Source organism: Microcaecilia unicolor, chromosome 1, assembly GCF_901765095.1.
Source record: "Microcaecilia unicolor chromosome 1, aMicUni1.1, whole genome shotgun sequence".
Classification (NCBI taxonomy): Eukaryota; Metazoa; Chordata; class Amphibia; order Gymnophiona; family Siphonopidae; genus Microcaecilia; species Microcaecilia unicolor.
The window spans coordinates 71,932,432-72,220,789 of record NC_044031.1 but is presented as its reverse complement, the minus strand read 5'-3'; the positions used below and the strand labels follow the sequence as shown (position 1 = coordinate 72,220,789).

The 288,358-nt window shown below is 42.9% G+C and overlaps 1 protein-coding gene and 1 non-coding gene across 3 annotated transcripts; one reads left to right on the top strand and one right to left on the bottom strand.

Annotated features, from left to right (window-relative positions):
* Positions 1–151,868: 151,868 nt before the first annotated feature.
* ACTR3B (actin related protein 3B) lies at positions 151,869–287,918 on the bottom strand. 2 transcript variants are annotated; one of them, XM_030198436.1, is made up of 12 exons: positions 287,512–287,918; positions 276,310–276,365; positions 256,981–257,105; positions 250,772–250,882; positions 247,277–247,372; positions 222,129–222,236; positions 214,503–214,646; positions 208,115–208,288; positions 199,881–199,973; positions 168,680–168,805; positions 159,726–159,809; positions 151,869–152,407 (listed from the first exon to the last, which is right to left on the bottom strand). In XM_030198436.1, exons 1-12 carry the CDS (start codon positions 287,553–287,555, stop codon positions 152,312–152,314), a joined length of 1,257 nt encoding a protein of 418 aa, XP_030054296.1. In that variant the 5' UTR covers positions 287,556–287,918; the 3' UTR covers positions 151,869–152,311. The 2 variants fall into 2 exon arrangements, with proteins under 2 accessions (XP_030054296.1, XP_030054286.1); XM_030198426.1 differs by lacking the exon at positions 287,512–287,918 and adding an exon at positions 283,986–284,058.
* Positions 275,077–275,147, top strand: TRNAG-GCC. The gene has a single exon. It is a non-coding gene; the product is annotated as a tRNA-Gly (tRNA).
* Positions 287,919–288,358: the final 440 nt, after the last annotated feature.

Sequence of the window (288,358 nt, the reverse complement as noted above, 5' to 3'; positions counted from 1 at the left end):
CTCAAGTTATGTTGACATTACTGACATTCTAGTGTTACTACCTAGTGATTTTTGCGCAATAAAAATGTTTGCGCTAAAATACATTAAAATAACATCATTCAAACGATAACATTATCAGTGTGTTAGAATTTTGCAGTCACTGTGAATGCTCAAACTTCACTCCCAGCTTTAACACAGGCCTTCAGTCTCTTTAAGAAGTTCTTAACAGCCTTGCCGATCGGTCCCTGTGACAGGCTGTCCTAGATCATCTGCAGCTCTTCCTTGAGTATGGCGATTGTTTGCGACTTTGGGTGGAGCTTGTGATGGGCCTTCAGTATTGCTCCCCAGGCACTTTAGTCCAAGGGGTTTAGGTTTAGCAAATTTAGAGGTCACTGGTCCTTCTTAATAAAATCTCATGGGTGCATAAGTGTTGGTCACTCAACACACACAATACTTGCCTCTAGATTTCAGCCAACCACTGCCAGCCTTGTGTTCCATCGCAAAATCTGTTTGATCAACAAATTTTCTTCACAGTGCTGAGCTTCCAGTTCTTGAAATGAAATGCAGCTACTATCGCCCTTGTTCAGAAACCTTGTTCACGCAGTGTCTGGAGTCTCATTTTGTCCACTACTGACACCTTGCCCTTGATTGCCATTCTGATCCGAAATGTTTTTTTAAAGAAATTATCTATAAATTAACGTATTATCAAATACAAATTATTCAAATTCAAATTATTGTTTACAAAAGTCTACGTCATCGTGACATCATTAATAGTAAGCTGGTACCTTGGGACTTTTTTCAAATAATGGTAGTTTTACAGTGCAAATATTTTTGAGTGGACAAAAATAGCTAAGTGGTTACACTAAAACGTCTGTAACTTCACCATGTTTAAGGACAATCTCATTCCACTTGGCACATAAATGTAGATAGTAACAGCAAAGAAAGCTGTAAATTTTCACAATGAAATTCTAAGCAGTTGCTGAGAAAACAGCAAAACACTCTAGGGGGTTACTTTTTTTTTGCCTCACACTGTAGAAAAAAATTCAACTATTTTCAAGTCCAAAATAAAGAGGATCTAAATTCAAAACCTTAAGCAAAATCCAAAAGCAGCTAGCTACAAGCTTATACCAGGGAGATAAATAAATGCATTAGGTATCCAAATCTGCTGGGATAAGAGACAATGTACTATTCTCCTATTGTAGAAATAAAAATAAACAACCATGAAGAATCAAATAATGCATATTTATGTGACCTATACTTAATAATACATTTACAAGGAAACGAGAAAAAACAGTACTCCCATCTGTAAATCAGCAGGACAAAGTAGAAGAAACTGTCTTGTCTTCCTTTGAGTCTCTCTGGAGACATCTGGATGCACATGAATCTTTAACTTTAGATCTATAAGTTTAGAAAAGACTTCTCACAAAGTTTAAAGTACATTCAAAGTAGCCATTCCTTATCAGATGACAATTCAAAGGAGACTAATAGCCTTGCAGGTTGGGCATGCTCAGAGTCTGAAGTTTCTAAGAAAGCGGAAACATCCAAAAACTCCAAAGACTTCACATTTTCTAGCTGTGAGCCAGGGGCGTAGCCACGGGCGGGCCTGGACGGGCCCAGGCCCAGCCAGTTTCCCTCCAGACCCACCCAGCCAACGTCCGCCCCGGGTGTCAGCAGGTGGGGGGGGTGCTCTGCTGGCGCTGCAGTCTCCACCTGCCTACCAGCTCCATGATCGACGAGCAGACGACCCTCGTCTTCTACCCAGCACCGAGCCTTAAAAAAAATAAAATGGAGAAACGCCTCGCGTCTGCTGTGCGCTGCTGTAAAGCAAGCAGCACATTGCTTCGTCGCGTCGGCCCTTCCTTCACTGTGTCCCGCCCTCTGATGTAACTTCCTATTTCCGCGAGGCTTACAACTTGCCTACAACTTGCAGCTGTGGTGGAGGGATCTTGAACTCCGGACACAATAAATGTTCCACTCCAGAATTTTCCGCCAGTCCACTTATCTCCAGCATCTGCATCTAGGCCCCACCAGTGGAAGCTTCTCCCATGTCAGTACGCACATCGTAGCACCAGGTGGCAAGATAGAGGGTTCAGAGGGATAAACCCTCACCTTATCTTTCCTTTTAACCACTTTTTCTAAATATAAGCAAAAGGAAAAGAGAGCATCTTAGGACGCTGGAAGCATAGTGGCCATCTTGGATCCCCTGTCATCTGGTTTTATTGTTTGTTCTCAACCTTTTAAACCATCAGGAAAAAAGGTAAACTAAAATCCAACTTAATATGATCAAACTAGATTTTTTTTTTTGTTACATTTGTACCCCGCGCTTTCCCACTCATGGCAGGCTCAATGCGGCTTACATGGGGCAATGGAGGGTTAAGTGACTTGCCCAGAGTCAAAAGGAGCTGCCTGTGCCTAAAGTGGGAATCAAATTCAGTTCCTCAGGACCAAAGTCCACCACCCTAACCACTAGGCCACTCCTCCACTAATGTGTAGAAGCCACATCCTCCACTAAATATCTACCCATCTCATCATATGTACTGAGTATGGCATCTAAAGTATGACCTCCTTCATGTACCAATAAATAATTCCGCTAATAAAGTAGACAGTACAGTTTTAAAATATTTAGCATCAGCATAAGCAGCACCATGGGCCTTTAAAAATGGAACACAGTTCTTTAATGAATGAGCCTTGACAAAAAGACCCGACACGGGCCGTGTTTCGGTGACTAGCACCTGCGTCAGGGGTCACAGTGATGACGTGGAAAACTTGGGGAATAACTCGAATATATTCCTCTACAATATATTATTCTTTACCCCATGTCTCATATAGTAAAAGCTACAAAGCACGAAGGCACTTTCACTTTCTGTATCCAAACGGACGTGGGGTAAGGAATAATATATTGTAGAGGAATATATTCGAGTTATTCCCCAAGTTTTCCACGTCATCACTGTGACCCCTGACGCAGGTGCTAGTCACCGAAACACGGCCCGTGTCGGGTCTTTTTGTCAAGGCTCACTCATTAAAGAACTGTGTTCCGTTTTTAAAGGCCCGTGGTTTTTCTTTTTTTTTGTTTGGACTTTAGTTTGTACTTCGTTCCCTCTCTTGTTATAGCATCAGCATAAGATCATCAAAATGTAAATTTAAATCCAATGGTACTAAAATCCAAACAAAATTCAGTAATCAGTTTTAAAAGTAAATTTAGTATATCAGCAGATTAGGCAGGAGAATATTAAACTAAAAAGAGTCCAATTAGTTCTCATTTAACAGGAGAATTAATGCTAACAGACATATTCTAAACCTGAACCCTAATGAATATTGCAAAGTTGCACGTTCAGCAAGCTCATATACAAAGATCTGGATTCAGTAAATGGTGCTCAAAATTCATTGCGGGGAAAAAATCAGCGCTAAGCGTGATTCTGTAAAGGGCATGTGCCCTTTCCATTGAATCACCTCTAGTCCATTTGTCACACTCTATTAAACTGATTCAAAAATGAATGACTGCCAATTGACTCCAATTAAATGTAGCTAAGATGCAAGTTTCATTTTTATCTAGAATATCAACAACAGAGTTCCCTCCAAATTTTTCTTCGGATGCTTGTCTTATCCCAATCCACAAAGAGATTTGATATTAGGAGTGCTACTGGATACGATATTATCTATGCATAGTCACTTGAGATATGTAATTAAGCCAGTACTTTTTTAAATTGAGATAACTTCATAGGCTACAGGACTTGCTTTTTTTCTAGAATATTTCTACAGTTTTACAAGGCATGATATTTCTCCACTTTGTTTATTGTAATGTTCTTTTACTTGGCCTGCCAGGTTATGCTCTTCAAACTCTTCATTGGCTTCTACTCTCAGAAAGGATTGAATTCAAAGTTTTAACATATGTTTAAGCACTAAATAAGTAGTTGTTTATTAATAATTAACAGGCCAGTGGTAAACAGGACCAACATGCGGCATATTTCACAGAAGCTGCGTCAGGGTCAGGTCCACTAAAAGCAGTGGTGTTCCTAGGGGGGCTGACACCCGGGGCGGATCGCCAATGCGCCCCGTCCCCAGGTGCAGCGCCCCCCCAGATGCAGCACAACCCCCCTCAGCGAAAGGACACCCTCCGCGAAAGAACCCCCCCGGGTGCACGGTGCTGGGGGGGTGCCGCGCGCGCCTGTCCTCCGTTTTATTCTTCTTCTCTGCCCCGGAACAGGAAGTAACCTGTTCCGGGGCAGAGAAGAAGCATGGAACGAACGGAGGACAGGCGCATGTGGCACCCCCCCAGCGGCGTGCACCTGGGGCGGACCGCACCCACCGCCCCCCCTAGGAACGCCACTGACTAAAAGTAAGGAAAAATACCCAGTAATATTAGAAAAATAGCAATGTTACAATATAAGATACTCTATCCACCCATATGTATTATAAAGAACACTTACTATTAAAGACGCCATCATCAAACTTTTATTCTAAGATGGCGCCAATATCATTGAACTTTAAATAGCACTGCCCACAATTTATTTACTTATTTTTATTTATTTATTGCATTTGTATCTCACATTTTCCCACCTCTTTGCAGGCTCAATGTGGCTTACAATACATCATGAATAGTGGAAATATATAAGAAAATATACATTTAGTATAACAGAAGGATCTTGGATAACATGATAATTATAAAATGTGATATTAGTTTAACGAGCAAATATCGTAAGGCAGTTCTGGATATACAGTGGTGGAAATAAGTATTTGATCCCTTGCTGATTTTGTAAGTTTTCCCACTGACAAAGACATGAGCAGCCCATAATTGAAGGGTAGGTTATTGGTAACAGTGAGAGATAGCACATCACAAATTAAATCCGGAAAATCACATTGTGGAAAGTATATGAATTTATTTGCATTCTGCAGAGGGAAATAAGTATTTGATCCCCCACCAACCAGTAAGAGATCTGGCCCCTACAGACCAGGTAGATGCTCCAAATCAACTCGTTACCTGCATGACAGACAGCTGTCGGCAATGGTCACCTGTATGAAAGACACCTGTCCACAGACTCAGTGAATCAGTCAGACTCTAACCTCTACAAAATGGCCAAGAGCAAGGAGCTGTCTAAGGATGTCAGGGACAAGATCATACACCTGCACAAGGCTGGAATGGGCTACAAAACCATCAGTAAGACGCTGGGCGAGAAGGAGACAACTGTTGGTGCCATAGTAAGAAAATGGAAGAAGTACAAAATGACTGTCAATCGACAAAGATCTGGGGCTCCACGCAAAATCTCACCTCGTGGGGTATCCTTGATCATGAGGAAGGTTAGAAATCAGCCTACAACTACAAGGGGGGAACTTGTCAATGATCTCAAGGCAGCTGGGACCACTGTCACCACGAAAACCATTGGTAACACATTACGACATAACGGATTGCAATCCTGCAGTGCCCGCAAGGTCCCCCTGCTCCGGAAGGCACATGTGACGGCCCGTCTGAAGTTTGCCAGTGAACACCTGGATGATGCCGAGAGTGATTGGGAGAAGGTGCTGTGGTCAGATGAGACAAAAATTGAGCTCTTTGGCATGAACTCAACTCGCCGTGTTTGGAGGAAGAGAAATGCTGCCTATGACCCAAAGAACACCGTCCCCACTGTCAAGCATGGAGGTGGAAATGTTATGTTTTGGGGGTGTTTCTCTGCTAAGGGCACAGGACTACTTCACCGCATCAATGGGAGAATGGATGGGGCCATGTACCGTACAATTCTGAGTGACAACCTCCTTCCCTCCGCCAGGGCCTTAAAAATGGGTCGTGGCTGGGTCTTCCAGCACGACAATGACCCAAAACATACAGCCAAGGCAACAAAGGAGTGGCTCAGGAAGAAGCACATTAGGGTCATGGAGTGGCCTAGCCAGTCACCAGACCTTAATCCCATTGAAAACTTATGGAGGGAGCTGAAGCTGCGAGTTGCCAAGCGACAGCCCAGAACTCTTAATGATTTAGAGATGATCTGCAAAGAGGAGTGGATCAAAATTCCTCCTGACATGTGTGCAAACCTCATCATCAACTACAGAAGACGTCTGACCGCTGTGCTTGCCAACAAGGGTTTTGCCACCAAGTATTAGGTCTTGTTTGCCAGAGGGATTAAATACTTATTTCCCTCTGCAGAATGCAAATAAATTCATATACTTTCCACAATGTGATTTTCCGGATTTAATTTGTGATGTGCTATCTCTCACTGTTACCAATAACCTACCCTTCAATTATGGGCTGCTCATGTCTTTGTCAGTGGGCAAACTTACAAAATCAGCAAGGGATCAAATACTTATTTCCACCACTGTATGTATAGGAATTCATATTTGTTGATCTTTGTGATATGCCTTGTTAAAGAGATGGGTCTTCAGTGTTATCTAACTGAACCTATCAAATCTCTGTAAATAAGTACGTCAGAGGAGAGATCCCCAATTCAATTGGTTATTAAGACCTCGAGGAAGTAAAATATCTAAAACAAATATCCAGCGCTGCTCCTTGAAATTATGAATTTTGGCAGTGTCACCACCCTCCCTTCCCACACAGATTGTATCAATAATTCTCCACCATAAATCATAAATCTAATATTGGGTACTTTTCCTTACTTTTAGTGGACCTGACCCTGATGCAGCTTCTATGAAACATGCCACATGTCGGTCCTGTTTACCACTGGTCCTGTTAATTATTAACAAACAACTTATAAAAACTAAGTTCTAAGTAATACAGTCATTTTAAATTAGTAAATACTTTATTTAAGAATGAATCAATATTATTGAAGTGAATTATGAGTGGACCCATGAACAGCCAGTGCCGTGTCAAGAGTTGAGAGCAATCGGGTCTCTTGACAAATGAATCGCTGCTGCTGCACTCATTGTGCTACTGAGGTCCTTTAACTAAATTAAATCTATTTAAACTGAAAAAATGAAGAAAAGATTGGATATATATATACAGTGATTTTGAAAAGATATAAGGAAAGATATCACATTGTCTTGAGAGTTGTAGGTGCTGGGCAATTTTTGAATGAATTAGATGGTATAATACAGCCCCCGCTGACTGAAATATTGATTAAGTTGTACTGAGTCCTTACATTAGAGTTATTGTAAAGGAGGCATGGCAGAACTCTGGAGTCTCAATGTGTAGATGAGGTGATGATGCAGAGAGGAGGGTTTTAGATTTGTAAGGAAGGGACCAAGGGAGGCAGATGGGGGGGGGGGGGGGGGGGGAATGTGATTGAGGTCTTCAGAATCATGAGTGGTATGGAACGAGTAGAAGTAAATCGATTTTTTTTACTCGTTCCAAAGGTACAAAGACATGGGGACGCTTGAGGAGGTTACATGGAAATACTTTTAAAACTAATAGGAGGAAATATTTTTTCACTCAATGAATGGTTAAGCTCTGGAACTCTTTGCTGGAGGAGGTGGTAACAGCGGTTAGTGTATCTGGGTTTAAAAAAGGTTTGGACAGATTCCTGGAGGAAAGGTCCATGGTCGGTTGTTGAGACAGACATGGGAGGCAACTGCTTGCCCTGGGAATTGTGGTATGGAGTGTTGCCATGGTTTGGGTTTCTGCCATGTACTTGTGACCTGGCTTGGCCACCTTTTGGAATACTGGGCTGGATGGACCATTGGTCTGACCCAGTATGGCTACTCTTATGTTCTTATGTTATTTCTTCACCCAGCATATAGTTAAACGCTGGATTTCATTACCAGAGAATGTGGTAGAAGCAGTTAGATTAGTAGGGTTTTAAAAAGGTTTGGATAGCTTCCTAAAAGAAAAGTCCATAAGCCATTATTAAGATGGACTTGGGGAAAATCCACTGCTTATTTCTAGGATAAGCAGCATAAAATGTATCGTACTGTTTTGGGATCTTGCCAGGTACTTGTTACCTGAATTGGCCACTGTTGGAAACAGGATGCTGGGCTTGATGGGCCTTCAGTCTGTCCCAGTATGGCAACATTTATGTACACTTATGTTGCTTGTTGTAGAGCCATCTGTGGAGACACAAGCCTAGTTCAGTTCTGTCCATAGTGTTTTCTGGTGTTTTGCTGGACTACGTTGGGTCAACAGAGAGGAATTTTCTAAACAGGTGGGCTTTCAGGTGTTTTTGGAAGGTTAGGTAATTTTCCATGAATTTTAGGTCTTTTGGTAGAATGTTCCAGAGCTTGGTGCAAACATATTGGAAGCCGAAAATGTATGTGTCCAGCATGTGACTCAGAGTCCTAAGGAGGATTGCAGGGACTGTAGAGTGCAGTGCTGGAGCTGGAGTGGAACTGTAGAGTGAAGCTGGAGGGGTGGTGCTTAAGCCAGGGGGTGGTATTGAAAGAGAGTGCCTGTGTCCATGATCTTCAGGAAACAGAGTAAGGAGTTGCTGCATAAAAGAACCCTAAGCCTAACTATGTCCCTGTTACAAATCCCAAACTGAGTGAGCCTGAGAAAAAAGTGCAGAGGTTTAGGGTTACCCATGGTTATTCCTCTGTTTATGCCACTCAAACATTCTCTTCTCACTACTCTTATCTTTTAATTGTATCCCATTATCACCTGGGGCCACAATAGAAATAGCAGCAACAATTAGGACAGGAGCTGTGTGTATCTGATTCCCAAAGTTTCCTCTGCTTTCTTTTCAGACATGAGGGGAACAGGCCTAGGGCTGAAGCACTGCCGATGCCAGTGAGAATGTGTAAGATGAACGAGAAAGGAGCGTGCTATTATAGGAGAAGAAGGAAGATAGGAGCTCCAGAAGAGCCAATCCGCTCTCTCTTCTCCAAGGTTTAGGATAATTCTTTACAACTGGCCAAGGGAAGAGGGATCATGGCCATTGTAGATCATATTACTAGAGAATGACACGGGGGACCTGCAGTAACCATTGGGATGGGGACGGGGACAGAGTTTGCAGGGCATGGCAGGGACAGGAACAGTACCCACAGGGGCAAGGATGGGGACAGAGGCCACGACGATTGGGACAAACTTTGTCCCTGTGTCATTTTCTACTTTGAAGCCTGTTAATGAACCGGACCGTTATTTATGTTTGAGTGATGCAGACGATATTTTGATTTTTTATAAAAACAAGCAAACATGCTGGCCACAACTAGCAAAATTTGCATAGGGGATCCTGTACATGCTACTACCAACACATCTTCTAAGAAGACATCTTCTGTTGCAGGAAGGACTATGGAAGACAGGAGAGCTAGACTGAATCCTGAGATTGTTGATGACTTCTTATTCACCCGCAGATTAAAAAATCATAACTGTGCTTCATAGGGCATATTTCTCCCCTCTAGGGCATACAGAACAGGTTGTATTTTGTACCCCTGGACATTTTAACAAGGTGGATTTGGATTCCTTGGGGTGGTAGAAATCAGCTATTGTTGGGGTTGGAAGGGTAGAGGGTGGAAGTGAGGAGGGTTATTATAGCTGCTCACTGTTATTTTTGTTTTCTTTTTGTAATTTATACACAATAGTTCACAGCATATTGTTCCTTTACTTTAATAAAAAGATTTAAATATAAAATCAGAATTGTTCTAGGCTTCTGCAGATGAGTACAGAACCCACGGGGACGGAGCGAGGACAGGGACAGAAACAGAAACTGCTGGGACAGGGTGAGGATGGAGACAGGGCCTGCGGGGATGTGACAGGCACAGAAACAGAACCTGCGGGGATGGGGACAAGCTTGTCCCCATGTCATTCTCTATATATTACTGCGTGGCAGACATTTTGATAATGAGGGCTTTAAAAAAATGCAGTATAGCTCTTTTTAAATACTCACATTTAAATATTGAAGTTTTCTTTATAAATAATAGGGTTAATATTCAGCTTCTGCCCATTTCAGCTACACTGAGCAGGCTACCCCCCCCCCCCCCCCCGGATTTTCAGCAGCACTTAACCACACAGTGTTGCTGAAAATCCAGAGTGACTACCACGGCACTTTCTGTCTAGTACCGGGATGGCCTGGGAGCATAGAAAAGAGTCCTGTCTTTGCCCAATAGGTATACAGGTGACAGCACTAAATATCAGCTGGTACCCTCATGAATTCTGGGTCCACTGAAATCCTGGATAGTCAATGCAAGTGCCCAGACATGGCCCTGCGCTGAATATCTGGATCTAATTTAGCCCATGGCTGTCAGCGGCTTTGAAACTGCTCTGCTGCTACAAACCAAAAATCTCCTGGAATATTTTTTTGTCATAGTATGCTGTTTAGTTATTTTAATTTAATTTGAAATTTGTATTCCATTTAATCAAGAAGGCAGTGACCGAAGATCTTGTCAAGATAGAAATGGTGATCTCCTTAGTAGTCTAGAGATAAACACTACAGCTTATGTGCAAAGCAATATGAAACAAAAGATACAAACAGGAGAATATGGTACATTCTTCGATAATATCTTGTATAGTTGTTTGATTGTTTTATTAATATAGAAAGTTTTTCATGATATCTATGTCCTGCTTTATAGAATTATTGATCTAATATTCCGACTTGAGTGATAAGTCCCTTGCTGTTTGAAACCTTCAGCTATAAATTCAGCTGATGAAATCAACAGAATGAAGTGTAATGGGATATGGCCATAAAACTGAATTTATTACAAATTATTATACCCACTCCTATCTTTGCTTTCTGAGAACATCAGCAATGAACAGATTCAGGAAGGCCTGGATGTATATGTTGAAGAATTATTGAACTGATATATATTGTATGTACAGTTGAACTATTTTTACATATTACTTGTTTGTAAAGTAAGGTAGATTGAACCAACAACAAATATGGGCTCCCTAGAAATATTGAGGTATAAAATATGATGGAAGACTTAGGGATCCTTTTACTAAGGTGCGCTGAAAAATGGGCTGCGCTAGCATAGACATGTGTTTTGGGCGCGCGCAGATCCATTTTTCAGCGTGCCTGTAAAAAAAGGTCTTTTTTAATTTCTGCAGAAAATGGACATGCAGCAAAATAAAAATTGGCACCTGTCCATTTTGGGTCTGAGACCTCACCGCCAGCCATTGACTTAGAGTAAGGTCTCACTCGGTAACTGTGCAGTAATCGCATGTAGAATGATGATTACCACCCGGTTTCCGCTGCGTGCGGGAAAATAAAAATTTCTGGTCATGCTCTGTTAACGTTAGCTCACAGAAGCAAGGAGTAGGAAGGGTAGGCTCTTCTCAAGAACCAGAGGAGACATGTGATGAAAACCTCCAGTTAACAGGGTAGACTTTACCACCTCCTATTTAGGAGGCACTAAGTGATTCTGTGTTAAGTCTGTGTTAACCAGTAAGCATGTGGTAATGTCAACACACTTACTGGTTAATGCTTCCACACCCACTCTGCGCCTATTCACTGCCCACACCATGCTCCCTCCAGAAAATAAATAGAAAAAAAATTATTACTTTACAATTACTGAGTACAAACAAGTAAATTACTGCAGGATGATGTGGTGCATCCTGCAGTAAGCATTTTTAGGCATACTAAGTTTGCAATAGTGCTTAAAGCACTTTAGTAAAAGGGCCCCTTTGAAAATAACCTTACCAAGCATAATTCTGTTTAGGATTTTGAAATATCCAATTTAATTATGGATTGTAGTCAAGTGCTAATTTTAGACACTGAGAGGATCCTTTTAAATTGGATTTATAAAGAGAGGATCCTTAGTACATAGGTACAATCCTTCTAATCTAATAATAACATAAAAGTATGTGTGAATATATTGCTTTCAAAATGGCTCACTCAACACCTAGAGGTAGTCTCATGATACTGTGGCTAATCATTAGCACCCTGATTTAGCAGTCTCACTCCTAATGGTAGTACTGTTCTAGAGGTCAAATGGTGCCACTGTTACCTTTGCATTGCCCACCATTTTGGAACAATCAGGTTTTGATGGGTGTGCTTTTTCCTCTGCTGTACCCCATCTCTGGCCATCATCTGCCTTCAGCAGTCTGGATAATCACCTTCAGGTTTTAAAATAGCTTGGAAATGCACATAGGACTATTGAGTTGGAGGCCTGAACTTTGGTAAGGTAGCAGCACCTACTGACTGGTACTTTGCATGTATGTGGTCTCTGCAAGATGTATGGACTCTCCTCAGGGTTCTCTCTACCAATCTCTCTCTGCTAGACCTCCATAAATGACACTGTGGAAATAGCAAGACTGCAAGTGCTGCTGGACAAAGGACATTAATTTAAGGATATGGATTTTATATTCGTCATAGACTCTTTTTTATGATCTGCTTGCAGCTAGAGTAAATTTTATTTATCATTGTATATAAGCTTTAAACATCACACTGAATCCTAGTTAATGTTTCTTATATTGTAAAAAGGGAGTTCAAGCTGGTTTTAAAAGAGAAGTATCAGGATTTAAAGCAGATAGGGGATTGCAGGGACCAGCACAAGATGGCCACTAACAGGGTCAAATGCAGATAAAGATTATATTCTGTAGCAGGTGACTGTGAAGTGTCCATCTGGCTGACCCCAGATGGAATGCTGATATCCACTGTAGATAGTATCTAGTGGTCGGTCTTGGAGAGGGAGATCTGGCTTGATGTCCTTCTTGACCTTGGACCACCCCATCTATTTCTTTCTCCGGTCTTTGCAATCCCAGTTCATATGGTATAAAGCTCAGGGCAAAAACTGAGAAGGGAACTCCAAAGCCAACTGGTAAGCTTTGCCTTTTTAAGCTTTGGGCAGGGTTGGGACCCCCTTATCCCATGCCCACACTGTACATAACTGATGGAAGGCATTAATAGAATGCACTCATGTTCCATTTCATAGTACTATTTTATAGTCCAGTAAACTAGAGGATGCACTAAAGTGCTGTTTGATTGCCTGATTGCTTTTAATAAGGATTCAGAAAAGCTGCTATTCTAGCAATAGCTCATCCACCCTTAAAAGAACAGTGATTTAAAAGGAAAAAAATCAAATGCACAAAAAAAAATGCACCTTTCTTTTTAAACTTTAAAATCCTGGGCATGCAGCGGTTTTCTCATCTCATTGCTTTAGTGCAATTCAGAAAACGCTGCTGTATCAAAAATGTTTGAAATTCCATTGCTCAGATGTATATGGTGTGGCAGAGGGAAGAAGCAGCAGCAATGCCTGACATGATTACGCTTTATTGCAGCACTAGCAGAATGGTAATAATGGTGGTGATGATGGCTCTCTCCCAATATCCATCTGCTAATAGAATCTCCCCAAAATGGAAATAAGGCTAGTAGCCACATTCATCCACTTAAGGCTAGCAGATATCTGCATACTCTTGGCAAAAATCATTTCATTTCTATTTTACACTTCATTTACAATAAAACTGTACAAGCTTTGATAGCATTTCTTCCTTTAGGCAAATGGGCCTTTTAAGCTTAGTCCCCTCCATTGCCCCATCTTTTATCGATGATCTCATCAACTATTAAAGAGTATCTACGGAGCAGCGAATCACTGACACAATACAGATCATATAAAGATAAGTGGTTTAGGATTATTATACCACCATAGGCGGTCGGTGGCCCACCTGTTTGGGGAGGCTAAAGGGGGTGGGGTTAGGGGTGGGGCCAGGGGTGGAGCTTAAATCCATAAATGTCTGATAACACAGAAAAAAATAAATAAAAATAAAAGTCACAATTAATACCTTTTATTAAATTTAGATATTAGATATGTATCATATGTCAAAGAATAAAGTGGTTGCTCAAAGCATATTCTAAGCACAATCGCTCAACTGCAAAACACTATGCACAACTTTGTGCAAAAACACACACAGAACCTTACTGTACCATAAATATTACACTGGGCAGAACCTAATACACCAATATACCACCTATACGGAAAATGCAGACCGTCAACAATATGAAACAAGGGATCATATCATCACAATTCTCATGTAGAGCCACAAAACACCCTAATTCATGTTTAATGTGGGATAAAATGCCATCAATAAGTAAATAAATAAATATAAACTTTTAATGTTGAGCACCTGATTCTCAAAGTGGACATATTCCAAACACTATAATGAAAATAAAATGATCTTTTCTACCTTTGTTGTCTGGTTGTCCAATTCTGCTGCTATCTGTTCTCAGTGCAGGTCAGGAAGTCATCCTCGTTAAATATCTCCCTGGCAACCCAGCCAAACCCCCCCCCCCCCTCCCCCTGCTCTCCCAGCAGTAAGGTAAACAAACCATAAACCAATTTCTACAATTGGTTACACAAGGCTAGAGGGCTTTCACTGCAGCTCCTGCTGTGAGGATGGAGGTAAATCAACAATTTAAACCTCTCAGAGCACAGCAGGGGAGGCTTAGCCTGTCCAAGCCTCTTATACCGGGCGCCTATGTATACCACATTGATAGATGTGATAAATGAGAGGGGTTTTTTTCACCTATGATTACTTTTTCACTGTGAACCAACATTATTTTTTCAGTTAAAGGTAGCCAAGTGGGTCTACAGTAGTATGAGGTTTTTCCTCTCATTAAAAATATATGTGCAGGCACGCAGTGGTTGCGAGTGTGCATGAGAGATTCACTGAGTGTATAGTTTTAGAACAAAGGGGTATGAATCGGATCTAATTTTGAAACACACAAGTGTAATTTTAGTACCTAATTGCCACCGATGCACACATAACATAATATTCTATAAGTTAAGCGGATATTTGCAAAATAGCACGTAGGCAAAATGTTGGCATTTAGGCCTGCTCCAAGGCAGGTGTAAAGAGGTGCATGTATTCCTTCTGCATACATTGCAACTCTGCTCTAGCTAAACTATCTCCCAGGAATACCTACACATATAGGACTGGATTCTGTAAATGGCACCCACAATAATGCATATCAAGTGCTATTCTATAAATGGTTCTCCAAGTTGAGTGCCATTTAGAGCATAGTGCATAGCGCAGGGATCCGCGCCCAATTTTTGGGCATGAGAATTGACACCAACTGAAACATGTGTAAATCCTTACATGTAAATAAGGCACATATCCCCGAATTCTAAAATACTGCACACATCTTTAGCGGACGCCCCTGACTTTCCCATTCCCCTCCTATAGCCATGCACCCTTTTCAGATACGTGCTAAAAGATTTGCATACGCGTCACTATAGAATAGCACCTAGCAAGCTGCATGCGTAAATCCAAAATGTTGCCAATCAACACCAATAATTGATTGTTAGCAGCCAATTATCAGCCCAATTGCCTCATTACCAGCAGCAAATGTCTTTTTAAACTACCTGAAATGGATAATTTTATAAGATATTTCTGTCCATAAAACATGTTACAAGAAGAAATAGCTGTGTAGTGCCCAGGATATATGCACAGAAAAGTATGTGCAGATAGCATTTTAGTACTTGAAATGAATTTAGGCATTCTTGGGGATGCAGCTGGGGATCAACTGTAACTTATGCACTTATGAAATACACACAGATATACATAGGGGGAGGCAATAATTTTCTAATAGGTCACCTATGTAGAAAGCCCAAGAAGGCACTTATTGCTTCCCAGTTTCATAAATCCACTTAGAGGCCTATGTGCCTTTATAAGGTAGGCTCCCAAATCCAGGCCTATAGTACACTAATGCCGACACAGACATTTACATCTCCTCTGAAGTTGGTGCCTTCAAACGTAAGCAGGTACTCTACACGTGTACACATTTATTTTATAATATAGGTATGTTATTCCAACTTTGCCTCTCTGCTGTCCAAACTATGCTCCCAGGAATACCTACAAGCTTTATGTGTTTAACATGCAGAAAAAGGCATTCGTAAAATCATCTGGCCATATGTGTCCAAATTAATGCATATAAGCACAAGTATAAAAGTGGAGTTCATTGTCAAAGCACTTAGACTTACAATGTTCCATAGTAACCTATGGAACTTTGTAAGTCTAAGACCTTTGAAAATATGCATCAAAATATTTGCACGAGTTTCATCGACCTGCATGGAGGTATTGCTGGTGGCAGCGTTTGGGCTGGGTTTGCACTGCTGCACATATTTTAGAAATTATGGAGAGAATTCCGTAAAAGAACTCAAATTCTATGCCCAGCAAAACTGGCACTATGTGCGGATCCACACCTAACTGTTGGGCGCAGGACTTACGCCTGCTAAAAGCAGGTGTAAATGCTCGCACCTACAGTGGTGGAAATAAGTATTTGATCCCTTGCTGATTTTGTAAGTTTGCCCACTGACAAAGACATGAGCAGCCCATAATTGAAGGGTAGGTTATTAGTAACAGTGAGAGATAGCACATCACAAATTAAATCCGGAAAATCACATTGTGGAAAGTATATGAATTTATTTGCATTCTGCAGAGGGAAATAAGTATTTAATCCCTCTGGCAAACAAGACCTAATACTTGGTGGCAAAACCCTTGTTGGCAAGCACAGCGGTCAGACGTCTTCTGTAGTTGATGATGAGGTTTGCACACATGTCAGGAGGAATTTTGGTCCACTCCTCTTTGCAGATCATCTCTAAATCATTAAGAGTTCTGGGCTGTCGCTTGGCAACTCGCAGCTTCAGCTCCCTCCATAAGTTTTCAATGGGATTAAAGTCTGGTGACTGGCTAGACCACTCCATGACCCTAATGTGCTTCTTCCTGAGCCACTCCTTTGTTGCCTTGGCTGTATGTTTTGGGTCATTGTCGTGCTGGAAGACCCAGCCACGACCCATTTTTAAGGCCCTGGCGGAGGGAAGGAGGTTGTCACTCAGAATTGTACGGTACATGGCCCCATCCATTCTCCCATTGATGCGGTGAAGTAGTCCTGTGCCGTTAGCAGAGAAACACCCCCAAAACATAACATTTCCACCTCCATGCTTGACAGTGGGGACGGTGTTCTTTGGGTCATAGGCAGCATTTCTCTTCCTCCAAACACGGCGAGTTGAGTTCATGCCAAAGAGCTCAATTTTTGTCTCATCTGACCACAGCACCTTCTCCCAATCACTCTCGGCATCATCCAGGTGTTCACTGGCAAACTTCAGACGGGCCGTCACATGTGCCTTCCGGAGCAGGGGGACCTTGCGGGCACTGCAGGATTGCAATCCGTTATGTCGTAATGTGTTACCAATGGTTTTCGTGGTGACAGTGGTCCCAGCTGCCTTGAGATCATTGACAAGTTCCCCCCTTGTAGTTGTAGGCTGATTTCTAACCTTCCTCATGATCAAGGATACCCCACGAGGTGAGATTTTGCGTGGAGCCCCAGATCTTTGTCGATTGACAGTCATTTTGTACTTCTTCCATTTTCTTACTATGGCACCAACAGTTGTCTCCTTCTCGCCCAGCGTCTTACTGATGGTTTTGTAGCCCATTCCAGCCTTGTGCAGGTGTATGATCTTGTCCCTGACATCCTTAGACAGCTCCTTGCTCTTGGCCATTATGTAGAGGTGTCTGACTGATTCACTGAGTCTGTGGACAGGTGTCTTTCATACAGGTGACCATTGCCGACAGCTGTCTGTCATGCAGGTAACGAGTTGATTTGGAGCATCTACCTGGTCTGTAGGGGCCAGATCTCTTACTGGTTGGTGGGGGATCAAATACTTATTTCCCTCTGCAGAATGCAAATAAATTCATATACTTTCCACAATGTGATTTTCCGGATTTAATTTGTGATGTGCTATCTCTCACTGTTACCAATAACCTACCCTTCAATTATGGGCTGCTCATGTCTTTGTCAGTGGGCAAACTTACAAAATCAGCAAGGGATCAAATACTTATTTCCACCACTGTAACTTAGGCATGGATTAACCTAATTCTATAATTCTGCGCACAACTTTTGAGAACACCTCAGAAACGTCCCTGGCCACACCCCCTTTTCAGATATGTACTATTTGGCTTTGACTGGCATGCACAACTGCCGATCAAAGCCAATTAACTGCAATAATTGGTTGTTAGTATCCAATTAGCAATAATTGGTTGTTAGTATCCAATTATTGCTAGTTAAGGATGCCTTAATCAATTTAGTTGCATGTGCATCTTGGGCATGTACCCAAAATTCAGTTCACAACTTTCAGCATAATACTGTTTATAGAATCTGGGGGTATGCACATAACAATGTACAATAAAATGATAAAAATGTAAATGCCTCAGAGTAGGTGTAACTTTGTGTGGCTGCTTTGCAGAAAGAATTTTATAATGGCAGCTATCGTTTATCATTTATTGAGTTTGCTATACCATTTAGTTGTGACCAAATCAAAGCAGTTTACAGTTAAAAATTAATGGGTACAGCTTGTAGGAAAGAAAATAAAGCCAAATTATGATAGGAAAGAACTAGCTACTATCATTCATACAGGACATGAAAGATTTAACAAAATTAAATACATAAGTGATGCTAAGAAGAGAAACAGTCAAATAATTGCATCTAGCATTCTGGCAATTCCTGAATCTCTCATCGCAGGATCAGCCGTAGTTTTATTGAAAAAGCCTGTGGAAAAAGATAAGTCTTTAGAAGGGTGCAGAAAGTGGTGTAGGAAGTTTCAAGGCAGAGGTGCTGCGATTGGGAGTTCCAAAGTGCTGGAGACAAGAAATAAAATGCACTTCCCATCTTGCCTGAGAGGGATGGGGGAGAACCAGTCTGTTATCATTTAGAGAGTGCAATGGTTGAGAAAGTGTATAAAGGTTTACCAAAGAAGAGAGATAGACAGGAGATCCAGTATAAAGCACATTGTGGGTTAATGTAAGAATTTTAAATTTGACCCTATAATCAATAGGTAACCAGTGTAGTTTTTGAAAAAGAGGTGAGACGTGAGGTGAGAAGCATGGCAGAGTATACGTACTGTAGTATTTTGCAGAGTTTGCAGCCTTTTCAGATTCTGTTTGGATATCCCAGCGTAAACAATATTGCAATAGTCATACCTAGAGTGCAGGAAGGCATAAAATAGGGAACAAAGTGCATTGAAATGTAGAAAATTGCGAATGGATCTAAGTTTTCGTAACAAGAAAAAACCTGTTTTTACAACTTGAGAAATTTGTGGACCAAACAACAAGGCAGAATCAAGCACAACCCCAAGCTAACGGAGCACTGGAACAGGAGCAATATGCCTTCCCAGAAGGAAAGGATTGACAGATGACGGAGATAAAGACCCGGTAATCCAACAAGCTATGGTTTTATCCGGATTCAAAACTAGATGGTGATCACATAGCGGAGTGGAGGAGTGGCCTAGTGGTTAGGGTGGTGGACTTTGGTCCTTGGGAACTGAGTTCAATTCCCACTTCAGGCACAGGCAGCTCCTTGTGACTCTGGGCAAGTCACTTAACCCTCCATTGCCCCATGTAAGCCGCATTGAGCCTGTCATGAGAGGGAAAGCGCGGGGTACAAATGTAATAAAAATAAATAGCCAGCTTGATATCTGATCCAAACAAGTTTGTAGAGACTGTAATTCTATTGAGTGTGCATTTGTGCAGTAAACCAGTAGGAAATCATCCGCATAGCAATAGAAATTAATCCCAAAGGATTGTATGAGGAGAGCCAAAGGACTCACAAATAAATTGAAAAGAGTAGGAGTTGTGTGCATATATTCTCTTCATACAATAGGCAATAAGTTATTTATATATCTTGTGCAGAATTTGGGTAGCCTGTTACAAAATTGCTTTAATTATGCTCTTCCATTTGGCTAAAGTCAATACTTTATTCATTTTTCCAGGGTCTCACATTCCATTTACATTTACTGATAGCAATGTTAGCATTGCAACCAAAAGATGATAAATTTCCCCTTCTGGAGCTCCATCATAATTCTTTTACCTGAAGCACACTATAATCCTTTTTCTCATCCATTCGTGCCTTTTACACTTGCATAACATAAATCAGCCATTACTTTCATGTTTCCTTCTTTCTACTGGCTTTACTACAGTCCAATCCAATAACATTTCTTTCACTTCTTTCTTCATCAATGCCAAAGTATTCAATCAATGTGTTTCTTCTTACAAGGAATTGCAGAAAAAGGAAGACAGGCAGCGATATTTGGAAAAGCTAATAGAGCTGGTAAAGTAGTCAGAAAATCAAAGATGCCAATAGAAGAAAAAGTAGCCAATATGGTATAATGAGGGACAAGACATTTTTATAGCTATGCTACTGACAGGAGGAAGTACAAAAGTGGCATTGGGAGGATCAAAGCCGAAGTGGAGGGATATGCAGAAGGTGATAAGGACGAAGTGGAATTACTCAACAAATATTTCTTTTCTGTGTTCACAGATGAAAGTGCCTTCGTCAGGAGTCAAAATATACCAGGCCAATTGAAGATACAACATAAGAATAGCCATACTGGGTCATACCAATGGTCCATCTAGTCCTGTATCCTGTTTCCAGCAGTGGCCAATCCAGGTCACAAGTACCTGGCAGAAACCCAAATAGTAACAACATTCCATTCTACCAATCCCAGGGCAAGCAGTGACTTCCCCATGTCTGTCTCAATAGCAGACTATGGACTTTTCCTCCAGGAATTTGTCCAAACCTTTTTTAAATCCAGATATGTTAACCACTGTTACCATATCCTCTGGCAACAAGTTCCAGAGATTAACTATTCACTTAGTGAAAAAATAATTTCCTATTTGTTTTTAAGTGTTTCCATGTAACTTCCTTGAGTGTCCCCTAGTCTTTGTAAAATATCGATTCACTTGTTCTACACCACTCAGGATTTTGTAGACCTCAATCATATCCCCTCCTCAGCTGTCTCATTTCAAGCTGAAGGTCCCTAACCTCTTTAGCCTTTCCTCATACGAAAGGAGTTCTATCCCCTTTATCAATCAATCTCAAAATGGAAATATCCGCAGGAATACAGTGTGATAAAACTCTCACGCCTTCCAATCTCTTGTGAACAACTTGAAATGAAAATAGAAGCAGTCAAAAATGTCTACCGCAAACAGCATGACAGCTTGACAACTGTTGTATCTTCATATGAATTGGTATATTTTGACTCCTGAAGCAGATGTCTTCTGCGCCGAAACGCAGGATTGTGTCGAGTCTTTTTTCAGTCTTCCTGTATTTCTAATTTATCAGCTTATTGCTGTACTGAATTATTTACTTAGTTTTTATTGTTAATTAAAATTGTTCCCCTTGTGTTGGAATTTCACTGGTCTCCCCCATTTCTTTTCTTTTGGTTATCTTTTTGTTGTTCTTTGGGGGTTTCTTCTCTTGTTTTTGTTGTTTGCTTGTTTTTTTCGCAGTTGAAGGGTCAGGAGAAGGAACACAGAAGTCAAACACAAATAGTAATGGAAGTGATTTTGAACGATTTTCAGAAGATTGTGTTCATGAAGAGCTTGCTAAACTACAGGTAGACAAAGTATCGGGGCTGGATGGGATACACTCAAAGGTGTTGAAGGAACTTAGGGAAGTTATGGCAGGTCCACTATCTGATATTTTCAGTGCTTCTTTAGAGTCAAAAGTGGTTCTGGAGGACTGGAGAAGACGGATGAAGCCCCTCTTCACAAAAGTGGAAGTAAGGAAGAGGTTGGGAACTACAAACTGGTTCGTCTGACCTCTGTAGTGATCAAATTAATAGAAACACTTCTAAAACAAAGGATAATAAGGTTTCTGGAATCCAATGGATTGCAGGCCCCCAAGGCAGTTTGGTTTTACTAGAGGTAGATCTTGATAGACAAATCTGATTAATTTCTTTAACAGGGTAACCAGACAGTTAGATGGAGGGGGAACACTAGATGTGGTATACTTAGATTTTAGCAAAGCCATTGAAATGGTTCTGCATAGGCAAATTATAAATAAACTGAGTGCCCTCATTATAGGTCCTTAAAGTGACTGACTTGGTTTGAAACTGGTTGAGTGGAAGGCGGCAAAGGTTAATGGTAAACGGAGTTCACTCTGAGGAAAAGGATGTTACCAGCAAAACGGCTGTCTGGTAAGGTTTGCCTCTTTGTGGATGATACCAAAATCTGCAAAAGACTAGACACCTATGATGGTGTGAATAACATGAGGTGCGACCTAGCAAAGTTTGAAAAATGTCTTAGAATTTGGCAGCTATAATTTGTAGTAATGCTAGGGTGATGCATTTGGGCTACAAAAGCCTGAGATAGTGGTACAACACAGGGAGCAAAGTACTTATGAAAACAGAGAGGAACTTGCAGGTGATCATATCTGATAGGGATGAGCTCTAATTACAAACAGCATGGGCATTGTCAATAGCATGACCCATGTTGTTCTCATGTCGTTAGAAACCAAAACTAGCCAGGAGAGATCCAAAATTTCATCCCATGTTGTCTTTGGATAAGAGTGTGCACCATTTGATATGAGTACACATTCATCAAATAGTGCATACTACCAGAACTATGGGGTTATGAGCCTTTGCTTTTTTGCTCATCCCCACTCCCACTGTTCAAGCTAATTATGGCTTGGAGAATAAGTAAGGAACACGCTAACAAACAGGTTTGGAAGTTTCAGTTCAAAACATATAAAAGTAAAATCGCGGAGGCCAGGAGAAACAATTATTCTAAACTTACAGGCAATAACTGCCTGAACACTAAGATGTTATTTAACATAGTCAAGGGACTGACATCCTCCTCAATGCCTGACCCTAAAATCTTGATGCCAAACCCCACCCCACAAGAACTTGCTGACTTCTTTTCACATAAAGTCACTCAGATTCGATCAGAACAATATTCAGGTCAAAGAGCTCCAAACTAAATCTTCAACAGAATTTACTTCTTGGACAAGTCACAACATCACAGCTGACCAACACCCATTTCTAGGGAAGATGTTATTTCTTTATTGAAAAAGCTAGCAAAGTTTCACTACACATTGGATACATGCCCCTCTGACCTATTCTCCTCTACCCCTCCCTCCATGATCTGCTGAATAACTGAAATAACTAATGGTCTGCTGGATAAGAGTATCTTACCTGTAGAGATGGGCCAAATAGCCCTGACCCCTATCCCAGAGGCAGCTGGTTTAGATCCAGGAATACTTGCCAGTTACCGCCCTATGGCGAGCATACCAATCTTCAACAAGTTAATCGAATCGTTTGTCAGCAAACAATTCTCAAAATATCTGGATAACTATTCATGTCTATTACCTATTCAACTTGTTTTCAGAGCAGCCCACAGTAAGGAAACTCTACTGTTAGTCCTGACCTTGTATGTAAGATCTCACTTGTCCTTGGGCGAGCAAACCATATTATTACAATTTGACATTTCAGCAGCCTTCAGTGTAACTGACCACGACCTCTTATTAGTAAAGTTGAGCAATATCAGTCTATCAGGATCAGTGCTCAGCTGGTTTCATGCTACTGCGTCCATAAGAACAAAGAGATATTCCAAATTTGGATACCCTGTGGAGTACCGCAGGGCTCCCCACTCTCACCACTCCTTTTTAATGAATTTTATGTCATCTCTTGGGAAAATTAGGCTGCCGAGAGATGAACTCCTGCTATCATATGCAGACGACATCTTTATACTGACACCACTAGTCTGTGCTATCCTATCAGAAACCATCTCTAGGATATCAAGCTGCATCTATCATATTCAAAATTGGGCCACTGAAAATAGGTTGAAGCTGAAAACAAACAAAACCAAACTGCTATGGTTTCACGCTTCAAACGATCTCATTCCAAATATGTTAGTCTTACCTACTGGTTTATCTCTACCAGTGGAGAAAAAATTCAAAGGTACTAGGGATGTTTCTGGATTCCTAATTGTCCTTCGAACCATAAATAAATTATTTATGGCAAAAAAGCATTCTACAAACTTAAACAGCTAAGACTGATCAGGTCCTATTTCGACAAGTCATTTTTACCTTGCTCGTTCAAACCCTTGTTCTCTCTCACACAGATTATTGCAATGCCTTATATTTAGGCCTATCAACAAAATTGATGTCCAAGCTCCAACTTATCCAGAACACATCAGCTCGCTTGATCTTCAGACAGAAAACTTGACAGAGTCACGCCCTGCTTGAAACTATTATACTGGCTTCCTATTCAGAAGAGAGTGCTATTCAAAGCTACAGTGGGGGAAATAAGTATTTGATCCCTTGCTGATTTTGTAAGTTTGCCCACTGACAAAGACATGAGCAGCCCATAATTGAAGGGTAGGTTATTGGTAACAGTGAGAGATAGCACATCACAAATTAAATCCGGAAAATCACATTGTGGAAAGTATATGAATTTATTTGCATTCTGCAGAGGGAAATAAGTATTTGATCCCCCACCAACCAGTAAGAGATCTGGCCCCTACAGACCAGGTAGATGCTCCAAATCAACTCGTTACCTGCATGACAGACAGCTGTCGGCAATGGTCACCTGTATGAAAGACACCTGTCCACAGACTCAGTGAATCAGTCAGACTCTAACCTCTACAAAATGGCCAAGAGCAAGGAGCTGTCTAAGGATGTCAGGGACAAGATCATACACCTGCACAAGGCTGGAATGGGCTACAAAACCATCAGTAAGACGCTGGGCGAGAAGGAGACAACTGTTGGTGCCATAGTAAGAAAATGGAAGAAGTACAAAATGACTGTCAATCGACAAAGATCTGGGGCTCCACGCAAAATCTCACCTCGTGGGGTATCCTTGATCATGAGGAAGGTTAGAAATCAGCCTACAACTACAAGGGGGGAACTTGTCAATGATCTCAAGGCAGCTGGGACCACTGTCACCACGAAAACCATTGGTAACACATTACGACATAACGGATTGCAATCCTGCAGTGCCCGCAAGGTCCCCCTGCTCCGGAAGGCACATGTGACGGCCCGTCTGAAGTTTGCCAGTGAACACCTGGATGATGCCAAGAGTGATTGGGAGAAGGTGCTGTGGTCAGATGAGACAAAAATTGAGCTCTTTGGCATGAACTCAACTCGCCGTGTTTGGAGGAAGAGAAATGCTGCCTATGACCCAAAGACCACCGTCCCCACTGTCAAGCATGGAGGTGGAAATGTTATGTTTTGGGGGTGTTTCTCTGCTAAGGGCACAGGACTACTTCACCGCATCAATGGGAGAATGGATGGGGCCATGTACCGTACAATTCTGAGTGACAACCTCCTTCCCTCCGCCAGGGCCTTAAAAATGGGTCGTGGCTGGGTCTTCCAGCACGACAATGACCCAAAACATACAGCCAAGGCAACAAAGGAGTGGCTCAGGAAGAAGCACATTAGGGTCATGGAGTGGCCTAGCCAGTCACCAGACCTTAATCCCATTGAAAACTTATGGAGGGAGCTGAAGATGCGAGTTGCCAAGCGACAGCCCAGAACTCTTAATGATTTAGAGATGATCTGCAAAGAGGAGTGGACCAAAATTCCTCCTGACATGTGTGCAAACCTCATCATCAACTACAGAAGACGTCTGACCGCTGTGCTTGCCAACAAGGGTTTTGCCACCAAGTATTAGGTCTTGTTTGCCAGAGGGATTAAATACTTATTTCCCTCTGCAGAATGCAAATAAATTCATATACTTTCCACAATGTGATTTTCCGGATTTAATTTGTGATGTGCTATCTCTCACTGTTACCAATAACCTACCCTTCAATTATGGGCTGCTCATGTCTTTGTCAGTGGGCAAACTTACAAAATCAGCAAGGGATCAAATACTTATTTCCCCCACTGTACATCTTTATTTTTCAAAGTTATATACAGTCCAACTTCAGAAATGCTGATTCACATTTTCAAAGACTTCATGTTTGACCACTCTGCATGATTACAACATCTATTGATATTCTGCTCTCCAAGCTCTAAGAATGTTCGATACTTCAAACACTTTAATGCTTTATTCTCTTTTATGTCATTCTATTATGGAATTCCCTACCAATCACAACACATCTTTAACTCTCTTATTTCATCTTTAGAAAGGAACTGAAAACCTTCTCATTCGACAATTATAGCCCAAGGGAAATGGCAAACTCCTCTGTCTGTTAATGACAGCGCCATATGTAAAATGTTCTTAATTACATGTAAAATGTCTTCAAAGCTGCTATTGTAATAAGTACATAAGTAATGCCACACTAGGAAAAGACCAAGGGTCCATTGAGCCCAGCATCCTGTCCACGACAGCGACCAATCCAGACCAAGGGCACCTGACAAGCTTCCCAAATGTACAAACATTCTATATGTGTTATTCCTGGAATTGTGGATTTTTCCCCGGTCCATTTAGTAGTGGTTTATGGATTTGTCCTTTAGGAAACCGTCTAACCCCTTTTTAAACTCTGCCAAGCAGGGGCATAGCCAGACACCCAAGTTTGGCTACATCACTGCTGCCAAGCTAACCACCTTCACCACGTTCTCGGGTAACGAATTCCAGAGTTTAATATGCGTTGGGTGAAGAAACATTTTCTCCGATTTGTTTTAAATTTACTACACTGTAGTTTCATCGCATGCCCCCTAGGCCTAGTATTTTTGGAAAGCGTGAACAGACGTTTCACATCCGCCTGTTCCATTCCACTCATTATTTTATACAGCATAGCATTATTTTATATAGCATTGTGAGGTGCAAAGTTAGGTATACTGCCCTGTGAAACATCCTTCGAGGCCCAAGCTGGGGGGCACTTCAAAACTCCACATGATAGTGGCACACAAACCCCTCCTTAGGGAAATCACTTATGTATATCCCTCCCGCTCACCCCAAGAGGTAATGTGCTGCCACTGGCATCTGTGAGGTCCCCACAATGCCTGCACACCTCAGATGGATTTCTTGGGCATCTCCTCACCTCTTGAGTGGCTGGGGTGTCCCCAGTAACTGGCAGGCCAAAACTCCTGTCTCAGGAAAAGCCCCACTCACAGACACCCTACAGCCACAGTTGCCCATCGGTTTGTGCTGGTGCCTTTAATATTGCTCTTGCATGGGGCAGGAAGGCAAGATTTCCTTCCGAAGCCAACAAATACAAACAATTTTGAGAAGTTCCCCAATGAGCAAAAAGTGAACCAGCTGCTCTCTCCCTTTGACCGCAGAAGCGATCCACCAAGTGCTGCCCTCCCAGTGTGCCTGCTGAATGGCACACACTTGGTTATGTAAGAGAGGGTGCCATTAGTGGTTCTTATACACTTAAATCCAATTCCAGACATTGGGGGGGGGAGTTGTAGTGGGGGGGATTGGTTAATTATAAAAATGTTTCATAAATTTTGGAGTGCTCTGAGTTCTCAAGTGGAAGGTTAACAAGGATTGTTATTGTTATGTACCAAACAGTTGAGGTGAATGTCGAACGATTCTCTGTGGCTTGGTGCTTTACTTTTTTTTCTTTTACTGTATGTTTAACCTGTTAATAAAGACTTCATGCAAATAAAAAAAAATCCAAGAAAAAATTCTAAGAAAGTGCTCTGATTTACTGTGAACCATGGTGAACCCTTCTAGGGGATACAGCGGTATACAAACAATAAATTGATATTGATAATTGATACTGATTCCTCCCTTCCACTCCCCAGATCAGAATACACATCCTCAAAAAAAAAACACTAAATACCTACTTTACCTACATATAGGTGATACCTGCAAGCTTGAGGGCTATTGTAGAGTGAGGTACATTACGACTGTCTCTGTTCCCAGAGGGCTCACCATACAATATAAGGGGATTATGGTGAGATGTGTACTCTGAGACCTTTTATGTGAAGTCCACTGCAGTGCCCCCAAGACTGCCCCACTGCTCTGCTGGGATGTCTCTGTGGTCAGTGTACTAAGAATGATGGCTCCCATACATCCCAATGGCTGTTTTTTGGGTGTTTTTCTCTTGAACATTTTTTTTCCCAAAAGTGGAATGTACTGAGCAGGAAATATCTATAAAAAGGCAATTTTGAACCAAAAAGATAGATGTTTTTCAGGTTCAAAAATGACTGTTCGCCACTTGATTTTTGGACTTTTTAGCAACATATCCGAAACTGGACATAGACGTTTTTATGAAAATGCCCCTCATACAGTTATAAGTATCTTGTAATGAGAACAGCACAGGCAAAATAATTTGTATATCATCAGAATATAGATTTGATCACTTTTCCCAGGGAACTCAAATAGATATTAAACAAAATTGATGACAAAGGGAAACCCTGGGGCACCCCACAGCTAGGATTCCATGCGTAAGAGACAACTTCATTTCTAACCACCCAGTAGGATCTAGTCTTTAAGGAAGAGAGAACTATGATTTCATATACACAACAAAATGTCATCGTCCACATAATCAAAAGCAGAACTAAGATCTAGCTTGTTTAGTAATGCAGTGTTGCCTTTAACAAGGATCTGTTAAAGTTCCAAAGTCAGAGCCAGTAAGCATGTGTCAGTGCTAAACTCCCTCCAGAAGTCTGACTGTCTAGGATCCAAGAGAGAAAATTGCCACAGGTAGTCCTGCCATTGTATATCTAACATAGCCTCCAAAACTTGGCCAAGAAAGGTAAACTTATGTTCGGCTGGTGACTAGAACATAAATGTGTGCATTTCCTTTCATCTTTTTATTGAAGGGGTAAACATAATGAGTCCTATAGAACTTTGAAATATAGTTCACAAAAGGTATTAACGGAGGAAGGCCCTTGGAAAAGCAAATGTTTGAATAGAATCACAGGACAAGGATGCAGGTTACAGTGTCCCTTATTAAACTTGCTAACTAGCCTGAAGAGTTCCTCGGAGGAAACAGGCACAAACCTATCCCACAAAAGATTCCCTGCTACTTCAGCCAGTGCACTCAAAGAAGTTGCTATTCCCTTAACATGTAGCAGGTCCACAGACATGCTACAGGGCAAAGAATGTGAGGCCCTGATAGTAGCAATCATTTTCAAAGTAGTATGCTAGATTCTCTGCAGAGGGCTTGTTTTCTGCAGAAGGCATATTATTATTATTATTATTATTTGTTGCATTTGTATCCCACATTTTCTCACCTTTTAGCAGGCTCAATGTGGTTTACATATAACCATTAACGGCGTTAGCCAATTCCGGTCTGAACAAATACATAGTATGAATGAATACAAAGTGATATTGTGGTAGAATGAGGTACATGTATGGTAGGTACAATTGGGGGGAACTTAGGGAGGGAAAGGTGGAAGAAGAGTAAGGTAATATCCGTTACGGTCTTTGGTTATATTATGTCGCAAGTGTCCAGGTATTTTTAGAAACCCTCAGTAAGGATTTTACCACTTGAAACAAAAGATGGGAGCTCCCCCTCCCCTTGCTAAGCAACATCAAGTTGGTATTTATTTTTGACAGAAATAATGTTTCACTTATAATGCCTAATAGATTCCCTCCACCTTATTTTATTATCAGGCATATTAGTTTTTAACCAACTTATTTCCAACATCCTGCAGGTCCTCTTCAAATCATCAAGTTCCTTAGTAAACCAAAGGGAAGGATTAGGGTGATCCTGCATATTCCAATTATTCACAATAGAATCAATAGTCACATGCTCTAATTGGCATAAAATCTCCTTAGTACTAAGTGTTGAAGAGTTCAAACATAATTTTGTCTCTTCCCCATCTACCCTTGGTTTGTTGAAGTTTTCTACTGTGGGCCCCTGGCAAAAATAAGGTAAAGTCAATCTTATGATGATCCAACCAAATTAGCTTTGAGATGATCAAGGCATTCGCCAGCCTCTTCCCTGATTTTCAGTACATATACACACTACATCCAAAGAACCAAAGAATCCCCCCCCCCCCCCCCCCCCAATATACATTGGCAAAGAGCATACTAGCCGTAAACACAAAACGGTCAGACTGGATTAAAGGCAAGTGCATGTGGGTCACGACTCACGTGGGTCATTTAAATATAGATTTAAACCCCCAGCACCAACACTTTCTTGAAAGAAAAACAATTTTGGGACAAAATTTCCAAGAAGAACTATACAGAGACTCATTTGTATGTCGCAGAGCAAATAAATTAACAAAATCGCTGCTGCTCAGATCCAAAAGAGGTACTAGCTCCAAAAGACATATATTTCAATCCATTTTCTAAAAAAAACTGTTAAACCGGATAACCACAACATACTTAATATCAAGAATCCCTCTCCCCTATGCTGCACTTACTGGCAATGAAACATATGATGGCTAGAATGACATAAGGTATTTTATCATGGACCACCGCATTCTGTTAGCCACAGAACAATAATACAAGCTAATCCTGGTTGTATGCCTCCTATCAGATCCCTAATCTCATCAATCTTACTACAGACTGATCTTCTGTAGTGTTTAAAAATATACAAGGCATAGGCCTCTGTCTGTTATTCAGTAAAGGCACCCCTCTTAAAAACCTTGGGTGAGCAGGTTACAGGTTTTTTTCCCATAGTTACCCCTCCCAGTAATTACAGGAATAGTGTACTGTTTGCCCACAGGTGCACAACTAATCAAATTAGATGGGCATCTACCAGATGTTTTGAGATATCTTCCTAGACAACTACCCCAGATAACTGGTATAGCCAAACCAATATTAGCCTCTTGATGAGTATCCCCTACCATGTGCATTTCTGGCAGATACTTAAGTCCCATAAATAAGACCCAACATAGCATCATACTACAACTTTCTGCCATGTTCCATTTAAAGAGATACTCAGAAAAAAATCACCACAAGAACACTCAACCCTCCCAATAAAGTACCCAGAAGTTGCACACAGCGGGGCAAACTAAGGAACAAAACACACCCCTTTGGCATGCCCCTTCAACAGCATTCTTCAAATCCAACACACATTATGTAATGCGTTCTGATGATGTCACCAATGTAGAGAGGCAGCTACCAAGACAACCAGTGCAGTACACAGGACCCAATGTCACAGTCTCAATGAAATGAGAAAGAGAAGACCCTAGTGAAGCAGGTGAAGTACGGTGAATTCTGACACTTGCATACAATTTAAAGTATATTTTTTATTTATATTTACAACCTGCATAATAGTTTACAGGAGAAACTTGGACTCATTTATCTCCGTTCTTTATTTAAATACTCTTGGGCTTTTGTTATAATGTATCGGGATATCCTAACTTACGTATTTTGCCAGTTATGTTTTAAAGATACTATTCTATGCACTCCTATGTGACTACAACTTTCCCCTAAGTTCTAGCTCTTAAGTTGTTCTCTCTTCCTTTTTAAAGGTTAGTGCCACTAGCCCAGTTCTCCCTAGTTAAGAAATTACTGCACAATTGTTATGTTGTTTCAATAAATATATATCGACAAGAGATTCTAGAAAAAAGGGCCATGCAGCATAAGGAGTTGCATGAAGCAACCTCCAAATACAGGCGGCAAAGACAAAACAGTATTGGATTTCAAGAAAGCATTGGAGAAGCACAGGGATCTCTAGCACCAGGCATGCTAGAGAATCGGTGATATTATATAAGAGAAGTTAAAAAGAATAGATACACTAGATGGACCTTGTGCTCTATTTTCATATTCTTTTTTTGAAATATTGCTCACTTTATTTCTCATTGTTTTGCTTTTTGTTCTTTTTTGCCCTGGTAGATATAAACATACAGCCCAATATTCAAAAGCAATTATGCATTGACCACTAGGTGGAACACCCCTATCCATAGGTGATTAGAAATGATATGGATAGTATCAGACCATTTAATTCGCAAGATGTCCTGACCCCCGCCCATGCTGTGCCCATGTGAACACCCCCTTGTATTCATGCACTGTGCATGTTGCACACTAAGGAGTCAGAAACTGCGGCAAAAGTGGCCTTAGAGCGATCTTATGCAGGTGCTTCCCATTTGCCAAGGCCATTTTTGCCACAGCTGTAAAATAGCTAATTTTCTGGGTTTTTTATGTGTTTTTTTTAAATTAAAGTCCATGTAATAATTTTGCCATTTTTAAAAATTGCCTAGTGGGCAGTTAGTGCCACCCATTTTGTAGGCAGTATGGGCTCACACGGGATCCCTCCGCTAACCAGTTAGCATGCAGTAATGTAGATGCACTAACTGGTTAGTGCAGTAATGCGCACTCTTTGCCGATGACATGGCCCCCTCACAATTACCACAGGATGCCTGAACGCGTGGTACTCCATTTTTAGCTATGTTAGGCACGCATAACGCAACTTAATAAAAGAGACCCTCTGGTTTGTACCCAATTAGCATTTATGTACAAATCTATAACATTTGCACACATACTGTAAGTGCTTTTTATTCTATATTCTGAGCATCAAATGGTGCATACATTTAGGCATTCATGTTATCGAATAAAGGGGCTACTGGTGATGTTCATCTGTTGAATGGATAGCTCCGGCATGGTCACCAGTCAATCTGTATATTCAGCACCACTAGGTATATGGACATTGGCACTGAACGTATGAATTAAATTAAGCACCAGCACTCATACATTCAAAAGGCCAGACCTTCCCTAGTAAATACACATCACCTCATTACCAGCATATCCTTCTCATTGATAGACCTCTAATTTTCCCAGAAGACATCAGGAATAAGAGACAAATTTTCAGAGCTTCAATGCTTTTATTTCTTCACAAATACATCCCACATAGACAGTGGCATAACCAGGAATTTTCAACATGGGGTGCGTATCATGCTGCATTCCCCTCCCTTCTCCCTCCCGCTGCATCTCAACCTTCCTTTCCCAGCCCCACGAAGCTCTTGCAATTCCCTTCCTCCCTCTATCCCCCATACCTTAACATCACCTCCAGTCTTCACCCAGGCAGTGGTAGCACCAGTGGCAGCAGTACTCATAGGCTGCCTGTGGCCTGCACCAGGGCTTTCTCTCTGAACCATCCCACCCTTCAGAAAACAGGAAATTACATCAGAAGGGGTGGGACAGTTCAGAGAGAAAGCCCCAGTGCAGACCGCAGGCAGCTTATTATGAGTGTCACTGCCACTGGTGCTGCCTAGGCAAAGACTGGAGATGGTTTTAAGGCACATGGGGATCAGGAGGAGGGATGGAATTGCATGAGCTTTGCGGGGGTGGGAAGGGAGAGATGCGGTGGGAGGGAGAAGGGAGGGACTGACAGGGGGTGAGTACACAACACATGCTCCTTGAATGGCTATGTCACTGCACATAGACCTACACAATAGGAGTATTAGGGCATGTTTCCCACCCTCTATTTTCCAACATAAGGCAAGCAGCCTAGTTTTCCAGGACCTAGGAGGCTCTTCTTTACCTTTGTTCTTTAATTAACATGGTGGATCAGCATTTTGCATTATTGATTCCCTTCAAATAGTTCAGAACGTCACACCCCTACACTTGGTATGCAAGATAAGTCACTCTGTTCAATGAGATTTTGCAGTCTGTGGCCTGCTTTTCTCATAATTATTGATCATTCTGATAAAATAGTCTCCAGGGTTATTATATAAGATGGCTCAGGGATATAGTTTATGAATAATACATGTGTCTGTCATTTTATACATAGTGGTTCTAGGAAGAAAACAGATTTATTATCACTATGGAATTTGATCATGTTTGTAACATAGTTGATTTAATCTTCTTGTGTTATCAGGAACAAAATCTAGCCTGTTTGCCAAAAGTATTAGAGCGCAACAGTCATTTTAAATCCAAACATAAGCATTAGTAATGCTTCCATTGCATAAAATGCTTTGTAAGTTGCACAGGATATTTAGTTCTAAACTGTTGTTTCCAAAAATATGGCTTTATAAGAAGCACTTAGCTCTACGGCTAAAGTCCACGGGTAGTGCAGTGCAGAGGTATTAAAGGAAAAACTACTAAAGATTGAAACTGTATCTGTTTTACTTGAATTACAGTAAATGACTGCAAGTGACTTTTCTTGGTGTACACTTGAAGGTTCATTTTCGAAAGAGAAGGACACCCATCTTTCGACACAAATCGGAAGATGAGCGTCCTTCTCACAGGGTCGTCCAAATCGATATAATCGAAAGCCAATTTTGGGCATCCCCAACTGCTTTCCATTGCAGGGAAGGTCAAAGTTCAAGGGGGCGTATCGGAGGCGTGGTGAAGGCGGGACTTGGGCATGCCTAACACATGATCGTCCTCAACCCATAATGGAAAAAAAGGGCGTCCCTGACAAGCACTTGGACGACTTTACCTGGTCCTGTTTTTCTTACAACCAAGGCACAAAAAGGTGGTCTAAATGACCAGATGACCACCATAGAGAATCGGGGATGACCTCCCCTTACTCCCCCAGTGGTCACTAACCCCCTCCCATCCTCAAAATACATCTTTAAAAATAATTTTTGCCAGCCTCAGATGTCATACTCAGGTCCATCACAGAAGTATGCAGGTCCCTGGAGCAGTTTTAGTGGGTGTGGTGCACTTCAGGCAGGTGGACCCAGGCCCATCCCCCTCCCTACCTGTTACGTTTGTGGAGGCAACAACGAGCCCTCCAAGACCCACCACAAACCCACTGTACCCACATCTAGGTGCTCCCCTTCACCCGTAAGGGCTATGGTAGTAGTGTACAGTTGTGGGTTTTAGGGGGGTTTGGGGGGCTCAGCAGACAAGGTAAGAAAGCTATGTTCCTGGGAGCATTTCATGAAGTCCACTGCAGTGCCCCCTAGGGTGCCCAGTTGGTGTCCTGTGGGGAACCTGTGCACTACAAATGCTGGCTCCTCCCATGGCCAAAGGGCTTGCTTTTGGTCGTTTCTGAGATGGGCATCCTTGGTTTCCATTATCGCCGAAAATCAGAAATGACCAAGTCTAGGGACAACCATCTCTAAGAACAACCTAAATTTCAAGATTTGGGCATCCCCGACCGTATTATCAAAACGAAAGATGGACATCCATCTTGTTTCGATAGTACGGGTTTCCCTGCCCCTCCATCGGGACATTTTGCGAGGACATCCTTAACAAAAATTGGGCGTCCCTTTTGATTATGCCCCTCCATGTGTACAGTACTAGAATGAAGCTAGATTATTAACTGAATCCATGGCAAAGTACAATAGACAAGTTTAGAGTTCATGCTTATATTCCTTTTGTAAAGGGATAAGAAGATATAGCCTACTGGCTAGCACAATGTCGCAAATGCATTCAGAACCACATGGAACACCAGAGACCCTGGACCTAGGTCATATGACTTTACCTATAGCAGCCACTTTTCCCTTTGAGGTGATCCCTTCATGTTATGATCGTGGTCAGAACCCCTCTCAAGGTTACCTTTTTCCTGGGGGTCAGCTTCTTAGCTGGCTTCTGTTTCTTTTGTCTGTCCTTTCTGAGCTAGCTCTCTCTCTCTATGCTGGCAGCTTCCCGCAGCATGACTCTAATTGTTTCACTTTACTACAGCTGTGTGTGTGGACTGAGTTAGCACTACCTCTCTTTGGGTGTACTGGCTTCAAGAGCTTCACGGTGCTGCATTGGTGTGGGTTGGGCCTCTCGGGGTTTCAGTGTGCTGTTTGCCTGGCTCTAGGGAGTGTGACATCATCTGGGAGGACCTTGATAAGGAAGTGATGTTCTTTCCTTCGGGGCCTTTGCAACGTTTGCTTTTGCTACTTGCTTTAGGTTCAGGTTAGTGTTAGTGCAGTGTGCACTTGTGACTGTGTGTTTAGCTTTCCTGCTTTTCCCTTGTGGTTCCCCCGCTTTTCCCTCTTGGTGCTTTGGAAGCATTGCAGTGTGTAGGGCTTTGGAAGCTCTGTTGCTGATAGAAGTACTTCAGGGTTTGGTGTTGTTAGGAACACTGCAGATTTGGCTGTTAGAAGTACTTCTGGTGTTTGTGCTGTTGGAAGCATTGCAGTCTTTCCTGTTTATGTTTGGTGCTTTGGAAGCACTTTTGGCTTACGTGTTTATCTTCCCTGTTTTTTCCCTTTTGGCTCCCCTGTCTTCCCTTTTAGTGCTAGGAGCTCTGCTGGTAGTTTGGTGCTTAGGAGCACCTTAGTTAGTTTAGGGTTGTAGAGCTGTTGTGCTTGGTGCTTAGGAGCACCTGTATTAGCTTATGTGTTTAGCTTCCCTGCCTTTCCCTTGTAACTCCCCTGCTTTTCCTTTTGGTGCTGTGAAAAGCACTCCTGTTAGGTCAGTGCCTAGGGGCACTCCTGTTAGTATAGGGCTTAGGAAGTCCTTTTGTTAGTTTGCTGTTAGGAACATTCTGCTGGTTTAGGGCTTGGGAGTTCTTAGGTCAGTTTAGGATTTAGGAGTACTTCTGTTTCCAGTCCTGGTCCCTGTGTCATCCGGTATCCGGTAAGTCCTGCCGGCCACTCGAACTCAAAGGCTCAACCCTTGGGGGACAGTGGCTAAGTGCAGGTGAAGCGGTACGGACCAGTCCGGTGTGCTCCAGTCTGGTGTGCTCCAATCCAGTATGTTCCAGTCCGGTGTGTGTTCCAGTCCGGTGTGTGCCAGTTCAGTGTTCCAGTCCTGTGTCCTCCAGTCCGGGGGATTCCAGTTCGTGTGTTCCGGCTCGCTGGGCGGTGCCTGCAGTCCCTGCCGGTGCCGGTGTGCTTGCCCAGCGTTGGTGGGTGGGCTTTGCCTGCTGCTGTCGCTCCTCGTCAGCAGCCCAAGGGCTCACGTTTGCTCCAGAGCCCGGCCCCGCTATTCTTGACCCACTACAATCTGGTTTTCGCCCTCTCCACTCAACTGAAACTGTGCTTACTAAAGTCTCCAATGACCTATTACTGGCTAAATCCAGAGGTCAATATTCCATCCTCATTCTTCTTGATCTTTCCGCTGCTTTTGACACTGTCGATCACAGCATACTTCTCGATACCCTGTCCTCACTTGGATTCCAGGGCTCTATCCTTTCCTGGTTCTCTTCCTACCTCTCCCTCTGCACTTTTAGTGTTCACTCTGGTGGATCCTCTTCTACTTCTATCCCTCTGCCTGTCGGGATACCTCAGGGTTCTGTTCTTGGTCCCCTCCTCTTTTCTATCTACACTTCTTCCCTTGGTTCATTAATCTCATCCCATGGCTTTTCCTACCATCTCTATGCTGATGACTCCCAAATCTACCTTTCTACCCCTGATATCTCACCTTGCATCCAAACCAAAGTTTCAGCGTGTTTGTCTGACATTGCTGTCTGGATGTCTCAACGCCACCTGAAATTAAATATGACCAAAACCGAGCTTCTCATTTTCCCCCCCAAACCCACCTCCCCGCTCCCCCCGTTTTCTATTTCTGTTGATGGCTCTCTCATTCTTCCTGTCTCCTCAGCTCGAAACCTTGGGGTCATCTTTGACTCTTCTCTCTCCTTCTCTGCTCATATCCAGCAGATTGCCAAGACCTGTCGTTTCTTTCTTTACAACATCCGTAAAATCCACCCCTTTCTTTCCGAGCACTCTACCAAAACCCTCATTCACACCCTTGTCACCTCTCGTTTAGACTACTGCAATCTGCTTCTTGCTGGCCTCCCACTTAGTCACCTCTCCCCTCTCCAGTCGGTTCAAAACTCTGCTGCCCGTCTCGTCTTCCGCCAGGGTCACTTTACTCATACTACCCCTCTCCTCAAGACCCTTCACTGGCTCCCTATCCATTTTCGCATCCTGTTCAAACTTCTTCTACTAACCTATAAATGTACTCACTCTGCTGCTCCCCAGTATCTCTCCACACTCGTCCTTCCCTACACCCCTTCCCGTGCACTCCGCTCCATGGATAAATCCTTCTTATCTGTTCCCTTCTCCACTACTGCCAACTCCAGACATCGCGCCTTCTGTCTCACTGCACCCTATGCCTGGAATAAACTTCCTGAGCCCCTACGTCTTGCCCCATCCTTGGCCACCTTTAAATCTAGACTGAAAGCCCACCTCTTTAACATTGCTTTTGACTCGTAACCACTTGTAACCACTCGCCTCCACCTACCCTCCTCTCTTCCTTCCCGTTCACATTAATTGATTTGATTTGCTTACTTTATTTATTTTTTGTCTATTAGATTGTAAGCTCTTTGAGCAGGGACTGTCTTTCTTCTATGTTTGTGCAGCGCTGCGTAGGCCTTGTAGCGCTATAGAAATGCTAAATAGTAGTAGTAGTAGAAATTGTACCTGATTGTTTCACATGGTATGATCTAGACCTTAGGAAGCCTGAGAACCATTTTAACACAGCTCCACAGATTCTGTAATGGTCAAGAATGTTTAGAAGGATATTATGATCAACACTGTCAAAGGCACTGAACATATCAAATTGGAGTATTAATATTTTATTACCAAAGCTAAGTTGTCATCTCAATTTAGCTAGAAGGGTGGTAAGAACAGTTTCAGTACTGTGAGACTGTCTAAAACCGGATTGTGAGCTATGTAAAATGGAGAGAATTTGAAGATAGTCCATTAGTTGGTGCATGACTAACCCCTCCATTACCTTTACCAATAATGGGATTGAAGCCACTGATCTCTAGTTAGAGACCGCACTTAGGCTGGTTTGGGTATTCTTCAGTATGGGAGGCAAAATAATGTTGCCATTTTGAGGGGGAATAGGCCCCAAAATAGCATTAAAGTTATGTTTGAGTGAAAATAATTTATGTGTAAATTAGGGGCTGATTTGAGAAGGTAACTAGGGCAGTTATCATTCAGGCATTGTGATTTAGCGTATTTGTGAAGAGTGCATTTTGACTTGATCAGTTGTAAATGGGTGAAAGGCCGACCAGACTTGGAAGCATAGTGGTGAAGGATCATATAGATTAAGAAAACAATCTATTGATGTTAGGGAGTTATTTAGTTCTTGTGTAATTTTAGTTTTTTTCTGTTTGAAAAATGATGCCAATTGATCAGCTGTTGGAGTGGGTTCGTTTGTAGTAGTTACAGGTTGAGTATTCAATAGCTTATTTACTAGTGTGTAAAGTTTTCACGGATTAACTGTTTTTTTCATCTATAAGTTTTGAATAGTAAGTAGTTTTTGCTTTGATAATCATGCTCTTGTATGATTTTAGGAGTTTTTTCCAATTAGTCCATTGGATTTGTTTTTGATCCAAATTCGTTCTTGTCTTCTACTTTTACATTTCATTAGTGGGAGGCGGGGCTAGTAGTTGGGAGGCGGGGCTAGTGCTGGGCAGACTTCTACGGTCTGTGCCCTGAAAATGGCAGATACAAATCAAGGTCAGGTATACACAAAAAGTAGCACATATGAGTTTATTTTGTTGGGCAGACTGGATGGACTGTGCAGGTTGTTCTCTGCCGTCATCTACTATGTTACCACATTACTATGTCTTCATTAAACCATGGATATAACTTCTTTTTGGTCCCAAAAAACAGATAGGCAAACGATCCGCAAAATCCAACGTGGAAACAAACACAGCAGATTAGTCAATGATATGGTTCAAAACTTTATTCTAGAGTCATTGCCCGACACAGACTGTGTTTCGCCCACTAGGGCTGCGTCAGGGGCTCTATGGTAAAAATAATAATAAAATCAAATTAGAAACTCATGTATTTTAAAAACCAGTAAAAACATTATCAATATATTAATATATAAAAAAAACTCTTATCAATATAAGTGGGTGAAACACAGTCTGTGTTGGGCAATGACTCTAGAATAAAGTTTTGAACCATATCATTGACTGACCTGCTGTGTTTATAACTTCTTTTTGGTCAGGATTTGTTTGTAATTGGTGCAAGTTACATAGTAACATAGTAACATAGTAAATGACGGCAGAAAAAGACCTGCATGGTCCATCCAGTCTGCCCAACAAGATAAACTCATATGTGCTACTTTTTGTGTATACCCTACTTTGATTTGTACCTGTCCTCTTCAGGGCACAGACCGTATAAGTCTGCCCAGCACTATCCCCGCCTTCCAACCACCAGCCCTGCCTCCCACCACCGGCTCTGGCACAGACCGTATAAGTCTGCCCAGCACTATCCCCGCCTCCCGCCACCGGCTCTGCCACCCAATCTCGGCTAAGCTCCTTAGGATCCATTCCTTCTGAACAGGATTCCTTTATGTTTATCCCACGCGTGTTTGAATTCTGTTACCGTTTTCATCTAGAACAGTTTTGCAAATGTTGTTCCATTGGTGGATGAAATTAGTAGATGGATTAGAGGAAAGTAAGTTACCAAGTTGTTCATTTGACCAAAATTTTGAGGGGTCAATTTTACCTCTGGTTTGAAGGCATGTGATGTGTTAGTAGGCTTAGATGAATGGGTGAATTCTTTTCAGTTTAGTTTGAAAAAAAAGCTGCTGTGATCTAACCAAGGTATCGGGGACCTTTGTGGTTCAGATATGTGAAAGTTAATAGGGTCTGTAAATTTGGTTGCTAATAAATCTTGCTGACATCCTTTGATGTGGGAGGACATTCCATTGAAGAATGAGAATTGCCAGACAATAAGGAAATCAAGGAATTATTAATGATAAGTAGTAGTAGTATGACGATTAGTAGCATTTTCAATATATAAGCTTGATATCTCCAATCATAATGATATTCTTATTATTGACATATACTGTATGTTGGATATAAATTCAATAAGTTCAGGCTTGGCCAGGTTCCAGCTATTGGGAGGACAATATTGTAATAGGAGACAGATTTGGATAGGGAATCATCTTTTATAGAGCTTGCAACAATTTCTAGGTTAGGGGATTGCAATTCAGTAATAGTTTTTACCTGGAGGAATGATTTATAAATAATATCTAAGCCACCTCCTCTCTTTTTGGCTCTGGGGAAATGAAGAATGGAGTATCCAGGTGGACATATGTTTAGGATTGCTGGATCATCCTTTGCATGTAACCAAGTTTTGGAGATAAGAGCTAGACCAAATTGTGCTTCGGTTATCCAGTCTTCAATGATTTTGGTTTTGTTGACAACCAAGCAAGCATTGGTATAACCTATGGTTAGGGGCAGGTAGGAATTCTTATCAGTAATTTATAACGAGACTTCAGTGAGTATGCATTTGTTGTATGATGTTGTTGAAAGTTTTTTGTTATGATGCTTGGGTGTCATTTTACTAAGGTGTGCCAAAAAATGGCCAGTGCTGGTGTAGACATGTGTATTGGATGCGTTCAGATGCATTTTTCAGCACACCTGCAAAAAAGGCCTTTTTTTGGCCTAAAATGGATGTGCGGCAAAATGAAAATTGGCGTGCGTCCATTTTTGGCCTGAGCCCTTACTGCCACCCATTCAGGGCCACCGAGAGTGGGGCCAGGGGGGTAAAATTCCTCGGGCCCGGGCACCAATATACCTGCTACTGAGAAACTGGAACAAGATGGACAGTTACATATTCCTCCACAGACACCAGATGCCAGCAGAACACTTCACCTCAGATACAGTTGTAGAACATCACTCATCTGATACAAAATAGGGAACCGCAAAAAACATACAGACAAAAATCTGAAAGCAGAGATACCAGACTCTGCATGTTGCACAAAACCAGAGAATTAGAAAGAAATGCATGTCCTCCTGTACAGTGCAAAATAAAGCCAACAGATGTAAATTCTCAACACCTATATTATTCAGTCGCTAAACTGAAATAAAATTAGTTTTCCTACCTTTGTAGTCTGGTTATTTTATTATTCTAATTACCTTGTTCCCAATCTTTGGCTCTGTTTTCCCCTGTCTATATTCTTAACTGTTTCCAGGGCCTCTTTTCTTTGCAATTTCTTTTAATACCTCCTGCCCTATATCTGTACTGATCTTCCACGTTCAGCTTTCTTCAAATTCTATGCCTCCTTCTCAGATCTATTTCCCTCTCTCTTCCCTTCCATATATGTGCAGCCTGTCTCCCCTTTTCTCTTCACTTCCACATGTGTGCAACCTGTCTCTCCTCTTCCCTTCTACATATGTGCAGCCTGTCTCCCCTTTTCTAATCCCTTCCCTATATGTGCACCTGTCTCCCCTCTTCCCTTCCCTTTACACATACGTGAGGCCTCTCTCTCTTTTTCTCTTCCCTTCCACATATGTGCAGCCTGTCTCTCCTCTCCCTCAGGTCTAATCTCTTTTCTTACCTTCTGCACCCACCTCTCAGGCCTTACTCTCCTCTCTGCTCCGATTCTTCAAACTTTGCGTTGCCGGCAGCTTTTAGAACAGGTCTTCCTCTGGCCATCCCAAGGCTTTCCCTCTGCCACATCCCTCCTGTGCAGGGAAAGGAAATCATGTCAGAAGGACAGACCCCAGGGCTAACCAGAGGAAGGCCTGTTCTAATACCTGCCAACAACCGCAAAGTTTGACGATTGCAGCAGACAGGAGAGAGATTCAAGGGATGGAAGAAGATCATAGGCATTGCGTGATTTGCCTCATTGTCTGGAGGGGATTCCTGGACTTCCTGTGGCACAACTGGGAAGCAGCCACAACACACCATTGTGCCATGGCACTCCAGCTGATCTTAACATTCTTTCAACTGCATTTTACTGATGAAGCATGGCAATTTGAACCCGCAGATCATTAGATGCCATTTCTTATGAAGTTAATCAGTGCTCAGTGTCTGTAATGTGGGTGGCATGATTAGCAAGGGACTCCTTCATGTCCTGCAATGTGTTATGTAGCTGCAACATTTTATTGTTTAGAACTGCCATTACACATAATGTTACTTGTCAGGCCACCTCTTCCAACATGATTAATACAGGCTGCTCTCATTCTGCTGCCATCTTGTCCCTGCTCCACCCCATGCGATCTTCAGTTGTTTTCCTGCTCTTCAAATTTCCACTGTCGCAACCACACTTCACTAGTATTGGGCGATCAAGAGAAATGATGCTCATGTCAAGATCCATAAAAAGAAGGTAAAATAAATTAAAATTTCTGACAGGCAGAGAGGGAGCTGTGTTGGTGCAGATCTACTCACTTCAAGGTCCAATAACATTTCTAATTTTGAATTTCCCACTGAACTTCAATGGCCACATGTTTTCAGACAAACTCCTCCCTACTCTTTGAACATGCTTCTTATCCTCATTGCCTTGGGGGTCTTCCATCTAATGTTGGCTCTGCTTTATTCCATTCCAGGTGCTTCAGGGTCTTCCTGCCTTTGTTCTTTTATTTATTGATTTTATGTGAACATAAGAATAGCCATATAGGGGCAGACCAATGGTACGTCTAGCCCAGTATTCTGCTCCCAATAGTGACCAATCCAGATCACAAGTTCCTGGCAAAAACCCAAATAGTAGCAACATTCCATATTACCAATTCCAGGACAAACAGTAGCTTCCCCCACTCTAAATTAATAGCAAACTATGAACTTTTCCTCCAGGAACTTAGTCAAAGCTTTTTTAAACCCAGATATGCTAACTGCTGTTACCACATCCTCCAGCAATCCTCCAGAGCTTGACCACTGAGTGAAAAAATATGTCGTCTTATTTGTTTTAAAAGTATTTCCATGTAATTTCACGTATGTCCCTTGGTCTTTGTACTTTTTGAAAAGTTAATAATTGATTCAATTCTACCCGTTCTACACCACTCAGGATTTAGTAGACCTCAATCATATCTCCCCTCATCCATTTCTTTTCCAAGCTAAAGAGCCCTAACCTCTTTAGCCTTTCCTCATAAGAGAGGAGTTCCATCCCCTTTATCATTTTGGCTGTTCTGCTTTGAACCTTTTCTGATTCCACTATATCTTTTTTGAGATGTGGCGAACAGAATTGAATGGATTACTCAAGGTGAGGTTGTACCACGAAGCAATACAGAGCATTATAATATTCTTAAGAATATAAGAATAGACATGGAGGGGCATAATGGAACGGGGCTCCCAAGTTTTCCTGAGGACGTCCTTGCAGGACATCCCGGCGAAGGGGCGGGGAAACCCGTATTATCAAAACAAGATGGGCGTCCATCTTTTGTTTCGATAATACGGTCGGGGATGCCCAAATCTCAACATTTAGGTCGACCTTAGACATGGTCGTCCTTAGAGATGGTCGTCCCCGGTTTTCGGCGATAATGGAAACCGAGGATGCCCATCTCAGAAACAACCAAATGCAAGCCCTTTGGTCGTGGGAGGAACCAGCATTCATAGTGCACTGGTCCCCCTCACATGCAGGACACCAACTGGGCACCCTAGGGGGCACTACAGTGCATAGCTCCCTTACCTTGGGTGCTGAGACCCCCAATACCCACTCCCCACAACTGTACACCACTACCATAGCCCTAAGAGGTGAAGGGGAGCACCTACATGTGGTTACAGTGGGTTTCTGGTGGGTTTTGAAGGGCTCAAATTTAACACCACAAGTGTAACAGGTAGGGGGGGATGGGCCTGGGTTCACCTGCCTGAAGTGCACTGCACCCACTAAAACTGCTCCAGGGTCCTGCATACTGCTGGCAGGAAGCTGGGTATGACATTTGAGGCTGGCACAAAATATTTTTAAAGTTTGTTTTGGGTGGGAGGGGAGACGCCCTTCTTTTTCCATTATCGGCTGAGGATGCCCATGTGTTAAGCACACCCCAGTCCCGCCTTCGCTATGCTTCCGACACGCCCCCATGAACTTTGGTTGTCCCCGCGATGGAAAGCAGTTGAGGACGCCCAAAATCGGCTTTCGATTATGCCGATTTGGGCGACCCTGGGAGAAGGACGCCCATCTCCCAATTTGTGTCGAAAGATGGGCACCCTTCTCTTTCGAAAATAAGCCTGCTAGTGGATCAGCCCAATGGTCCATCTAGCCCAGTATCCTCTTTCCAACAGTGGCCAATCCAGGTCACAAGTTCCTGGTGAAAACCCAATAATAGACTGCTAATGTGAAACCTTTCATCATGTAGTTATAGTCTGGCTTCCTCTTTCCCACATGCATCACTTTCCACTTGCTCACATTAAACACCATCTGCCATTTGGATACCCAGTCTCCCAGTTTCGTAAGGTCCTCTTGCAATTTTTCACAATCCTCTTGTGATTTAACAACTTTGAATAAATTTGTGTCATCAGAAAATTTAATTACCTCACTAGTTATTCCTATCTCTAGATCATTTATAAATATGTTAAAAAGCAGCAGTCCCAGCTCAGACCCCTGGATCTTATTTACCACCCCTTTCCTAATAATTCATAGCATTTTTTTGGCCACTGCCACACAATGAGCAGCTTTCAGCATATTGTCTACAATGACACCTAGATCTTTTTCTTGGGTGCTGACTCCTAAGGTGCACCCCAGCATCAGGTAACTATGATTTGGATTATTCTTCCCAATGTGCATCACTTTGCATTTTTCCACATTAAACTTCATCTGCCATTTGGATTCCCAGTTTCCTAAGGTCTTCCTGCAATTTTTCACAGTCTTCGTGTGTTTTGACAACTTTGAATAGTTTTGTGTCATCTGAAAATGTAATCATTTCACTTGTTGTTCCAATTTCCAGATCACTTATAAATATGTTAAATAGCACTGGTTCCAGTACAGAGCCCTGCGGGGAAAAAGCAATAAAACTTAATAAGAGACAGATAAAGTGGATTTCCATGGTTCAACCTTGCTTGACTACTGTAGATATAAGAGGATGCCTTGAGGACTATGTGTAAATAAGTTGCCCACTATGTTTAGAGAGGATGATGTATTTATGAAACAGTGGGAGGCAATCTTGAATAAATGCTCCCTGGACTTTATGGTCCTGCTAATAAAAACATGTAGGAGTAAGGAAAAGAAAACAAAAGAGAATTTAGATAACCAATTGAAGTTTCTCAAAGAGAAGGATGCTTGCTTTGATCTCTTATATGAAGACTTTAAGAAAAGTTCAGATAAATTTGTTAAAGATTTGAAGTTAAGCAAATATGAGAAATTTTGCAGGGATAAGCAAAATTACAAGAATGGAAGTGTCTATTTGTGAAATAAAGAAAGGCAACAACATAAAAGAAAAATGTCCATGGTTAGGAAACCTATCATAAATAAAATAGTTCCTAAAGAGAAAGTACAGTCTGTTGATAGTCAAAAGAGTCCGAACATTAGAGAAAAGAAAAGATTGAGGAGCGATTCGGAGGATGCTTTCGATCCCTCTGCCTCTGTTTACACAACCCCCCCCCCCCCCCCCCCCCATCCCTACTCTGAGAAGCAATATTTCACAGCAGGTTTTTCAATTAGGCCAGTTTTGAAGGAGAAATTCAAATATGGACACTCCACACACGATAAACCATCTACTAGTACTACTACTACTACTTATCATTTCTATAGTGCTACTAGACGTACGCAGCGCTGTACCCTTGAACATGAAGAGACAGTCCCTGCTCGACAGAGCTTACAATCTAATTAGGACAGACAAACAGGACAAACAAGAGATAAGGGAATATTAAAGTGAGGATGATAAAATAAGTGTTCTGAACAAGTGAACAAGGGTTAGGAGTTAAAAGCTGCATCAAAAAGGTGGGCTTTTAGCTTAGATTTGAAGAGGGCCAGAGATGGAGCTTGACGTACCGGCTCAGGAAGTCTATTCCAGGCATATGGTGCAGCAAGATAAAAGGAACAGAGTCTGGAGTTAGCAGTGGAGGAGAAGGGTGCAGATAAGAGAAAGGAACAGAGGAAGGGGGGAGTCGGAGAGGGAGACTGTATCAATTCCCAGCCACAACATACTGGAAGTAAATACCAGTACAGATAGGTATATAACATATCTCTGTTATTTGAATTCCAGTGATGTTAAATGTGTATATTTTAGATCTTGTTTCATGGTAGTCTTATTATTTGCTGCTTTCAAGTTTTCCTCTTTCATTCTGTCTATGTCTCTACTTGTTCATTTTACTATTGTTATGCTGTTAACATAAGTTTGATGTTAAATTGTACCTACTGTACACCGCCTTGGGTGAATCTCTTCATAAAGGCAGTTAATAAATCCCAATAAATAATATCCCAAAACTTTTTGCAAATGAAGCAGGAGGTACTCCAAATGGGAGCAACATTTTATCTTAAATAGCCATGTAAATGTTTAATTTCCTACCAGTCAGTGAAATATGTATATTTTGATCCTGACCAATTGTCCTCCTTTATAACAGCTAGAAGAGCTCTTATATAAGAAAAAAATGAAAAAAAAAAACCTGTCTGAAACTCAATTTGATGTAAAGATTATTTTCCTTTGTCTCCTTTATAGGACTATCGGACTCTGGACTTATATGAAACTATAGAATTATTTAATTTGTGTACAGATAATTTCCTTAGAATTATTACCATAGTGGAATTTTTCTTTTGCAAGTGATATGCTTGTATAAAATGTATAATAATAAAGAGATTTAAACATAAAAAAATAATATCCAAAAGAGAATTAACTCCCTGTTGAGAAAAATGTATTAAGTAAGGGTATTTCTTTTGTCCTGACACCTTCATATAATGCATTCGATGTGCAGGTTGATCTTTTTAAGTTTTGGAGAAAACTTAAGATCATTGATCATTTCTCAAACAATACCGCCAGCAATATTGATTTATCCATTGTGAGAAATGACAGCAAATGGCTGCCCCCTGGTACTGTGAATCATCTTATACAGACATATGAAACAGTAGGTACTGCAGGACATCAGTAAGTTGGAAGAAAAGAAGAAAAAATGTTTTATGATATTAACAAGGATGAAAAGGCAGACATTGAGACACTTAAAACAGATAAAGAGATTTTTATAAAGCCTGCTGATAAGGGGGCAGCTGTAGTCGTCATGGATACTGACATGTATATTTTCAGAAATTAAAAGGCAATTAGGGAATGAAAGTTTTTATAGGAAGCTCAAGAACGATCCAACTCCCTACTATCAAAATGGAAATTAATTCTCTTTTGGCTATTGCAAAGGATAAACAATTGAGTTTCTGGAAGTCAAACATCCCATTACACCTACAATTTATATCCTTCCCAAGATCCATAAATCCTTGATATCTCTACCTGGGAGACCTATCAGTTCAGCGATTGACTCCTACTCAAACCACTTTCCATATTCACCAATCAGTTTTTGAAACTATTTGTATCCAAAATACCATCCTATACTAGGGACTCCACTGACATTATTGACTTCTTAAATAATATAGATTCAATTATACAAATGCACCCAGAGGAAGGAGCATTGCTTTTAACCTTGTTATCTGTTGGACCAGACGTGGTAAAGTTTGTAATTTTCCACCAGCTGGTAACGTAGCCCCTGACACAACCATTTCAAGGCGAAACATGGCCATGTTGGGCACAGATGTATAAATCTCTGGGTTCCTTTGGATTTTAAATAGACTGTTTATCTTCTTATTACGTCTGCCTAGAGTTCTATACATGGCTGAATAAACTTGACCCCAACATTAGATTTCAGATACAATATGATGAACACACTACACTGTTCCATTTCATATCAGGTAGGTAAATTCATTACAGACATCTACAGGAAACCTACTGATGTTAACAAAGTTTTAGAATATCACAGTTGCCATAGCAAATCATTGAAAATAAATTTACCATATAGTCAATTCCTCAAGTTGAAAAGACTTTGTACTGATCAGGCAACATACATGGAGAGATCTAGAGAGATGAGCAACATGTTTATAGAAAAGGGTTATCCTGCAGCTTATATCAATAATTGTCTCCAGCGTACGTAGGGGCCATTATACTAAGGCGTGTAGGCACCTATGCGCATCCAACGCATGTCAAATTGGCCCCTGGCGGTAATTCCATTTTTGGTGGACGCCCAAAACACACAGTAGAAAATATTTTCTATTTTCTACTGCAGGGCCTTTACCTGGCAGTAAGCAGCAGTTGGCACACACTGCACGCTTACCGTCCAGTTAACGCTTGAGACATTACTGCTAAGTCAATGGGTGGTGTTAAGGTTTCAGGCTGAAAATGGACGAACACTGATTTTCATTTTGCCGCACGTCCATTTTCCGGCATATTAAAAAATCCCCTTTTTTCCAGGCATTCTCAGGAAATGGACCAGCACACGACCAAAACACGCACCTACACCTGCGCAGGCCACTTTTATGAATGCCCCATAGACAAGAAAGAACTTTTGAAGGTTATGAAGAGAAAAAATCGTTTGTCCCTTAACTTTTAATCACATGTCAAACTATCTGGAAAATATACATAAGAAGCATTGGCATATTACTCAGGGCATTAAGCATTTTTCCAGTACTGACTTTAAGGTTGCGTATAAAAGAGAGAAAAATGTAAAAGTCATTTTAGTACCATCAGCCTCCCACGTGTTAATGAACCTGCAAGAAAGCTACCTTTAGGACATTTCAAATGTGGATTATATTTAGTCTGCTCAGTAAATTTGGAAATTAAAGGCCCCTTTTACAAAGACGCGCTAGCGTTTTAGCTCGTGCTAAACCCTAGAGATGCCCATATATTCCTATGGGTGTCTCTAGCGTTTAGCGCATGCTAATGATTAGCATGTGCTAAAATTGCTGGCATGCCTTTTTAAAAGACCCCCTAAAAAATTTATTCATCCAACATCTGGAGATAAATTCATTCTATAGCACTTTTCCAGAGGAGATATGTCCGCAATCATCTGTCATTGTAATTTTATCTGTATTGGTAAGACAAAGCAAAGTTTCAACACCAGAACCATTGAGAACAGGAGTGCAATAAAAAGGAAGATTAAAGAAAAACCACTGGTGGAATATTGTGCAGATGCTGGTCAAGTTTTTGAGGACTTTAAATTTTTCGTACTGACATGCCCAAAGGTCTCCTGGAGAGGAGGTGACATTGATAAGCTTCTTTTAAGAACTGAACAAAGGCTTATATTTAGATTTCAGACTGTCACACCAAAAGGTTTGAATCAAGAGATGGACTTATCAGTATTTCTGTGATTTCCTATGTGCTATGAGTACCTTTGAATGTATATGATTTTATGGTTCAATTTCATTTATGTGTTTAAAATCACTATTTTTATCAGTTATATAGGGGTCCTTTTACTAAGGTGCACCAAATAGTGGCCTGCACTGGTGTAGACAAGTGTATTGGACGTGCGCAGGTCCATTTTTCAGCGCACCTGCAAAAAAGGCCTCTTCTTTGGCTGAAATGGACATGCTGCAAAATAAAAATTGGCACGCATCCATTTTGGGCCTGAGACCTTACCACCACCCGTTGACCTAGCGGTAAGGTCTCACACGTTAACCAGGCGGTAATAGTCTATGCACGTACAATGCCAATTACCACCCGGTTACTGCCGTGCGCAGGAAAATAAAATATTTTTTCTGGCACGCTTACTGGACGCATGTAAAAACTGAAATTACCACCTGGGCCATGCAGTAGCCGGGCAGTAGTTCAAAACTGACACGCATAGGACGCATGGAGGGGCATAATGGAAAGATCGTCCAAGTACGAATTAGGACGTTCTTCCGAAAACGCCCAAAAATAGACCTGTATAATGGAAAAATAGTGTGGGCGTTTTTCGATAATCGATTATCCCTGTAAGAAAACAATCAAATGACGAGCGCATAAGCGTGACTAAATTGGGCGCCCTAACACGGGCGATTATTGCAGGTGCAAACGACCAAATCACGTGGTGTGTAAAATAATGTACATAGGTGTATCGCAAGTACAGTACATGTTGTTCAGGCCATCCAGGTAAGGAAATATATGAGCAACGCATATATGTGTCAACTACAAACATATCATGCTGCGCCACCCATACTTCCATCATATGTGCCCATCTGAATGTCCGGATCTGCATGCACTGTACACCTACTAAACATGCAGTAAATGCATATTGTGTATATGTGAAAAGGGTCGGGTGGGGTGCGTCATACTCATCTATATAAGGCACGTTTCACACTCCTGCAGGCATGTGCACGTCAAAGACGTCTATGCTTACGAGGGCGTCCACGTGCTGATAGGGGCCATATATGGAATGGTCATCCATATATGGAGCTGAAACGACGTCCCTCACGCAAGGTCGTCTATATAAGGCACATCTTTTCCTACACGTGGAAAAATGGCACAACGGCGAGAGCCGAATTTCGGAGAGGAGGAGAGCCTGCTGCTGGTGCGGCTGTGCGTAAGGCACCGGCACAGGCTCTTCATCCAGCACCATCACCTGCCCCCCAGGCTGCAGGCCATGCGAGCCTGGTCCCGCATCCGGGAACGATTAGAAAGGTAAGGTTATGGCCCAACCCCCCTCCCCTCCTGTACCTACACATATAACAGCTCCGTCATCAATGTTACCACCAGTAACTGGAGTGTCCATGCAAGGATCATGAGTAATATAGGAACATGCACAATCACTAATAATTTGTATGTTATTTAAACGACCACCATTCCCACATCCCTACAAGAATGTATTTCGTTAGGTTAGTATCATGACTATGCTATTAGTGTTATGTGAAAAGTTCGTTAGTTATGTGAAGGCCACATTTTCCAACCCCTCTTTGCAGCCAGTGGGTTACAACGCCTCCGAATAGTGGAAGCATGAGACCAATGAAACCTATACCATACTTTATAACATGGTCATGATAACACATATAAAGTAGTTTAACAAGCATACATTATAATGTATACAAACGGTACTGTCTGGCCTCATGCCCACCTCTCTGGCATCATCTGCATAGGAACCAACTCGGTGGCTGCTGTGGGTGCTTCACCACCCCACCCCCAATATCAAATATGTATGGAGGGAGGGGTCATCTCCACTGGGGGTTCCACCCCCCAAAATGGTAAAAAGGTGGCTCCTATGATTCACTACCAATGGAGGTGCCCCCCCCCCCAACACTGTAGACCCTCTCTCTCTGGTATGTGAATAGCAAATGAATGTGTGCAGAGGACAAAAAGGACCAACACCCCTGACCCCTGCTCTACAAACTTATATCTTACAGACGCTTTGGAGTCCACCGGGACCTCGAGTCCCTAAGGAGGCGGTTCCGCCGGGTAAGGCGGGAGAGGCCCGACCTCATCCGGGCGGTGCGAAGGCACCTCAGGGCTCGCCGTAAGTATTCAAAAACAGGACACCTGTACACATTACTACATACATTTCATGAATAAAGCAAATGTGTTGTACAATATCACTTCCCATGTGCCTAATAGCCACCTAGTAATACCATATCTGTCCCAGATCAAGGATGCAGGTTGCAGGGGTTCTCCCATGAGCGTGCTTGCAACGTCCGACCATCCCCCCGAGATGAATGAGATGATATGCCACACTTTACTATTCCCCTTATTGTGGTGGCTGATTACTGTGTCCTGGTACAGCTGCCTGAGGCCCTACTTTTACTGCATGTTATGGCCTAAATCACATAAAAGAATTGTGCTCAACACCCTTCCCACTGCCCCCCCCCCCCCAATAACTCCTACAACAACTGCCCATCAACCCCTCGTTGCATCTCACAATGCAAACATGCTGGTCAGCAATGAATTTGGTATGCCCACATGTCCTGCGTGGTGTGTGTCAGAGGAGGGTCCAGGGTTCTGTTTCATGTCATCTGATGCAGCTCATTCCCCGTGGGCATAGGCTACGCCTTACCACACCCTGCCCCATCCCCTGCCTCACGCCACCCAGCTACTGCACTATGCAAGCCATGGTGTATGCACTGATCTCAATCACACTCCTTTTACATACACAGGGCTCCACCAGCAGGAAGCTGAGCGGCAGGATGAGGAGGGCCACCACCTCCAGGAGGAGGAGGAGGAGGAGGAGGAGGAGGAGCAGGAGGAGGAGGAGGAGCAGGAGGAGCAGGAGGAGGGGCACATGGAGGAGGAGGAGGAGCAGCAGCCAGGCCAGGAGGCGGGCCACCAGGGAGAAGAGGAGGAGGAGGACTCGGAGGAGGGAGTCCTCATCATAGACATTCCTGAGGACCCCTCCCCACCTGCAGCTCCTTATGAGGGCTCTCCCTCCCCACCTGCAGCGCCATCGCCTGGCCCACCTCCATCCCCTGGGCCAGCTTCTGTGTCCCCTGGCCCACCTCCATCCCCTGGGCCATCTTCCGTGTCCCCTGGCCCACCTCCAGCCTTTGGCCCGGCTACGGTAGTGCGCCTCCTGCAGCAGCTGGTAGATGGCCAGCACCAGTTTATAGTTGGCCAGCAACAGCTGCTGCAGGAGGTGACAGCCCTACGGCAGGGCAATGAGCAGCTCCAGGGCCCACTAAGGGTACTGCTGGGGCTGCTCATTGCCCTGCTACAGAGGGCCTTACTAAGAGGGCATGGCCGCCCTTAATTTAAATAGGGGGGCCTGTTGGGGTTGTGTGTGTGGGGGGAGGGAAATGTTGGGGTTGTGTGTGTGGGGGGAGGGAGGGAATTGTTGGGGTTGTGTGTGTGGGGGGAGGGAAATGTTGGGGGTTCTGTGGGGGGTGGGGGAGGGAATTGTTGGGGTGTGTGGGGAGTTGTGGGGGGGAGGAGGGCATTGTTGGGGTTATTTTGTAGGGGTGGGGGTGGGGGGGGAAATAAATGTTTGTTATAATATAACTATCAGGGTGTGTGTGTGTGTGTTTGTCTCCCTTGTGCATTACATATCACCAAATGGTGCTGTTGAGTTGAGAGGAAGGAGGCAGCAATATGCATAGCATTAAATGTGCTGTGTGAATGAGAAGGTGATGTATGTCTGAGAATGTTGGCCAGACAGAACGCCACCTGTTCATTCCAACCTGCATGGCTATATATGTGCAGGGGGGTTGGGCCGGGGAGGCTGGCTGGATATTTGTGTTCATGAATAAAAATGGCCAGCCAGCATCTCTCTCTCCCTTCCTCCCTCCCCTCCACCATACTGACCCACAATACAGAGTGCCATCAATAAGAGATGAATATTGTACCACGTGTGATCTGCCAGGTACACACTTCCACATAACTCCAGGTACCACATACACAGTGTTTGCTGTCTGATGGACACATATCCTTACCCACAAGCCACATTGGTGGGGTGGGGGGGGGGGCCCAAGAAGGACCTACAAACAGCTGGCTCATATTTTCACATTGAATACATCAGCTATGATATATAATGCTGAGGAGCAAAAGGGAAACAATGGGAAACCCAATAGATGGATGGTTACTTCATCACAGTTGCAATGTAATACTTGTGTTAGGGAAGGGCACAAATAAAAATGGTGCTCATTATTTGCAGGTGTGATCACACTTTCTTCAGTAGTTGATCAAGGTGTGTTACATTCAAGTATTCTGGGTTTGTGTCAAACTTTGTCCCTGAAGTGACTTGCCTTAGGTGGGATTTGAACCAGCAACCTTATGATTATAAGGCTGGTGCTCTAACCACTAGGCCACAGCAGCCACCAGGCTTTAGCCACCACCAGTTACTTTGGGTTGGTACCTGTACACACACCCCTCTCCCTCACCACCACGTCATAGGCCTCAGTGGCACTACCTGTAGCCACCTCGATCATTTTGTCCAGGCTACCGATTAAAAACAATGTAATGTGCATGTTCCCTACCCTACTACCTATGGAGCAATTTAGGAAGGTGTTCCATAATGTGCTATACACATCCATTGCATTAATCATTCTCCCCTCCCCCGCCTATGGACCTTGAGAATGGGTGGCCACTTCATAAATGGGGACTGGGGTACACCACATAAACAAGGAAGATGGAACCTACCGGGAACCAATACAGCACCTCCAACAGCTGGCCCACACCACTGAGGACCTGCCAACCCCACAGTACAGTGCACAGGAACCTGGTGAAAACAGAGCTACCTAACATCTGACTCCAGACTACATACATACAGTGAATGCACACTCCTTGACTATGAGCACAAAGAGAAGAGGTGGCAGACAAATGAGAGCTTACCATGAACGTCTGTTTCAAGACTGTGTAGTGCACCTTTTATCTTCTGGAACATTAGCTGCACATCTCCCTGATTGAAATGACCGTTACCGAGGGGTGCATGATTTGGGGTGAGTGTAGCAAATTCGTGGCCCCCACACACTGCCTGCTACAACCAGGCAGAGAGAATGGGAGAAAGGAAGGGAGCATCAGGCGATGTGGAAGAGAGGAAACGGAAGGCGTGGTGGCTGAGGGCCAACAATAATTTCCCCCCCCCCCCTAAATACACAGGTGTACCCAAGCATGCTAAGTGAGGGTAAAACCCTGTAAATGATTATTACGAACAACCGGCAAGGTCTCAGTGCAGGAAATGGCAGGTAAAATGGCAATGAAGAAAGGGAAGGCAGGTGGAGACGCCCATACTTAACTACTCATAATCGAAACCATGTGTTCCTAATCGCTATCTGAGCTGGGCACGCTTAGGAATTATGTGTATAATGGAAAAAGAAACGCCCATATCAGAATCGCCTATTCCCCCGTCTCAATGGGCGTTCTTGGCGCCCATATAAACGCCCACTCCGTATTTTCGAAAACCCCATTGGTACAATGCCACCACGCATGCCGCCGACCCGGAAGGGTAATTTTGTCGATGCAGAGGTGGAGCTCCTGGTGCAAGAAATTGTACAGCGGCACCGGAGTCTGTTTGCTCCCACAGGGCAGAGGCTGGCAGCAACAGTAAAGCAGCGGGAATGGGAGGCAGTACGGGACAGCCTGAATGCTGTCTTCCATGCTGGGAGAGACGTGGAGGACTGCAAGAGGAAGTGGCGGAAGCTGAGGAGGGATGTTCGGAGGAAGGCGGGGGCCAATCCCCCAGGCAATGACACTGCCAACCTTACACCCATGGAGCTGATGGTGTACTCCCTCCTACCCCAGGAGGGCATCCACGGGATTGGCTCCATGGACACCTCGGGCCAGGCTGAGGACTCAGGTAGGTGTTTCATTATGCAGTTGGGGTATCTGTTGTGCTGCAGTACACTTGTGTTATAGAAGTTGGGGTCAGGGGGAGGGAGGTGAGGAGTGGGGGGCAGGAGGAGGGAGGGAGATAGGTGGGGGGGGGGAGTATCTCTGGCTGTCTTTATGTATATTAACAGGCCACCTTTATGATGCTGTTTTGACCTGGTAACCCCTACTCACTAGCTCTCTACCCTTACTCCCTATCCCTACCATTGTCATTGGGTTTCCTCTTACTTGTCCTGTGTGCCCATATTTATAGAATTAATTGTAAGCTCTATTTGAGTAGTGGTAGTGGTCATGTGTGTTATAGGAGCAAGCAGACAGGGTGGGTGCTGTGTGTGTGTGTGAGCACCCCCAATATTGAGGAAAGATCATGTAGCTGTGCAGGGAGGAGTGTTGGTCACTGGGCTTAGCACCCCCAATACTACTTTCCAGTTGGCTCCTATGGGTGTGTGTAGGTTACTACTGTGGCAGAACTCTGGGGGCCGTCCGTCCCTACTACTCCCTCCTATTTTCCCATTACCAAACTGTGCCTAGTTCCTCCTGTGACCTCTGTGCTCTACTGAGTGTGGGCCACATGCATTCAACTGAAGGAGCCTGTAATGGGGGTCATAAAGCAGTTCTATGCAGTTTAGCAAGTCAGTAGTAACACAACACATGCTGCAATGTTGTTCAATTTAACAATTATACAACTAACAGCTTGTGCACAACGTTGTGAGTGGTGTCCTTCTCTTGGCTGCTCATCCACCACCTCTACCCAGCTGCTTGCGGGCCTCTCTCTTTCGTACCCGTGTCAATTCCATTCCTCCTCACCATCTCTTTGCTGGGTCATCAGGTTGGGGGACATACCAATGTATATGAATGCTGAAAGACAAAAGTGGGTTATTTGCACCAACACTATTCCTCACTCTTGTGCTATACAGGTGAAGACTCAGAGGAGGCTGGCCCTAGTGGCCTGCAAGGCCAACGCCCTACACCATCCGTCCAGCCTCAACCTCCACAGCCTGCAGCACCAGCAGTCCAGCCTCCACCACCTGCACCAGCTGTGCATCCTCCGCATCCACCACCACCTGCACCAGCTGTCCAGCCTCTACCACCTGCACCAGCTGTGCATCCTCCGCGTCCACCACCACCTGCACCAGCTGTCCAGCCTCTACCACCACCAGCTGTCCAGCCTCTGCCACCACCACCACCACCTGCACCAGCTGTCCAGCCTCTGCCACCACCTGCACCAGCTGTCCAGCCTCTGCCACCACCACCACCACCTGCACCAGCAGAGGCCGCACCTCCAGCACCGGAGGACTTTGTTGAGGAGGAGGAGGGCCCAGCTCCCCGCCAGAGGCCATCCGGCCAAAGGAGGCAACTCCTGCGGCTGGCCACGGAGCTACTCCGCCACAACGTGCGCTTGGAGGAGTACCGCCAGCAGAAACTGGAGCTGCAGCGCCAAGCACTGGAGGCACAGCAGCGAGCACACCAGGAACTCCTCCAGGCGCACCGTGAAGGCCACCAGGAGGTGCTCCAGCAAATGAGACGGCTGGAGCAGAGCATCCAACACCTGCGCCCTCAGGGCACCGCGCCTACTCCAGCCCCCGTGCTGCTGGAGCAGCCCCTGCCATCAACATCCTCCTCCACTGACCACCAGCAACCACCAGCTAAGAGGTGGGCATTGCGCTCCTCAGCCTCCGCACCCACTCCTGCAGCACCCGCGAATTCTGCTCCCATTCTGGGTCCTGTGGCCAGACCACTAGAAGCAAGAAGGTGGCCCGATTTCCACGGTGCAGCCGAAGCCGCAGGCTGCCGTGGGGATAGGGAGGAGGACACTGGGAGCAGCAGCTCAGAAGAGACTTCCCATGCAGCACCAGCTGCAAAGGAAGGGCGTGGGAGGGGTAGGAGGGGACGGGGGAAGGGAAGGGGAAAATGATGGGACATGCTGTAGGGTGAGGGTTGGTGGGAGGGGGGTGGGTGTGGGAGGGGGGTGGTGGTGGTGGTGGTGGTGGGGTTGACCAAACACATATGCACTGTATGTAAAAAATAAATGTTCACTTACATTCACCTAAAACTTGTTTCAATGAGTCTTTGTCTTGCTCTTACGCCAAGCTGGTAGGCATTGAGCTCTGCTCTGTGGGCTGGGGGTGGAGGGGGCTCCTCTTCCAGCTCATCTGGGGCCTCTTCTGGTGGTGGCTGTGGCTCCTCTGGGAGAGGCTGTCCTCTGCGCTGGGCCAAATTGTGTAACATACAGCACGCCACAAAGATCTTGGCCACCTTTTCTGGACTGTAGAGCAGCTCTCCTCCAGACCGGTCCAGACAGCGGAAGCGGTTTTTCAATAAACCAAAGGTGCACTCAATGATCCCCCGGGTGCTGCGATGTTTCCTGTTGTAGGTTTCTTCTGGCCCTGGTTGTGGGTGGATCAGGGGGGTCATAAGCCATGTCCTCTGCGGGTAGCCTCGGTCACCTTTGCAGAAAAGCAGAATGAGATAGATGAGTGTGTATCGCTTGGAGCAGGTACAGGGGGGGCGGGGGGATTTGGATAGTGGGTTGTGGTGGAGGAAGCCAGGGCGGAGGGTTGCCCAGTGGAGGAGGTCTAGTATGGGTGGTACATGCATGTTGCACTTACCTAGTAGCCATCCACCAATGAACTCCCCTCGCTCGAACCTGCGGAAGATGCCTGAGTGCTGTAGGATGTAGGCATCGTGGCTGGAGCCGGGGTACCTGGCACACACGTCTAATATCTCCCCCTGGGCATCACATACAACTTGCATGTTCATAGAATGAAATGCCTTCCTATTTCTGTAGGTGGCTTCGTGTGCCCGGGGGGGTCTGAGGGCTACGTGTGTGCAGTCTATCACACCGATGACCGAGGGGAATCTAGCAACAGCATAGAAGGCGGCCATGTTGTTGTGCAGGGCCTGGGGGGTGGTGGGGAAAGTGATGTAGTGTGAGGTGTGAGTTATGAAGGCATCCAGGAACTGGGTGAGACAGTGTGAAATAGAAGCCTGGGTGAGGCCTGTGTTAGCAGCTAATACGGATTGAAAACTGCCAGTGGCCAGGACAGAGAGAGCGGAAGTGATTTTGAGGTGGGCAGGGATGGGGTTATTCCTACGTGTCTGGGGCTGAAGGAGGGGTGTCAGCTGCTCACACAGCTGACGAATGGTGGCCCTATCAAACCTGAACCTTGTTAGACACTGCTGGTCAGTGAGTTGTAGGAAGGTGGTGCGGGGCCTAAACACTCGGGGCCGTGAATACCTCCTGCGGTGGGTGGCCTCTTCGTGTAGCATGTATGCCACAAGTGCATTAAGTGCATCCATATCCCCACCACCAGTGCAAGTATTAGGACTAGTAGTCAAACAAACAGCAACACACACAGATCTGTCACTTCCAGCCACCACGCCCTCTGGCCACTCACTCGCCAAACAGTACAGGCACACAGAGACAAACGGAGGTCAGGGAATAGAGTACACACGTGGGAAGAGTGAATGGGGAGGGATAGGGGAAGGGGAAGGGGGCGATGGAGCAAAGGAGTAGGAGTAAGGAACGGTCAAAGGGTAAGACACAAAAAGAGGCAGGGCACACAGACGACGGTCACAGGTACTCAACACGCTCGGCTTTCTCTCTGCAACCACCACTTCCGCTCTTCCACCAACAATATCGCCACTCTCCAACTACACACAATCGCTAATGGGTCTAAAGACGCTTTCCCCCTTGCTCTGGTCGCTTTTATTTCGGGTCCATCATATTACGCCCATCTTCCCGCTCAACCAGAGCCATTTCGCTATTCGTTATACGTTGTACCCGTCCACGTCGTATCACCGCCCCTAACACGCCCCCGACACGCCTCTTATTTGGGCGTTTTTACGTCCACGTACGAGCGACACGGACGCACTGAAACATTGCTTTCGATTATATGGATTTACTCGTTTTTGTGAGATTAACGTCCATCTCCCGATTTAGGTCGGCTCTTGGGCGTTTTTTTCGTTCGATTATAAGCAGGATAGGTGCCTACGTGGCTTAGTAAAAGGTCCCCATAGATTTCTTATCATATTGTTATTTATATATGTTCTACATTTTTATTTATCCACAATTATTTATACGTACTTAGCATACTTTCTATATTTTTATGTTTTTCATTAAAGGTTTATTTAATTTTCTAGGGTTATTTTATACCAAATTCATTATTTATTTTCTAATTCATTATTTATTTACTATTTCCCTGTTAGACTTCCAATTTTATTTTTTAAGTATATTTAATCACGCAGGGGCATTTTTCTTTTTAAATTAATACCTTGACAGCCTGGAGAAAGCTGTTTCCTGATGTTTTACTATAGAGTTATATCACTTCCTGTTTGTGACATCACTGGAACACATACAATGGAACGCATGGTTCCTGCAGCATTATTTAGCGTTTTTTGGTTATAAATGGCTTTTCTGCTAAGTTTTTATGGTGATTTTGTTTCCCATGAGGTCCCCCATTGATATTAGCGAAGGAATCATCTTTTTTAGAAGATCTTAATAATAGGACGTTTCTTCCTGGGGAACATCAATTGAAGCTCTGTCTTGTATTTATTTTTAAATTTATTATGCAGCACATTGAGTTTCTCTTAGATCCTCTTTATTTTGAGGCTTTCAGTAGTCAGTAATAAGTTATAAACAGTTTTTTTGTGACTGTCACCTTTGACCTCTGGCAGCCCATTATGAAGTCAGTCACAGGTATGCTATCCTGCTTATAATCGAACGAGAAAAACGCCCAAGTTCCGACCTAAATCGGGAGATGGACGTTTATCTCACAAAAACGAATAACACGGTATAATCGAAAGCCGAACTTGGACGTTTTCAACTGCACTTCATCGCGGAAGCGTACAAAGTTGACAGGGGCATGTCGGAGGCGTGGTGAAGGCGGGACTGGGGCATGGTTATCACCCGAACAGAGATGGGCGCCTTTCACCAATAATGGAAAAAAAGTATGCGTTTGTAGCTAGAATTTAGGGCACTTTTCATGGACCCTGTTTTTTCATGAATAAGGCCCCAAAAAAGTGCCCTAAATGACCAGATTACCACCAGAGGGAATCGGGGATGACCTCCCCTGACTCCCCCAGTGGTCACTAACCCCCTCCCACCACAAAAAATGATGTTTCACAACTTTTTATTTTCACCCTCAAATGTCATACCCACCTCCCTGGCAGCAGTATGCAGGTCCCTGGAGCAGTTGTTAGGGGGTGCAGTGGACTTCAGGCAGGTGGACCCAGGCCCATCCCTCCCCTACCTGTTACAATTGTGCTGCTTAATGCTTAGTCGTCCAACCCCCCCAAACCCACTGTACCCACATGTAGGTGCCCCCCTTCACCCCTTAGGACTATAGTAATGGTGTAGACTTGTGGGCAGTGGGTTTTGAGGGGGATTTGGGGGGCTCAACACACAAGGGAAGGGTGCTATGCACCTGGGAGCTCTTTTACCTTTTTTTTGTTTTTGTAAAAGTGCCCCCTAGGGTGCCCGGTTGGTGTCCTGGCATGTGAGGGGGACCAGTGCACTACGAATCCTGGCCCCTCCCATGAACAAATGCCTTGGATTTATTCGTTTTTGAGCTGGGCGCTTTCATTTTCCATTATCGCTGAAAAGCAAAAACGCCCAGCTCACAAATTGTCGAATAAAACATGGACGTCTATTTTTTTCGAAAATACGGTTCGGTCCGCCCCTTCACGTACCTGTTCTCGGAGATAAACGCCCATGGAGATAGACGTTTTCGTTCGATTATGCCCCTCCACGTTAGATTCACCACCATTATTGCTGCTGCTGCTGCTTTTCTGGAGGAAAGGTAAGTGTGTAAGCTTTCTCTCAAAGCACTGCAGCAATTGTAGAATGCAGAAGGTATATTTATTATTTATATTGCTGTTTGCCTTTATTAGTTATATGTTAGCATCTTGTCACTAGCAAGTAACATATTGCGTATTATGTTATTCCTGTTTTACTGAAGCTTAAGTGCACTTTTATATTGATGATCTCTTATGAAACTCAATGTAGACTGTGCTAGATTTTAAGGAGTGTATGTGTTAACATTTCTAGAAATAGGTTATTCACTCTCTTAAATTGGATCTAATAATATGACACTAAAGATCAAGTGGATTATATTGTATAATGAGAAGCTTTATATGATGCTATTTTAACTATATAATAAGATTCGACGGGGCCCTTTTACTGAGGGCGCCTGGAAAAAGGCATTTTTTGTGACAAAATGGATGTGTGACAAATTTAAAACCAGCGTGCATCCATTTTCGACCTGATACCTTACCACCACCCATTGATTTAGCGGTAAGGTCTCACACGCTAACCGGGCAGTAAGTGTTCAACATATGTCAACTGCCGATTACCGCCAGGTATGCGGTAGAAAATAGAAAATATTTTCTACTAAGTGTTTTCGACGCACACCAAAAATGGAATTACCGCCCAGGACATGCGGTAGCCAGGCGCCAGTGCCAATTTGATGCACGCTGGACACGCATAGACACCTACACGCCTTTATAAAAGGGCCCCTATAATAAGTTGCCCCTATACACTGCTATTTAGAAAAGAAGTCAGAGTGCAATTTGTTATATATTCAGAGAGTTAAGAGATTTAAGGCTCTGTTTACTAAGCTGCTCTAGAAGTGCATTAGCGTTTTAGTGCATGCTAAGCATTAGCGCACACTAACCTTGTAGATGTCCATAATATTCCCATGGGCGTCTATGTGGTTAGCATGCGCTAATTTGTAGCACATGCTAAAAGTGCTAGCACACCTTAGTAAACAGGGCCATTAAGCTTTGTAATTCTACTCTTTATTTTCAGTTGTTTAAAATCGGTAGGTGAAATTTTCTGTCAACACCACTGGGGTATGTATTTTTATATTATATATATGGCTATCTAATTTTTTAGAGTAGTGTTTATATGGATGGTTAACAACTCTATGTGGTTTTGCATATGGTCTGTATTTATAACTGATATTTTTTGATTTTATGATTTATACTATTATTTTTGGTTTTATTATGTATACTAATATGTTTTTGTTTGTTGATTGATAGTTTTGTTCCAAGCCTCTGACACAGCCCTTTGAGAAGGCAAAACATGGTCTTGTCAGGGTTTTAACTATTTTTATATTTATTATTTTAGTGGTGAATAAGTTGGATATTTTGAATTTATTTTTTGGCAATTTGCTGCTTTTTTTTTGTTCCGTGCTTTATCTACAGAAAGACGTTGCCTCCTATCCCATGACTTTTTAATTTTCTCAGGAGTCTCTTATGAGGAACTACACTACATCAACCGGCTCACTTTTATCCACATGTTGTCAGGCCTGGATTATTGCAATATTGGTTATGTTGTATTGCTTGCTGTGTGTGTATTAATTCTTTGCAGGTGGTGATGACTTCTACAGTCCGCTTGTTGTATGGTTTGTCCAATGAAGAACATGTTCTTCCTTTTCTTCAGAAGTTGCGATGACTAGCTGTGCAAGATTGGATTAAGTTTAAACTTTTAATGATGGTGCATCAGAGTGTTTCTCAGGAATCATCTCAATATCTATCAAATTGTCTTCATTGGAATCAGTCAAAATGGGCTCTTCGCTCTGATAACTCTTGTACATTGGAGGTGCCTGATTTTTGGCTTTCTCAATTGGAATACACAAGGAGGATTTATAGCAGGTCCAGTGGAGTGGAATAAACTACCAGTTATACTCAGGAGACAGAAGAACTTGGTTCTGTTTAAGAAACTATTGAAACAGCATTTTTTTTGATGCAGGCTCAAAGCTGATTGAAAGACTATAAATTACTGGTTCTAAAAATCTGAGTTCTAGATCAGTGCTATTGGTTTAAGTGCACAAGTACTGGGTTAAGTACCAAGACCGTTGAAATGTGTTGGTGTTTGTTTATGGTAACTGAATTGATGTGCTAAGACAGTATGTATAGAGGTCTATGTAAATAGTTCATTAAAACCTGTTTAATTTATTAGCCAGCCCTGTTCACTGCAGTCTTTTGGATTTCTCCTGGGGGGAAATCCACTAACACTTTTCTTCCCCAGGTGGAGGCACCAAGTGCTAACTGAGTAAGGGACCAACGGAGACATCCCTTAGGAGGCTCCAGCTAGGTCAAGTCCCAGATCCAGGAGAACACTGAAGGAGGCACTGCACAGATTGTGACTGTTCAAGAAAGTTGTGCTCTCCACATCCATGTGTGGCTCCACATCTTCCACTCTGTTCTGCTCCCAGTTCCACCTTCTTGGGGCCATGACAAACTGCTTATATACACAGGAGTAACACCATGTTCACTACTCTCCACCTCCCCCCCAGACCTATTAAGGGTTATGCCCTTTCAGCTTGGTTCTCTTTATGATGAGCAGCACTGCCCCTCTCCATTCTTGCCTGCAGTTTAGTGTTTCCCTCCCAGCCCTTATATACCTTTTCTAAGAGAAACTGAATCATTATACTGTATAAATGATATATGTTTGATATCAGTATATTAAGAACAAGGTCTCAATACTAAATTAGCTGTACACAGTAAAGTCAAACACAGAATGTAACAGTTTCTATGCTATGAGATGAATATATTTGATCTGAATTGTTGCAGTCTGCTTTGATATTGGATTTAAAACACTTTCTACAATTCAAGGACAAAACGTAATGCATTATAAACTCAGTCTAAGAAGCAAATACACTAAAGTGCATTAAGGCTAATTAACACATGTTTTACGTGTATTAATGTTGTGTTATTCAAAGCACTTTAGCTTGTTAGTCCAAGTTAACATTAATGTGACTTTAATGCAGACTGATACAACACAAATGTTAATGGCCTTTGGTGCATAAGCAATGATATAAGGCAACCCATTAACATTAAAATGGGATAATGAATCTCATGAGAGGGTGATAGATTATGTAAGGTAAATCAGCATGATTTGGGATTTTGGTACTGGCAGCTCACAAGGTGACACCTCCCCTCCTGATTCCATCAATATAGTAACATGGTACTTGATGGCAGATAAAGACCCTGTATGGTCAATCTAGTCTGCCCAGCATGGCAGCCAAAGTTGTACACTGTCATTATAAACAGGGTAGTGAGTAACTGACCACCTTGCCAACTCCATATAGCTAGTTGTATGATGCAATCTTGGAACTTAATACCACAATAATACAATACCATTAATTTCAACCTTAAGATGTTTTCTCCTCCCCGACTGCTAACTAGCATCATTTATTCACTAATATCAACCTTATGATGTCTTCCACTCCCCCATAAAGATACACAGCAACTCATGTGATATAAAATATACATACTTAATCCAGATTTTTCTTTTCCATTTTGGGGGCACAGACCATAGAAATCTGCTCAGAACTGATCTTACTTCCCAACTACTTTCGTAGTGTGCTTTGTTTTTGCACAAGAGAAAGACTTGATCATTTATATTTCTGATTCCAGAATATAGAATTTCTTGGCTCAAAGTTGAGTATTTTCCCAGATATATGTAAAAAACCTCTGGAATGAAGGAAACAATTTTTTGCCATATGGCAAGAGATCCTCGCCTTGGGTGCAAATTTTGTTTCATCAGTTTCCCTGTAAATAAATGATACAACTGAATGGAGCCTCTCTTTGTATTTTTATAACCTTCTCAGGGAATAGGAACAGTAATCTAAATTTTGGGAGATGACATATAGATATGTATGTTTGAGAATTAACAGCTGATTTATCTTCTTGTTATATTTTACTTATATATCTAGCTCTCTGGGATTTCTAATGTGGGTTTCCCATCTGGATTGAGCTTTAAGATTTCCTTTACTTTAAACAAGAATTTTTTTCTCTTTTGAAAATGTTCTTTTCTTTTTATTACCTTAATTGGAAAATTTCTGTTCAAGATTGTATTGCCTTGATTGTTTTGTAAAAAGTTCATAAAGACAGGAATACTTTAATACAAGCAGAATGAAGGGCCTCCAGTCCCTTTTTAAAACTAAATAAAGATAAAACCAAGCCATTAATGTTAGGCACTTAATTCAAGGAAAAGAATATTAACTTGAAATAAATATTAAAGGAGCAGTTTTTTCATCTGAGAAACTTTAAGAGGTATGTTTACTAAAGTGCGTTAGCGTTTTTAACGCACCTGTAAATTTAAGGCACGTTAAACGCTAACGCATCTATACATTCCTATGGGCATGTTAGCATTTAACACACGTACACCATTTATGCACATTAAAAATGCTAATGCACCCATAGCGCCACTTAGTAAACCTAGCCCTAAAAGTATTAGGAAGAACACTAGCCCCTTTGTTAGTGCTAGATGTTTAAGTCAATATATTGGTCTGTATAATATTTAGGAAACTCTAGCAGCTGAATAGAATTCAGAGTCATTTCTTGTTTGTTTGATCAATTCAAAATTATTGATCATTCTTATTTATATTTGAGCCACACTAGACATTGCAGAATAAGGCAGCTGCACTGTTTTGCAGTATTGAAAGATTTGAACATGAAATTTTTTACGTAGACTACACTGGCTGCAAATTGAATCACATACAATTTTTAAATTGTCCTGCCTTGTATTTAAAATATTGAATGGCCTGGCACCCCCCTCCCCCCAATACGTGAGCCAATTAGTATTGCTTGCTTCAATTTCCTATCACTTCAGTCTAATGAACAACTGACTCTTCATTTTCCTAAGGTTAGGGGTATAAAATCTTTGGAGAAGTTGGAACACACTTTTACATATCAGACCACTTTGATTTGAATGGCTTACCAATAGATATACGACGCCAACCTAATAGTATGTCTTTCTGTCAAAAACTAAAGATGTCTGATTTTGTTCATGATCTTTAATTTTTAAGTTTTGTTGAACATTTTATTATGATTATAATTGTATGTTTTGATTGTGACATCCTAGTTACTATTTTGTAATGTGAAAAGAACCTGACATATATTGTATTTTCATAAAGATATATATATATATAACGTATGCATTATATTCATTTTTATAAACTGCACCTACCCCTTGCGTATTATGAGCCTCTTTTACTAAACCTCGCTAGCGATTCCTGCACGGCACCAGTTGTAGTAAGATATAGTAAGTGAAGCAATCCAATACCCAGTCCAGAGCCTTCACCCAAAATAAACAGTTTCTTCAAATTGCACAATGTATACTGATGATATATACCTTTCTTCAGCGTTCCTGAAGTCGCCTGACATGAGACCAAAACATTTTTCAGATAAGTGCAGCACAGCGACTTGTGTAGTCTCGATCGTGTTAGGGTGCTGATCAAAATTATTCTACTGATATTCAGTCCTGTTCTTTGATGATATCAACAGTTCCTGTGTTTCTGCATGCTCATTTATATGATGGCTATATAAGCTGCTAGAAGAACGCTTGCCATTAACATAGTGCAGTATACTTTGCAAGGTCTGCACATATGAGAACGCAAGTGGTGCAATGATGTTTCCGTACTCAGCCAGTCACTTATTATATGACTGATGTGTGAACAGAGCACTTCTTAAAAATATATTAAAAATATTTATTAAAATCCTTTTATTTATGTTAATTTTTTCTTTGGTTTAATTTTTGCTAAGTATACCTAGTTATATGATATAAAACATATAGGGGCAGACTCATGAACCTCAACATGTATACGCTGGAAGAGAGGCAGGAGAGAGGGATATGATAGTGATGTTTAAATACCTCAGTAGCGTTAATGTACAGGAGGTGAACCTTTTTCAAATGAAGGAAAACTCTGGAATGAGAAGGCATAGGATGAAGTTAAGAGGAATTAGGCTTAGGAGAAATCTAAGGAAATACTCTGTCATGGAAAGAGTGGTGGATGCATGAAAAGCCTCCCGGTGGAGGTCATGGAGATGAGGACTGTGTCAGAATTTAAGAAAGCGTGGGACAGGCACTTGGGATTCCTTAGGAAAAAGAGGAGTGAGTGGCTACTGAGGATGGGCAGACTGGATGAGCCATTTGGCCCTTATCTGCCATCATGTTTCTATGTCTTAGAAAAATAAACTGGTATAGTGCACGTTATTTGGGGAATTTTATAAATTGTGCCTAAAGTTAGGCACTAATTAGGTGTCCAGTTTTCAGCATAGAAACATGTTCTAATAGATGCAAGGCACCAAAACGGAGCTGAAACGGCAGATTGGTGTGAAAATACACTTATGCACCCAGTTATAGAATGGACATTATAGAGGGACATTTTTGAAAGAATGTCCAAGTCAGAATTGGAACATCCCACTCATAACATCCAAAAGAAACCATGCATTTCACAGCCATTGTCGAATGGAAAAACCACAAGATTTCCTGTTCAAAAATACGTGAGAATATCCAAAATAAACAGCTATTTCCAAATAAAATGTCCAAATTATGAATGCCAAAAAACCAGTGACAAGGAAATCTGTCTGGCAGCATTTGTATGAAAATGATCACATAGATGTCCCTACAGGGCAGAAGAACAACCTAGTGTTAAGTGCTGTGGATTTTAATCCAGGATACCCAGGTTCGTATTCCACTGTAACTATTGGTGAGCTCTCCAGAGACAGGGAAATGCCTACTGTACATGAATGTACTCCACCACAATAGCCCTCAGGCTTGCAGGTGTCTTTAATATTTCGGTACCCCCCCCCCCCCAAAAAAAAAGAAAGTTGAATTGAGACTTGAACCTGGGTCCTCTGGTTTACAATCTACTGCACTGACCACTAAGCTACCCTTCAGACCTGCTTACTGCTGTGTTCAGAATGCCCATAATGCCTGATGTTGTCAGGGAGCCTAGTTTCCCTTTCCAGTGTCACTTTCAGAGGTGAGGGAGGGGGACAGTAACCACTGGGGGATCATGAGGGTCATGCCTTAATCCCTCCAGTAGTCAGATGCTCAATTAGAGCACCATTTTGTACTCTGGACGTGACCGAAACAGGTCTAAATAAAAACATCCTTCTTTTTAGACTTGGATATTTTTTCCCATTTATCACTGTTGGACATCCTAATTTTGGTAGTCCCACCCAAAACACACCCCCTTGCTATTTGGACACACAGCAGTGTAGGACATCCAAATTCTGCCATTCCAAAATCACAATTTGGACATTTTGGACAGAGGGATGTTTTGGGGGGGCATTTTGAGTCATCCATCTGCTTTGAAAATGAGCACCTAAGTGTCATGGCCATGGGAGAGGCATGGGCAGGTCAGGGGCACTCTGGAAAATTCCACACAGTTTTATAGAATACCATGGATGTACGCCCAACTTGCACACCAGGATAGTCCTCACACCCAAAGTCAGGCGCAGAATTTAGCACCCAACACTAGTCTATAAAGAGTGCTCTTCCTGGAGCACCCTTTATAGAATAGCACTGGGTGCCAATTGTATCCTTCACCAAATTACTTGTTATACCAGTTTATTGTTACATAGACTCATAATTTGCATGTGTTATGGGCTAGATTCTGTATATATCATGCCTAAACATCGGCAGTGAAAAAAAATGCCTAAATTTCAACGCAGTTTAAAGAATACACCTAGTGCCCATCTGCATGACTAAATTTAGTCGTGGGCAGTTACACCAATTAAAACTTGGTGTGAATGCCAATGCCTAAATTAGGCGCGGATCGGGTGTATTCTACAACAATGGAAATGTCCATGACCCGCCCATTCCATGTCCATCACCACACCCCCTTTTCAACTATCATCATTTTACAGTATACGCTTAGACAGCTGTGCACATAAATCCTAATTAATGCCAATTAGTGCCAATAATTGCTTCATAAGAAACAATTATGGGCGCGGATTGGCTTGTTAGCTAATTAAGTTGCGCACGCAAATTCAGAATACGACCGGATTTGTGCACACAACGTAAGTCATGCTATATAGATTCCGAGGGTATATGCATAAAAATATGGTAAGTTGCTGTATTGTATTGTAGTAAATAAGGAAGATTGGGATGAGCATGCTAAGAGTACCTGAAGGGCTGAAATACTGAGGGAATAAGCAGACCTCAAGGGCTTTATTCCAACATTAAACAGAACTAGAAATCATCTAATACATGACTGTAATTCACAGACAGAATATATTGTGATTTGTCCTTTACATGTCACTTTTAAATCACAACCTTCTAACTCCTCCAGAACTAAAGATGTTTGCAGTTCTTGAAAAATAAATTGTCATGATTCATTAATTCTCACCTCATGGACAGGATCCAGAAGGCAAATTACTTCCACATATTTTATGCAGTGAAATATGATCTAAAAGATATTTTGCATATTTGTGAATAAAAAGAACAGGTACCTATTTATCTCCCGTAAATTTATTGTGGGCTCCCACTGTTACAATATCATTGTCAATATTATATTAAATACTTTAATATTCCTTCATCTTAATGAGACTGTAATTATGAAGTATGCTGCAATTTTTTGTATTAATGCAAGCACACTAGGGAAATGTTTTCAAATTATATTTATGATTTACAAATGAAACCTGAGATGGATATATGGAAGTGGTTGCTTAAACCAAACCACGGAAGGAAAGTAGATGACTCAAGGAATTTGCACAGGGTTCTTACCTCCCAGTCACCAGGTCAGATTCAGCTAAAAATAACAGCCTGTGCATATGTGAAATAAGTGAATGGTCCTGATCCAGTTCTCAGTGTGCAAATGCTTATAATACTAGAAAACCAATACCACAAGTTAGATAGATAGATAGATAGATAGATAGATAGATAGATAGATAGATAGATAGATAGATAGATAGATAGATAGATAGATAGATAGATAGATAGATAGATAGATAGATAGATAGATAGATAGATAGATAGATAGATAGATAGATAGATTGTGGTGATTAAGGTGCTGTCCCGTTGTCCTCCCACCGGATTAGCATTAGGAAAACCTGGGGCAGTATCTCACTGATAGGAATGGATTTTAGTGTTCCATTACATCCCATGACAGAGAGGAAACACATGTCCCTTAGCTATCAACAGTAGTAGTACATGTGGGTACAGAGCAAGGCGATAGGGGAATTATCAACCCTTAAGAACAGTTAATAGAAGGGACATGTGTTTGTCCCTTTAAAGGCTAGGGGAGGCAAGCATATACAATCAAGTTTGGCTCCCTTACTCCACCCAGGAGAGTTAATGCTCCAATCAAGGTCTGGGAAGGAATTACCTGCAATTTTGAGAAGCCAGATGATCTCCAATACAGGAAGCAGAGAGGGAGGCTGAAGAAAGAAAGGGGAAGAGGTTTCTTTTACAGGAGAAGGGCCCTCAGTATTAAAAGAGAAAGGCCTGGATTTTAAAGTTAAGCTAGGCTCAGTAACCGCTGGGCAGGAGGACAAGCACCTGGAGAGGGAAGAAGGAGTCAGGCAGTCCACAGGGCACAGCCAATACTTGCTTGAACTTCACAGAGAGGAAAAGAAAAGAGCCGTAGCCCACAGAGAAAGAAGCCTGAGAAGGAAGAGATTCTCAGACCCAGATACCGCAATATAACAGCGTGAAAGATGTCCAAAAGGAGCAATCCTCAAGTGAGAGGTATGGACAGTTCATTTTAAGACTCCTCAGTTTGATAGTGAACTAGTGCAGACACATGCAGCCGTGTTAGGGCCACAATTGCTGCAAGCTGTGGCGAGGGAGCTGGGCTGCAGGCCCCATTTATTTAGGTGCCGTGTTTTCCATTAAGGAATTTTGTTGTATGGACTTATGCATTAGACTGTGTTTAACAGTGAAAGTGAGCCCACAAGAGGGCTAGGAAATAGGCCAGTGGTGATCCCAAGCTGAAAGATATAAGAAAGCCTCTGGGGATAATTATTGAAATTTTTCAGGACTCACATATGGTGTTCAGTATCCACAGTCTGGTAGAGTTTTTCTTTTGGGATATTTGTAAACCTTTTTGAATTTTGGCTCTTTTTTTTGTGTGTGTGTTTCTTCTGAGATGAATTGAACAGAAAACCCGGAGTGGATTAGTTACTGGCCATGGATTAAACACCAAGAAGTTTGTGCATTTATCAAGATTGCCATGTCCCAACTCACCACCGTCCTCTTGTGGTGGGGCTCCGTGGTCTCCCCAGGGCTTTCAGCATCCCCTCGGTGCAGCACAGTGCCAGATGGGTGACTCGCTCCTGCACAGCATCTCCTACACCAGCTTCCTAACACGAACGTGCTGGAGGACCCCATTTAAAGGACCAAAGATGGGTTTCTTCCTGGGCATCCTGAGCACCCAGAGATGGGGCAAGGGCTTTATAAGGGCCCCTGGGACTCAGCCTTCAGCCCTGCTTAGTCTCCAGCCTCACTTTTGCCTCCTTGCCTTGTCTCTAGTCTACCCTGTCTCCAGCCTAGCCTTGCCCTGTCTCCAGCCTAGCCTTGCTTTCCTTATCTCCAGCCTTGCCTCCATCTGTCCTTACTTCACCCCAGTTTCTGGTCTTGTTGGGCCTGCCTCCAAGGGCTCTTTTCAGAACCACTTCCAGGCCCTCATCTGTCATACCTGACCCCCAAGGGCTCTTTTCAGAGCCACCTCCAATGGCTCTTTTCAGGGACCTGTCAGGCCTGCCCTCATCAAGCCTGCCTCCCTGGGTTCCTCCCTGCCACTTGGCCTCCTGGTTAGGTCCCTGTGTTCCTTGACTGCAGTCCAAGTGCTCACCAACTTAGAACCATGAGTGGCTGCGAAGGTCATGAGCTTGGGTTAGTCACCAGCCTTTCTGCTGCTCCAGCTACAGCAACTGTCTGGCTCAGTACAGGATCTGACTATCCATGTGGACCACCTCCAACTAGCGGCGACAGCACAGGCCCCTGTGCTGCCTCTATTGGCCACCAGTTCTGTTCCAGTAGCGCTACCTGCTACATCCTGCTTGTGGCTCCCCCTCACTATGATGGGAGTCCTATAACCTGTGAGGGCTTTACCAACCAATGCATGATAATTTTTTAACTTCAGGTCAGGATTTTCATATCCAATAGGGTTTGAGTGGCCTACATCATATCTCTGCTGTCAGGCTAGGCCTTTGCTTGGGCAGCCCCGCTCTTGGAGTGAAATAATCCCGTGCTGAACACCTTTGATGGCTTCCTTGAGCAGTTTTGAAAAAACTGGGAAAAGCTTCTTCCGCAGCTTCCAAACTCCTTCAACTAAGACAGGAGTCACAGACCCTGGGTAGCTATGCTATACAGTTTCACACCTTAGCCGCCAAACTAAATTGGAACAGTGATATCTTGAAGGTGGTTTTCTGACAGGGGCTGGCACCCCAAATAAAAAACGAACTGGCTGGACTGGATATTCCTTCATCTTTGGATGATCTTATTCATCTGTATAACTGGGTGGACATTCGATTTCAAAAGCGGGCTCAAGAATGGCAATCTTCCCACAAGATGGTTTGTCTGGCACCTAGTTTCCAACAGACCCTGCTTTCCTCCTCCACACTCCATTCCTTCGGACCTAGGAGAGCCTATGCAAGTGGACCAGCCACCCCTCTCTGAATAGGAGAAGCAGCGATGACGGTCACTGAACTTGTGTCTATATTATGGGGAGAAAGAGCCTTATGAACTCAAGTGCCCTAAAGTCGGGAAACTCTCAGGCCTAGCCCTTGCCAGGGAAATGGCACTAGTTCCCATTGTTCGATTCCCTGCTCACAATTTCTGGTCCCTGCTTCTCTGGAGTTAGACCAGGATCTAGCTATCACTGAGGCCTTCATCGATTCTGGAGCAGGAGGGAATTTTATAGATGAGGCCCTTGACACTACAACATCCCTACGGAGGACCTCCCAAAGACTATTCAGGTCTCCCCTACTTCTAAGAATTGGGGTTCTCCATAGGGAAGCTAATGTCCTGTACATCCTGCAAACGTCTATAAACCCCATCATTTTGGAACTGATTTGGCTTCAAAAACACAATCCAGGGATAGACTGGGACGATGGGGCGCTCACGGCCTGGAGTGAGCCTTGTTTACACTGCTGCCTTGACCAGTACTCCCGGTTATGCCCATTGCCGTCTCTAACATGGTGACTGTAGTTGGTCTCCTTTTGGCCTATACAACTTGTATCAATGTATTCTCCAAAAAACATGCCAAGACGCTTCCTCCATACCAAGAATATGATTGTCCTATCGAACTCCTAAAAATAGCACAGGAGTGGAAGACACCAGACACAATCTCCAAAGATCAAGAAGACTTTTATTGTCCAATAAATACAAAGAAAGTGTTAACAAACCCAACACGGGCCATGTGTTGGCACCCCAGCCATCGTCGGGGATCTTAACAAATATAGTGGTGTGAAAAAATCCTGCATCACCTGTGCGATAATGATGATCTCTGACCAGCTTTCTGCCCAAATGTAAGGTGGAAAATATTGCATATCATATGCCATTTTATTCAGAATTCAAGTTTGCATCAGTTGTATATGTTTTTCTGATATTTTTAGCCAAATATTAACGTTCATAAATTGGAAAGGCCCTTCTTTGTAGAAGTGGATAGGGACCGGTGCTATCCTCTCTCAATTGGACCATATCCCGTTGTCCATCAGGTAGGACATTTTTTCTTACTAACTGAGATTGCCCTCCACTTTGCATATCCACAACACATTCCATGTGTCCCTTCTCAAGCTGTTTGTATGGAGATGAAGAAAGAGAACCCCGCCTGCACTGATCTCTGTTTCCGTGAATCTGGACACCAAATATGAAGTCTAAAACATCCTTGATTCTAGAAAAGTGTGGGGCAAACTCCAGTACCTCATCAACTGGAAGGGTAACAGATCTGAGGAGAATTCCTGGGAACCCATGACACAAGTCCATGCTCCACTACTGACCAAATGGTTCCATTGTCTGTTCCCACATAAACCCAAACCATGATCTTGGGAGGGGGGTCTTTGAGGAGGGAGTACTGTCACAGCCACCACCATATCCCGCATCCCGACTCTGGTGAATGGGCTCCACAATCTCCCCAGGGCTTTCAGCACCACCCTCAGTTTGGCGTGCCACAGGTGGGTGACTCTCTCCTGTACAGTGTCTCCTGTGCCTGCCAATGCCTTCTTCCTAACATGCATGCACATGCTGGAGAGCCCCATTTAAAGGGCAAAAGACGGGTTTCTTCCTAAATATCCTGAGCACCCAAAGATGACATTATGGGGGGAAAGAGCTTTATAAGGGCTCCTAGGACTCGGCCAATTTGCCTTCACAATGGGTCATTAGCCTTGTCCTTCCTCCATCCTTGCTTTATCTCCAGCTTTGCCTTGCCTTCTTGCTTTGTCTCTAGCCTACCCTGTCTCCAGCCTAGACTTGCCCTGTCTCCAGTCTTGCCTAGTCCTGCCTTTTCTCCAGCCTAGCCTTGCCCTGTCTCCAGGCCTGTCTAGCCATGCTTTGTCTCCAGCCTTGCCTCACCTCCTCACCTTGTCTCCAGCCTTGCCTCCATCTGTTCTTACTTCACCCCAGGTTCCAGTCTTGCAGGGCCTGCCCCCAAGGGATCATTTCAGAGCCACTTCCAAGGACTGTTTTTAGAGCCATCTCCAGGCCCTGATCCATCAGGCCTGCCCCAAGGGCTCTTTTCAGGGCCACCTCCAGGCTCAGACCTGTCAGACCTACCCCAGTTGAGACTGCCTCCCTGGGTTCTTCTCTGCCTCTCTAGTAAACCCAGTTCCCCCTAGGTGTGACTCGCCTGCTGCCCATCAGGGACACTTAGCTTCCTGGTTGAGTCCCTGTGTTCCCCAACTGTGGCTCAAGGTCTCACCAATCTAGAGTCATGACAAGAACCAGAGAAGGGCGATGCCTGAGGTGGTTCACAACAATTACTACACACACACACAAACATGTCTTGCCAAAGAGACCACTAGAAGGAGCTCTTTCAGTAAGGGCCCAGTGTAGCTAGGGAGGAGCCAGTAAAAGGAGCTCTGCCTCATATAGGACAGTGTGAACCAAGAAGTGGTTTGGTTCTTTTTAGGTTAAGGGTAGATGGGGGCTTATCTGGGAGACTGGAAGAGGTGTTTCCCTTTTAAGAAGAAAGCCCCAACTAAGAAAGTTCTGGACCCATCTGGAATTAGGAGGAGGAGCCCAGAAAGGGTTGGATCAGGTGTTAGAAGCCCCATAAAAGCACTCTCTAGAAGGGAAGCAGTCTGAAGGAAGGGGGCTCAAAGGAGAAGGATGAAGTCCTACCTGTAAGCTGAGAGGCTAAGCAGAGTGGGCTAAGACTCCCGAGGCACAGACCCCAAAAGAGGAGTCATGAAAGCTGAACCAGAGTTTGGCAAGGGTGGGTTTAAAACCCCAGGGCACAGACTCCAAAGGAGGACCTAGGAAAGCTGGCTGAGAGGCTGGTTAAAGCAGGCTGAGAATCCTGGGACATGGACCTCTAAGGAGAAGCCAAGGAAGTTGGACCTGTTACAAGATGAAGGTACGTACCTTACTGACTTTAATGAAGAGGAGTTTTTCCAATATGTTGGAGGCAGCGTGAAGAAACAATGTCTTAATTTGAGACTGGAACTAACAGCCATGGGGTGGAGGACAGGACCGTAAGGTTACACTGAGATATAGTCCTGTCCAAGGGGAGGCGGCTGTTAGACTGAGGCACCAGCAGTCTATTAAGTTTAATGTTGTTTGATGAAAGAAAGCTATGTTCATAGGCAAAGTATCCTATAGTCTTGGCTGGAAGGGGGCCGTTCTGGCTGATTTGCACAAGTCTGGGCCCAAGAGGAAGGCCTAATTTGCATATCACCAAGAGCCTCCTAGACAAGAGTGTTTTGTCATCCAAATAGCTTAAGGGCTTAAATAAGTACCAGAACTCATAATTGCTTGAGGAAAGAAGGGTCCTACCTGAAGGACAGCCCAAGAGGGGGTTGTTGGACAGTCACTTTAAGTGAGAGGGGGCTCAGTATTTATGACCCCAAAAGTAGAAAGTGTCTATCTTTGAGCTATCATTCTTAAAGTTCTAAAGTATGCTCCAGAAAACTACTGACTGAGACCTTGACCATAACCAAGACCGGGTTTCACTGCTGTTCATCACTGGCCGAAATACAGTGCCGTGTCAAGTCTTTTTATCAATAAATTTTCTTAGAAGTAATCAGACTCTCCATCTTATCTCTGGAATCCACAGTCGTTTTCCCACTCTTTCTACTGCTGCAAGTACAGATTGAAACATAATGGGAGAAGTAATCGATTTTCAGGTCAGTGGGAATAATGCATTGAAATTAGTAGCCCAGTGTGTGACGGCTACCAAAAAAGTAAAATAATGTTAGGAATTATTCAGAAGGAATGGAAAACAAAATCTCATTATGTTTCTGTACAGGTCCATTGTGTGACTGCATTTTGATTATCGTATGCAGTTCAGGTTGTCCCATCTCAAAAAGGATAGCGTGGAAACAGAAAAAGTTCAGAAAAGGGTGACAAATATGATAATGGGAATGTAACACCTCCCTTATGAGGAAAGGCTAAACAAGTTGGGGCTTTTCTATTTGGAAAAGAGAAGAGATATTATAGAAATTTATGAAAGCATGAATAGGATAGATACAGTTAAATGGGGTCTGGTGTTGAACCTTTCAAACAAGAGGACACCCTATGAAATTATCACCCAGTAAGCTAAAACAAATCATTGAAAATATTTTTTCACACAGCGCATAATTAAGATGTGGAATCTGCTGCTGCTGCCAGAAAATGTGATCAGAGCAGGAAAAGTCTCCGAAAAATGATTAATCAGATAGACTTCGGAAAGCCATCACTTATTCCTGGACATGATCTACTTTTTGGGATCAGGTGTTTGTGACCCAGACTGGCCACTACCTGAGGCAAGATGATGTGCCTGATGGTCCTTAGTAAACACACTGTGACTTACCTTATGTTTATGTTTAAAGCATATAAGTTAAAGATGTACTACAAGCTGCTGCCGCTGCAAATATTCAAAGGGAAACTCTGTGGTAATTTACATGTTGTGCAAAGCCAAATGAAAATTATCCTCAAAGTCATGTAGGACCCTAGGAGGTAAACTACTTGTAGAATAATAGTTTTTTACAGTATGACATCCCATGAGATTGGGCTCATTTGTTGTTGGAACAGAAAATGAACTACATAATGATTTCTACTTATTCCCTCAGCTGGTTATCACATTTAGGGGGCTGGTATGTTGCTCACTGTTGGTTGCCACTGTTATCTGCCAGTTCTGTTGCCGCAAGGATCCTTTGCTGATCCTGCAGGTCTTGGGTATTTTGAAGAAGCTAAGAATGAGATGCCAATAGGCCTTCTTTATACCACAAGCTAGCTCAGCTTGTCATCAGCTCCCACTACATCACTGGTCATTCTTTGGTGAGTGAGATGAACTGCCTTTGTCAGACTCCTCTCCCTTTCTGTTACTGCTAACCCTCTGACTCATGAGGGGAGGAAGAGAGGCTGAGCAGGCCACATGTCAGCCATTTTGCCTTTCCCCTCATTAGCGCTTCCTTATTACCATCTTCTATTACATAAGGTTCTCATATCAGCTAAAACAGTACCACTACTTTTCTGGTGACTGTTTTCGTTATTGACTTATATAATTAACGTGTAAATATTAGGAATTAAGCTAATGGCTTAAGATAATGAAATCTGTAATAGAAGTTAATGATTTTTTAAATACTATTGCATTTAAGCATTACATTATTTTTCCAGAGCAGAGTGTTGCAGAAGTTTAATCTGAGGCAAATTAGTAGCTTGACAGTAGGTCTGAGGTTTACATATATTACATTTTGATGTTTAAGACCCACTATTTTTTTCATTCTGTAACATGCCAGATCTTACCTGATTAGGATTAGCAAATATTGCCCATTAAGGGGGTAATTTGAACAGACTTTTCGCTATTATAACAGCTTTTTAAATACAGAAAGAACCTTTTTATAACTGTGTGGACTATATGCACATAAACTTATACACATATAGGAGCATTTCTGCCCTAATGCCTTGTGGTGAGAACCTAGTCTATAATGGCATCTGAGTGCCCAGATTCCATTACAGAATACAAGCATAACCTGGTATTAGTGCACTTTACATGTATGCACCCGCAGGTATACCAGCCATTGACTGGGTGTAGGTGCAGTCACCTAAATGCAGCAAGGATATGTGTAGCTTATTGGCATATTTCTTCATTGGGTGCTACCAGTGTGAAACAATACCTGTTTGGTGTTTTTGTAGTGTACGAGTCCAGAGGATTGCTATACTGGATGAATTTCTGCCTTTGGCAGAGTATTACTAGGTACTGCGATTGTCTATTTTTTCCTAAGCACTTTTCATTACATTCCAGCAGGGTGCCTATGCACTATTCTGTACAGTGTTTATTAGTTGGGTCTAGCCCAGTATTCTGTTTTTCAAACAGTGGCCAAGCCAGGTCACAAGTACCTGGCAGAAACCCAAATCATGGCAACACTCCATACTACAAATCCCAGGACAAGCAGTTGCTTCCCATGTCTGTCTCAATAGCATGATGAGGTAGGTTCAGATCCACCAGCATGTCACTCAATCTCTGAGGAATCAGAAAAGCTGTATGGAGAATGTGAGCATTGATCCCACTGCCTCTTACATGCTAAGTGCTCTACAACTTGAGCTAATTCCAATGGTCTTCTCCACTCTTTCAAATGCAAGTGGATGCTCAGCTGGTAACAATCCTGCTGTTTTTACCACATGACCCTTGAGTCATTTCTCCAGATCTGATGTCAGCAAAGCACAGTTCCAATTTGTCTTCCAAGGCCATTGAAATTTAATGTGGAGAAATGGAAAGTGATGCACATAGGAAGAGGCAAAGCTCGCGCCAGAGTGAGGCACATGCCGTCACCGTGCCAGCGCACGTGGTTGCAGGATACATGCACTTCTCAAGTGCTGGGACCGGGACCTTACATGCTCCGAAATAGCGGCTGTGCCCACCGCTAGCAGCAGCCTTACCTGCCTCGGTAGCTCTAGATCAGCAGAGCTACTTGTTCCATGGGACTGTGAAATGAACCAGTACTGCTGTTTCTATGCACTGCAGAGGGAAAACACAGCAGTCTAGGACTGTACCAGCTATATCATATGCACCATATGATATAGCTAATTCCTGTTCAGAAGCAATGGACCCACAGAAGCTTAGCGGAGATATGGTGGGAGGCGGGGCTAGTGCTGGGCAGACTTCTACCGTCTGTGCCCTGAAAATGGCACATAATGGCATACAAATCAAAGTCAGGTATACACATAAAGCAGCACATATGAGTTTATCTTGTTGGGCAGACTGGGTGGACCCTACAGGTCTTTCTCTGCCGTCATCTACTATGTTACTATGTTAGGGAAGAATAACTTGAATCATAGATATCTGATGTTTGTGCCCACCTTAGGAGTCAGAACTCAAGAAAAAGATCTAGGTGTCACTGTAGACAATATGCTGAGGTTTAGATTCTATATATGGCGCATGGAAAATCTGCTCAGAAAAATTTTCCAACTAAGAGTATTCTATAAAGTACACCTATAGAATAGGCCTACATTTCTGTGAGGTTTATAGAATACGTTTATGTCCCATCCGCATGACTATATTTAGTTGCAAGCTATCACGCCAAGTAAAACTCGGTGTAAATACCGACGCCTAAGTTAGGCACAGAGCGAGCTTATTCTATAACCCTGCTCACAAATTTTCAGAAAGCCCATGACCCGCCCATACCCCATCTATGGCCATGCCCACTTTTTGACCACATGCATTACAATTAGCCCACGTCACAGAATGCGCGTAGCAAGTTCTGCATATAAATTCTAATTAATGCAAATTAGTGCTGATAATTGCTTGATAACATCTAATTAACAGCATTGATTGGCTTGTTAACCAATTTGGTTATACGCATGGTTATGGGAACTGCTTGGATTTCCGCACAGAAATATATAGAATCCATGGGTGAATGTGCACACATATGTATGCATATGCCAATATTCTTATCATTCATGTTCATATTTGGTATGTAAATATTAGTGGGTTATTTATAGATAACCCCCTCAAATATAAAAAAGACAGAAAAATTACCTCAGCTTGCAATGAGCCCCGTTAAAAATGGGTTATATCGCTATTATTTTAACTAAGTCATCTCTTAATCTGTTTCAGTTTTGTTAGGAGTAGAGGGCTAAACAACATAAAATTGCAATCAAAAAGTACAGTTCTCTTAATTTTTGCTGATGCTATCCAAGGAGTATGTTTCTGGATATTAATATACCAATGTTGTTCCATTTAAAACACAGTTTAGAATGACAAGGAAACCAATATAGCAAGGACTTTTGCAAATCAGTCTTTTTCATGGAAATAATTGATGAGATGTCTAGATTTTCTTTTCAGCACATTTATCTTCACTATGTAGTTAACTGTGAAATTTCCTTGAATAGGCTGCAGCTGTAACGCAATTATTTACTTCAGCTTTTACATTTAAATAATATATATATGAAAATTCTACAAACCTAGATGTAGTATGTGATGCAGTAGCCTGAAGTAATATAATTCTAACTAAGATCAATATAGCAATCAACTCACAACATGATCTGATAGTATTAGACCCACACAATTAATGGTGAGTGTTGCTACATTTGCGACTGCTCCATTTTCAATCTTCATATGACTGTAAGTTCACGGCTGAAAATAAAAACAATTTGCTGTTGAGTTTAAATCAGTGGTGACTTAAGAAATTAGTAGCCAGCTTTCTCGTTTTCTTAACTTCTCATCTGTTAGAACAAATAGGTTCCTGAAGAGTTAGTGAGGTCTTGTTTTAATGTGCACATATGCCGTGGCCTATTAAGAAATAGCATGCAAAAGTTCACATTATAATTTCACTAGGAAAAAATGCCCGTTTCTGAGCGCAATGAAACGGGCGCTAGCAAGGGGCCCCCTCCCTCCATCCCTCCGAGCTACTTGCCTTGTTGGGGGTTGGTGTTCGCCTTGCGTTTTGGCCCTCCGAGTGTTATAGCTCCGCCGTCGACGTCATGACGTTTTGACGCGAGGGCGGTGCAGACCCTCCCTTCGTCCCTCCGAGCTATTTGGTTGTTCGGGGTTCGCGTTCGCCTCGCATTTCGGCCCTCCGAGTGTTATAGCTCCGCCCTCGACGTCATGACGTTTTGACGCGAGGGAGGTGCAGACACTCCAGGACACACTGGATATCTCGGGCACCTCAACTTCCGTGGAGGCTTCAGAACGTTGGGGTTGCCTTTTATATAGAGAGATACTGATATTGGTTGAGAGTAACAGCACTGGCTATATTGAAATTTGCAGTGATGAGAAAACCTCTTGCTCACTTATAGAGGAGCATTTTCGATATGGTGTTTAAGTCTGACTTTAGACGTTTCGCAAAACATGTCCGAAATTTGAATAAGAAAGAAGTTCATTTTCCAAAAAGAGAAACATCTGTCTTTTGTTTTCGAAAATACTGTTCCTAACAAGGTTTTGTGCTTTGGACATTTTGGTTTTTGGTCCATTTAAAAAAAAAAAAAAAAATTACAAGTGAAAAACGTGGAAAATCAAGCCATTGTGATGTAGGAGGGCCAGCATTTTTAGTAGACTGGTCTCCCAGACATCCCAGGAGATAAATGGGGCACCCTAGTGGGCTTCAAAAACATGCTCCTAGGTACACATCTCACCATTGCTCCCTTATCTTGTCTGCTGAGCCCACCAAAACCCATCCAAAACCCAATGCCTGCAGTTGTACACAATAGCCCTTATGGGTGAAGGGGGCACCTATATGTAGGTACAGTGGGTTTCTGGTGACTTTTGGAGGGTTCACAGTTTCCACCACAAATGAAACAGGTACAGGAAGATAGGGACCAGAGTCCCTCATGCACTGCATTGACCACTACACTACTCAAGGGACCTGCATGCTGCTCTAATAGACCAGGCTCTAACATCTGAGGCTGTCATAGAGGTTGCTAAATCATATTTGTATTCACATTTGTGGGGGATGGGAGGGGGTCAGTGACCACTGGTGGGATATTGGGGGGGTAACCCCTGATTCCCTCCAGTGGTCATCTGGTCATTTAGGGCACCCATTTGTGCCTTATTCTTTATAAAAACAGATCTAGCTTAAAATGTCTTAGTTTTAGTCCTGGGCGGTTTTGTTTTATTCCATTATGACTGAAAGACATCCTAGTGTTAGGAACACCCAGATCCCGCCTTTAACACACCCCTGACACACACCCTTGTGATTTGAATGCACTTCTGACGGACTTCATAGAAAAATGTCTACAAATTGGTTTTGAAAATACGAATTTGGACATTTTAATAAGAAAAACGCCCAAATGCAAATTTATGCCACTTTTTGGATGTTTTTTCTCTTTTGAAAATGAGTTCCATAGTGATTTACAAATATTGACAGTGTAATCTATTTGGTGTCCTAACAGTTAGTTCACATACAAACAGCATGGTGCAGCGCACAAATTCCAAGGTCTGAAAACGTACAGGAAGGAACTATAGTGCAAAAAAGTGCTATCAACATAAAAAGAGGCAGGTGTGATCAGCAGACCATAGTAATGAAGGAAGGTAATGGATCACAGAAGATGAAGTACAGCGCACTTTTATTTAAGCTAGCCCAACTTGGCCACATTTTTGGCTGCTTCAGGGGCAGTAACTAAAGGAGATTCTTAAATAAAAGTGTTTGCTTGGAACACCTGCTCAGGTCTTTCCCTCCCGTCTCTGAGAGATGCAAAGAGGAATAAGACAACAACACAGTCAATGTCTTTTCATAGGCAAAAGATTTTGGGAAGCCTCACAGTATTCTCCCAACCAGAGATGTTCATCGAGCTCTTCAGCCACTGCTTCGTTTCTGTTCCTTTTATTGGAATATCTTTGACACTTTTTCCACATAAATCTGTACTTCAGCGATTGTTCTGTAATGCAAGCAAGAAATCACTGGAAGCAGATACTGATTACCTATTATTCCATGAGTTCAAGGCTATGCAAAATTATAATAGGACTTCAACTTTGCCCCCTACAGGATATGTTTGTTTCATACTTTGTTCTATGTTCTTGTCCCGGATGTCTATACAGGATATGTTTATCTCATACTCAACTCAGGAGTTGCTTATGCCATTCATTTCTATTTTTTGTTTACATTCTTAACCCTTGATACTCCTCCTGGGTTAACAGGATCCTATTCTCATAAATGCCTTCATGCCCATCACTTCATCTTCTGTGATCTATTGTCTTCCTTTATGCAAGTGGAACGTGCTTTAATTTTTAATTGAAATGCATTGAAGTAAGGAGAGACAAAAATATGTCTTTTTCCTCCAAACAAGGGCAGATCAATCTGAAAAAACATTTAGGCAGTCAGCACTGCCAGTACACAGATACATACTCTGCCCCTTATACTAAGCCTGTAGCTGTTAGCATTTTTTTTTTTAAATTTCTTCCTTCACAGGCAAAACAAATATATGGACGTTCAGCTGAATTGCTCCTGAATATCCCAGCAATACTTTGCTGCTGTCTGCATATACTTAGGACAGCTTCTTTTCTGTCCTATGTTATCCGGATAGTTATCTGGGTAGCAGCCCTGAAAATCAGTATTGCCCAGATAACTCTTGTCTCCACCCTGGTTCCACCTCTGAACCACCATGGCACTATTTGGTTCAAATTAGACTAACAATCTGGAGAGAAATAAGTGGTAAGAGAGCGGTAAAGATGATTAGGGTGCTTTAAGGTGACAGGCCTATGGAGGAGTAGTGCACCAGTGGATAGCCTACCAATGGTGCAAGGGCCTCCTGAAGCATTAGCGGGCACATTGGAGAAGGCCATCCTCCCACACAAAGGAAACTAGCCAGTTGGGAGATACATAGGAATATAGACAAAGAAAACATATGAAGGAGTGTTACATTTCAAACCAGAAAAAGTTAAATTATTCACAATCTTGGAGGCATTCACAAACTAAAAACAACCAACAGCAGTAGTACAAAAAAAATACAGGTACAAAAAAACAAGAAACTTAGGGGTATGTTTACTAAGGCACGTTAGCGTTTTTAATGTCCCTTTAAAGTTAAGGTGCGTTAAACGCTAACACACCGATTCATTCCTATAGGTGCATTAGCGTTTGATGCACGTTAGCATTTAACGCGCTTTAAAAACGCTAACGTGCCTATAGTGCACCTTTGTAAACATAGGCATTAGATTGTACAAAAAAACTTAAATTGTGAGCCCTCTAGGGACAGAGAAAGTGCTTGCATATAATGTGTGCAGTGCTGCATACATCTAGTAGCACTATAGAAATTATTAGTAGTAGTAGTAGTTACATTATTAAGAGAGAGCTGAAATGGATGAGCATTTATATAGGCAGTGGGTGTGCGGACAGCTCCCAAAGTAGAGGAGAAAGTGAGAGTACTACAGTTATACAGAGCATAAAGACTAGTAGTCGCATTCGAAGTTCACAGAAGAATGATGGAACGCCAATGAAGCAAGTAGCATGAGCTGCATTCACTGTCATTATGTTCTGAACACAAAAGAAAGAACTATTTAAAGCTGCCAGAACAAGTATTTTCTGTTCCATCAACAAGGGAACTAGAAATAAATAATAGGAGTGAAAAATAAAAGCCAAATCATTTCAAATGCCATATTCAAGGATCAAATACAGAGTAATAATAGCCAAAAGTATGAATACCAAAAAAACAAATGAAACAGGGATCCAGAATCAAATCTGTTGTTCTGCCCCTTAAACGAAGTCTCTCTGTATAGTAACTGTTGTCTGAATCTGTAGTCTACTCCCTTGAACAATGTCCCTCTGAATGGTAACTGAAGGGATGGCAGTGAACAGTCTCTTTGGTGTCCTGGTTCAGGGATTCTGGTGTTTCCATCTGGTTCCAAGACTAACAAGGTATACTTCTTGCACTGGAAGAGATAAACACAAGAGGATAGCTCTTGTAATTTCACTGCTGAATGTCCAACCAGCAGCACCAGGTACGGTCCATGGTGGGTGTCTGATAAAGGGCTCTGATGCCGCTTTTAGCGTGGCTGTAAAATGGCCTTATTTTCCATTTACTATATTAATCGCCATGTGCTAATTTCCCCATTAGTGTGTGGCCATTAGTGTGAGAGCCCTTACCGACACCTATTTTCTAGTCAGGAAGGGCTCCTGCGCTAACCAGGCGCTAATCGGTTAGCATGCGGTAGTGTAGCTGCGCTAACCAATTAGTGATGGGCATGCCTACTCTCCGCCCTCCAGACTCACCCCAGCACTAAAAAGTATTTTCTATTTTTTAGCATGTGGGTAGCTCACGCCAAACAGAAATCTACTGCGGGATCAGGGGCATAGCCAGACCTTTCATTTTGGGTGGGCCCAGAGTTTGGATGGGTGGGCCTTCCAAAATTCCCCCCCCCCTCCTTTGTCCTTCATCTTTCCCCCACTCCTCTGCCCCCAGATCCAGCATCTACCCCCTCTGTGAAACTACCCCCATACATCAGTACTTTTGACAGCAGCTATATACAGTCTTCCCTCTGTCGCGTCCTGCCAGGGAGGAAACAGGAAGTGATATCAGTGAGGACAGGGCATGGCACAGGGAAGCTGCTGAGGAAGATGCTGAGGTAGAACAGGGAAGGGGTGTATTGTGAAGCTGCAGGCGGGAGGCAAATGCCAGATCTGGGGGTGAAGGAGAGGGAGAGAGTGGAGTGAGGCAGCCGCTGCTGTACTATTTTGAAGGCCACACAGGGTGGGCCTGAGCCAGGAATGGGTGGCCTGTGCCCACCCAGGCCCACCCAATGTTACACCACTGGGCAGGATTCCTGATTGAACCCTGCGGTAGTGCCTTTTCCAGTGGTAAACATGCATTAGCGCTTACTGCAGCTTAGTAAAAGGTCCCCTAATTTTCCATAAATAGTTCAAATTGTTTTCAAATATATTAGAATTCTAGAGGGGATAAGGAAGTATGGTCTGTTTGCCCATTGATAACAATATACTAAAGTATTATATTGTATGTAGAAAACTAAGGCTCTTTTACTCTTTGGTCTAGTAATAATTCTGTTAAGGTTGCCCAATCTAGGTAGCTCCCTCCTTAGGAAGAGTCTAATCTGTTGCAGTACATCTGCTTTTAGCTGCTAGAAATTGCAAGGTAAGCCTCATTTTGAGAGTTGGCTAAAAGTAATATAGAAGTTGTTTTCCATGGAACCACAGTAATTATTTTCAGAGCATCCTGGTATCTGTCGTTAACTGAAGTGTTAAAACCTTTTATTAAATGTGGGGAGGAAGGAGGCTATGGTCCAGTATTGAAACTGTTTATCTTTTTGATGTTCATGCAGAGATATGGTGACAATAGGCTAATACTCACCTCTCAACATAACAAGAACAAATTCACAGCCATTAACACACCAAATCTGAACCTTCCAATTTCGAGAACCATGCGAAAACACAACCAAGAAGATGTTCCACTCAATGTGGAAATTAAAAAGAGTAAGACATTTCTTCCCAAGAAATGTTTTCTGTAACCTGGTACAATCAATGGTGCTCAGTCATCTAGATTACTGCAACTCACTCTATGCCGGCTGTAAAGAACAGATAGTCAAGAAACTTCAGACAGCCCAGAACACAGCAGCTTGACTAATATTCGGCAAAACAAAATATGAAAGTGCTAAGCCCCTACGAGAAAAGCTGCACTGGCTCCTGCTCAAAGAACGCATCACGTTCAAGGTTTGCTCCCCAGTTCACAAAATCATTCATGGAGATGCACCAGCCTACATGTCAGACCTGATAAACTTACTACCCAGGAATGCCAAAAGATCATCCTGCAAATTCCTTGATCTGCACTTCCCTAGCTGCAAAGGTCTAAAATACAGATTAATGCATGCATCAAACTTTACTTACCTGAGCACACAGTTTTGTAATGCACTGCTGCGCAACTTAAAAACAATCTACGAATTAACGAACTTCCAAAAACTACTAAAGACCCATCTCTTTAACAATGCATACCACAAAGATCAACCAATGTGAACGTACACAACTCCTCCACATACATTCAGAACTGTCTTACATTATCTGCTTGCTATACTACCATCACGTTTTTTCATTATCATGTTGTCCAAGATCCTTCTTGTTACACTACTATCATGTTTTTTCATTGTCTTGTTGCCCAGGATCCTACTGTAACACTGGATGTCTATTTTCTATTTTCTAATGCATTTCCACCACTCATGATGTATTGTAAGCCACATTGAGCCTGCAAAGCGGTGGGAAAATGTGGGATACAAATGCAATAAATAAATAAATAAAATACAAGTACATTAATGAATATTGTAATTTACAAATCTATTCTGTAACAAAAAAGATACTAAAAAAATGCAGCTGCACTTCCTGCCACATTAAATCAAAACAGTGAATTAACAACTTGTAAATGGGCCTATAGTCACTATCCTGCTTATTTTCGAAAGAGATGGCCGGCCATCTTCCGACACAAATCGGGAGATGGCCGGCCATCTCCTAAACCCAACCAAATCGGTATAATCGAAAGCCAATTTTGGCCGGCTTCAACTACTTTCCATCGCAGGGCCGGCCAAAGTTAAAGTGAGCGTGTCGGCAGGGTACGGAAGGCGGCATGGGGGCGTGGTTACGAGATGGCCAGCTTCGGCCAATAATGGAAAAAAGAAGGCCGGCTCTGACTTCATTTGGTCCATTTATTTTTAGGACCAAGCCTCCAAAAAGTGCCCCAACTGACCAGATGACCACCGGAGGGAATTGGGGATCACCTCCCCTTAATCCCCCAGTGGTCACCAACCCCCTCCCACCCAAAAACAAAAATTAAAAATCATTTTTTTGCCAGCCTCTATGCCAGCCATACCCAGCTCCATGACAGCAGTATGCAGGTCCCTGGAGCAGTTTTTAGTGGGTGCAGTGCACTTCAGGCAGGTGGACCCAGGCCCATCCCCCCTACCTGTTACACTTGTGGTGGTAAATGGGAGCCCTCCAAACCCCCCCCTAAAAACCCACTGTACCCACATGTAGGTGCCCCCCTTCATCCCTAAGGGCTATGGTAGTGGTGTACAGTTGTGGGGAGTGGGTTTGGGAGGGGGATTTGTGGGGCTCAACACACAAGGTAAGGGAGGTATTCACCTAGGAGCAATTTTTGAAGTCCACTGCAGTGCCCCCTAGGGTGCCCGATTGGTGCCCTGGCATGTGAGAGGGACCAGTGCACTACAAATGCTGGCTCCTCCCATGACCAAATGCCTTGGATTTGGCTGGGTTTGAGATGGCTGCCATTAGTTTCCATTATCGCTGAAAACCAATGCCGGCCATCTCTAAAGCTGGCCCAAATGTTGAGATTTGGCTGGCTCCGACCGTATTATCGAAATGAAAGATGGCCGGCCATCTTGTTTCAATAATACGGTCGGGTCGCCACTTTACGGGGATGGCCAAATAGATGGCCGGCCCCATTCGATTATGCCCTTCCATGGGGCTCATTTTCTAAACAGAAAAATATCCAAAAAGTGTCATAAAGAACTATTTGGACAGATTTCTTCTCAAAACGTCCAAATCAATATTTTCAAAACCTATTTTGCAGACATTTATCTATGCATTTTGTCTGCAATGTGTCCAAATAATAAGAGGGCATGGTGGGGCATTTTGAAGGTAGGATTAAGGGCCTAACATCTAAGGTGAAAGCTTCAGTGTTTTGGTCTAGATCTGTTTTTATAACGAATAAGGCACAAAAAGGTGACCTAAATGACCAGATGACCACTGGAGAGAATCAGGGATGACCCCCCCCTTAGTCCCCCAGTGGTCACTGACCCCCTCCCACCCCAAAAAAATATGAATAAAAATAGTACTCACTAGCCTCTGTGATAGCCTCAGAAGTTATAGCCAGGTCCATTAGAGCAGCATGCTGGACTCTAGTGCACTGTAGACAGGTGAACCCAGGGCCATACCTCCTTCTAACTGTTACATTTGTGGTAGAAACTGTGAGCCCTCCAAAACTCATCAGAAACCCCCTGTACCCACATATGTAGAAGTAATACAGATAACACACTCTTGGTGTGTTATTGGAGTACCTGACAGTATAAATTCTGAAAGAAATGGGTCTCAGTCAAGACTAACATTAGTGAGTGAAGTGTCAGAAGCAAATCTGTTCCTCCTAAGGAACTAACTCCACAACCCAGTATTGTAAAAATAAGGCAATTATTTTTATTTACAATAGCAGCAAAGATACTGTGCAAAGAAAGTAAGAATAAAGACACAGGAAGAAACAGCTTGGAGTAAATGCACCTAACCCCCTACCTAGACTCATAGGTAAAAGAGCCACTCTGAACCCACAGCACGTATCCACAGGTACATAGTAAGCATACAACCTAATGCAGACCTCTAGATTGCCGCGGGTTCCTCAGATGGTCAGCTGAGATCCCACGCAGGTCTGTTCTTTGGATGGAACATAAACACAGCACTCCTTGCATCAGTTAAGATCTCCTTTTTATATAGAAATCCTGGGCTGCAGCTGTGCTGATGATGTACATTCTGACTTTGGGCGATGCACACATAACCTTGTTTACCTTAAATATTGTGGCTTCAATGGCCAACTGATTATCTTATTGGCACCACAGTGAAGGAGCCACCTTGACATGAAGCAGGGGTTTCATAAACAATGTGCAATTTGCCAGCCACAGTGTCTCTCCAGCTGCAAGGATAATTCCAAGAGTCCTTGGCTGTTCTGGCCATGACGTTGATGTGGATGACAGCCTTGTTATTCTAATACATCAGGACCCTTGTTGGCAGTCTTCATCTATATGCAAGGTCACATCTTCAGCAAACAATATGCTTTGCATTGTAAGTTTAGGTCTGCATTTCTGAAGTCAGGTTATTAATGCTAGATAGTGTTAGGTATTATGATCCCATATACCTTTGTAATATAAGAACACATATAGTGCTTCTTAGTGCTTGTTTTGCTCCTACACATATAGGTGTCCCCTTCGCCCATAAGACCTATTGCATGTAGTGGTGTACAGTTGGGGTGTTTTGGGTGGGATTTGGAGGGCTCAGCAGACAAGATAAGGGAGCAATGATGAGATGTGTACCTGGGAGCATTTATATGAAGTCCATAGCAGTGTCTCCTAGGGTGCCCCATTGCTCTTCTGTAAATATATGTAAATCAAGTTCATGTATATTCATTGTGGATATCCTGAAAACCAGACTGACAAGGTGTACTCCAGGACTGGACTTGGGAAACACTGTTTTAGAGAAATGCTTCTCACCCCGGTCCATGGGGCACACCGAGCCAGTCAGGATTTCAGGATATCCAAATTAATATGCATGAGATAGAGTAAGCATGCACTGTTTCCTTGATATGTAAATTTATCTTGTGCATATTCATGTAGATATCCTGAAAACCTGACTGGCTGTGTGTGCCCTAAGGACTGGGTTGAGAAGCACTGTCTTAGAGACGCCTCCTCCAGAACTCCTTTTCCTCTTAGAATTTGCAGTTTCTCCTTTTTGTCTGGAGGAATTTTTATTATCTGATCCTTTCCTGCCTGTGCCTTTGATGGATGGAATATAAATCCGATCATTATAGATAGATAGATAGATAGATAGATAGATAGATAGATAGATAGAAAAAACAATATCCCCGCACTGTGCATTTTTGGGGGATTGAAGCCTGCTGGCTGTCTCTTCTGTGATATATTAGAGCAACACATCAGAGCACAGCGCAATGGTGCTGTAATTATAAGCTACTGGCAATACTTCACCAGGTAGACAGCCAAATGATGCATTACAGTAATAAATCATCATCGGAACGGCCAGTGAAACTAAGAGTAACAAGGAAGGAGTCCTTTGTCAAACTATGTTTTAAATCTATATTTATATACAGATAGAATATGTAATGTGCAAGAGGCAATAAAGCATTTGATCTATTTTCACTAATTAAGATGATCAAATGAATTTAGGCAATGAAACACACTGCCAAGTTTTCGAAAGTATCATTTTACTTTTCTTTGAAGCAGCTCACTCTTAAACTGGAATAGGTTTAAAGTTATAGGGCAGCTGCACAGTCAAATATTGATGTCTAAAATTGTCTGGTGTTAACTACCTTTAGTAAACTGTATTTGCTTCTCAGCTGGATCACTTTAGCAATTCATTTTGGTAAATACAGTACATTCTGCAAAGAATAGATTAGAGCATATTATGGGCCCACTGTACTAAAGTGTGTTATGCGGTTAATACAGAAATTAGCACATGCTGGTAGCACACACCCACACTGTTAATGCAGCAGCTTAACACTTAACACACACTAATTCCTGTATTAACTACATGGTGTGGACTGGAGCAGGGAAAGGACATGGAATGTGCCTTTCAATCAATACTTATTGTCATACTGTACATTAACTCTTAAAACAGCATGCAATATGGGCCAGTTAATGCCACCTCAGAAGTGGTGTTAAATGCATCTGCATTATGTTATCTGTGTTATCACTATGGGGAAAATGCTGGGCACACCTCCAACTCTTAATGCAGAAGTTCTGCAGTTAACCTGCATGCATTCATTTTTGAAACTAAGATGTTAACTGCAAAATTTAATTACAGCTTCATAAAAGATGGCCTATTCCAACTACTGCACTTAAGCAAATCAAAGATATGCCTAGTGCCACCATCCTCTATATGTTAAAGCATACTGTAGACCAGATTTAAAGATTGCTATAAGTCTACAGGGTGAGATCAGCATCTTTTAGCTTTAACAAGCTTTCTAAACTTTTGCATTATTAAATCAGTTAAATATATTTCAGGCACAGAGAGTACCTCAGTTCTTCAAATAAATAAATTGGATTATTTGACTGCAATTGTCCTCCGTTATGTAGGTAAAATAAATACATGCATAGCATTCTGCAGAGACAGTCCCAAGTCTAGGGCTAGGTCAGGAGAGGCCACAATCCCTCAGATTCTATATAGGTTGATCAAAGTAGGGCATGCAAATTTGGGCACTGAATGCAAATCTGTACACAAATTAATCAGGCACTAACAATTAATAATTAGTGTTAATTGGCAACAATTTGGAGTTATGCATGCATCTGCTCTAGTTGATATTCTATAAAATGCATACCTAAATTTCATGCATCAAAAATCCAAAAGAATTTATTTGGAATTTCAAGCACTCTCCGCTTCATTCAAACAGTTGTACATTCCCTTTAAAGTTTCTAGAGTAGAAGACAGTAAGCCTTATGTGCTCGCCTCGTCATTGGCTCAACCACCTCAACTCACCTTAACATATATTATACTTATTTCTTTCTTTATTTATTTATTTATTATCTCATTTGTACCCCACAGTTTCCCAACAATGTCAGGCTCAATGTGGCTTACAATGCACCACAGAGGCAGGCGCCAATGTAGTAAAATGAAACTAATACAGCAAACCTACAAGAGATGATGAGGAAGAATAGGAATGGATGGAGATAGAGGGCAAACTGTGAGGGAAGAGGGAAGGGGGAGATGTCCAAATGTTCTTAGGTCGGTGTGTTTCCAGCAGTGGAGTCACTGGGAGAGCCCGCAGGGAAGGCACTTCTGAATAACATGGTCTTTAGTGATTTCCGGAAAGTTAGATGATCTGTTGTGGTTTTGATGGACCTCGGCAAAGAGTTCCAAAACTGAGTCCCAATGAAAGAGAAGGAGGTAGCATACACAGTCTTGTACTTGACTCCATTGCAGTTCGGATAGGGAAGGGTAAGATAAGAGCGGGAGAGCCGGGACGCATTCCGGAGCGGTAGGGAGATGAGATCTATCATATAGCCAGGTACATCATCATAAAGGATTTGGTGGACTAGAGAGCAAAGTTTAAAGGTGATGCGTTCTGTGACAGGGAGCCAATGTAACTTCTTTCGAAGGGACATGGCAGACTCGAACTTGAACTTACCACAAACCAATCTTGCCGCTGTGTTTTGGGCAGTCTGCAGCTTCTTAAGCAGTTGCTGTTTACATTCAGCATACACCCTGTTACAGTAATCCAGGTGGCATAGTACGATGGATTGTATGAGGCTCCGGAAGACTTCTCGAGGGAAAAACGGTTTTATTCTTTTTAGTTTCCACAGCGAGAAAAACATATTTTTTGTGGTGGCGTTAACGTGTTGCTTGAGTGATAGTGAGCGGTCAAGGGTGACTCCTAAAATTTTTGAGGCTATCTAATATGGGGAGGCATAAGGTGAAGGTAACTAATGTGGGAGGCCTATACTTGCTGTATTGACGTGTCTTCTAATATCATAACTATTTTAGTTAGTAATGTACTCATCTTATATTAGAGGTTTTAAGATATGGCAGCAATAGGGGCACGGTGCTCCGACACAGCACATGTTTCGCAACAAGCTTTTTCAAGGAGGTTCCCTAAAAAGTAAAGGCAAAAAGATATTAAACTGTGCCTTTTAATGTTAACCATAGCAAAACAAATTTTAAAGAAAAGGCAAAATCTTACCTACTAATCAGATTATCATAGCCAGCCGACTTCATGCTTACACAAGATTGCGGCGGCGTTCTAACCACAATGCTTTTCTACTCTCCCTTCATGAGGGATGCGTATTGTTGTGAGGCACCAGCAGAGACTCTTCTTGCCACATACTGAGTTGTTGTACCTAAATTTCATAGCATGCATCTCCAAAAGGGCATGGCCATGGGAGGGCAATGGGCAGATCAAGAACTTAAGCGCAATGTTATAGAATACTGTCGTTTATGTGTGTATATATATATATATTGTCAATAAAACTGCAATCGTGCAATCAAGGACTTCTGGTATGCAGTGGTGCTGAGAGGCTACATGTGCCTGGGGCTACGACTTTCTGCACAAAATCAGTCTAATTAATCAGACACCTTATAGCTTTTGGAGCTGAACTTGAGGTGGCGGGAGTTCATGGGGACCACAGCGGCTAAGAGGGGTCTTACGTTGAATGTTTGGAGAACGTGGTGAAGGCGGTTAGCTTGGCAGAGTTTAAAAAGGGGTTAGACGGTTTCCTAAAGGACAAGTCCATAAACCACTACTAAATGGACTTGGGAAAAATCCACAATTCCAGGAATAACATGTATAGAATGTTTGTACGTTTGGGAAGCTTGCCAGGTGCCCTTGGCCTGGATTGGCCGCTGTTGTGGACAGGATGCTGAGCTCGATGGACCCTTGGTCTTTTCCCTGTGTGGCATTACTTATGTACTTTGATCAGATATCTTGGTCCTTTTTATTTAGCACCCTGACCCCATGTGGGAACCCATGGCTGGATCTACCAGGCAATGCAAGCCTTATATCTGGACCCCTCTGCCTTCTTTCTGGTTAATGGCGTCTGCACTAGTGCATTCCCAATACAGGAGGGCACAACAGGGTTGTTCTCTGTCCTCCCCTCTTCTTTGTCTTGGCTTTGGAGCCTTTTCTAAGCACTTTGAGGAGTTGTGGGGAGGTGAGGGGAATCCAAGTGGGCACCTTTGAGCTAAAAATCTTGCCTTTGCAGATAACTTTCTCCTTCTCCTGGCGGTCCCACAGGGGTTGCTCCCATTGGCGATCAAGCTGTTGGAGGAGTATGGCTTTTTGTACGGCTTCCAACTGAACTTCAGTATATCCTATGCCCTGCCTGCTCTTCCCTCAGTTCATTCGACTTGGGAGGGACCCTACCCTTTACAGTAGGCAGATACCAGCATCAAATACCTGGGGGATGCATATACCTGAGGATCACTCCAGACTGCATTCAATGTGGGGCCTCTTTTGGAAGAGACTAAGAAGTTGGTGGGACTACCCCCTATCTCTGATGGGTAGAATTAGTCTATTTAGCATTTTATTGGGTCCGTGTTGGCTTTATGTGTCTCAAATGCTGCCCCTTTATCTTAAGGTCAAGGATGAAAGGCTCCTTTTTCTCTACTGCAACAGTTCCTTTGCCAGGGGAGGTGCCTTCAGCTTCCCTTGTGGATATTGTCCTTGCCACGGGAGCAAGGAGGTTTGGGCCTTCTCAGCCTGTGCTTTCTCACCAAAAGTTGTGGAATGAGACATCTCAATGAACGGTTCTGCCAAACTGAATATTTCACTAGTACGGCTTTGGAATCCTTACCGCCTATCTGCATGCCTCTCTGGTGACCTTGCCTACCATCCCATCACAATACATACATTATCGATCTCTTCGCTCCACTTGGCGCTGGTTATGTAAGTTCCATAAGCTGGATCCGACTGCCACACCGCTACTGCCTCTCTGTTTCAATCTGGCCATCTCTCTGAGCACTGACTCCAAGTTTTTTGCCACTTGGGAATCCAAAGGTATCCACTTTCTCCATCAACTTTTAAAGGACGATGGCTCTTTCAAAACCTTTGCAACTTTAAGAAAGGATTTTCATTTACTGGCAACAGTTGTTTTTTTCTGCTTGCAACTCGAGCATTATGTACAGAAGTTAGATAAAACTCAGCTAACTGGGGAGACTTATGAGACTTTGGATGCTGCTTTTACATTGGAGTCCCAGCATAAGGTCCTGCTGAAGTTCCATCATCATCATCTTAAGGACTCTGTGCCTACATCTGCTTTTGCTCACTTGGAACAGATGTGATCCTTGGACCTGGGAAATCTTGAATAAGTAGAATTTTCCGCTTTATTGAACAGCAGTTAAGAAGTGCAAAAGAAAGCTCCTGTGCAGAGTTACACATCGCCAAGGAGGTAGAACTGCGGGGAGTTAACCATCTGATTTTATTGGTACATTCATTAGTACTCAGAAAGGGTTGACGGCCCCACCACACAGGCAGGGCCGTGCCTAGGGTCTCTGGCGCCCCCCTGCAGACTATCAGTTGGCGTTGGCGGTGGCGCCCCCGCCCCCCCCCCCCCCCCCGTGAAAATGATCGCTCACCACTTGCCACACTGACAGGAATTGTCAGCAATATTCTTAGAAACAAATTGCTATACATTGCAAAATAAAATAGCAGATGTTAATTCTCAAAGTGGACATATTCCAAACACTAAAATGAAAATAAAATGATTTTTTTTCTACCTTTGTTGTCTGGTGACTTTCTTTTTCTGATCATGCTGGCCCAGTATCTGATTCTGCTGCTATCTGTCCTCTTAACTCCGTTTCCAGGGCTTTCTTTCCATTTATTTCTTTCCTTTCCTCCTTTCTTCTTCATTTCTGGTCCTCAGCTTCTGCCTATTTTCTTCATCCATGTGCAGTTTTTCTCCTCTCTTCCTTTTCCCTCATTTCATCTCCTTCATCTCTCTTCCCTCCCCTCTATGTCCAGCAATTTCTCCTCTCTCCCTGAGCCCTGCCCTCCCAATCCATGCCCATCCATGCTCCTCTGTCCCCTGCCCCCTCCATTCATCCCTTTCCAGCAATTCCCCTCTCTCCCTGAGGGCTGCCCTCCCAATCCATGCCCATCCATGCTCCTCTGTCCCCTGCCCCCTCCATTCATCCCTTTCCAGCAATTCCCATCTCTCCCTGAGCCCTGCCCTGCAATCCATATCCATCCATGCCCATCTGTCTCCTCCATTCATCCTTATCCAGCAATTCCCCTCTCTCCCTGAGCCCTGGCCTCCCAATCCATGCCCATCCATGCTCCTCTGTCCCCTGCCCCCTCCATTCATCTCTTTCCAGCAATTCCCCTCTCTCCCTGAGCCCTGGCCTCCCAATCCATGCCCATCCATGCTCCTCTGTCCCCTGCCCCCTCCATTCATCCTTTTCCAGCAATTCCCATCTCTCCCTGAGCCCTGCCCCTCCCATCCATGCTCCTCTGTCACCCTCCATTAATCCCTATCCAGCAATTCCCCTCTCTCCCTTCCATGACACCCCTCGCATCCATGCTCCTCTCTCTCCTCTCGCTCCCATGTCCCAGCCTGGCCCGCCCTCTTTCCCCCCCCCCTTCGCATCCATGCCCCCCCCTTCGCATCCATGCCCTCGTTTCTCCCCTGCCCTCCCGCTCCCATTGTTCAACTGCCCACCCTCTTCTCTCCCCCCAACATCCCTTTTCTTTTTTTTTTCTTTTTAAATTTACCTCCATGGCGGTTCCGGCAGCGCAGCGTCAGGGAAGGAGGCGGCGCTCCCGACGTCTAGCCTTCCCTTCGCTGTGTTCCGCCTTCTTCTGACGAAGGCGAAACACAGCGAAGGGAAGGCTAGACGTCGGGAGCGCCGCCTCCTTCCCTGACGCTGCGCTGCCGGAACCGCCACCACGGAGGTAAATTTTAAAAGAAAAGAAAAGGGATGTTGCGGGAGGGCGAGCGAGGTGAGCATGGTGCGGCTGCGCCCCCCAGAGGGAAGCGCCCCCCTGCCATGCTTACCTCGCTTACCGTGTTAGCACAGCCCTGCACACAGGGACCGCAAACATCTGATGCCATTACAAGAGAAAGACCGAACCAGTTCCCAGAAGCCAGAGAAACTGAAGAGACACCAAATAAACAAAGAAGAAAAGCAGGACACAAAAGAAACAAACGTGCTAGTTTAAACATTTTCAGTATCGGCAACATAGCAATAGAAAATTGAAACTCACCAATCGAGGCCAGACCACGTCCTCTGACCCTTGTCCTCCATTGTTCACTCCAAGGTGCAAGCCCAAGGAGCAGGACTCGGCATGCGTCCAAGATGTGCTCTGCCATGGCGCAAACAACACTAGCTGCCAGATTTAAATTGTAATTGCTTTGTAGGGATTCGCTGGTGCATGGGTCACGTGACCCGGTGCCGGGAAGGAGGTGACTGATAGTTCAGGGAATCATGTCCGAGTCCGAATCAAATGTAGTTAATTGGAAGATGATGACAGCCAGGCTTGGTGTTTGATTCTCACTAACTTGGTTGCTTTCACATCTTCACTTTGCAATCTGACCCAGGATAACGGTATGTGTGATCACCTGCACTTGCTTTCTCTGAGGGAAGATATTTTAATAATCCAATCCACTCCAAGGCTGTCGATCTAAACCAACTGTTTCCTGAAATCAAATCTCTGAGCAAACAAATACAATGTGGCAGAGGCAGGTACAAGGCAAAGGCAACAAGTTGTAATTGAATTATTTACAATGTCTCTGGTGTTGTATATTGCCAACTCCCATGACAGCCGCTTCTGGACTTATATCTGTGGAGAAATCTCATAACTTTCTTAATAGGAGAGATTCCCCGGAGTGGTATGCTACTTGACAGGGATAACATATTTGGCTGTATTTTGGAATTTTTTCATTCTGGATAATGGTCTTTTAAGTGTGCCATGCACTAGATATTGTTCCTGGTTGGTTTAAGCGATATACTTATTTGCCTATATTTCTGTTTTATTTATTTATTTGTTACATTTGTATCCCACATTTTCCCATCCATTTGCAGGCTCAATGTGGCTTACAATGTTCCGTCCTGGCATTCGCCATTCCAGAGTAAAAGTTACATTCGGTATTACATAAAGAGCATGGATGACATAATAGAATTGAGTAATCAGGTATATAGAGAAAAACATTCAGAATATCAAGTAAGTGGTGATGAGTTACAGTTCCTATTAAGGATCATTATGGTATGCCTTGTTGAAGAGATAAGTCTTCAGTGATTTACGAAAGTTGATTAGGCTGTGAATTGTTTTTAAGTCAAGTGGCAATGCATTCCACAACTGCGTGCTCATATAGGAAAAGCTGGACGCATGTGTTAGTCTGTATTTTAGTCCTTTACAGCTGGGGAAGTGAAGATTTAGGAATGTGCGTGCTGATCTTCTAGCATTCCTGGGTGGCAAGTCAATAAGGTCTAACATGTAGGTCGGGGCATCTCCGTGAATAATTTTATGAACCAGAAGGCAAACCTTGAACGTAATACATTCTTTGAGTGGAAGCTAATGTAGCTTTTCCCTTAGGGGTTTGGCACTTTTGTATTTTGTTTTTCCAAATATGAGTCTGGCTGCAGTGTTTTGGGCTGTTTGAAGTTTCTTGATGATTTGCTCTTTACAGCCAGCATAAAGTGCATTGCAGTAGTCTAGATTACTTAGTACCATTGATTGTACCAGGTTGCGAAAAATGTCCCTTGGGAAGAAAGGTTTTACTCTTTTTAGTTTCCACATTGAATGGAACATCTTCCTTGTTGTATTTTTCACATGGCTTTCAAGTGAGAGATTTCGATCAATGGTAACTCCAAGAATCTTCAGGGTGTAAGAAATGGGAAGGGAAAAGTTTGATGTGGTTATAGTGGTGAATTTACTTGTGTTATGTTGTAATGTGAGTATAAGACATTGTGTTTTTTCTGCATTAAGTTTTAATTGAAATGCATCCGCCCATGAGTGCATGATTTGGAAGCTGTGATTGATGTCATTGGTAATTTCCTTTAGATCATAATCATGATGTCATCTGCGTATATGTATGGGTTGAGGCCTTGATTGGATAATGACTTGGCCAGGGGTGTCATCATTAGGTTGAAGAGGGTCGGCGAGAGTGGAGATCCTTGGGGGACTCCGCATTCAGGTATTCCATGGAGCTAACGTATTCGAATTAGATTTTACTTGGTATGTTCTTGTGGTTAGGAAGCCTCTAAACCAACTAAGAACATTACCTCCAACTCTGAAGTATTCTAGGATGTTTAATGATATTTTATGGCTTACCATGTCGAATGCACTGGACATGTCAAATTGTAGGAGAAGTATATTGTTACCAGTTGCAATTGCTCGTTTAAATTTAGTTAGAAGGGTAATCAGTACTGTTTCGGTGCTGTGATTAGACCGAAATCCTTACCTACATAAGGCATTTGTTGGATTCATATCTATAATATATGTATTTGAGAAAGGGCATTGTGATGTTTTTTGAAGGGGGGTGGTGTGGGGGTTCCTCACAGCTCACAACGTGACTTCTGCACATTCCTTGCCAAGATGGTGTCAGGGGAGTCGTTCCTTTTGAATGCCACAGGGGTGAAGGGGAAAGGGATATGGGGTGGGGGTGGGGTTTCTAAGATCGGGCTTGGGTTAAGGGGAAAGTGAAAATCACTCTTTGTTTCCACTGTTTTTTTACAACTCGTAGTCAGGATTCTGCTATTGCCTACTTTATGTAAGATATTATGGAATTTTGCTCTATTGCTACCATTATGCCATCTGAAGTTGTGAATATTGCGACAGTTGGATCATGAGACCTGGGTGAGGCTGGGCACTCGAAGCTCTATTTTTCTGTTTTTTCTTGCTTTATACGATGTTAAATCTATAATTAATGCCTAGTGTGTAGCAGGAATATCATACCCTATTAAATGTACCAACATAGTGAGTGCTCGCCATAGGCATCATACAGATTGTAGTGGTTTCCTCGGCTGTACTACTGGTATGAAGTCTGATTAGGGTATTTTTTTGTCTTTGGGGAGGCTGCTGAATAGCAGGCCTCAGAAAGTACAAAACAAAAAAATTTTCTGCAATCCCAATCCCCCAATCCGGTCTGGGATTTCAGTCTTACTTATCATAAGTACATAAGTAATACCATACTGGGAAAAGACCAAGGGTCCATCGAGCCCAGCATCCTGTCCACGACAGCGGCCAATCCAGGCCAAGGGCACCTGGCAAGCTTCCCAAACGTACAAACATTCTATACATGTTATTCCTGGGATTTTGGATTTTTCCAAGTCCGTTTAGTAGCGGTTTATGGACTTGTCCTTTAGGAAACCGTCCAACCCCTTTTTAAACTCTGCTAAGCTAACCGCCTTCACCACATTTTCCGGCAATGAATTCCAGAGTTTAATTACACGTTGGGTGAAGAAAAAGTTTCTCCGATTTGTTTTAAATTTACTACACTGTAGTTTAATCGCATGCCCCCTAGTCCTAGTATTTTTGGAAAGCGTGAACAGACGCTTCACATCCACCTGTTCCACTCCACTCATTATTTTATATACCTCTATCATGTCTCCCCTCAGCCGTCTCTTCTCTAAGCTGAATAGCCCTAGCCTCCTTAGTCTTTCTTCATAGGGCAGCTCTCTCGGTAAAAGAAAGAATCAAATAAAGTATAAAGCAACCAAGGTTAATCACAGTTCCATTTAACCTTTAGGTTACACCCTTGGAGCAGGCAGTACCCTTACACCAGTAATTCTTTGCTAGAAACAGTTCTCCAATAACACACAGTAGATATGTGTTTGTTCTTTCACCATCCAAAGAAACTAAGGAAGGAACACTTCACCCATCGCCCTCCAGGTAAAGCCCTTTTATAATCAGTTGGTTTTAAGCATTATTCTTCAGCAGTGCTCGAAAACTCAGAGGGGAGTTTAAAACTTTAAAATAATGTTTTAAGTATTGTCCTTCAGCTGTACTGGAAAACTCAGAGGGAAGTTTAAACATCTCCCTTCCCTGAGCACAGTTTTATCTCCAAAACAAAACACAAAAACAGAACCAAAGCACATCCACTGTTTGCCAGTTTTAAGTTCACTTCACAGTTTCAAATAGTGAATAGTTTTTCACACTTTCACTGGCAGCCTTAGCATATCTCCAGCTGAGATATCTCTAGCTCCCTGTTACCGGAGATAAACCAACACTGGTCCTCCTCCCTGTATGAAAATACCAGAGTTCTTCCAGTCACTGAAGCACCCAGCAGCTGATTTCATTCACTAGTCTGGAGACACCTCCATTTTCTCCTCCTCTTCATGAACCCTTGCCTCTAGGACAGTCTGAGACACCACCTGGTCAGCCTACACATCCTATCTCCTCTTTCTTGTAAGCCCATGGGGGACGCTCCCTTTCCCAGCTGCAGCCCCTGTCCATATTATATTGCCTAATCAGCCAGGGATCCTGGACTGTCTGTAAGGGTTGCCTCTGAAATTTCCAGGGATCTACCTGTCTGGGTCCATTCCCTTTCTCTGGCCATGCCAGGTTTTCCACCTTTCAAGATACTATGCTGGGGCCAGGAGTAATATGGGTTAGATCTTTCCCAAAGTTGCATGGTGAAGTAATATATTATACTTCTGTATGTAACAAACTTATTTCTACACTCAATATGACTACCAAGGAGGGATATCTTATGATACAGACCACATTGGATTGAAAAGCCCTCTATAGCCGACACTATTGCTTATAAGCTAAGTATTGCTTTACTAAATCATAAGTTCAAACATCTATTAAAGCTAACGTTAAAAAGACATTAAATGCAAAAACCTATCTGTTATGATTGTGGTCAGAACCCCTCTCAAACTTACCTTTTTCCTGGGGGTCAGCTTCTTAGCTGGCTTCTGTTTCTTTTTCTGTCCTTTCTGAGCTAGCTCTCTTTCTCTCTATGCTGGTAGCTTCCAGCAGCATGACTCTAACTGCTTCAGTATACTGCAGCTGTATGGGTGGACTGAGTTAGCTCTACCTCTCTTTGGGTGTACTGGCTTCAAGTGCTTCACGGTGCTGCATTGGTGTGGGTTGGGCCTCTGTGGGTTTCAGTGTGCTGTATGCCTGGGTCTAGGGAGTGTGACATCATCTGGGAGGGCCTTGATAAGGAAGTGGTGTTCTTTCCTTCAGGGCCTTTGCAACGTTTGCTTTTGCTACTTGCTTTAGGTCCAGGTTAGTGTTAGTGCAGTGTGCACTTGTGACTGTGTGTTTAGCTTTCCTGCTTGTCCCTTGTGGTTCCCCCGCTTTTCCCTCTTGGTGCTTTGGAAGCATTGCTGTGTGTAGGGCTTTGGAAGCTCTATTGCTGATAGAAGTACTTCAGGGTTTGGTGTTGTTAGGAACACTGCAGATTTGGCTGTTAGAAGTACTTCTGATGTTTGTGCTGTTGGGAGCATTGCAGTCTTTGCTGTTTGTGTTTGGTGCTTTGGAAGCACTTTTGGCTTACATGTTTAGCTTCCCTGTTTTTTCCCTAGTGGCTCCCCTGTCTTCCCTTTTAGTGCTAGGAGCTCTTCTGGTTGTTTGGTGCGTGGGAGCACCCTAGTTAGTTTAGAGTTGTAGAGATTCTGTAGCTTGGTGCTCAGAGCACCTGTGTTAGGTCTACTGAAGTTTGGTGTTTAGGAAGCACCTTTATTAGCTTATGTGTTTAGCTTCACTGTTCTTTCTTGTGGCTCCCCTGCTTTTCCTTTTGGTGCTGTGAGAAGCACTCCTGTTAGGTCAGTGCCTAGGGGCACTCCTGTTAGTAAAGGGCTTAGGAAGTCCTTTTGTTAGTTTCTGTGAGGAGCACTTCTGTTGGTTTAGGGCTTGGGAGCACTTAGGTCAGTTTAGGATTTAGGAGTACTTCTGTTTCCAGTCCTGGTCCCTGTGTCATCCGGTGTCTTCCAGTAAGTCCTGCCGGCCACTCGAACTCAGGGGCTCAACCCTTGGGGGGCAGTGGCTAAGTGCAGGTGAAGTTGTACGGACCAGTCCAGGGTGCTCCAGTCCAGTGTGTTCCAGTCCGGTGTGTTCCAGTCCAGTGTTCCAGTCCTGTGTCCTCTAGTCCGGGGGATTCCAGTCCAGGATTCCAGTCCAGTGTTCCAGTCCTGTGCCCTCCAGTCCAGGGGATTCCAGTCCGTGTGTTCCGGCTTGCTGGGCGGTGCCTGCAGTCCCTGCCGGTGCCGGTGTGCTTGCCCAGCGTTGGTTGGTGGGTTTTGCCTGCTGTTGTCGCTCCTCGTCAGCAGCCCAAGGGCTCACGTTTGCTCCAGAGCCCGGCCCCGCGGGCTCTGAACCTGAGAACCTGACACTATCTCTTCAACAAGGCCTACCACAAGAATCCATAATTTAACTATAACACTTCACCAATCCACCTACTCTGAATGACGCCTTTTATAACTGTCTGCTTAGTTCTTCTATGTCATCCTCAATCTCATTGTAATAGCAACTGTATCTTTTACCCTGGAATGGCGATGCCATAACAGGTCTTTGTAAGTCACATTGAGCCTGCAAATAGGTGGGAAAATGTGGGATACAAGTGCAATACATAAATAAATAAAACCGTGCAGCATTAAATTTGTATGGACCTGTGACGATATTGGGCATAGCTCTAAGCGATGTTTGAACTCATGGATCACTTAGGTCCCATGCTGAGGTCTATAATAAAATTTATAGGTTTAAATTATCAATGAAAGCTGTACAACATGAGCAGTAAACATTTCCTGTCATGTTTTATAAAATACATGCATAAAAATGGATCTGACCCCCACTCCATCCATTGTCTGACCACAGGAATATATACACCTATGTTACATGGAAGCAGGCGCTACATTTTCTAAGCGTATACTTTTATGTCCATGTACCCACAAGCAGTTGTATAAGTTCTAAGTTGAGTGTTTAAAAAGTTGCTCTACACACTCAAACCACTCATAAAATTACCCCATGCTGTCTAAATGGGATGTTTTAGACCAAGGGGAATTTCAGAGGCAGAGAAGTGGAATAGCTTTCAATCTCCACCTCATCATAAACCTCTTGACAATTGCAGACTGATGGCAGAAATCTTTTACAATCTGGAAACAGCCAGTGACTGACACATCACTTATCTAACTGATTGCTTCTCTTGTTTTGCTGAATATGTTTACAGACAGCTTGACAGATATTAAATTATCTGTATGTTATCTTTGAAATTAGTTTCATTTGTTTGAATGTAATGCTTGACTGTTAAGAGGTGTTAATGAGCTTCTAAAGTGATAAAGAAGGTGAGAATGTGATCAGTAGGGTTAGTTTCCTTGTTCTTCCTCTCCCAGGTTCCAGATGGTGTGCTCCCTGACTGAGTGCTTTTTCAGTTTTATTAGTTATGTGTTTTGATTGATCGTGACATATCTGAAAAGAAATCAATAGGGAAATAAAATTTAAACCTCCTCAGAATGACTCTAGCTTGAGGAAATAAAATTATCTAAGAACAATGAGGAAACACAGTGCTGGAGTAGTATAACTAAAGTCAGCTGGCTCCATTTTTCTCATGGCAGCATGATCCAGTCCAGGTTTTACTCTTCTGCTTACCTGAACTTGGAGACATGCTTTACTACAGGAAATTAATATAGAAATCTAAACTACAAATGTGTGCATGCACTGAGATAAAACTAGGACTAGGTCAAACTGTCTGGCAAAAATGGAGGAATATATATGATGGCTAAAATATGCCCCCACATATATGTTTCCCAATACATCTAATGCCCCCTTTTCAACTGTACGACTTGGAATGTACGCACACCATGTTGCAGAATACGCTTAGCAAGTTGTACGTGTAAATCCTAATTAATGCCAATTAGTGCTGATAATTGCTTCTAATAATAATAACAATTTAAATAATCCCTTCATCGACACTCTACCTAATCTGTAAAAATCATTCCAGTCCATATTCAGGCCATGGCAGTCAGTGTTTTTTTTAAACGCTGACCGCCATGGGCAGAATTAGCCCCAGATAATCAATGCCAGGTCATGTCCACAGACTGGCACTGACTATCCAGTGCTAAATCCTAGTGAGCTGGCCCCCAGAGATGATGCAGGTCCCAATCAACATTCAGCTGGGCTCCATATAAGATACTTATGTGAGCCTTGGCTAAATATCTGCCACAACCCACATAAGGTATGCAAGTCAGTGGCGTAGCCAAGGGTGGGCTTGGGTGGGCCCAGGCCCACCCACTTTGGGCTCAGGCCCACCCAGTAGCAGCATATCTATGATGTGGCTGGCAGGGATTCCCCAAGCACCACCAGCCGAAAACTCCCAACTGTCCCTCCTGCATACCTTGTAAATACCAGATGCCTGCAGTGAGCAGCGACTGATACATACTGCTCGCACAAGCCCCACAGCCTTCCCGCTGATGTATTCCTGCCTATGTGAAATACGGAAGTTACATCAGAGGGAAGGCTGTGAGGCCAGCATGAGCAGTGTGTATTAGTTGCTGCTCGCTGTCGGTGAAAATCTGCTATTTAAAAGGTATGCAGGGGAGGGGCTGATGTTTGAAGGACCATATGACATGCAGTTGAGAGAGGGAGAGACCAAATCACTTGCAGAGTACTTCTGCCCACCCATCTTGGGCCCAGGCCCACCCAAAATTGGGTGTCTGGCTACGCCCCTGATGCAAGTACTTCTGCTTCTCAAATCCTGGTGGTCTAGTGGGGTCTTAAGGGCAGGAGTGATGTCCACTTGCTTCTGCTCATCATGGCTACCTTTACAAAATGCTGCCATGACCTCTAGCGGCAGCTTTGCAATACCATAAAAATAAAAGAGAAAGGAGGGTACAGTAAGAGATGAGATTTCAAGCTGTTTTTTTAAACAAAAAGTAGACAGTGGGCACAGAATAGACAGAAGATCACATAGTCCAAATATCTAGAACTCAGAGACAGCCTCAAAAGAAGAGGGAAAAGAAGATTGAGTCAAGCTCATTGCAAATTGAGGCAAAGAGGGAACAATAAGAGATTAGAGATTTGAAGCATATTGTGGAATGAAATATAGGTTGAATCGTTAACCAAATTATGGACTTATCCCCAAATTCTATATATCATGCTGTGCGTAACTTAATTGGTTAACTGGCTAATCAGTGCTGTTAATTAGATGTTAACAAGCAATTATCAGTACTAACTGGCATTAATTAGGATTTTTGCGCACAACTCGCTAAGCGCATTCTGTAACATGTTGCATATAAATTCCAAGTCGCACAGTTGAAAAGGGGGCATGGTTATGGGTTTTTCTAAAACCTATATGCATTATTATAGAATACACCCTCTCTGCGCCTAACATAGGCGTCGAGATTTATGCTGAATAAAACACGGCCTAAATGAACACAACTAAATTTGGTCACATGGAGAGGTGCTCAGCGTATTCTATATGCCATGCAGAAATGTAAGCCAATTCTATAAAATTTAAGCGTACGTTAGAGAATACGCCCAGGCGTATTTTTTTTCCACACGGATTTTTCAGGCCCCATATATAGAATCTAGCCCTTAATGAGCAGGCAGTAAAGGCTAAAACCAAAGGAGTGATATGGGTGGGACTTTAAGTACTATAAAGCAAAACAGATCATGATAATTTGTACCATGTGATACATATTAAGTCTCAGACAAAATAGACTGAGAAAAAGAATGAAAAGCCCAAATGTCAGTTCTAAAAGAGTATCTGTTGTCTAATGATATATAGGGTGATTTTCAAATAGCTGCACAAATTACACACCCTCCAGCCGATATTCAAAATGAGTCAACCAGCTGGGAACAGCCACCGACTGCTTAATTCACTGCTTATTGGTCATTTTCAGAGGCACTTCACCAGTTATCTTCACTGAAAATGACCAGTTAGAGCTGAAGTACAAGTCGGCTATGTCAGGGGCATTTCAGTGGTGGAGTCCGGTTAGCTCCTGATATTCAGAGCTAACTGGCTAATGTTAGCACATAAATACAACTGCATAAATAGCAGTCATATTTTTATGTGCTAACGAATGACTGGTTAGGTCTGAATATCGAGTTAACCGGGCATGCGCTAGCTGGCTTCTAAAAAGGTGGATATTCAATACCAGCGACCAGATAAGGCCCGGCAGCAAATATCAAGGTTCAATGCCAGGGTGGACATTAACAGCATTGTCCGTCACTGGCTGAGTATCAGGAGGAGAAGTAGTACATTTATTTTACACTCATTTTTAATGTTCAAATCATTTTTATTGAAAAAAATTGTATATAAACAACATTACTTATAGCATTCAAGAAACATATCTAACATAGGAACAAAACTAGTAAAAAAAAAGAGGTAAATTCATCAGCAAATTATATGAAATACATTATATGAGTTACATTAAGTATACATTACTGTAAAAATAAGACAAAAAAAACATTATGAATCAAAACAAACACATGTGGAAGTCAAAATATCAAAAGTGTCCAGCATAACCTTAGATAGCCTTAGATAGGTACCAGGGAGATGAAAAACTACCTATTTACAACAGAAACAAGCAAGGAGTGTATATCATAGAGGCCATGAAAAGGTGCAAACCATACATATTTCTAGTTTTTATTTTAGCTATTTTGCTTTTCTTGAGCTGGGAGCAGACTTAAGCGTTGCAAGGCAGCTGTAAATATGCTTTTTCTGAAAACTACCTTTCTAAGGTTATGGTTTTGACATTTGGCCTATGCTAACTTGTGATACGTTGCTGGTCAGCAACTAAGACAGAGACTCCTATGACTAAGGACATCTGCTGTATCCAGATAAACAATTAGAAGGAGAAGTAAGTGGGTATGGGTAAAATTGTAACCTTAGCAAGAGGGTGGGGGCAGTAACATACCCACTATCTAATGAAAACTTATGCTTATGTGCATGACAGGCCCTAACTGTCAATTTAAAGGAATAAATGATAGAATTTGATGGAACATGTTGCAACATTATTCATCATAACAGGAAACAGAATATTCTGGAAAGATGCATATTCATTAGGTAGGAAGGGTAATTATAATTAAGATAATGAAGAAAGGAAGAAAAAAGTATTTAAGAGGAAATAGAACTGAGGATGGCGAGCCTCAGTGTGTCCACTAGCAGGTGGACATATTGACAGCTCCCAGGGAAAACTCTGTTTTTATTTGCTACATATTATACTGTATTGGAAGTTTATTTCTTACTATTTCAATAATTACTGATTGGCTTCTTTGACAATTTGAATAAACATGTATTATGTCTAACATTTAGTAACCAGAGTTTTTCTTGCCTGGGGGGCAAGGCACCCCACCCCCAGGAGACCTCCAGAAGGTTACTTCTGTCTCAGAGGCAAGACAGAAAGTAGACAGGAGTTCCAAATTTGTTCATGTCTCTGGTGAAGTTTAGTACATTCCACCAGAACTGATTCATATTTATATATGGAATATACTGAGTCGCACCAAAGTAAGAAACTCACTTTACTATTGTCTTTCCAAGCTGTAGTAACAGTTTTCAGAGCAATAGCTAAGAGAATATCAAGTAGCTCAGAAGATAATGAATAGGAGAAACCAAGAGAATAACATATCAAAATTTTATACAATGTTGGTATTCAAAGGAAAAAATATCTGCTATACGAGATCAGACTTCCTGCCAAAATGATTCCATCCCACTGCAAGAAAACAATAAATGTTCAAGTGTGCCAAAATCAGTGTGACATGAACAATACCTATTCGAAGAGGAAGTATTTACCCTATTTTGATGGACAGGAGTCCATAAGGCTCTGTGTGAAATAAAGTATAATGACTGTAAAATAGCAGCAGAGCATTAGGGTTTATTAACTTTCTTCCAGAAATATATCCATTGTTGTTCAAAGAGTTGCCAATCTGTATCAGAGGACCAAGTTTTTTGAAGGGAAAGTAGTGGAATGGGACATTTAGAAGTAAACAGTTTTACCCAAAACCAAGGCATCTGACAATGATTTGAAAATATCAGGTCTAATACTTAAAAAAAAACCTCAAAGATGGTATATTGGCTAAAATATAGGACCATAATTGCAGGTAAATGAAATCTACTGTATAAATAGTCAAAGGTGTCAGACTTGTGAGTTCTTGTACCAAGTAGAGCGCGGCTGAGCCCTGTACTCAGACCAGGTTCTGCTTGGCGGCCGGACAACCCCGGTTTCACCTGCGCTGACCGCCGTTCCCCAGAGGTTGAGCCCCTAGGTTCGGGTGGTCTGCAGGACTTACGAGAACGAGCAGGAAGCGGGGTGGTGAACGTAACGGCCAGACAGGCAGCAGGCAAGAGAGTGATCCAGGTACAGGCAAAGTCAATAGGGAGGCAGCAGGCAAGGGAGTAATCCAAGAACTGGCATGTCAACAGGCGGGCAGCAGGCAGGAGAGTGATCCAGGTATAGGCAATGTCAATAGGAAAACAACAGGCAAGAGAGTAATCCAGGCACAAGTAAAGTCAATAGGCAGCTGGTCAAGAGAGTAATCCAGGTACAGGCAAAGTCAGCAATGAGGGACAAAGTAGAGAAGAAGCACACTACTGAGCAAGTAACACCTACCAAAGTAGAAGCCGAAGCATGGAGTCCAGGAAGAGCTCAGCTGATAAAGTGCTGGCATCTGACATCAGCAGGGACCAGCAGGGAGAAGGAGCACAGCTATAGGACAAGAGCAGAGGAAGGAAGAACCGGAAGACCAATAGGAGAGAAGCAAGGGAAGCCAGGGAAGAGAGAGAGAGAGAGCAGATTCAGGTGCGTGGAAGCAAAGCAATCAAGGAGCCAGCAAACCCACGTGCATGGAAGCAAAGCAATCAAGGAGCCTGCAGCCAGAGAAGAACTACACACACATGGCTCAGGGCTGTGCCAGTCAAGAGTGCATGTTGACAGGACCCCACGCAGCCCGAGGACGCCGCTTGCGTTGAGGTAGAGGACATGACAAAAGGATGCAAAAGAGCAGTCTTTCAATACATCTTGTAGAGAATAAATGCCACATTGTATCCAATCTTCCCAATAAACAGTTTTATGATTAATGATAAGTAGTAGTAGTAGTAGTAGTAGTAGTAATGCAAAAAGATGGATTATTCCACAAGGGAGCCTCTAAGGAGGTGTAAATGGAGTGTTCTAACATATTATCAAGTTTACGTATAGAAAAAATGAGTACTAGAAAGAATGTTACGTTTAAGATTAAATGAAGTGGATAGGGTTGAACCAAAATGACATGTTAAAGGCAACAAACCTGCCATAGCTTGCTCCATTGGTAACCATATAGGGGTAGAATCCAGGATTTCACCATAAACCCACAAAGCTGCAGCTGCTTGTTCCTCTGCCAGTTTTTCTCAGTGGTCAGAACTATGTGGGATCCAGTGTGTTGAAGTTTTAAAATGCATCTATATTATAACTCAGGCCCAATGAGCTGTCTGCTTAAGGCTCACCAAAGGGTTAATCCTGCCTTGCTGGTATAGTTGTCACGGTTGTGACTGTATCCCATGCCTGCACTCACCTCGCCTCCTGGTGGCCGGGCCCTATGGCTGCTGTGGATTGTCTTCTTCTTATTTCCCAGACATGTTCCAGTGTTCATTCCAGTCCTGATGTTCCAGCACTCCAGACTTGCCCTGGTGTTTCTGCTGCCAAGCCTCACCTGTGACCTCATCTGTAATTGCCTTTATTAAGCACCTGGGAACTTTCAGACTTGGCTTTGCAACAGAGGTCTTCAGATGAGTTTTCGTCTATGTGTGCTTGTTGCAGTCCCAGCCCTGCTAGTTCTTGTCTTATTGTCTTCAGCTTCAGTTCCCTTCCTGCTTGTGTCTGCCCTGTTTGTCTTTAGCTTCAGTTCCCTTCCTGCTTGTGTCTGCCCTGTTTGTCTGCAGCTTCAGTTCCCATCCTGCTTGTGTCTGCCCTGCAAGCCTTCAGCGTTAGTTCTGACCCTGCTTGTGTCCGCCCTGTTTGAGAATCCTGAATCCTGTTTGTTTGAGAATCCTGAATCCTGTTCCAGCCAAGCTTGTGTGAGAATCCTGAATACTGTTTGTTTGAGAATCCGGAATCCTGTTCCAGCCAAGCTTGTTTGAGAATCCTGAACCCTGTTTGAGAATCCTGAATCCAGTTCCAGCCAAGCCAAGTCCGTTCCAGCATCCAGTTCCAGCCAGGCCAAGCCAAGTCTGTTCAAGCATCCAGTTCCAGCCAAGCCAAGTCCGTTCCAGCATCCGGTTCCAGCCAAGTCTGTTTGAGAATCCTGAATCCTGTTCTAGTTCTGCTTATTCCAGCCCTGCCTACCAACAGCTTCAGTTCCAATCTTGCTAGCGCCGGTCCTGCTTGTACCAGCCCGTCTGTGTTCAGCCTCGCTTCCTGTTTGGGTGGTTCACCTCCTGCTGCCGGTCACTGGCAGTGGTCCAAGGGCTCACTACTCTGGACTTCCTTACAGTTGTGACAATAGTGTTGCCTTCATACTATGGGGCTTCTTTGTCTGCCTCCTCAAGAACTCCATATCCGTGTCTCTCTTTCTCAGCTCTTCCTTTAGGCTTTCCCAGTACTCCAGACTCTGCACTTCCCCTTGTTCCACTGCCATTTCCACCTTCAGGATTTTGAGCTCAGTCTCTTTTTCCTATTAATAATGCCACCACCCTCCTTTTCTGTGGCTAGATCACTACATGTCTCTTTCTGTTCAGTGACCTCACCTGTTGGACTATCACCGGGGTCACTAAATTTGGAATCTGCCCTTGCTGTGCTACCTTCCTGCTTCTTACCAGGGCCTCTTTCAATATCACTAAGGAGTATCCTAAGAATGCCCCACGTGGTGGACATTTTCTTTGCTCCCTGGGCATTTGAGAAGGTCTTCAGGACTGTCATCCATTTCATCTTTTCTAAAAGTACTGATCTCATAGAGCTCCCTCTGTACACTCCAAGCCATTTCCTGAGGGTCCATTTCCCCAATTCCACTTCTGAGATTAACCACAAAACCTTTTTCAACAGAAGTGGGGTTATATTCACGCCTGTGTCAGTATCCTGCACATCTTCCAGAGTACACCTACTCTGATCCTCAAAGACATTAGCATAAAAGAGAGATTCCTTGTCAGACCAGGGTGCATATACGTTTTCTATTTCTGTCTTCTTCCCTATTGTCCTATATAATACTTCTAATGGGTCAGATGGTTACCCATTCAGATCATGCCCATCACTGTCATGCAGCAAAAAATGAGATGCACCTCACAACCTTACCCCCTCTCAAGGGTGCCTGGATTGTCTTAGATGTTTGTCCTCCTTCATAGCAGCCCATCCTTATCTCATTCTCTCAGGGGTACAGCTCTCACACATGATATCTCTGATCACAGGTATGGCAACATAGGATACCCCAAATACTCATGTTCCAACTTCTGCCTTTGCAAAAAGATGACACTCCCTAACATGGAACTGTACAAAGACTAGAGGACTCTCCATGAAGTTCTCAAGTAGCACATTTAGAAGTTTCACTCAAGATCCAATTAAGCTTGGGAATTCAGTGCTGGAGGACGCACTAAAAGCAGCCAGTGTAGATGAAATAGGTTTTTAAAAAAATCTTTGGTTCTTGAAGGAAACGATCATGGACCGTTATTAAGGTAAAGGATTCTATATGAGTTAAACAAGACAATCCATCCAAGATTATGGATGAGGAGAAAAAGACTTCAGTGACTTCTACTGGCCAAAGCTGAACAGGCAGGCAGCCTTACAGCAAAACACATCACTAGTCAGAAAAAACTCCTCACCAATTTATGCAAAACGATCAACTTTTTCTAATGTCCAAATTTTTTTCAAATGTCCATATAACTCTAAATCATCAAAGTTCTATATCTTGCAAGTGCACACTTATCTTCTCAACAGAGCCGTCCATTTCACATCATACGCTTCATCAGGAGAAACTTCCAACATCAGCCATGTGGCACACCAGCAGACACTGCAAAAACAAATAGCAAATAGGTGAAACATTCTTATAATGTAGACATCATGAATGCCACTGCTTATCCCTGAGTGTAGACAACATGGAATTTATCTGCTTTTTGGAATCCTGTTTATTTGTGTCCTTAATTGGCTACAAGTTTTTGAATGGATGAAAATAGAGGTAAGATTTGAATGCAGAGAACATAGAGAGAATGGGGAACCCTTGACCATGAGGGATGCACACATCCATTCTCAGGGCCTCTTTCCCTCCCCCACCCCACAGGCAGCCGCAACCGAGTGTGTCCAATAGAGAACAAGACATCTGTACAATGAATTGGGTAGAAACAATCATGGCTCTCAGAGTCCAGTGTATTACAGTCCACTGCTGTCTCTTGCAATCCTCTTGACCAGCTGTCCTGCAAGATGCAAGAAGTGTTTGTTTAGCACCTACATAGCAGAAAGGGAAGAGGTGGCTGAGAGGTATGAGCTTACCTTGAACTTGTGATGCAAGAATCTGTTGGCTCCAAGGGACCAGAGGCTGCCTGCTTCAACAAAGGAGAGAGAGAATGGGGGGGGGGGCAGTGAGGGAGCACATCACACACAGCAAGGAACTCCTGGAAGGTAGAGAATGGAGAGTTGGTCACACCCAGTCTGAAACAAAACCCACACACCAGTTATCTTTCAAGAATTGGCAAAAAAGTTTCCCCCCCCAAACCACAAACAAACAGGTGTACAAAAGCATATAGTGGGGGAAAACAAGGTTTACTATAACTGGAGCTAAACCGCTTCCAAATACCACCCCATAATGTAAAGAAATACCTCTAAAGTGCAAGCACAGAGAAAGCCGTTTTAAAGAGGTGCCAATAAAGCTAATGCAAGCTTCCAAATGGCCAAATACCACCCCATAATGTAAAGAAATACCTCTAAAGTGCAAGCACAGAGAAAGCCGTTTTAAAGAGGTGCCAATAAAGCTAATGCAAGCTTCCAAATGGGAAGAGCAGCTGCAGACGTTTGTCATTATCACCCTTAATCGAAATGAGGACACCCAAAACACAGAGCCTCTGGGGACGCCCATAGTCGCTACCTATAATTGAAATTAGGCCAACCATCTCAGCGAAGCAGCTGAGGACGTTTAGGGATTTTGTCAATAAACAAAATTAGGCTGACCATCTCAGAAACGGCCATCTCATGGGTGTCCCTGAGAACGTATTTAAGCGCCCTTCTCTGTATTTTCGATTCTTTGCATCGCATTGGTACAATGGCACCAAAGCAACCACCCACCCACAAGGGTAATTTCACCGACAGAGAAGTTGAACTGCTGGTTCAAGAAATACAGAGTGGGCACATGCATCTGTTTGCTCCCACGGGCCAGAGGCTGGCTGTTACAACAAAGCAGCGAGAATGGGAAGCAGTAAGAGACCGGCTCAACGCGGTCTTCCACTGTGGCAGGGATGTGGAAGACTGCAAACGAAAGTGGCGCCGGCTGAGGCAAGATGTCAGGAGGAACGCTGGTGCCAACCCCCCAGCAGATGACACAGTTAACTTCACCCCCATTGAGCGCATCATTCAAGGGCTCTTGCCCCAGGAGGGGATCCATGGCATTGGGTCCCTTGACACATCAGCACAGCCTGAGGGCTCAGGTAGGTTCACCATTAGGAAGCTGGGGTATCTGTTGTGCTGGACTACAGTCTGTTTTACACAAGTGGGGAACAGTGTGGTGCTCCTCAGTAGGGAAAGGGGGGAGAACACCACATGCAGTGCAAATCACTATTCATTACAGACCATGACACAGGGAGTAGCAGGGGGGGAGGAGGAAGGGGGAGAGTGGAGGGGGGAGGGTTTCCACCACTGCATATGAACCACCTGCTAAGACGTGGAGCTTGAGATCCTCAGCCTCCCCAGCCACTGGTCCAGCAGCCACCACACCAGCTCCCCTTCTGGGTCCTGCGCCCAGGTTGCAGGGCAAGCCACAGAGCGCAAAGTGGCCGGACTTCCACAGGGCAGCCCAGGCAGCAAGCTGCCTTGTGGACACAGAGGAGGAGAGTGGGAGCTCATCAGAGGACTCTCAACAGAGTTCACCTGCAGCACCAGCTGCAAAGGAACATGGTGGGAGGGGTAGGAGGGGACAGGGATGGGGCTAGGGGAGGGGGCGGAGAAAGTGATGGGACATGCTGGGAGGTGAGGGTTGGAGGGAGGGGAATATGCACAGAGCGGGTGATGGTGGTGGGAGGGGTGGTGGTGGTGGTGTTGGTGTGCAAATACTGTGTGATATAAATAAATGTCAACTTACTCTCACAGAAAACTTGTCTGGATCAGTCTTTGCACTATGCTGTGTTCTGTGGGCGGGAGGTGGAGGGGGCTCCTCATCCTGTTCATCTGGGGCCTGCTGCTGTGGTGGCTGTGGCTCTTCTGGGAGGGCCTGTCCTCTGCGCATTGCCAAATTATGTAGCATGCAGCAGGCCAGGAATATCTTTGCCACCTTTTGGGGGCTATACAGGAACTCCCCTCCAGAACGGTCCAGACATTGGAACCTGTTCTTAAGTTGTCCAAAGGTGCGCTCGATGCTGCCACGGGTGGTCCGATGTCTACTGTTGTAGTTCTCCTCTGACCTTCTTTGTGGGTACACTATGGGGGTCATGAGCCAAATCCGCTGTGGGTAGCCTGTCACCTTTGGAGAGAAGCAGGATGAGAAAGATGAGTGTGTATTGTTTGGAGCGGGTACCTTGTGGAGGTGGGGGGGAATAGTGGGTTGTGGAGTGAGCTGGAGAGAGACAGTGCTGAGGGCTGTCTGTTGGAGGAGGTATAGTTTGGGCAGATCCATGCTGCACTTACCTAGGAGCCATCCGCCGGTGATCTCCTCTCGGTCAAACCTGCGGAACATTCCTAAGTGCTGCAATATATAGGCGTCATGGGTGGAGCCTGGGTATTGGGCACACACGTCTAGAATCTACCTCTGGACGTCACACACAACTTGCATATTTATGGAGTGGAATGCTTTCCTGTTCCTATAAGTGGCCTCTCGTGCCCGGGGGGGGGGGGGGGGGGGGGGGGGGTCTGAGTGCAACATGTGTGCAGTCAATGGCGCCTATGACAGAGGGGAAGCGAGCTACGGCGTAGAAGTCAGCCATGTTGTTCTGCAGGGCCTGGAGGGTGGTGGGGAAGGTGATGTACTCAGAGGTGTGGGTAAAGAAGGCATCAAGGAACTGGGTGAGGCAGTAAGAAATGGAAGGCTGGATGAGACCCGTGTTCACAGCTAGGACAGACTGGAAACTCCCAGTGGCCAGAAAAGAGAGAGAAGCAGTGATCTTTAGGTGCACAGGGATGGGGTTGTTCCTACAGGTCCCGGGCTGCAGGAGGGGTTGGAGCTGGTCACAAAGGTGCTGAATGGCAGCCCTATCAAAGCGGTACCTAGTGAGACACTGCAGGTCAGTGAGGTCTAGGAAACTGCTACGGGGCCTGAAACTCAGGGGTGTGCATACCTCCTGCGGTGCCTCCCCTCTTCCTCCAACATGTAAGCCACCTATGCATTTAGTGCCTCCATTTCCCCACACTACAGGTGCAATGCAGTGCCACCAACTTGGTGAAACACAGCAGCAACAAACAGAAGCTGACACTCACTCTCCCACCACCGACAAACAATGCAGTCACACTCCAGAGCCACACTGCAAGTACTCCTGCCACACCCTCTAGCCAATCACTCTCCAAGCAGTCTTCACAAACAGGGTGCAGTAGTACACAGGACAAAAAGACAAACAGAGACTACAAGCAAGTGGAATGAAATATGAACTTGGGGACAGTGAATGGAGAGGGATAGGGGGAGGGGATGGGGGAGATAGAGGAAGAAGTAGTGGTGTCTGGGTTTGGGGGCTAGAAGGGGTAGGTAGGGAAAGGTGAAAAGGTAAAACACAAATGAGGCAGGTGAGGGTGAAAATGTTCCAACCACAGCACACAGACAAAGGTAACAGGTACTCAACAAACTCTCAGCTTTCTCTGCAAATAACAATTCAGCTTTCTCTCCCAACAATGATCTCGCCACGCTCCAACTCCACAAAATCGCTAATGGGTCTAAAGACGACTTCCCCCTTACTCTGGTCGCTTTTATTTCAGGTCTAATTAAAAACGCCCATGTTCCGACCCATGCAAAACCATTTTGCAAGCCGTTATACGCTGGGGGTGCACATCACGTAACACCGTCCATAACACGCCCCTAAGACGCCCCCTGTGGGGGCGACCATAGATGGGCATCCTCGTGTTGAGGACGCCCTTACGGCCCGGTTTTGATTATTGGATTTGGCCGACCTTCTTTCACGGGGACGTCCATGTGCCTTTTGTGTTGCTTTTTGGCCGCCCTTCTCTTTCGAAAATGAGCAGGATAGGCATTCACTTAACACAGAAGACATAGAGGTGTATTTTCAAAGCACTTAGATTTATAAATTTCTATAGTAACCTATGGAAATTTGTAAGTCTAAGTGCTTTGAAAATGAGCCCCATAGAATCATAAAATGCTCTCTTTCATGTTGTTTTACCATTCTAGCCTTTTTTGTATGTTCACATGGGAAAAAAATAAATTGTTGATCTACATTTTAAAAGATTTCCTGCAGTGAAATGAGGTTTATTCAGTGGTATATTTGCTACACAATATCAAGAAAGAAAGAAAATGAAAAGTGAATGCACTAAACTAGAACACATGCCTTTGCTAAATTCAGTTACATATTTGCTCTGAAAAGCAATGAAAGAGCACCCTCTGGTGCTGCTTGGTATAAGCGTACACTCAAAATCTGTTAGCAATGTTGTATAGTAACTTAGGGGCCCTTTTATAAAGGCATGTTAGGCTCTACGTGCATGCAGTGCGTGCCAAATGAGACCACTGCCAGGCTACCGCACCCTCCGGTGGTAATTTCAGATTTGCTGCATGCACATAATGCCTGGATGATTTACTTATTAATTTATTTATTTCCTCCCACACACGGCCGTTCCACGGTAATTGGCAGTTGGCACGCATAAACCAGTCATCGCATGTGTAGCGCATGAGCCCTTACCGCATTGTGCTCAGGCTGGTTTTAGGCACGCACTGGTTTCAATTTTACCACATCCCATTTTCCCATCCCATTTTTTTAAACCCTTTTTTGCAGACGCGATAAAAACTAGCCCAGCATGCGCCCAAAACATGTGCCTACACTGCCGCAGGCCACTTTTTGCCATGGTTTAGTAAAAGGGACCCTAAGTAAATGTGACTTGTTACTGTACTTAAGTAAAGGTTTTGTCACTTTTACTTGTAGAGAAGTGCAGGTTACATTTTTTTTCTTTTACTTTTACCAAAGTAATAATTACACCAATTTTTACTACTTTTACTGAGTTACATCTGATGCTTGCAGTTAAAAGTAAAAAAGTTAAAGTGGAAGCGAGACATAAATGACAATTCTTCAGTAAATCAAATGAAACAGCAAAACATGGAACAGGATTTTGCTATTGCAAACCTTGTCACGCAAACAGTGGATCATCTTAAAATTTCCTGTTCAGTGAATATAGCCTATAAGGACAATAGAGTTGCCTATGTTTGTTGAACTGGTTACTGGTCTCCAGTCAAACAGAATAATGATGAGTTGGGCAGTGGCGATCCTAAGTCGACTGCCACCTGGGGTGGATCGCAGCTGTGCACCCCCTCCCCCCCGGATGCAGCGGCGTCCATCCAACCAGGATGTAGCATGACCCCCCCCCCCCAGTGCAATGACACCCCTCTCCCTGGCGCATCAAGCCCCCCCCCCCCCGGGTGCATTCTTGGCTGCTGGAGGGTGCAGAGAGCAGCCGCGCGCCTGTCGGCTCCACTGGCTCCCTGCTCCCTCTGCCCCGGAACAGGCGCGCGGCTGCTCTCTGCACTCTCCAGCAGCGTGCACCCGGGGCGGACCGCCCCCACCGCCCCTTCCTTCCTACGCCACTGGAGTTGCGTCACTTTGAAGTGTAGGTGAAGCTGAAGCTGGTTGAAGTTCTTGGTGATCAGATATGCATCTGTACCACAACAGACTGCTTATTATCCCATAGAAATTTTAAACATTGGGGTTGTAAACATTGGGGTGACTGTCCATTGATAGATTGTTTGGAAAGGAAGTCTGCTTGTCTGGGCTAAAAACTAAAGGGTTCCCACACATTTAACTTTCTTGCATCAGCTCTTGAAGATAAACAGAGTGAAAGCCTGCTGCAACTGACCAGCATGACAATGGTAACAAAGATAAAGATGCAAGTGATGAATTAGACAGCACTACTTCTAATACAGATGATGATAATGATAATAAGGTATTGTTTGCTATATGGAAATCAAGTGTATCAGACTGAACAATCCACTTCCTGTATCTGTTGAACACCTGTTTAGCTGTGCTGTATTAATGCCTCACAAACACACTCACATGAGTGAAGTCATTTTTAAAATTTAGTTTTACTAAAAGCAAAGAGGTTTGAATTGTAGAGCAATAAAATTGTTGGGATAAAATGATAACGAATAGTTGCATTCATCATAGTTGCAGTACTTTTACTTTTTACTCAAAAAGTATTATATTAGGTAATAACTATTTTACTGTCACTTAAGTAAAATTTTTAATATGTTCTTCACTGTACTTTTACTTAAGTATTAAAATATACTTTTATTTTTACTTTTACTTAAGTACTTTGACCTAGTACTTTGAATAACTCTTGCTCTTAGCACTGAGGGCAACCTTCAAAGACAGCTAAGGACCTTAATATGGGTGCCTATTTTTTAGCCAATTTCAGTTTTCTAAACTTTGAGCTAACAATAGGCATTTAACTTTAGAAGCCTAAAATTGAAGTACCCAAATTTAACACAGCTATTGATTCCTCACTTGCTTTGTGGCTTAATATGCCATCAGGACTTGCATGCATCGGTGGTATCTACCAAGGTTATGCCACTGGTAGGTTAACTATTGGGAGGCTCTCCCAAAGTGGACAAGTCTCAGCTGAGGTGCCAGACTAAGACAAACCACCCATCTGGGTAGCAACAGTATGGGACAGGGTTAGCGGTGGAGGATCACATATCTCTGGTCACAGCAACCATAATGGCATTTTACCTGCGCAGGAGAAGGATCTAGCAAACTCCTTCTGTATCTTGCCATGAAAAACTAAGTGGATAGTTACATTGAAACAAATTGCCATATTGTACTAGAAGATGAACGTTTCAGGTCAGAAGGCACTCAAGAAGCTACTAGCGAATAGCTAAAAACCGTTCAGAGTAAAATTAGCATTTGTGAAGGGGTTGGAACAAAGCCCTTGTGGCGTCTGACTGCTAATGTAGTTGCACATGAAATGAAAGTTAGAAATTTCAGAGACTTCTTACATATTGGAACATGAAACGTACAAAACATGAACCAAGAAAAGCTGGACAAGGTAAAGAATGAAATGGAATTCACAGAATTTGAACTGTTGGGTGTTAGTGAATCGAAATGTACTGGTACCATGCACTTTAAATCTAATGATAAGAACATAAGCATTGCCATACTGGGACAGACCAATGGGCTCATTTTCGAAAGAGAAGGACGCCCATCTTTCGACCCAAATCGGAAGATGAATGTCCTCACAGGGTTGTCCAAATCAGTATAATAAAAAGCCGAATTTGGAGACACCCAACTGCTTTCCGTCACAGGGCAGCCAAAGTTCAAGGGGATGTGTCGGGGCGTGGCAAAGGCGGGACTTGGGCGCGCCTAACACATGGACGTCCTCGACCCATAATGGATCCAATTTGCTGATGACGCAGTTATTTAAAGTTTTTAAGTCACAAGAGGCTTGTGAGAATTTGCAAGAGGACCTTACAAGACTGGAAAACTAGCATCCAAATGCAAGTGTGAAAGTGAATCATATAGGGAAGAGGAACCCAATATTAAGCTATACGACACAAGGTTCCACATTAGGAGTCATCCTCCAGGAATAGGATCAAAGTGTCATTGCTGATGATATGTTTGAAATCCCCAGCTCAGTGTGCAGCAGCGGCTAAGAAAGCAAATAGAATGTTAACAAGTATTATGAAAGGAATGGAGAATAAAGCAGAGAATATTATAATGCCTTTGTATCTTGAATATCGTATGCAATTCTGGTCAATCAAAGTAATAATATAGTCAACAGGATGCATCCAAAGATACAAGGGAGACAAATGCTGTTGTATATAGGTTTTATTCTCAAAGTGTCAGTAAATGGCACTGTTTTTCAGCCAAAGTGCCTGCCTCAAGAGTATAAAACATATAACAACATATTACATGAATATTGAAAAATATATACAATTAAATCCATATAATATAGATGTTCATCTCTAAATAAATAAATAAATAATGTTAATAGTAAAATACAATCAATGAGGATGTCATACATACTTGAAATAAAAAATTAATTACACCAATATATGCAATACATAACATACAAACATGCAAGAAACAGATGTAAAAAGGCACAGATATATTAAAACTATAGACAACCAGGATATCATTTACCCAAAACAAAAGATAAAAACGTTAGGCGGGGAGAGTCTGATAGGCACGGACGGGGAGAGGGATCTTGGGGTGATAGTATCTGAGGACCTGAAGGCGACGAAACAGTGCGACAAGGCGGTGGCAGTAGCTAGAAGATTGCTAGGCTGTATAGAGAGAGGAGTGACCAGCAGAAGAAAGGAGGTTTTAATGCCCCTGTATAAGACGTTGGTGAGGCCCCACCTGGAGTATTGTGTTCAGTTTTGGAGGCCGTATCTTGCGAAGGATGTTAAAAAAAATGGAAGCGGTGCAAAGAAAAGCTACGAGGATGGTATGGGATTTACGTTCCAAGACGTATGAAGAGAGGCTTGCTGACCTGAACATGTACACCCTGGAGGAAAGGAGGAACAGGGGTGATATGATACAGACGTTCAAATATTTGAAAGGTATTAATCCGCAAACGAATCTTTTCCGGAGATGGGAAGGCGGTAGAACGAGAGGACATGAAATGAGATTGAAGGGGGGCAGACTCAGAAAAGATGTCAGGAAGTATTTTTTCACGGAGAGGGTGGTGGACGCTTGGAATGCCCTCCCGCGGGAGGTGGTGGAGATGAAAACGGTAACGGAGTTCAAACATGCGTGGGATATGCATAGAGGAATCCTGTGCAGAAGGAATGGATCCTCAGAAGCTTAGCTGAAATTGGGTGGCGGAGCAATTGGGGGGAAGAGGGGGTGGTGGCTGGGAGGCGAGGATAGGGGAGGGCAGACTTATACGGTCTGTAACAGAGCCAGTGATGGGAGGCAGGACTGGTGGTTGGGAGGCGGGAAATACTGCTGGGCAGACTTATATGGTCTGTGCCCTGAAAAGGACAGGTACAAATTCAAGGTAAGGTATACACATATGAGTTTGTCATGGGCAGACTGGATGGACCATGCAGGTCTTTTTCTGCCGTCATCTACTATGTTACTATGTATGTTATTATGTCAAGTTAGGAATTGTTAGATTAATGTAGTTGCAGGGAAACACTGACCTTTATAATGAAATTAAAGACAAGTGGGGGGGCATTTTCAAACAGGGATGCCCATCTCTAAGGGCGCCCATCTCTGAAGACGTCGCCGCAAAGGGGCGGGACATCCCGTATTATCGAAACAAGATGGGCGTCCATCTTTTGTTTTGATAATACGGTCGGGGATGCCCAAATATCAACATTTAGGTCGACCTAAGAGGTGGTCGACCTAAATATTGAGATGGTCGACCTTAGAGATGGACGACCTCGGTTTCGCCGATAATGGAAACTGAGGACACCCATCTCAAAAATGACCAAATGCAAGCCCTTTTGTCGTGGGAGGAGCCAGCATTTGTAGTGCACTGGTCCCCCTCACATGCCAGGACACCAACCGGGCACCCTAGGGGGCACTGCAGTGGGCTTCACAAATTGCTCCCAGGTGCATAGCTCCCTTACCTTGGGTGCTGAGCCCCCCAAACCCCCAAACCCACTCCCCACAACTGTATACCACTACCATAGCCCTAAAGGGTGAAGGAGGACACCTACATGTGGGTACAGTGGATTTCGTGTGGGTTTTGGAGGGCTCACATTTACCACCACAAGTGTAACAGGTAGGGGGGGATGGGCCTGGGTCCACCTGCCTGAAGTGCACTGCACCGACTAAAAACTGCTCCAGGGACCTGTATACTGCTGTCATGGAGCTGGGTATGACATTTTAGGCTGGCATAGAGGCTGGAAAAAAATGTTTTTTAATTTTTTTTTAGGGTGGGAGGGGGTTGGTGACCACTGGAGGAGTAAGGGAAGGTCATCCTCGATTCCCTCTGGTGGTCATCTGGTCAGTTCAGGCACCTTTTCGAGGCTTGGTCATGAAAAAAATTGGACCAAGTAAAGTCGGCCAAATGCTCGTCAGGGATGCCATTCTTTTTTCCATTATCGGCTGAGGACACCCATCTCTTAACCACGCCCCAGTCCTGCAATACTCAGCACTTAACTGGCTATGATGAACTGCATAAAGATGGGACTGACTTTTATGCGGTTACTTTAGCGGGTTAAGTGCTGAACCTAACCAGCCAAGAGCCGACTCCACCCACAGAATGCCCCCAGAATAGCCCGGTTTGAATTGGGCGCTAACCAGACATTTTCAGCTGCACTAGACAGCTAAAGGCCACAGAATATGACTGGTTAACCCCAAACAAGGATCTGTTTCTGGCCAATTAAATCACTTTTGAATATCAACCCCCTGGTTATTTGATGTAATGTATTAGAGAGACCATTGGATGTCTGCTCTCCACATGGAGTTGGCTGGAAGATGGGTGTTTAAAGAGAGGATTGGTATTGCAGTCAGAGGAAATTGCATTATTGTTTAGTGTTAGGGTAAATCCAAGTACGTTGGGCACTATTTACTGCTTTTTAAAGGTAGTAAGGGGAATTGAGAGTGGAGGAGTGGCCTAGTGGTTAGGGTGGTGGACTCTGGTCCTGAGGAACTGAATTCAATTCCCACTTCAGGCACAGGCAGCTCCTTATGACTCTGGGCAAGTCACTTAACCCTCCATTGCCCCAGGTACAAATAAGTACCTGTATATGTAAGCCGCATTGAGCCTGCCATGAGTGGGAAAGCATGAGATACAAATGTAACAAACAAACAAATGGTTTTGTAATATATTTTGCAAGTGCTTTGGAGTGGGGAGGAGGGGTAAGGTGATTTATAATTGTACACTGCTTTGATTGCTTTTGTTAACTTGTAAGCTGTATATAAAAATGTAAAATAAATAAATATTTTTGTGTGTGTGTTTTTGTTCAAATTTACTTTGGGGCCCTTTTACTAAGCTGCAGTAAAATCTGCATTTACTAAGGCTTAACTCAGGACTTTACCTCACCCTTATGGAATATTTAATATGGTACGCATTTGGGGGGGAGGGGGTCTCAAAATTTCTTTATATAGGTCTCATGTTAAAAATTCCATTAGGTACTCTTAAGTTAACATGGAAGCACTTACAGACAGATGATCAAAAGCCCCACGCTGTTCCTGCGCTATTTTAAAGCTCTGTTTGGAACTATAAAATAGCGCTGGAACAGTGCGGGGCTTTACCGCACCAATGATCAGAGATAATTGCATGCAAAGTTAAGCACGCAATTATCGCTGATCATGGGGTAGAAGTGCGGGCGAATTGTGCCTGAGCATGCGCTCAGCACAATCCTCCCGCACTTCTTAGACAGGTCTGGGCTGTCAAAAGCCCAAACCTGTCAAACACAGGGGCTGGAGGTCCATGAGACCACCAGGCCCCAACTACCCCTACCCCGAGCAACGGGGGCTGGAGGTCCGGCGGACCTCCAGTCCCCCTGATGATCCCCCCCAGGTTCAGGGAGGGCTGAAGATCTGGTGGGTCTCCAACCCCCCAGCAAATGGTCCCTGGTGGTCCTGTGGGTGTCGACCAACCCCCCCCCCCCCAGTGACAAGGGGGCTGGAGGTCCGCTGGACTGCTGGTCTCCCCCGATGATTCCCCCCCCCACCCCCAGGTTCAGGGAGGGCTGGAGATCCGGTGGGTCTCCAGCCCCCCAACCCCCCCAAAGCATTGGCTAGGGTCCCAATGTCAATCATCAATCTGCCCCCTTCCCTACCCCCTACCTTGGGTTGGAGGAGGGAGGTAGCCTGCCTCCCTCCTCTTCTTTCGATGCTGCAAAATGGCGGCGCCCAGACCTGCCCAGTGCATCCTAGGATGCGCTGGGTGGGGCACACCATATAAGGGAGTAAACTGCAAATTAAGGACTAGATTCTTTAACTGGCACCTAAAAATTAGTGCTGAAAAAGTAGCACTCGATGCTGTTCTATAAACCACACTTACAGTTAGATGTGGTTTATAGAATAGTGCTTAGTACCAGGAACTGTGATTATATTTAGGCATGACCATTTACACCAATGAAAACTTCCGTAAATCCCCACGTGGAAATTAGGTGTGGATTACACTAATTCTATAACAATGCACATAAATTTTAGGAATGCCCCTGACCCACCAATGCCCCACCCATGATCTGCGCACTAGAATTTACAAATACCTCTTTATAGAATACATGAGTAAATTCTAATTATTGCCAATTAGTGCCAATAATTGGTTATTGCCCAGTTATCATCACTGATTGGCTCGTTAATTAAGTTGTGCATAAAAACTGGATGCGCATCTAAATTTGCGTGCACAACTCAAAGTGCCATATATGGAATTTGGGGGTAAGTGCATAACGCAGTTTAGCAACAAAAAAAAGGCCCTTTTATTGCTTAATAAGAGTATTCTGTTACTTCCAGCCATACTTTGTTCTTGATGAAAATAAACATTTATTCCACCAGGAACTTTATCACATCATCATTCAAAATAAGATTGTTGTCGTTCCCTAATGTAAAAGCAATGCTGTGACTCTTTTAATCTATTAATAACAAACTGCTCATGACAGTTCTTTTCAAGGATGAAATAGATCAAGAATGACCTGATGACAGTGCTACAAGCAAATATGTCTGCACTAAGCATTGCGTGACATCATCATCAATTACTTTGCTCTCAAAAATAGTGTTTCATTTCTGTCATGTACGAAACACACATGCCCCTGGATTCTATATAGCGCGTCTAGATATCCACGCTGATTTCAGCATGGATTCTATAACAACGCTTGAAACTTAATTGGCTTAACAAGCTAATGAGTGCTGATAACAGCACTTAACAATCAATAATAAACACTAATCGGCACTAATTCAAATTTAGGCACACAACTCACTAAGCATATTCTGTAATGAAGTGCGCAGGCAAAGAGGGGCAGGGAAATGGGCGTTTAGTGGACATTCCAAAATTTACACACATAGTTATAGAATATGGCCCAGTGTACGTAACTCTATACGCTGAGATTTATGTCACATTTTCACTGGTGTAAATGGATGCACAGAGATTTAGTTGATGAGATATCAACTAAGTGTATTCTATAATCTGCACCTAAATCTGGGTGCCAGTTACAGAATACACTTAGTCAGCACTGATTTCAGCACTGATGTTTTAGGCGTCATATATAGAATCTCCTCCATGGTGCATGGAGGAGCATCCTAATGGTTATAGCAGCATGATGAGAACCGAGGAAGCTAGAATTCAAATATCACTTCTCCCACTGGTGATACTTGTGCCCATGGGCAAGTCACTTCACCATCTATTGCCTCAAGTACAACTTGGATTTTTAAGCCTCCTTAGGCAGGAAAATCATTGAAGTACCTGAATTCTAATTCACCTTGAGCTTGGGGTTGGAAAACGTGAATAATTAAATGTAAAAACAGAGATGGTGTTTTGGAAGCCTTATTCACAATTTCCATATGGAAATGCTGCCATTTACATGTAGAAATGACATCCACATATAAATGGCAGTTTTAGACAGGGCTCAGTTTACACATGAATGTGCACAATATGTAGAGATTGCAAGGAGGCAAGTAGGGGACATGGCTTAGGCATGACCTGAGTCAATCAATAATTTACATGTGTATTTCACATTTCATAATAGGAATGTAAATGTATGACCCAATATTTCCATGTGGGGATTTACAGCTGTTCCCTGCCACATATAGGTTAAAAAAAAGTCTGTTTTGGCCAGCTGTGTACAGGAAGAATGAAGGGAGGTATCCTCTGTAATCCCTCAATATTCTTTTCTTCCACCAAATTGAAAGTAAATAAAAATTGAGGCATTCACACGTATAGGTTTGCAAAATGGCTGACATATACATGTAAATCATGATTAAAGTGTAAAACACTTGGAGGAAAAAGCCTCAGCGAACTACAAGTCCTACGTCACATTTCTTGGACTTTTAAGTGACTACAATCCCTTCACAGGCATAAAAGACCTCCAGTGTATAAATTCTTCAATATAATTACTCAAAATTCTTAAAGTGCTCTTAGCACTTAGGCTTTGTGCATAATTTTGTGTGCAGTCATGGTTGCCCTATGTTAAAAATGAGTTCTGCACACAAGCTGTGCACAAAGACATGGTGCACAGCTCATTGAAATCTCTTGATAATGAGGATATTAATTATAACCCCTAAATGCAAAAGGGTGTGCACAAGATCCATAGGCTGTAGGATTTTTCAATGCTGGAGCTGGGACATGTATGGTAAATGGCGAGAACACACCACAAAACTTGATACTAACAACTCTCTTGTTATTCACTGATGCTTTTACAATTTTGATGGTTGACTAAGGGATGAGGACTGGGTAAGGTAAAGCGGGAGGGAAATAGGGAGATGGGGTTTTCTGGGGTAAAAAGTTGCAGTTTCTCAATGTTTTTATAGTGTTAGCAATGTACTGGAGTCACAATTCGTCTGAGCTATGTTTTGGTCGATGTATATGTTTATTTTTCTGAAAACCTGGACCCATCTTTTATTACATCCCCCTAAGCACACAAGGAGATTACTAGCAGGCTCCAGACTGTTCCTCAAATAAATACATTAATTAATTAAGAGGCAAATTGATTCCCTGGTACATATAAGAAGTAGAATCCTAGATTATGGTCAGGAATTAATTCATGTTGTGAAGTTTTATTCTTGACAACTTTCAAGACTGAATATTACCAATCAAGAACCTTGTTCCTAGGCATATGCTCTCAGTTTTGCCACTGAATACTTGTTTTTCATGCTTTTCAAGGCAGATTTAATTACTAACTTTATTGACTGTTCAAACTTGGAATGCCTTGTTTAATCAGGAACTTGATTGACTGATAATTTTGGTAATTGCCTTTCCAATGCCTTCTCTCCTAGATGTATACCATTTGTCATCAAATTAGCACAGAGGTATTATTTTATCATAACATAATGCCACATCTATCCTGAAGGAAGGCAGACGGAGCTATTACCAAAAATGCATCAGGCATGGAATAAGAGTTTCCTGTGACAGCAGAGTCCTGAAATAACTGCACAATATGGTCCATGCAATTCCCAAAACTCTGTAGTAAACAAAACTCTAAATCCATCTGCTTCAACCTTAGTCTGCTTGCAAATTGTTGCCTTGCCAAATTGCTGTACTGTATCTCTCTTAAGTTCTGTTTAGCAGGAAAAAAAGATTGGTTTTCAATCTGAGGAAGACTGGCTAAATTGAATTACTACCTGCAGCAGTCTGTAAACCAATTTCATCAAAGCCTGGAAAGTAGGATTCTGCTGTGAATGGAATGAGTCAGATCACATAACCAATAATACTTTACTATTTGTTTTGATATTTTATATGGTGCCATAAACCCTTACCTCATACAATAAATCACGTACAGATATGATGAACCCTGGCATGAAGCAGGCTTGCCATGCAATTGGGTACCAACAGCAAAGGGAGACAAAGGATGATTTTTTGGACTAGGGGGCATGTGATGAAGCTACAATGTAGTAAATTGAAAACAAATCGAAGAAAACGTTTCTTCACTCAACGTGTAATTAAACTCAGAAATTCGTTGCCAGAGAATGTTGTAAAGGAGGTTAGCTTAGCGAAGTTTTAAAAAGGTTTGGACGGCTTCCTAAAGGAAAAGTCCATAGCCCGTTATTAAATGGACTTGGGGAAAATCCACTATTTCTGGGATAAGCAGTATAAAATGTTTTGTACTTTTTTGGGATCTTGCCAGGTATATGTGATCTGGATTGGCCACTGTTGGAAACAGAATGCTGGGCTTGATGGACCTTTGGTCTTTCCCAGTATGGCACTACTTATGTATTTATGTAAATACAGGGTGATGTTGTGGTAAGATCAAGTTCATGTGGCACAGCCACATTAGGGAATCGGAGAACGGAAGAATTGTGTTATGTCCATTATGTGCTTTAGTTTGGTTGTGTTGCAGAGATTAGGCATTTAAATTGGATCGGTAGGGAATGCCTTTTTAAACAGGTTGGTTTTTAGTGATTTCCAGAAGTTTAGGTGTCTGGCTAGACTCTAAAGTATGGAGTCACTCTAACCCCAGGGCACTATGCAAGGATGCTTGGCACACATACAACCTGATATATCAGGATAAACCATGATCCACTGCATCGGGTGATCCCAAGATGGCAGAGGGCCAGGAAAACGACTCTGTAATGAGCAAAGCTGTCATGAGCAGCGGCTGGCCTTACAGAGTTTAAGGGGGGTTCGGACAGATTCCTGAAGGAAAAGTCCATTGAACATTTTTTTTAATTTTGTTTCGGGGGGGGGGGGGGGGTTGCCAGGTTCTTGAAGCTTGGATTGGCCACTGTCGGAGACAGGATGCTGGGCTTGATGGACCCTTGGTCTTTTCCCAGTATGGCGGTGCTTATGTGCTTATTTCCAGGCTCACAGGGGCGGTCGTGGTGACATTGGGCACCCAGATTGATTTGCTTAATGTTAGTGTCCAGGACCTGTCAAAATCAATTGCTGACTTCAACACATGGGGCTATGGAGCTGGAGACCTGAGTTGGTACTGCAGAGAACACTTTGAGCAGAGTCACGCAGGAACTTGAAACCTTAAGAAAAGCTGTGTGGGGCTGCACTCATAAAATTGATGACCTTGAAAATCGGTTGAGACGGAATAATATCCATTTCATAGGAATTCCAGAATCTATCAATCTATCTATCCCCCATTCTCTATCTCTGTGGATAACACTCTCATCCTCCCTTTCTCATCAACTCGTAAACTTGGGGTCATCTTTGACTCCTCTCGCTTTTTCTCTGCACATATCCAACAGACTGCTCAAACCTGTTGTTTTATTTCTCTATAATATTACCAAAATTCATCCCTTCCTTTCTGAGCACACTAGCAAAACCCTTATCTGCACTCTTACCACCTCATGCATAGACAATTGCAACTTGCTTCTCAGAGGTCTCTCACTAAGCAAGCTCCCTTTCAATCTTTCAGAATTCTGCTGCATGATTTATATTCTGCCTGTGTCACTACGTTCATATTAGGCCTCTTCTCATGTCACTTCATTGGCTCCCTATCCATTTCAAATGTATATTTATTTATTTATTTATTGCATTTGTATCCCACGTTTTCCCACCTCTTTGCAGGCTCAATGTGGCTTACAATACATCATGGATACTGGAAATAAGAAGAGGATATACATTTGGTTTTACAGAAGGATTTTGGGTTACATGATCATGAATATAAGGTAGTGGTATTGCAGAAGGCATTTACAAACATTAGGAATACAAGATAGTGGTATAGCAGAAGACATTATAAGGCATTAGACGCGTTACGACGTTTCTGGGTATATTTGGAGGTTGTTACATGTTTTGATCTTTGTGGTATATCTTTTCAAAGAGATGAGTCTTTAATAATTTACGGAAGTTGGCCAGTTCATTGGTCGCTTTCAAATTGTGTGGTAGTGCGTTCCAAAGTTGCGTGCTCATATAGGAGAAGGTAGAGGCATGCATTAATTTGTATTTCAGACCTTTGCAGTTGGGAAAATGAAGATTAAGGAAAGTTCGAGAAGATTTTTTTGCGAATGTCTGAATTTAATACAGAGGAAAGGCCTCGAGAAGCCCCAAGCATACTAATGAAGCTTTAAGGGGCTGGACTTCTTCATAGGCCTAGAAAACCTCTGTCTACATGTTGTTCTCAATTTAATACTTTCACTTGGTATAGCAAAGTTAACACTGGATTTTTACTTAACTTGATCAGGTGTCTAATCGTGCGGGTTCTTCATACACCTCGACCACGACCAACGATGGCCACCATTTCGTGGACCTGCCTCAGGGTTCAGTGGTCCGTGTGTACTCTCCGCATCGTAAGGCGTCAGAAACAGCTGATCATAACCAGGAAGTTCCTTGAACGAAGGCGCTACTCCAGCGCTGAAAAGACTCTCTTCGGCTGACCCGGCCAGCAAACAAGGTATCGGATGCGGCAGCGGGGCGGGCGGCAACGGCGGGGGAGTTCAAGGGGATCGTCGGCAGGGGGGTCCAATGCGGCAGCGGGGCGGGCGGTGACGGCGGGGGAGGGTTGGTGGCAGGAAGGGGGTTTCGAGAGGATCGTGGCAGTGGCGGCTGGGGGGTGGCTAAACAGTCCCCCCCCCACCTCAGGCTATGGCCCCCGCTCCCGGCGAGGTCTGGCTACGCCCCTGCCCCATACATCTCCCAGGAACCCTGTTCATTGGGTAAATCTCTCTTATTTGTACCCTTCTTCTCCACTGCCAACTCCAGATTCCGTTCCTTTTATCTTGCTGCACCATATGCCTGGAATGGACTTCCTGAGTCAGTATGTCAAGCTCCTTCTCTGGCTGCATCCAAATCTAGGCTAAAAGCCCACCTTTTTGAGGCTGCTTTTAACTACTAACTCCTATTCACTTGTTCAATGCCCATGTGTGTTTTATAATTCCCACCTTTAGTAATTCCCTTATTCCTTATTTGTCCTATTTGTCTGTCTTGATTAGATTGTAGGCTCTGTCAACCAAGGACTGTCTCTTACATGTCTAGTATACAGCACTTCGCACGTCTAGTAGCACTATAGAAATGATAAATTGTAGTAGTAGTAGTAGAATAGGTGAAGGCTATTAGGGGTTATGAGAGAGAGAGGCAGACTAGGCGAAGACTGCAATAAGGGGGTTTGAGTGAGGAGCTGATGGGGACCCAGGCTATTGATTCTTTCCATCATCTATTTAGAGGGTGCCAGCTGACAGCATGCTTTGGGAAGGGAGACTATTAACTTTGCAGTTGATTAGCAGAGGTACCTTAATGAACTGATTTACTAAAGTTTTTTTGCCCACAGGCATAAAATAGGGGGGGGGGGAAATCTTAGTAAGTCAATTTCTAAAAGAACTACTGCTAATTTGGGAGGGATTCCAATAAACACCCCCCCCCCCCCCCCCCGAAGTTTCACTGGGGACAATTGTGAAAGGGTGGGAAAGGAGACGTGAGAAAAGTTCTTAGACGCTGGCTCCTAAGTTTTTGGGCTGGCTCTTAGATTTAATGAAAATTTGTCAAGGCCTTTTCTAACTATTGTTATATCTCAGATAATTACAGTTTGGTTTAGTCTCCGACAGCATCAGAGTTCTTAGTACCAAGCTTTCAAGCAGCAGCAGTGTACATGAGTCGCCTCATCCCAAAGCTTATAAGATGGAACTGCAGAATGGTCAGCAACCTTTCTGTAAGGTTCCTTCACTGCTTAAATTTTTTAACTACTCTGTTCCTTGTAAAATATTTTTTACAAGTACTCTGAGGCTGGAATTATTTCAGTTATCTCAGGGCTTAATTTGTGCTGGAATGGAGCAGAATGGAGTTCTGGTACTCTTTGGGATCAGGAAGTGGCATTACCAGCCTTAATCCCCCCCCCCCCCCCCCCCACTGTGGTCAGTCTTTTCTCCCTTTTCCTCTTTCTCTAATGACAGATGACATCCCTCCCTCCCTCCCTCCCTCTCCCCACCCCACCCCCATACCTTTTCAAAGCTGTCTTCCTGTTTTAGAGATTGTTGGCAGACAATGTGCTACTCATGCTGTCATCAGAGCTTCTGTCTGACACAACTTCATGTTTCCGCAGAGGTGGGAAAGTCAGACAAAAGGCTCCGATGTCAGCACCAGCAGTTCATTGTGAATCTGGCTCACTAAAACAAGAAAACAGCTTTGAAAAGATATGGGGGTGGGGATAGTGAAGGATGTCATTGTGCTTTAGAGAAGGAACAAAAGGGAGAGAAGCCTATTGTGGGGAGGGGAAGAGAAGAAATGCAGGACTAATAGTAGGTAGGGGGGAGGAGAAAACTGGTCCAGTGGTGGGGAGGGCTGGCTGAAGGAAGGGAGAAGGAGAAAAGCTGGACCAATGGTGGGTTGTGGGGGGGGGAGAAGGAGAAATATTGGACTACTGGTTGGGGGGGAGGAGAAATGCTGGACAGGGAGGAGAGGGGGGCAGAAGAAGAAAAACTGGACCAATGATGGTGGAGGGCTGGCTGGAAGGAGAGAGAAGGATAAATGCTTTACTATGGTGTGTAATGCTGATCTGCTGTTAGTAATATAACATACATACATAGTAACATAGTAGGTGATGGCAGAAAAAGACCTGTACGGTCCATCCAGTCTGCCCAACATGATAAACTCATGCGCTACTTTATATGTACTGTATACCTGACCTTGATTTGTATCTACCATTTTCAGGGCACAAACCGTAGAAATCTGCTCATAGAAACACACATCCGGGAGACAAAGATTAACCCCCACCCCACAAAAACAATGGCTTTTACAACCAAACAGACTTGAAGAAGAAATAAATATATACCACAGAACTGGAAAATGTTGGCACTTTTAGACTGATTTGAGAATTCTACATGAAGGTAGCTTTACCCCATTATTCAATCTATTTCTTTTAAATAGTAGTAATAAACAATATTACGTGCTTTTTCTATAATAATATACCACTGTATTACAACAAAACAAAAGAAGCAAGTTCCCACAAACCATCTTTCTCTTTTGACCTAGGCACATGAAAAAAAAATTTAAATACTCCAGGTTTCAACCTAATTCGTATTTAATGTGGGATATAAATTTTATTTATTTATTTATTAGTGACATTTATATCCCACATTATTCCAAACAAGTTTGAGTTCAATGTGGCTTACAATAAACAGTATAGGATACATAACAAAGAATAATGCATAAGAAAGTAATTTGTTGTAAGAATCCAATTTTACAATACAGTATTATAAACGTACTGGGATAGCTATGGATGTTTAACATGTAGAAAATTTATTATGAATGAGAAATTGTACATGAAGCAAAGAGAAAGTTAATGGTAAATGGATTAATAACTAATTCAGGTAATAATTAATTGTTTGAGATATGGTTGTTCTTTGTGAGGGTTTGTTTGAATAGGAGCGATGTGAGTATTTTGTGGAATCTAGTATATTCCTGTATATTTCTTATTTTGGGTGGTAAGGAGTTCCACCATTTGGTTCCTAGGTAAGTGAAGTCTGCAGAGTGGACAGTTTTCTAGATCACTTTTTTGCAATTTGGGAGGTGTAGTCTGAGATAGTTTCTTGCCTCATATTTAGTGTTTCTTTGAGGTAAGTTTATTAATGGTACCATATAGTCTGTTGCTGTGCCATTTAGTATTTGAAAGATAAAGGTACATAATTTAAAGTTGATTCTCGCTTTGATGGGAAGCCAGTGTAATTTGATTAATAAAGGGGAGGCACTTTCAAAATGAGAGATTTTGTATATGAACCTGGCTGCAGTGTTTTGAGCTGTTTGTTCAACAGGTACTCCTTTCAGCCAGCATATATGGCATTACAATAATCTAATTGGGATCATGTTAATGATTGTACCAATAGTTTGAATGTTTCTGATGAGAAATAGGGTCCGTTCCTTTTTAGTTTCCAAAGAGACCTGAAAGATTTTGTGATTACTGAGGAAACTTGAGTAACAAATGTTAAATGTTTGTCTATAATTATACCTAGAATTTTCAGATATTGTCAATGGGGAATGAAGTGTTGTCAATTGTGAAACTGTTGTAGTCGTTTTGGTCAAATGGGTTGATAATGAGCATTAATTTAGTTTTTTCTTTATTAAGCTTTAGTTTGGATTCTGAGGCCCAGGTTTCCATCAAATTTAAGCCAAGTTTTCCTTTTGTAAGATGTCTTGAATGTTCTTTTTGAAGGTTATGTATATGGTAACATCGTCAGCATATACTGTACCTGGTCTGTAGGGGCCAGATCTCTTACTGGTTGGTGGGGGATCAAATACTTATTTCCCTCTGCAGAATGCAAATAAATTCATATACTTTCCACAATGTGATTTTCCGGATTTAATTTGTGATGTGCTATCTCTCACTGTTACCAATAACCTACCCTTCAATTATGGGCTGCTCATGTCTTTGTCAGTGGGCAAACTTACAAAATCAGCAAGGGATCAAATACTTATTTCCCCCACTGTATGAATATTTTGAATCCTGCTGTTTCTAGTTTGTTACCTAGTAGTGACATCATTACATTAAACAGAAAAGCCCTGAGGGACGCTACAGTCTGGTGACCAAGGAAAGGATAAGGTTCCTTTCATTTTCATTTTATAAGATCTTGATTTCAGGAATCCTTGAAGCCATTTGTAGACTGTGCCACATATACCAAAGTTGTCTAGTATGTTTAGTAGGATATTATGATCTACTACATCGAATGCGCTAGACATATCGAATTGCATTATTAAGATCTTAGACCCTATTCTAATTTCTTTTCTGAGATTTGATACTAGGGTAGCAAGGACAGTCTCAGTACTATAGCATGGTCTGAAACCTGATTGCGATTTGTGTAGTAGGGAGAAAGGAGAAAGGTAGTCCATAGTTTGTGCTGCTACTATTTCTTCCATCACAGCTACTGGTCTGTAGTTTGTTACATCAGTTATGGTGATTGAATTGTTTTTTTTGTATTGGTATTAGGAAAATAGAACCTTTGTTATCAGTGAGAGTGCCGTGGAATAGTAGGAAGGAGATAGGCTGCTGAAGCAGATTAATGAATATATTAGGAGCTTCTTTCATAAGGTAACTAGGACAAGATCTAGTATGCATTGTCAGGTTGAATATTTTAAGAGGTAATGTTTTACTGTGTCATGGGTTGGTAATTGGAAGGAAGACCAGATTCTGTTGGTGGCTATTCCTGTATGTGTGTCTGTTTTTCGTAAATATCTTGATGGTTGATTTTTGAGAACTCTTCTGATTTTAACTATTTTTGTTCAAAAAAAAGTAGCCAGTTGCTCTGCTGTTGGTGGAGACTCTGTGGTTGTGATTATTTCTTTTGTGGATAATAAACTTTTTATCAGATTGAAAAGTTTACTGGTATTAAGGAAATTACCACCGATTATTTTAGTGTTTAGTTTTTGCAATTTTGATCTCATTTTTATATGTTTCGATGGCAATTTCCCAAGTTAATTTGTTTTTGTTTGATTTGCTTTGCCCATTTTCTTTCCAGTTTTCTACATTTCCTTTTCAAAAGGATAGATTGATTAAACCAAGGTGAAATATTCTGGGTTGTTTTGGATGTAGATTTGAGAGGAGCTATGTTATTTAAGACATTTTCACATAGATCATCACATTTAATCATGAAGTTGTTATTGTCAGCTGGAGGAAAAGAAGGATTATTTAAGACATTAGACCAGAAGGTTGTGGTATTTATTTTTCCTCTGGTTTTGTGAGGAGTTGTAGTACTTTTATTTTTCATTGAGTTTGCATTTTCCCTCCAATAGTTTACTGTGATCTGACCAGGGAGTTTGAGTCCAAGTATGGTTATTTAGATGAAAGTTGCTGTTGTTTGCAAATTTATAGGCTAATAGGTCAAGTAAGTGAGAGGTATGGCTGAGTGGTTGTGTGAATTGCCAGTAGTTTAAAAAAAATCAAGTAAAATTTTTGTATTACAGTCATTCTGATTACCTAGGTGTAAATTGATGTCCCCCATTAGTAGGATATTATCAGATTTAGTGCATATGTTAGATACAAATTCAGTGAAGATATTTTCTATTGATTGCCACCTCCCTGGTAGCCGGTAAAAAAGGATGATGCAGATAGGATCAGCTAGAGTGTCATTGTTGACTTTGCAAGCAATTGTTTCGAGAGTAGGGGAGTTAATATGAGATATCAGTTGTACTTTGAAAAAAGATTTATATATTATGGCAATGCTTCCTCCTTTTTTCCCTTTTCTAGCTTGGTGAAGAATTTTGTAACTTGGGGGACATAGGTCATTTAATATTGGATCGTCTTGCGCATGTAACCAGGTTTCAGTAATCAATAGGAGGTCTAATTGTTCTTCTAGCCGTTCTCTGATTATCTGTGTTTTGTTTAGTGTAGATCTGGCATTAATATATCCAATTAGGACTAGTGTAAATGAGAGTGAATTCACAGCACAACAAAAAAAAAAATTTCATGTGCTACTGGGCAAAAACCATTTGTCCTATACTAAATTCAGTGTGCGTATTCCAAATCCGAAGTCAGAATTGTTGTAACATATCAGGAAATTTTGTTATGCATAAGTTTGCCTAAATGAATTAAGCACTTGGAAAGCATTGAATAATTTTTTACAGAACGAGTTTTACTCCAACAATTACCTGATTTACATCAAAGTTTTCGTAGTAAACAGTATATGAAAATGTAATGGAATAACAAATTTTCAAAGAAGTCTCGTATTCCAGTTTAAAAGTCTTACTTCAGCAAGGCCCAGTACTGTTAAAAGTGCTTCAGGCATCTGCTTTTGCGTTTGTGACCAGTCATATTTTCCCATTGCAAAAACCAGCAGTAGTCCCCCATCATGTTGGGATTGCAGCGGCCTTGATATCTGTTCTCCATTGTAGAAATGTCTTTATGGAACCTTTCTCCATGTTCGTCACTTACGTGTCCCAAATTGGGTGGGAAAAAGTCAAGATGGGAATGTAAGAAATGCATTTTCAATGACATTCGGCAGCCAAGTTGTTCATATGCTTTAAGCATGTTGTCTACTAGTTCAGCATAGTTTTCAGCTCGTCTGTTCCCAAGGAAGTTCTGCACTACTAGCACAAATGCATCCCAAGCATTAATATTATAAGTGAATAGGCTTTGCATGTATAACTTAAAATCTAGACGTGTCAGGCAAATTCAGAGTTCATATTTGGAATTGGCGGGTTCAGTTTAGTATAAATCACATGTTTTTCTCTCAGTAGCAAAATCATTGTTGCGTTGTGTTATGAGTGTTGCATTTAACATTTATGAGATGTTTTCTTGTTGAGAAAGGGTTATGTTTTGTTTTTCAGTGGGGTGTCTTTGAGTCAGGTTTTTTTTGATTGATGTTGTGTGTCTGATTTAGTTGATTACAATAATTGAATTTGTCACATTGTGTTTTGTGGTTTCCTGCTTTAACTTTAAACCTGTTAGAAATAATGACTGGGATATTAAAGTAGGTTTCTAAAGCGATGGAGAGAGAACCAGTTAAAATTTGACATAGGATAGTAATACATGGAGGGGCATAATTGAACGGGGCGCCCACGTTTTCCTGAGGATGTCCTCGCAGGATGTCCCCACGAAGAGGCGGGGAAACCCTTATTATCGAAACAAGATGGGCGTCCATCTTTCGTTTCAATAATACGGTCAGGGACGCCCAAATCTCAACATTTAGGTTGACCTTAGAGATGGTCGTCCTTAGAGATGGTCGTCCCCGATTTTCGGCCATAATGGAAACCGAAGACGCCCATCTCAGAAACAACCAAATCCAAGCCCTTTGGTCATGGGAGGAGCCAGCATTCATAGTGCACTGGTCCCCCTCACATGCCAGGACACTTACCTTGTGTGCTGAGCCCCCCAACCCCCCCCCCAAAAAAAAAACCCACTCCCCACAACTGTACACCACTACCATAGCCCTTAGGAATGAAGGGGGGCACCTAGATGTGGGTACAGTGGGTTTCTGGTGGATTTTGGACGGCTCACATTTACCACCACAAGTGTAACAGGTAGGGGGGATGGGCCTGGGTCCGCCTGCCTGACATGCACTGCAGTACCCACTAAAACTGCTCCAGGGACCTGCATACTGCTGTCATGGAGCTAGGTATGATATTTGAGGCTGGCACAGAGGCTGGAAAAAATATTTAAAATTTTTTTAGGGTGGGAGGGGATTAGTGAGCACTGGGGGACTAAGGGGAGGTCATCTCCGATTCCCTCCAGTGGTCATCTGGTCATTTAGGGCACATTTTTGTGGTTTGGTTGTAAAAAAAAAAAAAGGACCAAGTAAAGTCGTCCAAGTGTTTATCAGGGACGCCCTTCTTTTTTCCATTATTGGGCGAGAACGCCCATGTGTTAAGCACGCCCCAGTCCCGCCTTCGCTATGGTTCCTACACGCCCCTGTGAACTTTGGTCATCCCTGTGATGGAAAGCAATTGAGGACGCCCAAAATCGGCATTCGATTATGACGATATTTTGTGACCCTGTGAGAAGGATGCCCATCTTGCAATTTGTGTCAAAAGATGGGCGTCCTTCTCTTTCGAAAATAAGCCTGATAGCCAATTAAATGTGACTAATTAACTGTGAATAACTGGAAGAACATTTTTAGACTAGTGTGAGATAATGTCTGGGAGTAGACTTACTGCATATGATGAATTTAAGACAGATATTTGATAAAGATGAAGCAGGTGAAGAACTCAGGAGACAGCACACATTTAATAATACTTTTAATGATGTCACCCACCAGTGTCTAGTTTAGAGAGGCCACTTTCTCCCTGTTCTATCTTAGCACTGGAAACTGCTCTCCCAATGTACAGAGGAGCAGGCAGACAGAGGACTTGGAGCAGGTGAAGAACTCAGGAGGCAGCACACATTTAAATACATCTTTATAAATGATATAGAAATCAGAATGACGAGTGAGCTGATTAAATATGCAGATGATACAAAACTATTCAAGGCTGTTAAAACATGTGCAAACTGTGAAATATTGCTGGAAGATCTTAGGAAATTGGAAGACTGGGCATCCAAATAGCAGATGAAATTTAATGAGGACAAATGCAAGGTGATGCACATTGGAAAGAATAATCTGAATCATAGTTAAATAGATAGATAGAAACACCTGATTCTTATAATATGATATCTGTTTTTGTGGCCTTTTACCAGGAGAAAACAAAATATCTGCACAAATATAACACATGCTAGGGTGTCCCTATAACCAGCCCCTCCAAATGACACACTGAGTGTGATTTATAACAAATTGCTACTCTATCTATGAAAAGTTATTCCGTTATTATATTTTCTCTGACCTCTGTGCACATCTGTATGCTGCACAAGCTGGCATGTTTGAAAATATAAGTGAGATTAAATTAAAATGCTACCAACAATAAAGAACGACAACGTGGATGCAGCAGCTCATATGTTTGCTTGGCGAAGACAGTTGCACGGGAAGGGGAAACAGACTAACCTAATTAGCTTCAACTTTTTTTTTACTTCATGCTGTCTCCTGTTATCAACCAAACACATCATCTCCAACACCCTGAGAGTTCAAACCTCTCTCAGCTTCCCAGATGATCCATTCCCTCACCGGCCATCCTTCAAACCTTACTCCTACAGCAGCTCTAGCAGTAACACGCTGCCTGGCTGACCCGGAGCTTTGTCTTTGCTGTGTCCTGCCCCACTGATGCAACTTCCTGCTTACGTGTGGGCGAGATCTGGCAGAAAAAAGGCTCCGGGTTGGGCAGGCAGTGTGTTACCACTAGCCCTGCTGGAAGAACAATGTTTGAGAGACGGTGGTGAGGGGGGATGGACCTGAGGGAGGATATGATAAGGTAGGAAGCTGAGGTATGCTGGAGTCACGGGTGGGTGGGGGGCCAGGGAAGAAGGGAGAGAGGAGGAGGAAAAAAACGATGTTTGTGTGCTGGCTGCCTGGCTCCATCAACAACCGGCTCGCAAAATTCAGCAAAATTTAACAACTGGCTCGAGCGAGCTGGCTCCAGCACCCTACTGCACCTAGATCTTTTTCCTTGGCGGCGATTCCTAATGTAGAACCTTGCATCACATAGCTATAATTTGGGTTCCCCTTTCCAACATGCATCATTTTGCACTTGCTTACATTAAGGGCTAGATTCTATATAGCACGCCTAAAAAATCAGTGTTGAAACAAAATACGCTTAGCCATATTCTATAAAGTATGCATACTTTATAGAATAAGCCTAAATTTCCATGTGCCTGTCCATGTGACTAAATTTAGTTGCAAGCACAGACCAGGTGTATTCTATAACAACACACATAGATTTTAAGAACACCCACGATCCACCCATTCCATGCCTATGACCACGCCCCCTTTTCAACTGAGAATTAGAATTTACATGCATCACATTATAGAATATGATTAGACAGTTCTGTGCATAAATTCTAATTAATGCCAATTAGTGTCAATAACTGCTTAAGTAGCAATTATCGGCACCGATTGGCTTGTTAAGTAATTAAGTTGTACGCGCAAACCCAGAATACGACACATCTATCCTTTTCATCTCAGATTTCTAATGTTTGCAAAACCATTTTTTTGTACTTTATCAGCTTCGGACTATCCGTCGTTATTTTAGTATATTTCGATATAGCAAATCTTAATAAACCATAATTATAACCATTTGTGCATGCAACTTAAGTCGTGCTATATAGAATCCAGGGATTGTACAGATTTTCATATGAAAAGCTCAATATTGATTTCTCCTCTGAGAACAGCAGAAATTCTCTGCACTGAGTGCCATATTATGTTTATCTCCCACTTGGTGAGAGGTGGTATGTGTGTACTGGATGCAAAGAGCTCATGGCTCTCAGAGAATTAATCTGATCTCTGGTGCTTAGAGTAGCAGATGTGGAGTAGCTGAGGCAGACCAAGAGAAGACCTACAGAGAGAGGCTTTGGAGGAAAGAGGTCATCTGAAAGGACAGCATCACTTTGGTGAGGCAGAAAGTGATCCTATAGCAAGGATCTGCCCTTCAGGGCATCCAGTATTTTCTTGCACCAAAGATGTGTCTCAAAGGTGGCAGACTTCATGTGTCACCTAGATAAAATTTTAATGCTACAGAGAAGCTGGCTGACTTGGTACAAGTAGGTAGCAATGACATGGGAGGGAGGTTCTTGAAGCTAAGTTTAGGCTGATGGGGAAAAAGCTGGAAACCAAAACCTCTAGGGCAGTATTCTCAGAAATCTTCCTGGTTCCACATGCAGGAACCAAGAAGCAAGCAGAACTTTGAAGTCTCAGTGGGTGGATAATATGCTAGTGCAGGGAAGGTGGCCTTAAATTTGTTAAGAATGAGGGCAACACTCTGGGGAAGGGGGAACCTATTCTGAAAAGATGGGCTCTGCCTTAACTGGGATGGAAACATGTTACTGGCACTGGATCTTTTTTCTAAATCACCTACATCACATAAGAATTCATAAGATCTGCACAAAAGATCCTTAGCTGCAGGGAAGCCCATGTGGAGGGCAGTTCTATAATGGAATACCTAGTGGGAGCCTATTCTGCAAAGAAAAGTAAGGACCTACTAGCTTAACAGGTCAAATTAGTGCCTATATTTTAGTCAAAAGCAATAGAGCATGTGTATGTTGGTATTCTGATCATTGGGCACATCTTAATAAAATTACCCCATAGCACTGGAGATAAAGTATCATCTATGGTATTAAAACAGGAAGGGATAATAGGCTGTGATAGACACCAAGGTCTTTATCAGTGCTCATATTCTGTTTTCTATAAATAAGCAGGACAATATTCAGCCAGCGGTGGTCAGGTTGTAGTTTTTTTTTAAGTGCTCACTGCCACCAGCTAAATTAGACTTGAATATTTAATGCTGGGCCATATCTAAGCACCAGCATTGGATAGCCAGGTCTTCAGCAAACGCAAAGGTTATGCAGGTGCTTGCTGATATTGTGCTTATTTTGTCCAGTTGTGCCCTACAAAAAAATTATAAAAACAAAACTAAACAAAATGAACAGCTATAAAAACAAAACAATCATGCAACAACACAGAAAACAAGACAAAATTGTTTCACTTGCACATCCCTATTACTTGGATGTTGTGGAATTAAGCATGACCTGATCCAAAAATAAAGTTGAACCTGACTGTGTCACAGTTAACGCCTCTGTCTTGTGAAGGTTGACTGAAAAGCCATTTCTAGCAAGCCACACAGTCATAGCCTAGAAACCATAAGCCAGACCAAAAAGAAACAGCTCTTTATCTACAGAGGTTAAAAAAAGTTATCATCTGCATAAAACCAGAAAAACATTTTGAAAGATCCTAATGGATTTTTTTTTTTTTAAATAATCAGTTTTTAAAGACTTCTTATATGCACTTAAGAATAATTCTGGGCTGCCTTGTGCAATTAACAAGTTCAGTGCTAATTCCATTGAGCTCCGCTAAGTGACCTGATTTTAACATCTAACTGCAGGCTTCACCTCATCTAACGTTAATGGATTTTCTAATTGTTTTCTAACTTGTTCTTTTAGTTTAGGTAATGTAGTCTTATCTAAACACAAATTAGTTACATTGATTTTAAGAAAACATTCCTCAGATACAAATACTTGTCTACGAAAATGTAGATGGTGATGATAGGCATTTATTGAGATGGTTTATTTTGAATATAACTATTTTTTCTCTTTGTTTATTTATTTATTTATTTATTTATTTATTTATTTATTTATTTATTGCATTTGTATCCCACATTTTCCCACCTATTTGCAGGCTCAATGTGGCTTACAATGTACCATTTTGGTATTCGCCATTCCAGATTAGAGGATAACAATTGGTGTTACATACAAACACATGGATGTCATGATAAAATTAAACAGACAGATATAAGAAGAAAACAGTTTCGAATATAGGTAAAGTGAAGATGTGTTACATTTACAATTGTTGATCATTGTGGTATGCCTTGTTGAAGAGGTAGGTCTTCAGAGATTTCCGAAAGTTAGTTAGTTCATATATAGTTTTTAGGTTATTCGGTAATGCATTTTTAATGATATTGGCCAGTAATTGACTCTGGTACTCATTTTCTAAAGAGAAAAACATCTCAACAGCGGCACAAAGTGGCAGATGGATGTTTTTCACAGGAAAATGTCTGTCACAATTTTCAAAACTCAGATTTGAGACAGTTTTCTCTGCAATTTGTCTAAATCAGAAGGGGTACCTTGGGGGTATGTTAGGGGTGGGATATGGGCAGGCTCAGAATTTGAACGTTTTTCATGAATAATGGAAGATAAAAACGTCTAGGACAAAAATTGGGATGTTTTTATCTGGACCTATTCCAATCACGACTAAGTCACAAAAAGGTGCCCTATCTGACCACTACAGGGATTAAGGCATGACCCCCCCTTAATCCCCCAGTGGTCACTGACCCCCCTCCCTCACTCCCCAAAGATGTGACAGTAACAGTACATATGAGGCTATATGAAAGCTTCAGATATTATAGTCATTCCTATTGGAGTAACAAGCTGGTCCCAGGAGTAGAATAGTGGTCAGTGAAGTGGACTGGAGAAAGGGACCAAGGTCCATATCCCATTCTAACTAGTACACTTGTGAGAAATTGTGAACCTGCCAAAACCCACAAAATACCAACTGTGCCTATAGATAGGAGACACCAGAGGGCTTTTATAGTGATGTACAGTTAGATACAGTAGGCTTGTAGATGTTCCAGGAGGGCTCACAATATAAAATAAGATGGGATTTGTACCAGGGTCACTTTATGTAAAGTCCACTGCACTGACCACTAGACTGCTCCTCTGCTCTGCTGAGATGTCTGTGTGGCCAGTTTACTAGGAATGATGCCACATATCCATCTCTGTGGCTTGCTTTTCTGCGTTTTTCTCTAGGGCAGTTTTTTTATGGTACTTAAAGAAATACATACTGAGCACAAAAACAACTGGAAAACATGAATTTTTGAAACAAAAAATAGACGTTTTCTGGTTCAAAAATTGCTATGTTCAGGATGAGAATTTTAGACATTTTCAGCAAAACATCTACAATTGGACTTGGATGTTATATCAAAAACTAGTATAAAAGGCCCGTTTTGGTAGGCAATGAAACGGGCACTAGCAAGGTAATCCCCCCTCCCTCCAGACCCCCCTCCATCCCTCCCTCCCTCCTGAGTGCCAGACCCCCCTCCCTTCCTCCCTCCCTCCCTTTCAAGTTCCAGACCCCCCTCCCCCCCGAGTTCCAGACCCCCCTCCCTTCCTTCCTTTCCTTCCGTCTGAGTTCAAGACTCCCCTCCCTTCTGAGTTCCAGACCCCCCCTGCCTCCCTACCTTCTGAGTTCCAGACCCTCCCTCCCAGTTCAAGGCCCCCTCACGCCCCTCCCACCGAGTTCCAGCCTCCCCTCCCTCTGATTTCAACACCCCCCCTCTGCGTTACTGACCCCTGGAACCCCATGCCGTGACCCTCTCGACCCCCCCCCTTCCTGCAGAAAACCCTCCCCTGCTGCCATCGTATACCTGTGCTGAAGAGAGCCAAAGTTCTCTACTCGTCTGCACCGGCGATGCTTGTTGAATGATCATCTGTTGAAGTTTCTGTGCGTGCGTCTGATCCATGCATTTGAGTAGCAATGTGTGGTCAACCGCATCAAATGCAACCAATATATCGAATTGGAGAAGAATTACTTGGTTGCCTTTGCATAGGTGTTGTTTGACATATGTAGTTAGAACTAGCAGCAATGATTCCATACTATGTGATGATCTGAAGCCAAATCGTGACCAGTGTAAATAGAAATATTTTCCAGATATAAAAAGAGTTGTTTACTGATGTAAGTTTATAATACTTTAGTAAAAATAGGTGTGCTTGCCACTGGACGGTAGTTTGCAGGCAATGTTACATCTAGCCTAGATCCCTTCAACAGCGGAATGAGTACAATTTTGCCCATATCAGGAGGAAGAGAGCCAGTTTTAACAGCTCATTAAGATCATCAAGTAACCAGTTTACTGCTGCTACAGGGATGGATTTGAGTGGGTATTTTGGGCATTGATCCCGAGAGCAGTTGACTTGAGAGTATTTCAACTGCAATGATCTTACATCCTCAACTGTTAGTGGTTGAAAAGATTCATGTTCTGTTTTGAGACCTTGGATTGTAGGATCTCCAATGACTGAGGCTGAACTATGGGTTGAACTATTTTCCCCTGCTGGAGTAGCTTTAGATAGTTCAGACCTAATTTGGAGGTTCTTATTGGCAAAATGATCAGCTAGGTCTTGGTGATGGGAAATGTTTTCTGTGAATGTTCATCATCATTAGTGGAAGCTAGTTTTTTTTTTAACTAAAGACATAGGCGGTTGGTGGCCCAACTGTTTGGAGAGGCTAAAGGGGGTGGGGTTAGGAGTGGGGCCAGGGGTGGAGCTTAAATCCATAATTGTCTGATAACACACAGAAAAAATAAATAAATAAAAATAAAAGTCACAATACCTTTTATTAAATTTAGATATTAGATATGTATCATATGTCAAAGAATAAAGTGGTTGCTCAAAGCATATTCTAAGCACAATCGCTCAACTGCAAAACACTATGCACAACTTTGTGCAAAAACACACGCAGAACCTTACTGTACCATAAATATTACACTGGGCAGAACCTAATACACCAATATACCACCTATACAGAAAATGCAGACCGTCAACAATATGAAACAAGGGATCATATCATCACAATTCTCATGTAGAGCCACAAAACACCCTAATTCATGTTTAATGTGGGATAAAATGCCATAAATAAGTAAATAAATATAAACTTTTAATGTTGAGCACCTGATTCTCAAAGTGGACATATTCCAAACACTATAATGAAAATAAAATGATCTTTTCTACCTTTGTTTTCTGGTGACTTTTTCTGATCATGCTGGCCCAGTATCCGATTCTGCTGCTATCTGTCCTCAGTGCAAGTCAGGAAGTCATCCTCGTTAAATATCTCCCTGGCAACCCAGGACACCTCCAGCCAACCCCCCCTGCTCTCCCAGCAGTAAGGTAAACAAATTAAACCATAAACCAGTTTCTACAACTGGTTACACAAGGCTTTCACTGCAGCTCCTGCTGTGAGGATGGAGGTAAATCAACAATTTAAACCCCTCAGAGCAGCTGGACTCCACAGCTGATCCATTCTGCTGCAGCAGGGGAGGCTTAGCCTCCCCAAGCCTCTTATACCGGGCGCCTATGACTAAAGAGAAAAGTTTTGTGTCAAGATCATCTTGACCTATTAGGCTGGTATAGTACTGACATTTGGAATCAGCTACCTTCTTTTTGTAGCATTGGAAGGCTGACTTCCATTTGGTGGTGGTATCGCACACAAGCAGATCAATCACCCAATCTCCATTTTTCAATTCATCACATCCCATTTTATTATAAAAGCCACCTGAAGAGGGAACCCACCCCTGGCTGGATTCTAAAGCATCTATAAGCCCAGTTAACATGCAGGGCCCACAATATCCATGATGTTTGCTACGGTAAATTGGTTAGAGGGGTTCCCAAAAGCTCTTTAGGTGATGGTTGTGGCATTGGTGGGAGAGCTAAAGGCCTCATTACAGGTTTGGGATGTGATTTTGAGACTGGAATACGTAAGGTACTGCAGGAGGGGAAAAAAGAGAGAGGTATGGATAGTACTATGGAATCGCTAACCCCTCTTAAGGTTATCAGAGGTGGGAGTTAGCATGATAGGTCCTTCTTCAATGTTTCAAGAGGTTCATTGGTGTTTACTGTAAGGTCTTTAATAAAGCCTTCTACAATTACTTTGGATTTTGTTTGGACTGTATTTGTGTCCCTGGAAAACTCTTTTTGGTTTTAACTTCTGATACAAAGTCACAGTTGCAGATTCAGGAGGCAACTTTAACAGAGTGAAAAATAGGAGCTAAGGATGTCTCGCATCGCGTGAACCAGGTAGTAGCAGCTCAGACCTGCCTGATCCAGGATGAAAACATGACCCATAGAAGGCTGGAAATTTTTGATATCTATGCTAAGCATTTACATTTGAGAATGGTCAATTTTTCCCAAAGAGTCCAACCTTCTCCCAACTGATCTCAAGAAATATATGAATGACATTTTAAGATTCCGATGGAAGCATATCCACCTCTGGCTAAATTCTATTTTACGCCTATGGGTAGCTGCTGGGTAGAGCAGATTGGAGAAGGATGAGTAGAAGGGCATTTATCTGTGGACATCCTTCACTTGGCAGGACAGGACAGGAGAGATCAGAAGGGGATGACATGGGAAGACCTACTTTGCTTGTGTTATTTGTATTTCTGTTTTCCATCTATTTTTCTACAACTGTCATGTTCATTTTATGGGTCAAAAGAACTGAGATTTATTTATTTATTTATTTATTTATTTGTTGCATTTGTATCCCACCTTTTCCCACCTCTTTGCAGGCTCAAAGTGGCTTACAAAGTGGAAGAATGTTAGAAAATAAACATTTACTATTACAGAAGGATCTTGGTCAGCATGATGATAATAAAACAAAGTAATAGTATACAAGCAGGTATTATGAAACAGTTCTGAATATAGATGGGCGAGTTGTGCATATTCACATTGGTTGATCTTTGTGGTACGCTTTATTAAAGAGATGGGTCTTCAGTAATATGCGGAAGTTTGTTCTTTCGTAGATCGATTTCAAGCTGCGCGGCAATGCATTCCATAACTGTGTACTCAGGTAGGTAAAGTTTGACGCATGCATTAGTTTGTATTTCATACCTTTGCAGTTGGGGAAGTGCAGATCAAGGAATGTGCGGGATGATCTTTTGGCATTCCTAGGTGGTAGGTCTATCAGGTCTGACATGTAAGCTGGTGCGTCTCCATGTATAATTTTGTGAACTAGTGAGATTTAGGTACAATTATTCAAGATCAAAAGAAAAGATTTTTGGCAATGAGGAAGGAGGTGCTGATACTGGGGCACACTTCCTGCTTCATTTTCCTTTTAGTGCGTTGCCAAGATTTGATACTTTACTTACAGTGGGGGAAATAAGTATTTGATCCCTTGCTGATTTTGTAAGTTTGCCCACTGACAAAGACATGAGCAGCCCATAATTGAAGGGTAGGTTATTGGTAACAGTGAGAGATAGCACATCACAAATTAAATCCGGAAAATCACATTGTGGAAAGTATATGAATTTATTTGCATTCTGCAGAGGGAAATAAGTATTTGATCCCCCACCAACCAGTAAGAGATCTGGCCCCTACAGACCAGGTAGATGCTCCAAATCAACTCGTTACCTGCATGACAGACAGCTGTTGGCAATGGTCACCTGTATGAAAGACACCTGTCCACAGACTCAGTGAATCAGTCAGACTCTAACCTCTACAAAATGGCCAAGAGCAAGGAGCTGTCTAAGGATGTCAGGGACAAGATCATACACCTGCACAAGGCTGGAATGGGCTACAAAACCATCAGTAAGACGCTGGGCGAGAAGGAGACAACTGTTGGTGCCATAGTAAGAAAATGGAAGAAGTACAAAATGACTGTCAATCGACAAAGATCTGGGGCTCCACGCAAAATCTCACCTCGTGGGGTATCCTTGATCATGAGGAAGGTTAGAAATCAGCCTACAACTACAAGGGGGGAACTTGTCAATGATCTCAAGGCAGCTGGGACCACTGTCACCACGAAAACCATTGGTAACACATTACGACATAACGGATTGCAATCCTGCAGTGCCCGCAAGGTCCCCCTGCTCCGGAAGGCACATGTGACGGCCCGTCTGAAGTTTGCCAGTGAACACCTGGATGATGCCGAGAGTGATTGGGAGAAGGTGCTGTGGTCAGATGAGACAAAAATTGAGCTCTTTGGCATGAACTCAACTCGCCGTGTTTGGAGGAAGAGAAATGCTGCCTATGACCCAAAGAACACCGTCCCCACTGTCAAGCATGGAGGTGGAAATGTTATGTTTTGGGGGTGTTTCTCTGCTAAGGGCACAGGACTACTTCACCGCATCAATGGGAGAATGGATGGGGCCATGTACCGTACAATTCTGAGTGACAACCTCCTTCCCTCCGCCAGGGCCTTAAAAATGGGTCGTGGCTGGGTCTTCCAGCACGACAATGACCCAAAACATACAGCCAAGGCAACAAAGGAGTGGCTCAGGAAGAAGCACATTAGGGTCATGGAGTGGCCTAGCCAGTCACCAGACCTTAATCCCATTGAAAACTTATGGAGGGAGCTGAAGATGCGAGTTGCCAAGCGACAGCCCAGAACTCTTAATGATTTAGAGATGATCTGCAAAGAGGAGTGGACCAAAATTCCTCCTGACATGTGTGCAAACCTCATCATCAACTACAGAAGACGTCTGACCGCTGTGCTTGCCAACAAGGGTTTTGCCACCAAGTATTAGGTCTTGTTTGCCAGAGGGATTAAATACTTATTTCCCTCTGCAGAATGCAAATAAATTCATATACTTTCCACAATGTGATTTTCCGGATTTAATTTGTGATGTGCTATCTCTCACTGTTACCAATAACCTACCCTTCAATTATGGGCTGCTCATGTCTTTGTCAGTGGGCAAACTTACAAAATCAGCAAGGGATCAAATACTTATTTCCCCCACTGTACATATCCTTTGACCTGCCTCAGTAATGACTCAAAAAAAATTACAGGTTTCCAGTAATGCAGGTCACAACAAATGATTTTGGTAAATTATGGATTATCTGCTCCCTAAGTGGGTGGATCATAGCTGGTATATTTTTCTTTTTAATTTAAATTAAAACTCCTTTGATTTCTTTTTGGATCTCACTTCCTCTTATTGATGGACTATAACTTGGTTGCAAATGATCTTTGCTTAGGGCCCTCTTTACTAAGCGGCGCTGTAGGCGCGCAAACCTTTTAGCACGCACTAATGCTACAGACACCCATAGGAATATAATGGGTATCTCTATCATTAGCATGCGCTAAAATTTTTGTGCACCTACAGCACGGCTTAGTAAACAGGGCTTTTAATGTTTTCCTTTCTTGATATCTTTGTGATTGTCAAGATGTAGTGTTTACTATTATGCATTGCTTCCTGCATCAAGCTGTCTAATGCTTGATTGTTATAAAATGCAATAAAAAGATGTATTTTTAAAGAACTTTTGTCATGTATGTCTACCTCAACTAGATTGTAAGCTCTGTGGAGAAGGCACAATCTCTTATGTGTATCTGTACAGAACTGCGCATTCCTGGTAGCACTTGAGAAATAAGTAGCAGTAGTATAAATAAATAAAATTAATGAATGTTAAGGTGTGATTTGTTTTTATTAAAATATTACAATGCTGCATGTCATTTAATACATAAATGATCCAATAAAATTAAAATATGGAAACAAAATAAATATGTTATAATCATAAAATAAATTAAAACATATCACTCAAAATTGGTATGGCAGAAACAAAAAGCCTTTATTCCTGAGAAAACAGAAGGCTATCAACCACGAAATTGTGATACTTATATCATTATCTACTGAAGTTGTGCTCCATACTGGATTGTCAGTTATTCTATCCATACCATAAAATACAAAATAACAAGAAATATAAATTTAAAGTGCAAGTTTAAAATATTTTGAGGCTCATTTTCAAAGCACATAGACTTACAAAGTTACATAGGTTACTATATACGTAAATTTGTAAATCTATGGGGTCCTTTTACTAAGCTATGGGAAAAGGGGCCCCCTTTTGCCACAGTGGATAAAAGGCTGTCCATTTTTGGGAAAAAGAAATGGCCATGTGGTAAATGAAACACTTGCCGCACAGCCATTTCAGTGGGAAGCCCTTACTGCCACCCACTGACATGGTGGCAAGGGCTCCTGTGTTAACCTGGCGCTGCCCATTTACTGCCTGTTAAGTTTTGGCACTAAAAAATAGGACATATTTTTGTAGCGCTGGACATGGCACGTGCTAGGGGTGGGAACTACCACCAGGCTCTTGCGATAACCCGGCAGTAGTTCCAGATTGGCACACGGTAAGCCCGAGGTGGGCTTACCACTGCTTAGTAAAAGGGCCCCTATATGCTTTGAAATTGGGAACATTTATCAACACAAAGGCTGAAACATGCTTTTTTCCTCCTTTTTTAGGGCTGTAAAATGCAGCAATTACACTGTCCTGCCTTTTCTTACAAACAAGCTTGGCTACTCTAAGAACTTTCCTTTGATCTACAATGTCTTCATTAGATAGAAGTTGACATTTTAGGAAAATACTAGGCTTAAGACACTCAGCATGTAAATGGCTTCTACTGAAATGATTCTGGACTGCAGGCAGCAGTGCTGTCCTGTGTTTAGTGTACTACTGGGCACAAGATTTCCAAAGCATAGGTGTTCTTATTTCAGCACCATTTGTCCATCTTTTCGCCAGGCAGAAGAAGAAACGGTCTACACGTATACAAATTATGACATGATTCCAAACACAGGATTATGACGACAAATACTTGGCCCATACTCTTCATATGCCTTCTTAGTGTGACAAACCTGGAAAAACTCCGGCTAAACACAAAACCAAACAGACAGAGAGAGAAAAAACATGGGTATATAGATATCAGCTGAATAATTATGTTCTGCTTTATAAATACGTAAAGCAGTGTCCCAAAATCATCTTGGTGTGTAGATTTTAAATCATCAAAAAAGAAATGGTTTTAAACTTCATAAACGTTTGCCTTAATTTGTAATTGATGTGGAGAAGCATTTTCAATATGAAGTCTAAATCTGATTTTGGACTTTTTGCAGAAAACATCCAAAAATCAAGTGCAAACATAGCAATTTTTGAACCAGAAAAACTTCTACCTTTTTGTTTCAAAAATAGCCATTTGGTAGACATTTTTGTGCTCAGTGCATCTATCTTTTAGGACCATTTTCAAAAAAAATATGTCCAAGAGGAAAACACACAAAAACAAGCCATTGGGATGTATGGGGGGCCGCATTCTTAATAGATTTGCCACACAGACATCCCAGCAGAACAGTGGAGCATACTAGGGGACACTGCAGTGGGCTTCATGTAAAACGTCCCAGGTACACATCTGTTACCCTCTTAAATTGTATTGTGAACCCTCCAAAACCCACCAAAATCCTACTCTACACAACTGTACACCACTACAAATAACCCTTATGTCTGCAGGTGTCAACTGTATGTTGGTACAATAGGTTTTTGGTGGATTTTGGATGGCTCACACTTTCCACCACAAGTGTACCCCACATTTTCCAATCAAGTTGTTGGTTCAGTGTGGCTTACAATGTACTTCTGTTAGACGTAGTACATAGATGTTTGGAGTAGATGCATATCTCAATTCAATTTCTGTTAGTGGTCAAGTAACGTGGTGTGTTTGTTGGTGGTCATCTTGACTGTAGGTTTGAGTAAGAATTTTCTAAAGAAGTGTGCTTTCAGGTGTTTTCAGAATGTTAAGTAGTCATTCGTGCATTTTATAACTTTCAGTATTGTGTTCCATATTTTAGGAAAAATGTATGTGCAGCTGGTTGAGTATGAAGATTTGTATCTGAGGCCTTGACATCAGGGGAAGTATAAGGTGAGATAGGTTCTTGAACCCTTCATTGCATTGCATGTAGTTAGTTCTATTAGGTTTGTCATGTGTTCTGGTGCACGCCTGTAGATGATTCTGTATGCCGGAGAGCATATCTTGAAGGAAATATGTGCTTTCATGAGTAGCCAGTGGAGGCTTTGAAGTAACAGTCTTGCACTTTTAAATCAATTTTTACCGAATATTAGTCTTGCTGTTGTGTTTTGTGCTGTTTGTAGTCTCGTCAATAATTGTTCCCTGCATCCGATATAGATTCCATTGCAATAGTCAGCATGGGCGAGAACTATGGATTGAACTAATGTGCAGAATACATCTCTTGGAAAGTACTACTACTACTACTACTATTTAGCATTTCTATAGCGCTACAAGGCGTACGCAGCGCTGCACAAACATAGAAGAAAGACAGTCCCTGCTCAAAGAGCTTACAATCTAATAGACAAAAAATAAATAAAGTAAGCAAATCAAATCAATTAATGTGAACGGGAAGGAAGAGAGGAGGGTAGGTGGAGGCGAGTGGTTACAAGTGGTTACGAGTCAAAAGCAATGTTAAAGAGGTGGGCTTTCAGTCTAGATTTAAAGGTGGCCAAGGATGGGGCAAGACGTAGGGGCTCAGGAAGTTTATTCCAGGCGTAGGGTGCAGCGAGACAGAAGGCGCGAAGTCTGGAGTTGGCAGTAGTGGAGAAGGGAACAGATAAGAAGGATTTATCCATGGAGCGGAGTGCACGGGAAGGGGTGTAGGGAAGGACAAGTGTGGAGAGATACTGGGGAGCAGCAGAGTGAGTACATTTATAGGTTAGTAGAAGAAGTTTGAACAGGATGCGAAAACAGATAGGGAGCCAGTGAAGGGTCTTGAGGAGAGGGGTAGTATGAGTAAAGTGACCCTGGCGGAAGACGAGACGGGCAGCAGAGTTTTGAACCGACTGGAGAGGGGAGAGGTGACTAAGTGGGAGGCCAGCAAGAAGCAGATTGCAGTAGTCTAAACGAGAGGTGACAAGGGTGTGGATGAAGGTTTTGGTAGAGTGCTCGGAAAGAAAGGGGCGGATTTTACGGATGTTGTAAAGAAAGAAACGACAGGTCTTGGCAATCTGCTGGATATGAGCAGAGAAGGAGAGAGAAGAGTCAAAGATGACCCCAAGGTTTCGAGCTGAGGAGACAGGGAGAATGAGAGAGCCATCAACAGAAATAGAAAACGGGGGGAGTGGGGAGGTGGGTTTGGGGGGGGAAAGTAGTGTTTTATATGTTTCAATTTCCACATGGTTTGAAACATTTTCTTCATGGTGTGTGAGATTTATTTATTGAAGGATAAATAGTGGTCTATGGCAACTCCTAGGTTGTCAGATATTGGGAGGGATGTACCCATGGTGCTGATATTTGGGAAGTGGTCGGTATTCTGTGGTGATGAGAGTATCAGACAGTGTGTTTTCTCTTTGTTCAGTTTCAGTTTGAATGACGATGCCCAGGATTCCATTATGCTTATGCCATCTGTAATCCTGGTCACAATTTCGTACAGATTATTTTTGAATGGGATATATATTAACGTATCATCGGCATATATAAGGGGGTTGAAACCTTGTTTAGACAGTGTTCGGGCAAGGAGAGCCATCATTAAGTTGAATAGTATTGGTGAGAGTGGCGAACCCTAGGGGACCCAGCATTCAGCTTTCCATGGAGGAGAGAGGGAGTAAATTGTCTTCACTTGATAGGATCTGGTAGTCAGGAATCCTAGGAGCCATTTCAGTACCTTCCATCCAATTCCAATTTTGCTGAGTATTCTTTTGAGGATCTGATGGTCAACCATGTTGAAAGTGCTTGACGTGTCAAATTGTAGTAGGAGAATGATTTTTCCATTTGCAATTTCCTTTTTGAAGTTGGTCAATAGTGTAGTCAGGACTGTTTCGGTGCTTACATCTAAAGCCTGATTGAGATTCATGTAGTATGGAGAATTTGTTGATGTAGTCCATTAGCTGGTTGGCCGCTATGCATTCCATTATTTTAGTTGTTAAAGATATGAATGCCACTGGCCTGTAGTTCAAGGTGTCATTGATGTTTTTCTTGACATCCTTTTGGATTGGTATGACCAGTAAGTTGCCTTTTTCCGACGGGAAGCGGCCTTCCTGAAACATGTAGTTCAGATAGGAGGTGAGTTGGTCTATCAATTAGATCTAGTTAGGGGAAACTTTTAGTACTTGGTTGGGACATGTGTCTAGCATGCAGAAGGCAGAGGAGAATTTTCTTAATGCTTCAGCTACTGTCTCATTTGTTGGTTGTGTGATGGTGGTTTATGTCTTGTCTGCTGGGGCTTCTTCTGGTGGGCGATCACGTTCATCTATGAGGGTTTTGAGGTTTGTGCTGTCTTGTGGTAGACTCTTCTTTAGGTTGAGGATCTTCTCTTTGAAGAATTTGGCAAGTTCGTTTGCTGACAGGGATCATCATTCGCTGTCATCAAAGGTTTGGAGTTTGTTAGATTTTTTATAAATTTGTATAATTTCTTTGTGTCTTTATAGTCTAAGCTTATATGTTCTTTATAGAATTTCTTTTTAGCCTGTCTTATTTGACCTTGTACTTATTACGTGCTTCCTTGCATTCATTTTTTTTGTATCAATTTTGTTTTTTGTCCAGGCCTGTTCTAATCTTCTGCTTTGAGATTTTACCATTTTCAGTTTGTTATCAAACCATGGGGCTGCTTTTCATCTCTGTTTGGTTTTTGTTTTCATAGGAGCTATTGCGTCCAGTATGTTAGTGCTCCTTTTGTCCCATTCCAATAGGAATTCTTCCATGTTAATCACTGGTAACCAATGATCTTCTTATATGGCTGTCCAGAATTTGGTTGCATCAATCTTTCCTCATGATCTGTATGGTGTGCATGTTTGTGTTGGGTGACATATGTATTCTTTCAAGTAGAGGTTCATGTTCAGTTTGAAGTGGTCATACCATGGTATTTCTGTCCATCTCGGGTTCTGTATTTTAAAGTTACTGTCTTGTGAGAATCTGTAGACTAGTAGGTCTATGGGATGGCCTGTGACGTGGGCTGTGTTTACTGATGGTCACTGGAAGTCCCATAGTTGAAGGAATTCATTGCATTCTTTGGAGCTCTCTGTTGACTGGTTATCTAGATGTGGGTTGATGTCTCCTATTAGCATTGTACTGGGGTTGGCTATACATGTGTTAGAGATGAAATCCATAAAGTTTGTTTGAATCGCTTTCAAGCTTCCAGAGGATCTGTAGAATAGGATGCAGCATAGTTGATTTTGTAGGGCTTGGTCCTTGATTTTTATTAAGGCGATTTCAAACTATGGTGTAATAGATTCCACTATGGCTTCTGCCTTTAGAAAGGATCTGTAGATCAGTGCAATTCCCCCGCCTCTTTTCCTATTTCTAGTCCAGTGTAAGATCTTATAGCCTGATGGGCATAGGTTCAGAATAATAGGGTCCTCTTTGTAGAAAGCAGCGGTATTGCCTCCCCATCGCAATGCTCTGTAGCTGGGCCGCTTCCTGCTCCCGGCCAGTTCCTTTTTCTATTCTTGGCATGTTCGGTTAGCCTTGTAGGTGGTTCGATCTGCTCAAGGTCCCAGAGCTAGCTGCTCCCATGCCAGCCTAGGTGGCTACTCTAATAGGTCTGGTCATAATATGTGAAGTTGTCAAAGAAGCTGGTATGTACTGTTTCTTTCACATCTTTGGGGTGAGGGGGTGGGAGAGGGTCAGTGACCACTGGGGGAGTAAAAGGGGTCATGCCTTAATCCCTCCATTGGTCATTTTGTCATATAGGGCACCTTTTTGTGACTTAGTCATGATTGAAGTAAGTCAAGAATTAAACATCTAACTTTTAGCCTTGGATGTTCTTGATTTGTTCCGCTATGGCAGAAAAACATCCACGTTTTGGGAATGCCCAAATCCCACCCCCAACATGCCCCAACACACTCCCTTGTGATTTGGACACACTGCATATGAACTGCATAGAAAAAGGTTTTAAAAATGGATTTTGAAAATAGCAATTTGGATGTTTTAGCAAAAAAAAAAAATTTCCATCTGCCGCTTTTTGGACATTTTTCTGTTTTGAAAATAAGCCCCATTATCTTCTGGATTTTTATTTTTCTGAATATTTCTTATATATCAGACAGGATTGGTGATATGTTACATTTGAAATTATAAAGTTTTTTTATGAAGTTTTTAAAATATTTTATTTATAACTAGCATCTCTTTTCTTATGCATTTAGGTTATCAATAGAAATCAAACAAAATAAAACATGGAAAAGAAAATAAGATGATACCTTTTTTATTGGACATAACTTAATACATTTCTTGATTAGCTTTCGAAGGTTGCCCTTCTTCGTCAGATCGGAAATAAGCAAATGTGCTAGCTGACAGTGCATATAAGTGAAAACATTCAAGCATTACTATGACAGTCTGACAGGGTGGGAGGATGGGGGTGGGTAGGAGGTATGCATGGGGACATCAAAGCATATCATTGATATTCTAACAGGATGGGTGTGGATAGGTGAGAGGTGGGGTGATCAACATAGAAATACAGCTTTATGGTTTATAATGGGCTAGGAACCCCAGATCCTTGTTAAGTCCTTTCTGTTGGGTGTTAAAATATTCAATCATTCTGACTTCAAAGGTCTTACGTTCTTATATGGTTTTAAAGTTACCTTTCAGGATTCTCACTGTGAAGTCACTGGTACATTGTCCTGGTCCTGTAAAATGCTGACCAACAGGGGTGGGAGCCCTACTGGCACCAGTATTGTTCATGTGATGTCTATGTAAATTGAATCTTGTCTTAAGCATCTGGCCTGTTTCTCCAATATAGCATCCTTCGTTACAGCTAGCACATTTGCTTATTTCCGATCTGACGAAGAAAGGCAACTTTCGAAAGCTAATCAAGAAATGTATTAAGTTATGTCCAATAAAAAAGGTATCATCTTATTTTCTTTTCCATGTTTTATTTTGTTTGATTTCTATTGATAACCTTAAGAGTGGACTAACACGGCTACCACACTCCTCTACTTACGCATTTACAAATTGCACATTTAGGTATTTATTCTGTAGCTAATTGAGGTTCTTTGAAGTAAAAAAAAATCACAGCTACCTTACACAGTGGAATCAAATATGTATGTTTGTTACTTAGGAGCAGGTGCGTAGCCAGACCTCAATTTTGGGAGGGGCCTGAGCCCACGGGGGGGGGGCACATTTTGCCTCGCCTCCCCACTGCTCTCTACCCCCCTGCAACAACCCCTCATACCTGGGCTGGTGGGGGGTCCCCAAGCTCTGCCAGCAGAAGCCTTCCTCCAGCACTGTTCACTGCCACACGCCTCCTGCCCTGCTTCCCCCTGCAGTACGCATGCTCAGTTTTTATGAAATTGATCATGTGCAAAACATCATGCATGCTAAATTTCACTATAACTCAGCATGCATGCTGCAGGAGGAAGCAGAGCAGGCAGCATGTGGCAGCGAACAGCGCTGGAGGAAGGATTTTGTTGGAGGGGATTGGGGACCCCCACTAGCTAAATCAGAAGAGCTTGGGGAGGGGCCTGAATCCAATTTGCGGAGGCCCAGGCCCTCAAGATCCCTCCCTCACCCCCCTTTCTCCAGTGGCTACTCCACTGCTTAGGAGTCATCAGTGCAGAAAAGGCACAAAAAACTGAGGGGAGGTTGGAGAAGGTACTAGGGGAAGTAGTGTTTTTCCTGTCTTTATCCAATAAACACCAATTTTAGGACTCCTTCTACTAAAAAGTGCTAGAATCGGGGTTTAGCATGTTTTAACATGAGATTTTCCCATGCTCTAAGCCCAGATTCAATGCAGCACATTTTAGCTTTTTAAAATAATATTTTCATGCAGATTGTGCTAATGTATTCAGTAGCACTTGTGCTAGCTGTGGAGTTACTGGGGGAGCATTTACCACTCCTTATTTAGGAGGCGCTAAGTATTCCCATATTAACACTTCATTATCTGTTAGAACGCACTAATCAGAACACGCTAGCCGAATAGTACAGGAATGCCTTCTCTAAACTATATTTTTTAAAAATAGTTACCATGTGTTAGGTGCACCACAACAGGGAAATTACCATAAAACACTAAAGCGCCCTGCAGTAAGCCTTTTGTCATGTGTTAACCAGACATTAGGGCTTAATGCCCTTTCCTAATAGGGCCACTTAATTTGTTTGCATATGGGGTGTTTTTAGTGGTGTAAATGTAAAATTGGAAGACCCACTTATAAGGGACTGTGTGCAAGAAGAAAAATTGAAATAGGGAAAGGAAATTATTAAAACTGTACCGTTGAAGCAAGCATGGATCCTCCAAACCAAACCGCATAGCGCTGCATATGGTGAGTTATCACTTGAACATCAATGGGTTTTGGCTGAAAGATAGAGTGGTGCAGATTATGCAAACATCTCACAGTGTGCTTCTTCCACTTTGACCCGAACAGAAGCAATCCTATATTCAACATTCCCTGAAACTGCTAACTAAATACACCACGGATTTTACCATTGGATTAGAGAGGGTCCCCCAGCCTTATTCTTCTTGTCTCTCCTTCACATGAATTCCATGCCTGTAAAATTACACAAAGCTTTCTGCTATCCTGTCCCTCCCTACAGTGAAAATGGACAAAATGCTTAATTTATATAACATAACATTAAAAGATTTTATATACCGTATCCACCCAAAGGCTCAGAATGGTTTACAATAGTAAAAAAAAACAGAGTTCAAACAAATTAAAAACAAAAAAGGAAAACAATAAAAAGGAAATGAATGTATGAAATACTAACTACAAAAACGATCATAAATGACAAAAAGTCTCTTGGAAGTAACGGCCAACCGAGGTCTAGAGAAAAGCAGCTGTTGAAGTTTGGCATGCAGAGTCCCGGTGGTAGCTTTGGAGACTGAATTGTGATAAGCACAGAAAGATATGCTGGACAAAGACCATTCATTATTTTAAATTCCAGATATAAAATCTTAAAATGTATCCTGGCCTGGACAAGCAGCCAAATAAAGTCAAAAACAAAGGAGTGACATGGTCGTATCTAGTCTTAAGAAACAAACAAGCAGCAGTATCCTGGAGCAGCTGAAGTTTAGATAGATATTTAGAGGATAATCCTAAAAAGAGGGGATTACAGTAGTCAATACCGGAGAAAATCAATGCTTGAGCTATTTTATGCATATCATCTAATGAGAAATAAGAACAGACCTGTCGCAAACATCTAAGTTTTAAAAAGGTAGCTGTTACTAATTTCTTAACATGATAACTACCATTCAAGTCAGAATTGCTCCTGATGCCTAGACTTTTGATAGCGTTCTCAAATGAAATAGTTTTCCCATCTAAAATGAGATTAATAGGTAAGAATGGTAAAGATTTACCATTAACCCAAAGCAAAACAGTTTTATCTGATTTTAACTTTAATCGGTTGTCTGTCATCCATCTAGAAATCTTGGAAAAACAATACTGTATATGTTCAAATGATTCTAACATATTTGAAGTAATAGGAACCATTATCTGAACATCATCTGCATAAATATAATAGGATAAATTCAAATATTTGAGTAATTTGCCCAAAGGGCTAAAATAAATGTTAAACCTGAAAACCTGACTAGTTAGATATTACCAAAGGACTGGATTGAGAACAACTGTTCTAGACTAATTAATGTAATGCGCTATTTCTATCTGTCCCTTCAAACACCCTTTAGGTATATCATTTTAACCAAATGTTTGAGTGAATTGACGTGATCATAGTGTTAGTCCACTTGAGCATGAGGAAATGCAGATCAGGAATTACCTGCAAATGTTATTTTCTTACAGGATTATTTTGTGAACATACAAGTATCACTGTTTTGTTTCATTTGTGTTACATTTACTCATTTGCCTTTTTTGCATGGTTATATGCCACATTTTACCTTGAGTCACTAATGGGCTCATTTTCGAAAGAGAAGGACGCCCATTTTTCGACATAAATCGGAAGATGGGCGTCCTTCTCACAGGGTCGTCCAAATCGGTATAATCGAAAGATGATTTTGGACGTTCCCAACTGCACTCCGTCGCAGGGACGGCCAAAGTTCAAGGGGGCATATCAGAGGCATAGTGAAGGCGGGACTTGGGGCGGGCCTAACACTAGGACGACCTCGACCCATAATCGAAAGAAACAAGGACGTCCCTGAGGAACACTTGGACAACTTTACCTGGTCGTGTTTTTCTTACGACCAAGGCACAAAAAGGTACCAGAAATCACCAGATGACCTCCAGAGAGAATCGGGGATGACCTCCCGTTACTCCCCCAGTGGTCACTAACCCCCTCCCACCCTCAAAAAACATCTTTAAAAATATTGATTGCCAGCCTCTATACCAGCCTCAGATGTCATACTCAGGTCCATCACAGCAGTATGCAGGTAGCAAGAGCAGTTTTACTGGGTGCAGTGCACTTCAGGCAGGCAGACCCAGGCCCATCCCCCCCACCTTTTACGTTTGTGGAGGCAACAGCGAGCCCTCCAAAACCCACCACAAACCCACTGTACCCACACCTAGGTGCCCCCCTTCACCCGTAAGGGCTATGGTAGTGGTGTACAGTTGTGGGTAGTGGGTTTGGGGGGGAGTTGGGGGGCTCAGCACACAAGGTAAGGGAGCTATGTACCTGGGAGCAATTTATGAAGTCCACTGCAATGCCCCCTAGGGTGCCCAGTTGGTGTCCTGGCATGTCAGGGGGACCAATGCACTACAAATTCTGGCTCCTCCCATGACCAAAGGGCTTGCATTTGGTCGTTTCTGAGATGGACGTCCTTAATTTCCATTATCGCCGAAAATCAGAAACAATCAAGTCTAGGGATGACCATCTCTAAGGATGACTAAATTTCAGGATTTGGGCGTCCCTGATCGTATTATCGAAATGAAAGATGGACGTCCATCTTGTTTCGAAAATACGGGTTTCCCCGCCTCTGGATGGGGACATTTTACGAAGACGTCCAAATTGAAACGAGGAGGTCCCTTCCGATTATGCCCCTCTTAGGGGACCTTTTACTAAGATGAACTAAAAAACTGACTTAGTGCCCTCTAAAACAGGACTTTCCTGATTGCTAAGTCCATATCTGTGTAATATGAATGTTCTTCCATGCTTGCTATTCTTGTGTATCATTTGTATTGCACTAACATCATATTTCTTATATGACTGCTCCACTATACTGTTTTGGTGTGTATAGTTCTGACACTATAACAGTGGCTTTTGCAGACTGTTTCCCTGTTGTTTTCTGGGATCAACTCTGGCTAGAACATCAGTCTTTTAGTGCTTCACAAAGGAATGCAATGAAGACCAAGTTGTCACCTCGCAAATGACTGCTAGAGCAACTGCCAGGCCTCTGCCCAGGAAGCCACCAGAGCCTGGGTGGAATGATCCCACAGGACCACCAGAACCACCTTCCAATTAATGATGTACACTGATTCAATTGCAGCCCTTAATCCATCATACTATGGAGGATGTAGAGGCTGCTTACCCTTTGCGTGACACCTGAAACAGCATAAAAAGCCTATCCAACTTGTGGAAAGAATTGTTCACCTACAAATAGAGTAATAAGACTCTATGGCCATCCAGCTTATGAAGTTTATTTAATGACTCCAATCTCCCAAGCTCTGAAAAGGCCAGGAGAAAAAAAGCACCTGATTCATATTAAGGACTAAATTCTGTATATGGCGCTGAAAAACTGGTGTCGATAAAAATTAGTGCTAAGCACTATTCTATAAACAGTGCTCAGGGTTGGGTGCCATTTATATAATGGCATTTGACACCAGGATTCATGTCCAATTTTGGGCACAAGGATTTACACCAATTGAAGCCTGGTGTAAATTTTCATGCCTAAATTAGGCGTGGAGTTCCCTTATTCTGTAACACTGAGCACAAATTCCAGAAATGCCCCTAATCCGCTCATGCCTCTCCCATGGCCTTGCCCCTTTTCTGAACCACGTGTAAATTTTACACAGGGGCCTCAGTGCCTAATGATGCACATGTCAATTTTAATTAATACCAATTAACACTAATTATTAGCACCCAATTATCAACACTAAATTGACTGATTTGGCAATTAAATTGTGTGTGCCCAAATTTGCACATGTGATTTCGAGCACTAGATACAGAATTAGGGGGTAAATGGAGAAGCTACTTTCAGCAGAAATGAAGGCACTGTTCAATAAGAGATGGCATTTTCTGACAAGGACAAGGCCTCAATTTGAATACCCGTCTGGCAGAACAAATGGCTACCAGAAACATTCCCTTCAGGTTGAGATTCTTCAGTGAGGCTCAACTCAAAAGGCCCAATGGGATATTGAGGACCAGGTTGAGATTCCACTGTGGAAGAACAAGCCATAAAGACAGGTAATTTTTGACTTCATCAATGATAGTAAGCCAGATTTTATCTATATTACAGAGAAGAAAAGAGAGGGCCCAAAGCATACTAATCCAAACAGAGCAAAACAAAAAGGCACAAGAGTGCCTTCAGGAGTAAGACAATCAGGATTTGTTATTTGAAGGACCCAACATGGGATGTGTTTCTGTGACAACTCACCCGCGACACCTACCCATACGGGCTACACATTTTCTCTGCCATCTCCCACTTTGCAAGGGATGCGGGAGCAAGTGCCCTTCGGTTTGTAGCAGGTGTGGTGGCCTTCCGGCCCCTTGTGTCAGGCCAGTACTCCAAATTTCTCTGTGGCTGAAGGGGGAAACTCTTTCCTAACCATTGGGGTCCTAAGGGGCGAGGGTAGAGGAAAAAGCAAGAGTGGCTTCCAGGTCCTATGCCGCTGTATGTGGAAGCTGGCCCTCTAGATCCAGCTCCGGGGATTGCACTCACACACGCTACATGGCGTTCTCAGTTTCAAGGAAGCAATTCCAGGTCCAGATGACTTTTTCTTTCTCATTTCCCATATCTGAGTGACTTCTCTGGGCTCTTCAGCTTGGAGAAAAGATGGCTGAGGGGAGATATGATAGATGTCTATACAATAATGAGTGGAGTGGAAAGGATAGATGTGAATCGTTGTTTACTCTTTCCAAAAATGCCAGGACTATTTCTTTACTCAACTTGTAATTAGACTCTGAAGTTTGTTTCCAGAGAATGCAGTAAAATCAGTTAGCTTCGCAGGGTTTAAAAAAGGTTTGGATTGCTTCCTAAAAGAAAAGTCCATAAGCCATTATTAAAATGGACTTGGGGAACACCCACTGCTTATTTCTAGGATAAGCAACATAAAATGTATTGTACTGTTTTGGGATCTTGCCAGGTACTTGTAATCTGGATTGGCCACTATTGGAAACAGGATGTCCGTCCCACTATGGCAATACTTATGTACTTAAACCAAAGCATAGCTTTCCCCGGACGCTGGAGAAAGAAGTTTGCCTTTTCCAAAGATTTACTCCCTGCTTCTCTCAGGTCCTTCCTCAGCTGCACTGGGAAAGGTCTGCTTTGAATTCTTTATGGGGCAGGTAAGATAAAGAGCTGGGGAGAGCAGTGTGCGAGAAGAGGCTTTCACCTCAGGGACAGGCACACGTGCCCCTACTTCAATGAGGCAGTGCGGGAAGCCTGCTCTTGCGCCCAGTAGCCTTTGCAGAAAGGGGAATGGCGAAAGGACAAGGTCAATGAGAGAGTTGCCACCTGCCTGGCAAAGCAGGCGGGAAGAAAAAAGAAGTGAAAAACCTACAGCATCTGGAATTCTCAGGTGGTCTCCCATCCAAGTACTGGCTCATCCTTGCTTAGCATCTGAGATGAGATGTGGAGGACATCCGAGGTGTGTAAAACCCACAAGGAAGGCACTCCTGGAAGAATTATCTTCCAAGTTAGAGCAGACCCAGAAATTCCACATCAACATTTTGAATGCTAAAACACAAGGCAGAAAAAAACAGAGAAAAGTACATCTTCCTCTCCTCTTGTCACAAGCTCAAAGACTTAGAGTGCGACAGAATACCATAAGATTCGCCACAACTTGAGACAACCATTTGGCCAAACTCTGGCCACAGTCTGTGGGGTTGATTCATGGAGCAGTGACAGCACTTATGAAAGTTAATTTTTTTGTATAAAAACATTTAGAGTCACAATTAGAAGAACAAGGTATCTATAAAGACTAAAATGCAAACAGAGTTTTAAGGACTTGAATGGGGTGTTTTTTTATACCCTGAGAAATCCTGCCACCTATAAAAATAATTAAGTGGTAGAGGAAGGGTTCTGAAGCTTTTTCCCCAAAATTTTTTGTCTTACTCTACATTTAAATTGTATGTTTAAGTACATATGCTGGGCCTTTGAAAGAATTAGAATTGTGAGTTAAAATATGATTGGTACTAGCTGACACTGGCCATAGCACTGAGAATGGCATTAGACTTCCTTCTGCTTTCTCGATTAACTTCCCGCATTTTCTAGTGAGCCACTGTCTCAAAGGCTGTTGCACACTGCTCCAGTTAAAAGCAAACTGGTCAATATTCAATCAGTGGTAGTCATGGTGTGAAGAGTACGAGGGCACGGAGTGGGAAACAGCTAAGGCAGGAAGGAGAAGGTCTCCTTTAGGGTGTCCTAAACCCACACGGGAGGGCAGAGCCCGTAGATTCCAGTCCCCAAGGATCAAACAGGTCAGAGAAAGCAGCTGGTCACCTTCCTCAGAGAGAACAGAGCTACCCAAGGACTACAATTCCCAGCAGCCCTTGAGGGAGATACAGGGGACAGCCAGGAAGAGTTATCCACACTACCAGTCCCAGAATGCTAAGGGGAGGGAGGAGGATCTGGGAAGGATTAATCAGGTGGATGATGAGCAGCTGGAAGAGAGGATTGTAGACGAGCCTATGGATTGGCAACCGGTGGAGAGTGGGGGTCGAGAGAGAGAAGACAGCATGGAAGAGGAGCCTATGGACATTTCTGCTTTGGCCAGAGTTAAAGGTAGAGATCCAAAAGGGCTGATGGCAGCTTGGTTCTCCGGCCTAATAAAGGGAGGGAAAAGGTGGCTACATCAGAGGTGAATTAATGAATGAAGGTTTCAACCTGGGTCAAGTAGGAGGTTGTCAGGAGTTAGTGTTGACAAAGAAAGGGTGGGACCCTTACATTCCCTAACCTGCTAGTAGGAGGGGAGTGAAACAAAGGTTGAAGCTGAACAAGCTGGATTGTGTAGATTGACTGTGTTAAAGGAAAACAAGGGAAAACCAGAGAACTGTTTCATTTATGTTAGAAACAAGTGTGCGCTCTTTAACAAGACCAAGGTGAAGGAAACTGAGGAGAGGGGGTGGAAGAGGAGAGGGGGAACAGAGGAAAACAGAAAGACAGGCTGGGAGAAGAGACTGTCCCTGTCTGAAAGTTGGATTTAGTTTGGGAATTAATGCAGACTGTGTGAAACGCTGAGAGACTCGCCTCACTGCGGAACTGTTGTCACAAGCAGTTGGTAAAACTAGGGGGAAGCATCTGGGGAGGGCCCCAAGGAGGGAACATTGCCTGGACGGCAGGACAAGGTGGCTGTCTAGGTTGGAGCTGGGCATTTAAGGGAGGCTAAAGACCAGGAAGGAGAGGAGGCATATTTAACCCCCTGGTCTTGCCTGGGGAGAAGACTGCAAGGCACAGGAGGATTCGGGGAAATAATTGCAGGGCATTGTAGATTCCAGCTCTCCCTGTACCCTGTGGATTACAATGGGCAGAATTAGGCCCCAATATTCAATACCAGGCTATGTCCAGGCACTGGCATTGAATATCTGGGGCCATGCTGCATAAACTGGCCACTAGATATTATGCAAGTTCTGGCCGATATTCACTTTAAGACATCTCTAAAAGCCCCAGCTGAATATCAGCCGGGACCTACATAAGGGAAAGTAGGTGCCCTCACCCCCTCCAAGTCTCCCTCCCCCAGTCACGAAGAGTCCTCAGCCAGACCCCCATCCCTCCACTCCCTATAGGCCCCCCCAGGCTTGCCTTTGATAACGCTGGTGATCTAGAGGGTCCTGATGGCAGGAACGATGCCACTCCCTCCTGCCCTTCATGGCTCTGGCCTCAAAATGGCTGCTGCAATCCCTAGCCCCTGCTAATTAGGAACCCCAGGGCTATCAATGGTAGGCCTGGAGGGGGTCATGTTGGGGGCTCTTGTCTTCTGGGGTGAGGGAGAGAGCACCAGAAACCCCTCAGGTTACCACCCGGAAGTTAGTTATGAACTGCCCAATATTCAGTGCCAATGCCTGGATAGATAGCTATGCAGACACCCGCATAACTGCTGGCTCCTCCACAACTCCATCCCATAATGCCCTTATTCTATTCTATTTAGGATCTTATATTCAACTTATTTCTACTAAATTCTAAGCAGATCACAATAATAAAAGAAGGCCTCAACACTTGAGGGAAAATACATAGCAGTATTAATAATCAAATATAGTAATCAACATTGGTAAATAAATTTTTTAAGGCTTTACAAAACATAAAATATGAAGGAAGTTCTCCTACCAAGTTTCAGTTTGGTTGATTAGTGCTGATATTCAGTGGCACTGCCTGGTTAAAGTGTCGCTGAATATCAGTGGCCAGGCCACTGAGCATGATTTAAGTGGGCAGAAGCCTCTCCTGCCTGTTTAAAATCACTTTGATATACTGACCCCAAAGTGATTATTGCATTTTTGAGACACAGAGACAACTTGGTATCACCAAGGTCTCCTGTCCTTAGTAATTGGTACAGAGTGCAAATGATGGCAAAGAAGATGCGAACCACAAGAGCCTCACTGGTGAAGGCGCTCCCAACAGCTACCTCAGATGAGCAGTATTCTTCCAAATGCCAGCCCAGTGCTTTGGACCATGCATATACAGCAAATAGTAATTCCAGAGACATGTGTACGTGCCCTGGAACACCAGTTCTTTAGTGACCAGCCAAAAGGCAGAAAATCCTGCTCCCCTCACGCTCCACCCCAGCAGCAGTGCACTTACCACCTGCTGCTTTTCTTTGAGCATAATACAGTTAAAATAGCCTGGTGGAAGTTGATCAGCACTTATTTAGAGCAATTATTGCCAGGCTGACAGATCGGTAGGAAACACACAAGACTTTTTGTTACTTCTCTGTCTCCATTCGCTGGTCAACAGACATAACTCACAAGTTCTGGACTGGTCTGGTAAGAATGCCAAGGAAGAGTATGTTTCCTTAAAACATATAAATTGGTCTACTACGCCAAAGTATTTTTGACAAAATTGTATTTGTTAACACTACCATGGATAGGGTCAATGCTCCTCCCTCCTCTTTATTTGCAAGCTCTAAAATACCTTTATTCGTCCGCTGCTAAGCTCTTCATTAAATTTCAATCTAGCATCCACAACTCTCTTCAAATCTCTTTGTAGCCGGCGCCCAAAATCTCTAAACATTGTAGAACCTCCAGATAGAACTACATTCTACAGAATAGAAAGGAAAGACAGCAAAGAAATTAATCAATTCTTTTTCTAGGAACAGCAACTGCTTCAAAAATGGCAAGATATATGCAAAGATAGACAATGTTTCCAACTATAATGCATGCAGATTGCGCAGCTCCCTCACTCTTCTACCACTCCTCCCCATTCTTGTTCTATTTTCTCTGCTACACCACTTATCATCATTAAAAAAAGACCTTACGACCGGAGCCCATATACCCCTACCTGACTGCAGCTGTTATTAGGACCGGCCCAAGGGTATCTGATACCATAGGCTAACCTTCAGCTGTGTGTTGTCCCCTGCCCCCAACTAAGATGCAGCTCACAGCTCAAGGCCTTCCTTCTCCCAAGGTATCCAGCATCATCTTTCTTCCCTCCCAGAGGTGTCCACCATTTCTCTCCTCCTCTCCCCTCCCCCTACGGTGTCCAGCATCTTTCTCCTTTTTCCTACTCTCTTTTCTCCAAGGTGTCCAGCATCTCTCTCCTTCCCTTCTCTACTCCCCCCAAGGTGTCCAGCATCTATCTATGTTTTCTATTGTCCCCTCCCCCCAACGAGGTGTCTGGCAACTCTCTTGTTCCTTTTCTTCCCTCTTTCTCTCCCAAGGTGTCCAGTATGTCATTCCTTCCCTTACCTAGCCCTCCATATCTCCTCTTACCCAACCCCCTGAGTATTTCAGAAATCTCTCTTCTTCCCTACTTTCCCAGCTCCATAGTATTCAACTGTTTCTCTTCCCATTTTTCCCCCTCCAGTGCAGCAAAGACATAACACTCAGTGTGTCACCCCAAGTCTCATAGCAGCCAATGAGAACCCTGAGTATCTGTGCACTCTCATGGCCTAGGAAATTCAGAGGTGGCACAAACCAGCAGGTCTTGAGTGTGCGCAGAAGCTCTGGTTGCATTAAGACTTCAGAAGACAGGCTGACAGTCGCCCCTTAAATTGTGCCACCCTAGCTGGATGCCAAATCCACCTAGTGCCAGGTGCCCTTGGCCTGGATTGGCCGCTGTCGTGGACAGGATGCTGGGCTCGATGGACCCTTGGTCTTTTCCCAGTATGGCATTACTTATGTACTTATGTACTTAGTGGTTATAATGAATCTCATTTACTAGCTGCAGAGAGGTAAAAACATTCTGAATTGTCACACAGATTCCAGGTCCCTCCCCCAGAATCATAACATGCCTTTACATATGCATGTATGTATCCAGAAGAAAGTGTGCTGCAAAGAAGGAGCCATTGGTGGGCCTGGATGGGCAACGGTCCCTCCACTTGAAGTCAGGGCCATCCATTCAACAGCAACAGCACAACCTTGGTTCCAACCAAAGAAATTATGTCAGGAGTCCCACTTTATAGCATCCATGTATACACCAGGATCCCCTTATCCTAGTCATGAAATATACTCTTTAAAAAAAAGACTATCACTTTGTATTTCTGGGGACGGCAGAAAGAGGGTTTATTTATTTATTCTGGAAATTATGGATCGCTCTTGCAGACCAATTCTGGCTTAGAGACTTGAAGCATTGAGCCAGACTCACAAAGTTCCTAGTTATGAACACAGACCAACAAGATACAAAGGCTCATAAAGCACATTACCCTGGCATTTAAAGGATAATGAAAGTGGACAGATGATATGAAAACCTGCAAGGGCACAGGACAAGAGAATACCAACCAAAGAATTTGCAACCTATCTTCTGCAGTTTTCCTAAGGTGGGTTCACAGACAAGTATTCAGAAACAATAATCTATTGACATCTTTTCTCTTGCAAAAAAATATTTATGTGAACTCAAGAGATATCTGGTTCTGTCATGTGTAGATTTACTCTTACAGATATTGTTTTGCACAACTGAAATTTTTTTAAGAGGTTTAACTGAAAAATTGTGATTACTCTGTTAGCCCACTTGGATATGTGGAAGTAAGAAACAACCACCAAGTTGTAGGTAATACATTGTTAGTCCAATAAAAAGATATCTTTGACAAGTTTACGATATTATTCTCTTCATCAGGTCAATGAAGAAATAATACTGTTATACTGAGCTTAAATAGTACACATCTAGGTTTTAGGTTGTTTGCATATGTTAGTACAGCTCAGTGAAAGAGGGTTTGGGGGTGGGAGGGAAACAGTGACAGTTTACAGATCAATGGCCCTGTATTTGATAATAGGTGAGATTGCCAAAGTCTCTATTGAGTCCTTTCGTGTCAAAGTGTTTGATCATTCTGATTGCCAAAGTTTTCCATTCCTGTGTGCTTCTGAAGTATGATTTGAACACCTTTATTCTAAGAACTTCAAGAGAGTGATCTTCCTTTGAGAAATGTTCACCTTCTTTGCTGTCATTCTGTCCTTTTCTATAGTAGTTTACAATTTATCTGTGAAGATATATATATGTTCTTAATTTTTGGCTTGTTTCCCAATGTAGCATCCCTCCTCTTTTGCTTATTTTGCACTGGATTGTATTTATTTATTTGTATTTAGCTCACACCCTTTTCAGCAGTAACTTAAGATGGTTTACATTCAGATACCCTAGATAGTTCCTTGTTCCCCAGAGGGTTAACAATTGAAGGGGCCCTTTTACAAAGCTGTGGCAAAATGTGGCCTTCACATACCCTCACGTGGGTCTTTCCCATGCACTAAAGCCATTTTTATCATGGGGTAAAATGGCCAAATTTCAGATTTTTCCATTAATGGCCATGCGCTAATTTTCCATTAGCGCATGAGCCCCTACTGCCACCTTTTTTCGTAGGTGGTAGGGACTCACGTACATTAATCGATTAGTGTGCAGGAATGCCAACATGCTATCTAATTTGCATCGATGTGCCCACTCTCTGCCTCCCCCAGACACGCCCCTTCTGTAAAAAAAATTAGAAATTTATTTTAGCATGTGGTTTGCACATACACATGCGAAAATTATCATGGGACACCTTGGTATGCCATTTTAAGCTGCGGTAAGCACACATTAGTGCTTACCACAGTTTTGTAAAAGGACACATAAGATTGTAATGGAGGGTTATGTGAGTTGCCCATATTGACAAGGAGCAGCAGTAGGATTTGAACCAGGCTTCCCTTGTGGTCAGTCCAGTGCACTAACCACTAGGCTACTTCTCTACTCCATCTACATTCAGAGAAAAGCATGAATGTCTTTCCCATGTGGGTAGCTGTAGGGTCCTGTGATTTGTGTAATGTATGAAAACCAAATGAATGATACATGGTCATGCAGCGACAGATAACAGTAGATAAGATGGGGGTTGGGGGTAATGTTAGATCCTGTGAAACAGGTACAGCGCTGCGTACGTCTGGTAGCGCTTTAGAAATGATAAGTAGTAGTAGTAGTAGAATGCTAACTGGTTCCATTTCTTTTACATGAATACTGATCTGGTTTGGATTTTATCCCACTGCACACATGAACTTGTACTCTGCTCAAGCAAAGCGAGAATCTGGCAGAGTGAAATGTTGAAAAAGGGACTTGCTGAGGAGTTGGGCTACTATGAGGAGCAGTAAGTTTGCCTAAGTTTTTTTCTCCCTACATTTTATCATGTCATGTTAAATAATAATGCAAAACTGTTGGTAATTTCGAATGTAATTGTTGCTCACTGACATGAACACAATGATTGAACTGGAAGTGAGGATTCCTCCAAGCATAAGGAGAGCTCTTTTCAGCCATGCCTCCTCTAATTTAGCTTAGAGATACTTGATACCCTAGAGCTGCAGGAGGATATTAAATGGAAACTTTAAAAATTTACTAACCAGTCAGTCAGTAACTCAAGGAAGGTTTGTTTGTTTATTTGTAGCATTTGTATCCCACATTTTCCCAACAATTTGCAGGCTCAATGTGGCTTACATTTTCCGTAATGGCGGTTGCCATTTCCGGGTAACAGAATTACAAATGGTAATGTGTTAAGTTTGGTGCTCACGAATGGGGATAGTGTGTCAAATGTCCGAGTGGCTGCACACCTGGGAAACAGTGACCATCAAACGGTTTGTTTTGATATAACGGCTCATGTGGATGGCAGCCACTCTAAACTCAAAGTCCTGGATTTCAAGCGAGCTGACTTTAACAAAATGGAAGAATACCTAAGGAAGGAGCTGAGGGGCTGGGAGGACATACGAGAAGTGGAAGGACAGTGGTCCAGGCTAAAAGAAGTAATAAACAGGGCCACAGACCTTTATGTAAGGAGGGTAAATAAAAGCAAGAGAAAAAGGAAACCAATATGGTTTTCAAAGCAAGTGGCTGAGAAAATAAAGGCTAAAAAGTTAGCGTTCCAGAAATACAAAAAATCTCAAGTAGAGGAACACGGGGAGGAATACCGGATGAAACTGAAAGAAGCCAAGAGAGAGGTACGTCTGGCGAAGGCGCAAGCGGAAGAACAAATGGCTAGAAATGTACGGAGGGGAGACAAAAACTTCTTCAGGTATATTAGTGAAAGGAGAAAGACTAAAAAGGGGATTGTAAGACTAAAAGATACAGCAAAACGCTATGTAGAAAATGATGAAGAAAAAGCCAATTTGCTAAATAGATACTTTTGTTCTGTTTTTACTGAAGAAAATCCTGGGGAAGGACCGAGAGGGACTGGCAAAAGTACACCTGAAAATGAACTGGATAGAGCACCGTTCACGGAAGAGAGTGTATATGAACAACTTGGAAAGCTAAATGTGGACAAAGCCATGGGGCCGGACAGGATCCACCCCAGAATACTGAGGGAACTCAGAGAGGTTCTGGCGGGTCCTCTTAAAGATTTGTTTAATAAATCCTTGGAGACGGGAGAGGTTCCGAGGGATTGGAGAACGGCGGAGGTGGTCCCTCTTCACAAAAGTGGGGATAGGGAAGAAGCTGGAAACTACAGGCCGGTAAGCCTCACTTCGGTTATTGGAAAAGTAATGGAAGCCATGCTGAAGGAAAGGATAGTGAATTTCCTGGAAGCCAATAAGTTGCAAGATCCAAGACAACATGGTTTCACCAAAGGGAAGTCGTGCCAAACGAATCTCATTGAATTCTTTGACTGGGTGACGGGAGAATTAAATCAAGGACGGGCTATGGACGTCATCTACTTAGATTTCAGCAAGGCTTTTGACACGGTTCCCCACAGGAGGCTCTTGAATAAACTAGAAGGGCTGAAGATAGGACCCGAAGTGGTAAACTGGATTAGGAACTGGTTGACGGGCAGACGCCAGAGGGTGGTGGTAAATGGAGTTCGCTCGGAGGAGGGAAAGGTGAGTAGTGGAGTGCCTCAGGGATCGGTGCTGGGGCCCATTCTGTTCAATATATTTGTGAGTGACATTGCCGAAGAGTTACAAGGTAAAGTTTGCCTTTTTGCGGATGACACCAAGATTTGCAACAGAGTGGACACCCCGGAGGGAGTGGAAAACATGAAAAAAGATCTGAAGAAGCTAGAAAAATGGTCTAACGTTTGGCAATTAAAATTCAATGCGAAGAAATGCAAAGTGATGCACTTAGGGAGTAGAAATCCAAGGGAGGCGTATGTGTTAGGTGGGGAGAGCCTGATAGACACGGACGGGGAGAGGGATCTTGGGGTGATAGTATCTGAGGACCTGAAGGCGATGAAACAGTGCGACAAGGCGGTGGCCGTAGCGAGAAGGTTGCTAGGCTGTATAGAGAGAGGTGTGACCAGCAGAAAAAAGGAGGTTTTAATGCCCCTGTATAAGACGTTGGTGAGGCCCCACCTGGAGTATTGTGTTCAGTTTTGGAGGCCGTACCTTGCGAAGGATGTTAAAAAAATGGAAGCGGTGCAAAGAAAAGCTACGAGGATGGTATGGGAGTTGCGTTCCAAGACGTATGAAGAGAGGCTTGCTGACCTGAACATGTATACTCTGGAGGAAAGGAGGAACAGGGGTGATATGATACAGACGTTCAAATATTTGAAAGGTATTAATCCGCAAACGAATCTTTTCCGGAGATGGGAAGGCAGTAGAACGAGAGGACATGAAATGAGATTGAAGGGGGGCAGACTCAGGAAAGATGTCAGGAAGTATTTCTTCACGGAGAGGGTGGTGAACGCTTGGAATGCCCTCCCGCGGGAGGTGGTGGAGATGAAAACGGTAACGGAATTCAAGCATGCGTGGGACAGGCATAAAGGAATCCTGTGCAGAAGGAATGGATCCACAGAAGCTTAACTGAAATTGGGTGGCAGGGGGAAGAGGGGTTGGTGGTTGAGAGGCTAGGATGGGGGAGGGCAGACTTTTTATACGGGGTCTGTGCCGGAGCCGGTGATGGGAGGAGGGACTGGTGGTTGGGAGATGGGAAATACTGCTGCACAGATTTATACGGCTGTGCCCTGAAAAAGACAGGTACAAATCAGGGTAAGGTATACACATATGAGTTTATCGTGGGCAGACTAGATGGACCGTGCAGGTCTTTTTCTGCCGTCATCTACTATGTTACTATGTTACTATGTAAGTTGCATACATACATGGTAACATACATGTAACATAACATGTTTGCCTACAGTGCTTTTGTAAGTGCAGAAGTACCTGAGAAAAAGCAGAAGCGGGTATTTCAAAATGAAATCTCTTGCATGTATTATCCATTGGGTCATCTTGGTCCCACCCCAGCATAATACTCTTCTATAGAAAAGGCTCAAGACAATTTTTAAGGGGCTTTTTCCATGGGTGAACACCCATTTACCCAATGAAATTCCTTTAAAATGTGTTCCATTAAAAAGTAAAGCCAAGGGTAAAATAAAAGTTAAGCTTCACTAGCTGACATGGAAAAGGACATGACCGGACGAAAATTTAAGGATCTCTAACTTTGGTGTTAAAAAAAAAACTAGAGTTAAAGAACTTAATTTAAGATCTAGCATTAAAGCAAAAGGCTGGGATATCTAGCTTCTGTGACAGTGGCAGGGTGAGCTGCTGACAACAAGTTACAGTGAAAAAACTGGAAACGTAGTCAAAGGTTTTAAAAATTGCTTCAATATATGTGCATTTGAGATGCAAAAAAATTCATTAGCCTCATATTAATTAGTCAGGGAAGAACTGAAAAATGTCCAACAAGAAATATCTATGAGTAATCATCTCAGATAATTTGAAGACATCCAGCCAATGCAAAAAAGCAAACAGAAAAGCTAGCTGCATGCTTGATTGCATAATTAGAGGTATTGTCAGTAGAAAAAAGAAGGCACTTGTGTCTGTCTAGATCCCACTTTGCATAGTGCGTTTATTTATAAAGAGAATGTGGATGGAAACAGGTCAGAAACGAGTTACTATAAGGATATAGGCTATGAAATACAAGCCCCAAAAAGAGGCTTAAGACACTCGAAATGTACTCACTGGAGGAGAAAAGGGATAGGGGACATGATAGAAACTTTCAAATAGCTGATAGGCTATAATTTGGAGTTCCCGGTAGGCTATTTCCTCCTGATGAAGACTTTTTGAAACTCAGCTGGAATTAGAATAAAGGAAATCGTTATGCAGCTTGAGTCGAGGATAAACAAGATGGGACTTTCTGTCTTTTTTCATCGTTTTTGAATATCTTCTTTTTATATTTTTTGTTTTGTATTTGGGAGATGATGATTACAGCAGTGGGCTGAGAACCAGGGCAACCCAGTTCAAATCTCCCTGCAGCTCTTGTGAATTTGGGCAAGTCACTTAACCCTTCATTGCCTCCCATGTTGAATGGGCTATGTTGGCATTGTCAAACTGGCATGGCTTAGTAAACATCGGGGCTAGATTGTAAGCCCTCCAGGGACAGAAAAACACTTACTGTACCTGAATGTACACTGCTTTGATAGTTTACAGGCAGTATATAAGAAAATGAAAATAAATAAAATTCTGGAACACAGGGCCATCATATAAAGCTGCAGGGAGAAAGGTACAAAAGAAATACTTCTTTACTAAAATGATAAATGCCTAAAAATAGCCTATCAGCAGAAACAGTAATAATTTACACCATGACAGAAAGTAAACATGCTGGGAAAGATACAAAGGCTTGAGTGTTTGCTCAGTCATATGAAGAGGGAAAAACACAAATGATTCGAGAGAGATTGATGGTACAACCACATCAGGCTTGCATGAAAATTGGGCTACTCCTGGGAGAATTCTGCATAAAAATAAATGAACAAATTTCTGCACAGAATATTTTAACATTCTGCATGGTTTATTTATAAAAACTTTTGTACAGAATTCCTCCATCATAAGGCCTGACACCTTCCTCAGGCCTGAAATTCCCGTCTGGCCTTTTTCTTTCCCAGCTATCTCTCCCTCCCCAATCCTTGCCTGCTTTCCCAGTTATCTCTCCCTGTAACTCCCAGCAAGACCTCTAATTCTGTCTGCCCCAATGTCTCCCCTGCTGTCAGGTCTCTCGGGGAAATGTGAGCCCTTGGGCCGCTGTCACAGAGGTGGCAGCAGCAGGCAAAACCACCCAACAGGAAACAGGCAACCCTAAGACGGGCTGAAGTAGACAGGACTGGAGTGGCTGGGCTGGAGCTGAAGAGGAAAGCAACAAGGAATCCAGGAACAATGTCCTACAGCAGGGTTCAGGCTTGAGAAGCAGGATACTCAATACAGGCTTCTCCCACAGGATTCGGGAAACTGGCACAGCCTGACTGGATCCAGGTTCACCCAAACACTAGGCAGGCAGGATGTCCATGGAAGCTTAGCTTGGCAGGGAAGAGGACACAGGAGCTACATACAAGCTAAGCTCAAGGGAATGGGAATGACAGATACGCTTGCCAGAGGAAGGGATAGACTGGAGCTACAGTAGCTAACAGATAGAAAGGAGAGAAATGGCTACAGCAACAGCCGCTAACCAACCTCAGACAGGGAGCAGAGCCACTGAACCGGGATAACAGAAAGACTAGAAGCCCACCGAGAATAATATACACAGAAAGGCTGAAAGCCTACAGGTTGGAGAGATACACCCAGAAAGGCTGGAAGCCCACAGAAGGGCTGGAAACCCCCAGACCGCAGTAATACACCCAGAAGGCCAAGAAGCCCACAGATAAGAGTGATATACACAGATAGACTGGAGGCCCTCAGAGCAATGGGCACAGAAGAGCTGGAAGCCCACAGAACAATAGACACAGAAGGGCAGAAAGCCCACAGAGCAATAATACCCTGAGCAGGAAAGCAAGAAGCCCACAGGTAAGTAGTAGACTAGGCAGAAAGCCTACGAGCAATAATACCCTGAGCCAGAAGGCAAGGCCCACAGGTGATAGTAACTAGCAAAGCAGAAGAGCTGGAAGCCCACAAGAAAAGACAAGGAAAGCTAACTGTGCAAACAGCACACTAACCTCGTGACCTAAGGCACTGCGGAGGCATTGGCAATGCAAAGGCCCTGAAGACTAGAACACCAGCTCCTTAAGAAGGCCCTGACAGATGAGGTCACCCCTTCAGGCCACAGGCATGGAGCATACAGAAGCCCAGAGAGACCTAACCCACACAGGTGTAGTCTAGTGAGGTAATTAGTGTCAGGCTGGAAGCAGCCAGCCCACCCAGCCTGAGACAGAGCTAACTCAGGAACAGCCCACTGAAGTACAGAGAGGCCTAATACACACAAGTGTAGAGTAGTGAAGCAATTAGAGCAGCCATCCCACAGAGACAGAGATAAAGCTAACTCAGGAACAGTATACTGAGGCACAGAGAGGTTAAACCCACACAGGTGCAGTATACTGAGGCAATCAGCACCATGCTGGAAGTGGCCAGCACCCAGAGACAGAGACAGAAACAGAGCCAACTCAGAAGTAGACAGAAACCAGCACAGACACTGATTCCCAGAAATAGGGTAAGTCTGAGGGTGGTCACGACCACAGACGTGATTCCTGCCATGCTCATAACTTTACCTCTCCATTCTCTCCCTCCCCCCCACACACATTCTCTCACCTTTTCTTCTCCTCACTGCCCACACTCATATCCCTTCTTCTCCATCTTTCTCTCCCCCAGCACACATTACATAATCTCTTCTTTATTCTCCCTTCAGGTACATACCCTCAAGTTACATTTCTCCCCATACCACCATGCGACACACCCAAGCCTGCTCTGCTCCTCACCCCCATGCCACAACCTCAAGCTTGCTCTCCACCCTCTTGCCACACCCTCAATGCATACCCCCACCCTCCATGGCACACCCCATCTTGCTCCAGTAATCCCCACCCTCATGGCACAGTTTGTTCCAGTGAACTTACCCCAGCCCCGCAATGCCTACCTCAGCTTTGTCTCTATCTTTATATTCGGCACATCAATATCAGTATTCTGTACATTTATGCGTGTAACACACGTGTAAATGTAAGTGCCCCATTATAGAATTGCCTCCTTTGTGAATATAATGCATAAATATTGGAATGTGTTATCAATGCATCCAGTGTTTAAGCACACCCCACTGAGAATAGCATATAGCAGAGCAGGGTTCTCAATCCAGTTCTCAGGACACACCTAGCCAGTCAGGTTTTCAGGATACCCACAATGAATATGCATGAGATAGGTTTGCATAGAATAGAAGTAGTGCATGCAAATTTATCTCATGCATATTCATTGTGGATATCCTGAAAATCTGACTGGCTAGGTGTGACCCAGGGACTGGGTGGAGAAGCCCTGTAATAGAGGGAAAATTTAAAGGAAGTGCTATGTCCTTTGGAGTTACAATCATATAATTGTTCAGATAAAGTAGAAAGACTGAAGGCAGGACATTCACCCTTTGGGAACTGCTAAACTTGTGAAATCACTTTACAGATGGTAGTTTGCTAATCGTATTAATGCAAAACAGTATAAATTGAAGCATACTACTATGTGTGGCATGGATCATGTAGTCTACTGTGTCCAGTGACCCTGTGACAAAATCTACAAAGGTCAAACATCAAGAGTGTTCAGGATAAGGATCAATGAGCATCGGAGCAGTTTAAAATCTCAACATATTGAAGCTCCATTAGCAGTACTATTAAACTGCACATGATTTTAATTATTTGTGATAGATCACCTTCCAAAGTGTTCACAGTGAGGGGAACAGAATCAGCAACATTTGAAATGTGAACAAAAGGGGATTTTCAATCTTTGATTCTCTGGAATCCAAGGGTTTGAATAGCAAGAATAAGCGGCAACATTTTTTAAAATAATTTATTTATGCAAGTTTCAAAGCAAAATGGAAAAAAATAAAAGAAAGCAATACATGAAAACATTATAAGGAATATTACATTATTCTCTTTCTATAACATAAGAACATAAGTATTGCCATACTGGGACAGACCAAAGGTCCATCAGGACCAGCATCCTGTTTCCAACAGTGGCCAATCCAGTTTACAAGTGCCTGGCAAGATCCCAAAACAGTACAATGCATTTTATGCTGCTTATCCTAGAAATAAGCAGTGGATTTTCCCCAAGTCCATTTTAATAATGGCTTATGGACTTTTCTTTTAGAAAGCTATCCAACCCTTTTTTAAACCCTGCTAAGCTAACTGTTTTTACTACTTTCTCTGGCAACAAATTCCAGAGTTTAATTGCATGTTGAGTGAAGAAATATTTTCTCTGATTCTTTTTAAATTTACTACTTTGTAGCTTCAATGCATGCCCCCTAGTCCTAATATTTTTGGAAAGAGTAAACAACAATTCAAGTCTACCCATTCCAATCCATTCATTATTTTATAGACCTCTATCATATCTCCCATTCAGCCATCTTTTCTCCAAGCTGAAGAGACCTAGCCACTTTAGCCTTTCCTCATAGGGAAGTCGTCCCATCCCCTTTATCATTTTTGTCGCCCTTCTCTGTACCTTTTCTAATTCCACTATATCTTTTTTGAGATGTGGTGACGAGAATTGCACACAATATTTGAGGTGTGGTCGCACCACGGAGCGATACAAAGGCATTATAACATCCTAATTTTTGTTTTCCATTCCTCTCCTAATAATACCTAACATTCTATTTGCTTTCTTAGCCGCCGCAGCACACTGAGCAGAAGGTTTCAACGTACAGTGGGGGAAATAAGTATTTGATCCCTTGCTGATTTTGTAAGTTTGCCCACTGACAAAGACATGAGCAGCCCATAATTGAAGGGTAGGTTATTGGTAACAGTGAGAGATAGCACATCACAAATTAAATCCGGAAAATCACATTGTGGAAAGTATATGAATTTATTTGCATTCTGCAGAGGGAAATAAGTATTTGATCCCCCACCAACCAGTAAGAGATCTGGCCCCTACAGACCAGGTAGATGCTCCAAATCAACTCGTTACCTGCATGACAGACAGCTGTCGGCAATGGTCACCTGTATGAAAGACACCTGTCCACAGACTCAGTGAATCAGTCAGACTCTAACCTCTACAAAATGGCCAAGAGCAAGGAGCTGTCTAAGGATGTCAGGGACAAGATCATACACCTGCACAAGGCTGGAATGGGCTACAAAACCATCAGTAAGACGCTGGGCGAGAAGGAGACAACTGTTGGTGCCATAGTAAGAAAATGGAAGAAGTACAAAATGACTGTCAATCGACAAAGATCTGGGGCTCCACGCAAAATCTCACCTCGTGGGGTATCCTTGATCATGGGGAAGGTTAGAAATCAGCCTACAACTACAAGGGGGGAACTTGTCAATGATCTCAAGGCAGCTGGGACCACTGTCACCACGAAAACCATTGGTAACACATTACGACATAACGGATTGCAATCCTGCAGTGCCCGCAAGGTCCCCCTGCTCCGGAAGGCACATGTGACGGCCCGTCTGAAGTTTGCCAGTGAACACCTGGATGATGCCGAGAGTGATTGGGAGAAGGTGCTGTGGTCAGATGAGACAAAAATTGAGCTCTTTGGCATGAACTCAACTCGCCGTGTTTGGAGGAAGAGAAATGCTGCCTATGACCCAAAGAACACCGTCCCCACTGTCAAGCATGGAGGTGGAAATGTTATGTTTTGGGGGTGTTTCTCTGCTAAGGGCACAGGACTACTTCACCGCATCAATGGGAGAATGGATGGGGCCATGTACCGTACAATTCTGAGTGACAACCTCCTTCCCTCCGCCAGGGCCTTAAAAATGGGTCATGGCTGGGTCTTCCAGCACGACAATGACCCAAACATACAGCCAAGGCAACAAAGGAGTGGCTCAGGAAGAAGCACATTAGGGTCATGGAGTGGCCTAGCCAGTCACCAGACCTTAATCCCATTGAAAACTTATGGAGGGAGCTGAAGATGCGAGTTGCCAAGCGACAGCCCAGAACTCTTAATGATTTAGAGATGATCTGCAAAGAGGAGTGGACCAAAATTCCTCCTGACATGTGTGCAAACCTCATCATCAACTACAGAAGACGTCTGACCGCTGTGCTTGCCAACAAGGGTTTTGCCACCAAGTATTAGGTCTTGTTTGCCAGAGGGATTAAATACTTATTTCCCTCTGCAGAATGCAAATAAATTCATATACTTTCCACAATGTGATTTTCCGGATTTAATTTGTGATGTGCTATCTCTCACTGTTACCAATAACCTACCCTTCAATTATGGGCTGCTCATGTCTTTGTCAGTGGGCAAACTTACAAAATCAGCAAGGGATCAAATACTTATTTCCCCCACTGTATCATCAACGATGACACCTAGATCCCTTTGCTGGTCGGTGACTCCTAAAGTCCACAAAATGGGGGCTGAGCAAACATCCTGGGAGATCTTCATAAGAAAGTAAAATGTAACAATAATCACAAGAAGTAAGTAAACAAATAAGACGGTTCTCTAGGGACTGACCATCACTCACCATCAGGGAATAAAATAATGGGAGTTTTACCACTCAAAAAGAAAGACTGTTGTGATGGTTCAAAAAAATACATATTTCACACCCTTAGATAAAATATTTACAAGGAAATTTCAAATTATACTGAGCCCTCAATTGTAAGAATCTGTCTCAGCCACAAAAATCATCATCTTCAACAAGTTTGTATGGCACAAGCTACATCCGGGACCAGATTAAAGCATAGGCAAACTAGGCACATGCCTAGGGCCTGTTAAGTTCAGAGGGCCCATTGTGATGCCTTAATCTATCCCTGTTTAATGCATAACATTATTGGCTAAACTTTTTTCTATATTTTGTACTGTTATTTATCTTTTGCAAAATGTCCTGCATAAAGACACTGTTTAAAGAATCAAAATAAAAGGTCACAACTTTCAAATGGCTAATTCTTCAGCTGTTCAGTGCATTCTTTACCCTCCTGCTCCTTCAGTTCCAGTAATGAACTGACCGAGACGTTCCTGCACAGAGCGGTGATTGGAGAGGGGCACTTGCACGCCTCAGCTCCATGCGCAGAGCCCTGTTCTCATGCTCCAGCTTGCAGATGAGATGCAGTAGCAGAATGTCTTTGCTCTCCATGAGGTCACAGCCCATTCCCGCTAGAGTGCAGACAGAGTCCGGGCTTGCTGAGGCCCAGTCAGCCTGTTCTTATAGTGTCCCAGGACAATGGCAGACCATCCCGTCACCCTACAATCTGTCAGCGGCCTGCTGAGCTTACCGCCATCAACTATTTAGACCACCGGCGGGGCAGGATGCATTGAGCCTGCAAATAGGTGGGATAATGTGGGATACAAATGCAATAAATAAATAAGATGGAAGGCCAGCTGCTTCCAGCTCCAAAGGCAAGTTTAAAGAACTGCCTGGGGGACAGAACTGCAAGGACAGAGAGGGAAGGGGAAAGAGATGCCAAGACAGAGGGGGAGAGGGTGCTGGACTCATAGGAGAAGGGAGGAGGGAGGAAGAGAGACAAGGATACATGCTAGATTCCTGGAGAGGGAAGAGAGGAGGACACATGCTGGATTCCCTTGGGAGGGAGCAGAAGGAAGGGGAAAGAGAGAGAGAGAGATGCTGGACCCTGGTCATGCCCCACGTCCATGCCTCCTTAGAAGTTGTGTGTGATAGAATTTGTGTACCCAGCTTCAAGAATAGTGGCTAAGGGCAGTTGTGTGCATCAGCCAATTAGTGCCAAATAACATAGATTAAAGCCAATAATTGTCTGTTAACTCCAATTAATAGCCAATTATTAAGTTGTGCACAAAAGTGACATTCTATAAATTGCACGTGCAAATTTGCATGCCAAGCTTAAATTTGAGCATGCAAGTTTACAGAATTAGGGGGAGGGGTGACTTAAGAACCAAGTGGGAAACTGAGCAGGGTTTTACCCTGGGCTTTAATTTCAGTTAAGAGATAGCAAGAAAAGGAGAAGCAGAAATACTGCCTGTGACTCTGCCCAATTAGACCTGCGGTTCCCCAGCAGGATTCCCATTGTGAATATCCAAGCTAGGGTGGACAGTGGCAAACAGCTTGGGATACAATCCTATATAATAAAAAGCACCTCCAACATTCTGAAGCCAGCAGCCTTGCAGTGAAGCCTGAAGCCTGAGGTGTTCATAGGCATCATAGTAGCTCCGCCCACATTCTCAGCTGATTCCATAAAAAGCACCTCCAACATTCTGAAGCCAGCAGCCTTGCAGTGAAGCCTGAGGTGTTCGTAGGCATCATAATAGCTCCGCCCACATTCTCAGCTGATTCCAAGGCAAGGGGAGGAGTAGGGAAACACGCTGAGCATGATTCCCTACTCCTCCCCCTGCCTGGGAAACAGCTGTCACTGCGCCGCTCCCTGCCACTTCAGAGCAAGTGGCAGGGAGTGGCGCAACAACCCCCCCCTGCTCGGCGCATCAACAAAGCCGTCACGTACCTCTGCTGAGCTGACGGATCCGAAGTTCTGTTCTCGGCTGTGGGGCGTGGCTTCATGATTGAGCATCAGTGGAAGTTTCTGTGCGTGCGTCTGATGTCAGATGCACGCACATAGACATCAACAGATGCTCAATCATGAAGCCATGCCCCGCAGCCGAGAAAGAACAGAACTTGATCCATCAGCTCAGCAGAGGTACGCGACTACTACTACTACTACTTAGCATTTCTATAGCGCTGCCAGGGTTACGGCTTCAGGGGAGCTATTTCGGAGGAAAGGGTGGTGTGGCTCACGGTAGGGGGGTGCAGGGGACATTAAAGCGGAGGGGGGGTTTGAATGTGAGGGAGGGGGTATGGAATGCGGTGGGAGGGGCTTGATGGCCCTTGAACTGGGAGGGAGGGACATACATGTGGGTGGGTGTGTGGATGTGCTTCGGGTGGGGCCCTTGAACTGGGAGGGAGGGGGGTCTGCAACTCGGGAGGGAGGGAGTTCTGCAACTCAGCAAGGAAAGAAGGAAGGGAGGGAGAGGGATATGGAACTCGGGAGGGAGGGGGGAGGGGTATGGAACTCGGGAGGGAAGGAAGGGAGGATGGGTGGGGAATTTACCTTGCTAGCGCCCGTTTCACAGCTTTTCGAAATCGGCCTTTTTTTACTAGTTAGCTATAAGTGCTCTAACCACTAGGCCACTCTGCCACTCCTCCACTCTACTCCACTCCCTTGAAATTTGGCCATCCCTGTGGGGGGCAGTTGAGGAAGTCCAAAATGTTTGAAAGAAGGATGTCCACGCCTTCGTTATGCCTCTGCTGACACACACATACCCCCCCCAGGGACCTGCATACTGCCCCCCCCCCACAGGGATGGCCAAATTTCAAGGAAGTGGAGTAGAGGAGTGGCAGAGTGGCCTAGTGGTTAGAGCACTGGTCTTGCAATCCAGAGGTGGCCGGTTCAAAACTCACTGCTGCTACTTGTGATCCAAAATCCAAATAAAAAGGGTGTGGGAGGCATAGCAAAGGCATGGATGTCCATCTCACAGAAACATCCACATTTTGGACGTCCTCAGGCACAGGCATAACGAAGGATATACGCTAAAAAAAAAAAAAGATAAAAGTTTTTGAAGTTGTTTTTTTCGGGGTGGGAGGTGGTTAGTGACCACTGGGGAAGTCAGGGGAGGTCATCCCTGATTCCCTCCGGTGGTCATCTGGTCAGTTTGGGCACCTTTTTGATGCTTGGTCGTGAAAAAAATGGGCCAAGTAAAGTCCGCCAAATGCTCGTCAGGGACGCCCTTTTTTTCCCATTATCAGCCGAGGACGCCCATCTGTTAACCAAGCCCCCGCCCCGCCTTCTGTACACTGCCAACTCACCCCCTTGAACTTTGGTCATCCCCACGACGGAAAGCAGTTGAGGACACCCAAAATCGGCTTTCGATTATGCCGATTTGGGCGACCTTAGGAGAAAGACGCCCATCTCCCGATTTGTGTCAGAAAATGGGCACCCTTCTCCTTCGAAAATAAGCCTGATGGTCTTTATCTGCCTACATTTTCCTGTATTTCTATAGTACAGTGGTTCAGTCTACCTTCTTTAGTTTTTATTTTTTGAGTGGACTAAAGCCAATGCTATCATTTGGACACTTTAGAACACTGATTCTATCCAAACTAGACTACTGCAACTCTTTACCCAGGGTACTTTCAGGCCAGCATTAGGGCTTTATAGTTATTTCAGACTTCTGCAGCCACATTAATTATGGGTGCCACTCGCTCTTATTACATACACCTTATCTGAAGGCTCTACACAGACTATCAGTTTAATCCATGGTCAGATTTAAAGTTTTACTTTTAATCCTTAAGGCTTTGCAGAATGATACCCTATATTACTCATACTCTATGAGCCATGCAGTTCCTTTTGCTCATAAGGCATGCAATTATTGTTCATACTATCCTTGAGGCAGGTTCATTTCTCAAAAACAGGTAAATGGTCTAAATTACCTGTTTAACATAGGTTAAAAACTGACACAACTATCTTTGAAAACACAACTAAAAGCAATAGTATTTTCCCAAGCCTGTTCACTAGTTGTATAACTTTATAAGAAGCACTGGCAAGAACAAGTGTGGTATTCTAGCTTACATTTTATGACTTGGGCTTTCTTGATCATTTTGTGATTTTTAGATTATGTGTCTTAATTTTATATTGTTTTAGCTGTTTTATTCTTTGGTATATTTTTATTTTGTTTCTGTTGTTTATTTAGATGTTTTGATTTATACAAGGATCTGTGTTCAAGTCACATATCTTTTATAACTGGAATATCACTATGAGGGGTCTTTTATTAAGGTGCGTTAAGCACCTAATACGTGAATTTGTGTATACTAACCATTACCGCAGAAGCACATTTTTTTGTAAATATTTTTGGGCTAAGTTTAAGCAGTTTAAGTAGTGACTGCAGTATTGGTACATCTGGGGTCAAAGTTTTTTTCCCCATTTAGTGCCGTTTGTTGTACATGGACATCTATCAAGAAATTAAACATCAGTATTAAATATGATTGATAGCACTCACTTTTAGTTTTTCAAGAGTTATTCACACACAAATGGTGTATTTACACACAAAATGGAGGTCATACTTATTGATGTACGGAGGTTGTTAGCGAGCCGCTTTGCGGCTAGACTCACTGAAATAAAAGCTCGGCTGTGATAACAGCCCATACTGAACTCTCAGTGTGCCCTCCTACAAATTATTCATTATTTGGTAGCTGAAGTTTTCTTTGGTAGATGCACTTGCAAAATTTTAGGGATCACCTTTGCACTTAAAGCGTGTTTAATTTTGATATTAAGGCACATTAAGTGCAAAAACAGCACACTAAGAGTCCCTATAAATTTCAATGTAGGTCAAAAAATATGGAAAATACATTTAGGAGCAATTCTCACACTATCCATATTGAAACAGAGTCCCCAGGTACTTTTAAATCATCACTCTGCTCTAGCTTTCAAAGGGAAGGTACACATATACATTTCAAAACTTACAATGGGTGCATAATATCCATGGACATTTGCATCAGCTTTTTCTGTGGGTAGTTTTCATGGAAACTAATGCTTGTAAATTTGACAGTGCAATCTATGTATGTTATTTACAACTCCAACCTAAATATGCTCCCAGGAACACTACCCAAAATAGCTAAAACTATGTACATTGTGGAACAATATAGACTTTGGGGAGCACTGAAGAACACTAATTTACGGACATCCAATTAATGCAGCTAAAACATTTCTTAGTCATGGAAATTATTTTGAAAATTACCCTCTTGTGAATTTAAGCACACTTAAAAACAGGAGCATTATTCTTTTACAGACAGTATGTTTGAAACTGGCAAACACTTTTGTCATCTGTGGGCTTGGAAAAGAAAACACCCTTCAGTCGCTATTGCACACAATGAAAAGCATCAATTATTACAAACAAGAAATGAAATTGGAGTTGGCTCTTCCAAGTACAATATGTAACCTTTTCATTTTCACATTTTTTTCCTTCTTGTTTGTCAATTAATTTAACTCCCCCCCCCCCACTTGGCACTTTTGTTGTATAAAGCAAAAAGTGGCTTTTAAATATTAACAAATGATTTAACAAACAGAAGTCAAGAAAGGAACATGAGAAGAAGAGATTTAACAATGAAGTATAATTAAAGTAATTGCTATACAGCAATCCTTGTGTTCATGCTTCAGACCATTTAAGGACACCATAGTAACCCTTACATTAAAATGGATGCATAGCGCCACCTGTCTGCCAATCAGACTTACTGTTTCACTTTCACACACTTCTAAAAGGCTTGACATTAAAAAGGAAATATATGGGGGAAGGTAAATCAACTTCTGGAAAATTCAGAGATATATAAAAAAGAGAGAGAGAGAAAAATATCTTGTGGTAGCTGTGGGTAAATATTCAGAAACCAAAAACAGGAGTGATACTTGACTCAGGACTTGCAAGACCTGCCCCCAGCCTGTGGGCAGACTGTTTTGGGGTACCACTCATTATAGTAGCACAGTTACATAGCAGATGACAGTAAATAACGATCTCCAAGGTCTATCCAGCCTACCCAACACGATAAAATCATAGCATATGGTATGATGCGATATAACATATACATACATCTGTCCTTGCCATTTTTGGGGCACAGATCGTAGAAGTCTGACTGTCAATAGTCTTATTTCTCAGTTACTGGAGTTGCCATCTCAGCATCACTAAGTTTGCTTTCATTCCATTATACTCTACATTGTCTATAAAAATGTTCTATTACATATTGTGTTGACATTGTAAGTAGTATACTATGCCATACTTTGTATTGTTATTTGAATATTTTTACTGCTGTAATTGTCTATTGCTTATGTTTGTTTGTTTGTTTGTTTGAGTGAATTATTTCAAAAAGGTGGTAAATAAATCCTAATAAATAAATAAATATTTTTAAAGGAAAGTGTCTCTTGGAACCCCCATACCTGTTCAGAAAAGTTCATACCTGTTCATTAAAGTTTAGAATTAAATTTATTTATTCTATACAGAAGTTGCCAAAGCTGAATCCTGTCAGAGTTGACCAGAGTTAAGCCAGCTGAGGAAATTAAGATGAATCTAAGTCAAGATTAACTGCTGATAGAGCACTGACCAGGGAATGCTTGGGGACGTAAACCCTTTGAACTGTAGTAGTAGAAAAGTCCATAAGCCATTATTAAGATGAACTTGAGGAAATTCCACTGTTTATTTCTAGGATAAGCAGCATAAAATGTATTGTACTATTTTGGCATATTGCCAGGTACTTGTAACCTGTATTGGCCACTGTTGGAAACAGGATGCTAGGCTTGATGGATCTTCGGTCTTTCCCAGTATGGCAACATTTATGTAATGTTGGCGTAGCTTGACTATGATAATCATAGTACATTCAGATTTGATGAAATCAATATAATAGACCACTGCAGCAACATGTGACTTTAAAAGAAGAGCCTACAATCAAATGAGAGAAGCCAACATCTAGAAATTAAAATTTTTTTAAAGTACAGTAAAGTCTCGATTATCTGACCCTCGCCAATCCAACCATCCAGCAGACTTCCCCGTGATGTCATCGCGTTGCTGATAAGAAGTGCGCAACTTCTCTTTCCATTTTCTGATGTAGCACAGAGGAAAGTTTCACACCTGAGACAATCAGTTTTGACCCCAGGTCCCTGCTTGAACTGCAAAACACCACCATTGTGAGGCTTTTACTGCGCAATGAGTTTTAACTCTCTTTTTATGCCACATTTCTAATACAGTAGGTATATAATGCTACTGTACTACAGTACTATATTTTTATTCTTCCTCTTTAGATCTGTAGATCACTTCTGAATTGGCCAGTCAAATGAGGAAAAAAGTTGTTTTGCCTATAGAGCAGAAACTTGACGCTTTAAATAGAATTGACAAGGGTGAATCCATCTGAAAAACTGCAACAAAACTAAGAGTGGGGAAAGAAACAATTGTTGACTGGAAAAGACAATGCAGAGAGCTGGAGAAATGGGCCTCAAATCATGCCTTTTTGTTTTCATTGAACACTAGAAAAAAATATGAAAAAATGTGAATATGAGAAGGTCAGCAAAGCCTTATTCCCGTGATTCACACAGCAAAGAGACAAGGGCATACCTCTATCAGGGCCTATATTGCAAGAGAAAGCCCTGTTTTTTTGAAAGGAATTCAATGAAGGTGACACCAATTTCACTGCCAGTACTGGGTGGCTTGATCATTAGAAGAAAAGATATGGAATAAGGCAGCTCTACATTGCTGGAAAAAGCTACTGGCAAACTCTGAGGAATTTGTCACACTGAAACTGAAATTTCAGCATCTCCGTAAAAAGGAAGGCGTATCAAGGGGCCAGATATACAACTGTGATTAAACTGGGTTAAATTTTAAAATGCTGCCCATCAAGAACTCTTGCAAGACGGCTCAAGGCCTCGGCTCCAGGTTATAAACAGAGTCAAGAAAGAATGACCATTCTGGCCTGTAGCAATGCAACTGGTAAACGTAAATCACCACTGACTTTCATTGGAAAATCAAAAAATCCTAGGCCCTTTCAAAACATGGCTCCCTCTGCACTTCTGGTGTCCTACAGGAACCAGAGGAACGCCTGGACGGACAAAGACATTTTCCGTAACTGTTTTTTTCAAGGAATTTGTTCCATCAGTAGAAAACGAATTGAAAATGATAAACCTGCCTAGGAAAGCAATCCTTCTTTTGGATAATGCACCATCTAATTCTGACGAGGATGAACTGAGAAGTGCTGACATCAGAGTGCTTTTTGTGCCTCCCAATGTCACATCATTGTGTCAGCCAATGGACCAGGGCATACTGGAAGCCTTCAAGAAAAAATAACACTGTAAGCTTCTTACAATGCTTGTTTATGCACTGGATGAATGGAAAGGAATGATTGAAGTGTTAAAGAAAATGAACATCAAAGATGTTATCTACTCGAGCCTCCAACCCTAGAAAAATCATGGAGAAAGTTAATTCCTGAAAATCTCCTTCCTCTGTTACAGGAAACACTGGGCTGTGAGAATGCTTGTGAGGATGACATACAAGAATGGATTCAGGCAAACGACCAAGAACAGCTAACTAACAATGATGTGATTGCTCTGGTGAACAGGAATGGGAATAGAGATGATAGTGAAGAAGACACCACGAGTGAGGATGAACCTAGAATTGTAAAAATCAGTCCTAGTGAAGGCGTCAAGGCAATTGAGGTTGCACTGACATATGTGGAATAACAAGAGGAAGTGACAGCTACTGATGTAGTTATTGAGACGATGGCATGACCTTGCAGCGAGGAAAAGAAGAAAAATGGGAAAACAAACATTAATTACAAAATTTACAGAATAGTTTATAATTTATGTTTACCAGTTGCATTGCTACTAGGTATACAGTACAGTATGTACTGTTTCTGAGTGTGTTTTACAGTTCTGTATTGGTTTTATTTTATGGTATAGTACAGTGATTACAGTATGTTTTAGCACTCCAATCACGCTGCAGAATTTCTGAAAATCAGGAACTCTATGCCTTTGTTGATGCATTTTTTTAAGGAGTTCCATTATTTTCTGTATTATCCGATTTTTCACTTATCCGACAGTGGGCCAGTCTTGTTTACTTTGGATAATCAAGACTCTACTATACATCAAAAGCAAGAAGCCTGCAAGGGAGCCAGTTGAACAACTAGATAACCATGGGGTAGCAAGGTGGCCTAGGCAGAACAGGGCCCTAGTAGAAAACCAACATGAATTTTTGCATTTTCCTCTTTTTCAAGTAGGATTGGTGGGGGGGTTGCACACAATGGAAATTATCTTGGAATGTGATGATTAAGAGAAACAGACTGAAGCAGACTGTAAAAACTGGACAATGTAATAGAGCAACCCGCCAAACTAAAGATTAACATATCACCAGGACAGGACAGAATTCAACCCATATTGTAGACCTGTTACAAGTAATCTGTAACCTAGCAATTAAATCAGCCACTGTGTATGAAGACTGGAAGGTAGCCCATGTAATGGCAATTATTAACAGGGTTCCAGAGGTGATCTGGGAAACTGCAAGCCAGTGAATCTGATATCAGTGCCAGGCAAAATAAAGTCATCATTCGTAAGAACAGAATTATTGGGCATATGGCTAAACAGGACTTTTTGAGAAAGAACCAACACAGATTTAGCAAAGGAAAATCTTACTTTACCAATCTGTCATAATTTGGGGAGGAGAAAACAACATGTAGATAAGGGTGAGTCAGTATTTGGATTTTCAGAAGGCATTTGACAAAGCTCCTTATAAGAGTTTCCTCAAGAAATTAAAAAGTCATAGGAAGAAAACTATGTCCTACTATGGGTTGATAACTGGCAGAAGACATACATGCCCCATTAAATGTCAATAGTACCACAACAAATGAGACCCCAATGCAACCTAATTCTCCCAGGGGAGAGGGGGTGTAATTTATGGATAACTTGTTAGCAGGGTTTGAACCAGGGGCTGCTCAGGGAACTATTAAACCAGTGCTGTGTTTTTACTAGGCCAAACACACAGCATCAGAAACACTGATGATCTGTGAGAAATGAACACAGAAGATGTAGAAACTATGCTCCTGAGTTACTGAATTTGCCCTCAGACCAGTACAAAGAGCAGCCTGAGAACAAGCATTTCCGACAAACAGAATGGAAAAGTAAAATAGCAGAGGGTCATGTGGTGCCACTAGGGAGAGTGGATATGCAAGTCATGTGGTGTTGCCTTCCCTGAGTTCCTGAGCACAATGTGGCAAGGTTACAATAATTCAGTGGTTCCCAAACTGTGCACTATGACACTTTGGGGCACCACAGCGAACTCTCAGGGGTGCATTGGCATATTTTCCCCACCTCCTTCCTGCCGCCATCTAAGCCCGACTCTCCATACATGTGGCTGATGGTCCTGCCCCATCAGACATCACTTCCTTTTCTGTGGCACAGCTGGCAGCCACGTACATGAAGAGTCCTGTCTTGCGGTGGCTGTAGCTTGCTTTGCCACTGCTGCTGGTCTAGAGCAGCAGCAGCAGGGATGGGGAGTGTGGGGAAGGGACCCTAAGGGACACAGAGAGGAGGCAGATGCCGGATTGGGGGAGAAACAGAGAGGGGGCTTAGGCTGGATGGAAGGGAAGAGAACAAGAGAGACAGAGAGCATAAGCTGGGTGGAAAGAGTAGAGGGGGAGGAGGCTGGATGAGAGTGGGGAGAAAGGGAGAACAGAGGCTGGATGAAAGTGGGGAGGGCAGAGGCTGGATGGAAAGGGGGAAGAGAAGGAGGGAATGTGTGGGAATGCAGGCGTCGATGGCTGAAGCATGCCACTGATTTGCTCGTTGCACAAGCAGCATGGAACTGGCCTCGGGCAGTGGACCTCTTTGGCTGGCAGGGCTTGGGCATCTCCACCAGCAAAGGTAAGACTGAATGCTGAAGGTGGGAGACCTGAGAGGAAATGTGTAGCCTAGGGGAGTTTGGAAACCACTGCTATAATGCCATTCTCTCATCAGTCAGGCAATAAGCACTAAAACATGACCCTTATATTTTTATTGTTTTCAGTGAGTCCATAAGGGCAGTACTGCAAAGCCATTTCATGGGCCCATGCCTGGTACAGCCCAATTCATAGTACCACATATTTTCCCAATAAAGAACTTTCTATATCAAAGGCAGAACAAGAGACTCTTATTTTTCTGTACGCATGTGTATCAAGTTCATTCTGTACACCAGAACTACATACTGCTTTAGTTGGATTTCTTCAAAATGGTGCTTAACAAATCCCACTAATAAAAAAAATAAGAAAATACAAGCAGTATCCATTATAGTGATAAACAAAACGGGAAAGAATGTGGAATTATTTCTAGCTGTGTTTGTGCTTATGTGAATCTGTGTTATCTCTGTGTGTCTCTCAAACCAGGTGGTGGGAGGGGAAAGGCAGTTTAAAAAGGGTGGTACCTAAACATTCTGTTGGTTTGGAAAGAACTAAGTGTGATAATATACCAAAACTTTAGATTTCACTGTCTGCAGATTCCAAAGGATGGATTTTATAGTTTAACCACATGGGGGTGGGGGGGAACCATCCCACAGTAAGGGGTACCAGCATGCTTGTGCACCACTAGTGCACTGTACATAGTGAAGTCACTAGGAAGCAGATTTTCAAAGCACTTAGATTTACAAAGTTACATAGAACATACCTCAATCTACACCTCCCAAACTGCAAAGGTGTTAAGTACAAAACATACTATGTATGCATCCAGTTTCTCCTTTCTGGGTAGTCAACTTTGGAATGCTCTCCCAAGACCCATCCGAGCTATTAATAACTATTTACCTTTCAGGAAAATGTTAAAGCCCCCTTTTTTCAAGCAAGTTTACCCTAATGGACCAGCTTAATTCCACCAGATCACCTACGATACTCCTGCTAAGATGTCGACGCTTACTCTGACCCCAATGTTATACTCACTCCCTCATCTTCTTCCCTCCATCCTTTACCATTTCCCTCCCATTCTCCTTCCCTTTCACCTATCATATCCTTGTCTATCTTCCCTACTCTAGTTCATTACGTTCTTTTCACATGTCCTTTGTAATGCCTTTCATAATGTAAGTAGTTATGATCATCACAATTTATAATACTGTTCCTACATTTCCTTGTTTTTACTGTATTCTTTACCATGTAAAATGCTTTCTTTTACTATGTAAGCCGCACTGGACCTGCTGTATGTGGGAAAGAGCAGGGTACAAATGTAATAATAAATAAATAAATAAAGAGGCATTTTGATAGAACGTCTAAATCAGAATGTGGACGGTTTACAAAAACGTCCAAATTGTGAACAGGAAAGAAGGTCAATTTCGAAAAAGATAGACGTCTATCTTTTGTATTCGAAAATGCTATGGACGTCTTGTGATTTGGACGGCCTTTTTTTTTTTGCTCTATTTTCAAACAAAAAACATCCAAATGCAAAACATCCAAAACAGAGGAGGAGTTGATTAATGATTAGTGCGGCAGTTGTTGCTGGCAACATGGGTTCAATTCCCACTGATGCTCCTCGTCACTTTGGGCAAGTCAAATGCACAAGGGGCATTTTTGGATATGACATCTAAGTCTGAATTTGGACGTTTTTTGTAAAACATCCAAAATCACAACAGGAAAGGTCATTTTCTACAGAAAAAAGTCTCTCTTTTCCTTTTGAAAATGCTGTTTGGAAAAATGTTTTGTGATTTGGATGTTTTTTTTTTGGTCCATTTTCAAACAAATACATCCAAATGCAAAACGTACAAAATACACAAGAAAATCCACAATAAAGTGAAACCATTCACATGTTCTAAGTGTGGTAAAAGCTTTGGTTGTAATGTAAATCTCACAGTGCATCAGAAAGTCCACACGGGAGAGAAACCATTTACATGTACTGAGTGTGGTAAAAGCTTTGGTTGGAAAGAAAGCCTCACATGGCATCAGAGAATCCACACAGGGATGAAACTATTTACATGTACTGAGGAGGTAAAAGCTTCAGTTGCATTGGACAGGTAATTAGGGAATGTACACTCTTGCTATGAAGTATGGAAAAATAGCACTCTGGTATTTAGATATATGTAATAAGACCTCCTTTTCATCTATAGATCTGAATTTAAAGCCCAAACCTAATGATAAACAATAGACACAAGGCTCAGATGTTATACAAAAAATAGAAAGCTTGGCATCAGGTAGAATAGTGGAAAAGTGACATCCCAGGAAAGCAATAGGGCCTCCTTGGTGGCACTGCAGTGGACTTTATAAAATGCTCCCAGGTACACATCTCACCATTGCTCCCTTACCTTGTCTGCTGAGCCCCCCCAAAACCTACTACCCCCAACTGTACACCACTACCATGGCCCTTACAGGTGAAGGGAGCACCAATATGTGGGTAAAGTGGGTTTCTGGTGGGTTTTGGAGGGCTCACAGTTTCTTCCATAGAGGCTGGCAAGTAATATTTTTAATCACATTTTTGGGGGGTGGGAGGGGGATAGTGACCACTGGGGGAGTAATGGGAGGTGATCCATGATTCCCTCCAGTGGCCATCTGGTCATTTGGGGCACTTCTTCTGTGGAGTAGAGTAGTAGCCTAGTGGTTAGTGTAGCAGACTTTGATCTTGGGGAAGTGGGTTCAATTCCCATTGCAGCTATTCATTATAAAAATAGGTCTAGCTCAAAACACCTAAGTTTTATTCAGGTCTAGCTCAAAATGTCTAAGTTTTAGTCTTGGACGTTTTTGTTTTGTTCCATGGCTGAAAGACGTCTAAGTCTTAGGGACGCCCAAGTCCCACCTTGAACATGCCCCTGGCACACCCCCTTGAGATTCAAACATCCTTCTGATGGACTTCAGAGAAAAACGTCTAAAAAGAGGTTTTGAAAATACTGATTTGGACATTTTTCTGAGATAAATGTCCAAATGCAGACTTATGTCACTTTTTGGACGTTTTTCTCTTTTGATGATGAGCCTGATAGTAACTTGCTTTGAAAGGACTGATTTGAAAATGAGCCCCTAGGTTTCACAGTAAAATTTACAAAGAAAATAAAACATGTCTGAATCACTAAGAGTCAGCCCAGCAAGTACAGGAGTGTGGAAGCACTCAGGAAGGGGACTGCGGTGGGAAAAGCATGTAGACCATTCCTCATGGAATTATTCTAATCCCTCTGTTTTGCATGCATATGCTTCTGCATCTACCTGCCTGTATGTATTTGCATGTGCAAGCCTGTGCATATCAAACATATAAATGGCAAGTGATCGACTCACCTGCAAATGCGCAGTAGAGACTTCCCTCTCTGTCCCGCCCCCACGTCATGACGTGATGACGGAACAGAGAGGAAACTCTGCACTGAGGAGGAGTGCAGTCACTGCCACACGGACGTTGACGCTGCCGCTAATGCTACCGCTCCCCCCCCCCCGGAGGTCGCCGCTGCCGCCCCCCCCCCCAAGGTCGCAGCCAACCCCTCCACCAGGCCAGGCCCTCTCTTCTACATTTAACTTACAGCGCCGAAACCGCAGGCAGATCAGCTCCCGTTGGCCTTCCTTCCTAGCCTGTGTCCCCCGCCCTCGCTGACGTTACGTCACACGAGGGCGGGACATAGGCAGAGAAGGAAGGCCAACGGAGCTGATCTGCCTGCGGTTTCGGTGCTGTAAGTTAAATGTAGAACAGAGGGCCCGGGTGGAGGGGGCCGGTGGCGACCACGGGGGGGGAGCGGTAGCGGCGACCTCGGGGGGGGGCGATAGCAGCGACCCTCGGGGGGGAGGGGAAGGCAGGAGAAATGCTCAGAAGGAGGAGGGGGCCTTGGAGCTGCGAGGGAGGGGAGGGACGGAGGGGGGCCCGTGGAGCTGGCTTGGACGGGGGGCCTTGGAGCTGGGAGGGGAGGCCATGGAGCTGGGAGGGGGGGCGCGGGTGGAGGGGGCCGGTGGCGACCTCGGGGGGGGGAGCGGTAGCGGCGACCTCGGGGGGGGGGGGCGATAGCAGCGACCTCAGGGGGGAGGGGAAGGCAGGAGAAATGCTCAGAAGGAGGAGGGGGGCCTTGGAGCTGCGAGGGAGGGGAGGGACGGAGGGGGGGCCTTGGAGCTGGCTTGGACGGGGGCTTTGGAGCTGGGAGGGGAGGGAATGGGGCCTTGGAGCTAGGAGGGAGGAAGAGACTGGGGGCCTTGAAGCTGGCAGGGAAGGAGTGAGGATGCTGGACATGGGAGGTCAGAAGTAGGGGGGCCTTGGAGCTGGGAGGGATGTACAGAGGGGGGCCTTGCAGCTGGCTGGGAGGGACGGAGGGGGGGCCCTTGGAGCTGGGAGGGAATCGGGCCTTGGAGCTGGGAGGGAGGGAAGGAGGAAGGGCGGGGAGCCGAGGGGAGGGAGGGAGGGAGTTATACATCAAAATAGAGCATACCAATACTTGCCCGTTTTAACGGGCTTAACGGCTAGTAATATATATAGGAATGTCTTTCTGTGTGCTTATTCATTGAGATTTAGCTTATGGCTCTTCAGTATTAGTTCAATTTGAGTTAGGTTCTGAGTACTGTGTATTTCCCTGTCCCCGGAGGCTTCCCATCTAAAATTTTATACCTGAAACAGAAAGGTAAGCGATATGCCTAAGGTCTTAAGCAATATCAATGGAACCAGGCTTCATGTGTGTGTCTGTGTGTGTATTTTGTGAATGTACATATGTGTCCTTCTGTTTCTTCTCTGTGGAGCTCATTTTTGAAAGAGAAAAAATGTCCAAAAAATGACACAAAGCAACAGATGGACATTTTTTCACAAAACCATACAAATCGCTATTTTTGAAACTCTTTTTTAAGACTTTTTCTTTGCAGATTGTCTAAATCTCAAGGGGGAGTGTTGGAAGTGTGTTTTGGATGAGGCTAGGGCAGGCTTATGATTTGGCCATTTTTCTGTAGTAACGGAACATTGTAAAAGCATCCAGGACAAAAAAATGGGATGTTTTTGGTTAGACCTGTTTCAATAATGACTAAGAACTAACCAGATGACCACTGCAGAGATAAAGGCATGACCCCACCCCCTTAATCAGTCAATGGTCACTGATCCTCGCCTACCTCCCTAAAAGGTAAAAGTGAAAGTACATACCAGGCACTATGACAGCTGCAGATATAATGACCTAGTGGTTGATGCAGTAGACTGTAGGGAAGGGGACTCAGGCCCATATCCCACTCTAACTGGTACACGTGTAGTGGAAAATGTGAGTGCCCCCAAAACCTCAAAATATCTACTGAACCCACATGTATTTTTAATTTATTTATTTAGATTTTGCTCACACCTTTTTCAGTAGTAGCTCAAGGTGAGTTACATTCAGGTACACTGGATATTTCTCTGTCCCAGGAGGGCTCACAATCTAAGTTTGTACCTGAGGCCATTGGAGTCGACTCTGTGGGTGCTTGAGCACCCCCAATATTGAGAAAATTCCTTGTATGTGTCCAGGGAGGGGTTATTTTAATTGGGCTTAGCACCCCCAATAATTTTGAAAAGTTGGCTCCTATGCCTGAGGCAAGGGAGGGTTAATTGACTTGCCCAAGATCACAAGGAGCAGCTGCAGGATTTGAACCAGCCACCTCTGGATTGCAAGACCAGTGCTCTAACCACTAGACCACTCCTGCAGATGACACCTGCAGTCAAAAGAGCTATTGCAGTGGTGTACAGTTGGGTATAGCATATTTTTTGCTATTTCTGGAGGGCTCATCATACAATATAAGAGGGTTATGATGTAATGTATACCTGGGACCTTTTATATGAAGTTCACTGCAGTGCCCCCTAGGCTGCCCCACTGATCTGCTAGGACATCTGTGTGGCCAGTTTAGTAGGACTGCTGGCCCCCAGACATCCCAATGGCTTCTTTTTGTGAGTTTTTCCCTTAAACATTTTTTGTTTGAAAATGGCCAGATTAAAACACTATAAAATATAAATAAAACCCATCATGATCATACAAACAGTCAAAGTTTCTCATGAGCAGTTTGCATGGTTTTGACAGGTAACAAGTTCATGTACACTATGCAGTGATATCTCATTATTCTAAAGTAATTATCTATCATTTTAGAACTGTCCAGTACTGCTCAAGGGTGATCTACTTGATGTTTTTACCATTTTACCTTTCTAACAGTATTATACCCCTGATGCAGGCATAAGACAAAAAAATGGGGCAGGTGGGAAGGATTGTTGTTCTTGTTTGTTCTGTCTTTTCAGTGCCTCTCCTTATGTGTTGGTGCTATGCTTTAAGTCTTATTTTATTGGTTAACTAAGGGTACCTACATCAACTAACTGTTAAATACTTATTTATGTCTTGGATATGCCCAGGGTTGTTTGATCATAGATTTTAAAAAATCTAATAAAAATAACAAGAAAAATAAATCATAGACTATCAAGCCCCTACTTCTCTTTCTTATAGAAGGAATAGAAGCTGTATCGAGAAGTAAATGTACCTTGTATAGTGGCCGGCGGACATCAATAGGACAATTCTGTATGACTTCGTCAACAACATCAGAAATTGGTTGCATAAAATCTGGACTGGCAAACTAGAAGAAAAAGTGATACATCATGCCATATGTAAAATGTTACTTCTTTAAAGGGAAGAATTCAAAAGAAAATGAGATTAAAGAAAGGCAAGCACAATTCTGTGTGTCTATAGAAACCTCATTTACACAATCAGAGAGCAAAGGAAAAAGAACACCATCAACTGAGTACTCTCATTTTTTATACTTTTAAAATATCAGAAAGGGCAGTTTATTACAGAAACACTCTGTAAAAGATGTCATCTTGCTTTAAAAATCCTGTAAATGATACAGCTGGATAATCTTTCTAGACTAGTACTTTTCAACCCATTCCTGAAGTTCTCACGATATCTACAATGAATATGGATGAGATAGATTTGCATACAATGGAGGTAGTACATGGAAATCTCTCCCATGCATATTCATTGTGGATATCCTGAAAACCTGACTGGCTGTGTGTGCCCTGAGGACTGGGTTTAGAAGCGTTGCCGTACATACTGCTGAAAAAACAAATTGTGCACGTATCACTGCAGTGGCGTACCTAGGGTAGTTGACACCCGGGGCCGGTCATTTTTTAATACCCCCCCCCCCCCAAATCCAGTACCAGGCATGCTGAGAATACAAAACACTCAGGACCTATAGAGCAATTCTACCATACCATAAGCAGTCATTTCTATGAGTCACACAACGAAAAGGAAAGCATCTTAAACACTACAGTGAGCACTAGAACATCAATTCACCTATTGTAAAACGAAACCAGACAGAATAGTACAGATCGTAGATCCTGCACAGTCAATGCCAACTGAAAGCCATGTCTTTTTCACAAACACAGATACACCCTAATCCACTATAGAATAAGAAATCATAAACTTTCTATTTAGACAAAAATTAAACTGAACCCCCAATGCCAGACTCTGCATACAATGCAACACCACAGAAACAGAAACTGTCCCCTAGTACTGTGCAAAATATAAAGACAGCAGATGTAAATTTGAAAAAAAAAAAACCTAACAAGTACCAATCACCACTTTACAAATTAACAAATAGAAATAAAACAAATATAGAAAGTAAAATAATACCATTTTATTGGACTAATACATTTAGCTTTCAGAGGCCAAAACCTCCGTCCTCGGGTCAGTACAGTATAGTGCTGTTACAGTATCCTATCCTGACCTGAGGAAGGGGGTTTTGTTCTCCAAAAGTTAGTCAAAATGTATTAAAATTAGTCCAATAAAAAGATTACCTTATTTACATGTTCTATTATAAACATTTAACACATCTACAATACTTTATCCTAAAGCAAAAAAAATAAAAAAATATATTTTATTTACAGTTTGTTGTCTCTGGTTTCTGCTTTCCTCATCTTCTTGTCACCATCTTCCTTCCATCCAGCATCTGTCTTCACTCTCTCTCTCTCTCTCTCTGCCATCCAGTGTCTGCCCTCTCTGCCGTCCCTTCCATCCACTGCCTGCCCTTTCTCTCTGCCCCTTCAATCCACCATTTGCCCTCCCTCTCCCATCCATCCAGGGTCTGTCCTCCCTCTCGCTCCCCCTTCCATCTAGGATCTGTCCCCTCTCTCTCTCTGCCCCTTTTTTCAGCCCCCAGTTCCAGCCCCCTTCTCCCCTCTGAACACCCCCACCCCCGTCCCCTTCTCCCCTCCCCTGTCTGAGACCCCCACCCCAGTCCCCTTCTCTCCTCTGAACACCCCCACCCCAGTCCCCTTCTCCCCTCCTCCCCTCTGAGACCCCCACCCCAGTCCCCTTCTCCCCTCTGAACACCCCCACCCGAGTCCCTTTCGCCCCTCTCCTTCCCCACCTCAGTCCCGTTAAAACCGGCGAAGCAGCGTCGCAGGCAGCGCCTCGTGCCCTGCTTGTAAAAAAAAAATCAAATCTCCTTCCTTCTCCTCCGTCTTGACATCGACTCGGGCCTTCCAATCAAATTGATTGGAAGGCCCGAGTCGACGTCAAGACGAGGAGGAGAAGGAAGGAGATTTGATTTTTTTTTTTACAAGCAGGGCACGAGGCGCTGCCTGCGACGCTGCTTCGCCGGTTTTTTTAATGTGCGGCGCCACAGGAACGGCCACGGGAGGCGGCGGGAGCGGAGCACCCCCCACCCACTGGCACCCGGGGCGGACCGCCCCCACCTTGGTACGCCACTGTATCACTGTATGCAATATAAATGGCAGCCCAGGTACTTGCTGACCAATTATGCTGCTTCTCTCATTGAAGGAATGTCCTGCACATGTATGCACCCTGCTAAAATATGATGCTTGCCAGATGTACAGCATTACTTGCTAATCAGTGGTACAAAAATTACTACTGATCTGGCAGACAATTTTAGGCATGTCAAAATCAATTGATTGTCAGATGTAATGACAAAGCCACAATGTGTCAATACATTTTGCTGATCTGTGCTCAGACATCAATTTTAAAAAGCTATGAGCAGAACTAAATATTTTCCTTAGCTTATGCAGATTCTGTTCAGCAATCAAGTATAAAATCTCAGAGAGATTTTATACTGTTTAGTACCATTAAACTTCCTGTATGTAGTGTACTATTTTGCAAACAATAGATTTACTAAATGTTGGGGGGATGGTAATTTTTTAAGTGCACGCATACTTTTCATTATGCAGACTCTTGTCAGATTTTGGAAGTGAAGTATGCATACACTTTCAGTTCAAAAAATACCCTTAGGAAAACTGAGTATGTTTGCACACCTGCTATTTGATGCACTTAGGTCCTGTTTACAAAGGCACACTAGCGTTTTTAGCTCGCAGTAAAACCTAGCGCACGCTAACCGTGTAGACGCCCATAGGAATATTATGGGTGTCTACACAGCGCACACTAAAAACGCTAGCGAGCCTTTGTAAACAGGGCCCTTAGTTTTCTGAGACAAAATATGTACATGTGCACATTTGTGGATTTTTAGAAAGTTAAAACGCCATCCAAATCCTGCCTTTGGTAACACCTCCTCAACATGCACGTAAAGTCAAGCCTGGCCCTGTGTAACTTTATCTGCAAACAGGATGGGCAATTTATATAAGAACTCTTTTACTCACAAAAATTACTTTAAAAATCCTTCTTAATATTTTCTGTTCAAACTTAATAGCAAAGCCCCTTTTTTTAGATATTGGGTTATTCACACTAGGTGTTGCCCCTGTGTTGAATATACATCAGACAATTACATGGGTCTATGTTTTGTGAAACTAGGAGCTGTGTAATACAACTGTGCACAGGTGTACATACTTCATAAAACAGAAAATATTGCCCAATCTGGGTGAAATATATCTTGAACCATAAGAAAGCAAGCACCCAGCTAAATGTTTCCACATATTCAATCTTACAGGCAAATTTGGAATTTTGAAGGCAACAGGCCACAGCTTATAAAGAGAACAGGAATAGCCACCTAATGGTTACAGCAGACACTGAGAACCTGGGTAATTCAAATCCTCCTTCTCACCAACACTCCTCGGAACCTTGGGCAAATCGTCTCATCCTCAACTGCCTTATGTATAGCTTAGGTTACAACCCTATGGGGACTGGAATATATTATCTGAATTTTAACTAGTTTTGAGCAAGTAATCAAATCTAAAATGCAAATACATGTTCAACCACCTGAGTTTCTTACATAACTGTTTCAGGCTTGTGCACCTAACCGCCAATATTTTTTATTTAATTGTTGTTTTTTACATTTAAGAATATGTCCATTTTGTAGTTTCAGTTTTTATATAAAACCTATGATCTTAACATTTTTCCTTGAGCTTGAACAGTCTCTTGCCTGGATCTATTTAAAAACCTTCTAAATGCCCACACAGTTACTGCCAATTAGACAGTTTCAGCCAGCTTGGCCAGTTTTTCTCTGGCAGACGTTTACATTTTTAAAAATAGCAGGTAAATACCAAGTTTCTGTGGCACTGCAGCTTTAAACTGGGCAGAATTCCAGGGACTGATGGCTGCAGATGTCATTCTGGGATTCTAGCTCCTCCTACCTTTTCAGATAGGAACTTCCTCTTCAAACAGGAAGCCTACCTGCAGGGCCGGTCTTAGCAAGTGCGGGGCCCTATGCAGACCAATTTGGTGGGGCCCCATCCTAGCCCCACCCCCACCATAGCCCTGCCCCACCATAGCCCCGCCCCCACCCTAGCTCCACCCCATTGATAAAATTATTCCATTTTTAGAACATTTTTTTATTTATGAAATTTCAAATAAAGACAAATGAAGCTAAACTTGTACAAAAAACTGATTGAAATAATAAGCACAATGCTATCATGAAACCTCCCCTCCCCAGAAATTATTCAGTTCAAGTCCACTACAATTAGTAGTTCCAATTCTCATAACAAAGGAGAATAAAGGAAAAATATTAAGAAAAGATTCAGTACTTTCAAATTCCCCTATTACTCTGTAACCCATATATGCAATAAAATAAAAGTGAAATGAAAAGATATACAATAAAATTAAGTGATATGTAAAATATAATGTACAATATAAAAACATATAGACCACCAAGGTATTAAAATTGTTTTAAAATATATACCACAACTCTCTGACTCAAGAAGACTCTGACTCTGTCATCCATAATTGTCTGACAACACACAGAAAAAATAAGTAAAAAAAAAAAAGTCACAATTAATACCTTATACACCAATATACCAGCCATACGGAAAATGCAGATTATCAACAATATGAAGCTAGCAAGGGATCATAATATCACAATTCTCATGTAGAGCCACAAAACACCCTTTTAGAGATAGTGTGTCATGATTTAGGCTCTACACCCTTTCCGATGTTTGGTGCCACCTTAGTAAGGCCAACACACAATCTCTCCACTGCAAAACACTATACACAAACGTTTGCAAAAACACACTCATAAACTTAACAAACCATAAACAGCACTAATTCCAAGGACAGGACGAGCTACAACCTTATGCGTGGCGTGGAAAGGCAACTGTAATTACACCGGGCTCTAAAACACCAGTGCACAACCTAGTGAAAAAAAACAAACAAAAAGGGCTGCAAACTATACGCTAGCAGAATACTGCACCTTCCTTGATCACACCTGAAAAACACATGAATGCAAAATACTGAACTGGAAAGTTACCTCAAGAAGTCAGATTCAGTATGTAGCAATACTACAAAAATTAAAACTTACATGAAAAATATCACAGATGCACATTTCCAAAAACTAACATATTCCAATTAATAAATCCTGAATAAAATAGTTTTTTCTACCTTTGTTGTCTGGTGACTTTGTTTTTCTGATCATGCTGGCTCAGTATCCGATTGTGCTGCTATCTGTCCTCTTAACTCCGTAAGTAAAAGCTGGGTCCTCTGCAGACTTGACTGTCCAGTGGATCCAGCTTCTGCCTATTTTCTATATCCATGTGCACTTTTTCTCCTCTCTTCCTTTTCCCTCACCTCATCTCCTTCCTCACTCTTCCCTCGCTCCATCCTTGTCCAGCATTTCTTCTCTCTCCTTCATCCACCCATGTCCAGCGACCCTCCTGTCTCCCCTGCCATCCATGTCCAGCAACACCCCCTGTCCCCTATGCCCTCCCCTGCCATCCACCCATGTCCAGCGACCCTCCTGTGCCCCCTGCCCTCCCCTGCCATCCACCTATGTCCAGAAACCCCCTCCCCTGCCATCCACCCATGTCCAGCGACCCTCCTGTGCCCCCTGCCCTCCACCTATGTCCAGAACCCCCCTCCCCTGCCATCCACCCATGTCCAGCGACCCTCCTGTCCCCCCTGACATCCATGTCCAGCAACCCCCCTGTCCCCTATGCTCTCCCCTGCCATCCACCCATGTCCAGTGACCTTTGCCCCCTGCCCTCCCCTGCCATCCCCCTATGTCCAGAAGCCCTCCTCCCCTCCATCCACCCCATGTCCAGCGACCCTCCTGCCCCCCTTGCCAACTGCCATCCACCTATGTCCAGTAACCCCCCCCCATCCCCCCATGTCCCGCGACGTGAGTCTCCTCGTTCCCCTGCTGCTCCCCCTCCCTCCAGCCACCTGAGACATCTCCTGTCTGACCCCCCCCTCCCCGACCCGCCAAACGACCCTCTTCTGTCGCCCGCACCTCACCTGACCCAGCATTTAAAAAAAACCTCCAACCGGCGGTGGCGGTGCCTCGCGTCTGAGGGAAGAAAACTCACTTCGTCGTTGGCCGGCCTTCCCTCAAGTCCCGCCCTCTGATGTAACTTCCGCAAGGGCGGGACTTGAGGGAAGGCCGGCCAACGACGAAGCGAGTTTTCTTCCCTCAGACGCGAAGCACCGGCACCGCCGCTTGGAGGTTTTTTTTTAAATGCTGGGTCGGGTCAGGTGAGGTGCGGGCGACAGAAGAGGGTCGTTTGGCGGGTCGGGGAGGGGGGTTCAGACGGGAGGTCTCAGGTGGCTGGAGGGAGGGGGAGCAGCAGGGGAACGAGGAGACTCGCGTCGCAGGACATGGGTGGAAGGCAGACGAGCGTGGTCGGTGAGGCAGAGGCGAGGCACGCCGCGCAGGGCCCCCTTAGGCGCGGGGCCTTATGCGGCCGCCTCGGTCGCCTCTGCCTAAGACCGGCCCTGCCTACCTGCCTGCTTCTGACTGTAATCCCCTATTATATGGGGATTACTGAGTTTTTCCAGTGCACTAAGGCTTTTTTTTTTTTTTACCACAACCATAAAATGGCCGCTTTTCTATTTTTTTGATTTAATGGCCATGTGGGCCACTATTTAAAAATAATTACTGCATAAGCACTTACCAGCACCTAATTTGTAGGCGGTAAGGGCTCATGTGATATTCCTGTGCTAGCTGGTTAGCCAATCTCTGTCCCCTGACATGCCCTCCCTGCTTCATTAAAAAAATTAGTGCATGGATTAGCATGTGCTAATTTGGCAGTTAAACAAAACAGTCACAACAAGGGTGATGAAAAATAAAGGGGGGGGGGCAGCAGATGATTTAAAACCTTCACTTTATTGAATATCCAGAATTCGACACAACATTTTGTACTTACCGGAGTCCAAGCGATTTTGGAGGCGCTCTTTATAGGCAGTTTACAAGGATTAACCCTTGATTCAGTCATTGAATATACCAGCACTTGTCTAGCTCCATCAATACACATCCAATTTAAGTGACTCCTGAAGAAGGCCCTTGTGAGCCGAAACACAGCCCTTGTCAAGTCCTGGATGTTCAATAAAGTGAAGGTTTTAAATCATCTGCTGTCCCCCCCCCCATTTTTTTTCGTCACCCTTGTTGTGACTTTTGTTTGTACGGCTACAAGGGTTGCTGTTCTTCTGTTTTTGGTTGTGCCTAATTTGGCAGTTAGCACAAGACACCTGAACACATCTTGCGGTACACTATTTTAAGCTGCATTAGGGTGCCTAAGGTTGGGGGGGGTTGTACTATTGTCATATAAGTATTTTCTCTGTCCCCTTGCATCTAGAAATTAAAGTGATTTAACATAGTTTCTCCTTCAGTTAATATTAAAAATAGCTGAAAGCAAAACTAAGCAAACAAACAGCTAGAATTGCTAATTCGCCTTACTGTACCACATGTCTCATTTAAGAGAATGATACCGAATTAAGATAGCTCTGGCTCTAAGTGGGCTTGTAGAGGACTACAGGTAAAGAGAAACAGAGAAAATGACAGCAGAGACACAGCATACTACCAACTATGAAGCTCTGAAATCCCTTCCTCTCCCTCAGAGATTTTCTGTACTTATCCTATACTTTCTTAAATCTAGATACAGTCATTGGTTCTACTAGCTCTGTTGGGAGGCTGTCCCCCACATCCATCATCCTTCTGTAAAGAAATATTTCCTTTAGTTACCCTCGAGTCTACTCCCTTTCACCCTCATTCCAGAGCCTTCTTTCTGCCAATGATTAAGGTTCTACCTCGTATGTATTTTTAGCACGAAGGTTTCGACTTTATTCAAGAACAATATGGCTTTTAATATTCTACACTGTAGTTTGCGCTGTACATACAGATATTTAGTAATGAAGAATATAAACATTTACTAGCTTTCGGTGAAAGTGAATGTAATTGTTAACAATTCACTGGATAATGCCCAACCAATAATACACAAGCTTAGAAAAGACAATATTAGACAATTATTAGAAGACGATCATACTAGAAACAAATCTTGAACAGAATCTTTAATAACAATTGTAACTAATCAATAAGCAGAGTACCTCAGGGTGAAAGAAAATTTCAGGTCCAAGGAACCGTTCATAGCCAACATCTATTACAAATGGTTTTTTGCTAATTGCATGGATGCCTGTAAACTGTTTGATCCATCTGCGTGAATCTGCTTCATATTTGGTGAATTCCTTTACTATATCTGGGCAGATGTAGCAGTATTTCTCCTGTAAGTAAAAGAGTACATTATACAACATTAGATTGTTCTCCCACATACATATATCAAAAGACATTTTCTCCAGTGCAATAATCCTAGAGCCAGCCCAGTGACTATCAGAACATATCAGTTCATTTACAGGTTTAGATTGGCTGAACAACCCTTTTTTGAGTCATAAAATTCCAGGCTGCCCTTTTGGATCTGCCTCTTTTAGGAGGGTTGCGCCATGTGACAGTGGTTGGAGGAGTGTCCCATTCCTAGAAAAATCCCTACATAGGAAAGATTCTGATCCCATTAAAAATTAGTGTCAGAAACCTGGATATTATGTTAGATCACTGGTTCTCAACCTAGTCCTCATGATACATTCAGCCAGTCAGATTTTCAGGATAACCACAATGAATATGAATGTGATAAATGTGCATGTATTGTCTCCACTGTATGCAACTTTATCTTATACATATTCAAGAGTAAGTTTAGAACCCCTTCACTAGACTCAGCACTATCAATGGAACTGCAGATGTCTTCAGTAAACAGAAACTTCTAAAGGGAAAAGAACTTAAGTTAGCAATTAAAGCAGTATTACTGTAATTCCATTAATTTGGGATCAAACAAATAAGGCAAACCAGGAGTGGCGATCAACAGAATAACCTAACGCAAAATGTCCAGGATACGCAGACGATGAAAAGATCAACACAATAGCACTAATTTTCAAAAGAGATAAATGTCTCAAAAGCGGCACAAAGTGGCAGATGGATGTTTTCCTCACCAAAACATCTAAGTTGCAATTTTTGAAACTCAGAATTGCGATGTGGTACTCTGCAGTTCGTCTAAATTGCAAGGGGGCATGCTTTGGGCGGGCTTTAAATCTGGACATTTTTCTGTGATAATTTATTTATTTATTTGTTACATTTGTATCCCACATTTTCCCACCTATTTGCAGGCTCAATGTGGCTTACTTAGTACCATAATGGTGTTTGCCAGTTCCGGTATGAACAAATACAAGGTGTAATAGTGGTAGAATAAGGTTCATGTATAGTAGATACATTGGGGGAACATTAGAGAGGAAGAGGGAGAGTTGGGGTGTGTCCATTATGATCTTTGGTTTTGTTGTGTTGCAGGTACTTAGGTTTTTATGTTGGGTCGGTGGGATATGCCTTTCTGAATAGGTTTGTATTTAATTCTTTCTGGAAAATTAGGTGGTCTTACGTTGTTTTTACTATTTTTGGCAGTGCATCCCACAGTTGAGCGTTTAAATAGGAGAAGCTGGATGCATACGTTGATTTGTATTTGAGTCCTTTGCAACTTGGGTAGTGAAAATTTAGGTATGTTCGTGCTGATCTTGCTGTATTTCTGGCTGGCAGGCCTATGAGGTCTGTCATGTATCCCAGGGAACAGGAAAAAAAAGTAGTACATTTTTATCTAAACCTGTTTTAGTCATGACTAAGAAAAAGGTGTCCTACCTTACCAGCTGACCACTGGAGGGATTAAGGCATGACCCCCTCTTAATCCATCAGTAGCCACTGACTCCCCCCCCCCCCCCACCCCCAAAATTAATAGTGACAATAGATACCAGGCTCTATGACAGCTCCAGATATTATGGCCATTCCTAAGGAAGCAACAAGCAAGTGGCTGGAGTACCCTAGTGGTCAGTGGACTGGACAGTAAACAACGGGGCTCAGGTACAATTCCCATTTTAACTCTTTCTTTTCAGTACAAGTATGTGAGCCCTCCTGGAACACAGAAATATCTCCTGTACCTAAATATATAAGCGGAGCAGGTGGGGGGAAGAGGGGTTGGTGGTTGGGAGGCTGGGATGGGGGAGGGCAGACTTGTACGGTCTGTGCCAGAGCCGGTGATGGGAGGCGGGACTGGTGGTTGGGAGGCGGGAAATACTGCTGGGCAGACTTGTGCGGTCTGTGCCCTGAGGGGGACAGGTACAGATTCAAGGTAAGGTACAGATTCAAGGTAAGGTATACACATATGAGTTTATCTTAGGCAGACTGGATGGACCATGCAGGTCTTTTTCTGCCGTCATCTACTATGTTACTATGTAAGTGACCTCAAGCCTGAGGGCTATTGTAGTGGAGGACCTTTAGATACAGTAGGTTAGCCCTGGAGGGCTCACAGTACAATATGAAGGGGTTTAGGTGGGATTTGCACCTGTGTCACTTTATGTGAAGTCCACTCCACTTACCACCAGGCTGCCCCTCTGCACTGCTGGGATGTCAATGTGGCCAATTTACTAGGAATGCTGCCAGACAGACCTCCCTATGGCTTATCTACGTTTTTCCCTGGGACATTTGTTTCAAAAATGTTACTTAAAGATGAACATGATGAGCTTGAAACCAGTGGAGGAGTGGCCTAGTGGATAGGGTGGTGGACTTTGGTCCTGGGGAACTGAGGAACTGAGTTCAATTCCCGGCACAGGCAGCTCCTTGTGACTCTGGGCAAGTCACTTAACCCTCCATTGCCTGCCGCCTTGAGTGGGAAAGCGCAGGGTACAAATGTAATAAAAATAAAATAAATAAAAAATCTACCTCAAAGCCATAACAGAACCAGAAATGTATATGTTTTTCTGGTTTGATTATGGCTGTGTGAGCATGTTGGCTTGAGATGTTTTCGGAAAAACCAGGTTTTCAGCTTTCTCCATAGCTGGAATTTCTTTGTGGTATTCATTGAAGGGGCACTTACGTCATTGTGCAGAGGTTTCACAGTTTAAAAGATTCTTAAAGGCTTCCTTATTTGTTGAGGCACTTATGTAACTTTTGCTGAGACAGTTATCTGTGGCACTGTAATAGTCTAAGGTCTTTTTTTATAACCTTGACTAAGACAGTTTTGAGCAGCATTGTAATAGTTTATGTATTATTAGCAGAATTGGTGCTTTAAGTTTTTTGTGTTTATCTTTTTAATTTGTATTTTATACATATTATGTTTGTTTTTTGTAAACCGCTTGATTTAAGTGATATAGAAGGTTGGAAATAAATAAATATATATATATATATAAGTTATTCAAGAAATATTTGACAAAACAGCTAAAAGTGTTTCATGCTTCTTATTCATTATGAATTTTTGACAATTCATGTTGTTTGATGAGATGCTTATTGTATTTTATAGGAACTATCTAGCCAGCAGCAGTCAGTGGTTTGTTTTTTAAAAAGCTGACCTTTGCCAGCTAAATTAGCCCAAGAAATTAAATGCCAAGTCATCTCCAGTACCGGCACTATCTAGTGGTAATCGCACCAGCACTGGCAGTGGGTCATGGCCAATATTCAGCTAGGATCACAAGCTGGGGGGGAGGAGGGTCTTGATGATGCAGGCTGGAGGGAGAAAGATTGGAAGGAGAGGGGTTGTTTCAGGGGGGTTGGGGGGGGATCGTAGAGACTACAGCACCATATTTAGGGTTATGAGGGTGCTGTCCAATATTCAGCTTTTGAGCTGTCTTAAATTCGCTTGGTTAGCTATGCAGGTACCGGCACTAAATATTGCCAGCACCTGCATCTCCTCCCCAACTCTGCCCCTGACCTGCCCACTTTGGATATGGCCAGTCAAGAGCTGATATTCAGACGTACTGCCTGCTTAAGTGCCACTGAATATCAGCAGTTGGGCAGCCCCAAGCAATTTAAGTAGGCCGGAGCCTCTCATGTCCACTTAAATTGCTTTGAACATCAGGCATATTTTTATTTATTGACATTTTTAACATAAGCTTTTTATGTGTATATATGTTTACATACATATATTGTATGAGATCTTGTTAGCTGTATTGGATTAATTATATTGCAATCCACCTAGTTTTAGGTGCTAACATGACACATACTTTTGAGTATTTTAGTTATTTATACATGTAAGTGGCCACATAGGTGTGTAAATGACCTCTTATAAAATACCAACCAGTGTAAAGCACACGCTCTGTCTACATGGCACGCACTTTGACAGTGGGTGGGGCTGACTGAGTGGAGCATAGAGAGACCCTACAACTATGCATGTACAGTATAAATTACAATGATTTATGCATCCTCTTGACAACATCTACTTATGGACATTTACACCGACCCCGGTGTAAGAGATTCTGTCGTAAATAAAGGCACGTTATTAGCCAGTTACACTACTATTTTCTAAAGAAAAGTAGGTGCCTACTTTTCATTTTATAAAATAGATACCTTAAGGGCCTTTTTATGAAACTATGGCAAAATCCGGGCTTACTTTATGCTAACATGGGACTTTCTCACGCACTATACCCAACATAAAAATTGAGCATTTTTTTCCAGGTCCTGCACTAATATTCATGTCAGTGTTAGAGGCAGAGTACAAGCATTGGCACTAAGTAATTAAATTATATTACAATCTGTTCTTGTATTCTGCTAATACCCAATGAGTTCAAAGCAGATCACAATCAAGAGCAGATAGGTAAAAAAACAACCTAGGATCATACAAAAAAAAAAAGTTTTGTAAATAAAATCTAGATTACATCAGTTCAGAAGTGACATTCACAAAAAGGAGTAGTTTTTATCATTTTCCTAAACAGTATAAAATTATACTCTGTTCTTAAATTCTCTGATAAATTCTCTGATAATACACTCCAAGCTTTAGCTGTCCAAAAAGGAAAGAGAAAATTAAAAAGTCTTTTTGATCTTATCCCTTTGGAATCTGGAAAACGTTGCTGGTTCAAAGATCGTAAAGAATGTTTGCGGAAGACACATGAAAAATCAAATAAATTAATCATATAGGCAGGAGCGATTCCATGTCAAATCTTAAAAATCATGCAGGATCTCTGTAGTTTCTGGTTCAAGGATTTCATATGACAGGTTAATATCTTCTGTTTGTCACAACAGCTCAATCTGCTCATTAAACCTTGCCACATGCACCCGTGCATCTTTTTTGAGCATAACTGACTCATCCTTCTCCACTTCAGTCTGATAGAATGTGCAACAGAACGTTCCTGTCATAGGATCAAAGAGCTGATTAGCTTCCAAATCCGTAAAAGTATTGGAGCAGTTAGGACACTTGAAGGAGGCATGGTTGGTGGAATCTCTCTTACCTGTTTCAATCCACCTTCTCATGTGATCTGGTTTGTACTTTACTATATTGACTAGAAGGCTGTAGTTGATGAAGTAGTAATAATGACGTTTGGTTAGTCATCTACAGTCGTCTCTAACCTCATCCTGCACTTTATAAATTTGCCTCCCCCCCCCCCCTTCAGTATATTCAGAACAGTACATAGCTGATTGCGGACAAACTTCAGCAGTTCCAATATATCTTCCTCCTTCTCACAGAGGTTTTGGATCAGGATGTCTAAGGCCAAGGCATGTTCAAGACCATAGAATCCACACAAGACATGCTTGGCAAGCCGCTTCAGTGTTGCTGGGACATCTGTCATGTCCAGCTGCTGGAAGATAGGCAGCTCTCACACTTGAGAAACTCTGCAGAGGATGAGTTTTTCCATTGGACAATATCAGGCTCATTTTCGAAAGAGAAGGACGTCCATCTTTCAACACAAATTGGAAGATGGACATCCTTCTCCCAGGGTATTCCAAATCGATATAATCGAAAGCCGATTTTGGACGTCCCCAACTGCTTTCCATCGCAGGGTCGGCCAAAGTTCAAGGGGGAGTATCGGAGGCATAGCGAAGGTGGGACTTGGGCCAACCATCTCTAAGGATGACCAAAATTTCAAGATTTGGGCATCCCCGACCGTATTATTGAAACGAAATATGGACGTCCATCTTGTTTCGATAATATGGGTTTCCCCGCCCCTCCATCGGGAAGTTTTGCAAGGACGTCCTCAACAAAACTTGGGCATCGCTTTCGATTATGCCCCTCTTCATTTGTTTTGTGAGGTATGAGTGGAACCAGCAATATACTATTTTATTATCCCTACAGCGCGAAGTCTTTTGATTAATATGGTATGGTCCACAAAACTGAAGGCTGACTAAACTAGAAAGCCGTGTGCACCAGCTGCACAAAAAAGTCATGTATTCCACACTCTAGTGGTGATCTTGGTTTATTACATACACACAAAATTTAGACATAGCCCATGGTACAGCCTATTCAAGAATGTTATAGACCACCAAAAAAAAAACAACAACAAAAACCTTACATCTGCGGGCAATAAGCAAACAAAATTTAAGGGCAGAGGCCAGCCAAAACAAAAACAGTATGATGCAAGCTAAAGAAATACTAACAGTAAGCCAATTCAATACTTCGAAGCATTTCACAACAGTTTTTACCTTCACGGCTTTTGCCGTCTCCAAAGATTGCTCAGGAGGAATTCCCACCTCCCTCTCCCTTAAGAGTTGTTGAATGAAATATGTAATATCTCTCCCTGCAATAGGGATATGTTTGATGCAGCTTCCAATTACATAACCTTCTGCCTGAAAAATAAAAACAAATGCTTACAAAAATACAATTGTAAGTTTCAGTTCGCTCCCACTCCAAATTTTCACTGAGCCCTGAAAACCTCAGCGGTGCTCCTTACATGTATATAATTTTAAATGCAAGGTTCGTCTGCACCCACCTCGTCATCGATTCTCAAGAGGTTCATTAATCCAATACTTCTAAATCTATTTTGACATATTTACTTCACCACACTACTGGATTGTTCATTCAGATCTGCCAGATTTAAACATCAAACTCTTTATACTTGTACTTATCTTAGGCAGAGTATAAGTCAGACGAGGAGACACTCGCCCAAAATGATCATGTTTCACCCCCCAGGGCTGTTTCAAGGGCCATCCGTTCTTAATAACGCCAGCTTGACTCTTAGATAGCAGAATATCTATGGACTTTCAAGGGAGAGAGCAGCATACCTTTCATGTAAATATGTTAAAGGCCTATGCAAATCGCTCAGCTATGGTGCTAGCTGTGTGCAGCCTACAAGAACAGTGTCAAGATAGTGAGCCCCATACCTGACCTCCTAGCAGAGACCTTACCAGAGAGATCTGACACTGAAGAGAGACTATTTAAAAATGCAGACTGTGAAAAAACCTTCAGTCAAAAGGGAGAACTACAACAACAGGAAATATGTATAAAAACACACACATTTTACATGTTCTAAGAATGAGAAAGATTGCAGTATGAAAAAGGCGCTAATGCAGCACCTGAAAAATAGTAAAGAAACTGGATTATGTACAAGTATAGAATATGGGAAAAGCTCAAGACACTCAAAACACTGATAATAGAATATCTTCATGTCCTGGTTATGACAGTAGCTTCAACCAGGAAGAAAGCTTCACAACGAATGCAAAATTTCACCCAGTAGAGAGACCAGTTTCAAGTACAGAATGTAAGAAAAGTTTCAGTTGCCAGATATTATTGTCAAAGCTGCATAGAATCCATTCAGGAAAGAAAACATTTACATGCACTGAATGTAGGAAAAGCTTTATTCATAAATCACAGCTAATAAAGCAGCACAGAATACACATAGGAGTAAATCTATCCACATGTGCTGAATGTGGTAAAAGCTTTTGTCAGAAGATACTCCTCAGTATTCACAAAATGAAGCATACAGGATTAAAACTGTTAGCATGTACTGAGTGTGGTAAAAACCTCTCTTATAAGCACTGGAAGGGAGTTGAACATGGTAACGCTAATGGCCTCTCCAGAAAGGAAGAGCCAGAACCACTCTGACCCTGGACTATCGCGACCCGATCAATGGTCTATAGAGGCCACAGTCTATGGCTTCTCTTAACGGGGGGAAGGTGTGAAGAAACAGTGTGTTTTGAGCCTGTAAAATGTATTGGATATTTTCCTGCATTAATTATGGTGTATTTGTCCTATTTGGCCAGCAGGTGGTGTTTCTCTGCTGGAAAGTTGTTACAAAGAAACAAATGTTCTTTTCTTTTGCTTTAGCAGACAAGCAGGAAGCAAGAAGCAGTATATGTTTGAAATTTTCTTGTTCTGGGCTCTGATTGGCCCAGGAGCTCATTTTCATTTGGAGAGTACTGGCTTTTGTTCCAGTCTTAGCCAGGAAGATGAAAGAAACAGATCTCTTGCTAAGGCCCTGTAAACAGTTATATTTGATAACTTATGAGCAGCTATACATCATGATCTTTCCAGATACATTTTAGAAAGTAAACAAATGTTTAGTTAGCATTATAATTGATCCATATTTCAGTTGCCTGTTATTGTTTGCTGATTGCACATATTTTGTACACTGTTCAATTTTTAAGACAATAAACAATTTAGTTTATTGCCTCTTTGTCTGGACTGATAAAGAATCTTGGTAGTTTATGTGTTGGGTCTGTGAGTGCTTTCTGGGAACTGTGGGAGTGTGGCTCTAGTAACCTAGAAATCACTAGGGATAATTTGAGAGAGGGATACTCGCCCAGAGACGATTGTGACCCAGTCGGTGGAAGGAGGATGCTAATGTACAGCACAAGCAGCAGGTACAGGCAGACCTGAGCTGTACTGGGGATAGACCCTCTAAGTGGCCGTGGGGTAACCCCAGGCGGGTAACATAGTAACATAGTAACATAGCAGATGACTGCAGAAAAAGACCTGCGCGGTCCATCCAGTCTGCCCAACAAGATAAACTCACATGTGCTACTTTTTGTGTATACCTTACCTGGATTTGTACCTGTCCTTTTCTGGGCACAGACCGTATAAGTCTGCCCAGCACTATCCCCGCCTCCCAACCACCAGCCCTGCCTCCGGTTCTGGTACAGACCGTATAAGTCTGCCCAGCACTATCCCCGCCTCCAAACCACCAGTCCCGCCTCCCACAGTCCTCATATGGGACTCATTCCTGGCCAAGGGTGGAAATGGTCAGATAGAAAACCTATAGAATACTTGTCAGCTTCTTCAGTAGGAGAATCGATGGTATCTGGAGGGGATGGTGGAAGCAAATACATTGGCTCCTGCTCCAAGTAAGATGCAGATAGCAAAGATACTATAAGGACTTGAGAAGATCTAGCTTCACTATGCACAGGGGTAACTTCCGTCAAATGGGAAAGTACCTCTGAATGAAAAGGATATCGTCAGTGGAGTAGCGCAGGGATCGGTCCTAGGGCCAGCTGTTTTTAAAGTCTTTGTGAGTGAAATTGCGGAAGGGCTGTCTAGTAAGGTTTGTCTCTTTGCAGATGATACCAAACTCTGCAACAGGGTGGACACCCTGGAGGGCGTGAATGACATGAGAAAGGACCTAGCAAAGCTGGAAGAATGGACCGATATTTTGCAACTAAGGTTTAATCCCAAAAAATGCAGGGTCATGAATTTGGGTCGCAAGAATGCGAGGGAATGGTACAGTATAGGGGGTGAAGTGCTTCAGTGTATGAAGGACGAGCAGGACTTGGAGGTGATGTGTCTGATGACCTTAAAGCTTCCAAACAGGTAGAAAAAGCGACGGTCAAGGCCAGAAGGATGCTTGGGTGCATAAAGAGAGGCATGACCAGCAGGAAAAAGGAGGTGATAGTGCCATTGCATAAGTCTCTAGTGAGGCCCCATTTGGAGTACTGGGTGCAGTTCTGGAGACCGCACCTACAGAAAGATATAAACAGGATGGAGTTGGTCCAGAGAGCGGCTACAAAATTAGTAAGTGGTCTTGAACGCAAAAATTATAGGGACAGGCTTATGATCCTCAACATGTATATGATGAGAAAGAGGAGACATGATAGAGACGTTTAAATATCTCAAGGGCATTTATGTACAGGAAGAGAGCCTTTTTCTGGATGGGTCATATGGCCTTTATCTGCCGTCATGTTTCTATGTATGCTCCTGATAGATAAGTCTCTATAGTAATCCTTATCACCACTTAATGAACTTATATTTGTAGGAATGTATGCAGTTGTTCCAGAAGGGGCACCAATACTGATGACAAGGGCTCATTATTGATTGTGACCAGCATCTGAGAAGGAGTAATCTGTTGCATGAAGGCTGTGCTGAATAGATCCCATGATATGTCCGATGATTCTGCTGTACAAGGGGAAAAGTTATCTGCGCTGAGAAGATAGGTGTTTAGAGGAATTCAAGTGCTGTTTCTCGGCCAGAGGCAAAACTGCATTGTTGTGCTTATGCCCTTCAAAGCACAATGAGGGAGTGGATGCAATCACACTCCTTCTTGGCTTTGGCTGGTGTTCTGTAGGCTTGGAGGAATTAGGGGTCAGCTTTTCTCTGTTCAGAGACAGTCTGCGATCACCCTAGGCAACTACTGTGTGGAGATCATGATCCATGCCCAGATGCAAAAAAAACATTCCATGGACAATTCATGACTTGCAAACACAGGGATCACCGATAACTGTGTGAATTTAACTCTTCTGATTTCCTGCTTTTTCTTTGGAGGAAATGCTTCTCTGCCTCCAAATGATCACAATGTCAATTCTGACTATTTCATCTTGCTCTAAGACACATTCTAAAACAACGCTTGCACTTCTTCTGAGCACAGTCCAGGCCCAGATGATGCAGACACTTAGAATGAGCACCAAAGATCTAGAACTTTCTACTACTACTACTATTTAACATTTCTAAAGCGCTACCAGGGTTGCGCAGCGCTGTACAATTAACAAAGAAGGACAGTCCCTGCTCAAAGGGGCTTACAATCTAAAGGACAAAAAGTACAGTCAATCAAGATTGAGGCAGTCTAGATTTCTTGGATAGAGGTACAATGGTTAGGTGCCGAAAGCGACATTGAAGAGGTGGACTTTGAGCAAGGATTTGAAGATGGGAGTTTATTCCAAGCACAGGGTGAGGCGAGGCAGAAAGGGCGGAGTCTGGTTCTGCCACATTTCAAGCAAGGATGAAATTCTGACTTTCACTTGTGTCAAATCACTAGAGCAGAAGAAACAAAGCTGAGACTGCAGGGCATGAGAAGGGTCTGCATTGCTAGACATCCCTCACGTATGTGCCCGACTCAATCCTGCTTATTGATGGAAGAATGCAGTTGCCTTGTACTCCTGTTCCATGCAGTGGCCAGGTTCTCAAAGGGAAACTGCAAGAGGAATTATCCTTTGAAAATAAGCTTGCAGTCTCACAGGAACCTACTGCAGTCTCCACGAGGACTTTCATCATTGCCTTCCCCTTGAATAAGATACAGCAAAGGTCCTGCTAAAGTAAGCCCCCAAAACCAGAAAAATGTTAATTCATAGTTATAGGAAAACACCAAACTATCAACTAAAGCAGATGAGCAGCTTCTTCTCTGAACTTCAATGATTTTAATCTACAAATAACAACAAAACAAAGGCCAGACGAGGTACAAAAACAAATTAATTCCCTCCAAGGAACAAGGAAGCTGACAGCTGAGACTTAATTAATTGGTGTCAATAGGACCCTTGGAGCAGACTACCTGGAGACATGTGGAAATGAAAAATAAGACTTTGGTATCTAAGCCCTTACATTTAGCAATCTTCCTCAGAAAGTCCCAAAGTAGTTACTGAATCTGTTGAAGAAGAAACTCTGGAGTTTTGTTAGCCATTATTAGTACAGAAGAAAAATGGATTATCTGCCAGGCACTAATATATTATATTTGTTCAACACAAGAGGTCCCACCTTAACCATTAGGCAAGCATGATGGTCGCCTAGGGTGGCAGCTGTTTTAAGGCAAAACTATAGGCCCTTGAGATATTTAAACATTTCTATCATGTCTCCTCTCTCCCTCCTCTCTTCCAGAGTATACATGTTGAGGTTCATAAGCCTGTCCCTATAATTTTTGCATTCAAGACTGCTTACTAATTTCGTAGCCGCCCTCTGGACCGACTCCATCCTGTTTATATCTTTCTGTAGGTGCGGTCTCCAGAACTGCATGCAGTACTCCAAATAAGGCCTCACCAGAAACTTATACAATGGCACTATCACCTCCTTTTTCCTGCTGGTCATGCCTCTCTTTATGCACCCAAACATCCTTCTGGCTTTGGCCATCGCTTTTTCTACCTGTTTGAAAGCTTTAAGGTTGTCTGACACAATCACCCCCAAGTCCCGCTCTTCCTTCGCACACTGAAGCACTACACCCCCTATACTGTACCGTTCCCTCGGATTTTTGGGACCCAAGTTCATGACCCTGCATTTTTTGGGATTAAACCTTAGTTGCCAAATATACTTTACAAGCCTACCCTAATTACACCCCTGTCTAGGTCACACCACTGAGAGTATCAATACTCTTCCCTTCAGAAAGAGAAGGGCAGTTTTGAAAGGGATTTTTTTCCAACAGGTAAACATCAGTTTATCCATGAAAATTCATTTCAAAGATGCTTCTATTGCTTTTAAAGATATTTTTGTACAAAGAATCAAATGCCAATGTAGCTTTTGCTACCTGCTATATCCCCTAATAAGGGTTCAATGCGGCTTACAAATTTAGAACATCAACGTCCAGAATATCCACACAAAATTAGAATAAGTATCCCTCTTCCAACATGCAAAAAATGACAATACAAGTAGAATATCTAATATTCAAAGAATACTGCAAAAATAAGGATTTAAGAACTCCTAAACAAAAACATCACAATTTAGTCACTTTAATACTGCACAGTAGAGAATTCCAAAACTATACCACAGCTAGGGAAAATAAAGAACTAGCCAGCCTGGTAAAATGGACCCCTTTTAAAGAAAGGGGTCGAAACAACAGCAAATTCCGTAGACAAAGAGAAAACGACAATAAAAAAAACAAATACAAATCTATCAACACTGCAGGCGCAGTTCCATATAAAATTTGAAATATCAGGCAGGCTGTTTTAAACATAATGGGTTAGATTCTATATATGGCGCCTGAAAATTCCATGCATAAAAAAAATATATGCCTAGGCGTATTCTTTAAAGTACACCTATATTTTATAGAATAGGCTTAACTTTCCACACGGTACATAGAATACATCGAGCGCCTCTCCACGTCACCAAATTTAGTCGTGGCTATTTACGCTTACATGGCATAAATTCCAACATCTGAATTAGGCGCAGAGCGGGTGTATTCTATAACAAAGCGCATAGATTTTAGAAATGCCCATACCATGCCCATACCATACCAAATGAGCAACTTAGAATTTAAGCATACCATGTTACAGAATACACTGAGTGATTGTGTGCGCAAACCTTAATGCCAATTAGTGCTGATAATTACTTAACATCCAATTGACAGCACTAATTAGCTAGTTAACCAATTACTTACATGCACTGTTATATAATACACTTTTGATTTTAACATAGAAACTAAGGCACAATATATAGACACCCGGGGATTACGCTCATTAACAGGAAGCCAACGCAATGTAGCAATATAAGATACACTACTGAACTTACTTAGCCTAAAAATTACTCTAGCTGAAGTATTTTGGATCTAGAAATGGTACGCTTCCAGCAGATTAAAAGTTTCCAAGTTTATTAAACGCTTTCTATCCCGCTCATCAAAGAAGCCACCTGAGTGGTGCACAGGCTAAAATAATTGGGGAAAGACAAAAACAAAAGAAATCAAAATAGGAGGGAATGAGGGAAGAATTACATAACTCATGATAGGATAGCTGGGGAGGGCGTAACACAGAGGGAAGAAAGCTATGCAATTATGATTCACATCTAGTGCCTCCATGCTTATAGAAAGGAAAAAAAAGAGTAATGTTTATTGGAAAGCATCCTGCAAGAGAAAGGTTTTTAAATGAGACTTGAAGCACTAAACGATGCATTGCAGTTTAAGATGCTGGGGCAGTGTATTCCAAAGTTCTGGGCCTTGGACTGAGAAAACTGAACGACGAATGGTGTCATAGACAATCTCTCTCAGGGCCAAAAGAAAAAACACTAAGCTAATGTATTCTCATTCAACAACAGCATCAAATATTCATGTAAGAAAATACCATAAATCTAAAAGAATTGAGTAATTGTGGATAGAATGTCACAATTTTTGTGCTAAAAAGAAACATTTAGATGTTAACTTCCATACTTACAACTGGAATGACATGAGTTACACCATCACCACTATCTATTACTATTCCTGTCAATGTTCTTTCTCCAACTTGGCGTGAAGTCCATGAAGCTGCTAAGGCCAACACAGCCTAGATATAAAACAGACACTATTATTATCAGCACAGAGATGAAAAAAGTTTGCAGTACTTTCAACATACCATTTCCAAGCAAAAATCTGCATTTCACAAGTTAGCATGATGAGTTGCAGAACATACAAAATACTAAGGTCCTTACAAGTATTTGGACATCCATATTGCATGAACATCCAAACTATGACTTTATAAAGCCGGGGTATGGACATCTAAAACTGCAATACATCCTTATGGCAAGGGGGCGTAGTCTGGGCATGTTTTGGGCAAGACTAGGGAGGGTTCAAAATATGGACATCAAACTGCAATTCTAGAAGGGCAAGGGATGTCTTCATTCAAAAAGATGGCTGTTGGTATCTGGCACATCCAGGTTACAGAAGGTGCTTCATAAGAACATAAATATTGCCATACTGGGACAGACCGAAGGTCCATCAAGACCAGCATCCTGTTTCCAACAATGGCCAATCCAGGTCACAAGTACCTGGCAAGATCCCAAAACAGTACAATATTTTGTATGCTGCTTATCCTAGAAATAAGCGGTGGATTTTCCCCAATTCCATTTTAATAATGGCTTATGGACTTTTAGGGCGTTATCCAAACCTGTTTTAAACCCCACTAAGCTAACTGCTTTTACTACATTCTCTGGCAATGAATTCCAGAGAGTTTAATATTTTCTCTGATTCATTTTAAATTTACTACTTTGTAGCTTCATTGTGTGCCCCCTAGTCCTAGTATTTTTGAAAAGAGTAAACAAGCCCAATTGAGCAGTTCTCCACTGGAGGGATTAAAGAAAGTCACAGTAGGCATTTGTCTGTCCCAGGAATTACTATTTTTTTTTAATGACAAAACACTAGGATTTGAACCAGGGTCCTCTGGTTCACAGCCCACTACTCTAACCATTAAAGGTCCACGTGGCTATTTTATAACATGGACATTCTTATACTGCCACAATGATGTCCATGTCCCTTGTTTTGCCCCATTAATAGTTTAGACATTTTAGTTTATAAAATTAATGTTCATGCTGGAAATAACTGGGACATGGATGTCCATTTCTCATGCATTTTAGAAGAGAATCTGCCAATGATTATTTGTTATTCCGAAGTCTATTGAAAACTCACTTCTTCAGTCTAGCCTTTAAGGGGTTCTTTTACTGCACTGGTGTAGACTCATGTATTAGATGTGCGCAGATCCATTTTTCAGCACACCTGCAAAAAAGGTCTTTTTTGCGGCCAAAAAAGGACGTGTTGCAAAATAAAAATTGGCGCACATCCATTTCGAGTCTGAGACCTTACTGAGAGCCATTGACTTAGCAGTAAGGTCTCTCACATTAACCTGCAGTAATCACCTATGCGCGTCAAGTCAAAGTTACCAACTGATTTTGCCACGTGGCAGAAAATAAAATATATTTTCTGGCATGCATAGTGGATGCACATCAAAAATGAAATTACCGCATGGGCCACCGGTAGCCATGCGATAACTCCAAATTGGCGTGCATTGGGTTTACATAGGTGCCTACACAGCTTAGTAAAAGGGCCCCTAAGGGCAATGTTTACTAAGCTGTACTGTATGTGCGCTAGCATTTTTAGCACGCACTAATTTTTAGCACATTAAAAACATTAGCACGCCTTAGTAAACAGGGTCCTAAGTATTTAATTACATCTGTTCCTAACTCAAGACTGGTCTAACATGATATGATGTATTTTACTTTCTGTTAATATATTTTGAATTGAACATGTTCATGCTTTTCTAATTGTTATGTAAGCCACATTGAACCTGAGTTCTACTCGGGCTAAATGCAGGATATAAATGTCACAAATAAAAATAATTGTTAACCTTAATTGGAAAAAATTGATACCAGACTGAGCCTTTGTATCTTACATGTGTAGGAGGGAAAGAAAATAAAAAAATGTATAGCCTGTTCTAAAATACACGAGAAATGGCAGTCCACATGCAAGTACCAACTTGAATGTCCTTTCTAAAATGGCCGCTCTAAAGCTAGAAAAGAATTTATAGGACCATTCCAGTGGCTCAGGTGGTTTTTCATTGGAGCATTTTCTTTATACAGCAGAGCACTTTGCCTTGTTTATAATACGGACACTGCGATCTATTTAACACGGGATCTCATTTTATCAACCTTTGCTACCAGCAATCCTGCTGACATATGTTTACAGGTTTTTGTTGACCCCTGAGATAGGCTCACACGCTGAAACACGGCTGTGTTGGGTCCTAGATGGGTTGACTCTGTAACAATGTTAAAGGTCCTAGATATTCAAAACTTTCTAAGTCCTCATCTTCTTTGCCTTACAGCTTTGCTGTTCAAGTGCTGTACACTGCTATGCAGAAGGTGGTCCCCTACTTCAATTCCTGTCAGGTCATCCACTTCATAAATCAGCTGAATCTGGTGATGCTGCAAAGGAAGTCATAATCCTCACTTCAGGGCGCCATCTAGTGACCATATTCAGGGCCCAGGACTGCAGGTTTCTGGAAGAAGCCCTGGTTAGCAGTAGCCCCAGCCCAGAACTATCACTACAACGATAAGATAAGGTATGTTGAGAGGGGAGAATATTAAATAGGGAAATGATCACTAAGTAGCTGTAAATGAAAGCTCATGGTACCAGATATAAGAACTGGTTCTGAGTGAACTGAAGTGCCAAAGGAGCCAGAGGAAACAACCAGGTAAAAAAAAGAAAAAGAAAAGAAATATTTACTTTAATATTCCCCTATGTCAAGGAAATGCATCTGTCTCATGCATCCAAAGGGGGCTGTAACAAAGCTCAACTTCTTTATACAGCTTTTGCACTTAGTATTTCTGCACTTGAAAACTTGGGTTATCACATGTCTTTTTACAGTATATGATGTATTTCCCTTTCCAGCAAAGGTGACACTAAAAAAGAAAATTTGTATGTTTTTTTTTTATTTTTATTTATGAGTTATTAAATTTACATTTATGCAATAATACATAGATACACACTTCACACATTAAAGTAAAAACTGGATATTTCAAAAAGGCAAAAACATCTTCTTATTTAGTCCACAAATATTGACCCAAGATCTAGGAAATTACAAAAAAGTAAAGGAAGAAAAAAAATATATATATATATAGAGAGAGAGAGAGTAGATAGAACCTTCAGTATCACAACCAGGTTAAGCGCTAGCAATCAAGGAATTCACAGCAATTATTCTTTAGTTGAAATAAACTCAATTAACTTCCCTGGGTCAAAATAAATGTAATTAACAGCATTCAAAGAAATATAACATTTGCAAGGAAACTTTAATATAAAGGATCCTCCTAATCGGAGAACCCTCTCTTTTAACGTCAAAAACTGCTTTCTTCTTCTTTGAGTCTCTCTACAAAAATCTGGAAATATCTGTATTTTTGATCCAAGAAAAGGAGAGTTCATGTGTCTGAAATAAAGTTTAAATATATTGTCCCGATCCAGTTGTAAAGCAAATGTAACCAGCAGTGTAGTTCTTTCAGTCACTACCTCCAAAGATTGCTCTAAAAATTCTGTCAGATTAACATCAGATTGGGGCTTTATAGGCAACTTACTCAGACCAGCTCCGGAAATATATTGAGTCCTGGTAATAGGCGGTAGTCCCTCAAGGGGAATACCTAATACCTCTGAAAAATATTTTTTAAGCATATCTAAAGCCGGGGTGAGGGGGGCTTTAGGAAAATTAAGAAATCGTAGATTATTGCCTCTTATCTGATTTTCAAGCTATTCTATTTTTCGCTGCTGGAAATTGCTATTTTTTATCAACATTAAAGTTGAAGAGTTCACTGCTACTAAATCTTTATCAAAAGTCTCCATTTTGGTCTTCTGTTCTACAATTTCAGATTTTACTACTATTTGAGCTTGCTTTAGTTCAGTCACCTCTCCCCTCAATATACCTGAAATTTGCTGGAGGTTGGTATTCAAACCTTGAATTGCTTCCCATAATAATTCAAGTGTAACAGTCAGTGGTTTAGTCAACCCTCCAAGATTCCACGGGGATTCGCCGGGCTTCCCTTCAGACAGCACACCTGTCTGGGCTGTTGTTCTCATCGGCATCGAAGAAGCAACGGGGTCTCCAGCCGCGCCTGCAGGGGACCAACTTCCGGATTCTGCTAAGCATTCCCTCGTTGTCTTCGCCTCAACCCCCGGTCTTGGGGGGACTGTTATCTGGGGAGGGCTCAAAGAGATTCCCTCTGCGCTCCGGTCTCCAAAATCTCCCGGACCACCCAAAGTGTTACCTCCGGTTCCAAGCACTCGAAGGCCTGATTCCTGTAACGTTGTCTGACGCAGCGGAGGGGGATCGACCTTGCCCGTGGAGACAGGCAAGCTAGACTTCCCTTTCCTCTTACCCATTTCGGGTTTGAGGAAACTCAGTTGCGCAAATTTCGAGCAGGGTTCAGGAGCTCCCGCGGGTGCTTCTACTCACGCCGCCATCTTGGATCAGGATCCAGAAAATTTGTATGTTTTGTACATCATCTAGCCCTTTCTTTTTTTAGTCACCTTTGCTGTGTTTGCTGTATCGCTTTTTGTGAGGGACTTTGTTCTTCTGTTTTATGTTGTATTTCCCTTTCCTCCACTAGCAGTAAGGTACATTTGTGTATGGTACACAGTAGATGGAGGCCTGGTGAAATGTGTCATGGTAGGGTGGCAGGAGGTATAAAGTGTGTGTAAAATTGATGTGTGTTGGTTTATGTGCTTATACATGAAGAGGGATATAGGAAGCACAAACATATATACACATGCACCCACAAACACAAATAGCTCCTGTATCATATAATGTGGGATTGTTTATAACATGGTTAAGAGTTGGACACCATTGCTTTGAACACAGAAGGGATGGACTGGTAGACTTCAACCAAGGACCAAATGCAGCCAGAAGTCAGAATGTGGTTTAAAAAGTCTATTGAATATGTAACCCAGATCTCCCATACAGTACAATAGACTTGACACAGAGCTGTGTTTCAGCAGATGAAGTTATTGTTTTTGATCAGTACTTATAGTCAAACTTGTATAACCTCTATGGCACTTGTGAGTCACAACTCAAACACTGAAAAACTTAGTCGACAGAGCCTGTGATGTCTTATAATGCTTCTAAGCTGCATTTGGTCCTTGGTTGAAGTCTACTGGTCCATCCCTACTTTGTTGGGCTTTTTTTTTTTTCTTGGATTGTTCTGTAAGGGTTTTCACCTCCTTTTTTTGTTGTTTGATTCTCATTGTTGTTATTTCATATCATGTTGATTCAGTTATAACAGTCAAATATCTTGGAGCCCAACACCTGTTATATAGGACCTACAGTGTATATTGCTTAAAAGACAGTCATAGATGTTTACTGTTACACCGAGTTCACCAAAATGATCTTGTCCATAATGATAAATATTTTTTGACAGGTCCTCTTATGTATTCTTCAAACTTGTTTTTTTATAGAGTTTATGTTGTATGTTTTTTCAAGCATTTGACATAGTTCTTTATCAGAGTTTGATCAAAACAGTTTACAACAACAAAAAAAATCATAAAATCACTGATAAGGAACGTCATTTAATTGATAGGGAAGTTGACACAATCAAAACTAAGGAAAAAATGAGATGGAGAACTCAGAAATAAGAGTAGGAGATGGTATTTTATTTCATTTTTATTGTTTTGGGCTTTAAGAATATTGGGTAAATTTGTTTAATTATTCTGTTTTCATTGACCCTTGTTTTACAAGTCCTATTCGCATTTGATACATGCATAAAATCTAAGTTCCCTTTTTACAAAGCCAGGATATGCATATATCAAACCCAAGTGCATGCAAATAATGAGGGGGCATGATCTGGGCATGCTTGGGACAGAACAAGGGCCTGGCAAGTTCATAGACATTAACTCCCCATTTCAGAAGGAGACTAAAATGTCTATGTTCTAAAAGATTGACAATGGGAGTTACACTTGCTACCAAGCACATTTAGGATTTGGTAAACAGCTGCCATTGAGCAGCAACTCACTAGAGGGATTTGGATGGAAAGGGTTGCCCCTTTAATACTTCAGTGGTATTTGTTCCCCCCAAATGCCAAACTGTGACAGCATCAGGATAATACCCAGTTATGTTCCTAAGATACAAAGATAACGGTTATGTGCTGGCTTTGAACCCATCAGTTTTATTTATTTTCCTATAATGGATGTTTATGCTACACTCACCACAGTGCATAAACATCCATTTCTCTGTATTTTGGAACATGCTCTATGTCAACAGATTCTGTTCTAAAATACTGGTGAAACTTGACACACATTGACCTCCACATTTCCATTCCTATTTCTACAACCTGTCCAAAATGCAGCCCACCTAGATCAATGGATAGAACAGGATAAAAAATTTTTATAAATAAACAACTTGTCTGTTGTCCCATTTCTTTATCTTCATAGAAAACACAGCTCACCTCAGCCCTCTCTTTTGCCAGCTCCAATAGTCTTTCTGTGCTACATGTGGTTGTATGGGGGCAAGGGTGTACAGAAATGTGTGGGAGAGCTATGGAGAGTCTCTTGAGTGTCCTGATCTCCTTCACACTCTCATGTTCCTCTTACCCCTTCTCCCTCACTGTCCCCGCCCCCAATCTCTGTCCATTGCTGTCCCTTACTTTTCCCATGACACTCATCACCTTAAATGTTTCTCCTTTAGTCTGTGTGTCCCCTCCCCGTTCTCCCAGTCAGCAGTCCAAGCTGAGTCTCAAGACCAACAGCTACACAAGGACCTCATACTTTGGCTGCTACGGCAGTCTTTAATAGATGGAGCCTATGCTTCTCATCAGCCCCACTTATTAATGCCACATTGATGCTTACTTTCTCTTGACTTTTCTTCAGCTGAAGGGACCTAGGCTCCCCACCGACTCAATTACTTCTGCCTCCAGAAGCTTTTCTGTAGCTTTCCTGTATTTGTTTGTATTTTGGCCTTTTCATTGCAACTGACATAGCTATGTGCGTACTGCACACAGACAGAGAAACACTCTCACTGGAGCAGAATGCACCAAAAATCTAGATAGTCAAATATGGCGGGCTATTGCTACATTTATATAAGTAGCATAGTTTATACTCAACACATTAATTTTCTATTTAGATTTAGGAGTAGCCTAATGGTTAATGCAGTGGGCTAACATCCTGGGGAACTGGGTTCGATTCCAACTGCAGCTCCTTGTGACTCTGGGCAAGTCACTTAACCCTCCATTGCCCTAGGTACAATACTTAGAATGTGAGCCCACTAGGGACAGAGAAAGTACCTGCATATAATATATGTAAAACAAAGAAGAGCGGAAGCTGTCCAGAAAGAGACTTTTGGACTCTCTTTTGTGCTATAATATATGTAAACCACTTTATGTGGTACAATCAAAGGCGGTATATCAAGTCCCATTACCCTTACCCACTGGTAGCTCAAGGTAAGTTATATGCAGGAACAGTATGCATTTCTTTGTCCCCAAAGGAGATTATAATGTTAAGAGCTACACTTATTAAAGTGTGCTATCAGCACAAACACTACTAAAATGTAGTCATTAGTACATAATAATGCAGTTGTGGCTTTTAGTAAATCTAGCCCTGGGGTAATGGAGGATGAGGTGACTTGCCCCAGGACACAAGGATCGTCAGCTAGATTTGAACATTGGCTTCCTTGCTTCTTTATGTTCCTCTGGTTGGCAGGAGTAGGGCTGGAGCTCACCCTACCACCCTAACCACTAGACTACTATTCCACTCCCAAGTTTCTAAGTTTGTTATATTTGATGTACTGCACATAATCCTATGAACTAATCCTATGAACCCATTTACCCAACACATATCCAGGAGTCAACAACAACGATACAGACTACATCTACCACCTAAATTTCCTATGTCTATCCTGTGTCCCATCCCCCTCCCGCCTACCCCATGCTTATACCTCTCCTACTCCTTTCACCCTTACCTCTCCCTATCTACCAATCTCTCCTATTATTTTACTACACTTCACTTATATTTTCTCTATCAATATTATGTAATCCCAATTACTATGTAAGCTGCATTGAACCTGCCTTAGTGGGAAAGTGCGGGGTACAAATGTAATAAATAAATAAGAGGACCCTTTAACAGGGCCACTGAGAGGGAGGGCGGTGGGGGGGGGGGGCAAGATTCCCCGGGCCTGGCCTTCAAGGTGGGCCCGCCAGCAGTGCCGCCTCATCACCAAGATTTCAGTGGCAGGAAGGCAGAAGGCTCAGGCAGGCTGCCGCTACATTGGTCTCTTGCTCGTGTGTGTGCTGGCCAGGTTAGCGCGTTAACGAGTTAAGTCTTCTGACTACCACAGGCCCTTCTTCCTGCCTCATCCCACCTCCTCCTGACATCATGTATTTCCTATTTCCGCCACAGTGGGGGCTGACGCTGCACTTTAGGAAAGGAAGGATCTGCAGCAGCAGAGCATTAACACGCTAACACTTACCCAGTTCCCAGCCAGCCAGCACCGCAGCACATATGAGCACAGGAGGAAAGAAGACAGATGAGACGATTGTCGACCAAGGGAGGAGAATTATTAAGCGGTACTACTGCACTGAAGCAGCCAGGATTGGAACTGAAGTGTCAGTGTGGGCCGAGCCGAGTGCAGTGCACACAGCATTAGGATCCAAGACAACTCCAAGTCCAAAGCTCCTCACAGCAGACAGCATGACATTTCCTTTCCCTCTTGGGCAACAACAGAGCAGAGGCAAGCAGCTGCTAGTGCCATCATCAAGTTTGCCCCCCAGAACAAGACAAGACTGCAAGTTACATCGCATGCAGGCTAGTAAGTAGCAGATCTATTGAATTTAAAGGCAACTGCAAGCAACTAATATAATTTGGAGGAGGCGGGAGGGGAGATCTCTGAATTTAAAGTACTTTGTGGGGTGGGGTGGGGTGGGGTGCAGAGAAAGGAGAGGGGAGATGATGGCAGGGGAGGCGAGCAGCATGGAGAATTTCTGTTTTTAGTTTTCACATAGTGCAAGTGCAACTGCAATTTTGTTTGGAAGAAATGGTATGGAAATATTTAAACCCCATTCTCAATTAAACATGATACAGGAATTAAGAAATACCATTGACTGGAATTCTACTACTACTACTACTTAACATTTCTAAAGCGCTACTAGGGTTACGCAGCACTGTACAGTTTAACAAAGAAGGACAGTCCCTGCTCAAAGGAGCTTTCAATCTAATGGACAAAATGTGCAGACAATCAAATTGGGGCAGTCTAGATTTCCTGAATAGAGGTATAATGGTTAGGTGCCGAAGGCGACATTGAAGAGGTGGGCTTAATTCGCATCAGTTTTGCTTGTTCAAAGCTTAAATTCAAAGTCGTAGTTGACAGTAAAACTGATGCGGATTCCAATTAGTGGTATTATATCCTAGATTTTTGCAATCTTGGTGATCCAACAGGAAGTTCATCACAATGACTGGGGTTTTTTTGTTGTTGTTGTTTTTGTGGCTTCCTCTTTTGCAACAATAAGGTAAAGTAATTTGATTGTTATGTAATTTCTTTGCTTGCTCTTTTATTGGTAATCAGTTCTTTTATAATGCAAACCCATAGACTAGTATTATGTTTTATCATGTGTAATGTGTGACTCAACCCTAGTGTGTGGATGGTTGGTTGTAGAGGAGCAGAGTCGGGGAAGGGTGTCTCAGTAGGGATGTGGAGAGAATTCAATTAAATAGCAGGTCTAATAAAAATAGACCTGAAGTCCAAATCAAGCCTTAGTGTTCAATAAGTGTTCACAAGTCTTCAGAAAGCTACACTAGGGAATTTCAACTGAAAAAAATGTAAACCTATGCACAGCTCTCAGTCTGCTGCCTTCTATTTCTCTTCCAGTAATGCCAAAAGGTGGTCCTGTCAATATCAACATCAACATGAGCTGTCATCATAAATCAGGATCTCAAAAACATCGAGAGATGAAAAAAATGTGAAGTTGAAAAAGGTTAGAATCCTCTACACAAATGTATGTAAGGGACTACCGAGGATAACTTAATAATTATACAGCTTCAAACTAATCCTCTGCAAATTAGTATACATCAGCTTCTAATGCATCAGATTCATCAAATATAGTAATATAGTAAATGACGGCAGATAAAGACCTGCACGGTCCATCCAGTCTGCCCAACAAGATAAACTAATTTTACTTATTAATTTCACTAGAAATGAGATGAAAAGCCTCAACTGACTCCTTCTTGGCTAAACAGCCAATCACATCCAGGAGTCCATGCAGTCATAATTAACCTCTCAAAAACTTTATTAAATTGAAATATAATGTCCAAATAAGCATTTAACTTAGCTTTTTAAGCTTTTGAAATATGTTGACTCTTCATCCTTCCAAGTGTCTCCATTCGTCAGCCAACAATGGCCAAAAGATTTGCAACCTTCATCAGGGTCCATGGAACATGGGCTGTTAAACAACAGAAAAGGAATCAAACCATTGCTTCACTTTAAAGGTTTTGACAGAAGTATAATCAAATACCTCACTCCACACTGTGGCTGTGCAGACCGGCTTCTTGCAATATCCAGTCACAAGAAAATGGCACATTTGCTCTCAGTGGCAAATAGCCTATCATAGCTGGCTCTTTAACTCCAGCTTTAGGATATAGCAACAAACCTGCATCTAAATCAGTGTTCTCGGAGACTTTACATTTTGCATATAGTAGGGGTAAAAATCTTAAAAGAATCTTAAGCTAATATACCAAGAGATGTTTCTGAAATAGAGGACAGTGGACATAGTAGTTGCAGTGTATGTCAAATGTGTAGTCTGATGATAACTTCAATATGCACAGACCCGCAATCTGGTAGAAATATTATTCTTCGATGTAAGATGTCATGTCAGTCAGACTATGTGATTTATTGTATACAGTGTCCGTGTGACAAATTATATATTAGATAAACATCAAGAATATTATCCATACGTCTAACTGAACATAAAAGTACGATAAATACTAGAAAAATGTCTTCGCCGCTGGCAATGCACTGTGAGGTAAAACAGCATACTTTTGAATCCTTACGTTGTATTGTGCTACAGAAAGTGAAATCAAGACAAAAAGGGGGAGATAAGAGACATTTTCTACTACAACTAGAACAGAAATGGATTTTCCATTTAAGAACATTAGAACCCAATGGTCTAAATTCAAAGATGGAATGGTGTCATTTTTATCGAGAATTTTTCTGGTGTATGGTGTTTCAGGCATCTGAGATTTAGACGCAGGTCTGTTGCGATATCCTAAAGCTGGAGTCAACACATCTCAAAAGCTTAAAAAGCTCAGTGAAATGCTTATTTGGACTTTATATTGCAATTTATTAAAAGTTTTTGAGAGGTTTTTCAGCCAATGATGACTGCATGAACTCCTGGATGTGACCGGCTGTGTAGCCAAGAAGGAGTCAGTTGAGGCTTTTCCTCTCATTTTTAGTGAAATTAATAAAATTGATTTTTAAAAAAGTGATGATCTGATGAATCTGATGCATTAAAAGCTGATGTATACTCATTTGCAGAGGATTAGTTTGAAGCTGTATCATTAAGAAGTTAAAAAAGGGTCAGTAGTCTTTTCAGAGCCTAGGATTTATTTCTGAGAGACCTAGTAGTGTATTGGTGGCCACGAGGAAGTGGTCCCTTTAAAAAGGAAACAGTGCATACTACAGCTAGTTCAAGGACCGTTTTTCTTCACTTAAGCCTTAAATAATGCACTGGTTATTATACATAGATCTTAGATAATACTGGGCAAGTTCCTTTCACTCACCCTCTGACAGAGACCATAAACATGAGTTCTAGGCAAAGAAAGCAAGAACTCACAACCAGCTGGACACAGACCAAGAACATGGGAACACAGGCAATGGTAGTAGGGAAGTAGGCCAGTTGGAGGAAACACAGGTAATAATGGCCCAGTGCTGTTCCAGCACAGAAGCAGGATAGATAAAACCTGCCTTCTTAGGCTGGCCCCAGAAGAGCCAATCAGGGAAGACAAGCAAGTCATGAAACATGAGGACATACCCATCCCACCAAGGAACATAAGGAAAAGGAATACAAGCCCTCCTTAAGGAAGTAAGGCTCATGCCAGTACAGATCATCACAGCCCAGATCAACCTCAGTTTCTTGCAGGCCCTGACAAGTGGTTGGGTTTACAGTATGAACAGCAAGATTTCCCATGGATAGGTTTTGGGAAGGAATGCTTTGCCGTGAAGTTAAAATATATAATATACAATACAATACTAAAACAATACAATCCCTGGCCTAGCATCAACATTCTAGCCAACTCTAACTGGGGAAATCTACTGCTGTTTTTAGTTTAAACTCTTAATTTGTATTTATTATATATTTGTATCCAGTGATTTAATTTGTGCTCTTTGCAAACCACATTGGGTAGTCCATTGAAGGACTAGAAATTGAGGTATAAAAAAAAGCTTAAAACCAGATTAGATGAGAAATCCTGAGAACCGGTGTTATTTTTGCTTTTCCTAACAGATACTGTAATTTATGTTAGCGAATTGCTAACCGTGCCTTTTCTAGTCTTGCACTAATTTCTATCACATAGCAATGACTGATGCTCAGCAACTTAGAATTACCACATGAATTGTATTGTTCAGGCTCCTGCCTTTGAGTCAGTGTATGGCTATTATATAGCTGGTAAGATATAAGATTATACAGCTGGCAAAGTTCTATTGAAGAGTCCTGGCAGGTTATAATCAATATGAACACATCTCCAGTGTTGAAACATTTACATTGACTCCCTATAGAGTACCGTATTAAAATCTTATGCTTAGTCTTCAAGCTTGTCATGGGTCAGGCTTCAAAAGTGCTGGTCACAAGGTTTCACGTATATCAGCCCCTGAGAGCATTTAAATCTGCTGATCAATTAATACATGATGTACCATCACACTGTTTGGTGAAACTAAGGGGTCCTTTTACTAAGGTGTGCTGAAAAATGACTTGCGGTAGTACCTTTTTTTAATCTTTGCTGAAATGGACATGCGGCACAATGAAAATTGCCGCACGTCCATTTTGGGTCTGAGACCTTACTGCCAGCCATTGTCCTAGCAGTAAAGTCTCATGCAGTAACCAGGCTGTAATGACCTTCGTGCATCAAATGCCACTTGGCGCACATCCGAAAATAAAAATTATTTTTCAGACACGCGTATCGGACACACACCAAAAATTAAATTATCGCAAGAGCCACGAGGTAGCTGGGCAGTAACTCCATTTTGGCGCTCATAGACGATTACGTGGCTTAGTTAAAGGGTCCCTAAATTAATTTAGATCATCTATTTTTTAATGTAGCGGGTCCTGCAATGTGGAACAGCTTGCCATTGAGTTTAAGAAAAATCCAGGATGTAAAGCAGTTCAAGAAGGAACTAAAAAATGTATTTGTTTATACAAGCATATGGTGAGATGAGAGAACTTAGTTATGTAGACAGAAATCAGAGTATTAAATGCTTTGTGAGGTGTTGAGGTGTTAATGTGTTATGAAGAATACAGATGGGACCTGTATATGTATCACTGTATGTTGCTGGTTTTTTATTATGAATGTATACAATGTTATCCCCCAAGGACATTTAGATTGAGCAGAATAAAAAAATAAAATAAAATAAGACTCACAATAGGGGGCTGATGTACAAAGGAGAACTAATCATTACCTTGTCAGGTTCAGAAACATTGCTGAATTCATTATTGGCACAGGCTAGAGCTCTGGTAGCCCAAGGCTATCAAGTTATTGTATTGCAGTTTGACTTGGCATCTGCATTTGATTTAGTGAATCATGATGTTTATTGGATGTTTTGGGAGACTTAGAAATTACAGGAAATGTGATTCAGTAGTTTAAAGGCTTCTCAGAAAATAGAATTTATAGGGTTTCTAAAAAAACAAATGATGTCACAGTCATGAAGGTCTATAGTGGGGGTTTCCACAGGGTTGTCCCCTGTCCCCCATTTTGTTTAATGTTTTGATGGCAACGTTGGGTACATTTTTTGATTTTTCAAAAAATACAATCTATTTGTAAGCAGATGACATAACAATTCTAATTCCATTTAAAAAAGCAATTAAAGATAGCACTAATGAAATTTCTATCTATCTATCTATAAGGATACTATGGAACTTTGGGTCTTAAGTTATAAGCTTAAATTGAATATAGCTAAGACCAAACTGCTTAACTCCCCCAACTAAGGTTAACTTCAATTTTGAATATTCGTGGTTCAAACTTTTCTCTGGAAACTTTGTTAAGGATATTGGGAATTTTTTTAGATTCCAATTTGACTATGGAATATCAGATTTTACAACTGGTTAATAAAGTGTTTTTTTAGGTTGAGACGGCTCCATCATATTAAATATCTGATGAATGCATCAAATTTTCAGGTAGTAGTTCAGGCATTGGCGCTCTCTCAACTAGATTATTGTAATGCACTTTACATTGAGTGTTCTCATTTATCTTTGAGACGTTTACAGGTTTTGCTAAATGCAGCTGCAAAACTGATTTGTGGACGACATAAATTTGATCATGTCATTCCTTTGTTGCAGTCTTTGCATTGGCTTCCTATTAAGGCACAATGCAAACTAGGGGGGGAGGGTGCCAGATGAGTTTAAAGCCTGCAATAAGATTGCTGCTGAATTTGAGTCCACAATCTTTTGATGGTCTACCATCAACAAGAATGTTGACTGGATTAATTACATTACAAGAGCTTTAAAAGGGCCTTTCCACTTTAACTGATGAACTTACAGGATGGATAGATAGTGCCTTTGGAAATTGCCATATTTGTATTTGTGAGATGTTGGTTGCATACTCCCCTGTGTTAAAGGTTTGATTCAACGTTTGATTGAATTTGCTTTAACTGAAAGAAATCCTACAGTAGCTGCCTATGCACTGTATGACCCATTACAAGCTGATGTACATAATACTTTTGATACCATGTATGCACACATGCAGCCTATCCCACTAGATGGTATCCTATATGTTAACATGCATCTCTCTCTCTCTCTCTCTCTCTCTCTCTCTCTCTCTCTCTTATCCCATAGAAAATTCTTTTTAGAGTATGTTTTATTTTGTACCTTGTAAATATTTTTCATTTCCTCTTTCCTATAGAATTAGATTACTGCTGTATGAACAGAGCCTACTATGGCCCTGTTTTAATTTGAGCTAGAGGAAGGAGTTCTTTTGTTTTTCATGCCTTAACCCTCGTCCCTGAAGCAAGCAATTGAAACCTGCAGAGTCGGGCGGTTTCAGGGGAAGGCAGTGAGGAATAAAGAGGAATAAAGTGGAAGAATTCCCACGAGACTGGATAAGTACTCAGCTTTTCACCTTGCACATTTGTTTTAAAAGACTGAAAGTTTAAAGCATTTAGTCCATTACTTTGCACATTTGGTTTAAAAAGATTGAAAAATTGTAGCACAGTGGTGTCGGGAAGCAATAATATAGAAAAAGAAAAAAGAAAAAAAGTCTTCCGAACTCACTGCAGGGATACCCGATGAAAGAAACGCTATACCATTTCAGAGCAGTATGCTTGACTGCATGAGAAGTGGCAAAATCATCTGAGGGTTCCCTTGCTACTCATGGGTGTGCATTGTATTACAAATATTGGATGAGTGGACTAGTGCATTGGTGATAGCTGAGACTTTAATAATCGGTGGCTAAGGTCCTGGTTTATTTTGTTTAGTTTTGGATGTTACCAGAGACACGATATTCTTGTATTGTCCTGTTTTCCTTAAGACATTGACACTGATTAAGATGGTACCATAGCCATGCTATAGTTACTCCAGAGTGATAACAATAATGACAAAATTAGGCAAGTCCCTTGCTTGACTGTTTTCAAATTCGCCCAAAGAAGCTAGCATGCCTCCCACCTGATAGTCAGCATTTAAAACTTGTTTGGTAAAGACAGGTACTACCAAACCCCACTCTCTTCCTTTGGAGTTATGTAATTATAAAGGTATATGGGAATTAACCATACACAATGTTGCTACCATTTTACTCTGTGATAGAAGCCCTGTTTCTATTTGCACCATTGGCAATCTTAAACACAAAGATTCCCCTTACTAGTGCCTCTCCTATTTACTATCCACCTCTTAGTGCTCATGATTGGGTGGCCATGACGGGTAAAGTAAGGCCCGAGAATCCCAACCTGCTTAGGGATTCTGGATACCTGCAACCCAATACAGCCTGCAACTGGAGTACTAATCATATGTTTATTGAGCTCATAACAACAAAGAGTTAGCTCAAGATTTTGAGGTGAGAGCAAACACCTAGGTGCAGGACCAGGTTGTTTGCAAGAAGCACTAGTCTTAATCATATTTGGTGAAGGTCCTGTCTAAGCAGGCCTTCAAGTGGGGATATGAATATTATTATTATTATTTGGTCCGAGGCCTGACTTTGGTTCAGGATCTAAAATGAGAGAAAAACCTTATAGGCCTATGACTCTAACCTGAACTCCAGTGTGACTGTAGAACTCATGATCTGTTGTGACACTCTCATGCAGCAGAATGAGGAACGGGCATGAGTGGGAAAGAACTGAGTGGCATCGTTTAGCAACAGTGTGGTCACAGATGTTCTTGGAAAATATAACAAAGATGGCTTTCTCAGGAAGATGACTTAGATTTCCAGTAAAAACTAGTCTATTGCTGACCTTTCCAGTAAATATTAACCAACTTATTACCATAGCCAATCAGTGTTAACTATGACATTAACATAGACCCAATAAGGTGTGCTTACTGTCATATTATCCGTATCCTGAGTGGACATATAAAAATGAGTGTACTTCCTATTTCAAGCTGGAGAGACAGTCGAGCTGCTCTCTCCTATGAGATACCAATGAATTGTAGCTGAATTGGCAAGTAATCTGATTGCTTTCTCATAAGTACATAAGTACATAAGTAGTGCCATACTGGGAAAGACCAAAGGTCCATCTAGCCCAGCATCCTGTCACCGACAGTGGCCAATCCAGGTCAAGGGCACCTGGCACGCTCCCCAAACGTAAAAACATTCCAGACAAGTTATACCTAAAAATGAGGAATTTTTCCAGTCCATTTAATAGCGGTCTATGGACTTGTCCTTTAGGAATCTATCTAACCCCTTTTTAAACTCCGTCAAGCTAACCGCCCATACCACGTTCTCCGGCAATGAATTCCAGAGTCTAATTACACGTTGGGTGAAGAAAAATTTTCTCCGATTCGTTTTAAATTTACCACACTGTAGCTTCAACTCATGCCCTCTAGTCCTAGTATTTTTGGATAGCGTGAACAGTCGCTTCACATCCACCCGATCCATTCCACTCATTATTTTATACACTTCTATCATATCTCCCCTCAGCCGTCTCTTCTCCAAGCTGAAAAGCCCTAGCCTTCTCAGCCTCTCTTCATAGGAAAGTCGTCCCATCCCCACTATCATTTTCGTCGCCCTTTGCTGTACCTTTTCCAATTCTACTATATCTTTTTTGAGATACGGAGACCAGTACTGAACACAATACTCCAGGTGCGGTCGCACCATGGAGCGATACAACGGCATTATAACATCCGCACACCTGGACTCCATACCCTTCTTAATAACACCCAACATTCTATTCGCTTTCCTAGCCGCAGCAGCACACTGAGCAGAAGGTTTCAGCGTATCATCGACGACAACACCCAGATCCCTTTCTTGATCCGTAACTCCTAACGCGGAACCTTGCAAGACGTAGCTATAATTCGGGTTCCTCTTACCCACATGCATCACTTTGCACTTGTCAACATTGAACTTCATCTGCCACTTGCACGCCCATTCTCCCAGTCTCGCAAGGTCCTCCTGTAATCGTTCACATTCCTCCTGCGACTTGACGACCCTGAATAATTTTGTGTCATCGGCGAATTTAATTACCTCACTAGTTATTCCCATCTCTAGGTCATTTATAAATACATTAAAAAGCAACGGACCCAGCACAGACCCCTGCGGGACCCCACTAACTACCCTCCTCCACTGAGAATACTGGCCACGCAATCCTACTCTCTGCTTCCTATCTTTCAACCAGTTCTTAATCCATAATAATACCCTACCTCCGATTCCATGACTCTGCAATTTCTTCAGGAGTCTTTCGTGCGGCACTTTGTCAAACGCCTTCTGAAAATCCAGATATACAATATCAACCGGCTCCCCATTGTCCACATGTTTGCTTACCCCCTCAAAAAAATGCATTAGATTGGTGAGGCAAGACTTCCCTTCACTAAATCCGTGCTGACTTTGTCTCATCAGTCCATGTTTTTGTATATGCTCTGCAATTTTATTCTTAATAATAGCCTCCACCATCTTGCCCGGCACCGACGTCATAAGTAACCATGAGTCTTTTATATCTACTAATTGGCTTTGAGTGGTAAAATATAACATTAAAGACTCAGACCCAGAAAACACCTAAGTGTAGCTGGGGTACAATATTCCCATAACCAAGTGATTGTACATGTTGCTTTTATATTCTTTGGAGTCTTAGATATAGAGGTAATTACATGTAGCAATATTCCGTACTCTCTGTGAGATATCACTTATCTGTTAATTGTACAAATACTCAATGAGGCATCTAATAAAGAGCAATCTGGGAAGTATTCAGATACTGTGTTAACTGATTGAGTCACAAGTCTGAGCTTCCTATGAGAAATCCTATGCCTATATTGCTTTTCCTATTGATCCTGTATTGCATTTATTTGGTGAGTAATAAAAACTTTATAAGATTATTTCTCATATCTGTAGTTTTCTCTTACTTAGTTACTGTATTACTCAGAGTGCGTGCACTGTTCTGCTGGAACAGAAGTCTAGGTATCACAGAGAAATAGATGTAATTCCCCATAATAACGGACACCTTAAGGCAGCCTTGGGTGTTTTGTTCCTTCTAAGGTATTGTGGCTGAACCACAGAGCTGGGAGGAATAGATACACCCTAAATATATACAAAACTTAAACTCTGTATCTTTATCCACAACTGTTTTATGTCTTTCTTCCAGATTATTTAATTGAACTATTTACATTAGGAACACCTATCCTTTCATTAAGATCAAAGCATCGTTGTTTATTAAAATTTCCATCTGTAAAAAATGTGAGGTATAGATCTTATCATAGTTCCAGTCTTGTATACTGTTCAGTACAATGTTGGAATTGTACTCTTAACTCACTCTTAAATCTTCCTTTGGAGTTAGAGTGATGTCCTTTTATTTTAGATTTCAAAAATTGTTGAAAGCTCATTTATTTTCTACATATTTGATCTAGTTTTTGACCAATTTATTGATATGATTAGGCTTAATAAGATATTTGTATGATTGTTGTACTTTTCCCAGTGATGGCCTAGTTTTTTTTACTTACATTGTAATCCACATTGATCCTTTCTGGGTAGATAGCAGAATATACATTTTTATTGTATTTATTGCATTGTATGGCATGCAGCAAAGACCACTATGGGCCAGATTCAGTAAATAGCATTCAAATTTAGGTGCCGGGAAAAATCGCTATTCTATAAAGGGCACTCCGGGCTGAGCACCCTTTATAGGATGGAGCTTAATGTGGATTCCCATGAGGATTTACTCCTGCTGAAACCTGGCACAAATCCTGGCAAACAAGTTGGGCACATAACTCCGGTATTCTGTAACACTGTGCTGAAATTTTGGGAATGCCCCTGAGCCGCCCATGCCCTTTCCCACAGCAATGCCTCCTTTTGGGTTGCACGTAAGACAATTTAGGTGTGCTGTGCTATAAAATAGTGCACAGGCAGATCCAAATTAGTGCCAATTACCATCAATAATTGATTGTTGACACCTCATTAACTCATTAATTTGCAAGTGCATCTACACTGTTGGCTAATGTTTTACCAGTCACGTATTCAAATATAAAAATGGCAATGCTAATTAAGGATAATGAACTCTTTCCACATGTATCCTTAATTAAGATCTGCAGTCATGGCTGTGCATTTTTTAAGTTGGAATAAACTCACCACCTAAACCAGAAGTGTCAAGCTGCAATCCTGGAGCACTGCTCTGTATATCCTTAATGAATATGCATGTTGTATACGTATTTACATGTACTGCCCCCACCGTATGCAAATACACAGTGGTGTGCTGGTAAATAGTTAACAACAGGCTCTCTCTCAAAAACAAACAAACCCTGGAACACCCATAATGACATTACCCTTCCTTGCCTTGCTCAGCAGAAAGGAAACCCCAGAACCCCTCCCCCATGGCACATTCACCCTTTTACTTTGCTCCCAAACCCCCTCCCCATTCACCCTTTTACACTGTCCCTAATCCCCCCCAGGCATGTGATTCATTCATCGCTTTACTCTGCCTCCAATCCTCCACTGCACACTCACCTTACAAAAGTCACTCAAGACCTATAAGACAATTCTACTATACCATATAGCACTAACTTCCAGGAGTCCACAACAAGGGTGTACCTAGGAAAAGGCAGTGCTGTAAACATTGCAGTGAGCAGTAGAGCATCAGTACACTTATTGGGAAAACTAATGGATTAGTACTGATCATTCAATGCCTTTGTCACAGATGAAGGATATAGATAGAGTTTCACCAAGTATAAAATAAGTAACCACAAACTAAAAATAGAAATAAGTACACAAAATTAAACTGAACCCCCAGGAAGCCAGACTCTGCATATAGTGCAACACCAAAGAATGAGAAATAGTGATGCATGTCCCAATGTATTGTGCTAACTATAAAGACAACAGATATAATTTTCAAAAACTGACACATTCCAATCACTACATTAAAAATTAACAAACAAAAACAAAAATGGAAAATAAGATGATTCCTTTTTATTGAACTTATTAAATATACTTTTGACTAGTTTTCAGAGGAACCTTCTTCAGGTCAGGTTTTGGCTTCTGAAAGAGTCAAAAATGTATTGAATTAGTCTAATGAAAAGGTATCATCTTATTTTGTTTTTTTCTTTTATTTAAATGTATTAACCTTTGAACTGAACTAACAGCAAAACAACACTACTTCACCCTAAATTAACAATAACATTCTTTTTTCTACATTTATTGTCTGGCCTTTTAATTTTTCTAATCGTGTGCATCCCAACCTATGGTTACTGCTTTTCTGTATTCTCATAGCTCTTTTTCCAGGGTTTCCTATTCATTTTGTTATTCCTCTTACTCCTCCTGTGTTCTTCACTTCTTCCACTATATCCATCTCTAATACTGATCTTTTTCTTTCAGCTTTTTTCTATTTTTCTGCCTCTCTGTCCATTAAGATTTTATTCATTCTCACTATCAGGTCTTCAATCTCCCTTTTTCACTGCATCTACCTACAAGCTTTCCATATCTTTCCCTCACCCAGGCCATCACATTCTCCTTCCTCTTATTCCCCAGTCTTTCATTTATTCTTCCATCTCTCCCCCTGCAATCCAACATCTCCTCTCTGTTTCGTTCTCTCTCTCTTTCTTCCCCTGCCAAGCAGCATCTTGTCTGTCTCTCTCTCCTCCTGCCAATCAGCATTGCCCCATCTCCCTCTCTCTACTTTCCACATCTAGCATTATCTCATGCACTCTCCCATCTAGCATTGACCTGTGTGTGTCTCTCTCTTCTCCCCATCTACCATTACCCCCTCTCTCTTTTCTCCCCACCTACCATAATTCCATCTCACTTCTTCCCCATCCAGCATTACTCCATTGTCTCTATGTGGCTCTTCTCCCCATCCAGCATTATCCCGTTGTCTCTGTGTAGCTCTTCTCCTCATCCAGCATTACCCCACCTCTTTGTGTCTCTTTTCTTCTGCACCCAGCATTACCCCATTCTCGCTCTGTGTCTTTTCTCCCCATCCATCATTACGCCATTCTCTCTGTGTCTCTCGTCTCATCTTGCACGACCCCATTCTCTTTGTCTCTTCTCCCCCAACCACTATTACCTCATTCTGAGTATCTTTTCTCCCCCATCCAGCATCACCCCATCCTCTCACTGTGTATCTGTTTTCTTTCCCATCCAGCATTACCCTACCTTTCTCTCTCTCTTCTCCCTCATCCATCATTACTCCGTTTCTTTTTCTGCCCCCCTCCAATCCAGCATCACCCACTTTCTCTCTTCCCCCTCCTTCTCTCCAGTTCACCCTCTTGTAGACTTTCCTGGTTAGCAGCAGGCTGGAGACGGTCAGCTAAAAAATGAGTATGAAGACACCTAAGTGCCGCCACTAGCTGTCAGTCACCTCCGACGCAGGAAGTTTACATTAGAGGGGCAGCACTAGTAATGGTGTGCGCAGGAAACTGGTCCCGTGTGTCTTCACATTGCTTTTAGTTGCTGCTGGGGGACCTGGGAATACTAGGACAGTGCAGCAGTGGTGGAACCAAAAGGGAAAGGTTATGTTTGTGCAGCGCTGCGTATGCCTTGTAGCGCTATAGAAATGCTAAATAGTAGTAGTAGTAGTACCGTTGGGGCTGGGGAGGCCTCTTATACCGGGTGCCTATGAGCAGAAACCTGCCTTTAGAGACGGGTACAGGAGGAAGTGATCTCACAATAGATCACTTCCTCCTCCTGTGCCAACTTAGACCCAACTGTTTATGTGAACCGCGGAATCACGGTTCACATAAACAGTCAGGTCTAAGCCAGCGCAGGAGGAGGAAGTGAACCAATGTACATTGGTTCACTTCCTCCTCTTCTTGCCATGCAAGCTGCTCTGGAGTGCTGAACAACCTGCTCACAAAATTCATAAAATATTAAGAGCCGGCTCCAGCACACCACTGCAAATGCATCTCACAAATATTTATTAGGGATATCATGAAAACTGGAGTGGTTAATGGCCCTATAGGATTGCAGTTTAACACCCTCAACCAAGAGTGTAGTGTTACACTGATCCCATATAAACAAGTTCAGTTCAGAACATCACACCCACATTTGTTTTATATATCATTTTTTATTGGCACAGCATCATAGAGTACAGTAATAAACAATGTTACAAATCTACTGATAAGTATAAAAAGAAAAGAAAAACAAACCTGATTAATGAACTAATAATTTTCCGGCAGTGTCTGAGAATGTAACAAAGAAAAAGAAAGAAATCAGTCCTCCATGATGTATTTGTTAAGGACAAACTCTAAAACAGCACATCTTCCCATTCACCCTTCAAACAGTCCCACATACACTCATTCATTCATGCACCCCAATCATCCCTCACACTTCTGAAAGACAAATGAGCAGAAGCAAATGGTCAGGGGCTACTTCTTAGCCTAACCTCAGGACTCTGCTGGTGACCTAGCTGTAGCAGCAGCAGACGCAAGGAGAAAAGGAAACAGAGGAAAGAGATGGAAGACAAGTGAGGAGCAAGAGTAAAAATGAAAGTGAAGGGAGGAGGAAGGATAACAATGAGTGAGAAAAATTGTCCAATGTAAGAAGGAAGAAAAGTGAAATGAGGAGGAAGATAAAGCTCTATAATACTAAGGACAACAGAACGAGTGACCTCAGCTAGTACAGGAGATAGTTCAGGAGGCCAAACATGAAGTGCCGACACATCTGTAGCTAGTCTTCAACATGTTTCCATCTCAAAACAGACCTTCCTTTGTGCCTCATAGCTGGATGAAGCATCTCCTCTCTCTTCTGTCGAATGCTTCCATGCAGTCCTTGTACTTTCTCATGCAGTCTTTGGAAGTATGCTAGAATGATCCCAAACAATTGATGGCCATGGCCATCTCCTTCTATAGTATGTCTTTGGCCACTGTGGATTCTTACTGGACGATCACCCCTAGAACTTGTGAACAGTGCTCCAGTCGACATCCACAAGTACCTTCTACACTGTGCTATGTTAGACAAAAAGTTAAATATAACATGACATATAAAGTTTTCCTCTTTTGGTAAGGGGCAGAAGGGTGGGCTTTTCCAGCTCAGTCAAAATCAGCACTGAGGTCTGACCATGAGCCTTCATTCAGAGCTACCTAGGGATTTTTGCCTCTCCCAAGTCACCTCCCCAGTCATTGCAGTGACAATCCTCAGCCATGTGGCCACATAACAGTACTCCTTTAGAAATCTTTGCCTCACAGGCCCAAAATCCAGCCTCCACAGCATCCCAAAGCCTGCCAGCCTCAGAAGCAGAAAACCTGGAAATCAAATTCAGGTCCTTTGCATGGCAGTAAGTCATCAGGCTGGCGCTAACTGCAGGTTTCTTTTCTGGTCTACAATGGTATATTTTTAGAAACATGACGGCAGATAAGGGCCAAATGGCCCATCCAGTCTGCCCATCCTCAGTAACTACTAGCACCTTCTTTTTCTAAGAGATCTAACATCTGTCCAACACCTTCTTAAACTCTGACACAGTACTTGTCTCCACAACCTCCACCAAGAGGTCATTCCACACATCGACCACCCTTTCTGTGAAAGAGAATTTTCTCAGATTCTGCCTAAGCCTATTTCCTCTTAACTTCATCCTATGCCCTCTCATTCCAGAGTTTTCCTTCATTTGAAAAAGGCTCACCTCTTATATACTGATGCCATTGAGGTATTTAAACGTCTCTATCATATCCCCTCTCTCCCGCCTCTCTTCAAGAATATACATGTTGAGGTTCATGAGTCCTGGCCAGGATGCATCACTATGTACAACACTCTCACAATATGACTGCTCCCAGAAGCAGTAGTGTCAGAAAAATGCACAAGACAGATTTGCATACTGTGGCAACTGTAACTGGGTAATAGTTATATTCTGTGATTTGAGCAGTGGATCTTATGGTACAAATTTGGTCAACCAAAACTCTACTTTACAAGGTCAGAGTTAATTTTGTTGTATAAATCATTCAACAGGGTCAGAAGCTGTGATTCTGAATAGAGCAACAGGAGGGCAGGCATGACCACAGCGGTGGGTTCCCAGGTGATAGGGGAATAGGGAGGGGTAATTTTACTTTCAAATGGCACAATTATTTTTAGGCAGAGAAGGGAATGTGCCTAGTACTTTTACCACAATGCTAAAATAGGAAAAAACAATTTTTACTTCTGGACGCTGAACAAATCAATTTGGCAATTCACATGTAGTCCATGATATGTACTTTTGAAATGCCATCCCATGCAATTTGCTGTTCAGTTTTTAAAACAAGTACTTGGTAAAATCCAGAAAAACTAAGCTGAACATCTTTTCACCTGTACTGCAATATACAGTCCCGGTATGTTAAATGATTCAAACATGATTTCAGCCAGGGATTCCCTATTTTCAGGAGTATTCATCGGAGGCTCTGTCTATGAGAAAAAAAAAAGCACATGCACCATGAAGTCATATAAAAATCCTTGTGTGTAAAATACCTCAAATCCTGATTTACAACCATGATGAACAGACCTGACATGATCAACACATTTTAATAAATACAGAAGTTGCCTGCTTCCAAATTCTCTGAAAACCACTTTTATAAATACATCAATACCCAAGTGAGAGCTAAGTGGGATCCTTTTACTAAGGTGCGCTCACATTTTTAGCATGCGGTAAAAATAGGCGCGCGCTAAAAGTTAGAGATGTCAATGTATTCCTATGGGCGTCTCTAACGTTTAGCGCACCTTGAAAACGTGAGCACGCTTTAGTAAAAGATCTCCTAAGTATCTTTCTGTCTTTCAAATTACTAATCTGACTTTTGTACAATTAGAGATGACCTTGGAAGTCTGTTTCTGTTACTGTGGTACATGGGGCTAAAATGTAGCAGGAGAAAAACCTCAGCATCCTTATAGCATCCTTATATCCTTATAGCATTTCAGCTAGTTAGTCACTATCACATTTCCAGTGTAAGCAGATCTAGTCGCCAAAATATCATGTGAATATAGCTTTAAAACTTATCATACAGCTTGCATGAACTTAGTTTGACAATATAGTTGAAAATCTCTTGAGTAAGTAACTCTTAAACTCCGTTCTTAAGAGCTGCAACGGTGTTGGGTACTTCCATCACAGCATCACATTGTCACATTTTCAGTACTAGGTTTAACTAAAAGCATGCACAAAACAACCTGATTTTGAAACACAAGCTACCCACATAGATTAAGATTTTTTTTTTTTTTACGGTTCGTTATGCAGCTTGTACACACTACCAGAAAAAAATGAGACATAGAAAGTGCACATGCAAATGATGTACTATTTATGCACATAAATTTAAAGATTTAAGCTATACATACAACTTTCTCCTGCACCTGAAATACTTCTTTTATGATGTCGCACTTTTGTGCATTGTGGACTTATATGCATTTGGCCAACATAACACATATAGGGAATTATTTTAGAAGCATCCAGGTAATTGGAGCGAGCATTCAGGGAATACCGCAGAGGTCATTTAAATTATATTTAAATTATCTCTGCGGTATTCTCAAGTATGATCAGATCACTGCGCTCTGATCATACGGGCGGAATAGCGCCTTAACCCTACGCCAGCTCAGAGCTGATGTTAGGGTTAAGGTCCTCTTTCTCCCCTCCAGTCCATGCCAGTGCATCTCCAGCCCCCACCTGGTAGTCTAACGCATGCCCAGGCACAATCCTCCCGCACTTCCCCCCAATGATCAAAGCTAATAACGTGCCTAATTAAGTTAATTCCCCGTGCTGTTCTGGCGCTATTTTTATGGTGCTGTTTCAGAACAGCGCAGGAAATTGATCATCGGGCCATAGGAATATTTGAAAGGTATTAATCCGCAAACAAACCTTTTGCGGAGATGGGAAGGCGGTAGAACGAGAGGGCATGAAATGAGATTGAAGGGGGGCAGACTCAAGAAGAATGTCAGGAAGTATTTTTTCACGGAGAGGGTGGTGGATGCTTGGAATGCCCTCCCGCGGGAGGTGGTGGAGATGAAAACGGTAACGGAATTCAAACATGCGTGGGATAAACATAAAGGAATCCTGTGCAGAAGGAAGGGATCCTCAGGAGCTTAGCCTAGAATGGGTGGCAGAGCTGGTGGTTGGGAGGCGGGGCTAGTGCTAGGCAGACTTATACGGTCTGTGCTGGGGCTGGTGGTTGGGAGGCGGGACTAGTGCTGGGCAGACTTATACGGTCTGTGCTGGGGCTGGTGGTTGGGCGGCGGGGATAGTGCTGGGCAGACTTATACGGTCTGTGCCAGAGCTGGTGGTGGGAGGCAGGGATAGTGCTGGGCAGACTTATACGGTCTGTGCCAGAGCTGGTGGTGGGAGGCGGGACTGGTAGTTGGGAGGCGGGGATAGTGCTGGGCAGACTTATAGGGTCTGTGCCAGAGCTGGTGGTTGGGAGGCGGGGATAGGGCTGGCCAGACTTATACGGTCTGTGCACTGAAGAGGACAGTACAAATAAAAAAGTAGCACATATGAATTTATCTTCTGGGGCAGACTGGACGGACCGTGCAGGTCTTTTTCTGCCGTCATCTACTATGTTTACTATGTATGTTTGTAAATTTATGGAAGTTAGTAGGTTCATGCTACTTATTTATTTCCATATGTCTGTTTGTAAAATGGAGTTCCCGCTGTGCATGCTAGCAAACATTTGTACGCCTGCATGTCCTTATAGGTCTTTTACAAAAGGCTCCGCATTCAGTGGAGGCTTTTGTAAAATATTGCCAGAAATGAGCATGTCCGATCTCAACATTCTAAGGAAAATAGGCCATCACGCTCCCAATTAAGCTTCTGAAAATTTACTCCTTAATATTATTTTTGGTACTGGGAGGGTGATGAGCCAAACTGGATTCAACTGGAGAAGGCACAGATTGAGGGATTCTCCTTCCCTTTACTGCTCGCAGCACTGAAGGAATTGCCAATGGTACACAAAAGGGTCTCTTACTGTACTTACTGTACTTTCTTCCCAGAGATGGGAAATTGGAAGCAGAAGAGGTTAAGTCTCTTTTTTTGTCTTTGGGGGGGGGGGGGGGGGGGGGGAGTTTACAGCCCGGACCTGTCAAACAACTTCTGTGGGTAGATTGTCCCTGGGTGCATGCCCAGGCACAATCCTCCTATAGAAGTACTCTCATGATCAAAACTAATAGTGCACATAAATTTGCATGCTATTAGTTTTGATTGTTGGGGCCTTAATTCCCCACACTGTTCCGGTGCTAATTTTTCAGCGCTGTTTGGAACAGCGTGGGGAATTTGATCATCAGCCCCTGAGTGTCATTAAGGTCACCAGCCAACTGTAAGTGATAGCAAACTGAGAGCAGAACTGATAATCTTGTTAAAGTGAACTGATAATCCATAGGACATAGGAGAAAAGGGAGTACAACAGTGCTGGTTAACAGGAAGGCTGTTTGGAAAGACATTTGTAAATACTTTTGCCACAGTTAAAGTTTTTAAGCTACATATTAATTGCGTTTGCCACCGCTGAAGTTATATCTGACTGAGATACATTAGTAAAAATCTTGGTTCAGAACAACATTGGAGTCGACCGAGTTATTGAGTGAAGAGTTGGTCCCATAATCAACCAATTTGTGTAAACAGTTCCCACTCAACAGGGCACGGTCTAGGCAGCCTTCTAAGCGCACACACCTACTCGGGGTTACATTAGAAAGACAGCCTCTTACAATAACCAGATGACAATGAATTCTGTTTCCTTCAGCTCAGATCATTAAGTAAGCAGCTGACACAGAACAGGTTATGTGGGGGGGGGGGGGGGGGAAATCCCAAGTTGTATTCCTTGTACCCCTGCTCACCATTAAAAAGTAATGGTCTTCTGGTTCAGCTCGTAGATACTTAAAAATCACATGCTCCATAAATCTTTCCATGAGATCCCAGTCTTCAACAATACCATGCCTTATAGGCCACTGAAGCAAACAGGAGAAAAGTCAAAAATCAGAACACAAATCTTCAAGGCCACAATGTAATAATTAGGCCTAATCTAATATTTTATACAAATAATTTCTGCTAAAAATTTCTGTGCTAGTAAACTGACTTAGCACATCCTGCCATGGGACTTTCCTGCATGCTAAGCCCATTTCTAGCACAGCCGTAAAATACAGCTTTTTATCTATTTGTAGAATTTCTGGCCGTGCATTAATTTTAGCATTAGAGTATGTGTAATCATGCACAGGCAATATATATTCGATTACTATTATAACAAGTTTATTTATTCAAATGTAAGGTATCTTTAGACCTTCAGAGGCGGTACTCTGTTTATTGGCGGTGCACCGCTATCCTTTTATCTGCGACAATAATTCCCACCTTTCTCGTCATCGGTCTTGATAAGAAATACCTTTCAAAACTATTTTTATAATGTTTTTACTAACTAGAACTATAAGTCAAAAATATTGTGTACTTATCTTCTAATGGGTTATTTAAACTTCCTTTGAATCTTACAAGGTATGCAGCCCCGAATTATAGCCTTGTAAGATTCAAAGGAGTGCTGGACCAATGGGGGATGGTTGGATGGAAGGAGAGGCAGAGGCACTGGATCCACCATGGAGAGGGAGAGGGCAGAAGAGATGCAGAATATGCCGGTGGGGAGGGAGGGGGGCAGGGGACATATTGGACCAATGGAGGGGAGAAGGAAAGAAAAGATACTGAACTACAAGGGGGAACACCAGACTACAAGGGGGGAACATTGGGGGGGGAGAGAGGAGACGCTGGCCTATGGGGAGTACTGGAGAGATGCCGGACCCTGGGGGATGGAGGAATGGGAGGGGAAGAGATGAAAAGAGGTAGCCAAGAGGAAAGGTGGTGGGAATGCTGCACTTGAATGGAAGGGGTGGAAAAGCTGTATTTAGATGGAAGGGAAGGGAAAGGGGGAAATGCTATAAACAAATAGGAGAGAAAAGAGAGGGGGAAATGCGCCAGGTGGATGCAAGAAAAGGGAGCGAGAGTGGGGGAAAGAAAAGGGAAAGGATGCCAAGATGGTGGAGGAGGAGAAAGAAGAAGAGATGCCAAGATAGTGGGGGAAGAGAGGAGAGAAGAAGGGATGTAAAGGTGGGGGGAGGGAGAGAGAGAAAGATATCAGGATCTGTGGGGAAAGAAATAAGGAGGAGAGGTGCTGGACCTACAAGTGGAGACAGAACAGGAACAGGGAAAGAGAGAAGGAGAACTTGATGGACCCCGAGGGAGGGAAGAGATGCCAGCATGTGGGGGAGCATAGGGGCACAGAAATGTTATGTTGGATAGGGCAAGAATATGGACCCAGAGGTGGGAGATATTCAATATGGCGGGAAGATAGGGGCAAGGACACAAGAGTGATGCTGGGTAGGACAAATAGGGACATAAAGTGAAGATGGATGGTGGACATGGAGATAAAAGAAGTGCCAAATGGACAAGGAGACTCTGGCAAGATAGTTAAGAGAAGACAGAAAAAAGCACAAACCAGAGACTGGGACCAACAACATCAGAAAAATAATGAGCAGACAACATAGGTAAAAAAAAAAAAAAGAAGAAGAATTTTATGTTCTATGTATTAGAATATGCCAGTTTTTGGAATATGCTTCTGTCAGAACTGGTTTTAGTCACCGCTGGAACCCACGAGAAAAACCTCACTCATTGGCCTTTAATCTCCAGCATAGTGGTGATAAATTACAGCTTTGGGATGGGTCATCCTTGGCGTCTCTGCTGTTGCACAAGGGTAAGAATTCCCTCCAAGACAGCACTCACCGATCTTTTTGTGGCTGTGACCACAGAAAGTGTATGACCTCCAGGCAAAAGAGGATGGCATCCTATAGAGTGCCCACTCAGGACACAATCCCAAATGTGGTTTCACAAACCCATTTGGGGTTGCAAGCTACAGTTTGGGAACCTCTGATCGAAGACCTATGACAGCAGCATCTGCATTACTCTTGGCTACTGCCAGCCCAAGAAGCAGAAGATTAATCCAAGACCATGGAGGAGTAGACTAATGGTTAGTGCAACAGCGTGAAAAATCATGGAAACTCAGTACAATGCCCACTGCAGCTCCTTGTGACTCTGGGCAAGTCACTTAACCCTCCATTGCCCCACGTACAAAAAAAGGTATCTGTATATAATTTGCATGGCAGCGTAATATCCCATGATATGAGTAATACTGTGTTGGGGTTTTCAGCGGCCCTGGGGGGGAGCACTGGGCTGGAGAGTTGGGATGTTCCTGGATGGGAGGAAGTCCAGCCCAAGGGAGTGGTGTTGAAATAAGTTGCAAAGAGAACATGTTTCCCTGTAGAGAGTGACAGCAGGGGTTGAGTTTGGAGTTGTCACGTTTACAAAGCTGGAAACAGGTTTGTGAGCCCTTGGGCCACTGCCGAGGAGCGGCAGGCAAAACCACCCCACACCAATGACAAGGCAGAGCTAACGTATCGGCAACTCCAGGCAAGGTCTCTAGGCAGTCAGCCAGCAAGCAGAAGACAGGTCCAGGCAAAGGATCAAAAGGCAGGCGGCAAGCAAAGCAAAGTCCAGGTCTAGGCAAAGGTTCAAAAGGCAAGAAACCAGCAAAAGCAGAATCAGGTCCAAACAAAGTCTCTCAGGCAGAAGTGCACCAGCACCCACATACCAGGGCCTAAGACGCAATGCAAAGGCAAGCAGAAATGTTTCAAGATGGCTAATAAGCCCAGAAGCAGTTGAGACTCAGCTGCTACAATCACCAGGCAGCTACAGGTGCTGTGCAGGCTCAAACAACACAAGCAAACCCGACAGCCTGGAAGATCCGGACCGGACTCAGCCAAAATCTGGAACGGGTGATGGTCCACAGCAGCCACCCGTTCTGGCCACCAGAGGGCGAGGAAAGCACAGACACAACAGGAGTTTAATAAAAGAAGTTGTAGAGAGTATTGGGGGATCCTGGAGTGTGAGAAATAAATACAGGCTGATTATAATAGATGCTGTTGCCTAATAAGTGGCAACAGAGAAGGAGAAGGAGCTTCAGATGGATGAGGGGATTCCTGCCTTGAAGTGGGATTAGGTCTGGGGAAGCCTGCCCAAGGCTGGAGTGTAGCCCTGAGAGGTGAACTGCTGGAAAAAGAACAGCCTAAAGGGTCTGTGCCTGCAAGAATTGGACTGAAAATTAGAAGTGTTGGAAACAGCCTTGGATTTACTCCTGTCAGGAAAGGACGGGTAAAGGACAGGAGGGATGTAAATATTTACAAATGTGAATTACCTGGAGAGGGAAGAAAAGAGGTCAAGAATATCATGAATAGAACTGTGTATATAAAGAGCTTGAAATGTTGACTGCTGGTTGTAGAAGTTCCAGTAAAGTTGGTTTGCATTTAAATCAAACTCCTGGAGTGCGGAGTGGTTTTTGGTGCGAGAGTGAGAATGCTTGTTCCCGGACTGAAAGTAAAGCAGCATCATAGTTCTCAAGTAGCCAACACCCCGGATCGCTATTCCGGACCATTGACCCACTCCCAAGTTTGACTGTAGGTGACAGGGGCGTAACCAGACAACAGATTTTGGGTGGGCCTAGGGAAGCACTGGGTGTGCACCAATTGTTCTCCCTCCCCCCCCAACCACCACCCAAAAAATCTCAGCTGGTGGGAAAGCGCTTCTTTCCACCTTGGCAGTCTGTAGCAGGCATGCGCTGAAAACTGAACATAAGCAGGTGCCGGTATCATGGAGAGTAGCATTTTCGTTACCATCAGGAAGAAGGCTTCAGCTGGCCGAGCTTGGGATCCCACCAGCTACCACTAAACGTGTGCTACTGTTGGGTGGGCTACACCACTGGTAGGTGAACTGGAACTGTGAGTGTGGTATGTGTGGACCATGACACATCTGGTGGTGGTAAAAAGTAAAACTGTGCTCTGTGGCCCAGATGGAACCTGAGCTATCGAGAGAGACTCGGGTTACAGCACACAATGCCACTGGGTAATCTGGCTGGTGCTTGTAAACTATTTTGTGTTTGGCTAAGCCTCCAATGTGTGTTTATAGCTCATAAGGCAGAGAGATAAGAACAGCCATATATTGTAAATAGCACAGAGCAAATACAGCAGCATTTGTCTTGTGACATCAAAAACAACCTATTTACTCCAACACACTGCAGGCAGCCATTTAAAAGGATAAAGCAAACAAAGGAAGTCATGTGGTTATAAGTCAATCAAGACTAAAAACAATTACTTAAGGAGTCGCTCTGGGTGACTACACAAGAGAAAGTTGGTTATAATGATAAATTGAGAAATATACATCTTTTACATTTTTGTGTTTACAAAATGTTTACATTTTCCCTCTGTGTATTTAGGGTTATATCATAGGTGCCAACGTCAGCTATTCTTTCTTCTTCTGCTAAACCTATTTGACATTTGCTGCAGGAAAACGAGGTACCCTAATATCCTCCATATGGAATCAAGGAAGGAGCAAGTTCTCTGCACTTGCCAAGTTCCAGTTTCTGAGTTTTAGGATTTTCTTTTTACATAGTAACATAGTAGATGACGGCAGAAAAAGACCTGCACGGTCCATCCAGTCTGCCCAACAAGATAACTCATATTTGCTGCTTTTTGTGTATACCCTACTTTGATTTGTACCTGTGCTCTTCAGGGCACAGACCGTATAAGTCTGCCCCGCACTATCCCCGCCTCCCAACCACACCTCCCAACCACCGGCTCTGGCACAGGCACAGACCATATAAGTCTGCCCAGCACTATCCTCACCTCCCCACCACCAGCCCTGCCTCCCAACCACCGGCTCTGGCACAGACCGTACACGTCTATCCAGCACTATCCCCGCCTCCCAACCACCAGTCCTGCTTCCCACCACCGGCTCTGGCACAGACCGTATAAGTCCGCCCAGCCCTATCCCCGCCTCCCAACCACCAGCCCCGCCTCCCGATCTTGACTAAGCTCCTGAGGATCCATTCCTTCGGCACAGGATTCCTTTAAAAGGACATGTCTAACATGGTCTAACGTTTGGCAATTAAAATTCAATGCGAAGAAATGCAAAGTGATGCACTTAGGGAGTAGAAATCCAAGGGAGACGTATGTGTTAGGCGGGGAGAGTCTGATAGGTATGGACGGGGAGAGGGATCTTGGGGTGATAGTATCTGAGGACCTGAAGGCGACGAAACAGTGCGACAAGGCGGTGGCCGTAGCTAGAAGATTGCTAGGCTGTATAGAGAGAGGAGTGACCAGCAGAAGAAAGGAGGTTTTAATGCCCCTGTATAAGACGTTGGTGAGGCCCCACCTGGAGTATTGTGTTCAGTTTTGGAGGCCGTATCTTGCGAAGGATGTTAAAAAAATGGAAGCAGTGCAAAGAAAAGCTACGAGGATGGTATGGGATTTACGTTCCAAGACGTATGAAGAGAGGCTTGCTGACCTGAACATGTACACCCTGGAGGAAAGGAGGAACAGGGGTGATATGATACAGACGTTCAAATATTTGAATGGTATTAATCCGCAAACGAATCTTTTCCGGAGATGGGAAGGCGGTAGAACGAGAGGACATGAAATGAGATTGAAGGGGGGTAGACTCAGGAAATATGTCAGGAAGTATTTTTTCACGGAGAGGGTGGTGAACACTTGGAATGCCCTCCCGCGGGAGGTGGTGGAGATGAAAACGGTAACAGAGTTCAAACATGCATGGGATATGCATAGAGGAATCCTGTGCAGAAGGAATGGATCCTCAGAAGCTTAGCTGAAATTGGGTGGCGGAGCAGGTGGGGGGAAGAGGGGGTGGTGGTTGGGAAGCAAGGATAGGGGAGGGCAGACTTATACGGTCTGTGCCAGAGCCGGTGATGGGAGGCGGGACTGGTGGTTGGGAGGCGGGAAATACTGCTGGGCAGACTTATATGGTCTGTGCCCTGAAAAGGACAGGTACAAATTCAATTCAAGGTAAGGTATACACATATGAGTTTGTCTTGGGCAGACTGGATGGACCATGCAGGTCTTTTTCTGCCGTCATCTACTATGTTACTATGTCAACCAAACTGATACATAACATTATTAAAGGTTCATTTCTGTGCACCTGGAATGGTCTCTTTGCATGTTCTTACCTTAGTGGCATATGTTGGTTTATCTACGGCTTCATCCCCTATGAAAAAGTCAAGGTCATCAACTCCTTTCGTGAGCCTCCTCTGGGTTTCATCGCCAACTTTGGCTGACTCTCTAACTGCAATACCTGAAAAAAAAACCCATCAATATATGCATGGTTAAGAATATATATATGCTGACTAGCTGTGAAGAATACATGGAAAGGAAGCTCTGTTCCCAGTGGGGCTGTACTGAATATCCGTTTTCGATTTGATCCTGAATAATGCCCCAAATAGATTATTCATATTCAGCCGAATAGTGATTTAAATACAAATACGAATATTCTGGGGCTCTACTGTACTAACTCCTATTGAAATAAACACTAGATTTCTGATTTCATGTTGCTTCTTTTATTATTTGTTATGTTAAAGCTCAATGCCCATTATTCGTATTCGGTATTCAAATTCAGCTGAAAAGTAAAATATGCTATTCGGTACAGCTCTAGTTCCCAGCATATCTACAAGAGGAAGACAATGATGTGCAGAGAGACAGACAGTACTGTTCCATTTACAATTGCCATCAACCATCTTAGGGCCTTTTACTAACGCTTAACACATGTTAAATGCTGTGCATCCTATTTTATACTTATGGGCCTTATGGCACTCAGTGCACGCTAATGTCCATTAATGTCAAAATTTAAAACGAATTGGAGAAAAGTTTTCTTCACTCAACGTGTAATTAAACTCTGGAATTTGATACCAGAGAATGTGGTAAAAGTGGTTAGCTTAGCGGAGTTTAAAAAAGGTTTGGCTGGCTTCCTAAAGGAAAAGTCCATAGACCATTATTAAAATAGACTTAGAGAACATCCACTGCTTATTTCTAGGATAAGCTGCATAAAATGTATTTTACTTTTTTGGGATCTTGCCAGGTACTTGTGACCTGAAATGGCCACTGTTGGAAACAGGATGCTGGGCTTGATGGACCTTCGGTCTGTCCCAGTATGGCAATACTTATGTACTTACGTAACTTGCACTAAGGTTTATGTTTATGTTTATTAATACACTTGATATACCGATGTTACTGACACACCAGATCACAGCGGTTTACAGCAAAGTAATATATATCTTAAAATTAACAGAAGAATGCAATATCAAATAGAAAAGAAGTAGCACACGTCATACATACAAGAAATCAGTCACACAGGGATACACCATCCTTTATCTCCATTTACAGTAGACACCACCCTAACCAGTTGTAGGGAGAGAAAAACAAATGTTTGCTGAAAATAGTGAGCTTTAAGCCGGGACTTAAATCTATTTATTTATTTATGTTAATTTATATTCCACCTAATTACCTCGGTGGTTTCCAAAATTACCTACACAATCTGCTTCAATCCGATCAGTGGTGGCAGGTCATTCTAAAGCTTTGGAGTCAAAAAGAAAAAAGCAGACTACCTTCTTGTAAAAGGGCCCCTTAGTTTATCAAATGCAAACTTCATACTCATACATTTTTTTGCCTCTGAGGAAACTCTCAAATAAAATTAGACACTGTCCCCACAATATTCAGTTGATGGCGATAAGCATTTTTTTTTGAACACCATTGCCGACTAGTTTAGCCCCCAATATTCAGTGCCAGCTCATGTTTGGGCACTGGCACTGAATATCAAAGGGGGGGGGGGGGCTAATTGAGGGTGGGCTGGTTAGCTGGCTGCCGGAGCTTATGCAGGCCCAGTGATATTCAGCCAGGGCCTGCATCAGAATTACGGGCTCCAGCTGAATATTGGGACAGGACTTGCACTTTAAAAATTCTCTTTTCCCCTTTCCCGACCTCTGACAAGGTCTGTCGGCCCCCTCCCAGCCCCCCTGATGTGTGGTGGTACCCCCCCCCCCAACAAACGTTCCCTCCCAGTCAGCATTCCCTCTCCCCCCCCCAGGCCCTACCTGACCTCCCAGGTGGTCCACAGGGTATCGGGGGCAGAAATGAAGTGCCCTTGCTCCTGCTTCTAGCAGCAGGTTCCTCAAAATGGCTGCCACAACATCTCACAGCAACCTCGCGGTACTGCAAGAGGTTACTGGCAGCCATTTTGAGGTGGGAGGGAAGGAGGAAAATAATTTTATTTTTATGTGGGTCCTGGCCCGATATTCAGTTGGGGACTGAATAAGATAAGTTTTGAGCTGTCCTAAATTCACCCGCTTAACTTATGCGGGCCTCAGCTACATATTGTCAGCACCTACATAAGCCCCAGCTCATCCCTGACTGGCTTAAATCACTTTGAATATCGAGCCCTGTAATTATATACTTTAATGTTTCAGTGGAAACATACTAAATACATACTAAAACATTGTACACATTTTGTTATGTTAATATTTTTCAGATTGTCTTTTCTTCACATTAAAACTTTTGGTCTTAATGGGCATAGACTTTTAGGTATAAATGTATTTTCAATTACTATAAGTATTGTGGACATTTACATGGCTAACCCTCAGGGCCAGCACTGGGGGGAGGGGGGGTGCAAATAGGGCAGCTGCCCTGGGCCCCATAGCTCCAGGGGGACCCTATGGGTTTGCTTGTCTTCCCCTTCTTTCCACCCCCGTCTGGCATCTCCCTCACCTTCCTGATTGTGAGTTTCCCTCAGTAACAAGGAGAAGAGGAAAGTAACTTATTTTCTTCTATCTGGTATGTTTTGTTTCAAATTCATTCTTATTTCCATGAACCTGACCAGAGGAGGGTCTGTTGACCGGTCCCTGGGAGTGACGCCTGGGGCTGGGTTCGGTCTCGGGGGAGGAGGCCATGGACTGCACCCTGGGGAGACAGGCCTACACAAAAGAACATGAACATTGACCTGACTACATCTCCCACCTTACTCCCCTCCCCATTGCCTATTTCTACCTATTCATCTCGTCTTTTATTCTGATATACTTAACTTTTACCCTCTGATAATATTCTGTATTCCTTTTACTGTGTAAGCCGCATTGAACCTGCTTTGAGTGGGAAAGCGCGGGATACAAATGTAATAATAATAATAATCTCACTTTAAAATGTTTTTTCTTTGAAGGGTTGCCGGCGCAACAGTAATTCAAACATGCTGCCTTTGGCCTCCTAGGCACTCTTCCTCTGCCGCAGTCCGCCCCACCTCTAACAAAACTTCCTGTTCAAAAACCTTAAAACATTTCTGATGAATTCCCATTGATGATATATGGAAAATAGAAATATATTCAAAAGACAACAATAATAAACACACTGTCTTGAGATATTGCTGCCAGAATGTGGTCCAAAAAAACGTGTTTATGGAGAGACATGCTTAAAAAATGCTTCCAAGCTCACTGCAACAAAAATCAATGTCCATATAAAAGAACCTTTCAGCATGGTCACTGAAAAGAAGTTGCTAATTAAAATCAAGGATGAAAAATTAAAAATAGACAACAAAAAGTGACTGTGGTGAGAAAGTAGCATCATTGTTCATCATTATCAATGTAGTGAAAGTGAAATGCATCGCATTGCATAAGTGTTAACTCAAGCGTGATAAAACAATCATAAACCTGTGAAAACTTCCACATGAGATGTGTGGCACTGTCCTAAAGTGAATGTACCGCTTGCAAAGAGAATAATATTCCAAAGTGCATAAAAATAAACATAAATATAGATGATAATATTGCATTATGAAAATAGTAAAATATGCACATAAAATACATACATATGCTCACATTTACACACCGATTAACTCTTACAGCTAAAATACAAAGCACTGCATTAGAACCATGATTCCGCCCTCTTATCAGGAAACAGGAATGCTCTGCCATTCAAAATCCCAAAATAAGAATCTGTGAGACAGAACTTATCATACTGACTTATTCATGCTGTATGCAAAAAGTGAGTTAATTTAAAAAGCCATAAATAAAATCAATAAAAGTGCTCACATTTTTTCTTCTTATACTCAAACCGCTTTGCTAATCTTATCACAAATACAGTAACCCCACTACTTGTTGGGAATAAAGATCGCTCTGTGAATCAAAATCTGAAATGAGAAATCTATAATATAAATCATTAAAGTGTTTCACTTTCCCTCTATGCAACAGCCTAGGTGTGGAAGACATAAGGGATCTAGAGAAAGTTAAGGAATGGTCTAAGGCTTGGTAGCTAAGATTTAATGCAAAAAACATGCAGGGTCATGCATTTGGGTGGCAAAAATTCAATGCTCTCATAGGCTTTGACCACAAGTAGCATGCAAGTGCATGCTAAACGGGGCATTTACTATTCCTCCCCAATGTTCAGCGGGCAGCATGTCAATCATTGGCGCTGCTCCCGCAGCAAATCCTACACCAGTTCAGAGCTGTGTTAGAGGTTGACGAGCATTGGGGAGGAATGAGGAGCCCTGTCCAGTATGTATTTGCATGCTTGCAGGCCCCCGCACCCCTGAACAAGTAAAGTTTCCCTGGTGGCCCAGTAGCCATCTTGCTCCCACCCCTGGACATGGGAAGGCTAGAGGTCCAGTTGACCTCTAACCCCCCTAACCCCCCCAACACAAAACATAAACTCCCTGGTGGCCCAGTGGGCAACTCTAACCCCCACACACACACACCTGCCCTGGTAGCCTAGTGTCCCCTGAACCCTCCCATATCTTGTAGTGAGAGAGGAAGTAGTAAGTAGTAGCACTCCCTCCCCCTTCCAGTGCCACCTTCAAAATGGCTTACCTACCATATAAGGCTGTCACTACAAGGTACAGGGGGTTCAGGGGATGTTAGACTACCAGGGCGGGTGGAAAGCATGTGGGGAGGGGGGTAAGGTTGCCCACTGGGCCACCAGGGAGGGTTAATTTTGGTGTCGGGGGTTAAGGGGGCTATAGGTCCATTGGACCTCCAACCCCCATGCCCCCATGCCTGGGGAGAAGGCCACTGGGCCACCAGGAAAACTTTACTTGTTCAGGGGGAGGGGGGTTAGGGCCTTTTTTTCTTTCTTTTTTTTTTTTGATAACCCAGAGCAGTGGATTTCATATAAAAGGTCCCAGGTACACATGTCGCCACTAGCCCTCCAAAACCCACCAAAAACCTACTGTACCCTACTGTACACCACTACTATAGTCTTTATGCATGCAGGTGTCACTTACATGTGGGTACAGAAGACTTTTGGTGGGTTTTGGAGGGCTCATACTTTCCACCACAGGTGTAACAGTTAGAGTTGGATATGAGCCTGGGCAGTGGCGTAGCAAGGGGGGGGGCGGGGGGCGGGGGGCAGGGGGCGGTCCGCCCCGGGTGTCAGCTCAGGGGGGGTGCTCCCTGCCCGCTCCCCCCCCCCCCGGCGCATGGACACCCCCCCCCCCCGACCAACTCCTGCACCCTACCTTTAAAAAGAATATCGGAATCCGAGGCGAGGCGCAGCGCCCCGCGCCTGCACGTAAAAGAAATGGGGACCATCGGGCCTTCCCTCGCTCTATCTGTCCCGCCCTCCACTGACGCAACTTCCTATTTCCACAAGGGCGGGACAGATAGAGCGAGGGAAGGCCCAACGGTCCACATTTCTTTTATGTGCAGGGCAGGCGCGAGGCGCTGCGCCTCGCCTCGGATTCCAATATTCTTTTTAAAGGTAGGGTGTGGGAGTTGGTCGGGGGGGTCTCGATGCGCCGAGGGGGGGGGATGTCATCGTGCTGCACCCGGGAGGGGGTGCAATGGTGAACTGCCCCACCCCAGGTGGCAGCCCCCCCTGCCAAGCCACTGAGCCTGGGTTCCCTTCTCTACAGTGCACTGCACTGATCACTAGGCTACTCCAGGGACCTGCTTGATGCTCTAACAGGACTGACATAACATCTGAAGCTATCAAAGAGCTGATATGTACTGTTTTTTTCACATCTTTGGGGGGTGGGAGGGGGTCATACCTCAATCCCTCCAGTGGTCATTTGGTCATTTAGGGCACATTTTTATGACTTAGTTGTGACTGAAACAGGTCTAGAACAAAATGTCTAACTTTTAGCCCTGGACATTTTTGCTCTGTTCCATTATGGGAGAAAAACATCCACTTTTGGGAACGCCCAAATCCCACCCCCAAAATGCCACCTTGTGATTTGGACACACTGCATAGAAAAATATCTCAAAAATTGGTTTCGAAAATAGCAATTTGGACATTTTGGCAAAAAACATCCATCTGCTACTTGAGCCCCATAGTCAAATACAAAATAATACAAAAAAAATGCTTCAAGTTGAGCCTTAAAGCTCTGAAGATTAGGATGTTCTGTGTTGCTAAGCAAGAGGCACTAGAGTGATTCATAGCTTGGTCTCCTGCTCGATGATCCACCTGGGATTTGTTGGGATGCTAAATGTTTTCTCTTCTATATATATCTGTAAAGACAGAGCTGAGGCTTCAAACAGGTATTGAGTAATTGGATAATTTATCCTTCTGTATAGCATAAAAACGGCAAACAGTGGGATGAAAAACATATAATATCACAGTAAATGATGACAGAGAAAGACTAGAATGGCCCATTGAGTCTCCCTACCACAGCTCTCATCCCTCCTCCTGTTTGAGACTGGAGTCTTTCTTTTACGGTATGAGGGGATGATGCTAGACCCTCAGGGCTAGCTTTCGGTAGGGGGGCCAGGCCAGGTCAAGCCTAGCAAGGTTCCCACTGACCCACCAGAGTTCTGTATTCACGTTTTGTGTGTGTGTGTGGGGGGGGGGGGGGGGGGGGGGGTTAGAGATCCATCGAACCTCCAGGACCTTGAGTTTGGAGTGTAGGGGGCCTGAAAGCATGCGAATGCATGCTAAACAGTTTCCCCATTCCTCCCCAATGCCCTGGCAGACCATAACACCAGCTCCAAGCTGGCATAGGGTTTGCCGCGGGAGCAGTGTCCTTGTTTGGCACACGGCACGCTGGCCGCTGAACACTGGGGAATATTAATGGCCCTGTTTAGAATGCATTTGCATGCTATTAGCATTCAGAGCCAGCAAGCTTGTTTTTTCACACACTCGCTGGCTCTGAACATTTTGCAAGAGCAAGTGCGGGCGCTAGTCTGGCGCTAATGGCCTCTAGCCCGCAGGTCAGCTGCTTGTTACTAAAACTGCTATTTGTTTCTGCTGATTTAAATTCCCTTTCATCCTTCTCCAGCCTCTCACCCTATGGTCTAAATTTCTATGTAGTCTTCCTGAGACACATTAACACTTAATTACTTAATATTTCAAGTAGTTTTGCTACACTTGATTATGCTAAAACTATCATACATTTAGCCAAACTATAAAAATGATTTTTATTGAACGTAGTAACTGTGGCGATTTATCTTGGAAAGACCATTTGGAGGCTTAGATCTTGCCCCGTCTCCAGCTCACTGCATTGAAAAATGAATTGGATGAGCTCAAGGAGGAGTTTGCTGCAATTAACAGAATCTTCTCCACCAATAAGAACCTTAATAAGTAGTCACTATTCCCACAAAGAATAAAACAATCAGGAATAGATGGGCTACAGTGGGCTGTTGAAGAATACAACCTATGACAAAGAGACCCACAGTGCTAAAGATACCAATACAAAATGCCTTTGCTGCATTAAAAAATTATGACAGCTCTAAAATGGAATCCAAATTAGTGCAAGAGATGATGAAAGATATACACAAAATCCCCAAGGCACTGATACGACAAATCAAAAGATAAAATGAGTACTGTTGGGAGACTCCTTTTCAGGAATGAACTGAGAAACACAGTCCAAAGCCCACAAATGTGAAATGTCTTCTAAGATCATCAGCTAGAAGAAATATGAACCTTATTTATTTATTTTATTGTATTTGTACCCCACATTTTCCCACCTTTTTGCAGGCTCAATGTGGCTTACAGAGTATGGAAATGAGAACGTCATTACATGATTTAAGAAAACAGTCGATCATAAGCTGAGGTGAAAGAGGAATTTAGGTAGAAGGTGTTAGGTAAGGTCGTGTGATACTAAGAGGCATATTTTCAAAGCACTTTGGGAGGCTAAGTTCCATAGGTTTCTATGGAACTTTGGGAGGCTAAGTGCTTTGAAAATATGCCTGTAAGTATCATCAAAGAAGAAAGTAAGGATTCTGCTACTGAGTTTATAATCTACCTGGGAACAAACAACTTGGCCAGAAACAATACCATTTTAGCACAGAGAAATTTCCTGAAGTTGAGAGAGGGTCTAAAGCCCTGGTAAGGACTGTTACATAATCAGAAGCACGGCCTGCTCAAGGCATGCGCCAGGTGAGCACTGGTTCAGTGCACCAAGCTTGAAGGGCACCCAAAGCCTGACTCACCTGGTCCACCTGCAGAGCCCAAATCTCTACCACCTCAGATCGACAATCTCTCTCTCTCTCAGCCCCCTCCCCCATCATATGTGGGATCTGGCAGCTCCCCAGTGTATTTTTCAACACTATCTTCTCACACACAGCCCCGGCAGCAGCTGGCCAATGGGCTGGGCGAGAGAGAGAGAGAAGGGAAATTTACCTGATCTGGTATGAGATGCAGTGGTGTTCCTTGGTCAGCTGCCACTTGGGGCAGATCGCTGCTGCGTAAACTCCCCCACCCAGTACAGCGACACCCCCCAGGTGCAGAATCATTCCCCCCAGCACATCACCTCCAACCTCCCCCCCCCCCCCCCGGTGAATTGCTCTTACCTCCTGGGGTGCTGGGAGCCGGTTCCCTGCTCCCTCTGCCCCAGAACAGAAAGTAACATCAGAGGGCGCAGGGAAACGGCAGAGCCAACAGCCGTGCAGCTGCTTCCTGCACCTTTCCTGCAGCATGCACCTGGGGTGGACCGCTCCCACCTCCCTGCCCTCGGTACACCACTGGAGAGATGTTGGACCCAGGGAGGGGGACAGAGGGGAGGGTGAGATGTTAAACCCAGACCTAGAGTTTGAGGAAGGAGGGATTGAGAGTTGGAGGGATGTTGGACCCCAGGGTGGAAGGGGAAGGAGACCTGCTGGAAAATGGGAGGGAGGATGGAGAGATGTTGGAGAATGGGGTGGAGAGATAAAGGGGAGGGATGGAAAGAAGAGAGAATAAGAGATGTCAGATCATAGGGTGGAGGAGATAGAAGAAAGAAAGAAAGAAAGAAAGAAAGAAAGAAAGAAAGAAAGAAAGAAAGAAAGAAAGAAAGAAAGAAAGAAAGAAAGAAAGGAGAGATGTTGAATCAAAGAGTGGAGGGGAGGAAGAAAGAAATTTTAAATCACAGGGTTGAAGGAGAAGAGGGAAGGAAGGGAGAGATTTGTCAGATCAAGGAGGGGAGGGGGAGAAAATGCTAGACATTGGGGGAATATATGGAGACTGAAGAGAGATGTTGGACATGGGGGAGAAGGGAGTCAAAGACAGGGCAGATGCTGGATCAAGGGGAGGGGTTGTAAAGGGAGTTGTTGGACATTATGAGAACATAGGAAAATGGAGGGAAAATGTCAGATAAAGCCTTGGTGGACTGGTCACTATGTCATCCTCTACTCCTGCTTTGGCTTCTTTGTTTGCATCTTCATAGAGTGTGTCTTCCTGCTTCTGCTGTGGATATTTCTTGGGAAGATGTCAGACACAGAAAGGGAAATGGGGACAAGCTGTATATAGGAAGAGAGTGCAGATACTGGACATGAGGAGAGATCAGGAGGAGACTGCAGATAGTGGACACATCAGAGGTGTGAACTGAGAAATAGAAAGGACATTCTGGACAGGACTGTGGCTTTTTCTGAAGTAATTCCTACATGGGGGAGGGGAGAGGAAAGTACGCAAAACTGAGGAATTCAATAAGTGGCTTGAGTCTTGTTGTAAAGAAGAAGGTTTTAGATACATAGGAGAATGGGGTAATGCATGGAAAAATAACAGGCTGTACTGTAATGATGGGCTACATCTTTCTGTGATGGGGATCCTTGGAGAGAAATTCAGACAGTATGTTTCTAGACATTTAAACTAGAGGGTGGGAGTGACAAAAGGAAATGAGGGATTTCGGAAAGTCACCCCCAGAATAAACATGATAGCAGAGGGAAAGGTCATGTAAATATAGAAAACCACCTAAACTCACTAAGGATCTAAATGAAATCACCAACGAGATCAACCAAAGCCTCCAAATAATGCACTCTTGGGCAGATGCATTCCAACTAAAACTTAACGCAGAAAAAACACAATGTCTCGTACTCACCTCACAACATAACACAAAAAACTTCACCACCATAACCACACCATACTGCTCCCTCCCTGTCTCACAAAACTTGAACATTCTGGGAGTCACCCTTGATCGAAACCTCACTCTTGATACCCACGTGAAAAACACGACAAAAAAGATGTTCTACACCATGTGGAAACTCAAAAGAGTAAAACCTTACTTCCTGAGATACATCTTCCGTACCCTGGTACAGTCAATGGTAATAAGTCATCTGGACTACTGCAATGCACTGTACGCTGGGTGCAAAGAGCAGACAATCAAAAAACTCCAAACTGCCCAGAATACGGCCGCCAGACTCATATTTGGAAAAACTAAATATGAAAGTGCAAAACCTCTAAGAGAGACATTTCACTGGCTCCCACTTAAGGAACGCATTGCGTTCAAGATCTGCACGATTGTACACAAAATCATCCACGCAGACGCCCCAATCTACATGTTAAACCTCGTAGACCTACCTCCCAGAAACGCCACAAGATCATCCCGCAAATTTCGCAACTTGCACTACCCCAGCTGCAAAGGACTTAAATACAAGCTGATGCATGCCTCTACCTTCTCTTACATGAGCATGCAGCTATGGAATGCATTACCAACAGACTTGAAAGCAATCAACGAAACAACTATCTTTCGAAAATCTCTGAATACATTCTTCTTCAACAAAGCCTACAATGAGAACCTACAGCCTCACTAAGTCACCTCACCAACTCACTCAATTATGAACACTTACCTTCTATAACTACCCTTTTCACTCCCTTCCTTCTTCTTTTTCCCTTCCTAATCACTACACATTACTATCTGAATCTGATCTGCTATCCTGAAATAACAATGTTAACAAATCTATGTAAGCCACATTGAGCCTGCAAATAGGTGGGGGAATGTGGGATACAAATGCAATAAATAAATAAATGTGCACAAATGCTCGTAGTCTAGGTAAAAAGTTCAAGACTTGCAAGCCCTGATGTTTGAAGAAACTTGGATATTGTTGCTATTACAGAGATGTGGGATGTGGTTCAATGATTCCCATGAATGGGATGTAACTGAACCGGGCTATAATCTTTTTAGGAAGGATAGAGAGGGCCGAACAGGTGGAGGAGTGGCTCTGTATGTGAGAGAGAATATCAGAGTGGCTGAAATGCGGGGAACCTGGGGAAAAGAAGAAGCTTTATGGATTGTCCTGGAAAGAGAAGACAGAACCTGTATCCACACGGGGGTTATCTACAGACCTCCTGCGCAAACAGAGAAGTTAGACAAGGATCTGATAGAAGATATTCAAAAGATTGGTATGAAAGGGGCGGTGCTACTGTTGGGTGATTTCAATTTATCTGACATGGATTGGAACATCCTGCCTGCGGAATTGGAAAGAAGTAGGGAGATTGTGGATGCCTGTCAAAGTGCCTTGCTCAGACAAATGGTAACGGAACCCACGATGCTGGATCTAGTGCTCACGAATGGAGGTATTGTTTCCAATATCCAGATGGGTGCCCACCTATATAATAGTGATCATCACACCGTATAGTTTGATATAAGGGCGAAGGCAAAGGGCGGATGCACAAAACTCAAAGTACTGGATTTCAATGGGCAACCTAAAACAGTCTATACTGTGAATTAGTCCTGCAGGACATGCCCTATCACTGAGCACTATTGCATATTAAAAAAGAAAAAAAACGACACATAGCATCATCACACCGCTTAAAGTTTGTAGGTTCACTAGTAATAGTTTGTGGTTTTTATGAGTAATAATAGTTAAAATTGAATGCCAAGAAGTGTAGAGTGATGCATTTGGGGTGCAGAAACCCGAAAGAGAGAAATCGGATAGGAGGGGAGAGATTAGTAAGCTCGACTCAGGAGAGAGACCTTGGGGTGTTGGTGTCTAAGGATCTAAAGGTGAAGAAACAAAGTGACAAGGCAATGGCAGTGGCCAGAAGGATGCTAGGCTGCGTAGAGAGGAGCATATCCAGCAGAAGAAAGGAGGTGTTGATGCCCCTCTACAAGTCATTGGTGAGGCCCTACTTGGAGTATTGTGTTCAGTTGCAAACCATACGAGGAGAGACTTGCTGACCTGAACATGTATACCTTGGAGGAAATCTGCAAATGAACCTTTTTTGGAGACAGGAAGGCGGTAGAACTAGAGGACATGAATTGAGGTTGAAGGGGGGCAGACTCAAGACTAATGTCAGGAAGTATTTTTTCCGGACAGGGTGTTGGATATGTGGAATACCCTCCTGCGGGAGGTGATGGAGATGAAAACGGTAATGGAATTCAAACATGCGTGGGATAAACACAAAGGAATCCTGTTTAGAAGGAATGGTTCCACGGAGACTTAGCGGGGAAAAAAGGGGCTGATCTGAATATTTTTTTTTTTTGTTCAATAAATTTATGGTTTTCTTCTGCTGATCTGCTTGGTTGTCTTTCCACAATACAAACAGGACACATATTTGCTTTGTGTGTTTGAGATAAAGTTTAGTCTCCGTGGCTAACTGTTAGCATAGAATGTTCCATAACTAATACCATCAAGCATGAGTTTATTTATAGGCATTTGATATACTGCAAATTTGGTCCCATACAGGCAACTAAGTAGTTGCATTTAGGCCTTCTAATTTTCAGTAATAGCCAGAAAAGCTGATAACACAGCCCCAATAGGGTTTCCAGTTTAAACCAAAGAAACCCCACCCGCTGTCCTGTTTCGGCAATGCAGTGATGTTTGGATGCCTTTATCAGAGTGGGATAGATGTCTGTCTTCTTTCATCCATTCCCGGAAGTAGCAATATTTGGCAGACAGATCATTTCTAGCTTTTCTTATCAGCTACCTTTCTTGTTTTTGTAGTTTGACAGCTGCAGTGCCTTGGACTGTTTCCTCTTTCCCTGCAGCTTTGCTCTGAGTGTTGTACTTTTGATGTTGTGATGTGCAGTTGGGTTTAGACTTCAGGGGAAAAGGTTTTGGGTTGTTTCCTAGAATAAAGAATTAGAGGGCTATCAGCTTTAAACTACACAATTGAGAGAGGTAGCTAATGAGGTAGCCACATAAGCATCTGTGTGTGCCCAACCCATGCCAAATTGGAGTTACCACCTGGCTACCGCGTGGCTCTTGTGGTAATTTCATTTTTTTTGCACGCCTCAGATACGTGCATGCGAAAAATCATTTTTATTTTCGGACACGCATATTGGACACGCACCAAGTGGCATTTGACACGCGTAGGTCATTACCGCCCGGTTACCGCACAAGACTTTACCAATAGGTCAATGGCTGGTGGTAAGGTCTCAGGTCCAAAATGGACATGTGGCAATTTTCATTTTGCCACACGTCCATTTTCAGCAAAAATTTTAAAAAGGCATTTTTTTTGCAGGTGCACTGAAAAATGATTCTGCATGTGCCTACACTACCACAGGCCATTTTTCAGCGCACCTTAGTAAAAGGACCCCTAAGCGCTACAGTAGTAATTTTTAGTGTCTTCTATCCAGGGATGACAAATTTGATCACACTGTGATTACTGCCTAGCACCCCCATACCATTCCCCTTTGCACCAGCTCAGATTAGATTGAGTTCTTCCCCCTCTGGTTCCTTTCTAGATCAACTGCACCTTGAAGCAGCCATTTGTGGCATCTCAAAACCTTACGTTTCTAGCATGTCCTGATTAGATATTTACCTATATCAATAGTGGAGCAACTGCTTACCAACAGCAGGATCACATTGAGAGAAAGCAGCAAGCCGCCAGACAGAATAATTTTACACAGATCAGAAATAAATGTCCTCTTTTTGAGGACATGGCCGGGCAACCGGGTGGGTTTTGCCAGCCTACCCGTTTGTCCGGATTTGCGGACAAACAGGCAGACTGGCAGGCGGATGGGCAGGCGGGCGTCCTATCCTCCCCTCTCCTCCTTTACCTTAGCGTGGTACCCTGGTGGTCTAGTGACCTCTTCGGGGCAGGAAAGAGCCCCCTCTTTCCTGCCCGGCACCAATTCAAATTTGCTGCCAAGAGTTCAAGTCGTGGCCTCACGAGACTTCCGCAGAAAACTTGCAAGGTCACTGCTTGAACTCTCGGCAGCCATTTTGAATCAGCACTGGGAGAAAAACATTCTGCAGAAGCACCGGGCAGGAAAGAGGGGGCTCTTTCCTGCCCCGAACAGGTCACTAGACCACCAGGGCACCACACTAAGGTAAAGGAGGGGAGGGGAGGGGTAGTGAATGGAGTCATGTGGGTGGAGAGAGGCTGTTAAACTGGGCAGGAGATCTATATGGGGGAGGGATAAAGGGAAGCTGGCTTTCTTTGTGAGGGTCAAAGTCATAGGGGGGGCGGGGTGAAGTGTGACAAGGGGCGGGGCAGGGTGTGACAAGGGGCGGGATGGGGCATGTGTCCTCTTTTTTTGTTAGGGCAAATATGGTAACCCTAAGCAGATCTGCTCAGTTACCCAGTTCCATGAGGGAGACATTTTGGCCAGTTCTGGGTTTAAATATATCCCAAAGCAGTGTAGTTCCTGATTCTACCAATTGAAATCAGTGCTGCAAGTCCAAAATGCACCATAATAAGGTTGTCAGAAATCCAGGACTGGCCTGACATCTCCCTCCAACTCCTGGGATTCCACTCAGGCTATACTTACCTTTGCTTTAATGTTTCCTTCTTCCAAGATTACAGCTCCTGCTGTCTAGGGGCTACAGCACAGACTGTAAAATGAGTATGGGTGTGGTGGTAAAAAAATGTTATTTTGTTTAGAATCCTGTGTTTGTAGCTTTTTACATTTTGTTTTCATTTTTTACAATTGTTAATTAAGAGGTGAATGCAGTAGCTGCCCCAAACAAACAAAAAACAGCTTGTGAAAAACCACCCCAACCCCAATGATGACAACTCAAAATCTCAAATGACTACTACTACTAAAGCATTTATATAGCGCTACCAGACGCACGCAGCGCTGAACATTTGACATAGAGAGACAGTCCCTGCTCAAAGAGCTTACAACCCACAACCCAGACCCCACTGAACCCCTCCATCCCCAAACACCCCAAGCACCCACATAATGCAATGTATCACTCCCCAGTTCTACCAAAGAAACAACTGAACCCTCTTGGCACATACTGGGGATATCAGTAGTATAGTATCAGGGCAGGAGCGATCTCTCTTTGCTCCCAGACCCATTGCTGTCAGGTTTTCAAAGCAGCAACTAGGTTTGTGAGCCCTTGGACCGCTGCCAAGGAGCGGCAGTGGCAGGCAAAACCACCCCAACCAGCACTGGGCTAACACACACACAAAGCAGGGACTGCAGACAGGGATAAGCAAAACAGGAACACACTGGACAAGAACACTTGGACTGGAACACAGGACTGGAGCAAGGCTTCACCTGCACTTGACCACCCTTCCCCAGGAGTTGAGCCCCTGGGTGCAGGCGGCCGGCAGGACTTACCGGACTGGGCAGGAACTGGATACCAGCAGGAAACACACAACAGAGTCAAGACTACAAGCTGCCAGGCAGCCACTAAGACAGAAACACAGACAGGAGGGAGTCAAGACTAAAAGCTGCCAAGCAGCCACTAATAAAGAACACAGACACAAGACAAGGAAATGCAGACCAGAAACTAGACTAGGAACTAAACAATAAAACCAAAGCTAACTACACACAAACAAACAAGAACCAGGCAAGAACACGGAATAAAACTGGACTAGGCAGAAGTGCACAGAGCACACCCACATACCAGGGACCTTAGACGATGCAAAGACAAACACAGAAGTTTCTAGGTGATTAATAACGCCCATCAGCTGCTAAAACTCAGCTGCAGCAATCACAAGGCAACTAAGGGTGCTGTTCAGGTACAAACAAGGAAAGCAATTCTGGCAGCCCGGAAGATCTGGACTGAACTGGGCTGAAGTCTGGAATGGGTGACAGTAAACAGACAGTCCATTGCAGCCACCAGGTCTGGCCACCAGAGGGCGAGGTGAGCACAGACAAGGAAACGGTCCCAAACGTGACAATTGCATTGAAGCAGAGGTAGCTGTAAGGCCCTGGAGCCTGCCTCAAGCTAGACTGGATAGGTGGGGAAATAATAAAACAATGTTTATGTTAATGAGAATGTAGATCATTATCAAGTATACGAATGGGGTTCACTGTGGAGGGACACACAAGCTAAAGGCTCACTTACAGCAGGGTCTGAGGAAAGGGGAAGTAGAAGGAGTAGGCTCTTGAACAACACCAGTAGGTGACGTAGATAGGAACAATCTCTTTATTTAATTATACACTCAACTCAACACAGCCGTGTTTCGGCGCTACAGACGCCTTCTTCAGGAGTCTTGTGATATATAAATATACGAATATTAAGCTCAAAGAGAATGAAAGCAAGGCTTCTGCTACAATTGTAATCCACTGCCGATGCAGGAAAAAAGCTCAGCGTATTCAATTGCACTTCTGTCGCCTACTGGTGTTGTTCAAGAGCCTACTCCTCCTACTCCCCCTTTCCTCAGATTCTACTTTTCGTAGGAATTTGTGTACCTCCACCCTTGTGGTGGTTTCGCTTGCTTCACTTACGGCAGGGGTCATAAGTGTAGCCATACTGGGTCAGACCAATGGTCCCAGTATCCTGTTTTCTGAACAGTGGCCAAGCCAGGTCACAAGTACCTGGCAGAAACCCAAATAGTGGCAACACTCCATACTACAAATCCCAGGGCAAGCAATTGCTTCCCATGTCTGCCTCCAGGAATTTGTCCAAACCTTTTATAAACCCAGATACAATGAACATGTATGAGATCTATTTACATTCTCTGCTTCCATTGAATGGAAATTTATATATATATATATATATATATATATATATATATATATATATATATATATATACACATGTAAGATCTATTGTGGAAATCCTGAAAACCAGGCTGGGTTGTGGACCTCAAGGACTGGATTTGAGGACCCCTGGCCTAAAGCATCAGATACTCTTGGGCCATCCCTGATTAGTGCATATGCTAGGAGACAGTAATTGCATCCATATTGTCACTACACTCAATGCATGGTATAGCATTTTTCAATGTGATAACCGTACAGCAACTTGTTGGGAATACCACCAATAGTTAACACATGGGCTTTGAATTTACTACACATTAAGCTATATAGTGCAATTTGAGCTGCTCGCGCAATTCAGGTCATATTCTGTATCGCGCACACAACTTCTGCTAAAGGCCAATTAACAGCAATCAAACAAAACAAAAAGCACCAAGGGCCTTCAAAGAAAGGGGATAAAGTCTTTAATTGTATACGTTAATGAAGCAATATTTAAATGGACCCAACACGGTCCGTGTTTCAGCGCCCAGCGCCTGCATCAGGGGTAGCAAGAAACAGCTGATTACACCTCCATTATCCTAAATGCAGAGGACTTAAATACAAATCGATATATGTGTCCAGCTTTCCCTACATCTGCACACAGCTGTGGAACGCGCTACCAAATGCTATAAAGATAACACACGACCTATTAACTTTCCAGAAACTTCTGAAGACCAACCTATTCAAAAAGACTTATAATACGAATACTTCACAAAACACTTAAAATCTAATATGTATCAGATCAAGCCAACATTGACTTCTCCAATCTGGATACTTTAATTTACTTTAATAATATTGAATGTTTTAACATATCCTATTCTATTCTTGTTATGAATCATTTACCTATTTCTCCCAATTCATTTGATGTTTATTATCATATTTAATCCATGTGATATTTTCATGTACCTTGATTGTAACACCTTTTTGTATTTATCAATCCGTTAATGGTGATCACCATTGCGGCATAATGTAAGCCACATTGAGCCTGCAAGTAAGTGGGAAAATGTGGGATACAAATGCAGCAAATAAATAAATAAATAAATATACTGCAACATCATATGGTCCCCTTTACACAAACTTGATTCTACCACTGCAGTCCTTCAGTGGTAGAATTCTCACCTGCCATGCGGGAGGCTTGGGCTCGATTCCCGGCCAATGCAGCTAGTCTTCCTTCTTTCAAATAAACCAAGCATTGGTGGTTCAGTGGTAGAATTCTCGCCTGCCATGCGGGAGGCCTGGGTTCGATTCCCAGCTAGAGTCTTTCTTCTTTCAAATCCAGGACTGAAGGACTACGTGTGATCAATCAGAATATCTATCAAGTTTGTGTGAAGGGGACCATATGACGTTGCAGTATATTGCTTCTAAACATTGTATTGTTTTCACAATACTGCCGCATGTAGTCAGCTATTTCTTGCAACCCCTGACGCAGGCGCTGGGCGCCGAAACACAGACCGTGTCTGGTCCATTTAAGTATTGCTTCATCAACGTATACAATTAAAGACTTTATCCCCTTTCTTTGAAGGCCCTTGGTGGTTTTTGTTTTGTTTCTTGGCTTTTTTGTGCTTTGCTCCCTCTCTCTGTTATACCACAATTAACAGCAATCAACTACACTAATTGGCTTTAATTAGAATTTACGCTCACAACTTGCTAAGCATATTCCACAAAAAGATGTGCGTAAATTCTAATGTGCGCAGCCAAAGAGGGGACGTGGCCATGGGCATCTCTAAAAATTATGCATGCTCTTATAGAATACACCCACTCCACACCTTAGTCGCCGGCATTTATACCAAGTTTTACTTAGTGTAAATTCCCACAACTATATTTACTCACGTGGACGGGCCCTAGGAGTATTCTATAAACCATGTCTGAAGTTAGGTGCAAGTTTATAGAATACACCTAGGCATACTTTTTTTTCAGCGTCAATTTTTACGGTGCCATATATAGAATCCAGTCCTATATATAGAATCCAGGGGAATGTTCACAACTTCTAAAGTACTATCAGTTGTGTGTGTTAATTGGAACACCAAGGCATCAGCCACTGATCTGGTGTATGTGATGCTGCCTAACTTTTGGCATGCCAAAGTGGGCTTGTAGTAGTATACTATAATGACTTAGATTAACCTAATTACTGTTATATAATTTACACCCCGTGTGCCCCACTGAGACACCTAATTTGAGGCGCCCAGTTATAGAGCCCAGCTTATGTAAAATGCTGACCTTTTCTCCATCTGAAAAATCATAAAATGACTCTGGAGAAGTTTTAAATACTATGTAATACCGCCAAACTTCAGTACAGGCCACAAAATCCCCCAGTGTTTTCTGCTACCTTCTCCCCATCCTTTACATTTTACACTGCTCTCCTTCACCAATCTTGGGAGCAACGGTATGGTACATCTCAAAAGAAAGCAGAAGGCTTACTTACATGATGGGATAATAAATTGGGGTTCTGTATTGCCTGCATAACCCAGCTTTGTATATCTGTGGAAAAATAAAAAAATCAGATCTTTAAAATGGTGCTATGAACTTATTTTTTTTGTTAAGTTACATATTTATATTATTTTAAAGGCAAGGTTGGAAAATCCCACGTGTCTGATTAACTGCACACTTAAAACTCTGTGTGGTTCCTGCTGCTAAGGGCCATAAAGAGGACCAGATGCCTGCTGAGGCTTAAAATCCAGTAGCAGTAAGAACTAGGGATGGGCATTAGTTTGCAACAATATGAGAAATATCAATGACATATCCAGTGGTGTGCTGGTAAATTTTTAACAACAGGCTCTCTCCCCGGTCCACCTCGGCGCCCCCCCCCCCCCGATCCACCACTGCGCCCCCCCCCCCCCCCGTCCACCACTGCGCCCCCCCGTCCACCTCTGCGCCCCCCCCCCCCGTTCACCTCTGCGCCCCCCCCCCGTTCACCTCTGCGCCCCCCAAAATTGCAGAGCTGGCTATAGCCAGTGGGTGGGGGGGGGGCAATGCATTACTCTCTCCAGGAAAAAAAAAATTAAATGATCCCAGGTTCCAATCTAATTCATGTTTAATGTGGGATAAAATGCCATAAATAAGTAAATAAATATAAACTTTTAATGTTGAGCACCTGATTCTCAAAGTGAACATATTCCAAACACTATAATGAAAATAAAATGATTTTTTTCTACCTTTGTTGTCTGGTGACTGTTTTTCTGATCACGCTGGCCCAGTATCCAATTCTGCTGCTATCTGTCCTCCTAACTCCGTTTCCAGGGCTTCCTTTCCATTTATTTCTTTTACTTTCCTCCTTTCTTCTTCATTTCTGGTCCTCAGCTTCTGCCTATTTTCTTCATCCATGTGCAGTTTTTCTCCTTTCTTCCTTTTCCCTTATCTTATCTCCTTCCTCACTCTTCCCTCCCCTCCATCTATGTCTAGCATTTATTCTCTCTCCCCTCCTCTCCCCCTGCCCTCCATCCACCCATGGCCAGCGACCCTTCTCTCCCCTGCCCTCCATCCACCCATGGCCAGCAGCTCCCTTCTCTCCCCTGCCCTCCATCCACCATGGCCAGCAGCTCCCTTCTCTCCCCTGCCCTCTATCCACCCATGGCCAGCAGCTCCCTTCTCTCCCCTGCCCTCCATCCACCCATGGCCAGCAGCTCCCTTCTCTCCCCTGCCCTCCATCCACCCATGGCCAGCAGCTCCCTTCTCTCCCCTGCCCTCCATCCACCATGGCCAGCAGCTCCCTTCTCTCCCCTGCTCTCCATCCACCCATAGCCAGCAGCTCCCTTCTCTCCCCTGCCCTCCATCCACCCATGGCCAGCAGCTCCCTTCTCTCCCCTGCCCTCCATCCACCATGGCCAGCAGCTCCCTTCTCTCCCCTGCCCTTCATCCACCCATGGCCAGCAGCTCCATTCTCTCCCCTGCCACCCCCTCCCGACTTGTTCTGCAAATTCTCCTGCTTCCTCCCTCCCTCCCGATCAGGTCCCTCACCGACCCTACCTTGACCATCATATTCTTCGGGGCAGGCAGTGTTGCCTGCCCGCTGCCATCGCTGACTTTCCTCCGCCGCCCGATCGCGCTTCAAAATGGCCACCGAAACTTACAGAAGTCTCGCGAGGCCGCCTCTGGAAGTCTCGGTGGCCATTTTTAAAGCGCAAACAGGCGGCGGAGGAAAGTCAGCAATAGCAGCGGGCAGGCAACACTGCCTGCCCCGAAGAATTCGATAGTCAAGGTAGGATCGGTGAGGGACCGGATCCGGAGGGAGGGAGAGCCGGCTCGCCCTTTCCGACAACCGGCTCGCAAGTCCGGCCAAAATTTAACAACCGGATCTTGCGAGCCGGAGCGAACCGGCTCCAGCACACCACTGGACATATCCCATGTTGTTATCAAATGAAAACAAGCAGGAAAAACCCACAAAAATTACTGTTTTATCGTTTTCCATTAATAGTGCACACTCTTTCAAGAGAGTGTGCAGCACTTGCAAAGGCCAACGAGCTTGTGCACAACTCTTTCAAAAAGAAAGCATCCTCTTTGCACATACCCCCAGATTCTATTTTCCGCGCGATTCTGTGCGCAAATCTAGGCGCATTCTATAAAACAAGCTGTTGAGCATTGTTAGCAGCTCCTAACAAGCAATAACAAGAACTGGCAAAAATTAGAATGTACGCATGTACAAGGCTAAGCGTGTTCTGTAATGTACTGCGCCTAAATTCTAACGCACGCAGGCAAAAAGGGGCATGCTTAGGGGGCGTGGAAATGGGCATCTTGTGGGCGTTCCAAAATCTACATGAGTTGTTATAAAATATGGGCCAGTACGTGTAAATCTATGTGCAGAGATTTATACCAGCTTTTTGTTGGCATAATGTACAGCGCTGCGTAACCCTGGCAGCGCTATAGAAATGCTAAGTAGTAGTAGTAGTAAATGGACGCACATAGATTTAGTCACATGAACTAAGCACCATGCATACATCTATGCATGTTATTTAGAATATGCTTAGGCGTCATTGCCTATCGCACGTTAAGTTTAGGCGCCATATATAGAATCTGGCCCATAGTGTGCCCTCTTTCAAATCAGTGTGCATTCGACTTTGCTCCCATGATGAAAAAATGGCCCCATGAAAACGAATCAATCAAACATTCTCAGAAACAACACGAGAAAAGATACAAAACGAAACATTTTCTGGCTGCCCATCCCTAGTAAAAGCAGGAGAAGAAAGAGTAAGATACAGGAGGAGTGAGAACTGGAGTTGCACGGGAAGAAAAAGAAAAAGGGAAAAAACATTGATGGAAAAAGGAGAAAGAAATATCAGAAAAAAAATGAAATGGGTCAGAAATGTTTTCTTAAAATCCCCTCCAACTAAAAAAAAAAAATCGGCACCATTTTCTCAAAGAGTTTTCTCTGCTCTTCTCCCGTCCGATGTAATAATCTATTCCACAAAGTGGGCAGAATTTTTGTACTCCACAAGACTATTTTATTTGTCTAGTAATAGCAAAAAGAAACCTTAGACAACTTTCTTTCCTGTATAAATTACAGAGCTGGAAAGCTGCAGAAATGCCCGTTAGGTCAAGTTTCTTAGCGAAAGCTGCTAATCCAAAATTATGAGGTAGTCTATTCCTTGGCTTACCAAAATAGACAGGTTACTGTCAACAGTCAACTTGCTAAAAACATCCTGTTTTGAATATAACTTTATACAGATCTGGGAAGTTCTGATGCATCAAAATGGCAAAAAATGCAAAACGACTGTAGAAATGGTGCCGCAAGAACCACAATAGACCTACATCTGCTTCCAAACCATGTATCTAATGGCTAAAACCAGGTATGTAGAAATATACATGCACAGAATTATGGATGAATATTGCTACATGATCTGTGCATTCATAGGAACATTTTCCAAATGGCTTTGCATGCCTGCAAGCCTAATTTAGATCCTGCAGACAGCAGACCCCATTGGCTGGCCTAACTTACAATATTCTCTCTAATAATCACCCAGGATACGATTAGGTTGGACTATTATTGGCGGCTCTTCAATTTTGTAGGAAGCCTTAAATTGGCGACACAGCAAACAGACTGCTGAAATGTTCAACAATTTTTAATAAAGAGTGAAACAATACCTTGTTGTTATTTATTATATTCTAACCATGCTTTTTCATTTTTTAAGCTAAATAACTGGAGAAAGAGAGGGATTGAGGCTGAGACCAGCCAGATTCATATGGGTTTGGGTTTGCAGTGTGAGAACAGACTGTTACTGTGGAGATGGAGCAGTCTCTGAAGTCTATAAAATGACTGGGCTGTCTTGGACAAAGCACCTGAGGAGTTGTATTAATGTTAAATTTGTATCACTTTGAGCAGGAGCAACATAAGTAAATTGCCCTGGCTGGATTTCTGCCATGTGAGAGGTGGGATTCCCTCCTGAAAGAAGAGGGGGAGTTTTGTGTTTCAGGGATGCTTTAGAGGCTGACTTCACAGTGGTATTACTGACAGCAGGGTCACTATCAGGCTCATTATTGAAAGAGAAGGACGTCCATCTTTCGACACAAATCGGAAGATGGACGTCCTTCTCACAGAAACGTTCAAATCGGTATAATCGAAAGCAGATTTTGGACGTCCCCACTGCAGTCCGTCGCATGGATGGCCAAAGTTCACGGGAGCGTCGGAGGTGTAGCAAAAACTGGACTTGGGCGTGCCTAAGACTTGGACGTCCTTGGCCCATAATCGAAAAAAAGAAGGACGTCCCTGACGAGCACTTGGACGTTTTCACCTGGACCTGTTTTTCTTATGACTAAGGCACAAAAAGGTGCCTGAAATGACCAGATAACCACCGGAGAGAATCAGGGATGACCTCCCGTTACTCTCCCAGTGTTCACTAACCCCCTCCCACCCTCAAAAAGCATCTTTCAAAATATTTTGTGCCAGCCTCAGATGTCATACTCAGGTCCGTGACAGCAGTATGCAGGTCCCTGGAGCAGTTTTACTGGGTGCATTATTTCAGACTGCATCTCCTGCTATGTTCATGTTGGCAATGCAGGAATTCCCAGTGGCTAGCTATGCCTCTAGAACATGGTCTAGAATCTCAGCTAACTATGCCTTTCACAGCCAGTCCAGATCACAGTAAACATTGTTTCTTTCCTGTGGAATGACTCTCTCCCCAAGCTTCCAAGCCAGCCGGAGTCCCAGAGGCAGACCTTGAAAACAGTGCTGATCAGGATCATCCTCCCAAATGTAGGAGAAAGATGTCGAGTGGTTACGATGATATGTAGGCAGTATTAATTGATGGGGGTTTTTTTAATGTTGTTCTTAATATGCATGTTTTTATTGGTAGCTGCTTAGGATGTCAACAAGGTAGACGTTTTAAAAATAAATAAATAATCCAAGCTTCAGGCAATTAAAGTGTTTGCTGCAGCTCTCATAAAACATCAGTCTTGGGTAGACAAATCCTGGGCTATCCTCAAGTATTCCTCATGCAAAGAGTCAACAGGCAAAATTTTTCCCACCCTTGTATCCACTCACTTTTAGGGTCCACATACTCTTTAGTTGTACCTGTGGCCTATACTCTTGTAATATCACCTAGCCTACACAGTTCATATTGAAGGCGTGGCATTGCAAAAGTCAAAGTGCAAACCTCCTATATCTTGGTCACTGAAAGGGCTGCACAGTCATATTGCAAGCCTGCCCCATAGTTACTACTACTACTATTTAGCATTTCTATAGCGCTACAAAGCATACGCAGCGCTGCAATTAGTTAGCCCTATGCATAGGCGGTCGGTGGCCCAACTGTTTGGGGAGGCTAAAGGGGGCGGGGCTAGGGGTGGAGCTTAAATCCATAATTGTCTGATAACACACAGAAAAAAAAAAATAAAAGTCACAATTAATGCCTTTTATTAAATTTAGATATTAGATATGTATCATATGTCAAAGAATAAAGTGGTTGCTCAAAGCATATACTAATCACAATCGCTCAACTGCAAAACACTATGCACAACTTTGTGCAAAAACACATTCAGAACCTTACTGTACCATAAAAATTACACTGGACAGAACCTAATACACCAATATACCACCCATACAGAAAATGCAGACCGTCAACAATATGAAACAAGGGATCATAATATCACAATTCTCATGTACAGCCACAAAACACCCTAATTCATGTTTAATGTGAGATAAAATGCCATAAATAAGTAAATAAATATAAACTTTTAATGTTGAGCACCTGATTCTCAAAGTGGACATATTCCAAACACTATAATGAAAATAAAATGATCTTTTCTACCTTTGTTGTCTGGTGACTTTGTTTTTCTGATCATGCTGGTCCAGTATCCGATTTTGCTGCTATCTGTCCTCTTAACTCAGTTTCCAGGGCTTCCTTTCCATTTATTTATTTAGTTTCCGTCTTTCTTCTTCATTTCTTGTCCTACATCCGTAAGTAAAAGCTGGGCCCTCCGCAGACTTGACTGTCCAGTGGATCTAGCTTCTGCCTATTTTCTCCATCCATGTGCAGTTTTTTTCCTCTTCCTTTTCCCTCATCTCATCTCCTTCCTCTCTCTTCCCTCCCCTCCCCTCTATGTCCAGCAATTTCTCCTCTCTCCCTGGGCCCTGCCCTCCCATCCATGCTCCTCTCTCCCCTGCCCCCCTCCATTCGCCCATATCCAGCAATTCCCCTCTCTCCTTGAGCCCTGCCCTGCCCTCCCATCCATGTTCATCCATGCTCCTCTCTCCCCTGCTCCCCTCCATTCACCCATATCCAGCAATTCCCCTCTCTCCCTGAGCCCTGCTCTCCCATCCATGCTCCTCTCTCCCCTGCCCCCCTCCATTCACCCATATCCAGCACTTCCCCTCTCTCCTTTAGCCCTGCCCTCCCATCCATGTTCATCCATGCTCCTCACTCCCCTGCTCCCCTCCATTCACCCATATCCAGCAATTCCCCTCTCTCCCTGAGCCCTGCCATCCCATCCATCTCCCTCTCTCCCCTGCCCCAACTGCCTACCCTCTTCTCCCCCCCCCCCCCCCTCAAGATCCCTTTCCTTTTTTTTTCTTTTAAATTTTACCTCCGAGTCTGGCAGCGCAGCGTCAGTGAAAGCGCTCCCAGTGAAAGCGCTTCTCTTCGCTCAGTGTCCCGCCTTCTTCTGACATCATGACATCAGAAGAAGGCGGGACACTGAGCGAAGGGAAGCGCTTTCACTGGGAGCGCTTTCACTGACGCTGTCGCTGCACTGCCGGACTCGGAGGTAAAATTTAAAAGAAAAAAAAAGAAAAGGGATCTTGGGGGAGAGAAAAGGGCGGGCACTTGGGACAGTGCAAGACTCATGCGGGAGGACAGCTGGCTGAGGAGGCTTAGCCTCCCCAAGCCTCTTATACAGGGCGCCTATGGCCCTATGTATGGGCCTCATCAGAAGAAACTTACCTGTAACCTTAGAGGTAAGGGACCTATGTCCATAGCTAGAGTAATGTGATTGCTTCATGATGCATCTATGAAGACATACAATGTGGTAACACGAGGAGAAGTTGTAAATATGAGAGGAGGGCCATTGAGCAAGAGATGCTTTCTAATGAGGCTACCGCCTACCATGATACAGAAAGCTCCAAAAGGCACAATGCCACTGACATCCACAAAGACAGATATTCTAGAGAAGTCCCTTGGATGTGACAACGTGGCCGAGGATATTTCTCTGAAGAGCAGGCACCAGCTGACTGTTGTGAATTACAGCATAATGAAAGGCTGCTAGCACAACAGGTGAGAAAAATAGCATTCCAGGAAAAGCAATCTGAGTAGACAGAGGCTGGTACGGGCTATTCATGGATGTATTAAAATTGTGAAAGAACAGAGATGAAAGGGCAGCTGCAGCTCCAACATCAGCAAGACCGGCCATCCAGCTGCTACTTCTCTCTTTTTTGTAGCTAGACCTCATTCCGGCTCCCCTATGGCTGAACGACCATCCTGACTTCTTTGGAGCAGGTTGCAATGCCATGCAGTTGATGAGACAGTAGCTCCCTTAGAGATAAGTGGTACCTCTTCAGGTGCCTGTATGGGCACATGCATCTCCACAAATGTATAGTACATAGAACATTGTAAAAAAAAATCCACTTATTCACAAGAAATGTCTGTGAATCAAGTCTATATTTGCAGTCACACTCACTCATGGAGGTTCTGTGCTGGTCTTTCCACCACTTGGGCTGCCTCCTCTTCATTCTCTGCCAGCTCAGACATATCCCCTCAGGAGGAAATGCCTGTAGGCGAGGGCCACATTATAGAGCATGCAGCAGGCCACAAAGATGTCACACACCTTGGGGGAACTGCACAGATCTCCCCAAAGCGGTCCAAGCACCTGAAGCAGTATTTGAGTAGATCAAATGTTCTATCTATTATAGCCCTTATCTGGTGGTGGACCTTATTGTACCATTCTTCTGCCTCATTCTTGAAAGCCTGTGATGGCTCTTTGAGGACAACCGCTATCACTTGCATGGGAGAAGGGAAAGAAAACAAATGAATTGGGCATTGTTGAGTTGGTAGGCTGCTCTTTGTAGCTGGGAGTTTCCCGATGCCTGGTCATATTGTGGAAGCTGAAAGCGAGTCTTCTGTGGAGAGAAAAGAGCATTGATGAGGTATAGTGTGTGCTTGGGAAGTGGTTGCTTACCTAGAAGCGAGCTTCAGGTGGCCTGTACGTTCTCAAATTTGTCAGTATTCCTCACTGTAACAGAATGTACTCAATGTAGGCATCATGAGGGAAGCCTGAAAAGCTCAAGAACATGGGATCTTGGACATAGCAGATTGCCTGTAAGTTGAAAGAGTGAAAGGCCTTTCTGTCATGGTAGTTTGCTTTTCTCTGTTGAGGTGATCTGATTACTACAAGGGTGAAATCAGTTACCCCCAAACAGTGGTGCAAAAATGAACGCTCTCATAGAGCTAATTCTTTGTTTGTTGTTTCTGTAGCACATCCTGAGGAAAGGCAATATATTCAGTGTAGCTGATAAAGACCTTCAGAAAATGAACAATGCAGAGTGAGGCTGCAGATTGGCAGATGCTGGCTGTGGTTGCCACAGTGGACTTGAAGCTGTAGTCAAAAAAGCAAGGACTGTAGTGAATGGCTTGGAGTGTCCCGATGAAGAAGACAGCAGAAGCAGAAATGGATCTGATTATCTAAGTGGAACCTCCTGATGCATATTTCCTCAGATAGGTCCAGGAACTGGGTCCTGGGCCTGTAAATCTCATTGTACAGATACATCCTTATGGCCCTTTCTATGGCCTGTACGTCCCAACATAAGCCCTTGGAGAAACCACCCATTAGGATAATTATTGTCAACCAAGACCCCACCACCATCACTAGTGCCACGGAGAGAAAGACATCCACTCATGCTGTCACAGATATACACCTAGCCACCAGTGGTGTAGCCACAGGTGGGCCTAGGTGGGCTGGGGCCCATCCACTTAGGACTCTGGCACACCCAACAGCAGCACACGTTTAGTGGTAGCTGGTGGGGATCCCAAGCTCTGCCAGCTGAAGACTTCCCCCTGATGGTAATGAAAACACTACTCTCCATGATACTGCCAACTGAAAATGCTCAGTTTTCAGCGCATGCCTGCTGCAGACTGCCAAGATGGAAAGAAACGTTTTCTCACCAGCTGAGATTTTTTTTGGGTGGTGGGTGAGGGGAGAACACTTAATGCCCACCTACTTCTTGCCTAGGCCCACCCAAAATCTGTTGTCTGGCTACGCCCCTGCTAGCCACACAGTACGACAGAGAGCAAGAGCAGGAGCAGGCAAAGAAAGAGAAGAGAGAAAAGGTGAGAGGATAGGAATAGATGGACTTTAAAGCAGTGGTTGTCCACAATAAATAGTCATGAGATTTGCATACCAAGAAGGCAGTGCATGCAAATCTTTCTCATGCATTTTCATAGTGGAGATCCTGAAAATCCAACTGGTCAAGTGGTTTCCAATGCCTGGGTTGAAAACCACTGCTTTAAAGGATAGAAAATAATAAATGAAGAGGAAGAAGCAAAGGTAATCAGGGCAAAGCAAACCCCAGCAAATCTCTACCAATAAGTATCTTGCCAAGCTCCAGAACAAAAAAGACAAGTTCACTGCTGTTTGTGCATGACGTGTAGCAGGATTAAATGCTGACATTTACATTTGTCACATAAAATGTGTATGGCTCTTCTAAAATGAGTACAGCACATATAATCCGAAGAATTCTACAAGAACACCACCTCCAAAAACCTCTAAATTCTTGCATTGCGCCAGATATATGTGTAACAATTTCAAGACTATCATTTATTCATGTGAAATACAAATATTTATTTTATTTATTTGTATCCCACATTTTCCCACCTATTTGTAGGCTCAATGTGGCTTACATAGTACCGGAGAGGCCTTTGCAAGCTCCGGTGTGAACAAATACAGGGTGGTGATGTGGTAAGCTCAAATATGATGCTAAATCTGCCATTTACACATATGAACAATATGTATCTCTGCTAAAACTGCCAATTAGATTGCATAAAGAAATTCATATTGTTGCTTTGATAACTGGAAGCCCTCACACCTAATTGGAAGATAAGGCCTGATTTATCAAACAGATGTGGGCAGTTCACATAAAATATGCCATTTTTTTTAAATAGGGCTTTGTAGAATATCATAGATTTCATTAATGTCCTGGTGACAAGGCCTGATTAACAAAGGCTTTTTCTCCCATTCAGTGTCTACTGGAGGGGGGGGGGCAGGGGGGAGGCTAACAAATCAGACTAATATGGTGTTTTACTTCAGACCTAATAAAGTTTGTTAAGAATGTGGTTGATCTTCGGTGAAATTTCAGTCCAATTAAAATGATGTTCTACATTTCAATTTTAAAAGCTTTTGTGTTGTTTTTTTTTTTATTTAAAAGCGGATCTCCTACATAACAGTATATAAAATCTAATCCAAAAATGAATAATGAGTACAAATTACTGTGAAGATTAGGTTCTCTTTCTAAGCAAAACTTCAGGTTAATTCTTCTAAGACATTTTGTTACGGTATCTATTCAAATCTAACCCTAGGCATTGGAGCCGACTCTGTGGGTGTTGTGGGTGCTTGAGCACCCCCAATATTGAGAACATTCCTTGTATGTGTCCAGGGAGGGGTTATTTCCATTGGGCTTAGCACTCCCAAAATTTTTGAAATGTTGATTCTATGACCCTAGGAACATCAGTGTAATTGGGTACATATTTTATTTATTTATTGTTTGCATTTGTATCCCACATTTTCCCACCTCTACATATGTGTATGTCCAGCAGTCTGTCACCAGCAGAGTTCACTTATACTGGCAGCAGCACCTGCAGATTGTTGTATTCGATCATATGTTATTTCTCAGGGGACTTAAAATGCCTGTGTAATGTGTCTTTTATTTATCTACGATTCACTACGGAGTGACAAAAGAAACCAGAGAAGCTGCTCTGCCAACCTTGGAAACAAGCTGCAATACACCTCCAAAAATAGCCAGCACTTAGAGTTTTCCAGTACCTAGCTTAGTAAAGCATTTATATGGGGGAAGAGTTCTTCGTTTTTCGTGAAACCTGTGAAAATATTAAAATAGATCTATAGGAAAACAATAAATAGAACGAGCTAACAAGGCTATACCTCAAATCATACCCTACGGTTAAAGCATTACTGCAATTAATTGTTGACTACTTACCCAGTGCCACAGTCTATGACACAAGGAGGCAGGTGCCCCGCCATAACTAGGAACCAAGAAGGAAAGCAGCTCCCCGTTCAGATCATGAAGTCCTTCTTTCTTACTCCCCCTGTGCTCAAGCCGAAGCCCTGGGAGGCAGAGACCCTGCAGAGTGCACTCAGCCTCCGAGCCAGCTGACAGCTGCACTGCTTCCAGAGTCAGAGGCAGATCCACTATGCTCATGCTCCCGGATGTGCTTCCTACCCCCCACCCTGTTGCTCCTCGCTACAATTTGGCACCTGGAAAGAAGTTCTGATTGTCAGCCCGGTACTTCGAATAGCAAGTGGCAGTCAAAACGACAGAGGAGCCAGCCAAGCCTTCACTGACGTCCTCTCTCCTCCTGGTAAATCAGCTCTGAACACCGGCTGTGCTGTGCCCATCCCCCAACAACCATTTCAACATAACAGATCCTGGCAGCCTTCTCCCACAAACTCAAAGAACCATCTAAGGACATCAGATCCTATGTACAAATAGCCACAGCCCACACCACCTACTGCTTTGCAGCAGAATTTCCTTCATAGGGATTGGGTTTAGAGTATTTTTTTTTCTTTTTTCTCGTTTATAAAAGTAGACAGATACCAAGGGGCCCTTTTACTAAGCTGCTTCAGGCTCTAACCGGCACCTTACACAGCAAAAATGCCTAAAAGCAGGACGCGCTAAAACATTCTGTATTAGTTTTGCCATCTGGCCACATAAGCACAGTGGTATTTATTTGGGGGGGGGGGCTGCCAGGGTAGAGAACAGGGGGATGGGACTTGATAGGGGGAAGTGACTTTGCCCAGAACCACAAGGCGCTGTAGTGGGAATC

Excerpts from the sequence above, each read along its gene's own strand:
- ACTR3B (XM_030198426.1), bottom strand. The coding sequence starts at position 284,056 with ATGTCTGAGCTGGCAGAGAATGAAGAGGAGGCAGCCCAAGTGGTGGAA. Across the intron at positions 250,883-256,980 it reads AACCAACATATGCCACTAAG|TGGCCTATAAGGCATGGTAT; the intron begins GTAAGAACATGC and ends TGTTTGCTTCAG. Across the intron at positions 199,974-208,114 it reads AAATTTTCTTTCACCCTGAG|TTTGCCAGTCCAGATTTTAT; the intron begins GTACTCTGCTTA and ends TTTTTCTTCTAG.